The sequence below is a fragment of the Peromyscus eremicus genome, chromosome 15 (genome assembly GCF_949786415.1).
Source record: "Peromyscus eremicus chromosome 15, PerEre_H2_v1, whole genome shotgun sequence".
In the NCBI taxonomy this organism is placed as follows: domain Eukaryota; kingdom Metazoa; phylum Chordata; class Mammalia; order Rodentia; family Cricetidae; genus Peromyscus; species Peromyscus eremicus.
In genome coordinates, this window is record NC_081431.1 from 68,735,971 (window position 1) to 69,024,328 (window position 288,358).

The 288,358-nt window shown below is 39.2% G+C and overlaps 1 protein-coding gene and 1 non-coding gene across 2 annotated transcripts; both read left to right on the forward strand.

Moving 5' to 3' along the window:
* Positions 1–12,188: 12,188 nt before the first annotated feature.
* LOC131925930 (U6 spliceosomal RNA) lies at positions 12,189–12,292 on the forward strand. The gene has a single exon (XR_009383419.1). It is a non-coding gene; the product is annotated as a U6 spliceosomal RNA (small nuclear RNA).
* Positions 12,293–15,253: 2,961 nt separating this feature from the next.
* Dpp10 (dipeptidyl peptidase like 10) lies at positions 15,254–158,578 on the forward strand. The gene is made up of 21 exons (XM_059280624.1): positions 15,254–15,303; positions 15,387–15,468; positions 53,521–53,641; positions 64,690–64,844; positions 74,323–74,420; positions 81,082–81,205; positions 91,080–91,118; positions 96,061–96,168; positions 108,259–108,350; positions 108,937–108,984; positions 114,265–114,386; positions 115,610–115,657; positions 124,786–124,884; positions 124,992–125,061; positions 138,853–139,047; positions 140,296–140,350; positions 147,587–147,686; positions 147,924–147,982; positions 148,103–148,175; positions 152,693–152,766; positions 156,318–158,578. The coding sequence occupies exons 4-21, from the start codon at positions 64,755–64,757 to the stop codon at positions 156,450–156,452; spliced, it is 1,629 nt and encodes a 542-aa protein (XP_059136607.1). The 5' UTR covers positions 15,254–15,303; positions 15,387–15,468; positions 53,521–53,641; positions 64,690–64,754; the 3' UTR covers positions 156,453–158,578.
* The last annotated feature ends 129,780 nt before the right edge of the window (positions 158,579–288,358 follow it).

Sequence of the window (288,358 nt, forward strand, 5' to 3'; positions counted from 1 at the left end):
GTGCAGTGCTAGTCACAATATGACAGTGCACTATCATTGTAGGGCACTGTTATAATTCTAGGGCACTGTGATGTCACAATATGACACTCTGATGTCATTACAGGGCATTGCAATGATATGGTAGATACTGTGATGAAATAACAGAGCATTGTCATGACACAATAGTATTATTATAATAATAGTGCACTGTGACATCAATAAGGACACCGTGATGATACAGAGGTGCACAGTCATGGCAGAATGTAACCCTGTTATGATATAAGTAAACCCTCCTATGTTGTCACACTAGGGATTTTTGAAAGCATAAAATGCACTTTATTGTCACAATAAGGCACTGTGATTGTTGAATAAGGCACTATCATGGCAATATAGGACATTATAATTACACAACATTGGATGGTGATAACAAATGAGGACATTTGGTTGATACAACAGAAGTTAGAATCATAGGGCACATCCATAGTATTATTGAGTAACAGTTTGACATTTGTGATCTCTATGAAGGGCAGTTTCCTGAAAATATAGTTTAATATGTTAGCATTTCCTGAAAATATAGTTTAGTGTGTTAGCACAATAAGGCACTTTGGGGGTTGGAATGAGGATGAACCCCATAGGCTCTTTTATTTGAATTCTTGGTACCTAGTTAGTGGAAAAGTTTTGTCATGATTAGATGGTGTAGCCTTTCTAGAGGAAGTTATGTGTCACTGAAAGTATGCCTTGAGGTTTCAGAAGCCCATGCCATTCTGAGTTTTCTGTCTTTGTCTCTCTCTCTCTTTCTGTCTCCCTCTACCTGTCTTTCTCTTTGTCCATCTCTGTTTCTGTCTCCACCTCTCTGTCTTTCTCTGTCTGTCTCCTTATTGTTGTTACTACATATAAGCTCTTGGATACTGAACCAGGGCTAATTTTGACTGCCTATTGCCATGCTCCCTGTCATGATTATCATAGACTCACCCTCTGAAATTATAAGCAAGCTGGCAAATTAAATGCTGTCTTTTATAAGTTGTTTTGGTCATGTTGTCTCTTTTCAACAAAGAAAAGTAATTTAGACAGGTATTACCATGGAACAATACAGCAAAATGAAGGTGTAATGGGTCATTGTGATTACACAATAGGGCAAAGTCTTTGCATGACAGGTCACTATGATGACATAGATGACTAGTGTGATGACAAAAGAGTAATGAGCTGGTAATATAAGGCATTGTGATGCAAAAACTGGGCATGTTGGAAGAACAATAGAGCAATTTATGGCACAATAAACCACTTTGGCACAACATTGTATGATGATGGTACTGTCAAGTACTGTGATTTCACAATAGAGCTGTTTGTTGACATAATACACAATTGTGATGCAACAATATGACACTGCACTGTGAAGGCAAGGTAGGAGAGGTGACGGCACAAAAGTGCACTGTGATAACCCAATCGGACATTGTTGTGGCACATCATGACTCTATGATGGCATTATTGAGCACTGTTATGGCCTATTTGGGCACTGTGATGACACAAGAAAGCACTGTGATGCCAAACAGATCCTCTGATGGCAGAACATGGTACTGTGCTAACACTACAAGGTATTGTTATACACAATAGGACACAGTGATGACACAAAAGAGCCCTTTGATGACACAGTTGAACACTGTGATAACACAACAGATTTCTGTGATGTCATTCCAGTGTAGTGTAATATCACAATAAAGCACTGTTATCTTATAAGAGGGCATTTTGATGTCACTATAGAGCACTGTGATGGCACAATAGAACACTGTGATGTCAATATAGGCCACTGCTATTTTTTAATCATTATTATTATTGCAAAAGACTCTTCTCACATACAATACATCCTGAACACAGTTTCCCCCACTCTATTCTTCCAGCTCCTCCCCACCTACCATTTTCCCCAGATTCACTCTGCCTCTGTTTCCCTTCAGAAAATAGCAGGACTTCAAAAGAAAACAACCAAATACTACAAAATAGGATACAATAAGACAAGGCAAAAGCCCTCATCTTGAGACTGGACAAGGCAACCCAATAGGAGTTAAGGAGTTCCAAGGGCAAGCAAAAGAGTCAGAGACACATTCGCTCCCACAATTGGAGATCCACAAAACATAAGGATGAAGGCTTCATGTATTCACCAGATCAACCTATCTGCGTTCAATGAGCTGTGTGGATGTTGTATTTGGCAGTGGGGCCTGCTGTCAATTTTCAGAGAGTGACTTTCTGTCCTAGCTTAAGCTTGGGCATTTAGGCATCTCCACAGGACCCCCTCAGCCAAAAATCAACTCACTGCAACCTATTACTACCACTGGAAGCCTTGCCTGGCTATAAAAGATGAACAGTTCAGACTCCATATCCTCCAATATTAGAAGTACTCACTAGGGTAACTCTCATAGATTCCAGAAAGTTCCCTCTGCACTAGGTTTCCATACTGCCCCCAAATATACCCTAATTCCAGATAGCTCTCCCCATATTCTCTCCCTCTATTACCCTGCTTTTTTCCTTCCACTCCTGTCCCCATTCTTCCCCAGTCCACCTACAAAATCTATTCTATTTCCCCCTATTTTCTTCCTCTATATCTAACCTCTCTGGGTTTGGTGGATTGTAGCTTGATTATCATTTACTTAACAGATAATACCCACTTATAATTGAATCTACAACATGTTTATTTTTCTAGTTCTGGGTTATCTTACTCAGGATGAGTTTTGCTAGTTGCATCTGTTTGCCTGCAAATTTTATTATGTCATTTTTAAAAAATAGCTGTGATACTCCATTGTGCAAATATACCACAGTTTTTTTTTTTTTTAATCCATTCTTCAGTTGAAGGACATCTAGGTTGTTTCCAGTTTCTGGCTATTATGAATAAAGCTACAATGAACATAGTTGAGCAAATATCCTTGTGGTAGGATGGAACATCCCTTGGGTATAATAGCCAAGAGTAGTATAGCTATGTCTTGAGGAAAATTGGTTCCCAGTTTTCTGTGGAACCACCATATTGATTTCCACAGTAGTTTGCACTCTTACCAGCAATAGAGGAGTATTCCCCTTGCTAATCATCCTCCTCAGCATGAGCTGTTTCTTGTGTTTTTGATCTTATCCATTTTGACATGTGTAAGATAAAATCTCAAAGTAGTTTTGTTCTGCATTTGCCTGATGGCTAAGAATGCTGAGCATTCTTTGAGTGTTTCTTGGCCATTTGAGATTCCTCTATTGAGAATTCTGTTTAGTTCTGTACCTTATTTTTAATTAGATTTTTTTATAACTAATTTCTTGAGTTACTTATATATTTTGGATATTAGTCCTATATTGGATATGGATGTGGAGTTTATAAAAAACTTTTTCCTATTTTGTAAGCTGCCTTTTGTCTGATTGATGGTGTGTTTTGCTTTGCTGAAACTTTTCAGTTTCATTAGGTCTCATTTATTATTGATCTTATGCCTGCACTATCAGTATTATATTCAAAAAGTTTTTTTTCTCATGCCATGCTTTCTCACTTTCTCTTATATGACCTTCAGTGTGTCTGCTTTTACACAGAGGTCTTTGATCTACTCAGAATTGAGTTTTGTGCCGGGTGATTATGGATTTCTTTACATTCTTTTATGTGAAGACATTTAGTTTAACTAGTACCATTTTTGAAGATGCTTTCTTTTTTTAGTTTGTATTTCTGACTTCTTTATCAAAACTGAGGTATCCATAAGTGTTTGGATTCATGGTCTAACTCCTCAATGACTTCATTGATGAACATGATTGTTTTTATGTCGATACCATGTGGGTTTACTACTACAGCTATGTAGTACAACTTCAATTCAGGGATTTTGATACCTCTAGAATGTTTATATTGTTCAAGATTGTTGTTGCTATCCTGTGTTTTTTTGTTATTTTTCATGTCAAGTTGATAATTGTTCTTCAGATGTCTGTAAAGAATTGTGTGGGGATTTTGATGCAGATTGTGTTAAACTGTAAATTGCTTTTAGTAAGATGGCCATTTTTACTATGTTAATCCATGAGCTGATCCATGAGCATGGCAGATCTTTCCATCTTCTGATATCTTCTGCAATTTCTTTCCTCAGAGACTTAAAGTTTTTGTCATACAAGTCTTTCACTTGCTTCATTAGAGTTACCTCAAGATGTATTATATTATTTGAGGCTAATGTGAAGGGTGTTATTTCCCTGATTTTTTTCTCAGCCATGTTTTTCATTTTGTATATAGGCAGGCTACCGATCTTCTTGAGTTTATCTAGTATCTAGCCACTTTGCTGAAAGTGTTTATCAGCTGTAGGAATTCTCTGGTGGAATTTTTAGGGTCACTATTATATCATCTTTAAATAATAATACTTTGTCTTCCTTTTCAATTTATATCCCCTTGATCTCCTTCAGTTGTCTTATTATTCTAGCTAAAACTTCAAGTACTATGTTGAATAGGCATGGAGAGAGTGGACAACCTTGTCTTCTTCCTGATTTTAGTAGAATTCCTTTGAGTTTCTCTCCATTTAATTTGATGTTGGCTGTGGGCTCGCTATAAATTGCCTTTATTATGTTTAGGTATGTTCCTTGTATCTCTAATCTCTTCAGTACTTTCAAAGTGAAGGGGTGTTAGATTTTTTCAGAGGACTTTTGGCATCTAATGAGATGATCATGCATTTTTTTTCTTTTAGTTTATTATATTTAATTACTCATTTTCGTAAGTTGAACCATCTCTGTATCTCTGGGATAAAGCCTACTTGATCATGGTGGATGATCTTTTCTGTGTGTTGTTGGATTGGATTTGTAAGTATTTTACTGAGTATTTTTGTATATATGTTCATAAGGAAAATTGGCTCTGAAACCATCTGGGCCTGTTTTTTGTTGTTGTTGTTTGTTTTGTTTTGTTCTACTTGGTTTTTTTTTTTTTGGCTGGGAGACTTCTTATATTTTTTTAGGAGTTATAGGTCTATTTAAATTGTTTTTTCTGATCTTGATTTAATGTTGGTAAGTTTTACCTATCAAAAAATTACCCATTTGTTTTAGATTTTCCAATTTGGTAGAGTGCAGGTCTTCAAAGTATGACATCATGCTTTAAAGGATTTTCTCAGTGTCTTTTGCTATGTCCCCTTTCATCTTTAATTTTGTTAATTTGGTTCTTCTCCCTCTGCCTTTTATTTAGTCTGGATAAAGCTTTGTTTATCTTGTTGATTTTCTCTAATAACCAACTCTTTGTTTCATTGATTCTTTGTACTATTCTCTTTGTTTCAATTTTTATTGATTTTAGCTCTCTGATTACTTCTTGTGTCTACTCTTCTTGAGTGAGCTTACTTATTTTTGTGCTAGAGCTTTCAGGTGTACTGTTAAGTTGCCAGTATGAGATCTGTGATAACACAGTAAGATATTATAATGACATAATAGGACACTATGATGACATAGTACAGTATAGACTCTCAGAAGTCCAAGATGTGTAATACTGGTTGCAATGAAAAAGTGCATGTTCTAAGTTATAATATCAAATCCAATACTGCCTCTTTCTTAGTTATATTCTTCCATTCTCTATTGACTCTGAACACTGCAGTAACCACATGATTCAGACCAAGGAAGTTGGTCTGAATCAGTAAAAGTGTTTGCTTCTGTTACTTACTAAGAAAAGTAGCTTGGGCTTACATTAGAGGTAGTCTCACCACTGTCTTGTCAGGAGCTACACTCCAACAAATTGGAAAATCTAGAACAGATGGATAATTTTGCAATAGGTACAACTTATTAAAGTTAAATCAAGATCAAACAAATAAATTAAATAAGCCTGTAACCCATAGTGAAACAGAAGCGGTACTCTTGTCCGTACTTTTGCTATCTCAGTTGGGGTTTATATTGCTGTGATAAACACAAAAACTAAAACCAAAGCAACTTGGGGAAGGAAAGGCTTTATTTCAGCTTACATCTTAGAGCATTCTACCCAAGAAAGTCAGGACAGGGACCCAAGGCAGGAACATGGAAGCAGGAACTGATGTGGAGGCCATGGAGTAGTGGTGCTTACTGCCTTGCTCATCCTGTTTTCTTATGGCACCCAGGACCACCAGCTCAGGAGCGGCAATGATCCTAGTGATCTGGACCCTCTCACATCAATAATCAAGATAATTATCCACAGACTTGTCCACAGGACAATCTGGTAGGGATATTTTCTCAGTTGAGTTTATTTCAAAATAACTCTAGCTTGTGTCAAGTTGAAATAGAACTAGTCAGCAAAATTTACTTAGTAAGTCTCTCCTAGTTTAAAACTTAACACAGGAAGATGCTTGGAAGTCCAAAGTGAGTTTTTCTGGTTGGACTCGGCAAGTTACTAGAAGGCAAATCTTAGACCCAGCTTCACTACTTTATGAGGTATGAGCTTCCATTTCCTAGTGTTTGTGAGATCTGCATTCTCTGTGTTAAAAGAAACCATCAGAGACTTTGAAAAATTCTTTCTACAGCCAGAAATACATTCCTTGTTTGACTCATTGAGGGAAGTTATCTACTTCTGTGTGTCACATCTGTTTTCAATATTGCATGTTTCTAAGCATGCATCCTTTAGTATGTGTGCACTCAGTGCTCTCAGTAACATAGCCTGACTTAGCGCTTGATAGAGAAAACTTTCACAAGCTTAAAATGGAAGCCTCTGGTTTCACTTATTAAGAGACCTTACTAAGAGGTTGATCTTAGATTCAGCCTCACCACTCTCTCTGAGTTATAAGCATGCGTTTTTGACTGCCTGTGAACACTAACATCACTAGGAAAAAACAAGCCTAATAGAGAGTTTGAAAAAGCAAAGTGTTTTGAAGCCAGTTAATGAGTGTCCTCTTATCACTGAGAAAGGAGTTTCTCCTACATCTTACATGTGTCCTTAATACCATCTGCTTCTTTGGGTAATCCTTCATCGGTAAAATCTACTTCAGTGTTTACTATGGTACTTGCCCATTCTAGAATCCAACAAATATTCTCAGAAGCCTACGCTGACATCTTAATCATGATTTCTTTTGCTGTGATAAAACACCAAAAACCAAAAGCAGCTTAGGGGGGGAAGGGTTTATTTCATCTTGCAGCTTGTAGTTCATCATTCAGAGAAGTCAGGGCAGGAATCTAGAGGCAGGAGCTGATGCAGAGGCCATCAAGGGTTGCTTCTTACAGATGTTGCTCCTCATGACCTTCTCACCCTGATTTCTTATTGTACCAGGACCATCAGCCGAGGGAATCTCACTATGTTCAGTAAGATTGCCTCCCCACACACACATCAATCATCAACCACGAAAATTACACCATAGCCTTGCCCACAGGCCAATCTTGTGGGGACATTTTCTCAATTAAGGTTCTGTCCTTCAAAAATGACTCTAGATTGTGTCAAATTGACATAAAACTAGCTAGCTCAATTCACTCCTTGTCAACTTCACATGCAAAGACGTCACTACTCAACTATAACCTTTCCTTTCTCCTTGTCCCCAAGTTGCTTTTGGTCATGGTGTCTTCTTGTTGCAAAAGGAATCATAACTCAGACAGGTGGGTTTTCATGTTGTACTCAAAAAGAGAAAGTACTGGGAGATAAATCTTATATTGAGTGCCACCACTGTCTGAGTGATTGGCTTCCATTCTCTAGGCCTGTGTATGTTGTGTATGCTGATCAGGGTATTTGACAAATCAAGGTGATCTGAAGCTGGTGAATGTGGAGGTTTTATTTTGTTGTTGTTTGTTTGTTTTTGTTTTCTTGTTATTGTTGTTTTTAGATTATTTGGGAGAAATTTGTTTCTGCTGTTTATAACACGGAATAATGTTCACAGACTGATGTTCATGGATATGACATCATGAAGCTTGTAGGCTCATAATCTACACAAGTTGGTTGTTATTAGTAAAGTCACTGTTAGTTTGATTTTTAAAATAAATACAACCTTTTTCTTGTTCATTAGCAATTTTTATCTTACCACCTTGAATAGTTTATCACATCTGTGACTTATGAGTCAGTGCAAGAGTGCTTGGTGGTTCCTGTGCTGAAACCTAGAGAACATAATGCTCGTATTTCTCTTTCCTTATTGTAGCAAAGGAATGTGAATTTTAGAGTCAGTAATAACTTTGGTCTAATCCTGGCTTATATGGTACATGTACACAATGGAATTTTATCTGTCCATGAAGGAAAAATAAAATTTACAGGAAAATATCTGGAAATGGGAACTATATTAAGTGAGATAACCCTGACTCAGAAAGACAAATATTGCATGTTCTCTCCCACATGTGTATCTGAATTTCTACTTTTTATAGATATGTATTAATGTGAAAGTGAGCATTTGTAGAAGCCAGGAAACTAGGAAGGGACCAATAAGAGAGAAAGAAAGAAAGAAGCTTTAAAGGAGAGGGATGGGAAGGTGATAGAACACATGTGATAAGAAGATGGAAGTGGGGATCAGCAGAGGAGGAGCTACATGGCAAATCAGCCAGAACTGAGGATATATGAAAATGTCACAAGGAAAACCTCTACTTTGTAATATAATAAAGTAAATAAAATAAGGGTAGGAAGACTTAAGAGGCAATTTAAAATACTGATGGGCACTAACTGCAGCTCCCATCGTTTCCAGCTCATGTTCCCTTTTACCCTGTGTTTCAGGTTCACAAAGCCTCTTATAATGGAACTTTTAAGGAGATTTTTGTAAAGCTGTTCCTTACAATGTGAGGAGCCATACTTATGACAGCAAAGCCAGCTCCCTCATGGCTCTTGCTCTTAACATCATCATAAAAATAAAGGCTTTCTATAAACAAGGTCACCACTAACTCCTCTTCAAACGTGTCTCTAGAATAAACTTGGGTGCATTCTATCACCAACTTCCAAAAGAAACATGTCCCTTTGTCCTGTCCTGCCTGCTTGCCATGTCATTGTCTGTCTTTATAAATGCTATTGATCCAGGCTTGCTTTCTCACAGTTCAATTTTCCTCATTCTCTGGGTTGATGACAAATCCATAATCCCATTTTAAATATTCTCTGGGCCATGAAAACAGCATGCAATTTATACCAATTTAGCAGCTTAACTATGGTGCAAAGAAAGCTTTGGTAAACCAAGATACCAACTCTGGTTCAGGCTCAAGTTACTCTACTCCCCACTTCCTTTTTCTTGTGAGTCTAATTCTCCTCGACGTGAATCCTCATAGATGTCTTAGGTAATAACTATGTTCTAAGGGGAAACTGAAAGAAAAACAACCAAAGAGTGAAGGGCCTTAAGTGTTTGATCTGATGTAATAAATCATCTTTCACACTGTGACATCTCTGTTAACTTTGATAATCACAATTAATTCATGCATAGTTCTGGCAATGAAATTTTGAGCATCTTTGTTAGAACTGAGATGTGATTCTACAGTAAAGTCCTGGCTTGCTCTGCCCAAGGTTTCTAGAGTTGTTCGGGTCAGCGCCTGGACCCTGGTCATCCTGATAAACCAAGTTCAAGTTCACCCATCCATCCTCAGTGTTCAAAATAAACAAATACTGGTGAAAATCAGAAAAAGTGGATTTATTCAATTTGGTCACACTGGGAATACAAAGAGGTTCAGTAATACCAAAGTTTATCTTTCTGGTCCTGACATGGGGTTTAAATAGAGGGTCAGAGTTACATATAAGTAAGCAGCCCTGATCAAGTCAGTGCATTTCCAGTGAATTCACAGGTTCTTGTATCCAGGTACAAGGAGTTGGATGGAGACAAATAGATATTAGCTAAAGCAGGGACAGGGTAGAGACAGATGGACTTCCAAGGAAGCAAGCAGGCTTGATTTAAGATAAAACTTGGCAACCCAAACAGGCCCACTGTACAAAGAATTAGGGGCTGGCTTGTATGTCGCATTTTATATCACTTTTTTTAGGTTGTTTGGATTGCATGGACTTTGGGGCTCATTTGCATTGTGCTCTGTCTACTACACATAGTTCTACATGTAATCTGTGTGTGCTTTAGTATTATGAAAAAAAAACATAGGTCACCTACAGGTATTTTGTAACTCTGTGCCACACTAGCAGGATTTAGGTGGCCTTGTCCAGGGTTTCCCAGCTTTTCTCTTTTCTGACTGCTTTCTTTCCCACATACTTACTTGCTTCTGACCAAGGATCTCCCAGACCATCCCAGTCTCCATTCTATTCTACTGCCTCACTGACCTTAGGTGGTTAGTAGATAACTCCTCAGTGTGAACTTAGATTTGTCTTGCCCATAAAGAAAGGAACCATGACTAAAAGTAAATGAGCTAAATGTTAATGAATACCAGAAAGATTCCTTAGTGGTCCTTTGTTCTCTATGTAGGGTTGAGGCCTCCTAGGATTTTCCACCTTCAATATAATACAATACTACCATGTGCATTGCTACTGTTCTTGTTCAGCTCCTGTCTAGCCAGTCATGATGGTGAAACTTTATGGACTTAGCTTCTGATATTACTAGGAGGCACAATCTCACATAAAACTTGGTAATCCTCTGGCTCTTACAATCTTTCTGTTTCCACTTCTGCAGTAATCCTAGAACCTATGGTTTGGGAATTGTATTGTAGATGTATCCAGTGGGATTGTACTCTACTACTCTGCATATTGATTGCTTGTGTTTTTTTCCAATGGTCTCTGTTTGATGAACAAGAAATGTAATTATATTATAATCTCAAAAAAAGAAATAATTTTAAAAAGGAATACAAGAAAGAAATGTTTAAAGATAGGAATGTTATTAAATTCAGGATAAGGGGAGAGTGTAGAACAGTGTCTTTCAGTAGATATTCACTAAAGACAAACACACTTCCATTGAATAGTCTGCTTTTTAAATAAATACACACATTTTACAGATGGAAGGAGAGAAGGAGCACATGAAGAGAGAGGGAGAGAGAGAAAACACATACTTTTTGCCTTATCTGACACCTTCCTTCTTATTACCCATATTCTATGTTCTACTGTGCATATAAGATCTGATTTTAATTCTACAAAGTTATACAGCAACTTCATATTTGAGGTCATTGCAGGGAAATGGACATATGAACATGCCCAGCCTTATGCATTATGACAAAGGACACTGAACTTACAGAAAAGAGTTCTAAGCTGTGTACAATGCCAGATTCTAAGATATCTTAGAAACTTCTGGCTTTGTGGCATATATAGATGGGATCAAAACCCTTTAATATTTCAACCTACTATAGCTTTGGAGACAAGTCATGGCTATAAAATAAAGATAACATAAAAGTGATTTTCCATCATAACGTACCTACAGAAAGAAAGAAATATTGCAATGGAATACAAATCAGAAAACATGTGTTTTTCCTGTTCTCCAATTCATATTATCTGAGAAGCAGCTAAGAATTTTGTCTTATTTTTTTCATTTTCCCTATGTGTGTATGTGGTAGTCATGTATTCATATGGATGATCAGTGTGTATGTTCATGGGTGCATGCATGTGTGTGCCTGTGTGCCTGTGTGTGTCTGTGTATGTCTGTCCATATGTATATACATGCATGTGAAGGCCCATTATGGATATCAGAAATCATCCTCAATCAATCTTCTACCTTAATTATTAAGGCAGGGTCTTTCACCAAATCTAGAGCTTACCAATATGGTTATCTTTCTTAGCCAGCTGGATCTGGGGATCCCTTCTCCATCTTCTCTAGCAGGAATTATAGTAGGGCCACTAAGCCCACCTTCCATTTATATGAGTGCTGAAATCACAGGCAGACTGATGAATACAGCCTATATTTACATGAGTTCCTGGGGATTTGAATCTGGTCCTCATGCTTACACAGTAAGAACTTTAGTCTTTGAGCCATTTATCCAGCCCCCATCTACATATTTTAGATTCTCGTACATGAGCTGGCAACCTCTAGACTAGCTATTATAGAAAGAGACCACCATTCCCTGGCTCTACCAACTCAAGTTTCAGTGATTATTTGAGTGGTCTGTTTTGCTCCAAATGTTAATGCATAGAAAATGTTGCTTGCATGATTAATGTGGGGCTGGAAACCTGGATACGTGTGCTGAGTGATCAGGGGCAAGGGTGAATGGCCACGTGTACTGGGTGATCAGAGGTGAACAGCTTCTTTGAACTCATAACACAGTTCACAAATTTATCTGCTGTGAAGAGCAATTGCTCAGTTGACAGGTTGCTTTGGTGAACAGAACTCTTAAAGATAAAAGATGTTGACAGAGGCAGGCATATTTCTCATCCCTTTGTCAGCTCTAAAGGGAGATCTACAGTTCCAAGCTAGAAGTCAGTGCTTGCTTTGGCAGAATATATGCTAAAACTGGTATGATGCAGACAATATTAGCATGGTCACAGTGTCAGGATGACATGCAAACCCGTTTAAAAAATATATTTGAGTTAGGGGTAAGGGAAGTTGCTGAGTTGGTAAAGCTCATGCCACATAAGCATAGGGACCTGGATTTGTTCTCCAGAACTCACATAAAGCTAGACATGGGGCTATAGAGATCTTTCAGTGGTTAAGCATACTGGCTGCTCTTCCAGAGAATACAGGTTTAGTTCCCAGCACTCACATGGTGGCTAATAACCACCTATAACTCCAGTTTCAGGGAATCTTCTAACCTCCACAGAAATGACAATGAGTGCACATTTTGCACAGAAACACATTCAGGCTAAATATTAATATGCATAAATTAAAAATAAATACTTAAAAAAACAGCTAGAGAAGCTAGAATTTGCCTGAAAGCCTAGTACTGAGGATGCAGAGACAGGAGGATCCTTGGGGCTAATTGGCCAGCATAGCTTAATCAGTGCGCCCTGATTTCAGAGACATTATCTCAAAATACAAAGTAGACAGAGAATGTTTTTTCAAGTTGAAGAGCAACTGAGGATAAAACCTGAGTTTGATCTCCAGCTTCCATGCACACACGTGCAAGTTCATGTTCAATCACACACCCGCATGCAGTCAGCCATCCACAGAAATAAAGAAAAAATCATAAAACTTGCAGCCAGATACATAATTTTATTGAATATGTTGGTAATGTCAACATAGACAAAAACAAACACTACTTTTGTTTTTTTAGCTCTCAGAAAAGGAAATCTCAGATTTGAAAACGATTCCAGAAACAATGGATGAACAAAGCATCAATGAGAAACACTAGTGAATAGGGAAATTGGAGTTTTAGAGAAAAAAAAAAAAGGAACATTTATACTACTTTGCAGAATTTGTAGCCAATATGTTTAATCAAAACTATTATGATAATGAAAAGAAGCAGAGGTTTTACTTTTGTAGGTTTTAAGTGACATTAAGAATGTCTGCACAGTGCACCTTCAACAGAGGAACAAAATCCCATTTGTAAGTGTAAACTGAAAATGCAAAGTATCAGTGTAAACCCACAAACCAATAATACTTCAAAATAGCAAGGCAAGTTAGGGATTTTTTTTCCCCTGCCAGCTTGACAAAGCTTCAGGAAGAAATAATTTTCCCTGGGATAGAAGCCCCTTCATCATTACTTTCCTAATTTATCCTTTTCATTTTCCTCCAGATTCCTCAGTTTCATCATTTCAAGTTAGAAAAAGACAGAAATCCAGAGACAATTTCACACTATGTACCACCCTTCTGTGTGTAAGGTTTCAGGATGCCCTATTATGGATGCTGTTATCCTTGGGAAAAATGACTTCTCAAAAGAAATTGTGTGTGTGTGTGTGTGTGTGTGTGTGTGTGTGTGTGTGTGTGTGTGTTTGTATTTGCATGTGTGTGCATACATGGATGCACATGCATGTATACTCTATGGCTGGGTAACAGGAGGTCAGTAAACAGCCTCAGGGGCTGGTTCCTGCCTTGCACCTTGCTTGAGACAGGATCTATTGCTATTCCCCACTGTGTGTGCCAACGTAGCTGGTGACTGAGCTTCTGGAGACTGTCATGTCTCTGTTTTCCATCTCACTAAAGTCACACTGGGATTGCAAATGTGCGCTACCACAGATGGCTTTAGGTACCTTCTAGAGAACTAACCTCTCATCTTCATGCTTGTGTAGCAAGTGCTTTATGAACCAAAACATTTGGGGAGAACACTAAAATAGCTTAAGAAGGAGCTGGAAAAATGGCTCAGAAGTTCAGAGAGCTTGATGCTTTATCAGGAGACCTGTGTTCAATTCATGGCACCCATTTTGGGTGACACACAACCACCTATAACTACAGCTTCAGGGGATCCAACCACTTTTATGTCCTCCGGGAGCAACTGCACTAATGTACTCATATTCCCACAGACATATCTGCATATACATAATTTAAAATAAAATTTTAAAAATTCTTGAGGATTACTAAGCATTAACTAACTATTTAATAAAGCATAACTACAATGACAAGAAAGTACTAACCTTGTTTGATTTTATTAGCAAACACTTTTACAAAAAAATGAGTTCCTCTCTTTCAGAAAGATTGTTCAGCAAATATCATCTGGGTATTGTATGTAAGCACAACACCATGTAGTTAGGCAAGCTGGAGAAATCCTTCAGTCCTGTATCTGGGGAAAGGGAGCATGCTTAAAATATTGATATAATTAGCCCTATGCCATAGAGAGGATATAAGAGCCTCAGAGTGAAATATATTTCAATATAGTGTCAGTATCAGCAACACTGCTGCATCCAAAGAAAATTTCTACCTCAGTTAAGGATACCCTAACTCAAAGAACAAACAAATAATAAGTTTAAAACAACATACATGAAAGACCCACAGAGAAAGTTAATTTAATTTGTATAACATATAGGCTAGAGGTAGAGGCTGATGGGGCAGAAGGACATATAGAAACTGAAACAGGAGAGCTCTTGAGCATCTGAGAGAAGCAGGAAGTTGATATAGAGAGGAGAGAGCCAAGAAGGAGAGTTACTAACACTTACAGAACAGACAACTTTAAGGAGCCTGTACCTAGGGCATGCTTCAGCCATGAATTCAGGGCCAGTGGGTTACCATATCTCAAAAAAAAAAAAAAAAAAAAAAAACCAAGGCAGAAAACCAACAAGAAAATAGAGATGGCATCTGAGGAACTAGAGCCTAGGTTGACCTCAGGTTCCAAAGGGTCAGACACACACACACAAACACACACACAAATGCACTCACACACACACACACACACACACACACACACACACACATACACACAAAGAGTGCGGGATAGGGCAGAATGGATAATAGAAGATATGTTTTTCTGGCTAAAAAGACACAAAACACAATAAACACCTTAATTGGAATATTTCATATGTCTTACATTTTCCGTAATAGCAATCTGTAGAGTGTATTACGATCAATACTTTCCTGAAAACAATGATTGATTACTCTATTCTTTTTTATTTCAGATTTTTCATTATTCATTTACCGCTTCATATTTGATTTACAACATACACACTGGGTAAGTTCTTTGCTTTTCTGGGTTTTATGAGTCACAGACCAGACGTCAGTTTGCTCACGTGAAAATATTTACATCTTTTCAAGGGAAGTGTGGGAGTTGAATCCTCCAGAAGTCGAGGACTCAGTATTGCAGTATGCAGCCTGGGGTGTGCAAGGACAGCAGTTGGTAAGCATGCTTTCCCCCTGACCCTGTCCAGTGAGGCTGAATGTAAAGTCTTTACAGAACTCACTTCCGTGTACAATTTATCCTGCAATCCTTGAAGTTTTTCTAGGGTCCTCTGGATTATTTATCTTAAATAAATATTTCTTTGTTTAAATTATTTATCTTAAATAGTTTCCTAAGAGTATATCAAATGAGAATTGGGAAGTAGCTCAGTGTGCATCTGAGCAGCATGTGGACCTCAGTCTGAACTCCAGCAGCCATTAAAAAGCTGAGTGTCAGGGTATGTTCATAACCCCAGCCCTAAAAAGACAGACAGGTGGATCCTTGGAGCATCCCGGCCAGCCAGTATGGCCCACTTAGACAGTTCCACCTTCTATAGAGTATGTTTTCTAAAAAAAAACCATGGTGACTGGAAATGGCATCCAAGTTTGATCTCTGGCTTACTATATACACGTTTGTATATCCCCTGCCACCTGTGCATGTGTGTGAGCACATACACGTGTACACACACACACACACACACACACACACACACACACAACACACATGAAAGAATATATCAAATGACACTAGTAGTATTTGCTATTTGGCCAATTTAAAAAGTGTTTAGCAGCTACTAGATGATCAAACCCATAATTAATAATAAAAACAAAAAGAAATCTAGGATATTAAGCCTTACTTCCACACAATTCCCACCCCCTAGTGTTGCCAACTGTTTTGCAAAATTTATAATGAAATTCTTGTTTACTAAAGTATTGGAGGCAGTAATACTTGGCAGTCATTTGTGTACTTATATACTTATTTTGCTGTTGTTTGTCTTTTGTTTTTTCTTTTTTTTTCTGGTTTTTGAGATAAGGTCTCACATAGGTCAGTCTGGTCTTTTCAACTACCTATGTACACAAGGATGACCTTGAACATCTGATTCTCTTGCCATCACCTCCTGAATGCTGGGCTCACAGGCATATACTACCACACGTGGCTTATGAGGTGCTGGGAATCAAATACAGGGCACACCAAGTGAGCACTGTACCAACTGAGCCTCAGCCCAACCCTTAGCACTATTTTAATTTTTAAAAACTGTTTATGATTTGTGTGTGTGTGGGGGGGAGGGTACACATGCATGCCAGGTGCTGTGCACCATACTTGTGTGTAGAGGTTAGAAGATAACTTGTCCGATTCAGTTCTCTCCTTCTAGCATGTGAGTCCCAGGAATCTTCTTCAGGTCATCAGGCTTGGAGTCAAGCACGTTTAGCCAAGAACCTTCTCCAGGTCCAAGGATGTTAGTGGTTTAGTTCTTTTCTAATACAAACATGGAAGCCTATAGAGTTCTCTAAATTCTCCCTAATCCTTACCTAGTACACTTGATAATAATGCTTTTGTAAGATTTGATTTCACTTTCCACTGTGATGTCTCTTTGCAGATGGATTAAGTTGATACTTATTTTTTAACTCACGGTGGTACAGAATCAGTGCTAACATCCGCTTGTATTATTTAGAAGCATGTCTACACATTGAATGTGACCTGACCTTCATGCTTTCTGTGCTCCATACACAACTTGATGAATGTGTTGTATGGAGAATTGTGAAGCTTCCCCAGTGGATGCCTTTCTCTACTGAGCCGGTTAGAACAATCTCAGTGATTATATCCCTGTTCATATTTACTTGCTAATGATGTTGGGTGTGTGGTGTTTCTTTGGGTGCTGTCAATTTTACATGATGGAACTAAACTATGCTTTCAAGAGTAAGAGGATTTTAAAATGATAACTATATCTAAAATGGGAAATTAAATTCATGATAATTTAATCAACATGTATTTATCTTATTTACAGGCCTAAGTCTAACCTTTAAAAAGTCTTTTAATTGAGTTTAGGAACATCTAGATGTTTTAAAAATTAAAATGAATAGTTCAACATTAGCCAGATGGGCTGAAGTATGTTTCTCATTTTCTGTGCTCCTCAATTTCTTTATTAATAAAGTGAAAACATCTACATTATTATATCATCATAAAATTTTGAATAATACTATTTCCTTCAACAGGCCACGCAACATTGTTGTTTTTATAAATAATTTATTACTCCATTTATAAATTCAAGAAATCATTTCTACTAGGTTAAAAAAAATGAAATTGCACTAGCAACTTAACAAATAGGCTACAGAAAAGCAAACAGATTTCCACTGGAAAAATAAAAAAAATCTTCTCAAAGTGAGTAAGCTTGAGATGGGGTCTATTGCAGTGGCAGGTCATTTGACCTTGGTCAAGACATTAATTGGTATCTCATGTTTATCATGGCTAAAATAAAGACTTTTAGCTTTGCCTTCAAGCCTTAGTCATGTATAATACTATATTACTTTAACTTTACTTTAAAAACAAGATTTTAATAGCTTTATTTTGGTAAGCATGAGGATAACAAATACTAAGGAATAAGGTAGGTTGGAAGAAAAGGGAGGGACCCACATCATTTGTTCATTTTTTAAAAATCACAGTGTGGTACCCAGCTGTGCTATGATACATAATCACTATTACTGACAGGTAGACTTTTGTGGTGACTTGGTGGATGTATTTATTCCCTAAAATGGAAACTGAATGTAAAATGTAATGTTTGAGGCACCTGCTTAAAATGGAGAATCTGCAATTTTCTGCATTTTAGCATAGTTTAATGGATTTATGTGAAAACTAGATTCAGCAAATAAAAGGCTTACTTTAAAATATTGAGAAATGCATATGCAAGTATAATAGTCACTAAATTGTATTTCACAAATAAGTCCTGCAAAATATCCAGCATTCACTCTATTTGTTATATTAAATAGAAGACTATTTTTTTTAACTTTTATTGATCTTTGTGGATTTCCTATTGTGCATCCTGATCTCACACACCTTCCCATCCCCACCCCTCTGTCCTTGCAACCTCTATCCAAAAACAAAACAAAACAAAATGTAGATGCAGGAAGAGAACTCAGGTCCTCCAGAAAAGAAGTGCTCACTCTGAACCACTGTGCTGTCTCTCCAGCCCTTCCCTTTTATGTTCTACATGGCTTATTCCTTCATCACTGATGAAGAGCTAATAGCACCGTGCTTTTCCTCACTTGGTATTTAATACATTCGTACAGACATAAGGCTCTCCAAACAATACCTGCTATAAGTGGGTTAATTGTTAATTTTTATTGTTATTTTAAAATTATGAAAGAAATATCTTATTGAAAGAAATATTTAATTGAATTTTTGAATTCCGTGGGATTTTAAAGCCAGTAGTTTTGTGGGAACTAGACCACAGTTCTTCAGACTTTTACAAAAGCATTCTTAAAAGCCTTTTATTAAACTTTTGAAAAGAAATAAGTATTTGTCAAGGTTATATTTTTTCACATGCAAACATGAATTCAAATAAAGTAAAAGACACGAGCCAAAAATGGCTAATGGTGGATTTCATATGGCTATGACAGGCTTTGTCAATATTTGAGGCTATCAGCAAACACAGCAATGTGACTTTATGACTGATATGCCAGTGCAATACTTTAATTAGTTATGGATTCAATAAATTGAAGAGTCCTGCATTGTGTACTTACTTGGGGGTAATTAATTTCTGATCCTTGGTTTTCATTTTCTAATCTTGTTTGCTATAAAGAAAAAAACAAAATCTTGGTTATGCAGAAGACAAGAAGAGAGAGGCACATGATGTGTGTGATAAAGAGGGTTTAAGATGGTGCTTCCTTGATTAACCAGGGTCTTCCGTTGCATTACTATGATAGAAGAAATTTTGGATGTGGCCAATGTTGCCAGGAAAATACCTTGGAAGCAGCAAAAGCATACATGTTCTGGAGAAGATGGTGAATATGCACACCATTTTAGCTGCAGTAAGTATTTAATTAGAAGAAACAGTATGGGAGAAGACTCTGGAAAGACAGAGGGGACAGAAGAAGCTACAAATTTCTGTCTTCCCACGTAGGCAACCATTACACTAGCAGACATGCAATTATTCAGATGTCTAGAATCTGAAAATATGAACATCTGTAAGAAGACATAGGTATAAGCTGTAGTTAATTTTGATTGATTTCTGCTATTGCCTGGACAGAAGATCTCATGAGTGGCAGGCAGAAGTATATATGGTCTTGGAGCATGCTTCGAACATATGCGAACCAATGTGAATAATGGCATCTGAAATCCAAATGATGAAAATTTTTTCTTAGTACCAAGTGCCACTTCAGGTCTGAAGCTGCATACACCAGCATACACAGCCATCATTTCAGGCTCCTAACTACCACTATTGAAAACCCTCTCCACTGCCAAGTTAAACTTCAGGAGGGTGGAAGAGCCCTTGACTTTTAAATATTGTGCTGTTAGGTTGACAGGAGGGTCAGCTAAACATACTGGTATGTGGAAGACAGGGCTTTTAGCAGGTCATAGTACAGAACACTAAACCAAAAGGTTTGGTTATTGCCTTAAGTGGTGGATTAAAAGATAATGGCCCCCAAAAGACTTATATGTTTGAATACCTCATCTATAGTTGGTGGAACTCTTTAAGAACGATTAGAAGGTATGGTCTGTTGGAGGAAGTGTGTCATTGGAGATTGGCTTTGAGGTTTCAAAAGTCCATGTAAAGTGGATTGAATGAGAATGTCCCCATAGACTCATATATTTGAATGCTTAGTCACAGGAAGTAGCACTACTTGAGAAGAAATCAAAATTATCACTGTACAGCTGCTCTTAATACTAAGTTGTTCTGACTCGTTTTGATTCTTTATACTGGTTTTGTGTCTGTGTTCACTTTTGTATTTGATCAATTCCATCCTTCATCTTAGTCAAACTCACTGAAGACTAATAGTTTGTGGATCTTTTATGTATTTCTTGAGGCTCAATAATTTTCTCTATTCTCTTAGCTACTTTTCTTTGCTGTAATAAAATGTCATGACCAAATGCAACTTAGAGAAGAAAGGGTTAATTTTAGCATTTGATTCAAGAATGGGAGAACCCATAATGGTGAAGAAGGCGTACCAGAAGCAGGAAGCAGAGAGGTCACATTTCATCCACATGTGGGAAGCTGAGAAAGAGAATGGGAAGAGGGGCAAGCCTATAAACCCTTGAAGTCCATCCTTCGTGGTGGGCTTCTTCCTGGCAAGACTCTATAAAGATTGCATAACTTCACCAAATAGCACCCCCAACTGGGGACCAAGCATTTAAATGTATGAGCCAGTGAGAGCACATTTACACTTCAATATTATGGCATCTATTATATTTTCACTAGTTATTCCATTTGGCTCTGCTTTAAGATGTATTATTATCCTTTAGTTGCTAGTTGGGGGTTTAGATTTTTGGTTTTCTTTTTGTTGTTTTGTTTTTTTATGGTTTTTTAGGTTGTAAAACTGAATTGTTGATCCAAGATCACTTTTGTTTTCTAATGTGAGATTTAGTTGAGAGCAGGGCCTGGTGGCACACACCTGTAATCCCAACTTTGGAAGGATAAGGCAGAAGGACCAAGTGTTCAAGTTCAGCCTGAAGTACATAGTGAGACCCTCTTAAGAAAGGTATTAGTTGTGTTTGGCTTCCTCAATGAAAGTTCAAAGCTTGTGGGCTTAACAAAGAAAAATATATTTGCCTGTATTCTAAATTTCGGCAACTAAAAGATTTGAGTCTGGAAAGAAAGAGTGTTGGAGGGAAAAAAGCAGAGAGGGGTAGAGGTTGCTTGCTCCTTCTTCTTATAAGGTATCTTAGTTACTGTTTTATTGACATGAAAAAACACAATGACCAAGGCAGCTTACAAAAGAAAGCATTCAACTTGGGTCTTACAGTTCAAAGGGTGTCTATGACCATCGTGGCAGGGAACATGGCAACAGGCAGGCATAGTACTGGAGCAATAGCTAAGAACTTCTATCTTTTTCACAAGCATGAAGCAGAAAGAGAATGAAGGGAAGAGAGACACAGAGACAGATGCAGAGACAGACAGAGAGACAGAGAGAAATGGAAAGAGCAAGAGCATTACTTGGAATGGCATGTTATCATAGTCAGTGTTTTATTGCTATGAAGAGACACTGTGACAATGACAACTCTTATAAAAGAAAGCAGTTATTTGGGGCTTGTTTAGAGTTTCAGAGGTTTAGTCCATCATCATCATGGAAGGAAGCATGGTGGCACACTGGCTGACATGATGCTGGAGAAGCAGCTGAGATTCTACATTTGGATCCACAGGCAGCAGGAAGAGACAGGATACTAGGCCTGACACTATGACACATTTCCTCCAACAAGGAACAGGAATTACAGACAATTGTAAACTAGATTGTTGGGTGCTGGGAACTGAAAGTGTGTCCTCTGGTAGAGAAGCCAGTGCTTGTAATTGCTGAGTCATCTCTTCAAACCCTTGGGGGATTTTCTTGATGACTAATTGACTCATCCACTGTTGGTGTCACCATTCCCTGGGCTCAGGTCTCAACCTTGTAAGAGTGAAGGAATTTGAACTCTAGAGGCACTTAGACCAAGAAGTTCACATTGTGAGGAAGGAGTCTAGCCTGAGCTGATAGCACAGTTCCTAGAGGAAAATGCCTTGGAAGTATGTTTTAGAGTTGAGTAGCCCAAATTTGTGTTTCTGGACTGTTAAGAGATTCTCAGATATAGAAAGAAATAGAAAAGAGATACATAGACATGTACTTTTAAAATGTTGTTAATGTATGTGTTTGCATATTTGTTTGTATGTGCATGTATAACATGAATGCACAGGGAGATATAAACCTAAGATATAGTTCTTAAGGTGCTGTCTACCTTTTAATCTGTATATCTATTTACTTACCTATATATCTATTTATGTATTTTGAGACTAAGTCTTTCACTGACCTAGACCTCATCAAGTAGTCTAGACTGGTTATCTAGCAAGCCCCAGGTATCCTCCTGTTTCCACATTCCTAACACTGGTGTTACTTCTACCATGCCCAGGTCTGTACCTGAGTGCTGAGGATTGAACTTGGATTCTGGTACTCCAGCACTTTACTGACCCAACCATCTCCCCAGTCCCTTGTTAATATTTTGAATATCAGAAAATGGCAACTTTGATCTATCCCTTACAAATGTGAAATGGCAAAAGGAACAAAATTGAATAATTAATCCAAAACATATCATATCTTCAGACTGACACCAGAAATAAGACTATGGTGTCCCAGCTCGATTACAAGTCTATCACATTTTCTGTAATTTATAATTAACCATTGGATTATTTAGAAATAATGAAGAAAGTAAAATAATCTTTTTTTTTCATTGTTTTTCTACCATACACTGAAAGCTCTCTGGTCTCTCTTATTATATTCTATCCCTCATGTGAATTTAAATAGTTAATTGAAGGTGTTTCAGCAACATAGTTTTTATATTTGTAAATCAAGGTCATATGTAATTCAATGCACTCATATTTTGCATAGCTGCCACTAAGCAAGCCATTTAGTTAGGACAACCATGAAAATGATAACTAGTGAACATTTAATATCAGCTCTTTCCATTTCATTGTAGCTCTTGCATAACTGTTATTCCTGCATCTGACTTAAAGAGGTTCTTGCATAATGATGTCAAGACCAGGGCAGTCAGCTGTCTAAACAATAACTTAAGAATATAGTTTGCAAGATGCAATTGCTTATTATATACAGTCCCTGGGGTGAAAAGAATTCAATTTGGAATAATTCAGCATTTTAATAAGTTAGTTGGTTTTTGAGAAATGGCATGCAGATAACTCCTTGAGGGACCCACTGTCTGTGTCGTTGTCAGGATCCTTCCCTCAGGAGTGACTCCAGGTGTCATTCAGACTGGGAGCTTCTTCCCAACAAGGAAAATACAACTGTGAGAAAACATTCATACTTAATGATGTCACTGATAAGTCACAGCCTTTTCTCTCGTTTTTAAAATTTTTTCTTTGTTAGTATACAGAGTAAAGGGCTTAATTTGGTAGCAATGTGGGGAGAGCAGTGGGGAGGAGAATTAAAAAGAACAAAGAATGCATGAAAAATGCCATTTTAAGACTACTGGTTCATATGCTAAAAGAGAGAACACTAAAAAATAGGGTGGATGCATTCTATCTAGGAGAAGAAAGGGTGTCAAGTAGAGGTGGGAAGAGGCATGGAGGAAGCTGGTCAGGAGTGGAACAGTGAAAGAGAACAAACCACAATGTCAATAAGACATTGCTGCCGTAATTAAATGTATGTGAGTCATTTTGCCTATAGCTGGGTATGTGTACCACATGCATGGCTATTGCCTGCAGAGGCCAGAAGTGGGCATCTTATCCCACAGAAATGTAGTTAGAAACAGGAGCTTCCATGTGAGTGCTGGGATCCAGACCCAGATCCTCTACAAAGGCAGCCAGTGCTCTTAATCTTCAATCCTCCATGATTTCTTCCAAGTCATTCAAGAATGAGTATTTTCTAGTCTCCATGTATTAGTTCTCTTTTCTGGAATTATCTTATTATTGACTTCTAATTTAACTGATAAGATAGAAGAGATTACTTGTGCCTTTAGTATTGTGTAAGGCTTGATGTGTGGGGTACGCTGTGGTTTACTTTGGAGAAGCTTTCACCAGCTGCTGAGAAGATGGTAGATTTTCTTTCTCTTAGGTGGGATGTTCTGTAGACATCTTCTAAGATGACCTTATCTGTGATGTCATCTAGTGTTGAAGTTTCCTGATCGATTTCAATTTGGATGATTCAGAGAGGAGAGTAGGACATAAAACGTCCCCACTCTTATTGTATCAGGATCTATCTGACCTTTTATGCTCACTAGTGTGTTTTTCATGACATAGAAAAATAAAATGAATTACATGGAAAAATCTACAAATTGATAACTTACTAGAAAAATTTAAAAATATTAATAATATTCAGAAATTTACAAATCGATGATTTTAGCTGATATGAAAACACTTTTTTGGGGGGAAATATGGGAAACAACTGAGGCTGCAAATAATGTGATCAACACAGCCAACATGAAATAACTGGCATTTATAGAAGCCAGTACCTCTAGAAAGAAAAGAGAGCAAAACAACAAAGAACCAAAGAAACCTCTTCCTCAAGATTTATACAGTACAACAATTTTATGGGCTCACAATAGGCTGTTGAACAAATATCATTATATATGAAAGAACTGAAATTATGAAGAATGTGATCTATGACCATGAGTGAATTAAGTTAGAAGTGAAAACCACCAATATTATATGCATATATTTTTAGTGAGCTAAAATTATACTAGACTAAAAAAATACGTGCATCATCAAGTATGGTGACTCACACCTATAATCCCAATATTTGAGAGTCTGGGGCAGTAGGATTACAAGAAATTTGAAGTTAGCCTGGTATGTATATTTAGTTTAAAGCAAGCCAAATCTACAGAATGAAACCTTGTCTAAAAAAAAATTACAAATTAAATCATGTATTACACAGAAATTCCAAGTCCTGTTGCTATGTCTTACCTATGCTTAAAATATACAACAAGCAAATCCATTGATGTTATTTATAATTTAAGATGCAGCAGAATGATGGATATCAAATCAAAACATGAAATCCCAAATTGCTTCTTGATAATATTGGTTATAAAACTAAGGGTGAGAGGAAATTCCAGAATAGAGAAAAGTCTGACAAATCACACACACACACACACACACACACACACACACACACACACACACACACACATTTGTCCACGTACATATACACATATACAATATGCACGTGCAAGCAAAGCACATGGAAGCATGCATGGAGACTCAAAACTATATACATAGACACACAGATACATCCACATATACACATGCACACACAAAGATATACAATAAACATACATTCACAGACACATGGATAGTGTGTGCACAGAGATAAACATACAAATATACACATAAATATAGATGAATATGCACGTAATCACAATCACACAGACACACACACGAATATACACAAAACCAGACATATCTGAGAAGGTGAGAAAACTGACTGACAAATGTCTGGCAAGCTGTGAGCCCTGGCTTCTGGTGTTTTGTGTTTGTTTTGATCCAAAGGGCAGCTGTAGTCAAGGTGGTGGCCAACAGGAAAACACACTGACCTTCAGGAAGCAGCATGAGGAACAGTCTTGTGTGAGTTCCTACAGAGCGTGAGAGGGAAGGCTGGGAAATGAGATAAGACATGAAGGAAAGGATGTAGGAAATTCAGTCATATCTCTGGCTCAACCTCACCTGCAAGTGTGTGCATTTCAGCTACACTCTGCAGAGCTATGGTTGTAACTAGCAACTATAAGAGTCAGAAAAGCAAATGCATTGCAAATGGAAATTCAGGGTTAATTAGTTTAGAAATATATTTTCTGTGTTTCTCTCTCATATGATATATTTTCTTTTGTATATATGTGTGTGGTGCCTATGTGTGTATGTGTTCATGTATACATGTATAAGAGCACATGTGTATGCACATCTGTCTGCATGTGTTTGGAAGCCAAATGTTGACTTCAGGAATCTTCATCAGTTGATCTCCATCTTATTTGAGACAGTCTCTAACTAAACCTGGAACTCACCAATTCAACCAGACTGATGGCCAGTAAGCCCCAGGGATCCTCCTGTCTCTGCCTCCCCAGCCCTGGAATTATGGACACATGCTTCTGTGTTTGCTATAATATATGTGGATGCTGTGGGTCTAACCTGGATACATGATTAGTAAGCACTTTAAAGATAAACCACCTTCCCAACTCCTATAATAACTTTTATGTACATAAAACAGTAAGAACAAGGAAATAGGGCAATTTTGGAATTGCAGAGCCAGCTGGGATCATCAGAACAGCAACAACAGAATACAAAGAACATAGACCAATAACCAGCAGTTGTTCTGAGGAACCATGAGAGGTTTGGAAACAAGAAGAGCTAGAGTCTGGGGAATAATAGGAAAGCTAGAGCAGGTGTGGCATGTGATAACTGGAGTCTGGGGAGAGGACAGAAAGACCAAGAGGAAGTATCTGAAGGAATAAGAGAAAGAAATTCCAAAATTTCATCTAAGTCAAAAACATGTATTAGCAAGATGCCCGTTGGGCCACAAACATAATAAATTCACAGGAAGCCACCAACTGGACTTATGAAAACTGCTCAGAACTGAAGAGGTAAGGATGAAGTGCTGCAATGGATAGGGGAATAAGACCAATATACCTAGTGACAAGAGTCCAAAGTCTGTGGAGTTCTTCACAGACATGGAAGCGGGTCATCATAAAGAAAGCTTCTGGCTGAAAAGACATGGAAGACCCATCCCACAAGATTTTGCTCTTGTAACAATCTTCAATGTTTCTTTGCTTCTGCTGATCTGAATTATCCATCCTGTCAGTTTGAGGAAAAGTGACACCAGAGAACTCACATCTTCAGGACACAAAGATGAACACAGAAAATGGTACAAAAATTAAATAACTGTAAATTGCTCAATTTCCTCTTTCTGTATGAAACATATTAATGTTAAAACCAAAAATGATAATATACAGGCTGCAGAGATGTCCCAGTTGGCAAAGTGCTTGACTTGCAAATGTGAGGGCATGAATTAGATTATTCTGAACCCATGTTAAAATGTGGGTGTAGTGGAAAGTATTTGTAATCTCAGTGATGTTGGGGTGTGATGTGGAGCAGGTGGATCCCTGGAGGATGGCTTAGCCTACTTGGCAAAGGTGCAGGCCAATGTGAGACCTGTCTCAACAGGTGTATTGGTAACTGAGGAATGATACCCAAGATTGTCTTGTCATGTGTACATGTGTGCATACACACACACACACACACACACACACACACACACACACACACACTTGTATCCCCATATACCTATGTACTCTATCTCTATGCACACATACAAATATACTCACTCACACAAACACAAACTCATAGATACATGTACACATATACACCACACGTATATGTCTAAGCAAAATGCTAGGATCTGTAATCTGTATGTGTGTTTGTGTGTGTGTGTGTGTGTGTGTGTGTGTGTGTGTGTGTGATGTATCTGTATGTGTGTGGTATAGACAGTAACTATTACCATAAATGTGTTTTATCATTTTACAGCAGAAAATTATGAATTTGCAATCCTTCTACATTTTTTGCCTGAGTTAAATTTATTTATACAGGGCTCTGCAGATTGTAAGCTAACTTACAAAAATTAGGTTACATGGTAAAAAAAAAACTGAGAATTTATGGTATGTGTTAGATATGATAATTCTTGTCCAACAATAGATAGAATAATAAATTCATAAATTATTTTATATATTTGTTATTCCCAATACACTTGAAGAGCTGAAGCAACTTGTGAAAGGTCTTCCTAAAAGATTAATGATGCCAAATCATTTCAATTTTTTTCTACAATTTTCTGTGAACTTTTGAGGTATTGGGATTTTCTTGACTTTATTCATAAAAGTTAAGTTGTATTCTCTTGGTAGCTAATCTTCTTTTAATTATGCAGCTAATAAAATATTTACTAAGTAATTCAGTGTTTCTGGTACTTCGTGTTACTTTAAAAGGTCATGACCTTCAAGAATTCAGTTAATAAAGTGTGGAACTGATTCCCTGTAAAGAAATAAACCAAGAACTTGAGTTTTTTCTAAAAAGAAAACAAGTTTGTTGTTAGAATTTATGTGTTGTTTACTCTGTTGAATCCAGTTGAAGTGAAATTAAAGAGTTGCTTACATACCTAACAATCTCAAAGCAAGGATGAGGGAGTTGGCTCAGTGGGTAAAAATGTTTGCTCTGCATGCTTGAGGACCTGGGTTTGAATCCCCAGCACTCATGTAAAAAGTGTGGCTGTGTGAACCTGTCACACCAATGCTGGTGAGGGTAGTGTTTTTCATTTCAAGTTTTCCTCTTTTCCTTTTTCATTTTGAGATTTCCCTCAGTTTGGATTTTCTTTATTGATTCTATTTCCATTTTCATGTCTTGAATTGTTTTCTTCATCTCATTCCACTGTTTGAGTTTTCATAAATGGTTTGATCCATAACCTCTTTAAGGTACTTGAGTATATTCCTCACAGCTGTTTTGAAGTTCTTGTCTTGTGCTTCAGCTACATTGCAAATCTGAGAGCCTACTGTAGTGGGGTTCCTGGGCTCTAGTGGAGATGCATTGTCCTGGTTGTTATTGTGGTTTTTATGCTGGCGTCTAGGCATCTGGGTTTGAGATGATTACAATTTTAGGTGCTGATATCTGGCCTTGTCTTCATTGGGTGGGTGTTTTAAAACTTGTTCTCTGTTCCCTCTGCTCTTGAGGAGAGCGTGGTAGCTGTGGGTTACCTGGTAGGGAATGCCTGGTAGGATCCTGCCAGGTATGGGCACAGGAGGTCCAGGTAGAAAGTGTTTCTAGGTATTGGGAGCTGACACTAAGGAACAGGGATGGGCTATTGCAGCTGAAGAGTCCACAGGAGGGAAGAAAGCTGGGTAAAGGGCAGAGAAATAGGAGAGACAGGAGGTCTGCTGCAAAGCTGGGGCTAAGGCTGGGGATTGGAATTGGAGCAGAAGACAGAGAGTCAAGACCTCCTACCTGATCCCCCTGCTAGCAGAATGGCGTGGCTGTGACCTGCCTCGGGGTTCCCAGGTGGAGAGTGCCTTAAGGAGATGTGGTTGAGATGAAGGGGGTGGAGTAGAAAGGCTGTAGGAGATCCATATGGGAGTCCACTGGGAATTGGGGACAGAGAAATGGGGGCATAACAGATGGTGGGCAACAAAGCAGCGATTAAGACTGGGGTATTGGAATGTGACCACATTGGGGGAGTGAAGATGCCCTAGCTAATAGAAGGTTTCTTAATTTGGGTTAGAAATGAACGTCTACTTCTTTGGAGAAGGGAAAGAGTTATTCTTTTTAAAAGTTATTTGCAAAGACTGTGTGGGAAGATTGAATATAAATTCGAATACATAGTAATACTATTAGTGATAAGGGCTGAGGGAATCTCTGGCCTTACAAGCACGTGCTAATGTAAAACAAACTTGAACACACACACACACACACACACACACACACACACACACACACAGAGAGAGAGAGAGAGAGAGAAAGAGAGAGAGAGAGAGACAGAGAGAGACAGAGAGAGAGACAGAGAGACAGAGAGACAGAGAGACAGAGAGAGAGAGAGAATTGTTGCCATTAACAATTGGTTCTATGCTGCTTTGCTGTCACTATAATAAGACTGGCTTAAACTTACCATTGATCAAGTCAACTTTCCCAACTCTTTCACTGCGTTCACTGACCAGCCCTGTACTACCCACCATACTTAGGTTCTCTTCTTTATGCTTCTTCCATCTTTGCCACAGTGGAATTCTGCTGTGGCTTTAGAGTGTCCTTACCCAGCAGCCCACTTAAAATTGCCACTTACCATCTTATACCTCAAGATGCTCATCCTCTGTGGTTGTGAGTTAACTGAGGTGGGTCCTGGGAACTGAACTCAGGACTTTTGTGAGAGTAGCAATTGCTGCTCTTAACCACTGAACCAGGTCTTTACCTCCTAATTTTGCATTTTTGTTACTCTTCTCTTTTGTTTCTTCTAACATAATAGCATTATAAACATCAAATTTAGGGAAGAGCACTCAACTCCTACAAAAGGCTGGTGGGAAATGCAGCCATAACAGAGTATACGGTCTTTCTCTGCTTTATCTTCACCTGTAACATAAGAAGACCCACCTGGAAAGACCTTGGAACATTTGGTTGGAGATTTCCTTCTGCCTGGGTTGTTACTCTCACGATATAATTGGGATGGCTGCCATCTTCTTTCACTTTCTGTTTTTCTACTGTACAAACAAGTCTAGAAAATGTTTTCAGATTAATTAAAATGGAAGAGGAATGTTCTAAAATTGTGGTGAGAGTCAGAGAATTTTCTTTATCTGTTTATCTCCAATGCTAGATGAATAACTTCCTTGTAAATTTTGTTGGAAGGTTTTTGCTGACTGGGAGAAGTCACAGTCTCCTCACCACCTGGCAGCTTATCTCAATAGCTCAGCAACACGGGGCTCCCTCCCTCCAGCAGAACGTTCTGCCTCTACCTGCCCTTATCTGGAGAATGTCGAGGAATGACCTTATCTGAAAGCTGTCTCGAAACTAGATGCCTGTCTATAAACTAGATGCTTGTCTCTAAACAAGATGCCTAACTAATCTTTAGCTTCAACTCTGGCACAGATCCCTGCTAGAAGGCTCCCTTGCTGCACACATGCTAACAAAGACTGGTGCTAGGAGTCTTATAGTAGGAGGATGCCACATAATACAAATTAGGGTTTATTCCCAGGCTTCCCAATCCTATACATTCATTATCCTCTGGCGTAAGCTGAACTGACTCACCCAAGTCTATCTCCCAGAAGGCTGTCTTTGTTCGTACTCAAGGGCTGTGTACAAAGCTTTCTCTTGCCGCTACTGCCTCTTGTCCTCTTGACCTGGTGGCTGAGAAGGAAAGAGGATCCCCCACAAGTTTTCAGATGGACCTCATCTTCAGAACAATATTCCCCAGGCTTAATATACAGTTGTTACTACGGATCTCAGTTGGAAGGAAGTTTCCATTGGAAAGCACTTGCCATGCAACCATAAAGAACTGAGTTCAATCCCCAGAACACACACACACACACACACACACACACACACACACACACATATATATATATATGTATATATATATAATATTTATATATAATATATATATATAAATATATATAAACAAACAAAACAACATAAAAACAAGTATGGGGGGCTCAAGTTTGTAATCCCAACACTGGGGAGGTGGACACAGGTGAATATCTGAGGCTTATTGGCCAATTAGCCTGGCCAATCTGTGGGCTTCAGATTAGTAAGAGACAGTCTCAAAAGTAATAAGGTGGAGAAGCATTTGAGGTGGACATTGACCCTTTGGCTTCCACAAGCATGTCCACACATACAAGTGAATGCCCTCCCTGATACACATACTAAAAGGAAGGGGTGTGTCAGGTAAGGAGATGGCCTAGCCTGTGATGTTCTTGCTATGTGACTGTGAAGAGCTAAGTTGAATTTTCAGAAGCCACAGGCAAAAACTGGCTTATAATCCCAGCACTAGGGAGCTAGAGGCAAGAGGATCCCTGGGGCTTTCTGACCAGCCACCCTAGCCTACTTGGTGAATTCCAAATGAGTGAGAAATCCTATCTCAAAAATGAAGTGTTAGCCTCTAGGGAATGACAGCTAAGGATGTCTGCTGGCCTCCACATTGCAGGAGTGCACAAGTATATTCTCTCTCTCTCTCTCTCTCTCTCTCTCTCTCTCTCTCTCTCTCTCTCACACACACACACACACACACACACACACACACACACACCTACACACCAGCACATACACACTTAGAGAGAAAGTGTCTTCTTCTTCTCCTCCTCCTCCTTCCGCTTCCTCTCCTTGTCCTCCTTCATCCATTTCTCTCCCATTCTCCAGTAACACTTTCATGTATCCAGCCTGCCCACGTTCAGTCTCTGACAAAATGTATTTGCCTTTATATCTGTCCTCCATCCCTTCTTATTTTCTGTCTACTATGCTGTCTTACAGAATCCCCTCAGCTACCTTCCTCAGGTTCTTCCTCTACATGAAAACTCTGCCCAGCACCATCTCGGGGACTTGTAAACCAGCTTCCTCCTCATGCCTCATCCATAATCTTTTTTCTGACTCTGCCACCCTTGACCACATCCTCACCTTCTTTTGTCCTATATTGAGAATTCAGTGACACTTTCTGTTTTATTTTATGGTAAAAATATTACACTTTTTCAAAAGTAAAATTTAAAGTCTTTATCTTTCTTATAATAAAAATTAAATTTGCAACCACAGATTTTATGGTTGGAGCTTGGGCTCTGGCACCCTAACAAGCCAGGCCAGGTCACCCATAATCAATAGGCCAATTAAAAATGTAATAGTGGCCGGGCGGTGGTGGCGCACGCCTTTAATCCCAGCACTCGGGAGGCAGAGCCAGGCGGATCTCTGTGAGTTCGAGGCCAGCCTGGACTACCAAGTGAGTTCCAGGAAAGGCGCAAAGCTACACAGAGAAACCCTGTCTCAAAAAAAAAAATGTAATAATGAAAATCACAAAAAGGAGATTTATTCAATGTGGCCAGATTGGGAAGATGTACAAAAATATCCAGTGACTCCCCAAGTCTGTTTTTCAGGGTCCTGACATAAGGTTTTATTTAAATATAGGACTAAACATTCAAAATATGGTCCCACCCAACACTGACCCATCACTGTCTCAGCTCCAGTCCCTCCTGCTTGTGCTCTGACAAGCTGTCAGACTGTGTGAAATCTCTTCCAGGAAATAGTCTCCCCCTCTGGCTACACCAGGGTTCAGCATTAGATTCCTACGGAAATTCCATGTCTTGAGAGCCATGATTGCAACAGTCTGCTAACCATAGGGAGGAACACAAATATCCATTAGAATGTCTTCTTTCCTACTGGGACACTTACAAATGAATGCTTCAGCAACAGGGCCATGGTGTGGTGGCTGTTGCCTTTCTGACTTGCAACCACTGAGACGCAGCGAGATTCAGAGTAAAGGGGGCACCTCTGAGTCATTAAGCCTCCATGTACACCCCTTCCATGGTTTTCTTTCTTCTTTCCACTTTAGACATTCTTCATCACAGGCTTAAAAATAGTTTGCCCACATGCCAAACATACCTTACATGTTTCTATAATTAATAGAATATTTACCACATCATTGATTATTATCAATTAATGAAAGTACCATTTTACCAGGAAGTCTAACTAATCTGCCTAAGTTAGTTTTTTTTTTTTCATTCTATGTGTCAATGTTGCCTCTAAGCAATAAACAAGTAAAACAGAGATATGTAAACTTCTCTTAGCTTATATCTTATAATAGCAAGTAGATGGAATTTACTAAAGCAGAAGATAACTTATGGTGGATTGAAACAGATTCTCCCAGAAGTTCATTTTGCCAAGAATTTCTGCTCAAGCATTACTCCTTTATTTCTTTTACTTTTGCATTATACAGAGTTGTTTAGAACCATTTTCAGACAATTATTTGTTATACTTTAAACATGCCCTAACTAAAACCCAAGCAGATGGACATTTATTTATTTATTTATTACTTTTTTTTTCAAACAGGCTAGCCTCAGACTCACAGAGATCTACCTGCTTCTGCCTTCTGAGTGCTAGGATTAAAGGTGGGCACCATCACACCAACCCTCAATTTTTTTTTTTAATTAAACCATTTGAAGTGGGGAGACCCAATTTTAATCCAGATTGGTCGAGTTGGGAAGATACACTTCTAATTGGAACCATACTTTCTGGTGGCAGGGTATATAAAGGAGAAGGAAGAAGGAAGCTAGCTCTGTTTGTCCACTTTGCCTCACTCTCACTGGCAAGTCCACTCTTTCACTGGCATTAGAGCCTACTTCTTCAGGATTCCAGGGTATACTGAATACCAGCTGAGACTTACAATCTTGTGGACTGAGCAACTACTGGATTCTTGGATCTTCTGTTGGTAGAGAGCCATCGTTGGACTAGTTGGACCACAGCCTGTAATACATTCTAATAAATTTCATATATATTTAATATATCTGCATATATATATATATATATATCCATTCTATAAGTTCTGTTCCAATGGAGAACCCTAATCAATAATCAGAGATTTCTGGATTAAATTACCTCTTCCATGATTTTTTGCTATCAGAAAATTATTATGGTATGTCATATCATAGTAATGCTTATATCACAGGTAGAATCTATTTAGTTTTTATCATAATAGACAAATACAAGTACAAGGGACAAGCCACTCTAGAGAACCTCACAGGGGAAACAAAAGAATATTCAACTTAGTTTATACTGAACGATCAAATTTGCTTAAATTTAAATAACAGCCACACTCAACTTGTTGTTTGATACTTTATATGTGTTCTAAGGAATAAAGCTTTCATGGAAATCAGAGAGTGGAGCTAGGCACTAGTTAACGATAGAGGACAGGTAGTGGTGGCACACACCTTTAATCTCAGCCCTTGGGAGGAGGAAGCAGGAGTTCAAGACCACTCTGGGCTACACGAGATGGAACCAGTCTAAAAAAGAAACAGCTGTCTCTGTGGGTTTCCCCACCATGATCTTGACCCCTTTGCTTCTATAATCTCTCTTCCCTCTCTTCCACTGAGTTCTGGGAGCTCCACCTAGTGATTAGCTGTGGATCTCTGCATCTGCTTCCATCAGTTACTGGATGAAGATTCTATAATAACAATTAGAGTAGTCATCAATCTGATTACAGGGGAAGGCCAGTTCAGAGACTCTCTCCACTATTGCTTGGAGTATTAGCTGGAGTCATCCCTGTGGGCTCCTGGGAATTTCCCTACCACCATGTTTCTCCCTAATCCCATAATGGTTCTTTCTATTAAGATATCTCTCTCATTGCTCTCTCTCTCTGGCCCTCCCCCAACTCGACCATCTAGTTTCCTCATGTTCTCTAGCCACCTCCCCTTATCTCCTCCCCCACACTTCCAATTTACTCAGGAGATCTCATCTACTCCCCCTAGTTGGAGTTCACTGACTCTGGACTGGTAGCTGGGGAACCTGCATGGGACCCAACTAGGCCTTGTGAATGTGGGTGACAGTGGTGTGGATTGGGCAGTTTGTGAGGCCACTGGCAGTGGGACCATGATTTACCCCTAGTGTATGAACTGGCTTTTTGGAGCCCATTCCCCATGGAGGGATACCTAACTCAACCTTGATACAGGGGGAGGGCCTCGGTCCTGACTTAACTTGATCTGCCAGACTTCAGTTGACTCCCCATGGGAGCTTACCCTGAGGAGTGGATGGGGGGTAGGGTAGGAGGAAGGTGGTGGAAGTGAATGGGAGGAGGGAAGGGAGGGGGAACTGTGGTTGGTATATAAAATGGAAAAACTTTTAAATAAAATAAAATAAAAGAGAAACAGAGCCAGGTGGTGGTGGCTCACACCTTTGATTCCAGCACCTGAGATCTCATGTTTTTGATCCCAGCACGTGGAAGGTGCATGGCTTTAATCCCAGCACAAGGGAAGTGGAGACAGGAATATAAGGCAGGCGGAGACAGGATCCCATCCTCATTTGGTCTGAGAATTCGTAGAAACAGGATGCCCTGTTTGGTCTGAGATTTCTTAGAGGTAAGCCTAGTGGCTGGCTGCTCTGCTTCTCTGATCGTTCAGCTTTTACCTTGATATGACTCTGGGTTTTTATTGTTAAGACTAAATAAATTCATGCTTCATCAACTCATCATTGGTTCAGTTACATTTAAGCTCACAAAACAATAGGAAAATAAACAATATAATTTGTGGGTTTAGAATTTCCATGACTGAGCCTAACATTCTATGGTTATTTTTACAGGTATCCAGTCATTTTGAAAGCTATACTAAAAGAAGTATTTGAATGTTTCTGCTCTGCAATAAAAGCAAAATTTAAAACCTTGCTTCATTTGTGGCCAAGGATGACTTGAAATTGCAGGAAGTAGAGTAAAGAGTGTGGAGGAGTGGGAGAAATGTGCATGGGAGATAGCCAAGCCTGGTTCCACTTTCTGCATTTTTCAATTTGTTTTCTTATCAGCATGCCCATAAACTGGAAAGCATTAGGCTCAAACTCACTGATAAGCATATGAGAATTTCTTCCAGTCGTCTCCACCCTCTGTAGTGGAAACTCTTATTTTAAGAGTTTTGGGCTTCCTATCTGAAATAAAAGGAGTTACAATACAAATCTAAAAACAAGCTACTTTAACCTCGAAGACTAGGTGCATAGGGGGCATACATTGTGGTGATCGTTAGATGAATGAGTATGAAGTCACCCAGCTAAGGAAAGATGTTAGTTATTTCAGCTTCCTGCCAGTCTACAACCTGGCAAAGAACTTCTAACCCTGCGGGTATCAAGCTTAAATGGTTGTCTGCCACCCGCTAATTAAGATTCTGTGGGAAGGTAACAGAAATGGATTCCCACTCACTCAGAGCCACTGGGAAATGATGTGGGACTTCTGCGGAGACATGGGAAAATGTCTGATCTCCCCAGTTGAGAGCCAAGAATTGACCAAAGTAGCAGTTCTACTGAAGTTCAGCTTGGTGAATCAGTGAGTTCATTGTGGTTGCTTACAGGAGAATAAGTGAGAAGTTTCCTACAAGAACATGGGTAAACTGATGACAGCTGAACCACCAAAAAGCTCACCCCAAGGTGGCTGAGGATGGGAAAGCAGCCGCTCTAGAACTCTGGATTACTTGAAGGAAGCTCAGCTGGAGGGAAACCCCAGCCACTGTTCACTGCTGGTTTAACCTTGGGGATGGGATGATACTGTGAAGATTGTATTTTGCAGCTTTCCGGGAGGTTGAAGTTTTGTTTTCTTCCTGACTTTCCCTCACCTTCCTCATCTAGGAAGGAATATATCAATTTGGAGTAAAAGAAGGCTAGCTAGAATTCTTGGGTTGAGAAGTGAACAGGAGGCGTGAAAGGCTAGGCATTTTTGAACACTAGGAACATGTTTAGGAAAAGCTCATTGGAATACCACCTCAAAATCTGATAAGAGGCTGAGCTGGCAACTACATTCATGGCTGCCATTGAGGGAGCCACTGAGGGAATGTGCATGGTTTTTTTGTTCTTAGAAGCATCTTTCCATTTCCCAAATCTTTAGAGCCAGGAGAAGGGGAATCTTACAGATTGGGTGACAACTGAGTATTAGGATTCTTACTCATATTCTAGAGTACACTAGACTCATAAAATGCAACATTCTTCCAAACACAGAAGGAAAGGCACTTGATGAGCAATAAAATTTGCCTCTGTGTGTGTGTCTGTCTGTCTGTCTGTCTGTCTGTCTCTCTCTGTGTTTCTGTGTGGTATGTGCACATTGAAACTTAGAGGAGACATTAAGTGCTCTGTTCTATCACTCTCTACCACGTACCCTAGAGACAGGGCATCTCACAGCACCTGGAAGTCAGTAATCTCCAGAGACCTTCCTTTTCCCCATGAAGCAGAGTTACAATCTTGTGCAGCCTTGACACCTTTTTATGTGGGTACTGGGGATTTGAACTCTAAGTCTTTATGATTTTGCAGTAAACATTCTTATCCATTGAGCGTCTCTTCAGACGCCCAACTACTGTAATTTAAGTCATTAAAAATCAAACAACTATGGAAATTTTAACTATTAGGATTCATTGCCTCTATAATCTGCTACCCAAATGGAGGTACACATAGTGAGTCTTCAAAATATCTTCATTCCTGCCAGGAGAATTACTCCAATGTGGATCCATGACTGGAGTTCAGAGCCCTGGGAGAAACACTAGAATGACTCTTTACTAATGCTGAAAGTGAAGTTAGAAAGCTGAAGTCAGCTCACTGTTCAATGGCTCCAAAGGACTTGGGAGGATTATAACCCCAAGTCTCTTTGATAGAAACCTCATTTGAGCGTCTGAAGATACAGCAACATGGAGGACATTTGCCTCACATATACAAGGCTTTGCTCTTGGCACTGGGCATCCACCAAATACAAAATAAAACCAGCTGTAAATCTCTCTATTTTTGTCCTATAGTGTCATGGAAAACTGACATTGAATTCACTATTGAAATTTTTTTCATATATTGTTGGTATTCCATTTCTCCACATTTCTTCAGTATTTTTAATCTTAGATTTAATTTCATGATTATTTTCTTCTTTAAGTTCTGCTGTCATTCATATTTGATACCTTCTGGTTTTCTTTAGTCTTATCTATCATATCTACATTAAGTTGCCTGTGCCATTGTGATGGCTCATATTGATTATCAACTTGACAGGATCTAGAATACCCATAGAGGCAAATCTTTAGGCATGTCTGTGAGGAACTTTCTAGATTAGGTTAAACTAATGAAACCATCCCATGGGTTGTGATAGTGGATTAAATAAAAAGAAGAATGTGAGCTGAGCACCGACATTCATATGTCTGCTTTCTGCCTGTGTATGTAATATAATCAGCTACTTCACACATCTGCTATTATGCTTTCCACAGCATGATGGACCATAGTGTGAAACTGAAGCCTCCATGGGAAATACTTCCTTCTTCAAGTTGACTTTTTTTTCAGGTATTTTTGTCACCTCAGTGAGAAAATTGACTAAGACATATTTTATTGGAAAATCCTATCACATGATCTTTTTTTCATTCTGTATTTACAATAGCCAAGGATTAGCCTAGTACCTAATGCTTTTGGTTCATATTAATGCTAAAAATAGAAATTAAGTCAAGTAGGTGGTGAGTGAGGGAACAATGAGAAAAAGAAAAACATAGGGTAAAATGAACACAAAACACCTAGGTAATAGCATCCTCAAGTCCTGGAGGATTATTGATACTAAGGAATATTTTATAGTAGTAATGAACTTGAAGATTATATCCTGTGGATTCCATTTAATTTGTTTAAAACTATAAATATGCTCATTACTCTTTTATCCAATGAAACAACTAATTCATAGCATGGTCTTTTTTTGAAGCTATGTCAGTTTGCTGGACTAGTGTAGAGAGGACTTGCACTTTTCACTGACTTTTATCTGATATCTATTCATCTCCTGAAAAAGGTGTATGGACAAAAGATAAGATTTAGGAGTATGGAACAATTAAAACATTCACAATTAAGAATTTATCATGCAGGAAGCTATAGTTCATATTTTGTAAGCCTGTGATATTCTGTGGAGGTTTTCAGAGTGTAGCACTTTAAAAGGGCTTCCTGAATGAAAAATTATACATGGTGAAGGATGAGAAGTACTGCACAGTGACCGTGTTTTGAGAACATCAGAGATGGATGCCCCACTGACATGAATGATTTGATTGGGCTGTTCTCTATCCTAGAGATGATCCTTTAGCAAAATGAAAGTAGTACTTTATAACCAACAGAGAGATTTATTAAAGGCCAGAACGTCAGAAGTAATCAAACTATTTAACTTGTGCTCATAGCTTGACTTAGCACTGAGAAATGGACACTGAGAATTTATCACATACTGGAAAATTAAGGAAACAGGATTTCATAAAGAGAAAAGTTGATGGCTACATTGAGGCTTTCAGTGAAATACTGATATAATTCTTCATGGTCATACTTAAAATGAATGATAACTACTAATAAATCCCATGTAACATTTTCCTTTGCTTTAAATTGATTTTAGCACACAACTGAGCATTTTAACATCGCATACAGATGGTGCTGAGAGCCTAAAACCTAAAACCAACATGGCTTATACCCCCAAAAGTTCCTACTGGAGCCTCTACAAGTCACTGCTTTTCTCCTTTGGGAATCATCACTCTGAGTTGAAAATTTATGGTTTGCTCTCATACTACTTTACAGGATTTTGAAACTGTCTTGTTGTTCCTATTGAAAAAGGGTCTTGTATAGCCCAGGTTAACCTTGCACTTGCTGTATAGCTAGAGATGACCTTAAACTCCTGATATTCCAGCTTCTATTTCCCAAGGGTTCAAATTTTAGGCATACAACACTATTGCTAATTTATGCTGTGCTAGGGATCAATCAAGCCAAGGGACTTATGCATGCTAGGCATGTACTGCATACATTTAGGTATATCCCAGATCATGATATGTATTTTATACATATACAAAGATGTAGAAATATATCCATCTATTGATTTAGGTGTCAATCCATCCATATACATATCTCCATTAGGCATATGCTTTGGAGTGGGATTTTCATAACATGCTGTTCTCCAGTTGTTCTGATCTGTCAAAAACCAGTAAGATTTAGAAAGTGCACAGAGCAGTTCACCTTTCCAAAGCAGTGCATCAGAGTTCTATTCCCTTCATATGTTTGATAACAGTTATTATTTTCTCCTTTGTCTATTTAATCATTTTAATTATAAGATCCAAGCACTTAGGTTTTGTTTATTTGCACTCTTTTATATCAGCAAAAGAGTCTAAGTTATAAAAATCAAAATAGACTTCCATTTCTTCATGAGGTTTCATTTTACAGTATTAAACAGTAATTCCTCCAAACTTGTTCTTAAAATGTAATGTTGTGTGTTGCTTGGCAATGACATTTTCTCTTCAATATTCAGTGAAATCTGATCTGTCAAGGAATCATGACTTAAATTTTCAAGGAATTTTTTATGTATTCAAAACAAAAATGATGGGGTGCTTAAAAACACCTCCTAGGTGTTAGGATAGTTAATGAGAACTACTGCATGGTGACCTTGTTTTGAGACTGTCAGAGATGGGTGCCTACTTGGCATGAATGATTTGATTGGGATGTTCTCTATCCCAGAGATGATCCTGTGGCTAAATGAAAGTAGTAATTTATAACTAACTATAGCGTGTTGGTTATAAAGTAGAGATAGCGCATGGTTAAGAGTGCTTGCTGCTCTTGCAGAAGATCTGAGTTCAGTTCCCAGGACCTGTTTCAGGTGGTTCACCAGGTATAACTCCAGGAGTAGATAATTCAACTCGTCTGGCTTTTTCACATACTTGCATTCACATGCTTGTTCAGGTACATGCATACAAACACCTCCCCCCGACACACACACTAAAAATAATCCTAAAAATTATGTCTTGAAAATCATCTTATATGTATGATCAAATTAAATGTGATATATTTTCATGATCTTTATGATCCATATGAGTAGTATACATGTTGTGATTTTGTTTTAATGCTATCGATATGTTGTGTTTCTCTCATCTAATAAAAATATGGTATTTGTCCCTATTAGTAATATAAATCATTACAGTATCTATAATTTTTATAATCATGTGTGCATGTCTGCGTGATTGTATACCATCTTGCTAGTCCAATCCCTTCAGGGTTTTCATAGATCTCATTTTCAAAATAGCATGGTACAAAGTTTTTTCCTTTCTTTTTCTCCCCCTTTCTTTTCTTTTCTTGTTAAAGATATAATCTTGTGTTTTCTTTGCTGATCTTGAACTTGTGTTCCTCCTACCTTCATCTTCTTGGTGCTGAGATTACAGGTATGCGATTACAATTGAGATTACATACAATACTGGGGATTGAACCTAGGACTTCATAAGTGCTCAATAAGCATTCTACAGACTGAGATAGAGCCCCAGCCCAACACTGCATTATTTTAAAACAAATATTCAGTTTGCTATATATACATGCTTAAGGAATTTAACAAATTGATGTTCTAGTTACATTCTGATGCTGGATAAATGTAATGACCAAAAGCAATTTAGGGGAGGAGAGGGTTTACTGGCTCACACTTCTAGGTCATAGTCCATCATTAAGGGAAGTCAAGACAGGAACTCAAGTAGGAACTTGAAGCAGAAACTATGTGAGAAACCTGCCTGTTGACTCTTCCATGGTATGGTGCTGGTATAACTGAATGTTGGCAAGTAGAAAAATATAAAAGATCCATTATCTATTGCCATGTATGAAACTCAAGTCTAAGTAGATCAAAGACCTCAAAATAAACTCAGTTACACTGAAGCTGATAGAAGAGAAAGTAGGAAGTAGCCTTGAATGCATTTGCACAAGAGACAACTTTCTGAATATAACACCTGTAGCACAGACATTGAGATGGAGAATTAATAAATGGGAACTCCTGAAACTGAAGAGCTTCTGTAAGAAAAGGGCACTGTCAATAAAACAAACAGCAGACTACAGAATGGGAAAAGGTCTTCACCAACCCCATATCTGTCAGAGGGCTGATCTCCAAAATATATAAAGAACTCAAGAAATTAGACATCAAATTACCAAACAATCCAATTAAAAAAACAAGCTACAGAGCTAAACAGAATTCTCAACACAAGAATCTCAAATGGAGCTGGGCAGTGGTGGCGCACGCCTTTAATCTCAGCTCTCGGGAGGCAGAGCCAGGCAGATCTCTGTGAGTTCATGACCAGGCTGGTCTACAGAGCAAGATCTAGGACAGGCACCAAAATAACACAGAGAAGCCCTGTCTCAAACAAACAAACAAACAAACAGAGCATCTCAAATGGCCAAGATACACTTTAAAAACTGTTCAACATCCTTAGTCATCAGGGAAATGAAAATCAAAACATCTCTGAGATACCATCTTACACCTGTCAGAATGGCTAAGATAAAAAACACTAATCATAGCCTATGTTGGAGAGGATATGGAGTAAAAGGAACACTCTCCACTGATGGTGGGAGTGCAAACATGTACAGAAACTTTGGAAATTGGTATGGCGGTTTCTCAGAAAATTGGGAATCAATACACCTCAAGACCCAGCTATATCAATCTTGGGCATATACCCAAAGGATGCGCAGTCATACCACAAGGACACTTGCTCAACTATGTTCATAGCAGCACAATTTGTAATATCCAGAACCTGGGAACAATCTAGATGCCCCTTAACTGAAGAATGGATAAAGAAAATGTGGTACATTTATACAATGGAATATTACTCAGCAGAAAAAAAAAACAATGAAATTTGCAGGCAAATGGAAGGAACTAGAAAAAAAATCATCCTGAGTGAGGTAAACCAGACCCAGAAAGACAAACATGGTATGTACTCACTCATAAATGGATATTAGCTGTTAAGTAAAGGATAAGCATGCTACAATCCACAGCCCCAAGAAAACTAGGTAACAAGTAGGAACCTAAGAGAGATGCATGGATTTCCCTGGGAAGGGGAAATAGAAGAGATCTCCTAGGTAAACTGTGGGGTGGGGGGTTACAATGGAGGTATGGGGACATAAGGGATTGGATAGAGCAGGTTGGAGGCAGGACAGAAGGGGAGAATAATGAAAGAGCTATTTTGATGGGGGGTGTTTTGGGGTTAAAGAGAAACCTGGGGCCAGGGAAACTCCCAGGAATCTACAAGGATGACCCGAGCTAAGACTACTACCAATAGTAGTAGGATGCCTGAACTGGCCTTCTCCTGTAATCAGATTGGTGACTATCCTAATTGTAATCAGAGAGCATTTATCCAGTAACTGATGGAAGCAGATCCACAGCCAAGCACTGGGCTGAGCTCTGGGAGTTCTACTGAGAGAGAGAGAAAGAGAGAGAGAGAGAGAGAGAGAGAGAGAGAGAGAGAGAGAGAGAGAGAGAGAGAAAGGATTGTAGGAGCCAGCAGTGGTCAAGGTCATGACAGAGGAGCTCACAGAGACAGCTGACCTAAGCATGGGAACTCATCAACTCTGGACTGACAGCTAGGGAGCCTGTTTGGGACAGAGCTAGGACCTCTGCATGTGTGTGACAGTTGTATAACTTAGTCTGTTTGTGGGGCTCTTAGCAGTGCAATTAGGACCTGTCCCTGGTGTGTGAGCTGGCTTTTGGGAACCCAATCCCCATGCTGGATTACCTTGCTCAACCTTGATGCACGGGGAAGAGCTTGATCCTGCTTTAACTTGATGTGCCTCGCTTTGTCATCTCTCATGGGAGGCCTGATCCTTTCTGACTGCAGAGGGAAGAGTGGATGCTGTGGTGATGGGGGTGAGGTAGAAGAAAGATGGGGGAGGGAACAGGAGGAGGTGAGGTAGGGGAAACTGTGGTCAATATGTAAAATAAATGAAAAATATAAAAAAAATTTAAAAGATTTTTATTACATTTAAATTTTATCTTATTTATATGAATGTTTTATCTGCATGGCTGGTGCATGCAGAGGCCAGGAGAGAGCATCAGATCCCTTCTGACTGGAGTTATAGATACTTGTGAGCAACCATGTGGGTTCTGGTGATCAAACATGTTTTTTTTCTGCCAGAGCAGTAAGTGTTCTTAATCACTGAACCAGCTCTCCAGCCCAATTAGCCCGCTTTTTCAAACAGCTCAGGACTTCTCCGTGGGATGGGCCCTGCTACATCAATTAACAATCAAGACAGGCCTCCACGGACCTGCCAACACATGAATCTGATCTAGGTAATTCCTCAGTTAAGGCTTTCTGCTCAGCTGACTAGGCAATATCAAGATGATATTAAAGCTAACAAGGGCAGCTGTGATTGTGGAAAATTAGTCTGTGACTATTGATAATAGTCCAGGAGGTTCCACAGTTGTATCAAAGGAAGGTCTGAACCCTAAAGTGTAGTAGGAGTGGAGTATAGCCCGTGGCACAGGAGTCAAAAGAAGCCAACTATTTGATGGTTGTATGTTCAAACCATTCTGTTGTGAACAGTATAAGACTCAAAGTGGACCTGATTTGAAGTGCATACAACCAGGACTGAGAAATCCTGCAGGATGTAGTTCTATAGGAAGAGGCTTGAAAAGATCCAGCTGGCTGCACCATTCCACACCTCCCTCAGCGCTGGATAAGGCTCCTCTTTCCCTAGGTCCTCTCAGCATTCACTCTTCTTTGCTTTATGCATAAGAGTCATTCTGCTTGGAGTGAGATGAAATCACTAAGTTGTTTCAATTCACATTTCCCTGCAGGCTAAGGGCATTGCACACATTTGAAAGTATCTATTGGCCATTTATGTTGCTCTTTTTGAGAACCATCTGTTCAGTTCTTTGGCCCATTGTTTAGTAGTTTCATTTTGTTTTGAAGATATTTTCTTTCTGCAGCTATAACACTCAAAAGACTATAGATCCTGTGAGAGATACCTGCACATCCTTGGTTACTGATGTTCTAGTCACATTAACAAGACAATGGAGTCACCCTAATCTCCATCAACAGAATAATGGTTAGAGTAAATGCGACACAGATACACAATATAATTTTATTCAGCCACAGAGAACAGTTAAAATATAAAATTTGTAGAAAATTGATTAAAATGAAAGATTTTATACTAAGAAAGTGACCTAGGTTCAGCAAAGATAATGCATGCAGTGTGTTTTCTTTTATGTTCTGATCTCACTTCTGATTTCCAAACATGTGTGTTTACAGAAGAGTGAGTGTGTGTATGAGTCGTAAAACCAGAGAAGAAGCATGAGAAAAGAAAAGGGACTTAAGGAAAGGATGTGTGTGTATGGGGGGGGGGGCACACTACATGAAAGCTGAAAGGAGGGTTGGCAGTGAGACAGGGAAGAGGACTGAGAGTGGACACACCAAAGTATGTATGGAAATGCCACGAAGAAATCTGCTACTTTCTACGTGAATTAAAAAATTTAGCTTGTTCAGCTTAAGGGGCCCCTGGCAGTAGAATCAGGATCCATCCCTGGTGGATGAGCAGACTTTTTGGAGCCCACTGGCTGTGGTGGGACACCTCACACAGCCTTGAGGCAGGGGGAGGGGCTTGGACCTGCCTCCACTGAATGTACCAGGCTCAGCTGATTCCCCATGGGAGGAGGCCTTACCTTCTTGTAGGAGGGGGAAGGGAGGTGGTTTGAGGGGGGAAGGCTAGAGGGGTGGGAGTAGGGAAGAGGGGGATCTGTGATTGGTATGTAAAATAAACAAAAAGTTTCTTAATTAAAAATATTTTAAAAGAACACTAAATAAAAGGTACTAAAACTCCACCATTCTGACTCACAATACCACAGTAACCTTTTTTAAGATATCTATTAGGAAAAAATTACTTTATTTTCACAATTACCATTCCTTTTTTAAAAATATATTTATTTTATAATTAATTTACTTTTACATATCAGCCACGGATTCCCCTGTCTTCCCCCCTCCCACCCCCAGCCTTCCACCTCAATCCACCCCCCATTCCCACCACCTCCAAGGCAAGGTCTCCCCTGAAGATTCAGCCCAGCCTGGTAGATTCAGTTGAGGCAGGTCTAGTCCTGTCCTCCCTGCATCAAGGCTGAGCAAAATGACTCAGCATAGGCCCTAGATTCCAAAAAACTAGCTCATGCACCAAGGACAGGTCCCGGTCCTACTGCCTGGGGGCCTCCTAAACAGTTCAAGCTCATCAACTGTCTCACTTAAACAGAGGGCCTGGTCCTGTTCCATGGGGGCTCCTCAGCTATTGGTTCACAGTTCATGTGTTTCTGCTAGTTTGACTATTTGACCCTGTGCTTTTTCCATCACGGTCTTGATATCTCTTGCTCATATAATCCCTCCTCTCTCTCTCGCTGGTTGGACTCCTGGAGCTCCACCTGGGGTTTGGCCATGGATCTCTGCATCTGCTTCCACCAGTCACTGGATGAGAGTTAATCTGAATATTTAAGCCACTCTTCTGCTAGCTGTCCTTCATGTTCACGGTCCATTATTTAATCACCAACAATGGTTTTCTTAAGCATTTCCACATGCCTGTTCAAACAAAAAACAAAAAACAAAAACAAACAAAGAAAAGCCCACTAGTCAGTTAGGAGAAAATGGTTTGGTGTAGCAACCTGGTGGAACCAGGCTGGGGTTTAGTAGAAAATGGTGCACAAGTACTCAATGTAACTCTGTCCCCAATAGCCCCACACTTGTCAGGTTGTAACTAGTTCTTTCTGTACCTCAGCCTGCATGTTCTTCCTCTTTCTCTTCAAACCCATGAATTCCTCCTTGCCCTTTAGAGTACAGTCAATTATGTATCTTTAAAGCCATGAGGAAGCAGACCACTCATCATGTCTGCATTCATGGCTTAGCTCAGTAAGCCATACTTTTCCCTCACTGGTATTTAGAGGTTTACCCTACATTTACTCTACCATGTAAGATTGCACTCTTCTTGAGGATAGGGATTACTCATTAATAAGTCCCTACAACTCAGGAAAACTTAGTAGTGCTTTCAAACAGCAAATTACCAATGAGCTCGTGGAGAATTGTACTACTTTGTACTGGCTGGTTTTGTGTGTCAACTTGACACAAGTTGGAGTCATCAGAGGAAGGAGCCTCAGTTGAAGAAATGCCTCCATGAAATCCAGATGTAAGACATTTTCTTGATTAGTGACCAATGGGGGAAGGCCCAGCCCATGGTGGGTGGTGCCATCCCTGGGCTATTGATCTTAGGTTCTCTAAGAAGGTGGGCTGAACAATCCATGGGAAGTAAGCCAGTAAGTAGCTTCCCTTCTGCATCAGCTCCTGCTTCTAGGATCCTGCCCTACTTGAGTTCCTGTCCTGATTTCCTTCAATGAATACTGAAGTGTAAGCCTAATAAATCCTTTCCTCTCCAAATTGCTTTTTGACCATGGTGTTTCATCACAGCAATAGAAACCCTAAGACATACTTATAAAACACACTCAGGCAAAGAATTTACATAACTCTAAATTAGCCCAGGGTGATTATGCACTGCTGGTATAGCCAAGGGACATAGCACAGACAAATGTCTGGACAACATTTGGTTACTGGTTACATTTTTGTTTGCCATGACCAAAGACATAAAAAAGCAACTTAAGAGAAAGGTTTATCAGTCCCTCATGGTTGGGAAGTCATGGTGTCAGCAGTGTGGAGCAACTTTGCATTGCATCTCCAAGCAGGATGCAGAGGAAGATGTATGTGAGTGTTTATCTAGTTTCACTTCTTTATGCAGTCAGACCCCCACCTGACAGAATGGGCCTGCACGTAGGGTCTTTCTCTCACTTGAGTTAACCTAATTTAGAAAATTCCTAAAAGACAAGCCTGGAATTTTTAAGGGAATTCTGGGGCTTTCTAAATTGACAATCATCATCATTATTTATCATAACTAAGGAAAGAGAGTGTTTTCTGTAACTTGGTTATTGAAATCGGGGATGCAGGTGAACATAGTTTCCTATAGAGGACAATCCTCCATAACCAAGTTTCCTCTTTACTAAATGTAAGGAGAGAACCAAGATTGAAAAACTGCCTTAAGGTAAGAAAAGAGTTTAATTATATGATTTTTTAAAAGGAATATAAAGAAGTGGAGAACTGGCTCACTTATTAAGAGCATGTACTGCTCTTGCAGAAGACGTGAGTTCAATCCTAGTACCTACACTGAACAGCTCACAATCACCTATAATTCTATCTGTAAGAGATCTGATGCCCTCTTTTGGCTTCTGCTGGCACACATACTCTCACATATATACACGCAATTATAAAGGAAGTAAATATTGAGTTTTTATAATTATTAAACATCTGTTGTCCATTAGTTCATGTGCCAAATTAATTTCTGTATCACAGAGATCATTAATCTCTGAAATTAATATTGACAAATTATTCACAGACATATGAGCATCTATAATCTACATACAAATATAAATGTATTCATTAATCAAAAAGGAAATAACAATCAAAATTAAAATGAGATCTTGCTTCATACCTAAATAATTACTAGTGAACTAACCAACTGATCAAGAAACATAAATGCTGGCTATGATATGAAATTGTCAAATATATGAATTGCTGGTATGAATGAATCTAGGGGAAATACTCTGGATAACAAAGTGAAAATTCTTCCAAAAATTAGAATAAAACGTCATTGTGATCCTAGTAATAACACTTCTGTGGTGGTTAAAATAAGAATCCTCACATCCCCATAGGCTCAAATGCTTGATCCCTAGTATGTAAAACAGTTTTAGAAGGATTGGGAGGTGTGGCCTTGTTGGAGTAGGTGTGTGACTAGAGGTCAGCTTTGAGTTTTCCAAAGCACCTGCCAGGTCCAGTATTTATCTCTACTTGTGGATCAGGATGTAAAACTCTCAGTTACTGCACCAGCACCATGCCTTCCTGCCTGCTGCCATGCTTCTTGACATGATAGTCATGGACTAGACCTCTGAAACTATAGGCAAGCCCCAAATTACATGCTTTCTTTTATAAGATCTGTCTTGGTTGTGGTGTCCCTTCATAGCAATAGAACAGTTAGACAACTTTTTAGTCTTGATTTGAAAGAACAAAGAGGTGAATTTCCAGAAGACAAAGGCAATTCTGTGCAGAGTGCTGTTGGAAACCCCCAGTGTATGGAAACTAGCTAAATGTCCAACAGTAAGTAGGGGGATGAAAACAGCATTCTATATAAATAAAAGAGATGCCACCAGGCTTTCTTATTTCCATGTTGGCAGTTGCTACCATCTGGGATTACTTTTATTTACACCTTTTCCAAAACAGCAAGCCACAAAGAAAGTCCAAACATTCTTCCAGCTACAGTGAATCTTTATGGATACTCCAACACCATTACAAATAACAGAGATTTATTTTAAGAATTTGTTTTTATTTTTAATTATATGTGTTTGTGTGTTTGTGTATGTGTGTCTGCACAGTACAGAAGAGGGCATCAGAGCCCTGGTGCTGAATTTATAGTTCCTCTGCACTCACTTCATTATTTTCTTTTAACCTGGCTAAACGTCTGAGACAATGCTTCTACAAGAACAACAAACAAACAAACAAAGCAATGCTGCCGGTAGAATCCTTAACAATAGACTATTGACACTGTGATCATTCTCTCCCTTCACATCTTGGACTCTGCAGGCACTTACACTCATGTTTACAGACATAATTAAATATAGCATAAATCTTTTAAAAATTGTTCTTAAAGATTCTCAGCTGGCTAGTTTTATGTCAACTTGACACAAGTTACAGTCATCTGAGAGGAGGGAGACTCATTTGAGAAAATGCCTCCTTAAGATCAGGCTGTAGGCAGGACTATAGGGCACTTTATTTATTGATGATTGGGTGGGGAGGCCCAGCCCATTTAAGGTAATGATACTCCTCAGCTGGTGGTCCTAGATTGTATAAGAAAACAGTCTAAGCAAGACATGAGGAGCAAGCTAGTAAAAAAATCTCCTCCATGACCTCTGCATCAGCTCCTGCCTCCAGATTCCTGACCTGTGTGAGTTCCTGCCCTCACCTGCTTTTGATGGTGAACTGTTATATGGAAGTGTGAGAGAAAGAAACCCATTCCTCCTCAAATTAATTCTTGTTATGGTATTTCATCACAGTAATAGTAATCCAAACTAAGACAGACTCATACATTGGAGATCTTGAGTTTGAGGCAACTTAGGCTACATAGTAAAATCTGTCTCAAAAATATATTGATGATAACAAAATAAAATCTTCCCATAAATGCAATGTTATATCTAGGTACTTGGCAATGAAAAACCTGTGGTTTGAATGTTCATTACATATTTCCTAGCAGCAAAATTCAAACACTGTATTTTGGTTATACTCTCTTACACTTCAGTGGACTTAAACTTTTAAGTTATTTTGTAAGTAAAATAAGAAAACTGATTTTGAAAAACTAGGGAGTTGACATGCTGTATAAATTTGAGAGTTACCTCATTAAAAAGCTTATCACTTTCTGTTTGTTGGGCTGCTTAGGTGGCTAATAGAAGGAATTAATTAATGACCTCAAAATATGGCAGTTTAATCAGTGACATTGGGTTAATTAGTATTATTTTTTAATATATTTTCAGTGTGATTTAAATTTGTTTGGGGTGAGAGATGCATAGTTAAGAGATTAAGAGTACTTACTGCTTTTGCAATGGACCCCAGTTTGGTTTCAAGCACCCAATTCAGGAGGCTCACACACATATTACTCCAGCTCCAGGAAATTTAAAGCCTCTCTCTGGCCTTTGCAGGCACCTCTATGCATTTGCACATGCCCCCCACCCTTATAAATAAAAAATAAAATTAAATAAGAAAAACATAGCTGCAGCTCTCAGTGATGCCCTTAGGATTCAATTTAATTTTGTCAGACTTCCCAGATGGTACCTGGGAATGTTTGCAGCTCTCAATTGCTAAGGAAGTGGCTATGGCCTCTGATTACTAGTGACAAAAACATGAATTTATTAAACAAAAACAATTGACAGTTAAAATTAATTAAGTTCTAAATGTGCATTTTCACAAAGGCAGCACTAATTTATTTTTGTCCACTGGAAAATGATGATCTTGGGGACTCTCTGCGGACTTGCAGCTTTGGATAGAATAGTATTAACATTGCTGGTTCCATGTTGGTTTTTCTTCTTCTGCATTAGAGAAGATGCCAGTTGCACATGGATCCTGAACCCCCTCCAATCTGTTCTTTAAATATAAATGTAATTAGTGGACAGTGGATTTAGATAATTTATACATCTCTTGAAGTCATGGTTGTTTTATTAATTATTTGACTTGGAAACTTTTTTATATCCTTTTTTTGTAATATATGTTGTTTGACTTTCCATGGAGTGAAGTGAAAAAGCATTTATTTACTCTGTAAATGGCACTAGTTATAGAACGAAGGAATGACTTCAACCAATAAGGCTGAGTAAACAGATGAGTTTGTGGGGCTATGTATAGGAGAATTAGTAAGGGATTACTTACATAAGAATGGGTGATTCAAAGGCAGTTGCATTACCAAAAAGCCCACCCAGTATGAATAATGCTTCATGGCAGTTGCATTCCTGGAACTCCCTGTAGGACTTGCATGGTGGAGAGTGTCTTCTCTACAGCAGTTATCACTGCTCATATAACCTTGGGGAGGAGCCTTGTGAGTCTCGTAAGTTTCAGGAGCTTCCTAAGCATTATGAGTTTTACTTGCTTCCTGAGCCTTTAAAGTTTAATTCCTAATTCTTAAGGATTGGGGTAACAATTTGGAGGAAACATCATGTAGCAATAAAAATTTAAAATCATACTACTTTGTGTAAGACCTCTAGGTTTCCCAACAATAGCTTGAGTGATGAGATGTGTATAATTTGCCATCATGTTTCACAAGTCTTTGTAGAAGCTTTATATGCAAAAGAGAAAAAGACTGAGCATGTCTCTAGAAAGCAGAAGAAGAAAACATAAGAGGTGCAAAGCTTGAGCTTCTGTTATCTAGAATAAAACTAATACTATTTCTCAGCTTCTCTGTTACAATGGAAGTTATTAAAACTTTCATCTATTGTTGGGACACCTGATAGAGGTCTGAAGTTTTACATAAGTCTGATACACTTGCTTTCAGTAGTGACTGTTTTCTATTAGCACCTGAAAATACCACAGAAATCCAAACAACAAATATAACTTCTTAATCTCCCTCTTTAGAAGTCTTCATGCTTTTTCTCTGTCCTCACTAGTGCTGTTGGCTATTTTACTCCCATTGCTACTACTACAGATACAACCAGCATAATGTGGACAACTAGTCAGTAGTTGGGATAATTTAGTTTGAAATATATAGCCTCCAGAAAATTTAGAATTTTGAAGTGTGCTGACATGTATGAAGTCAGCCTTACATGTGAGATAGGCATGGATGTTATGTCTTGTATATCCAGAATCCCTTTTATTCTTCACAGTAAACCTGCAAAAATCTGTGTAAATCTCATCTACTTTTTATCCAAGAATACTGAGATTTAGAAAGATGAGAAAAATTATCCAAGTCACTAAGATTTTACTGTAGTATATAAGATGTCTATTGATGGAATTATTCAGTATATGTACCCACTACTACTTCTTTCCAAATTCTCCACATCATAAAAGAGTTTCAGTGATATTTTATATGTTTTATGATTTTTATTTCTTTATACACAGCAATATTTGAAATAAAGACAAGTATTATTCAGCCATTGTTTTTGAGTTTTCTTTATTTGCTGTTGTGTGGTTGATTATTGTAACATGCTGGGTACTTGAGTACTAGGTCATCTTTCACCATTTAATAGACAAAATACCAACTTGGCCAGTTTTAGACTCTGTTAATATATGGAAGTGTTACTATAAATGGATGAACAATTTCAAATATTTGGCAATAAAGATATTATCAATAATCAATAATTAGTAGTTTTATCCTGATTTTTCCAAAACAAAGACATATCTTTTTTGTGAGCATTGTTGATCCTGGTATTGGAGGTATTATGGTTGACATTATTTTGTGAGACTTCATGGCCTGCTAGAGCCCCCTCATGCTCTTGAAGAAGGAGTTGCCAGAGGATATGGGTCTATGGAAAGCTGTGTTTTGTGTACCAGCTCAAAGGAATTTTATTGCTTCTTATCATTAGTGAATCTGGAAGTGAACATGGACTGAGTCAGGGAGAGTTTCCCAAGATTATTTTATTGATCATCAAGACCTCATATCAAAGTTTTGCAAAGAGTCAGTTTGCTGTTACTAAAATAGCATCTAGTGGCAGTTATCTGTCTCTTTGAGTTTACAAAGTATCATTTCACAGCCAAAACAATTTGGCACTATGAGACAAGCATTGTTAAGCAGATGAAATATCATTGATGAAAATATGGATTTGAAAGTATAAATGCCATGTAATTTCCAAATGACAGCCTGATATCAATAAGATAAGAAAGAAAATAAGTATTAGTCTTTCAATGCCATATGAATATAAACATGAAATGATATCAGTTTGAAAGCAGTTAGAAAATAAAAGCATTCGCCATCTGAGGATCATTCCCTAACACAAACATTTAAGAATGGCATACTAATATGTTTGGGTTTTGTTTCTTTCCTGTTTCCTAATCCAGATTTATATTTTTGAAAACAATATCTACTATCAACCTGATATCAAGAGCAGTTCTTTACGACTGACATCTTCAGGAAAAGAGGGAATAGTTTTTAATGGGATTGCTGACTGGTTATACGAAGGTGAGTTGGACAATTCTACTTTCCAAAGGACAAAACAACATATTTGTACATAAAACCTCTAAGAAAAATCTGCTTATTAAAGTCGTCGATTGCCTTTCTGTTTCTTCTCCATATTTATTTTCAAGACAATCATGCTGTCTTATTGCATGAGCTTACATGCTGCCTGGCTGTGGTTCATATCTTCATAAATACTACTCATATCTTTTACAGTGAGTGGATACGTGTGGATACCTATGGATATATTTACACTATGCTAGACAAGTTTCCGTGCTGATGACACTTAACTGTTAAATGCAGATGGTTATATCACTCTGGAATTAGATAGAGAAATATTGCTTTTCTTTAGAAAAGAAGATAAAAACTCCAATTTGCTAAAAAATACAAAAAGGAAATCCGAGAAATGACTTGGTGCTTAAAAGAATGAACTGCTCTTCCTGGGTACCTGAGTTCCCTACCTAGCACTGATATTAGGAGGCTCATAAATGCTTATAATTGCAGACCCAGAGGCATCAACTTCATGGGTATCTGCACTCACATGTGCATTATTAAAAATAAAAAATAAGGAGCTGAAGAGATGATTCATCACTTAAGTGCAACTGATCCTCTTCCAAGAGATCCATGTTCAGGTCCTAGCCCACTTGGTGCCTCACAATTCTCTTTAGATCAAATTCTGGAAGATCTAATGCTGTTTTCTGGCCTCCATGGACTCTTGCATGCTTGTGGTGCACATAAACTCATGCAAAAACACACTATATACATAAATATAAAAAATAAGTGAAATTTTAAAATAAAACTAAATTTAAAAATTATACAAAAGCCATTTTATTTAATTCTTCTCATTGGGGACATTGGTGTCATGTTTTAACAATTAGTACATGGGGACAAATGGGGTATAATTGTTTATTTGTTTTTGATACTGTTAAATCAAATTTTGATAATAGATGAGAATATCAAAGCAAATTAGGCAATGAAAACCTCTATCCAATTTTGATGATGGAGTATTTAGCTAGCTGTGTTCTAAGAAAGAGAGATTAGGCCTGTGTTTAATACCTAGGCTTGTGACTGTTCAGCCAAGCATGACAATCTATATCAAAATTTAGAGGGAGTCAGCCTACTTGATTGCAAATTATAAAGTCAGAAGAATAATTGCGAAAATCCATTTCATATCTCTAATTTTCAAACACAAATGTTCTAGTCTTTATTTGATCTTTTTTTTAACTTAGAGAATAGTTTATTATTTTCTGTAATGAAGCCCATGTATGTTAAGACCTTACATATTTAATACATTGTGTTACCTCTGTACAAGTAGGAGTACTTAACTTTCCTAGACAAATATTGCCGATAACCCCGTACACAGCTGCTTGACATGAGACAAGGGAACACTTGATTCCAAAGTGGACAGTGCAGCTGAAGACACTAAATGTTCCATATATATATATATATATATATATATATATATATATATATATATATATATATAAAGTAGTTTATATTTGCACATTTATATAAAAGACCAGTAATAACTGTCTACTATGTATTAATAATTATAACATGTTTTCTCAGTAATTTGAAATTTGCAGAGATGTTACATTCTCTTTAAGAATAAAAGTAAGTTAAAAAACTCTCAGTAAACATCAATATTCAGTTACTAATATGTGGTATCTAAAACCACTTTTTAAAATTTTTTAAATATTTTTCTAGTGTGTGTGTGTGTGTGTGTGTGTGTGTGTGTGTGTAAGATACGTGTGATGTGTACATGCTACATCATGTATCTGGGAGTCAGATGACACTTGCCAGATAAAGTTCTGTCCTTCCCCCATGTGGAGTCTGGAGATGGAACTCTGTAGCAGGAATCTTAAAAGTGCTTATTAATAAAAACAAACCCAGAGCCAGATATTGGGGTGAATGCTGGATGATCATAGAAGCAGAACAAGCCACAGCCACCTCACCTGGCCAACTTCTCAGCTGATCCTGTTTCCTCAGACTGGAAGCCTCTGAGTCCTTATCCAAATGGCACTCAGCTGAACTGCTGCTCAAAGCCTAAAAGCTTAACCAGCCTAGTTTCTGGTTTTCACACCTTATATACCTTTTTGCTTTCTGCCATCACTTTCTGGGATTAAAGGCGTGTGTCACCATGCCTGGCTGTTTCCAATGTGGCCTTGAACTCATAGAGATCCAAATGGATTTCTGCCTCTGGAATGCTAGGATTAAAGATGTGAGTGCTACCACGTTCTAGCCTCTGTATCTAGTGGCTGTTCTGTTCTCTGACCCCAGATAATTTTATTAGGGTGCACAGTATTTTGGGGAACACAATACCACCACAGAACTCAGGTCTTCAGGCTTGGTTGCAAGCACTTTTACCCACTGAGCCATCTCACCAGTCCAGAATCCACAGCTTAAATTTCATTCTCAATATTCACCTAGAAAGAAAACATTGTAGAGTAAGTTAAGAGTATACCCAACAGCCGTGACAAAGCAGGTGCATCTATTTATCACAAAGCCCTTACAGGATACTTGGTATTCTCAGCAATATGATAGCATGCTGATACTTTTAGTTCTAAGGTAAAAGCAAATTATTCAAACATCCATCCATTCATCTATCTTCAATGGCCATTATTGTTAGCCATCTGCATTCCAGCTATATTTCAGTAGTCCAGAACTATCTTCATGTGCATGTGACCATGAGGCCTTGAGAGCCTTACATTCAGTAAAAGATGTTACTAGGTTGAGCTGTCTTATTGAGTTGTGGTCTTTCAAACTTAGATGTATATTTGTAGTTAGTTGAGGTCTTGGTATGTGATGGTACATGTATATACACACACATACATACACATACGTGTATACACACATCATATATATGTATATGTGTGTATAATAGATTTCCATATACATGCAAGCATCAGGGAAAACTGTTTGACACCCAACACTATCTTGAGGTGTAAAGAGCTATGGTGAATGGTAGTATCAGGCATAGTTACAGAAAGAAAGAGTAAAAACAAACATCAGAGAAATACAAACAAGGCAAAAGTAGTTCTCTGTTGAGAATGCTGGAAACTGACTCTGACGTTTCTCTCTCAAAGATAAGTTACTAGAGATGATGAGAATGGCACTGAATAACGAAGCAGGTGCAGAACAAGCCTGGCTACTCCAGGTATTCCAGAAGGCGGGGACTAAGGGTAACTTTGCCTGGAGAAGCAGAAAGACTCTGATAGGCCTCTTGTGTTCAAAACATCCTCAATACTGTAGCAGACTCTGAAAGATAAAGAAGCCATATCCAGCCCTTGAATCTTAGTAAATGTAGGTTTATAAAGAAGAAAGTTGAAAGTTGTGTGTCTTAGCCCAATCTAGGTGTTTGCAAAACATTTTTCAAGAAGGAAGCCCCTGAATAGATATTAAAAGATTAAGAATTATTGGGCTTCAGAGATGTGGGTAAAACACTTGCCACACAAGAATGAAGACCTAATTTAGAATTCCCAGAACCTGTGTAAATATGGTATGGTAGCACACATGCATCTGTAATTTTAGTGCCCCTAGCAGAGAAGGGAGGCAGAGACAAAACAATACCTGGAATCTGATGAGCCAGTTAGTCTGCAGTGCACAGGCGTGAACAAGTGGATCCTGTGTCAAATGAGGTAGAAGATAACTACTTTGACTTCTATAATTGTGCACATATAAGGATGTGTGCATGTGCACATGTGCATGTATACACACACACACACACACACACACACACACACACACACACACACACACCACTGACATGAGATGGAAAGTCTAACCCCAGGAAACAGCTTGCAAAGTTACAGAAGGTTTGAACAGGTAGGTGTTTGTGCCTGGGGAATTCAAATTGCCTTAACAGCAATGGTGTATAAAATGAGACAGAAGAGGGCAGCAAGACCCAAGATCAGCAGTGACCTATGCCAGTGAGGTAGGACTTTGGGTATTTTGTTACTGGTGTGTATAGAAATGAGAGAAATTGGTCAAGCAGGGACTAGCTTTTGCACAGAGTTAGGTCGTTTTGGTGATGGTGTAGAGCGTGGGTGGAATGGTGGAAGGGACATTTTCTGTGCTCAATCATGAGATAATGAGTCATAAAATGGGGCTAAAGCAGTTAGTGGGAGGGAAGATTCTAAAACTGATGAGGCAGTAGCATAATTAGGTCTTAGTGGCTAAGCAGATGGGGTGCATGAGGAACGACGGAGAACAAGTCTAGAGTCTATTGCTTTGGGTTTGGGTCACTAATGAACAGCGGTGTCTGACACAGTGAGGGATCAGGGACAAAGGGAGGCAGTCTCAGAGCAAAGAGGGGTTAGTGTAAGCATAGACATTTCACAGTCTGTTGGCATGCTATGATGGGTGACACCTTGTGATTCTTTAGAGTCAACAAGGTAAAAACTCAATGTCCTTTGCATAGGTTTCTCTGCCTTGAACACAGATTAAGAGGATTGAAACATCAGCTTTCTTGGAAAAGCTGCATGGAGATTGTAGTCATTTCATTTTTGTGAAATTTAAGAATTCATATTTTTTTTGGATTTACTTGTTTATTTACTTATTGTGTGTGTATGTGTGTATGCACATGTGAAAATGCCCATTTTGTGTGTGTGTCTGTGTATGTGTGTCAGAGGACAATATGTATGAGTTGTTTCTCTCCTTCTATCATGTAGATTCTGGAGACTGAACTCAGGTCATAGGGCTTGGTGGTAAGTACTTTTATCTGCAGAGCCATCTCACCAGCCCTAAAGTCTTTTACTTAATGTGATAACAGACCCCATGACTGTGGATGGAACTCTGTTGGTACAGCACTTGCCTACCACACACAAACCCTTGGATTGGTTCCCAGCACTGCATACACTGGGCATGATGGTTCTTGTCTGTAATTCCAGCATCTTAGAGATAAGAAAAGAAAGGTTGGGAGTTCATCCTCCTCAGCTACAAAGTGAATTCAAGGCCATTCTGAGATACATAAAACCCTGTACATATATGAAAATTTCATAATAAAATTCAATATCATGTACAATCAATGTACAAAATACTGATAAATAATGTAAGTACAAATGTATATATAAATGTCAGCAAATAAACTAACAAAGTAATAAATTAAAAATTAATGTAGATATAAATAATATTGATATTAGAATAAATAATAATATAGACAATATAACTAAATTAACATAATTAAATATATTAGAAACAGTATAAATATTAAATAAACAAACAATGAATAACTTATAAATCTGAATTGAGCATGGGCAGTGTGGTGAAGTCTAAGGAGATCACAAGGAAACAGGTCACAGGCACCTTTCTGATGACACTATAGATCTGACACATTGCAGAAGGTAATCTGGACAATGACGACAAGCTTTGTCATTCAGGTTAAACTTTGTCCCTCTGGCTCCTGCACCATCAGATGTCACTGGGGTTTTCTTTAGCCAAAGGCTCTTAACGCTACTGTCCATGAGTTGCCCAGTTCTCATTCCATTTCCAAAAGGAACCCTACCAAAGTAGCCACATCAAAGGATTGGCAGTGACCATTAAGCAATCGTGACCTTCCCAGCCTTTTACTTCCCATTGGCCTTTAGTTTTCCTGATGTGCCTGTAGTTCCTACACTCCAGCCTTTTCCTTCCTTTTCAGTATACCAACTGTGAGTCAATGACAAACCTCTGCACAATGTGTGAACCTTGATGACATGAGCCCCTGAGAAACAGAGATTTCCTTCTTTGTACTTCACAGAAAGCAATGATGATCTAAAGCACCATATCACATCGTCACTTTTCTTAAATTGAAACTTGACTTCTCTAAAGGCCCTGATGAGTGGGAATAAAGAGATAACTCAGACAAAAGACAATAAAAGTTGTAAGTCAGATGGCATGGTATGCTTCTGCACTTGAAAGGCTGAGGCAGGAGAATTGAAAGTTAATCAGTCTCTCCTGAAGAGTGAGTTCCATTCCACTTAAGCTACGTAGTCACACCCTGTCTCAAAAGAAATGCAATGCAGTTTTATGGCAAATTTTAAGGATGGGACATGATCTGTTCACTACCAGGCCACTTTGTGAGCACAGTATTAGTGCCCAAAGATCATAAGTGGAGTCCTTACACATCTTTCAAAGTGTCATTTTCAGTCTCTTTTCTTCTAGTTTTATAACCATTCAATTCATAAGAAAAATATAGACACCTATTTTGAAGAGTTGTTGAAATTCTGAGAAATATGCACAAAATTGCCAAAATATAAGACAATTTTAAATATTGTATTTATTGAAAGTAAATCTAACGTTACCCATAAACATCTCTAGATTTGATATGAGAATACAACTGAAAGTACCATGTCAACATTTCTTTTAAAGAACTTGTAAATTGCTAGGCGGTGGTGGCACACGCCTTTAATCCTAGCACTCGGGAGGCAGAGGCAGGAGGATCTCTGTGAGACCAACCTGGTCTACAGAGTGAGTTCCAGAAAAGGTGCAAAGCTACACAGAGAAACCCTGTCTCGAAAAATCAAAAAAAAAAAAAAAAAGGAACTTGTAAATTGAAAAAAAAAACAAGAAGAATGTAAAGTGTATAGTTGCCAGCTTCACCAACTTCACAACTTGAAATTGGGGGCAGGGATTAAGAGAGGATAATGGAGTAATATGATCAAAAAGTAATGTATAAAATTATGTAATATCTGTAACTATATAAAAAGGATCATTCTTTGAAATTCAATACACATCTATAGAATGCATTTTTCTGTCAAATATGAACACAATACTACAACAGTTAATAATGATGTATGTGTTTAGAATGTTTACAATGCAGTGAACTGACCAACGATTGGTTAACAGACCCCTCTACTCATGACAGTCAGAAGAGTGAACAAAAGTCAAGTCAGCTTATTAAACAGATTTACAAGCAGAGCTCAGTTTGGTAGCATGGAGGAATTTAAGGTGCTCCATAGATGAAAAAATGGTCCTTGCTTTGGTCTGAAAGAAGAGTAAAAAAAAAAATTAAAAAAAAAAATGTAGTATGAACAAAATCCTTTCACACACTTACTGTTGTATTCATTTCATTAAAAGAGAACAATGCAAAATGCCTATGTTTTTGCTACATTTTTATGTTCTCTTGGCGATGTCTTTGTCATCAGGTTGTCAAATCCTGGGCACTTGCCAGTGAAACTAGAAACAGAAAATAAGACAAAGTAAACATACAGAGACAGGGGCACGGAAGACAGAGAGACAGGGTCATCGACAATATGGGCTCTCTATGGATTCTGAAACAGCTGGTGGATTCACTGACACATCACTGGAGACCTTCATGGTTAGGCCAAAACAGTACTGCAGAAGATGGGAATGAAAGAAGGAAGTGGGAAGGGAGGAAAGAGAGGTAATTCCCAAGAGAATGTTGACAGTAACGTGAAGAAAATAAGTGGGACGGAACAACCATAGAAATTGCAGTGGCGCCTCAGGAAATCTTGCCTGTCTAAATTGATTACAGGTGGATAAAAACCAGCTTGCCTTTCAGAAGAGCCTGTTAATCTGAATGAAATGATTAGATCTTCGATTTTGGGAAACACTTCATGTTTGTGGCTGTGTGTTCTGAAGTGTCTGTGATAAAAAACTACATGTGTTGAAAACTCCATCTGCTCTACAGTGAAATTCTGTAAATCACAGAAATAAAATTTTTAGATAAAAGCCAAAACTACACTAAATTAGAATGGAGTGTGATCTGTAAAAAAGAAATTGTTTGTAAATAATGTAATATAATTAGCATAAGAAGCCACAATCCTGAAATAAACACCCTGTGAGTTGCAATTAAAGAAATGGCGCCTTTTTTTTTTCAGGATGTCTGTTGAGGTAATTAAAGATGCTCTTATTTACCCCCTTCATATTGCAAGTGTTGGTACTTTCTTTCCATCATCTTGGTGGAGACAGTCTCTTGTTGTTCACTACTTCTGCATATACCAGAAAAGAGGAACCCCCAAGAGTCCAGGGGTTACCCTCTCCTCCTCTTATCTCCCTAGAGGAAATCTGAAATCACCAATGTTAGGGCAAATGTGTCTGGCTTCTACTTGGTTTCTGAGGATCTAAACTCAAGTCCTCGAAGAAGTTGCATCAGAAGCATTTACTTACTGAGCCAAATCCTTTGCCCAGTCTATTTTTTTATGGGACAAATAAGTATTTGCTAATCTTTTTTTGTTTTGTTTTGTGTAGTAACAATATATTTACTGACAGATAAGCTATATCATCAGATCAAGCAAAGTGACTGGACTTTCTGTTAGGTTGCTGGTTTTCTTCTATTTTGCTTCTCCATTATATTGAGCTCAATGTGATTACAAGAGAAGTTTGAGTTTCTTATTCAGAGGAATGGGCTTGTGAATATGTTCCAGTTGGTGTCACTATTCCTTCAGGCAGCAAAACTTCTAAGATAATGTCCTCACAATTAGGAGAACAGGAAATATACTATCCCATGGGATAGATGTGTCAGAGTGATAGTCCATTACCATTTGCACTCCAGTTTAGCAACCCCTATGCTTTCTGTAGAATGTTGTCTCATCTTCCATGTTGTTAAACAAAAAATACAATATTTCCATAGAACAAATAAGTCCATGTACCCACCATTCCAGAAACATAAATCAAATACAAATAGGATAACACCACCAGTTTCCTACATTGAGTGGCCCTGTGGCCCTTCTTCATAAATGTTTGCCTGTTTACAGCCAGTGAAGTGTAGGTTATTAAGACAGTGACAGATATTTTGGTTAGATTTCATATAGCTGTGTCCACAGACCTATAGACAGCAAACGAAGTTGACTCGCAAGACATGTGCTTCTATTTGACAAAGATGCTGCCTCACTGAATGGAAGGGTTCCTATGCAGCCAGTCTACTACAAGATAGTTAGCTAGTCTAGCAGGTAGCACTGCTACTATACCAGGGACAGGGAGGTAATCATGACTTTTGCATGTAAGGTAGGCACTGAAGGCTGACTAGAGATTATATTGTCCATGTGATTATTGATAGTCACTTTGATTATGGGTATGGTCTATTGACTTTACATGACATTAACATCTTCATAAATATATTTGCATATATTTAGTCCTGATAATTCATCCCTAAATTTCTGTGCTTCCAAATTTCAAGTTTTATTCTTCCTATATGTCTGATCAAGTAGACATTTTATTAGTTACTATCTACAAGCCAAATCTTTTTGCAGAAACATGGAAATATTTTGTTCCAAATTCTGCCAAGTTGGAGGATCTGTTTATTATTGTACTTCAGTGTCTTTCCTGAGGCAGAATATAGTATAGCTCTGATCTGTTTCCAGCTTGCTCATGTGCACCATGCTCAGGGACCTGCCTACACTTTAAACCTGCATTCGGTCCTGACTTGTATTTGGCAACACAACTTGAGTCACAGATGTGAAATGAAGGAGTGAGGCAAGTCAGAGATGGCAGGAGGTTAGGCAATCACACGTGCTCTTTAGGTTTAGCCCCTCACAGACCTTCACTTTCACTTTATAGTGGATTATTGCTGCATGCATTAAGTAGGTAAGACAGTTCATAATGGGAAGTTTGGGTTACATTGTCATTTGGTGATCCATTGTTAAGGTAATTTTAATCTTCATCTATTACTGGGCTTTCTTGGATCTTGGCTTTCTTTTCCAATTGCACAAGAAAAGGACTATTCCATTCCAATGGTGCTATGGGAACCTTTGTTCTGCATGTGTGTTTTCAGCTTGAATTTCTCTTTTATTCCTATAGCATTTTTCTAGGTTTTTAGGAAAACAATGTCAACCATGTTTTACAATCTTTATTATCACCATTATTTTGCCACAACAAGGTGACACAAATATTTGTTCTTCTAACACTTTTCACCTCTACCAACATGTCACTCAAAGTCACCAGCAATTACAGTTGATGACTCACAACTATATCTTGTTCTATAGATTACCCATAATTTATTTCCTCCCTTGGAAAAAAGAAGAATTATTGCAGCACACACACACACACACACACACACACACACACACAACCCACAACACACACACACACACACACACACACACACACACACACATAAACACACACACACACACACACACACATGCCTACCATAACCAAAAAATACCACCTATTCTCAAAAAATCTAATTTTGAAGGTATATTTTTCTGAATTTCTTTTCTAATATTAATTACTGTTTCAGGATCCCCAAAGGAAAGACTTGACTTATTCAGTAAAATGATTTGAAGATGCCTTGTTTACAAAGATACTATTTACAGAGGTAAAGCCATGGGATACCACAGAGTCTATAATATAGACTAAGAGCAGCCAAGTCATCATTGTTACACTGAACATAGTGATGAGTTGTCCCCAAACATAGAGTCATATAGTATAGACTTATGAACAGTGATGGCAACATCAATTAAAGTTCACAGCTGGCCTGAGGTAACATTGCAGGATGGAGCTATGAAAATAGATAACCTGGTTTTATTCACTTCCTTCTAATTGTCTGTGCAAAGGCCATAATAATCACACACTATAGGAGCCAGAGGGTACATAATACGGGGACTTTTGATGTGTTTCCTACAAATTAACTTCCTGAATCAGAAGTATATAGTTGATCTTATGCTGTATGAAAAATGTCTCTCTATATATTTCATTCTTTTTCCTTAGAGCTAAAAAGAATGTAACTATTATAGTGAGCCCCAAACTTGTTTGATGAGAGAAAAAATAATAGTTGCATGCACATATGCTTGAATGATGAGTGGGGATGCTTTTAGCTGTATCTCAGTCTTCACTCATTGTTTTTATTCTTTTCACTCAAGTGATACTTTCATGTGCTAAGTCCATGCTACCTCAACCCTAACTTTGATCGTCCATTCTAACCTTCCTCTCCTTCTGCTTTTCCTGGAATTGAAACAGCAATTTAAAAATACAGACTTCTCAGAGAAGTTAATAAAATCTAACATTCTGTCTAGAACATAGTCATACACAATGATGATTTCAAGGACAGATGTTTGTGGGTCACTGAGCCCACATCTCTACAGTCGATCTCAAATAACACTCATTTATTCTAGAGGAACTTCTACATTCTCACATCGCCCACTGGTGGTCACCCGATGGAGAGAGACTTGCCTTCTTGATGATAAATGACTCCTTGGTGCCTAATATGGTTATACCTCGGTTTACTGGAGCACTGTACCCCAAAGCAAAGCAGTACCCATACCCCAAGGTAAGCAATGCAAAAGAAGTATTTGTTCTTTCTGTCTGCATCGGTGCCTTGATGGACAACATGCTTGGTTCAAGAAAAAGTGCCTCTGAAAGAGAGGTTTCCTATCTGCAAAGTCATCAATTTTAAGCTTGTCACTTGAATTGAGAGACAGAGTGTGGGTAGAAAAGGTACAAGTCGGGCTGGAGGGATTGTTCAGACAACAAATCACTTGCTGTGCAAGCAGACTGACTTGAACTTGATTCTTTAGAAACCATGTTTAACAGCCATGCTGGACAGTGCTTACTTGTAATAACAGAGCTGGGGAGATGAATATAAGTGTACCCCTGGGGCTCACTGGACAGCTAGACGAACGCCCAAGATGAGCTCCAGGTCAATGAGAAACCCTATCTCAAAAAACAAGGTAGATAGCACCAGAGGAATGGCAGCAAGAGAGTACTTCTGGCCTCCATACAAATAAATACACATGCTCACACGCCTGTACACACACACACACACACACACACACACACACACACACACACACAAGGACAAAGAAGTTGTACCGATGATGGAAGGTGTGAGACATATTGCTGTACTTCTTCCCTTCTGATGCTCATTTTTGGTTTTTTTTCTTCTCACCTACTGAGTTGAAAAGAGGGTGAGAAGAAATGAGAGACAGACCTGAGGTGAAGACAAAGGCTTCCTCAAGGTACATCCTTGGAGTTGTGAACAGACACTATAAGATAAGAAATATCACTGCTAAATAAGTTAGGATTTCTTAGTTTCAAAAAAGTTTTAGTTGCTTTCAGATGATTTCTTAGGGCAGTTAATGTACTATAAGTTAATATGTATTTTAATTCCCTCATAAAAATTGACTGAGCATAAAAAATCTCCAGTCAAGAATAGATGAATCATAAAGGGCCTCAGTAAAGAATAGAATAAGCATAAAGAATTTACTAGTAAGTATATTAATATCAGCATTATTTTGGCAGAAGCTGATAAGGTATGTGTTTTATGAAATGCTGCTGGTGAGTCCCAACTAGGGGTAGATAAGATAGATAAAAAGGTTTTATAGGGCAAGAAGTCCATGGATATCTTGCCTAAACAGTAAAACTATTTTCAAGTGTTGAATAAGGCCTCTAGGACAAGGACACAAAGAAATTGGAAAGCACTTGGATTTCTCTTGCAGGCCCTTCTTACTGACTCAAGCTTTCCTGGGTGGTGGTGGTGGTGGTAGTGGTGATGGTGGTGGTTGTAGTGGTGATGGTGGTTGGTATAAGTTTGTGTTTGTTACATACGCATGAATGTGCAAAGATATATATATGAAACCCAGAGGTAGGATGTTACATGCCTTCCTAAATTACTGGACACCTTATTTTTTGAGACAGCATTTCTCCCTGAACCTAGAGCTCAGCAATGCAGCTGTGCTGACTGGCAAGTGAACTCCAGGGATGCTGTTGCCTTAGCCTTCCAAGATAGCCCTAGATACCCATGGCTATTGACCAAGTTTTCATTTAATGTGAGATTCAAACACAGATCTCCATGCTTATACTACATTTTTCTGACTTAGCCATCTGAGGCCCCTCAAATTCCCTTTAAAAAAAGAAATTTTAATACTATCTATTTAGTCTTTAAGGGTTTCATAGATGTATACAGTTCATCTTGATCATATATAATCCCTATTATCTGACTACAAATTCGGCAGAACCTTGCTCCAACAATTCCCTTACATAACTTTTTATCCTCTTCATTTTTATAACACACTGAGTTCAGTTAGTACTTCCCATATGTTCATGGGTGTGAGGCCATCCATTGAAGATTGGGGAACCTATCATAGCCACACTATTGAAGAAAAAAACACTCTCCTTCCACCGTAGCCACCAACTGCCAACAGCTCCTCTAGTGGTGGTGAGGCTGGAGGTTCCCACCAGAATCCATGCCATAACGTTGATTGACTTGGTCTTGTGTAGTCAATTTCTTTTAAACACCTGTTTCCCCAATATATAACAGAAAGGAGCTTGTGGTGAGTTTGTTTATGCACTGATTGTACAAAGATGTCTTCTGAAAGTCTTCTTTGTACATTTTAGCTCTTAATTATGCAAGTCAAGAAACTCTTTTTCTTTTGGTAGTGGGGAATGTTTGCCATAGCACACACCTTCGAAGGTCAGAGAACACTTGATAGGGGGAATCTGATCTTCCTTTCTAACATGTAAGTTCCAGAAATCAAACTCAGGGTATCATAGGAGCTGGCAAGCCCTTTTACCTACCCAAGCATCTCCCTAACTCCCAAGAAACTATTTTTGAGCACTGATTTGCAGAAATATGCTTTGATTTTCTCAATGGAAGTATCTTTGCTAAGCTTGAACTTGTTCACTGTATCATGCATATATAAAACCCAGGAAAAAAAGCCATCAGACTTTTAGGACCAGTCTGCTTTGGAAACACAGCGAGTCTGGGATAAGTTTGAAGCTGCTTCCCAGTCTCTTTTCCTAAACACCACACTCAGACACTCTAGAAGGAAAATAAGGCTTGGGTGTAGAGAACCATGGAGAAAATGAATATTGCTTCAGGAACAGAATGCCTGCATATCCTGACATCGCCTCTTCCTCCTCCTGATGGTTGCAGTATTAGACAAAGAATTGACAGGAACGAACTTCTATGATTGGAAATGTTTTTCTTGATTTTCTCTGGATAGAGCGTAGAAGGCACCAAGTCAGTGCTCTTCAGAAAATGGCAATCTATGCCTACAACAAAAGACTTCTGTTCACAAAACTTTCACGGGAAAAAAAACATGTGACTTTTTCACAATTATAAGTTCAGCCATGTTTTTGTGGATGATGGCTTGAGCCTGTAAACTACATACCAGCCCTTTTTACACGTTAGATAACTGAGCATTTTCTCCAATATATTAATTCTTTCTTGCTTAATTTAGTAATGGTGGTGAAATCTTATCTATAGATTACACAAAAGATGAAGAACTAGTGGTGTAAAGGCGTGTGCAACTGTTCAGTGCACAAAGGAGTCTGTGTAGCCCCATGGAAGAGACAACACAGTCATTTGTTTTTCAAGAGTGGGAATTGCAATTGATTTTACTTTTAAAATAATGTTCTTATATATGTCTTCAAATCACCCTCTCAACTATGGACAGTCCCAGGTCTCACCAAGTAAAAAAACTGAGAAATATAAATATTTAAGAAAATTAAAATATGTCACCAGAAACTCTGATACAAATTCATTATAGTAACTAATCATTTAATAATTTTTGGTTTCATTAGTCATGATACTATGTCTATTAATTGAATAGAGTCATGGGTACTAGTAGACATTTTTTGTTTTGTTTTGAGGGAGGCTACCATTTGTCCCTTCATTTAATCTTCATTACATGCACTTATTTTTCAAAAATGAATAAGCTGAGATTTTAAAAGTTTACATACTTTTTAAAAAAGGCATAGCTATGAGCTAGATAGATGACTCAGCAGTTAAGAGCACTTACTGCTCTTACAGAGGACCTGGGTTCTGTTCCTGGCACCCAAGTTGGCTATAGCTCACAACTGTTTATAACTCCAGCTCCAGGGAATCTTATGTTATGTTCTGGACTCTGCATATACTTGTATACACATGCACTTTTATTCATAGGCACAAACCTGTATATATATAATTTTTAAAAATACATCTTTTTGTTAAGTCGCTGCTATTTCAAGACAGGAAAATGATGTAAATAAAGCTGTGGATCAACTGTTATTTTCATAGCAGCTCAGAAAACCTGAACACCTGCCTGTCAGTCACAGACACAGGCTTGTGACCATTTGCACTGCATATGTACATATACAGACTCAGCTATATATGGGCAGGAGAGTCTCAATCATCAACACAGGAGCATAGTATATGATGAAGGTCCCAAGTGGGCACTGATTGTCAATGAAAGTATTAAAACTAAAACCTGGAGCTAGGGAGATAGCTCATCGTTTGCATGCTGTGAATGGGGACCTGACTTTGAGAATCCAGATATTATCTGGATTATCCAGTTAAAAATCCAGGTATGGTGTTGCAAGTTTGTGATCCCAGCAAGGGGAGGTAGAGCTAGGCAGATCCCCGAAACTCAGCCAGCCAGCCTAGCTTCCTTGGAGTGCTCCAGATCATGAGTGACTCTTGATTCTAAGAATGGGAACTGTGTTTCTGAGGATGACACCTAAGTTTGTATCTTGTCCTCTACATACATGTATACATGCCCTTCAGGCCACATGCATGCCCACATTCCACATACATAAAAAATAAAAATGAACAAACATTCTAGAAGACAAAACTAAGGGACAGTACCTTTGGCTGGATGTGACTTTTCTGTGAGATAACCACCCGTGTACTTAAGACACCAGTTTTCAAGAAAGTGAGGGTTTGGGTCCTTGTAATCACAAAGAATTTCAGTATCTTGTTGAGTATATCATTTAATTTTCAAACTCACTCTTTTCTACTTGAGATTTAAATGATCATTAGTTTTCCCATAACAAACGCAGGTTCAATTTGCTTGCATACAATAAACTTTTAGAAAGTGACACTTTAGAAATCGAGATAATGCCGAGTTCATACTAAATTGCTATTTAAATTAAGCTAGATTTAAAAACTGGTGCAGCGAAACTCAGCACGGTCAGATTTACTGATGAAACACTTATACCAAACAAATATATTTGGATTTTATTTAATTCAGCACGATTTGGTGCTCATAAAATACCCTATCATTAGCAACTCAGCACAAAAGAGATGCGGAGTTCTCTCTCTGTAACCTCAGGTTAATCTTCTTAATTAAAACATTATCTCGTTTAATGACAATTTAGTTGCCAGTAAAACAAGGTTAATTATTATCGAGGCTTGCATTTCAGAATCATGGAGGAAGGGATTCCGTGGATTTGCAGTCTTTGTGGCAAATGGGACTGTTGAAAGCGAAGAAATGAGCTCTCTAATTTGCACACTCTCTGAATGATTCAAATATTAAAAGGTGCAAATGAACTCACTAGTTTTGCTTAATTCCAAACCCCATGGCAAAGTAAAAATGTAACTGAGATTATGAAACGCTGAATAGCAAAAGTTGTGAGGCAGTCTGATGCTTCACTGAGGTGCCTTTATATAAAAATGGCCTCATGTGTACAATTTTTAATTTGCATTCTGGTGAAAGCTGATTGGAATATCATTCATCCTGCACATATGCAAATTTACAGTTGCAGTAGCAGGTTCCCTTAAAGGAATGATCAGCATTTGTGTGTCTCTTTTACAAAGTAAATCACAAAATATTGGTAAGAGTTCACAGAAAGATCCAATCTAACTTAATGTCCTTATTAGTCTAGTTAGTGTATTAAATTATAAAAATATAAGCACAAATTTCTCTAACTGGGTAAGAATTAGTGTTATAAAAATACCAATCATTTTAATGCATTGCCATATCCTCATTTAGATGGCTTATTTAGACATCTCTTTGTTAGTTAATATAACAAAACTATGACATTTTATCCAAGGAAAGAAAACATTTTTTTCTCACAATGTCTGCTTTCTGACACATTCTCAGAAGGATATCTGTCTCAGTTTTTAAAATCAAGTAAATTGTGCATTAGAATTTTAATCACATACTTTATGGTGCATTACAGCAGAGTCAAAATTTGAACTGAGATTCTTCTGACTCATAGATTTAGATAACCCAGATCTCAAAACATGGTCCAGTCACCAGCAGTGATCATGTCAGCCTTGTGCTGGAGGTGGGCTTCATTTCTTCTAAACCAGTCTCATGAAAACTAACTTCTGACAACTAGTGAGGTTCATTTAGATAGAAAGATGACAGGTATATTTATGGATAGATGATAGATAGATAGATAGATAGATAGATAGAGCAGATAATCGTAGACAGAGAAATGATAGACTACATAAGATGGATAGATGAGATGAGAGATAGGTGGTAGATGAGACATGTTAGAAGATAACTGGTAGATAGATAATAGATGACAGAGAAATGATAGTGTGCTGACTAGTTTTAGTCAACACAAGCTAGAGTCATCTGAGGAAGGAACCTCAATTATGAAAATGTCTCCACCGTGTGGTGGTGACTCACACCTTTAATCCCAGCACTCAGGAGTTAGAGGCAGGTGGATCTTTGTGAGTTCAAGGCCAGCCTGGGCTACAGAGTGAGTTCCAGGACAGGTTTCTACACAGAGAAACCTTGTCTCGAAAAACAAAAAAAAAAAAAAAAGAAAGAAAGAAAGAAAGAAAGAAAGAAAGAAAGAAAGAAAAAAGAAAAGAAAATATCTCCACAAGATTGGGCTGTAGGCAAGCCTGTAGGGCATTTTCATAATTAGTAATTAATGTAAGAGTGCCCAGCCCATTGTGAGGTACCATACCTGGGCTGATGGTCCTGGATTCTATAAGAAAGCAGCCTGAGCAAGCCATGGGGAGGAAGCCGGTAAGCAGCACCCTTCTGTGACCTCTGCATTAGCTTCTGCCTCCTGTTTCCTGCCCTGTGTAAGTCCCTGTCCTCACTGTCTTTGATGATGAACTGTTATATGGAACTGTGAGCAATATAAACCCTTTACTCTCCAAGTTGCTTTTGGTCATGGAGTTTCATCACAACAGTAGTAATTCTAACTAAGACAGATTGTATGTGGTAGATAGAGAATAAATAGGTGATAAATAGATTTCATACAATAAATGAAAGACATTATGTGTTATACTGATAGATTATAGAGTAAAGATAAGGTGACAGATGATAGATGATACGTAATGGACAAATAGAACATAAAGATATGATAGAGATAAAGATGATATATATATATATATAGTAGATATATGAGATGATAGATAATTGACAAATAAAAATTTGTGACAGAGATAAAAGATTAATAGGCGACTAATAAATTATGAATAGTTGATAGTAGGTGAGTGATGTCACATGATAAATGACAAATAGGTGATAGATATATGATCCAGATGATAGATGATTATAGGTAACAGGTAGAGAATAGATAAAAACATGGAACAGTTTTCTTTTTTTTTATCAGAACAGTTTACTGGTGGCTTGGCACTGTAGTTAAAACACAAATAGATCTATAGTGCCACACCTGGAGATTCTTTTTGTAGATCTGTGACCTGGGGACCAGGGCTTTGTGTTTCTAAGGCCCCAGATGAGGCAGATTGGTGTTGCTGGCAATGAAGAGTCTAAATGGTCAAGTTACATCACAAAACAAGGTTTAAATTTTAACTTGCTTGATATAGCTCGAGAAATAACAGAACAAAACCATAAATTAATGATGATACCAATAATGGCTTTAATAGTCATGGCATTCCTTTAGTAAAAGCCTTTCCTGGCCACTTCCATTGGCTATAAAGTTCTGGCCAGTGTGTGACACATTTCCAGAAATGTGTCAGTCTCTAGTGATAACCAAATAAAACAGTTGCTCAGGGGCCTACTCACTCTGGGTGGAATGCATCATGTTGTCTCAAGCCTTGACTTGTTTCAGGCTTTGTCTTGTCAATCCTTTGAGCATGAATCTATCTTTGCAGTCCTTAAATAAGTTTGATCATACTCTTTCAGTTTTTAACTCAAGTCATTTTTAATTTCCTTTTCCTCTTCTCCCTATCACATGTAGTCTTTTCAAGCCTCACCATATCACAAGAATAATTGCATATTGTTTAACAACATGTTGTGATACACTGATTTAATGCATCCTTTATTCATGTGGACACACTTCCTTTAGTTTTCTTTTAGCGTTGTTCATGTGTGTGCTGAGTTCATATGTATAGTTCTGCATGTTTGTGGATGCATGTGTGTATACATATAAAGAGGGTCATTTCAGGAATCATCCTAAATTGCTCTTTCACCTTATTCACTGAGTTAGGGTCTTCCAATCAAGCTCACTATTCTTATTAGCCAGTTTTCTCTGGGGATCCCTTTTCCACCTTCTGTGTCTGGAATTTCATTCCATTAATGTGCCCAATCTCTCTGTTTAAGCTTTACTGATTTCTAAATAGAAGACTCATATATTTAAATGACCCTTTGAGGTGCAGAAATAGCCCTCTCTTGAGTCGGTGGCAGGAGGAGACAGCCAAAAAATCTACCTGGTATTTATTTGGGTGTTGGGAAGCCAAGCTCCAGTGCTCATGCTTGCAGGACACATGATCTAACCACTGAGTGATCTGCCCAGGCCCAGCACAAAGTCATCCTTTCATTCTCCCATGCAAACTGGTTGAGGCATATTTGAGAGAGTATGCCTTCATTTCTCTTTCTTGCTCATAGAGTATTGGCCACCATTTGTTTGTCATTGCCTGGGAGATAACAGGAGGCACACCTAGCATGTGTGTTAAGTCTCGGCTCTCTCAGTATTAAAGATTTTACTTTAGCATCTCTATTTTCATCTAGAGAACGATTAGAATAACCTTTGTACTGAAGTAGGGACACTTAGTGATAAATCTGTGACATGACCCATTAGACCATGTTACAAACTAGAAGCACACCAAGTACTGTACCTTGGTAGTTATTGTTCCTTTAGTGGAATTTTGATTAACCGAAACCAAATTATATATGCATTTCCACTCTTCCTGCCACAGACTCAGAGAGGGCTGTTTCTGTTCCTCTCAAGGGTCATTTAAATATATGAGTCACCCACTCCGTAATCAGTAAAGCTTAAAGAGAAAGACTGGGTACATTAATGCAATGCAATACATTAGGCTCTTTTGAATTTTAAACATGGTATTTGAAGCATGTGGGTAAGATTTTTAATATTTCTGCATTTATTTTACTTATATTTTATTTGTGTGTGTGTGTGTGTGTGTGTGTGTGTGTGTGTGTGTGTGTTGGCACACATGTGCCATGGCACATGTGGAGGTCAGAGGACAACTTGTAGCAGCCTGTTCTGAGTAGAATTTCTATAACCGTTGTGGGTGGATTTCCCTTGCCTTCCCCTTTTCTGTCCCCTTCCCTGATCTTTCTTGTCCCCTTCCCTTATCTTTCCTGTTCTCTTCACTTTCCTCTCTTCATCTTCTGTTCCGTTTCCTTCCCCTCTTCACAGCTTTACTACCTGCGTCTTTCCCCTTCCCTCCCCTTCCTTCCTGCCAGTAGAAAGCTTCACGCTACAGTTCATGTTCTATGATGTGAGCAGTCACTTGGTCTACTGGCTGCTTTGCATGCCCAGTCCTTCTGCAGCTCTGAGAAAGGTACCCAGCAGCATCGCCTAATGAATAAAGCCACCCTGATTTCCTATAACTTTTAATTGTCTGATGAAAATGCTCTAGAAGCAGCAATCTGCAAAAACAATCGAAAGTAATCAAGTGGTTGAATTTAAAAACCATTTCTATTTCAGAGAAGTTGAACATTTGTCCCCAGTAAAACACACACACACACACACACACACACACACACACACACACACACACACATGAGTAAACTAGTTAAAACTCCTTGTCTTTCTTTGTTTTAATATAGTCTAATGCTTATATATTACATATTACAACTTTTATTTTCTCAAAGGCAGGTCAAGTGAACCCAACAGTGAAATTATATGTTGTAAACCTGTATGGACCAACTCATACTTTGGAGCTGATGCCGCCCGACATTTTTAAATCAAGGTAGGCAATTTCAATTCCACTTTTAAGCAGAAATAGATATTTTCCATCCAATTATCATTTTGTTGCAATTTAGAAAATGATGTGATCAGTGCCACAATTCCACTTGAAAATGAAGCAGAGGCTGCCTCCATCAGTTGGGAATGAAGTCATTCTGGTTGTCTGACTATTTCTATGAAGTATTTAGTTTCAAGGTGACTAGAGGTACCACAAAATGACGAAAGATGCTGATGATTGGGTGTTTGGCTGGCAATGTGAAGGAGAGAAGACAGAGGTTAATTTTCCACTGAATTTTCTTCTAGAGCATAGTTGGTCCATTCTCTTTAAATGTTGCTCTTTAGAAGGCAGGAATCAGGGTCTGGGGCTGTAACTCCTTTGGCAGAGTGATTGACTGGCCTGCACAAAGCCCTGGGTTGTATAAATCCCTACACTGCATTAACTAGATATAGTGGTAAACACCTGCAATTCCAGACCTTGAGAAGGGGAATTGGGGTGATTAGAAGTTCAAAATCATCCTCTCCTTCTTAGGGAATTTCAGGCCAGATTGGGCTACTTGATTCCTGGTTAAAACACAAAAAACAAACAAACAAACAAAAAACCAGAAAAACTAAATTCTCTCTAAAATGTTTACCTTCCTTTCTCCCACAACTTGCTGATACATTATTTGGTGGTCTTTGGCAAGCAGAATGTATGAATAAAATATGATTTGTTTTAAGATCAGAAACCTTTATATTTATAACATTTGAGAAAGACCCAGGGAGATGGCTCAGTAGGTAAATCTCATGAAGAAAGAGTTTAGGTCCCCAGAACACAAATAGAGACTTATGTAATATTGTAGGCCTATAATCCCAGTGCACTTGTGGGGAGATGAGAGCCAGAAACAAGGGAGCACCTGGAAGCTCATGGGCCAACCAGCCTGGAATCCATGGTGGTGAACAGCAGGAGACTGTGCTTCCAGCATGGTAGAAGGAGATGAATGACACCCGAGGTTGTCCTCTGATTCACCACTCCCCAACACATACACGGTGTCATGCACATACCTGGATGAACACCAAAAAATAGGCATATAGTGTATGTGTCCAAAGCATAAATTAAATATTGGAAACATCTTCAGCACTAACCACATAATCATTTATGCAATGAAGTTCTAAATGTCTGAAACTTCTAAGGCACTTCATTCAGTGTCATAGTCAACTTACCAAGGTCATCGAGATGAATCCGGTAGCTAATCTTCAAGAGTGGTCTCACTGTTCATAGATAACATAGTAATCTAGTGTCCTTTTCAATCTATCAAACACATCATTTTTTTTTGTGTGTGTTGTTATAGCGAAGCAACATATATATGTGTACAGTACAGTCCACAATATGTGTGTGTGTGTGTGTGTGTGTATGTGTGTGTGTGTGTGTGTGTGTGTGTGTGTATGTGTATGTGTATTCATGTAGAGATATATAGAGTGAAACAGAAGACCTGGATTTTAGAGGAGCATGTGGGAGGGCACAGAGGAGTTGGATTTAGGGAGGGAGAGGTGGATATGATGAAAATACATTGCACTCGTGTATTAAATTCTAGAAAAGTATTGAAAATAAATTAATTTACTTTCAAAAATGTGTTTGAAAACTTGAGGACAGTCTGCTTTTTTCTATAACCTCTACCTTTATTTCTCTTCTTCATTTTATTTAGTAATTTTCACTTATTCATGCCATGTCATCAGATGTACATAAGACCATGCAGGCAGGATGTCTTCAGCATCAATTGTTTTTATTCACATTTTACCATTATTCAGCTTATCCTTATTTAAAACACAGTTGTGTTGATTCTGGATAGAATGCAGCTCAAAATGACGTAAAGTAATGGCCCAGTTTCCTTCCAATATCCCCATAACCAGACCCAGTGGGAGGTGAGATAGTTCATATCATCTGGAGAAGTAGAGATATTTTCCAAATGCTGACACTATTAGTTTAAAGCATTGCAAACACTGGATGATTTTTCTGGAAAACGTAGGTAGGAAGTTCAAAGTATTACTTTAGAGCTAGTAAAAATATTCTTTTATGATGAGTCACGAAGATATTTGATAACCATCACATTCACTTGAGAAAAAGATGCATTGTATTTTTAAATTTTTGTTCTGTGTAACACATGTGTGGAGATGTGTGTGGAGGTCTGAGGACAGCTTGCTGGAGTTGGTTCTCTCCTTCTACCATGTGAGTCCTAGGAATTGGACTTTAGTTGCCACAGTTGGCAGCAAATACCTCTACCCACTGACCTGGCTTGCTGGCCCTGCATCATTATCTGTATGGTTCTCTTCACTCAGTGTCTTTTAGCATGCATTTACTTATTAAAGGTTTTCTATTGTCACCAGCATCACTGGTGTGACCCCAGGACTACTCCTGTCACCCAGCTTTATGGTCCTGTGCTGTCTCTTCCTTGGTATATGTCTAGTCTGAATTTCTAATTCTTCCAAGGAATGTCTGGACTTTTGGGAAAGTCTAACTCATTCATGTATCTGTTTCCATGGAAATGACTGAAAGGACTTTTTATTCAAGTGATGAATAACATTAATGGAACTTAGAATGACATGTATTCTGAGTCTGTAGGGAGAGCTACTCTAGTGTACTTAGAGTAGAATTTCTGTGTACCCTCAGAAATTCATGCCTCAAAGAGAATGGCATGTCTAGGTACATAGATATAAGGAAGACATAACAGTAAATACACAGGAAACCAATGACAACACATGCATGAGTCTAGGGAGATGCCTCAGTCAAGAAAATGCTTGTTGTAAGAACATGAAGGTCCTGAGTCTGATACCCAGAACTCAGATTTTGAAAAAAATACAGACAGGTAGTCTATACTTCTAATCTTAGCACTGGTATGGTGGAAAAATATAAATCCCTGGGACTTGCTAGATAGACTGATTGAATTGGTGAGCCTCTAGGTTACTTGGAGACCCTGTGGCAAAAAAATAGGGAGTAGAGAGAGGCTAAGGAGGTACAATGGAGGTTGAATTCTGTCCCCCATCATACTTACACACGTTTACACATCCACACACTTATATGCATAAAGAAAGGAAAGAAAGCAGGAAGGGAAGGAGGGAGGGAGGGAGGGAGGGAGGGAGGGAGGGAGGGAGGAAGGGAGGGAGGGAGGGCGGAAGGGAAGGAAAGCAGGCAGATAGGCAGGCAGGCAAAGAGAAAGAAAGACAGCTAACACAGGTCTGATTGCCAACACACTCATCTTGAAATGATTCTGGGACTCCACTTCACATACCCTTTGGACAATTCTGTCTCCTAAGCAAGGACATGCTGTGATAGACAGTCACCAGTGACTAGAGTAGTGGCCCTTTATCCTGCTGGTCTTTGCTCTATGACTTAGTCTATGCTTGGGAGCTAACATAGTGTGTGATAGGAAGCAAAATGAGATGTGAACCTAGGACTTTGAGGTCCAGAAAGTGCAGAAACATGGGAAGTGTTTCAACTAGTACACCTGCATTTCCTCAATGACTAAATGTCAACCTCTGCTCTAATTTCCATGTTGTGTATGTGCAACAACTTAGTGGAGATTTCCAATATTTGGAAACTGATCCTTTTAAAACTGCAAATTTGTTTTCAGAAATAGTTGTCACTGTTCAGATTTTAGATGGCAAGTAAAAAGTGATGCTCACATACAAATAAGATGTATACTAAGGTATGCCATATTAGATTAAACTTTTGTAAGCATGAGTAGCATGTATAAAATAACCAAATCATTTAAAAAAGATAAATATGTGTTTGATTATAAAATACTGCCATTAATCTTGAAATTTTTACATCTAAATGTACATCCACTTAAAAACACCAGTTACCGGCCATGTGCTGCTATTAGGCTTTGAACTGTTATCCAAGTATCAAAACTTTTTTGAAAGTCACTCTAAACCAGGCTGTGCAGTCAATAAAGTGGATCCTTTTCTGTGATGAGATTGCATAGATTGTCCTAAGAGCACTTCAGATAAATATTTAAATTCTGGTGCTTTATTATTTACTTTAAAAGGCTTTCATATTATTTTCACATCTCAATTTGTCCCATGTCCCATATTGTCTGGGTTAGTTAATTGAAACAAATTTTTATGTAGGCTCAAAATCAATTTTCCAATCTACATTTTTCCCTTCAAAGCTGTGGACTCTTTGATTTCTATAGTCATTGATAAATACTTCCAATGTTTATGTTAATTTTAATATAATTTATGGTAAGATTTGTAAATCTTTACAGTATTCATATTAAATTTAGTACAACTTTAGACATTTGTAGCTGCCATTCAGGAATATCTATTATCACAGTTCAGCATTTCTTACCCTGGTTGTGTATGGGGCACACAGTTCCTTTTTCTCAAAGCTTCATTTTATATAATCTATAAAAGGCTGATGCTTACACTTTCTCTTTGTGTGCATTCCAATGTTTGTATGTGGGAGTGTGTATGATTTGAACTCCCTTCCTGTGTTTGTGTGACAAGTATTATATTATATACACACACACATAGACACATACACACACACACACACACACAAACACCCAAGCCACCTCTCCAGACCCTTTAAGCATTTTAGTGGTCATAATGCCAAATTTTGCATATTCAAAATATATTTCATAAAAAAATGTTGAAAGTGAAGCAGGACACTGTTCCTTGTAGGACCCCATGCCAAGTGAGTTGGCCAAAGTGTATATCCAAACCAACTGTGCATGTGATTTGAGATTGCCCTGGTAACTGCTGAGGGCACATGGTATTATGGGTTCTCAGAACTACTTGGCAAATTGTAAGCAGGACTCAGATGGTTGTGAAAGCTTCCAGATGTTTTGAATAGGCTTGAAAAACAATATGTCAGACATCACTCCGTAGCAAGTTATACTTGTCCTTCTGCTGATATCTTCCATTTGACAGGCTAACAGATATTTTTAGAGGAAACTGTAGCTGTTCAGAAATGCAAAAATGTAAGATTCATATAACTGGATCTCTTGTCCAGAGTTGTCCAAGGACAAAATATTTGTTCTTTCAAGTTTTTCTATTTATAAATGATACTTTTCACTAACTCACACAAGTATCAGTATTATTTTATTTCTTTAACTATTTAATTTTATTTGTTTGTATGCATGAGTATCTGTGTGTATCTATATGCCATGTGAGTGCAGTGCCCTTAGGCGCCAGAAGGGGGCATTGAATCCCAGAGTTGGAGTTACAGGAGGTTAGAAGCTGTCTCATGAGGGTGCTAGGTACTAAAATACTGTCCTCCAGACAATGCAGCAAGTACTCTTAATTGCTGAGACAGCTCTGCAGCCTTTAAACACAATTTTTAACACAACAAGCACAGATGGCATTTTTAAGCTGTTTCTAATGCTACTCCTCTGTTATGGAATTGGGAACATATCTAGAAAGGTTGTTGCTTTTTCCTTTTTATCATAAATCAAACCAAGATGACTGGATTTTGTGGTATGGGAGCTCAGAGCTTTCTAATACATTATGTTAATTTTTAAATATAAAATCAAAACATGTTATACATAAAATTTATATTACATATTTATGGCAATCCCCCATCACTTTGAGGAAATTATACACACAGTAATTAACATTATTTGTATGCTAAAAACTTAATATCCAGTCAGGTGCTTCACTTGGATTCCTTTTTATTTTTAACTGTTTGAGACAAGATGAGTAACAATATTATAAAAAAGACTATGAATGAAAGATTGGAACCACTTCTAAATCTACAACTGACTAAGACAAACTTTATTATATTAGTTACTTCTCTTGTTGTTGTGATAAAATACCTGATTTAAAAAAAAAAAAAAACAAAGAAAATAAGGGTTAATTTTGGCTCACTGTTAGAAGGCATAGTCCATCCTGGGGGGAAGGCATGGCGGCAGGAACATGAAGCTGCTGGTCACGCGGCATCCACAGTCAGGAAGCAGAGAAGTGAATGGCTGTGTTCAGCTCACTTCTTCCTTTTATGCAGTCTGCAGCTCATGCAATGGTACCACCCACATTCCAATCAGGTCATCCCTCCTCAGTTAAAACTCTTTGGAAACACTCTCATGGATGTGTCAGAGATATGTCTTCTAGGTGATTCCAGAGTACAGTCTAGCTGACAAGAAGATTAAACATCACACATACCATTAGTGCCCCTGTAGCCAAATACTTCATATATAAGATAAAACCAGAAGGTTGTGCATAAGACATAACCGTTAAATCAAGACTGAGTTTTGCATTCTTTTTGGCTATCCATTGTTCTTTTAATAAAAAATTACCATAATATTAAAGTTATATACTTGCTTTTCACATGCTAGTCTCAAACAATAAACATTTTTCAGAAAAGTCAAGTATCTGCTGGTTTCCATCATTCCAAAAATTGCCTTTCTGGGAAATAATTTATTCTGAAATATTTTCTCATATTTTCTGTATATTTGTTCATATATACATACATGTATGAACAAATATACAAATCTGCATATATACATACACATTTATTTGAATTTATATATATATATGAATATTTAAACAAGAGTATGTATGTTTATATATGTACACAAAATACAATATTTTTATGTTTCAGTTATTGCATATAAAACAACACATGGATCTTACTAATATTCTACTGATTATCAGACTCTAAACATAAATTTTAATTTTTGTTTCCAAACTAGAGAATATTACATCACCATGGTTAAATGGGTGAGCAACACCAGGACAGTGGTCAGGTGGTTGAATCGGCCTCAGAACATCTCTATCCTCACGGTCTGTGAGTCCACCACCGGGGCATGCAGTAGGGTGAGTTTAACTTACTTCCATCTTTTGTGTAAGGTAAAATGGTTAGGAGTCATTGCTATGAAAGTCAGGCATGGTTAGAGTTTCATATAGGAACTTCAAAATTTTACTTACAATAATAGTAGGAAAAGGAATAAATCCTAAAGGTCTACTTTTTTGTGGCTGGGGGGATGTCTTAGAGAATGAGGTGCTTTCCACAGTCTTGAGTACCTGAGCACCTAAGTAAATTCTAGACAAGTGTGGTTGACCCCTTGTAATCCTAGCATTTGAGAGGTGAAGACAGGGGATTAGAAGAGCATATTGACTAGCAACACTTGATGAATTGCTAAGCTACAGGTTCAGCAAGAGACCCTGCGTCCATAGGTAACACAAAGAACAATTAAGATACTAAATGTTAACTTCTGCATTCCACATGCATGTGCACACACAGATATGTGAATATGCATACACACACATGCAAACACACACACACACACACCAGACACATGTACACATGCAAAAAATAAAAAATAAATAAAAGTGCACACTATAATCTATTCCTTTAAATCTTGCAATTTTTTAAGGGAATGGCATCATGAATAATCAAAGGAGAACATACTGCCCTCTTAATGAAATGAATGAATACAGGTCTGCTGCACATAGGTGGTCTAAACAACATGGAGTTTTTTGCAGTTGAGGACTTCTGTCCATATTTTATCTTTCCTTTGACATTGTTGGAAGCATCCTTTCCAATTTCTTTAGAGATGGACACATTCTAATATAGCTTATATTAGCTCTGTAGTAGTATTTCCTTTCCAATAGTAAGTAAAAGACAAAAAAAAGGCTCTTGTTCCACTCTATTGTAACAGTGAGTTGAATTTAAATTTCTAAAATTAAATTTTCTAAACTCTGCAGTAACTTAAATGTGCATCACAATTAAGGCTCCTGGCAAAAAAAAATAGATTGATAGTTTAAATGTTTATATTATATGTTTCATAGATGTATAAAGGATTCTTGGATTATTTAATAAGAAACTCACAAATGTCTGCTGCAGAAACGGAAGGAGCAAACATTGCTCGTCACACTTTCCCCTGTAAACTACTAAAATGATATAAAACAGCTGTTTTCAGATACGGGATAATAGGAGGAATGGGCACCCTAGGCACGTGCTCTAGTGATGAACCCCATCCCCAGCCTCGTGTCGGTAGAGAAGAGGCAAAGAGGTAGAACTAAAGCCCGCTCGGATTGTCTCACTCCTCCATGTGATCAGTGAGAATCACAGTCTTACCTAGCAAGCCCCGCCCCAGAAGCTGGAATGTTTAGGAAAGAACTCCACTGATCTATGAGAAAATATTCTTGTCTTTGACCCAGTGTTTAAGCATTGCTTTTCTATCCGAAGGAAGCTTACTTTTGAAAGAGAAAATTAAAATTCAATGGACAACTGTCAATCATGCAGAATTTGTGAAAGCTAAATATTCTATATGTTTGGAGAATTATAACTCAGTTTTTTTTTCCATCCAAAATAGTCTGTAGGAACATACCAGGTACAGCAGTGTTGGAGTCAACAGGATTTCTGAAAACTATTAGAAATATCATTAACAAATTCCCTTATGAACAAGCAGATGAAATTTTTCAGTGAAAAACATGCAGTATTTAAGGTGAAAAATTAACTGGATGGTCCTCATCACATTAAACATTGTTGAAGAAAGGACAAACAGAATTAAAAACAAGTGTGAATTCCTGAGAGTAAAAGTAAAATTGCAATGCCTGGATGATTACTGTGTGCAAGTCACAGAAGCAAGGATTTGAAGAAGCTGGTCACAGATTATCCAGAGTTCAGAAAAAGAGAATGGGCACCTGCATACTTACTTGCTTTTCTTCTTAGCTCAATTCCATGAAAACCTTAATTGCATGTGTAACACTGTAAAATGATATACATGTGAAATTATATGTAGGAAACTCTAGGATAAAGATGCTGGAATAAGACAAACTGAAAATATAATGATGTAACATTTCTCTATTATCAATATGTACAATGTGTCCAACATGTCCAAGAATTTGGCAAATCCAAAACAATATAAAGATAAACAATTAAACAGCTCATAATCAAGTTATTACAAATCAAAGATTTTGAGAAAAACATTGAAAATATCCTCAGAGAAAACAATACTAATATAAGAGGACATAATTATGAAAATTGTCTGCATTTTGTAAGACATAGCATAAACTAGAAAAGAACAGAATGAAAGATGTCACACTGATATGCATCCATTATCAACTTAAAGGGGATTGATTACATAACCACATAGGAAACATGGACTTTAGTTATCAAACTACAGCAACAGCATTAGACCAGTGATTAATATCGCTTGGTTATGATACACTGTTGACTAATCAAGAAGAAATATCTGTAGATCTAAAAATGATGATTCAAAATTCTAACAAAACAAGTTAGAATCATAGACACAGTTACACTCAGTGCATTGGAAGTCCTATCTATCTATATATTTGCATATATATGTATATCTATATATACATATATGTGTGTGTGATACATGTATATACATATATAGATACCAGGAAAGCTACAAAATATTTTAACAACAGAATATTAAAAAATAGTTTGAAAATATGTCAGCCAACAACAAAATGTATCATCTTTTCATCTTCATAGTGTGAGCCTTAGCCTTTAATGGCTGAGCAATCTTCCTGATACTTTTAGTGTGCTAAAGAACTATTCACAAGTCTCAAAGAGAAATAGAGCAAAGAAGGACTAAGGAGATGGCTGAGTGGTTAAAGGTGCCTGCTGCTCTTGCAGAGGATCCCAGTTCAGTTATCAGTACCCGTGCCAGGCTGCACATAACCACCTGTAACTCGAGCTCCAGGTCATTCAATTCTTCTGTACTCCACAAGTACCTGCGTGCACATGGTCCACATACACACAAACGGGGATACACACATACATACAAATAAATATGAATATAAAAAAGAAATAAAGCCAAGTGTCCCCTTTTTAGCCATAAAAGGATTAAATTAAATTAAAAATTAAATTAAAAATGTGTGGTAAATCACCAAATATTTGGAAATTAAGAGAAAAATTAAAAGTAAATGCAAGCATACTCCTGGCTGGGTGTGTGTTACAGAAGGTGCCTGTAATCCAACACTTAGAACATTGCATCAGGAGCACCATAAGATTGAGAACAGGCTCAACTCATAAGTGTGACTGTCTCCAAAGATAACAGAAATGAAAATTGCAAATGTCTGCCGGGTTGCAATAGCTCATCACTGTGGAAAAACCAGCAGCAAGAGATTGAGACAGCTGGTCACAGTACATCCATACTCCAGAGCAGAGAGAATACAAGCATGAATACTGGCTTGCTTGCTTCTTCATTCAATTCTATTTTTGCACTCTTATACAGTTCAAGATCCCTTGCCTAGGGAATGGTACAGCTTACAGTGGACTGGGTCTTCTCACATCAATTAACTTAAGTAAGACAGTCACCCACAAATATGTCTACAAGCCAACCCAATGTAAAAAACTCTTCGTTGAGAATCTTTTCCCAGATGCTTCAAGGTTATGTCAGGTTAATAATTAAAGTTGAAAACCTCAGTGAGTAAATAGATATTTATTGAATAGATAATTAAATAAATGACTAGAAGATATGATATAATCATTTATTATTCAATCTTTTTAAAGGAAAGAAATAATAGATAAGCAGCAGTACGGATGAATCTGGATGGCATTATTATAAATTAAATGAGTCAGGCAAAAAAAAAGACACTAAATGAGGGCTGTAACTCAGTTAGCTGGGTACTTATCTAGCATTCAGGAAACCCTGTTGTCCCATGCTCAGCTTTCCATAACCTGGGTGTGGTAATACCCAGGTCTAATCCCAGGTCTCTGGAACTAGAGACAGGAATCTGAATTTTAAGGTTGGACTGGGGATGTATCTCAGTTGATAGAGTGCTTTCCTAGCTTGCACAAATCCCTGGCGTCAGTACTCAGAACCACATAAACCACATGTGGCAACAGCAGGAATATTCAAAGTTCAAGGGCATACTCAGCCACATGGGGAGTCAAAGCTAGCCTGGAGTACGGAAGTGTATCGCATGTTATTAATACTAATTATTTGCTAAATAAAAGCAAAATCAAAAACAAACTTTAACTAACAGTATGCAAGTCTAGATACAATTAATTTTTTCATATAAACATATTTACACACAAAAAAATACGTTAACCATACTAACCCCCAACTCTAGCAATGTAAATAGAATGATACATGTTGAGTGATGGGTTTGTCATAGGAAAATAAGATTGGTTTAACAAGCCTAGATTCATGGAGTATGCCTATAATCCCAGCACTCAGGAGACAGAGGCCAGAGATACACAAGCATAAAGTCATCTGTAAACCTCATGGAGGCTAAGGAACAGATCTAAGTATAAGAAGAAACCTTGCCTCAAAGTTTAAAATTAAAGGCCTATGAGACCACTCAGTAATTAGCGTATACTGTTTGTGCAGTGTTTGAATTTGATTCCCATGATCCATTTGGCAGCTCAGAACTGCCTGTAACTCCAGCTCCTGGGAATGAGCCTATCTTGAAGCCTCTATGGGCCTCCAGTCACGTGCGTGTTCCCACACACAGTGAGACATGCATACACATAAGTTTTACGGTGAGCAATTCACTCTCAGCTACGAGGTGTGTAAGTCCAAGGTGTCCATTCTCACTACTTTCATGCAAACTGCACTGAAAACTCCCTGAGAGCAAATTCCTCAAGGATACAAAGAAGTTTTGAAAAATTAAGACGAAAAACTCTTTATTCCCAGGTATAAATTTTGTGGAAATAAAAACCAAATAATCTATATAAATGTACACATGTACCCATAATTATAAATACCTTTTTCATCTTTGAAATCTTTTCAAATTGTTCAGGAGAGGAGAAAAACATCAATAATGAAACAAACAAGAAAAAATTTAAGCAGTTCGTAAAAATTAATAAAGAATAAATTTTCTAAAACTTGCCATAAATTTTCCATAAGTTTAACTTGTTTCAAAATAGAGAATTCAGAAAATGAAACAAAATAAATTTTCTATTGTAATAACATTAAGACAGAGGTAAGCTAAAATAAGGTGAAATATTTAAATATTAAATATACCAGGGAAAATTTAAACATCTCAGTATTTAGTGCCACAGCATTATAAGAGATATTTTAAAATGCTTGTAAATGTTCTTGAATTGAAAGACTTAATATTGTTAAATAATCAATTCTATTCCAATTTCAACATAGTCCAAGTTAAAGTTCGTTCAGTCCCCCCACCCTGGCCCCTTTTAGAAAGGTTTTTATGTATCCTTTGCTGACCTTACTATGTAGTGGAAGAAGGCCTTGATCTTTTAATCCTCTTGCCTTTACCAGCTGAGCACTGGGTGACAGGTGTGCACCATCACATCCAGTTTTTCTCAGATTTCCTTTCAGGAAAATAAAAGTTTATTTTAAGTTTTATGATGGTGTCAAGCAAGGTGTCTTAGAGAATAGGGGTGTCTGCTACCAGACTTGGAGACTGGAGCTCAGTTTCCCAGTTTCTATATGGTGGAAGGAGAAAAAATAACTAAGAAACCTTGTCCTTGGACCTCCTCAAATATCCTCAAATATGCTACTCTCTCTCTCTCTCCCTCCCTCCCTCCCACCCTCCCACCTCTCTTATTCACATTTTATTCTATTAAATATAAAAAATGTAAAATAAATTTATTGGGAAATCAAAACAACCCTGCAGAAGAAGAAAGTTAGATGCATTTGTACAACCTGATTGCAATAATAACTAGAAATCTATGAACTCTTAGTGATAGGAGGCATGGAGCAGAGACTGATGAACTATCAGTTCAATTGCATGGCTTACAGAATATGGACTATAATTTATGGTATCAATTGATACCTCCTTTATAGGAGAAATGAAACAATCTTCAACCGAATGAGTATGAATTGTTTGCAGTTATTTCATAATAATGTTCTAACTACAATTTGAGATCAGCCACAACTCTGAATCCCAAGTGAGATAATGTCAATCTTCCAGAGGAAAGTATGGACTATAATTTAGGTTGGTTTTTTTTTTTTTTTTTTTTTTTTTTTTTTTTTTTTTTTTTTTGGTTTTTCGAGACAGGGTTTCTCTGTGTAGCTTTGCGCCTTTCCTGGAACTCACTTGGTAGCCCAGGCTGGCCTCGAACTCACATAGATCCGCCTGGCTCTGCCTCCCGAGTGCTGGGATTAAAGGCGTGCGCCACCACCGCCCGGCTAGGTTGTGTTTTAAATAAGAAATAGTCCCCATAGGCTCATGTCTGAACACTTTGCCCCATTTGGTGACACTGTTTGGGAAGGGTGTAGGTGGAGGATTGATAGGCCAAACCCATTTCCTGTTTACTCTCTGACTCCTGAGTGTGGATGCAATGTGACCAGCCTGTGGCCTGCTCCTGCCCCCATGCCTTGCCAAGCACAATGAATTATATCCCTCAGACTATAATCTGGAATGAGCTATTTCTTAAGATAATTCCTTCTTGTCAGGAATTTGATCACTGCAGCAGGAAAAAAAAAAATACAATTCTACTATATTGAATAAACCAAATAATAACCAATCATAGAAAAAACACATGGACCTTTGTTAACATCAGACACTCATCAGGAAATATTATGTAAATGACTAACAAAACCACAGATGATAAAACTGTTTTCTGAAATGTATCTCACACAAATAAATACCACAGTAAATCTAATGTACCAATATAAAAACAAACAAAAAACAATCAATATAACAAAATAAATGAACAGACAGTTATGAGGAAAATAATAAATGCTTGAAATGTGTTTGACTTCATTAGGTATTAGAGACACGTAGATTAAAATCATAACATACTAGGAGAATGAGGAAACTAAAACGGCAACCCAAAGACAGGAAGAATTTGTGAATGAAAAACATTAAGATTTGTATTATTTGAGGGTCAAGTGAAAATTGTTCAATTCCATTAATATATATTTTGAAGATCAACTGAAATTAAACAAAAATGTAAGCATGACATATATAATACAATAATTTAGTACAGCACAATCTATATGTATACCTGCTTGGCCATTCCATTATTACCCATTTGCGCAAAAGTAAAATCATATGTTTACAAAAGAATTTGTAGGGAAAATAAAACATTAGGAAAATTTTATTCACAGTAGCTAAAAGATGGCAGGTAGGAAACAGTTAATTTACAGGAAATGGATTAAAAGTGAATCAATTTATCTGTTTGATATAATTCCCCCTATCAATTTAAGAAGGAACAGTCATATAGTTTGGGGAGATGGCTCTGTAGGTGAAGTACTTCCTATGCCCACATGGGGACCTGAATTCAGATCCCTACAAGTCAGGTAAGGCTGGATTCAGCAGTGGGCATCTATAATACCATTTCTCCTGTGGCAGTATGGGAGGTGGAGACTGGAGAATACCCAGAAATTCACAGGCCAGGTAGCCTGGCATGGACAGTAGCAGCAAACAAGAGACCTTGTCTTAAACAAGATGAAAGGCAAGAAATGAGACCTGGCATTGCCCTTTGAGTTCCAAACATGTGCCATGGCATACTCATACCTAAACTCACACACACACACACACACACACACACACACACACACACACACACACATACACACGAGTGAGTGAGAAAGAATGAGAGAGAGAGAGAGAGAGAGAGAGAGAGAGAGAGAGAGAGAGAGAGAGAGAGAGATCATTTCACAGACAAAATTTTCTTTTCTAAGAACAGAAATGGAATGCTGGTACAATTAAAATAAAACAATAACATAAGAATAAATCTCAAAAAAAATGGGGCATGATAGAAGCCTCACACCAACAAGTGATGCATGGTTTAATTCTCTGGCTTTATACAACTAAACAAACTGATTTGTAGGGAAAAGATGAGAAGAATGTCTTTTGGAACCCCTGCAGGATCCTGAGGAGAACTTGAGGCTCCTTATGTTGATAATACATAAGTATATACAATTGTCAAAACTCCTGAAGTTAAGCACTCCTGGTCTGTACATTTCCCTTCAACTGAATGTTCTAGAAACATACTTCTTACATAAATTTTCAAAGGAAGAGTTAAAGAGGCAGCAATTTGTCATAGAATAATTTAAGTGTGGAAATTGGAGTTGAAATTATCACTCATTGGATATCAGTGATGCTTTCCATGTTACACTGGTATCATTTTAACATCATCCCAGCCATTATATTTCATATTTTGTATTATAGATTGACCAGGCCTTCCTGGTGTATTTGAGAAACTATTCTAGATGGGTTATTACTCAATGGACAATCTGGTCATTTTAAACTTGGCCTGGATAGAGGTGTTGGTGTTCTTCAGTAACATTGCCTGCCTAGTATGTGGGGGGCAAAGCCAGCTTAGCCAGAGAATCTGGCTACATCTTCTACGCAAGGACAATGCAAATATTTTCACAACATGACCACAAGGATAAGTTAAAATGCTACACATCATTATGTTTGTCAGTGCATTTATTTGAAACCTTATTGAGACTCCGGTAATTTTTCTGCTGTGTTTCATTTTCTGTAAATTTATATTATATGACAAACAACAGCACATGAGAATTTAGCTCTGGTTGGAATCTTAAAAAAAACTGCGATGACACTGACGAGCAGTTGTCATCAGAATTTTATATCTTTCTGGTTAGAAAGGATGGCTGCTGCTTCAGTGCACATTAAGAATTAAGGACTAATTTCTTCCAATATTTTCTGATGTGTGCGTGGAACCATATGTAGTGAACCATTGAAAGGAATGTGCTTGAAGATAGAAAGTGGTTGGGGCTGTAATTCTGGCTGCGTGGTTATGAGTGCTTGTTGCTCTTTCTGAGGACCACAGTTCACTTCCCAGCACCCATGTTAGGAGACTCCCAAATGCATATAAGACCAGCTTCAAGGATTTGATGCTTTCTTCTGGACTCTGAGGACAATGTACTCATGTTCATTTTCCCACAAACAGATAAAACACACACACACACACACACACACACACACACACACACACACACATACACATACATATATATATAATCTTTTTAAGAGAAAGGGATCAATTATAAAGTATATAGTAATCTAGATTTAGAAAGAATACATGATTATAAAAATGTGAAAATAGTATGAACAATTTGAAGTGATCCCTTCCTCATGTAGGGAAGAACCATGTATACTGCATTTAGTTTTTTTTAATTTGACTACTTTTTTGAGTATGTATTTGTGTCTTTCAACCAACATGAGCTTCATGTCACGATAAAAAAACATTATTTCTAAAATATTTTATCTACTTAACTTGAGATTAATTGGTCAAATTTGGCTTGTGCAATGATCTTGGCTGTGACACTTTGCAAGCTATTTCAAAGGAAAATCAAATCTGGCATGTCCTAGGTTTGATATTTTCTCTAATACTGAATGACTACTAATGAGGACAAAAAGGTTATAACTTGGAGTGAATTAAATTTAAAAACTCTGTTTTTGAATTTTATTGCTGGCTGTTTGCCCAGCTCTGCTGGAGTCTTAAATTTGTTTCCAGATGATATCTACAGGTGAGAAAAACAGGGTCTGGTGGCTCACAGAATTCTGAAGGATGCAATCAAACAGAAACATTGACTTTGAACCCCTACTACTCAGGTGATGTGCTCTTGGGAATTGTTCTCACCCAAATACTTCATCTCTACTTTTCATCCAGTTCAAATCTATATTGTCAATGGGATGGATCTCTGAAGACATGTCTCTAGTTGAAGGGAGGGGAAAAGCTTGAACGGAAGAGTATAAGAAAGGTTCCATGAGTGAATGTTCATATTGGTTTTAGATGCTTCATGAGCTAATTCTTCTATTTCAGAAATATGAGATGACATCCGACACCTGGCTCTCTAAACAGGTACAGTATATGTGGCCTATGTCACTTGTTGACCATTATGAACATTTTCTCCACATATGTGTTACATAACTTTCTCTAAAATGTTATTTCAAGAGTCTAGGAAGATGGTTCATGGATTAGAACAGTTCCCATTGCAAGCATTCTCAGAATCCATATAAATGCCACGTGGGTATGGTGACCTACCTACCTGTAAGGAAGGAAGAAACAGAGGATCCCTACAGCAAGCTGGCTAATGAGACTAGTCCTAGGGGTGTGCACTGGATCTGAGTGAGAGATTTCCACAAGGACAAGTGTCCAAGAGTCACTGAGAATGATTCCCAACATAAACCTCAGCCCCTCACATGAACGTAAATGCAGCAACACTTACCCACAGTGCATGTGTTCCCACAAACATGTGTATGGATATATACCATGAACACATACACACATGTATGCACACACACATACACACACACACACACACACACACACACACACACACACACACACACATGCTTGCATGTGCATGCATGCACACATGAAAATAGAAAACACAAAGACAATTTTTCCAGTACTAAGACTTTAAGTTTTTGGCCGACTTAAAAAAAAGTGATTCTTTTCCATTATTTTTGTTGCCAAACATGGTACCCCATGCATTTCAGAAGCTGAGTGGGCCCTCTAGGTCAAAGCCAGCCTGAGCTACATAGCACATTAAAAGATAGCCTGGGCTTCATAACTACTTACAAAAAACAAAAAGGTCATATGTGCACATATTTAATGTGTCCTATACATCACATTCCAAAACCTCACCCTAGAGATCCAGGAGGAAACACAGACACCTAGCCCAGTCAGACTGATTTTTTGTCAGTGACTCCTCACTGCTTTTCACAATGGGCAGTAGGAGGTGGTTGGGTTGGTTTAGATTTATCTTTCTTTCCATGTTATTCTTGCATATTATTTTAAGTGCCATATACATCCTTGGTTTTAGTTTTCATCTAAATATTGAAACATCCAAATTTTAGCTTCAAGTATTTCAGTGAGTTCCAAAGTACCAAGTACAAGTTTTACATCTCCTCATCTGTTAAAGCAACCATGGAGCTCCCTTGTCCACAGAGAACACATTTCTCTTCTATCTAGTCCTTTCCTTTTATTAATAATTGCCCATCTAGCTGTTGACACAGTCTTCTTATAACTCTTTGCTACCTTTACCCATGTAGCCAATCCATTATTACATTTGAAGTTTGCTTTCCTGTCAGCTGACTTTCATCCATTCACAGACATTGTCTAGGTTCTGACTGTGGGTAGCACAGCCCCTCTTAGACTGGCAGATGCTCACCCTTTCATTCTCCTGCCAATCTTTTCACCTATGGGTTGGCTGAATGGCTGTTGGCTCTACTATCAACCTTCTCTTCCCTTTCCATTGCCACAACTGAAAGAAGTGTTCATGCTCCTTCTGGCCTTTACAGCATAACCAACACCTGGATGGTCCACAGCAGTAAAAATTGAAAATCATCATAGTTCTACAACACACCATCCTAAAAATCTTCTTCTCTTTCCCATTATCATTACTCTCTAATATAGAGGGTATTCACATGTCCCCTTCTTTGGGAGCAGAATTCTCTCAAAAAGTTTCTGGTCCTAGGCCTATCTAGTTTTTAAACTTTATCATAAATCACCTGTTAAAGTCACCTCCCTCTCCAGCACTAACCAGATCACATCTCTCAATACAACTATTTTAAAGTCACATGTAATTTTTGTGTAATAAAATCTATCTCTCTGGCAAGATAAAACAACAGAAAAGATGTTCGCTGTTGCTCCTCGTTGAAATATATGCCCACTGCAGTATTCAGCACAAGAATACTGCCATCCATATTTCTTGACTGGGAAAGAGAAGATGGAAAGACTGTTGATAGAATCACATTCTTACTTGCTTGAATAGATTCCAGGCAGATATATAGACAGCTGTACACATAGAGAGAAAGGAATATTTTATTGTGTTCTCTATATGCATATGTATATTAATAGAATTTTACCCTGTTAGTAAGCAAAATAAAATGGAAATAAAAAATTTGAATTTATAACTAATAATATGTTTTCATTCAATTAAACTAGTCACTAAAATAAAACTAATATGAATTAAGAACCTGATGGACATTGATGTCTTCTGAATTGCTCTCCTTCACATACATTATTCTATCATTTTTTAGAGCCATGAAATGCACATGTAATTCTGTATGGTGTATTAAATAAGAAACACAGAGCCAAATGCAGAGTTAAAAGCCCAAGAGGTCAGATCAGTAGCTAAGAGCTGAGACTAAAACCGCCTTCTTATCACCCGTTGCCACCTTCCCCTCAGAAAGAGGCCTATTTCCTGTATGTCTTTTTATTGACTTTCTGTTCTGCCATCTCATTGGTTGTAAACCCAACCACATGACCTCCTCGTCACTGCCTGTCTATACAGACCTCAGGGTCTCTATGGTTGGTATTGAGATTAAAGGCATATGTCTCCATGCTGGTGGTGGCCTTGAACACACAGAGATCTGCCTGTCATGTGATCGGGATTAAGGGCATGTGCTACCACTGCCAGACTTCTGCAATGACTTGCTGTTAGCTCTGACCCCCAGGCACATTTATTTATTAACATACAAATAAAATCACATTTCAGCACAAATTAAATATCACCATAATGAAAATTCCTAATAGTTTAACAGGCATGACTATATTAAATCCAACTTTATGAATGTTGACTAGAAGCCCAACAAAACACCCAGCTATCAATTATTCAGTAAGAAAATGCACTTGGTGGACTGTCAGAGTTGATTTTTTTTCCTTCAGCAGACTATGGGAATCTTACTGAATACTTAGAATTTCATGAAATAGAAGAGCTGAACCTGGTAATGACTGAAAGCACAATGCTATAACAATTAGGATGGCGGCAACAACACAGCCACTTTCAGGATAGTTGAAAGAAAAGCAAGAAATGGTCTAACTTCCAAGTGCCTGAAGATGGATGGCAAGTGTGTAGCCCGCTAGAAGTTTACAGGGTCAAGCTCAGGTCCAGTGCTGTGTTTCCCAGAAGCCTTGTTGTGAAGGATGCTCTATGTAGGAAGGCAGAGAGGGAAAGAGTGGGGTGAAGTCAGTCCTGTGTTTTGTTTTTATTATGTAGGATGTGATTTTTTTTCAACCTCGACTTACCTCAGAGTTTTCCACTTATTACATATATTATCATACTTTTTTTCATGAATATCCACAAAGTGAAGAATGGAAATTATCTTCACACTGCTGTTAAGAGTGTCCATCCCAGGTGCTAGGGATGTATCACTGAAGGCTGTCATCTCCTTGCCTCGGGTTACACATGGGACAGAGCAGTGCTGCGTGCATCCATGAGTCACACACCTATAAACAGATGCACACATATGCAGTGCCTGTGCTGAGTGGCGTTAGGTGGTGCAGAAAATAGAGAATTAAAGCAAACCAAAGCTGTGTACCTGCAGCGGATGGTAATCACGAAGAAGGTGACACTAGAATAAGCCATGCAGACCTAAAAGGCAGAGCTAGACACCAAGAAGAAAAGTATGAAGGCCATGGTGAAGTAGGAGGCAGCTCTGGCCCAGGGAGAGTAAAAGGAGAGAGGAAAAGTTTATGGTAGCAAGGTGAGGACATTTGCAGGGCCGGGATATTTGAAAGTCTTACAACAGGGGCAGGAGAAATGGTGCGGTGGTTAGAGCATGCACTTTTGCAAAGGACCTGAGTTTGGTTCCCTGTAACCACTTGGGTCACTCACAACCACCTGCAACTCTAGCTCCAGAGGGTCCTACACCGCTGGTCTCCACAGACACTGCCACATGGGCACCTAAGTGTAATTTAAAATAATAAAAATTTAAAAATTTTAAATCTTACATAGGAAACCACACCACATATAGAATCATTCTTTAATTAGACAGAAAGGAATGTGATACTTTATCAGATGTTAGCTTTCCTAATGTATTGTGTGTGCATGGCCATGTGTGTACATTTATGTGTGTACATATATGTCTCTATGTAAAATTTATATATATATATATGTGTGTATATATATATATGTATATATATATATATATATATATATTTGTTCTTCCTGAACAGGCTTCTCTCTCTCTCTCTCTTTCTCTCTCTCTCTCTCTCTCTCTCTCTCTCTCTCTCTCTCTCTCTCTCACACACACACACACACACACACACACACACACATACACACACATGCATGCACCACACAAAACACAACATGTATCTGTGTAAATGTATATATGACTAATGTAATGATTTTCAAAAACTTAGTAATGATATACATGTTTGTCACTGTGATTTAATTAAAAACTTACCTGAGGTTCACAGCTTGAAGTGAGCATTTTGTGTGTGTTTGAGGAGAAATGAGCATTAATAACAGGAGATTTAGAGTAAATTATCTCCTGTAATTTCCAAATGATGACGTTTTATTTTTTGTATTTTCAGCAAATGTTGTATGAACTGTTAGAAATGACTCTCCTGGTAGTAAAGTTGTTCAGTAGAAGGTTTTATAAAAATGCTTCTTAAAAACTTTTTATGATTTAAAAAAATATTTTGATTAACTGGCCTGTATAATTCATTCACCATTTTCTTATGTTTAAGAGATAAATTACTGAGTGCAAACTCAGGTCAAGATATTAAATTTCTTGTCTGTATTCATTGACACAGGTCTTCAGTCTATTTTTTAATCATTTTCATCTCTCATGCATGAAACTTCCCCATTCTTTCAACTTTGGATGTTAATACACATAATATGACATTAAATTCACTTTTTAAAACTCTAAATGCCATGCTCTTTATTTTTAAACAATTTTTCTATTTCCCAAATTAATTCAAAATTAAGCAGTAGCCTGTGCTTGATGCTGAATAGAAAGTGCCCCATCTAAGCTCTGAGATTCTTCCATGCCCTTCTCCATTACAGAACGAGGAGCCTGTATTTTCCAGAGATGGAAGCAAGTTCTTCATGACCGTTCCTGTCAAACAAGGTGGCCGAGGAGAATTCCACCACATAGCCATGTTCCTGGTCCAGGTAGGTCCTGGGCTCTATCTTTGGTTTACTTTCATTGTCATTGAAGGCTCAAGGCTCTTCTCTTTGATTTGAATTTGGGTGTTTTGGTGTGTGTGTGCACAGGTGCACATGAACAGTGGCTCACTAGAGGTCAGGGGACAACCTCTAGTGTCAGTTCTTCCCTTTCACTTTCTTTGGGGCAGGGTCCCTTAGTTTTAAATTCAGCTTTTGCAAGGCCAGCAGACATAGGAGCCTTCAGAGGCTCTACAGTCCCTACCTCTCATCTCACTACAGAGGGCTCGGAGTTACGGATGCATGCCACCAACTCTGACTCTTACATGGGCTCTGGGGTTTGAAGTTCATGCCTTCATGCATATGCGATGAGAGATGTACCAACTAAATCATCTTCCCAGTCTCAAAGGCCCAATTCCTGTGCCATTCAGAGCCTAGAGTGAGTCCCATGAAGCTAAGCACATGGGGCTCACACATATTTTTGGAAGATGATGCCATCAACACACACTACACGTATATTCAAGCTGCCTCACCACAGTGTAGTCAGCAGTATGTGCTGTGAGTTGAGGGCCTGGGCATGCAGTTTTATTTATTTATTTATTTATTTATTTATTTATTTATTTATTTATTTATTTAGACAAGTTCTCATATAGCCCAGGGCTGCCTTGGACTCACTATATAGTAGATGATGACCTTCCCTGACTCAACCACCAGCTGCCAGGATTATAGACACAAGCCATCATCTCAGTTTATGCAGTTCTGGGGATCAAGCCCAAGCTTTATATATGCTAAGCAAGTACTCTACCAACTGAGCTACATCCCCAGCTCCGGGACAGACAGCTTTGTTTTTGTCATTTTGAGACAAGGTCTACTATGTAGCTCGGCTGTCCTGGAACTCACTATGTAAACCAGGCTGTCCTCAAACTCACAAAGATCCACCTGCCTCTGCCTCCTGAGTGCTGAGATTCAAGGTGTGTGTCACCACACCCAAATGGGACATAGAACTTAAGAACTAAAAAGTATGCTAATCTTAAGAGCCTGGGAACAATCTAGAGAGGTTTTGTTCATTAAATGCACATTTCCTATTTTGTAGAAGTAACACTCTCCAGGCATTACATAGGGCTTGAATGTTTGGACTGTCAATATTGCTCAGTAGGTAAAGGGACTTTCCTTGGAGACCTGGCGATCTGAGTTCCATCTGTGAAACCCATTTAAAGATGGAAAGAAACAACAGACTTCACAATGTGTCATCTGACTTGCACATGAATGTTATAGAATGTGCAGCCAAACATGTAGATAGTGTGCACTCAATAATAAATAAATGGATATTATTAACTTTTGAATATTCAGAACCAAGTAAATCCCTATCAAAATTGAATGGTACAGTAAATTGAAAATGCATATATACTAGAAAATGCAGTGCAGATTTTAAAATTCAAAATAAAATGTTTTAATGTGATGCAGAGACCATATGTATTTTAGGGAATTTCTACTAAGAGAAAAGAAATGTTATTCCTTCTAAATCTCAAAAAGAATTTTAAAAGTTTGAATTATTTTAAAATCAGAAAGTTTATTAATAGCTGATTTAAATATGTCAAGATTAATGAGTCAATTTAAATGTAATTTTCAATAACGAACTTTCAAGAGGAAACGAGCATCCTTGGAAGTAAAATAAACATTCCACTCACACAAAGAGAGTTTTATAATGACAACTAATTGTGAGTAAATTGAAATATTATGAGAGCTTCCGAAGCATGTAGCCAAAAGTATCTTATTTTTTTACAAAATTTAAATATAAATGTGGCATAAAATCCTTCACAAACTTGGCTTATTTAAGTTCTCAGATCCTTCAACTCTTGTGATTATTCTGAAGCTGATGCAACTTTAATAAAGCTCATTGGAGCATCCAAAATCATAGAAGGGGGCCTGGCTGGGAAAAGAAAAGGGTCAGCAGGAGAGGGAAGGGACAAGAGAGCCATGTAGGAGTGAATGGGATCCAAATATGTGATGTAGGTCTGAAAATGTCACAATGAAACCTATTGTGTATACTTGACATATACTAAAAAAAAAACATAGAGAAGTTACTGTTATTTATACACATATTTGTATCTAGCAGTTTTTACTTTGGATTCACAAAATTTGATGTCAGTACGACATTACCTAAGGTTTGCATTATTAATCAATCTCCACAAATGTGACTTTAATTTCCATCAAGGTTGAAAAAAAATTAGGGCATATGTAATTTCTATAATAAAAAGGAAGACTGTTTTTCATAGTATGTTATTAAGGTAGAAAAGTGGACACGTTAATTATATATCTGTGAATAATGCAATTACCTTTACTTCTAAATAAATACATGCATTTATATATGAATAAATTTCTGAGGCTTTCTATGTCAAACTATTGATTTATTAGAACAGGCAGGTAGGATTTTAAGGTAATATTTTCAGTGTCTATATGAAAAAATGGATCATTAGGAAATTGCTTTATTTATCTTTTGCTAAGTAAACTTGGTGATCGTTAGTACTAGGGAAATATTTTGTCCAACAAATTGCACCTTATAAATAAGCAGGGAATTTTATTGAATCTTTATTTTTAAGAGTCATCTTAAAACGTGTGTGTGTGTGTGTGTGTGTGTGTGTGTGTGTGTGTGTGTGTCTGTCTGTCTGTCTGTCTGTGTGTGCGCACGCCCTTGAAGGCCTGAAGAGAATGTCAGATCTTCTGGAGCCGCAATTACAGCTCTTCGTAATCCACCCAACATGGGTGTTGGGACTCAAACAGAGGCCCTTTGGAAGAGCAGCATGTCCTCCTAACCACTGGGCCACTTATTCAGTTTGGTTTGAATTGGTAAAACTTCATACTCCTGTATTCATCTACCCTTTTAACACCCAAGACGGTCCCATTGGTAAAGCAATCCATATGCAGGCAAGAGGGCTTGACTTTCGACTCACGGTACCTAAAATCCAGGCATGGCCAGTGACATCTGTAATGTTTGGTGGTTGGAAACAGGTGGATCACCATAGCTTACTGACCATCCAGTCGAGCCAGCTCAGGACATTGTGTTCAGGAGAAATCCTGTCTCAAAAGACAAGGAAGAGCTGAACTGTAGAAGACACCTATGTCAATCTCTGGTTTACACACAGAGGTAGACAAACATATACATGTATATGTATACTCACACCAAAGAAAATGTTTACAAATAAATTGGAGAGTGAAGGCTAGAAAAATATGCACAATATACTATGATATACACAGTTTCAAAGGAAGTCAGTTTACTTATTAAGAAAGGAGACAGTGCTGGGCGGTGGTGGCGCACTCCTTTAATCCCAGCACTCGGGAGGCAGAGCCAGGAGGATCTCTATGAGTTCGAGGCCAGCCTGGGCTACCAAGTGAGTTCCAGGAAAGGCGCAAAGCTACACAGAGAAACCCTGTCTCGAAAAACCAAAAAAAAAAAAAAAAAAAAAAGAAAGGAGACAGTATCTAGTATTGTGTTGAGCAGATGGTGTCCTCCACAAAAGGAACTTCTCATTTCGTTAAGAATTTCTCTTCAATTTTTTTTTGAAATTTTTCCTTTATTCTTGTGATTTTCATATATGTATACAATGGAATATGACCATACTTCCCATGTTACCCTTTTTTCTCCATGTCTCCTTTAATACATCCCTCATCCAGCTTCATTTTTTTTGTTATATTATAACCACTAAGTCTAGTTAGTGTTGCATATATGTACCTGGGTGGGGCAACTGATGAAGCATGGGAAAAAGACCAGTGGCCACATCTCAAGAAAAGAATGATTCTCCTCCAGCAACTGTCGGTTGCCAATAGCTCCTTAGTAAGGAATGGACCAGGCATTTCTATTGATGCCTTGAAAGGAACTTCATCTTCTCCCTGACGCAGCCTGGCATGCAGTTTCAGTCAGTATTTCTGCAATGTCCAGAGCAACTTTGTGGAGCAGCTGTGTTGGCTCTGTTCATCTTTCATGCAGAGTGTGAAAGATTGTCATTGAAGCAGAAACCTTTTTGCTCTATGCTGATTGTCGTTCAGGGCATTTATAATTTGCCTCACTGAGAAAAGAGCAAGACTTACTATTTGTAAGATTCCTGTCAGTTGACTCAAATTAATATAATTGCTAAGGGAGTCATAAATTGTTATCTAGGTGAAAACAGTTTATAGTTCATAAATACGCACAGAACTGACTCACATATATACACACACAGGTGCAGCTTCACACACATATGCATACATATCGACAAAATTGGGGGACCTAGTTTGAAACTTCTTGTTTCACTTTAATAACAATGATAAAGCTGCTTTATTAATTGTATAAAACTGCTGATGTATAGTCCACACAACATTTTTGAAGAAATAATACGTGACTAAATTAATGAGAGAATAAATAAATGCCTTGCGGTGCTGTCATTCCTGCTATTAAGCTTCTCATCATTTGGTGCATGTATTTCCAGTTCCTTTTTACATAAAAATAACAACTTTTTCTTTAAAGATTTCAACTAATGTAATTTAGGTTTGCAACATTTCAGGAATGATATACAGTTTTTCTGATATCCTCTAATGGAATTTTTAATATTTTGCATTTAGCATATTCCAAAATGTGGTTTTAATAGAACTGTAGCATTCACTCAAGCAGACTTGTTATGCTTTCTTTAAATGATCCATTTTTCATCTTTAAAGGTATTCTACTCTTTGATGTTAGATTCTCAGACAAGCAGTCTTAGTCACAAACACTTCTATTTCCAATTGCCCAACAAGAATACATTTGTAAATGTTCAAAGAGTCCTAAGTGTATTAATCAGTGTTCTCTAGAGGAAAAGAACTGATAGAGTAAGTGCATATTAAAAGAGGAATTATAAGATTTTCTTACATGATATAGTGGGGAAGACCAACAATGGCTGTCTCACATTGGACAGGTAAATAATCCAGCAGTTTCTCAGTCCATATGGCTGGATGTCTCAGTAGTCCGTGTCAGGCCCTGAAGACTTGAACAATTACTGAAGAGTCACCTTCACTATGCATCTAATGCCTAAAGATGTTGATTCTAATATTAGCAAACAGATGCAACATCAATAGGGTAGATTAACTTAGTTGCAAGACTGAAGACAGGTAGACGAAAGCAAAAGCTTTTCTTCTTTCATGGCCTTTTATTTGAACTATCACAGGGAAGCACTACCCATATTTAGAATAGATATTTCCACTTCCAATAATCTGATCAAAATATCTGTCACAGGAATGGTCAGATGATTGCCTTTTGATCAATTCCAGATCCAGTTATGTTGACAACCCAAATTGTACACTCCCCATTTCCCCAAGAAAGTCACAGGCAAATGTAACGTGTTTGTTTAGGTTTCATATATAGTGCCAAGTGGCTCTTCAAAACAAAGCACCATCATTTATAATAAAAAAAAAAAGAAGTGAACCTCTCAACATGGCACTGTTGGCCTTGCATCATCTTCCTGGTCTTGCCTTTGGCAGTAGTCCACTGCTAATGGACAGGTACAGAATGCTGGTCATGATGGGCCTTGGTAACATGGTGACCTACATTCATAAGTTCCATGGGGCTCCATTGTGTCTGGTAGTCTCCTGACTCACTCAGGCCAGGTTCATTTGTTTGAAGTGGTTATTGAATGAGACCAATAAATCTTTGCAAACATTTTGCTCGCTTGCACAAGTGTAGATAAAAACATCAAAGGGCAAACTACTCAAGTGCTCTTGGGCTCTCTTCAGTTTAGAGTGTAAGGGTTGTGCTCATGAGATTTTAGTGGATTTTTTTCACATGTATGGAATCTATCCCTTGTCAAGGTATTTCAATAAGGAAAAAAATAATTCCTTTATTTTTATCTAGTCTTTCATTAAATATTATTATAATTTCTGTAAAATACACTATTACATTATGATATTCTCTCTCTTTTTATCTCTTTCCCCATCTGTGTGTGTATCCACAAGTGCATGTGTGGAGGCCAGATGTCAACCTTGAATGTCATTCCTCAGGTACTATCTGTTTCAGTGTTTGAGAAGGACCTCTCACAGCTCACCAAAGAGACTGGGCTGTTTGGACCATGAGCCCCAGAGATCTGCTTGTCCATGGGATGATGAACTGCATACCCCTATGGCCAGTTGCCATGATTTTTTTCCCCAATTTCTCCCATGGGGAATCAAACTCAGGTCCTTCTACTTTGATAGCATTTATTTTGCAGAGTGTTTTATCTCCTTGCCTACATCATGATATTTGAAATTTGGATTCCAAATATGTACTTTTTCATAATGCCAAATAATTATTAAACTAATGCTTTTTATTAGCATTTAGTTGACTTGATGTATGTTTATAATGCCAACTATTTGCTCAATGTTTCAGTGAGACCATACGCATAGCACATACTCATTTGTATATTGGATTATTATTTAATATGTGTTAGTAAAATTTCAATTCCTGCACTCAGAGTAAAATACTTGTATACCCTTATATACATGTTTCCAAACTGCTTTCAATATGAAAATATGAAAGCAGAGTTATGAACATTTCCTTCAGTTTCATATAGTCTATTAAAACAACAGCTGACAACATTATTTGGAGGATTAGAGAGATGACTTGGTGGTTAAGAGCACTTACTCCACAATCACCAGAGTTTGGACCCAGTACCCAAAAATGGCTATCCCTCCAGTTCATAGAGTAGCTGAGACAGGAGTACTGTCTCAACCTGGCCATAATACATGCCCCAGGTTCAGGAAGAGATTCTGCTTCAGTGGACTAGGAGAAAAGTACTATAAGAGGACACCCAGTACCCTCTTGGGGCTTCCACCCATGGGCATAGGAATGTGCACCTTCATATACATGCACATGCACTCATATAGACACAGACACGTGAACATAGTTGTTCTTATGAACAATGTGTACCTCTCTATTGTTGGATGTGAGACTGTTCCTCTGAACAGTTATTTGCACATGACCCCTCTACTACTCACTCTTCTTATTGCTGTGACAAAATACCCAACAACAACAACATTTATTTTGCTCCCAGCTTGAGAATACAATCCATCATGGTGGGAAGGCACGGTGGCAGGAGCTTGAAATAGCTTGTCTCATAGTGACCATAGTCAGGAAACAGAGAGAGATGAGTGCTGGTATTCAGCTCACTTCTTCTATTTTATTCAGTGCCAGAACACAGACCATGGAATACAGCTGCCCACATTTAGGGCACATCTTCCTTCCTCAGTTAAGCCAATCTAGAGACTCCCTCTTGGGCATGCCCAGAGAAATGTCTCCCAGGTTATTACAAATCTTGTCACGGTGAAAGTCAGGATTAACCCTCACCATGTTTCTCCCATTCAGAGAAGGGTGAGCAGAGTTTCCAGACTGTCATCTTCCCAAGCTGTGTTGAGTAAAAAAAAAAAAAATATTCATTGTTGCATCTGCTCACTTTGTCGATACAACAACAAGTTTCTCACAGTAGAGTTGATGATTTCACGCAGAACCATTTAAGTTCCCTTATTCATTATAAGCACTGTAGAGAATAGCATGCTCCCAATTCATAATCCTATCACCTAATCAACCTAATAAAAGTTTTTCATTAAATTTCACTACTCTATCTGATTAGGACATTGTCTGAAAACAATGAGTTCATTTCCTGTGATGAATAGACAGTAAATGAAGGCATGCTATTTTTGAGCAGTACAGTATTTCCCTTATTTAGAGGCCATAGACTTTAGGCAGAATTTAATATCAGATATTTGAATAAACAGGGAGTTATCAGGTGAGAAACACAGGCACTGCTGAATGTGCCAACATGCTTCCAGTTTTTTTTAATAGAAATGCATGGCTCATATATTACTCTTTTGCATAAGATAAAATCATCAATAATTCAGCACGTGTGTGTATGTGTGTGTGTGTGTGTGTGTGTGTGTGTGTGTGTGTCTGATGTCTAGTCTCCAATACATCCACTTCATTCTAGATTTCCAGTCCCCTTTGGAGAATGAACTGTCACATGATTTTTTGCTGTTTTGTTCTGAATTTAAAGCTGAAAAGTTGAATTGAAAATATATTGCCATAGTGTAGCCTCTTTTAGACTACACACAGGTTGAGATCTGCACTCCGTGTTTCTCTCCTGCCAAGTTTATATAGAAGAGATTATGGATTCAGAAAAAACATATTACTGTGTAATAAAAATTTGTATTCTTTTCTACATTGTTAAATTTGCATTCCTTGCTGTGAGAGAGAGTTTAACTGGAAAAGCTACTTGTGGCCAAACCTGACATCATGAATTTAATCACTGGGGCTTACATGGTGGAAGGAGAGACATGACTCCCACAGGTTGTCCTCTGACCTTCACACATATGCCATGGTATACACACACACACACACACACACACACACACACACACTCAATCATCAATGCTAAAAATGTAAATTTTCTTTCTTTGGTTTTATGTTTCCTGAAAGTGTTTGCAAAACTATCCTAAGTTCAGACATCCCCTTGTATAAATTATTCAAGTTTCTGCATTTAGTTTTATGTGTTTGATATTAACTTAACACATTCTGATTGGTTTGGAATGAGTTGCTGGGAGTTCATACAAAAGTTAATGTTTACTCTTATGGAATACAGTGTTCTAATGCAGGAGATGGGAAAATTAGTGAGGCCCTCCGTGGGAAAAATGGTTTCATGTTCTTTACTAGAGGTTATTTACCTTGTTGGAAATGAAACAACTGGACATGATGGATATTGTAAATAAAATTAAAAGGTCATGAGCTTTCTATAATGCTTCCAACAATAGATTTTTTTTTCATAATCTTAGAACTGTACCGTTCTTGCAGTAATTTTTTAGGTCTCTGAGACACATTCTCACAATTTAGTACAGTCTGGCTTTTGACTTATGAGGTGCAGTCTAGATTGAGCTCCTGATCGCCCTCCTCAGTCCCTTATTCCTGGGCTATGAGTATGCACCGCTATCATTGGCTTTAAATATGTAATATTTGGGACCAAATACATCTTTGAAGTGAATATTGCATGCTTATAATCTTCTATACACTCTATTCAAGCATTTCTCAAAAGGTTTGAGTTTTATTCATAACCAAACTAAAACAATACACATAAACATGAAGTTTTACTGAGAAACAGACAAAACGATCAACTCAGAAATCTGTGAGCCAAAAGTCTTTCAAAATATTCTATACCTTTGGTCTACAAAGACTTAAATCATATTATTACCTCAGATAGTACATAAAGAACTTGATACAATGTGAATAGCGACAGCCAGAAGGCCAGAGAATTTATAAGAACAAGATTCCTTCCATTTGTTTTCTTAGTTTCATTGAGGCATGTTCTGGTGATATGTCCCAGATTACTGTGTAGCTGGGCTGTCAGATAGTTCCCAATCCTCCTGCCTCAACCTTCTGAGCTGAGAGATTGTAGGCATGCACCAACATAGTGGACAGGAATAGAGAATTTAAGAAAAAGATTAAAATGTAGAAGACTAAAAATGTTTTGAAAAAAGATTGTGTTACTATGGAAACAGAGTGGCATATAGACCATGTGTTCGCTTTCTGTTTCAAATGGAATTGGCAGTAAGCTGTGGTAAGAAAATTTCCCCAATCATATATCTATATTCTGAACAAAGATGCCTTGGGAATATTCCTCAGACAGTAACATTCTGTCAGGACAATGCTATAAAAACTGAGAGTTAATAACAGCAATTACAACTTTTCAAAAGCCAAATTTTTTTTTATGTAATTTCTTGTCCTAGACATAAAATAAAACACAACCAATTTCTTAGTATATCATTTATCTGTATTCCACCTATCTAGGTCTACTTTATTTGCTTGTAAACTCTTTAATACACAAACAACATAGATGTATTTTATTTCCAACTTTGACTTTAATATTTTTTCAATTTATTTGTTTGTGTGAGTATGTAGTCACTGAGTGCGAGGATATATGGAAGTCAGCAGACAGCATTCAAAAGTTGCTACTATCCCTTTCACTGTGGGTTCTGGAACTCGAACTCAGGTCATCAGGCTTGTTTGGCAAGTGCTTTTGCCCACTGAGCTATCCTCCTGGTCTTTGCCTTTTACTTTATAAGACATTAAAGATTCCAATGTGGGTGGGGGAAGTCTCTCATAGCCCCTACATCAGTGGTTCTCAACCTGTGAGTCATGACCCTTTTAGGGGTCATGTATCAGATATTTATATCATGATTAAAAACAGTAGCAGAATTGTAGTTATATAGTAGCAATGAAATAATTTTATGATTGGCATCACCACGGCATGAGGAACTGTATTGAAGTGTCACAGCATTAGGAAGGTTGAAAACTACAATCCTGGATGGAAAGCTTTAGTCTGTTCATGATTGCTAAGAAAGGATGAGCCTCTGCTACGTTATCCAATGTCAAGTGGTTGGTATTAAACACATGTGCATATGAGCAATACTAAATCAACTCAATGGGTTGTATTTCCATATACATACATGTCTTTATAGACAAAAATATACATACACATCTGTGTATATATGTGTGTGTGAGAGAGAGAGAGACAACAATAATTAAAGAAGTCGAGAATTTGAAAGGTCGTTGTGTGTACATAGGAGTTGAAGGAGGAGAAGGATGGGTATAAATAATGTAAATACAGTATTCATATATAAATTTTCAAAAATGTTAATGTAATTTTTATTATTGTAATTCAGTGATATGGGGACACCTTCCCAGAAAGATGCTTGCCAGTATGTTCAGAGGTTCATCTTGCTTTCAAATGATTCCTCAAGGAAAAGGAAACAGAATAAACATATTCAAAACATTGTCCCTTGATGAAATCATTTTATATTTAGCTTTCTCAACCTTTGTATATTTTTTAAATAAATAGAATTTTTGGTTCCACTTGACAGAAAATAAAGAATAAGAAATAAGTAAGAGTCAGGGAGAAAACATGAAAGATGAAGTCCAGGGCTCACATTGCCAGTGGACAGATATTCGAAAAGCAATGCCAGGCATGCATGTTGACACATGTCTGCAATCCAGTACTCCAGAGGCTGAATCATGTGTGGTACCACATGCCTGAAATCCAGGATGCTGAGGCAAAGTAATCCCCAGTCTCAAAAACAAACACAAACATGAAAGCCAACACAGGTTAAAAGCATGTGTGTGTTCTATGACCAAGAGCCCCATCTCCAGGTGTTTTCTTAGCCATGTACCTCTGGAAACATAAAGAGGTTTGACTTTAAAAACAAAAATGTAAGCCGGGCGTTGATGGCGCACGCCTTTAATCCCAGCACTCGGGAGGCAGAGCCAGATGGATCTCTGTGAGTTGGAGGCCAGCCTGGGCTACCAAGTGAGTTCCAGGAAAAGGCGCAAAGCTACACAGAGAAACCCTGTCTCGAAAAACAAAACAAAACAAAACAAAAAAATGTGGGAATCATATATACAGTCTGAGGATGAACAACTTCTCGTATTTTGTAGCACAATGGGATGACTGTGTTGACTAATCTTTGGATATTTAAAAAGCTAACAAGAAAGGTTTGCAAAGAAATGGTGTACGTCTATAGCGAAGGACAAGCCATTAGCCTGATCTGATCAATATGTGCTGGACTGAGATATCATGTGAGCATGTGCAATTTACTCACACATATAGAGAGAAAAATATATGAGAATGCAGACAGCTTTGTCCTGGTTTGAATATTATACAACTTACCAAGTGTCACGGCAGCACACACATAAGAAAGGTGGAGACTAATAACGTTGCTTGGTTGCAGTAAAGTTTCTTCTGAAACGTTTGCTGTGAGGCCATACAACTGTACAGCTGCCACCTATTTCAATAGAAGTCTCACATTGGAACCAAGTGCTTCCCTGAGGATACCTCAGAGCTGCAAGGCCGCCTGGCATTTCCTGAATTGCTTTCATATAGCATAGGGATAAAGGCCCTGTCCCACTATGGTCTCTTTGTTAGAACATGTGTGAGTCCTTGATTTTAATGTAGGAAACTGAATGTTAGTTGCAAAGGAATTAGATGAAGCAGAGGCTTCCAGTATTCTTTTTTTGTTTACCAAGGAGACACTGTTTAAGTAAAAATGAGAAATCAATATTTTCAATTTTATTTTTTGCAGAGTAAAAGCGAGCAAATTACAGTGCGGCATCTGACATCGGGAAACTGGGAAGTGATACGGATCTTAGCCTATGATGAAACAACTCAAAAAATGTGATTGTTTTTGCTTCTCTACATGGGCTCCTCATCAGCATTGTCAAGTGTAATCTTTTCTATTATAGGAGAATAATTTTCTTACCAAAGCTCTTGTTCAAACAAGCTACCCATGTAATAATAACCCTCTCCTTAAAAGCTTTCTTTGGGAGCTGGACCATGTACTGCTCTTACAGAGGACCCAGGTTCAGTTCCCAGTACCCATATTAGGAGGCTTGCAACTTCATGTAATTTCTGCTACAGGGGACTCTGACACCCTCTGCTGCCCCCCATGGGCACTTGCAAATATATATACAGATACACATAAATAAAAATAAATCTTAAAATTGTTATCTTTGCTTTGTTCACAGGCACTGTGTAGACACAGTCCTATCACATACTCTTAAGACTTGGGGAAAGATTATGAAGTAGAGTGATTATTTTACAAAGCAAGACACGTCAGTTTCACATATGGAACAAATTCCCATGACTCAGTAACAAAACAGCCCTTGCCTGTCTTTTTGATGGGTTAGAAAATTCAGGTGAAAACTAAGATTGAGAAAAATAAATATACCTCTAATGTCCTTGCTATTTTTTTCCCCAACAGTTACTTTCTGAGCACAGAGTTTTCTCCCCGAGGGAGGCAGCTGTACAGGTAGGTGGTGGGAGCTCTTTTCCCCTAGGTTGGCTTTTCAGAGGCCATGAACACAGGACCACAGGGGTGTGGAGAAATATCAGCTTATTTTCAATATGGCAAGGGAAGAACCGGTCTCAACATGACAACCTCAAACTCTTGGTCTTGTCTCTTGGGCATGGGCCTCAGCAAGTGTAGGGAGCTACACCCGGAGAAGGATTTTCTCTCTTGTTGTTTATATCTTTTTTTTTCCTGATGTGACAAAAAAGACATAGCTCTCACTTCAGAGAGAATAAAAGACAGTTTATTCTGGAACCAGATATGAATGACCATGTCCTGGGAACACAGATTTAGGTCACCCCAAATATAGTATTCCAATTGGGTAACAGATTCACAGAGCTTTTATAGTAATATGACAAATTCACGAATCAAGATCCTTTTCAAGTACATTGGTGGAAACCTCAGCTAGACAACTCACAGTCAGCCTGTGAAATCTGAGCTATAGACTCTGATGCTGGTATCTGAAGACAGTCTTAATTTGGAGGTTCGTGGTCTAGGGGTCTATTTCTACATCCCAAAGGGATTTATCTAATAGTCACAACAATGTCAGTTCATGCACAGAGGTGGCCAATAAATGGCTATCCAAGGGGCTAAGATAGCCCAAGATAATTTGGCTCTGAACCTGTGACATTCCAACTTCTCTGCGATCATTGAAGTTCTAAGCATTCAATCAGCCTCTATAAATGTTCAATTCAGGTTCTTTCTTGGAAATTTAGTTCACACTGCAAACACAGCAATGAAGAAGAAAGATATGAAAAACCTGGCTTAATTTTCATTATGGCCAATCTCTGCAAGAAAGAACCTTACACTCTTACTCTGGTCCTTTGGCTGTGACCCTCTGGGAGCCTGGGGAATTATTCCCTGACTGAAGATTTCTATGTCGCTTCTTCTTTTTATTTATCCACTTTTATAGTTTCACAGTACTTTTTGTGCATACGGATGTGGCTTTTCTCACCTCCCCACATTACAGACATTTACATATTTTCCTAGCAATCTTTCCTTTTGCACCATCTCATGTTAAGTTTTTTGTATGTCAATCAATGTGGCATAAATACAATTTATTCCTGTATAGCATAATAGCATGATGGACAGGATTTTGAATACAAATTCTAGCAAGCAATGGCTTCTTTCTGTGTCTTTTTCTTTTCTTTTCTTTTTTTGTTCTTGTTGTGTTGAGGTTCATAAAATTAAATGAGATTTTTGGAGAAGGTAGCCTTATCTGAGTTTAGAATGTTCTTTGCTTAAATAAAATGAAGCAATATATATGTGAATATTCATATGTGCCCAGGACTCCCAAATATGAAACTAAATTCATCAAGGGCTTAAGAGCTCAGCTATCCACCATTAAAATGTCTCCTCATTCTGCAAGCTCTCAACAGGATCTCACAAAAAAACTGGCTTTTTATTTGGGGCAGGCAAAGGCCCTATTATTTCTAGATTCTACATGCACTTTCTAATTTCCATTTCATACAATTATTTTAAACATGTCAAGACTGCTATGGTTATTCTCAGTGGAAATTCACCCTGTTTGAAGAAGTTTCACCTCTCCTTCTTACCAAGTAGCCTAGGCTTTCTCTTGAGAGTAAAAATGTATATTAAGGGCTGGGGTTATAGTGCTCACTGAAAGCATGGGGACTGGAGTTTGGATTTCCAATTGCTATGCAAAAGCTGGGTAGACAAAAATTCAGCATTTAAGAGGTAAAGACCAATCAAATCCAGATAAGTCATCATTAAGACCCTATATTATATGAATTTGACAATGAAAACTAAAAACTATGAACAATGTTTTAGAGATGAAATACTTGACAACATTTTATTACTTTCATTAAAAAAAAGCAATCCCACCAGCAGTGGAGGAGAACAACAGAGAGGGAGAACAAGGAATAGGAGACCATGGTAAATGAAAACCACATGAGAATAGAAAGAAGCAAAGTGCTAGAGAGGCCCACAGAAATCCACAAAGATACCCCCACAACAGACTTCTGGCAATGGTCGAGATACAGCCCGAACTGACCTACTCTGGTGATGGGATGCCCAAACACCCTAATTGTCGTGCTAGAAACCTCATCCAACTACTGAGGGATCTGGATGCAGAGATCCATGGCTATGCCCTGGGTGGATCTCTGGGAGTCCAATTAGCGAGAATAAGGAGGGTTTATATGAACGAGGATTGTTGAGACCAAGGTTGGATGAAGCACAGGGACAAATAGCCAAACGAATGGAAACACATGAACTATGAACCAATGGCTGAGGGGTCTCCAACTGGATCAGGCCCTCTGAATGGGTGAGACAGTTGATTGGCTTGATCTGTTTGGGAGGCATCTAGGCAGTAGGACCGGGTCCTATGCTCATTGCATGAGTTGGCTGTTTGAAACCTGGGGCCTATGCAGGGTCGCTTGGCTCGGCCTGGGAGGAGGGGACTGGACCTACCTGGACTGAGTCTACCAGGTTGATCTCAGTCCGCGGGGGAGGCTTTGCCCTGGAGGAAGTGGGAATAGGGAGTGGGCTGGGGGGAAGGTGAGGGGGGGTGGGAGGGGGGAGAACAAGGGAATCCGTGGCTGATATGTAGAACTGAATTGTATTGCAAAATAAAAATTTTTAAAAAATTAAATAAAAAAAAGCAATATCTGTTGGAGCCAAGCTTTGGTCAAGGTCATTGGATGAACATATTCAAGGCTCTTTGCTCTTATTAGTCTTAAAGTGACTTGAGGAACATTGACTTCTTAGATCTCTGTGGTTACTTGTCTCATGATTGGGCCTAAGCAGTCAATAGTCCATGACCTGGACTAGTGCAGTGGACTGTGCTATAAAGAGAACATATTGCTAACAAGTGTCCTCTTACATGGCTCATGAAGTGCCAGTTGGCTTGACAGTAAGATGGAGTTTGACCCAGAAAACTCAATCACAATCTTGCCTGAGCTGGAAAAAAAAAATGGCCCGTGGTTGATTTGATATATGGAAGAATCAGAATTGTTACCAAATCTTGTGTTTGTATTTTTGTCTAAAAGTATTGTATATATATTTTTGTTTGTTTTAGGAATATTGAGTAGTGTAAAGGGTGCTGGGGAGATAACAGGCTAATGCTTGCTGTACAAGCATGAGGATCTGAGTTCTGATCCCCAGCACCCATATAAAATGTGTGGGTGCATGCCTATGATCATAATGCTGGGTGGGTGGAAACACAGGAGGATCCCTGGAACTTCCCAGTCAGCAACATAGCTGAAATGGCCAGCTTTGAGTTCAGTGAGAGATTTTGTCTCAAAAAATATATATATATATATGGAGAAATAGTGGGTGACACCCAACATCAGCGTTAGGACCTTGAACATAACACAGGAAAGTGTTCCTGAACACACATTCATATCACACGTACATTCATACTAAAGAAGTCTTAAATACCAATGTGAATCTCTAGAGAGCTTGGATGTGAAAGCTTTATGGAAAAGGACAGAGAGACAGAAAGGCTTCAAATCTTGTTACCACTGGCAAAGTATGCGCACCCCGGAAACTGCTAAATCTCTCTGGAATAATGGTTCAACATCACTGTAAATATATTTAGTAAAACTGAACTTTGCCCTAAAAATCTTTTAAATGGAAAAATTCATAACCATAGTTCAAATAAATTTATGTGATTATCTCACAAGTCATCAAAGGGTGAATTTTTAAGTGCCTAGTATGTCTGTGGATTGTGATGATCTCACAGCCTTTCAAGTATCAAGTTGCAGCTCTGAGGGCAACAAATAACACTAAGCCTGAGTTCCTTCTCTTACCTGTGTGTCCATTCTAACACCTCTTCTCTTTTTCCCAGGACTGTCATATCCTATGCATCAAAATCAATATGGTTTTTATTCACACATTCATGTGTATCTAAAATTACGAACCATTCTGAAATGTGTTTGAGAACACTTTGTTCAAATAAGCTTTTTTAAAGCTTTTGGATACTATGTATTAATTATGCATAATACTGGCATCATGACATTTTCATCCATGCATATATTTTCATCATATTCACTTACCTTATCCCCTCCCGCTCCTGCTGGCCTTATTCCTCATCCCAAGTCTCCCTTCTACTTCTGTGTGTGTGTGTGTGTGTGTGTGTGTGTGTGTGTGTGTGTGTGTGTGTGTATGTGTGTGAGAGAGAGAGAGAGACAGAGACAGAGACAGAGACAGAGGGACAGAGAGACAGAGAGAGAGACAGAGAGAGTTTTGTTAGGGTTATTTATAGGAACATGGGCAACTCCTCAGTGGCTGAACCACACAAGAAAATGTCTCTCCTTCCCTCAGGAGCCATTAGCTGCTGATACCTCCCCAAGACATCTAACATGAGCACTCCTCCTTTTGGGGGTAAAGAAGGCACAGGTTTTCATCTGCTGACTAGGCTAATATTGTGCTCAGAACTATTTATAAAATAAAAGGAATTAATATGTGGTTTATTCTTGAATGAATTTCTCATACCTTCTTACCCAAAGCACCATTGTCATAAAATAAAGACAAAAGGTTTCCCATTGATCTGGTACATCAGTAGTATTTTACGTATTATCAATACACAATTGTGGTTTCTTTACTTAAAAATTTCAGTGCCCATCTTTGATACAAAAATTTAAGATGCTGAATTCTAATGTTTAGACTGTTGAGGTTGCAAAGTTATGAACTTCATTTGAGGAAAGTTGTAGAAATAGTTATTCATCTCTTGGCTGATGTTTGTTGAAGATTGCTTTATCTGTGATGCTACGAGGAAGTTCTCTTTTAGACTGTACATACAAATACTTATGAAGAAAATGTAGGAGCTGGAGATAGCTCAGCAGTTAAGAATCTATACTGCACTTGCAGAGAGCCAGAGTTCGGTTCCCAGCACTCAGACATTCTCTTCTGGCCTCCTCAGGTACATACATGTACGTATACACATATGCATACACATAAATAAAAATGAAATAAATATTAAAAGGAAAAATGGAGTTAAAAACAAATTATATGAATCCCCTGGAATTTATTTATATTTATATGCATCTACAACTTATATGCACACATATAATTTCAACGTTATCCCCAGAAGAAAAATGTATATGTCATAACGTTAGTCATGAAACATGGTTTTGCATGTGTTGAGTGAATCACAGGTTAGAAAGTATTTCTATGGGAGCTGTGAGACAAATTTTCTTTTTGACTGTATTTAAATGTTGATGCCATGAAGTTCAAGTGTCTATATTAACATTATTTCTCATTGTTGTTTTATTTTCCCAGTGCTTCTACCGAGGGACTGTTGAATCGTGTTTGCATCTCATGCAACTTTATGAAAGATGATTGCACATATTTTGATGCCAGCTTCAGTCCCATGAACCAACATTTCTTGTTATTCTGTGAAGGTTAGATAGTATATGCTGTTCAATGGGACCCACTGCATATACTTGGTTTGAACAGTTTCATTATTAATAGGTGTTTATAAATTAGATATTTGCTTTGATTTGACACTTATTTCACTTAGAGAAGGCCATAAGAAGGCTTCAGATTTCCTGGAGCTGGAGTAAGTCATAGTGAGTTTCTCAACTTGGATGCTAGAAACTGAATCTAGGTTCTTCCAAGGACAATGCATGCCCTTAATTGCTGAGCCATCTCTCCAGTCCCCTCAAATAGAAATCTTTAGGAATTAAAGTGGATGTACAATCTATCGGGACATCTGAACCTGTGGAATCTAAAGAGGTGGACAATTATTTTAACAAAATCATAGCACAGTAACAATTTGTCTATTAAAAAAAATCAATGTCTGCCTTCCTCCTAAACAGTAGTTTTAATGTTAAGAGATTTGGGATCAATGGGGGCAAAAGAGTCAACTCCATTGGTAAAATGCTTTCCTTATGAGAATGGGGACCTGAATTTGGGCCCTAGAAGTCACACTGGAAAAAAAAATGTCCAGTATGACAGCATGCATTGTTAATCCCAGTGCTGGGGAAGAGAATCAGATACCTGGGGCTGATAACCAGTCTAACTTACTTGACAAAATCCAAGCCAGTAAGAGACATTATTAAAAAAAAAAAAAAAAAAAGCTGAATGGTAACTGAAGAGCCATGCCCCAGCTTGTCCTTTGACCTCTACCCGCACACAGATTGACCTGTTCACACAGAATACCCATACCCATGCATACAAGGATTTGGGGAGTTACGTGAACTTGCCTCCTCTGCTCTCCTTCATTTGGTGCTGAGCAGTGGCTCCGCCCCTTATTCCTTCTTTTGTCTCTTGACGTCATGCCATACTCTTATATGGATATGTTTAGAGAGAACTTGCAAGGACGTTTTAAAACGCCTCTTTTTTCCTTTAATGTGGTAGTGTACTTCTCAGATATGAAATGGAATTCATACATCCCCTTGAAATGTAGTGAGTGGCATGAATTCTGTTTATTTTGATTCTGGGTTTTTGTATTTTTAGATGTAAAGTAGTTCCGTCTGGAAAAAAAAAAAGGGATTCTGCCACATGGCCTTCCTGAGAAGCATAATTTTGGTCATAAGCATGACCTTTGCCCATTCAGTCATTTTCCCAGCCACCTTACATGATTTTAAAAACCTATATATATGTGTGTGTTTTTAAATTCCAGGTCCAAGGGTCCCAGTGGTCAGCCTCCACAGTACAGACAACTCATCAAGTGAGTGCCAAGGAAGACAGCTGGGGAAATTATGCTTGGCCTTGATCATAGGCAAATTTTTGTTTTTATTTGTTCATTTGTTTGTTTTCATTCTGGGTGTCATGCCCTCTGTAACCTTCTTCAAAAGGAGCCTTAACATAAATAATGTTTTTAGAGGCCTTCAAGTTGATTTTATGTATATTAATAAAACGGTAAAGGTAGTGGGTTGATCATGTTACAGCTTAGGTTTGACCTTGACACCTGCTATATCTACAACCAATGAAGAAAGATTGAAACCTATGGCCATTCCCTCCTGTTTGCCTTTGAGTTTATGGATCATTTTTGAGCCTCATGTAGGTTATGTTCTATAACATACCTTTTATAGAAATTTTCATGCTTCAAAGGTCATAAATGTATCTCTTTATATTGAAAATGTTATTTGCTTATTTGCCTTGCGGGTGGGGGCATGAGTTTCTCCTTTCTGGAAACAGGAAACATTTTTTAATCCATTGGCTAATGTAATATGAAGCTTGGAGATAGTCATAAAATATTTGGAAAAATTATAAAACATTTTATGTGGTTTATTTTATTTTATTTGTACCAGATATGCAGATGTCATTATATACATTCACATATATGTATTTATGTGTGAATATTCTTGATTATTCATTTATATATTCAGCCAACTTTATTTTTGACTGGCCACCCATGTTATCAAATAATGCTGTAGAGACTAGAGTTTCACTGATAAGATGGTTGTGTATTTAAGAACTTGAAATAGAGCGGATGAGAAAGTATATGATCAAGTCAGTCTTTTTTCAAGATTTATTGATTCATTTTTTATTTTATGGTACATACGTGTATTTGTATGCCTAATGTATATGTATTTACACCATAAGAGTGCAGAAGTGCCCATGGAGGCTAAAAGAAGGCATTAGATCCCTTAGAACAGGATTTATAGTCAGTTGTGAGCTGTCCAGTGTGAGTACTAGGAAAAAAATTCAGGTTCTCTACAAGATCAGTATGCATTCTTAACTGCTGAACCATCTTTCCAGTCCCTAGTTGAGCTGATCTTAGAATTAATTTTTGTATTATATTCTTTTTTCATCCCTGTCTTCCATCTTTGTTTTCTTCTTTTGTTTTCTAAATTTACAAAGTCAGAATTCTTATGCTCCAATGGTTTATCATATGCTGTATAATCTTTTAATTTTGTTTTTATTTATGTGGATGTGAATGTATGCTGTGTGTGTAAAAATGCCAATGGAGGCCAGAAGAGGGTGCCAGATCCTCTAGAAGCAAAGTTAAAGGTGGTTGTGAGCTACATAATGTGGGTATTGGGAACTGAGCTTAGGTTTTCTGCAAAAACAGTAGTTCTTGACCACTGAGCCGTCTCTTCAGCCCCATAAGCTATATAATCTTAATATTAAATGCGTAGGACTCATTCAAGTCAGAGAACATCCTGAGATAATTTGTTTTATGATTTCCTTTTCCATATAAAGAAACTGAGTCACAGAGAGATTAAAGGACTTGGACAGAGCTTTATTAATACTTAATAGAGCCACAAATCAAATGAAGCAGCCTGAGCCTAGAATACTCTTCTGTCAGGGTTTTATCCTGAGTCACATTTACTGAAGTAGCAATCTTCATTAGATAGGGGCTATAGATGGAAATATGTAAAACTGGAGGACATGTGCCATTCCAAGAAAAGAAAGGCAACCCAGGCTCATCCAGTTCTACTATATAGAGATTCATCACCTGCTCCCACAAAGATAGATCCTGAATTTGTGTTGTTTTCTTGTATAGCTGAAAGATAGCTCAGCATCTATTTCAATTTTTCATTGCTCCTTTATCCTCATCTTCAAAATATATCTTAAAGGAGATGTGGTAAGTGATTGAATCTGCTCTCTACTCATAGCAAAGATAATTAATTTTTGACAGTGATAATCCTTTTATTTCTGCACATATATAGGGTCATGTGTGAGAGTTAAGATATTCTATATTGAATTAAATTGGAATCATCTACTTACTACTTTGATTAAATTCTATAATATGCATAATTCATAGAAATAGCAAATGTCTAAAAGCAGCCCATGCCTTCACTTAATGTTAAGCATTTCAGTAATCAGAGCATCAGTTTTGGAGAGCCTACTTATGAATGCAGCATCCAAGCAGAGATAGTTATAACAACTTCAGTTGAGTTACCCAAATAGAGAGAAACTTTAACTTTCCATTTACAAAATCATTGTATGAAATGACTCCATCATCACCTTCTGAGAGAGGAAACATGGAAGTTAATAGCTCTGAGGATCACTTTCATTGGAGCAAAAGAACAAATACATTTACAATAAGAGATATCTTTATGACGTATGGCATCTGATAGTTGACAGGTCTTAGTGTCACATTGCATATTTGACCTCTGTCAAAAGATGACTCAAAGAACATTCTCGATGAGATATGGATTTAATTTTATTCCATTATTACAAAGCTATGTTTTTATAACATCACTGGCAATCACAGAACATTTCTCTGGATTAGTTGTTAAATATTGCTAATATTCCCACCAAGAAGTCAACTGTGATTGCTTCATGACCAAAAAGTACAATTTTTAGTTGGCTGGATGGACAGAGGTCAGATACTTGCTTTTCTTTTAAAGGATAATTATTTAGGAAAACCACAGTCTTATTTAGTGACAAGTGAGACTGGAGTTGAAAAAACAGAAGCGTATATGAGACAGGCTTAACTGCTCTCTGGGCCACATGAAGTAAAATATGGCATGAGAAGAAAATTGGAAAAAGAAAAACAAGACTATTTAACCAACATGGAAACCAATGGAAAACAGAGTAAATAAAACATTACCTAATATCTTTCCTAAGAAATTAATAACACAAAAGCTTTACTTTAAGAATGACTATAAGAAGAGGCTCTTATATTCTTCCATTAAAAATATACAGAGAAATGAACACTTAGGAACATAAAATCATCAGCCTCCATTTTTTTTATATCTTATTTTTTCCTTTTGGTAGTTAAAGCTAAGGAATAAATCTGAATATAAATTTGTAAAACAAAGATATCGATGATTTTAAATTATGTAAAATTGCAAGAAGATATAGCTAAAGTGTTAGGACACCTTCTTCGCATACACAAAGTACCAAGTTCAGTCACTGGAACCACATAACCTGGGTGTGGTGGTTCATTCATCTGATCCAAGCACTCTGGAAGTATAGGCAAAAGGACCAGAAGTTCAAGGTCATCCTTAGCTACATAGTGAGTTCAAAGTTAACTAGGATGACAAGATTCTGTCTCAAAAACAAAACAACAAGACACAAAGTAATTGTCTCAGATATTCAGAGATCTTAGTTTGACATGGGAACCTTTCAGGTAATTTTATTGTTGTTACGGTTTTAATATTTTCCAAATGCTCTATACTGAACATACATTCAATGTATAATAGAGAAGAAACTCTTCATTAAAATATCCATGAACTTCAGACGTGGCATAAATACCACATTCCTACATGGTTAATGTTTGAAACATCCTTTCTTCTTTGCTGTCCATATTCACATAGATGCATCCAAGGCAGGTACACCTTATAGCTCCAGCCTTGGGGTTGGGCCACTTTTGTTGTCAGTTCCTAGGCAAACAATGCATTCCATAGAAAAACCAGGCAATAGTCTGTCTGTCTGTCTGTCTGTCTGTCTGTGTCTTTGCTTTGCTTACAGCCAACAGCATTCCATTATGAAGGCTTCCCCTTAAACATCATTTTCTGTCCTCTGAATCCCATTAATGTGTGATTTTGGGGGCTAAGCTCCTCCATGATTTTGGTAGGTAAATCATGGGGACAGGCTCCTGTCACTTCCTTTGCCCTTCCTGCCTGTTCCTTCCCTGTTGCCTGTTTCTTTCACTTTGTCTTTTTCTTTCCATCCTACCTCTTTCCTTTCCTCTGTCTTCCATCTCTTTCCCTTACTGCCTTTTTATTCTTTTCTAAATTATTATCATCTGCCTTTTCATTCCCTTCACAATTTTCTGTTCTCAATATTTTCTCTTTGCTTCCTTATCTTCACACTTAACTGAATGTCTTAGGGTTACCTCACCTTTAAATCATCTGTTGAGAACAAGTCATTTGTACTAAGCCTATTTTCTGAATTTATTGTAATTTATGGTGTGACGATACTATTTTGAAATGTTTTAAATCTTTCTTAAATTTGTTTTTTTAACTACAATTTACTTCTCTGTGCTCATAGAGAGACATTTATTTCATGAGTAAATTAGTTACATTTAATTTAATAGAAAAAAATTCCAAATGCTGTTATAGTGATGTAATTAGTTTACTTGTCATTATCTTTTTCCCCACTGGTGATTTATAATAAGTTATATACTTATTATTGCTAAAAACACACCCACAATGGTCCCCCTCAATGTTTGTATTTATTTACTTAATTATTAATTGTAGTACAATAAACTACTGCACATTTATAAAACAAATATTAGATATAATATGTATTTAGAGGCATAAAGATAAAAATTTAACAAACTTTAATGTCATGTCATTTGTACTAACATTGTCAAGTGACATTGGCACCTTGTACATGCAAAAAGTAATTGTTTTATCTATTCAATGTGCCTAAATACTAGTGTTTAGAGAAAAATAGTTAATGTTATTGGACTGTAGAAGGTAAGAACTTGCTTTTCGAGGGCCAGTGAGACTGTCTAGTGGGCAAAAGTGCTTGCTGCCAAGCTCATGAGTTCTATTCCTCAGGCACACAAGGTGGAAGGAAAAGATTCCCAAAAGTCTTCTGACCTGCACATGTGTGCCTTGGTATGTACATGCCTATGTACATGGGCCACTGAATATCTCAATAGAAATATAATTAAAATTTTGAAATATAGATTCACATTTTAAAATATTTATTATGAAATGGTTTTGATGGCTTCTTTGAAAATGTTGTAGAATTTAAATATCATAAGGTGGTTGAGTTTTGGGAAGGTCAGATAGCACGTTCTCCACAATCTTTGTTTGGAGAACAATTTTTAAGAAGCAGAAATTTGTTGGGAATGGGATCATACATAGAAATCATAATTCAACTGAATAAAGAGAAATGTGGTGGGATATTTGTTTGCCCTGACAATCCTACACTGCTAGTAAAGTTAAAGGTTGAATTAAGGGGCAGAGTCCACCACTGGCCGATTGGAATGAGCCATAGAGATTTTGGAGGACCAGATAGAGAGGTACAGGAAGAGAGAAGGAGAGGCTTAGGGAGACTTCTTGGTCTTTTCCATCTGGGACGTGGAGAGAAAGAGTCAGCCATCGTTTCTCCGCTGCTTTCTTGATCTAACAGGTTTGCATCCCAAGTTTTTATTAATAATAGAATAACTTAGATAAACACATCACAGAAATGAATTGATTGTGGTAGAATGTGACCATTTCTCTTGATTTCTGAGGCTGAGGATGGAGCCCAGTGGAAAAACACTTATCTGGCATGTGTGAGCTCCTGGGCTCCATCCGCAGCAAAGCAAACAGCAATACAGTAAGTAGATAATTAAAATATAGGAAATGCAAGGGTGGTCAGTAGAGCAGATAGGATGTGGCTATAAAGGAATTTAATAAATACAAAATACTTGAAATGAAAACAAAATGCAGAGTGAATACGATCAAAATAAGTATGGAAAGTTGCAGATTTAAAATATTAGCAAAAAATAAATAAATAAAACCCAAACCTTCCAGTACTACATAAAAGTACGTGAAGTCAGTCATTGAATCTGTGTTGGTGATGGGCCAGTATCTGCATCTGGCTGGGATCAGAAAGGCAACAGGACTTATAAAAATAGATTACAAAATAATAGTCAGAAATGACCAAAAAATATTGTTAAAAAATATAAAATGAAGAAAAATACAAATAAGATAAGTCCTAATTAAAAAAAAAAAACACAATGATGAACAGAAAAATCAAACTGCAGAAAGTCCATTATAAGGGGGAAAATTATCAACAATAGAAAAGGGTTATATCCACCCCATTGCATATAAGAATGATAAAATGTAACCACATGTATCTCATCAGACAAGAAGTAAACCACATACCATGGAACCATATATTTAAAATGCAAATAGAAAATAAAAGCCTTTACTAATGTATCCCACACAATGCTTAAGGAGTGAATGTACGACCAAACTTACACAAGCGGTTCTAGGAAATAGAGACCCAGTCATACATGGTAGAATACACATCTAATCCTAGTGTTGGGGGGGGCAGAAGTAGGACAGTCTCAGACTGGAGATAAACTTAGGCTGCAAAAAGAGTCCAAATCCAGCATGGGCACATAATGAGACCCTGTCTTAGAAAGGGAGAACACCTATACCATCTATTACCTATATTCCAAATTCAAAATCAAATCAAATAAAATTTCAAAAACAACCCTGGGTGAAAAGACCTGAGTTCAGTTCCCAGAATTGCCTTAAGAAAAGCAGAGCATTGTGGGGATACACTTAATCCCAATCTGAGCATGTGGAGGATCCCTGGGGCTCATTGGCCAGTAAGAGACCCTGTGGACCATAAGAGAACCTGTCTCAAACAACAACACAAAGGTGGACTGCACCCAAGGAGACAAATGAGGTTGTTCTGTGGCTTCTACAAGATAGGTACGGCACCCCTCCCACCACACACACACACACACACACACACACACACACACACACACACAAGAATAAAAGAGAGAGAGAAAAGAAAAAAAATTTCTCAGGAATTTAGTTATAAAACTAGTTTACTAGACATTACACTTAGAGACTAACATTTTATGATGTTTACTAACATTATACAATTTATTTTTTGGTGTTTTTAGAGACAGGGTTTCTCTGTGTAGCTTTGTGCCTTTCCTGGATCTCGCTCTGTAGACCAGGCTGGCCTCGAACTCACAAAGATCTGCCTGCCTCTGCCTCCCTAGTGCTGGGATTAAAGGCATGTGCCACCACCGCCCGGCACATTATACAATTTTTACCCATTCCATGTTGCTGAAATACCCGCAGTCAATGTGATCCACCATATTTATACAAGAATCACAAAGAATTTAGAAAATTAACATTTGATAAATTTGACAAACATTTAATAATACAATCACAACAATTTCAAATGAACACTACAAAATATGTAAAGGGAATTTCTAAATTTGATGATGGTATCCACAAAAATACTATAGCTGGCATCATGTTAACACTGAAAGACAGATGTTTCTGTGAGATCAAGGGAGGCAAGCTAGCTTTCCCCAATCTATTCTCCACAACATTCTGTTCAAAGACTCAGCCAGGACAAAGACAAAATTAATCATAGCAAAACTCCTTTATTCTTTATTTGCAGAAGACATGGTTTTATATGAGAACATATTTAAAAATAGCAAAAACCTACATATCACAAAGCAAACTTTTAAAATGAGCCAATTTACCATGTTTACAGACATTATATATATATATATATATATATATATATATATATATATATACACACACACACAAAACATAATAAAGCTTAAAAGTAGTTTAAAATTAGAATAACATTGATGCAATACCTAGGATTGAATCTAGTTAAAACATATGGCTCCTAAAATAAAAGCTATGATATATGTCTGGGATATCTACACACACACAAACACACACACACACACACACACACACTTATTTTAGTATGTAAAGTCTACCCATATGTATTTTCATATTCAACAAAAAATAAGTAAAATTTAGCAAGTTACTTATGTGTTTTTCATAGTCAATCAACTTTAAAAAATTAAATTACATTTATTTGTTTATTATGTGGTATTCTCATGTCACATAGCATATATATACAGGTTGGAGACAACTTGCCCTCTCTTTCTACCATGTAGGTCCTTAGGATCAGCCTTAGCTACTAAGGCTTGAGGACATACATCTTTACTTGCTGAGCCTTCTCCCAAGACCATCAGTCAAATTTTAAATGTTTGATTGTTAGTTTTTTGTTATATTTTCAGTTCATCCGTGTCTTCTGCAGCATCTCATATTCTATTGGTCTCACTTGCATATTTTTGCTCTTAGACTATAATTACCACATATCTCATATTTTGCATGTTTAATTTTGGAATATGATTTTGTGCTTTTTCCAGCTTATTGAACAGTTGGGCTATAATTTTAACATTCTCATCTGAGACTGATATTGTGTAGGTCATTTCAGCATTGTTCCTACTGACTACATTTTGTTCTCCTCCTGAGTTTTTATATTGGTATCTAAATGATTCAAAGTTTATCTCATTTATTGCTAGATAATTTTGCAATCTTTTAAATACTCTAAAGAAGAGTAGTAGCATGATCAGACTTTTATTTTGAAATGTAAATGGTAACCCTGATGTACTGGAACAAATGGGAGGAAATTCACTGAAATGAAGAAGTTCAGTTGGAAGACCCCTGTTGTGATTTAGGAGACAAACTAGAAATTTCCCTCAATGCATGCTCTGAGACCTGACAAGTAGAAGCAACTTGGTGATAGTTTGTGATAGTGGATTGAGTCCTAGTTATTGAATGAAAGGTAGCTGCTCATATGCCACTTTGGATTTGCAGAATGCTTTAAGGTTTTATGATTGAAGAATTTCATAGATGCATACAATATATTTTGACCATACTCAACCCACCTAGTTCTCTCCCTAACTCATCTCAAATCCAACTCCTACTCTTCATGTACCCCCTTCAATTTCATGGCTTTTTCTTTTTCTAGAATCCACCAAGGCCACTTTATGTTACTCTTGGGTGTGGAGATATCCACTAGAACATGATCAACTAGCCAGGGCCACACCTTTGAAGAAATCTCCCCCCCGACACACACACACACACACTAGCAGTCAATAGCTCCCTGGCTACGTATGAATGGGGATTTTTGAGCCCCTCGCCATTCGCTGCTGGAATGTTCACTGGCTTGACCTTGTCCAGGAACTCACCAAGGCTGTGAGTTCATGAGAGCAAAGGTTTCGGTCATCTGTCATGTCCAGATGACTGCTTCATTTGGGGCTACCTTGATTTGTGGTTCTTACAATCTTTCTTTCCCATCTCCCACAGAGGTCCCTGAACCTTGCGGGGAGGATATGATGTGGATGAACCTTATGGCTGGGTGCTCCACAGACACTTCTTCTCTGGTTTTCAGGGTATTTCATCTTGGAAAGCAACTCTCTGATGAAAGAAACTATCCAGAAGAAGAAGCTCGCAAAGTCAGAGATTAGAATACTTCACATTGATGACTATGGTAAAGTTTGGCACATGCTACATCCTGCAAGAACAGCTTTCTCTGAATCTTATACTTTTACATTTAAATGACTCTCCATCTTTAATATTTTGCTCTTTCTTTAAAAGAACTTCCTTTACAGTTGTCCTTTCCCAAAGATTTTATGGAGAAAAACCAGTATGCTCTTCTCTTAATAATGTAAGTATTTTATTTTTTATTGAAATAAATGGATCTAAAGATTTCATAATTACACTCTTGTGCCTCAGATGACAGATTTGTTAAATGAACAATAGAATTATTCTTGTTTAACTAGTGTCCTAATTTCATTTCTGTTGTTGGGATAAAATGTCTTGAGGAAGAGCAGCTTAGGGAAGAAATGGTATATTTGGGAAAAAAGTCCAAATTACAGCCATCATTATGAAGAAGTCAAGGCCAGTAATTCAAACAGCTACCTGTTTCACAGCCAAAGTCAAAAGCAAAGAGCAATGCATCCATATATGCTTGCTTGCTTGTCTCTGCTTTGCTGAATTTCTCCACTATTATTCATTTCAAGACCCCCTACCTAGGGAATGGTATTGCCCATGATGGAATGGATCTTCCCACATCAATCAACAAACAGTGCTATCCCTTATAGACATGTCCAAAGGCCGACATGATCTAGATGATTGCTCAGTTAAGACTCTTTTCCAAGGTGATTCTAGTTTGTGTCAAGTAGATAGCTAAAAACTCTTCACCACAACTGGGAGCTGTCAATTATATAGGTTCCTTATGGAGACCATCACTGAATATTGTGTGAGAATGTTTAAATTTTTGGTTCATCTTCAATCCTGTAATGAATCTGATTCTGTTACTGGGAATGGTGACACCAGGCATCTTGGTATGTGTATGTCTGTTTAGTAGTTATTGAAACACTATGCTCCCAATCGGTATTTTTACAACAACGAACAAACACATAGTAATTGGTTATGTCTGTGTTACCCTTTTATTTCATATTCCTTGACTTGTGGCCAGAGAAAGCAAGACTGTGTTTAGGAAACCTGAGTTGCAGAATGTTGAGCCTAACAACTGAATTTATTCATGCTTTTTTTGTGAGATCAGGATGGTACTGACTTCAGCATGATGACCCTTAACATCTCATGGTAAATGACGTCATGCTGATTGAGCCTTGAGTGCCTGAGGCTTATTAGTCACTGATTTACTATGAAGCCTGGTAGCATATTGATCCACAGTGCTTTATATTATCCAGAATTATGTTCAGGGCCTTAATAGGCACACAAAAATATGAAAGTGTCTTGTGTTTACCGTATATACAAGATGACTCTTCTGGAGCTTAGCCTGCTTTTGTTCAAAGTCTAGCGTGCCACTTACTTGCTGCAGGTCTTTAGGAAAGTGACTTAACTTCTTCATAGTAATTCAGCCTTTGATGTGCCCCCTTTACAGGTTAAGTGAAATGGATTACACACTTTGTTCCATGTCTCCATTGTGCTCCATTAATGCATATGATTCATATACTTGGAATGGTGGTTTGCCCTGACTTTATTTAGACATTTTAATTATGTAACTAATTTGTCACTCTGTGTGTGTGTGTGTGTGTGTGTGTGTGTGTGTGTGTGTGTGTACACCAGAGGTCAGTATTACTCAGTGTCAGATGTTTTCCTCAATGTCTAGCTACCATCTCTTTTTTTTGTGTGTGGAGACAGAGTCTCTCACTTGCCTGGAACTTGCCAAGCAGGCCAGGCTGGCTGAGTAGCTGGTCTCAGGGATCCATATCTCTCTACTTCCCAAGTCTGGGATTACAAGTGTGTACCATTATCACACTGGGGATATTTTATATAGATGTTGAGAGATCTAGCTCAGATCCAGACAGTTTTTTGACCCTCATAGCCAGAGGGTCTGCGATTCTAGTGGTAGCTTTCTCAGACACCTTTCACTTGCTCTTTATTAATTCTTCTGCTCCTCCCTTTCACCAGTTTTCTTCTATGCATATGATATATTGAGGAAAATACTAATCACACTAATATAAGAAAAGCTTGGAAAAATCAAGCACTTCTTTTTCTTACTCACTGTTATTATAATAATTTCCCTGGGGAGACATAAATAACATCTACACCTCCTTCTAATATCTCAGAATAAACTTACATATGATTTCTCCAGTCCTAGGAGGAATGACTGAATTCATTAGGTTTAATTACAGGGCAATGGGAAAGGGGTTTTAGGCAGGAGGATAGGTGATCTTTGTCTAAGTTAGGGTTTCTATTGCTGTGAAGAGACAGCATGACCATGGCAACTCTTATAAAGGAAAGCATGTAATTGGGGCTGGCTTACAGTTTCAGAAGTTAGGTCCATTATCATCACAGTGGTGAGCATAGAAGTGTGCAGGTAGACAGGATGCTGGAGCTGAGAGTCCGACATCTTGCAGGCAACAGGAAATTGACTGGCACACTGGGTGGTATCCTGAGCATAGGAAACCACAAAGTCTGCCTCCACAGTGACACACTTCCTCCAACAAGGCCATCCTACTCCAACAAAGCCAGACCTCCTAATAGTGCCATTTCCTATGAGATTATGGGGATCAATTATATTCAAACTACCACAACCTTAAAGCAGCCACACTGGAAAGTCTGTTCCCAGCAGGTCTGATGACGTTATGTAGTTGCTTTCCCCTCACCCCTCCCAAACTATATACTCTAGTCCCTCTTCAGCACTCTGTGCCAATGCGTTTGGAGGAGAATGGCATGTAACTGGTAAGGGTGGCTAAAGGCTTGGGTGAAGGTCCCATGACCCTCTTCTCCTATGAATAGTCCCAGCAAAACTGAAAACAGTGGCAGTTTGGCTAGGAGGATAGTCCTGTATCACAGTCACATTGTCCTTTGGGAATAGGGATTTTGTTGTCCTTGCTGTTGTCTCAAATTCACTAAAAACTAAAGTTTCCTTAGGAAAGAGACCCTAGGAGGCATCCTTCAGGGTACCATGACCTTTAAGATGTAAGATAAGGAATGGCATTGTGTTTGGGGTGCGCTTCCTTTATTCAAATGGATATGGAGGCAGTTATTCATGCTTCTATGCCTCCCTGCTGCAGAGAGGAGGCACTCACTGTGGAAAACAGACCAGACTTTCAGATGTTTTCTGTTTGAAGAGGGATGCTAACTTGATCTTCTTGGCTTCAAACTTGTCCTTTTATCTGGTTGATTTTGACTACATAAGGATGCGAACCTTAAATCAAGAAGTTGATTTAAAAATTAGTCGCACTAGAAAGGACCACTTCGGTCTCTTTTAAGAAGCACAGTAGTAAATACATGGGCTTCCAGTTGGAGCTCTTAGGCTTTCCAATACACTGCTTAATGCTTCTAAGCTACTGCTATATTGTAAACAAATTGGGACTAATAGTGTGTCCTTACATATGCATAGTGTGCAATGTGTTTTATATGCATAATATCTATACAAAATGAAAGTGTTGTCTGGGCATAAATGCTTACACTTAGTGTTTAATAAATTCTAAATATAATCATACTTGTTTAATAAATTGTATAAAATTATAGTGTTATCTGGGACATAAACACTTTCAGATGGTGCTTAATAGGTTGTAAGTATAATCATGCTTTTATTAAAGATAGTGCTATTTTACACATTTAAGTATAACAGTATAAATATGAAATATGTGATATAGGACCTATAAAGTTATTTAATAGGTGGTTACTACGAGATTAGATGAAGTAGTATAGTCAGACTCATGGAATCTACACCGCTGCATTCTGGCTTGCTGAAGCAAGGACTGCAATCAGTTTTTTTATTCCGACTCCTGTTTCTGCCTTTAGATACTGCTTGTACTACGTATTAATTCACTTTATTCCAACTCCTTGGTTTTAAGATATCAGTTATCAGAAATTGTGCAGAATATATCACATGTAAACCAATAATGTATGCTTTAATGTCTATTGATGAGTATAATCATGTCTAGAACTTTATGCTAAAACATCTAGACAATGGCAAGCATAAAGGTGGTTTTTTTAAGCTATTTCTTATCTTTTAAGATGGATTCAATTTGCCTAATATGATTGTCTCCAGTCACATGAATTTTCCTGAAAGTGGCATTAATTCATTTTTCTTTTTAACTGGAAAGTTCCACTGCATGGGGAGTTGAGTGAATTTGCTTGGAACTGAAGGACACACTTTTTCCTCCTAAAAGTAAACTCTATTTTCTAGTGATGAAATGGCTTCTCTTTCTAAAACTGTAATAGTTGATTGTGTTTTCAGTAATCATGAGTTAAATATTGCTGAGGAGAAAATAGCCAGACTTCTGCCACTTAAGTCATAAAGAATGACTTAGTAACTATAGCATCACGATTCTTGCTGTTTTGTGCAGTAGATCTGGTCTACAAAGAGACAGAAATCATTTCTTGGTCTGAAGAGCTTGGTGTACAGTGATTGGGATGTCCAGAAATATAGTTCGGTTCATAAATTGCTTGCATAGCATGCATGAGGCCTGGCTTCCAGCCCCAGTGCTACATATAAACCCAACACTTGTAAGGCCAACACTCAGGATGAGACGAGAAAGGATCAGAAAATCATGGTGATCTTTGAGCTACAATGTAAGTGTGGGGCCAGTCTAGGATACAAGAAATCCTGTCACACAAAAGTAAATATATCAATCAGTGGTATGATTGTCATTGAGGTCATGGGACTGTATTCCTTACCCTGACCTTTTGATTAATTTTGCTGCCTTTAAGTTCTGTAACAGTAAATGACTTATCTGAGTACCTCTGCTCTAAGTTACCACTCTGCTTCCTGCTTGACTTTTCTGTCTTTTAGTGTCCCTCCAGGTCCTCTCTCTCTGTGTTGTTTTTCTGCCCACTGTGAGGACAAATATTGGGATTTTACATTGGATGACATTGCCCTCACAGCAGCTACCAAAAACTGGCTCCTCTAGATATAAGAAACCGTTTGATCCCAGCCAAGTACACCTCTCTGATCTTGGCTCAATATATATTTGCTCATGGTGCCACAGTCTTTACCCAACTTAAAAAGATCTAGTAATATTTTATTTAAAGACGTATTTCAGATAATTCTCTGCATGTCCTTGTTTTTAATATGTAACCATGACCGAGAATAGGGAGTGCTTCACTCTTCTATCTGTTAACCAAGCAACTCTTTCCTTTGTATTGTGTTGCCTGAGCACACTAATTGGAGCATAATCCTGCCCCATGAATATTGAGAGAATGCATGAATGAATGAACAAAAATGAAAAAAAAAAACAAATGAATCAGTCAACCATAAAGGTTTTCAAGAATAAGATGAATTAGAGAAAGATAGGAGCTTAAATAATCTGAGCACTTACAACATGTATTAATTTAGCCTTAGAGGTGAAACAGTTTCTCATTTCTTTAGATTTTTCTGAATGCCGCTGAAAATTGATGCTTACACATCTCCTCACTATTTGACCTTGTAATTTTCATGTCGAATTTGTATTCTTAAGCTAATAAGAATTAACATCAGGTACCATTATTTTATTTTAGATACATCATTCTAAATATATATAGATCCCATGCATATGTGATGCATATATGCATGTTCCCATACATATAGATGGACCTACATGTGGGCACATGTGAAAGGTTCAAGGTTAGCATCAACTCTCGTTCTCAATTACTTTCCACCTCAAGGGTCTCTTTCTGAGATTTTGGTTTGGTATACCTAGCCAGTTTGTCCCAGGGAATCTGTTCCCTGAATCCTGTCTCCTGTCTCTGACTCTAGAGCTTAGAATTTCAGGCAGGCCACCATACTGGCTTGGCTTTTTATCTGGGTGCTAGGGGTCTGAATTTCAGCCTCCATGATTTCCTGGAAAGGTCTTTATCCACTGAACCATCTCCCCAATCCCCTATGTTTAATTCTTTTTTTTTTTTTTGGTTTTTCGAGACAGGGTTTCTCTGCGTAGCTTTGTGCCTTTCCTGGAACTCACTTGGTAGCCCAGGCTGGCCTCAAACTCACAGAGATCCGCCTGGCTCTGCCTCCTGAGTGCTGGGATTAAAGGCATGCACCACCACCGCCCGGCAACCCTATGTTTAATTCTTAGGGAATCATGCATGTACATAATTTGTTCCTATCCTAACAGGAGGAAACTAAGAATAGAATGTCATGTCTGCCATCCCCAGAATCATGAGCAGGGCAAAATTATTTCCTGAAGTGGAATTGAATTTATTTGTTTATATCAAGCTCTATGCTTTTAATATTACCTATCATGACCTGCCAGTAGATTTATCCATACTATAATAATTACTGGATGGTTATCAATGAATACAGAATTGAATCTGAGAGTTTTATATCTAGTCAAGCTCTTTTGTTCTGTGTTCTTCCCACGTCACAGTTCACAATACTTTGAAATGACGCTGCAGTAAATCTATGACCTTCCTCTGGACTGTAGCCTTTGAAGTTCAAATACCTCCAACTGGTGTCCCTAGATGGGGACCATGCATTTGACACTAGGGCCTTTGGAGCTCACTCTAGATTTGAATCACAGCAACACCAAAGAGCCAAACATGGAAATCAGGGACTTTAGAAGCTTTTTTTCTTGTGTTCTTGATGCACTGCTAAGATGGGTAACATCTATTACCTCTAAATGCTAATGCCCTGGGAACCATTGCACATGGACCACAGTGATGTGTCTTCTATGGTGATGGGAACTCATTTATCACATATGAAATATCTCATACCTGATATGCGAACTTAAATAATGCCCACCTATTTTATGTGCAGTTCATAGCACATTTCCTTTTTTTAGATAGTAATTTTCTCACATACTGGGATAAGAACGGGGTAGGTATCATAGTTCTTCTTTTATAGGTTGAGAACAACTAAGAACATGAAATGGTAGGTAGATTCCCATATGGTGGCCATCTATTTAGAGATGAAACATTATCAGGAAGAAGAGACCACAGAGAGGGCTCAGTGGATAGGGTGCTTGTGGCCAAGCCTAAAGACTTCAACTTGATTCCCCAGGTGGAAGGAGAAAGATTATTCTTGAAGCTTGTTCTGTAGCCTCTGTATGTGAACACACACACAAATAAATAAATGAGGGAAATGTATAAACTCAGAAAAAAAGTCTCAAAATAGTGTAGACACATAAGGGGTGTTCAACATCTTCATCTCTTAGTCCTATGCTGGTTAAGAATTCTGGTTTCTTTGTTTGTATACATGAGCCTCATATGCCGAATATTTAAGTGAATATATTCTGAGCAAGTTTTATAATTGTATTAGTGCTAAAAGCTGAAATTATCTAGTTATCAAGTTTTGTAGTTTTTTCAGTTCTGTGTCTCAATATACTGATATGTTATATGGTTCTGCTATTAGCAACTGTACATCATTAGCATTGTGCTGCTGCTTTTGTTTATTTAACACATCAAAGTAAGATAGGGTTAAACATCTGTGTTAATACATCCATATTTTTATTGATAAATTGATTCCTAGAATCCAGCTAGATGAGTAGGAAACCAGAATGGTATAACTACCAGAAGTTGTCAATGATGCCCCACCTAGTATGAAGTACACTTTCAAGGTTTGAATGAACACTAAAATCATGGACTTTTGAGGCTCCTTTGGAAGGTGGCCTGACTGAACAAAGGTTTGTTGAAAGAAGCAAACACACAATCACCCTTTAGCTGAGATTTATTAAGAGAGAGCTTCATAGTCATGGACAGCCATGGTCATACCCTGAAGTGCAAGAGAATTGGAAGAGAGGCAGAGAAAGCAGGACGGCCATAGGCCTTGAAAGGAGAGACTCCCATTCAGAATAGGAGAGCCCTAGGAGAGATGTGTCATATGGAGAATGATGGTGAGCTCTGAAGGGAGAGACAGATCCCTCAATTTTCAAGAACAGATGAAGTGTCAGAATTCTGTAGATTTACAGAGGATGAGAAAGTTTCAAACCTCATAAACTAAGCAACATCCTAGATGTCACAGAGGTGAGCATTGAGTCCCAAACTGGGTGAGACTGCAGTTCAAAGTTCCTTTGGTTCTGAGGAGCTTCCCCTCTCCTTAGATTCTTCTTAGGCTTGAGTTCCCTAACAGTCAGAGAAGGAAACTGCCACTCCTTTGTCCTAAGTGGCAGGCAAAAGGGGGCTGAGTTTGATCTTTTTTGGGAGAAGAAAACAGGCACCTATTGAGTCTTCAGTCTAATAGCGTGTAGTTAGTGTCTGTTAATTCACTGTGAATTCACCGTCGATCCAGATCTCTCTCCTGTGAATTACATGTCTCAATATTGTACTCACAGGAGTCCTGTGATGAATTAATTACACTTTCTACTGGGAAAATTGTCACTTGCTTGTTTTATATAGGTGTAGTCTTCTATTTTTGTTACCAAACTTGGGGTCAATATGTATGCCTCAGGAAGTCAAGTATAGACCACCTGTCCTTGAGAAGCCAATGGAACATCTAAACTATCAGAAGACAGAGCAGATACATTAGATATATCCAATGTGGCCACATTGGAAAGAGGGGTAAAGAAGTACAGTGGCCCCTTCAAGCCCAACTCCAATGTCCTGAAGAAAAATTAAACTTTCTTTGCTGGACCAGGGATATGCACATCTAAGCAGTTGTGGGCAAAGTATTGTCCTGTCTGCCTGAAACACTATTTCTTAGCTCTAGTGTCATCCTGCAAGTGGGTCTGTCATGTTCTTAGAACTGTGTGATATCTCTTACAGGGAGACAAGCACTCCTCTGCTCTGCTTGGGCTGACAGTCTTCTCTTTCTTCTTCAAGCATGAGATTCTTTGGGAAATTCCAATTTCTTGGGGTCTGGTGTTTCAGAGTCTTCATTTCTGCCAGGCCAATCATGCTGCCATCCTACCCTGTTAGGTCACAGGCCCTCTACTCTGCTGCTGTTCTTTCTTCCCCAAATTCAAGCCACATCTCCTTTGGTCTTCCTCTGGACAGAGGTGGAGAGTACAAACAGGCCTCAAGTTGCTCTTAGAGTTGACTTTTTTCCCTTACTGTGGAGAGCAAGGCCTACAGAAGAGGCCTCTGTTCCAAATCCAACCCTTGCTCTAGCCTGGAAGCCCTCCCTCCTTCTGCCACTCTGGACAAGTCTAGTCTTCTGCTGCCAAGTCTCCAGTGATCCATCACCCCCAACCTTTCCCAAGTTCTCAATCCCCTAACCCCACTGAGCAGTCCCCACTGCCGAAGCATAAGGTACCTTGAATTGCTGCCCCAGTTCTTATCAAAATGGTCCTGACTCCTGGAATGTAGGCTACATTGCAAGGCATGGTAACATATAAGAATGAGAAAGTCTCTTCGGTCCCTGGAACAGAAGGCTTCCCCTTCAGAACCCATCCTGCTGCTCATGGCATGGTGCCGAAAACCCTCCGAAGTTGTTTGAGTACCTTCCATTGAAACTGATACCATCATTTCCTATTTATACATACTCCATTGTTTAAATTTTATTTTGTGTGTATATGTGTATCTCTCTGTGTGTGTATACACATGTGTGCATATGTATATAGAGGCCAAAGATGGCTATCGGGTGTCTTCCTCAATTTCTCTCCACCTTGCCTTTTGAGACTAGGTCTCTCACAGTACCTGGAGCTCACTGACTCAGATAAACTGGCTGGATGGCAAGCCTCAGGAATCCCCCTCTACTGGCACACTGTTTGCATTAAAGGCATGAATTACCATGACTGTCTTGTTCACATGGATTGTAAAAATTGCATGCAGGGCTTCATGTTTGTGTGTCAAGCACGTTACTGACTGAGACATCATCTCCTAATCTACTTCCACATTCTTTTAGCCAGTGTATAGAATATTTTTCACTCTAATAGCTAAGAGGTGTACAGGCATTGAATCCATATCAAGAAGAGAATGGATGCTTCTGTCCCTGACCTGTTTGTAAATTGTGCTATGGTACCATTTAATGGTAAGTGATGCAGGTGTAACCCTTTCAAAATGCAAAGGAACTGGAAAAGGATGTTCTAGCTCTGGGATGATGTCAATATTTAAACAAATGAAAGAAAAGATCTTCTAGCATCCTTCCCTTTCTACTCCCTCAATGATGCCATTAGAAATTATCTCAGATGAAATTGGCCAAAGGATAAGAATTAATGTAGTGAAACTTGACAGCAGATATCATTAGAAGATTGTGTTTTCTCCCTGCTTATTCTATGTTTTCTGCCTGGGAGATGTCCCCAGGGCCCTTTTCTGTTGGTTCTATTCTGTTATTTCACGTGCTGTCTAGGATGTTTATCCCAAGGTTAATTTCGTGTGTATAATACTAACAGTCTATTTTTGAGTTTTAGGTCTGGCTCATTAATAACCATGCTGTTCACTGTTTCAACCTGTGTAGTGATGAGAGTTCATCTTTTGACTCCATGTTACAATTTGAATTATAGGACAGAAAGAGGTGGATTCTGCATTTCTTATACTCTCATGAGAATTTTTAAACAATATTTGTATCTGGCTAAGGAAACAGTGCTGGATCCCATTTAGAGAAAAGACAAAAGGGTATTCAATGTCCTTTAAGGCAAGGAAGAGTGTCTTTAGTGCATAATCATTGGTCCTAACATGAGGAAGTCTGGTCTACCAAAAACACAAAGCAAATGGGAAATGTGTGGCCCAGGATGTAGGGAGGAATAGAATGAAGTTTCTATTACACTAATGCACATTATTTTGTCATTCATGAAGAAATGTTTATTTTTTATTATGTCTATGTGGGGATGGAGTATGTGCATGTGAGTGCAGACGCCATAGAGACCAGAGACTATGCCAGATTCCCTGAGCTGGAGTTATAGGCAGCTGTGAGTCATTCTAGCGGGTGCTAGAAACCAAACTCTGGTCCTTTACAAGAGCAGTAAGTGCACTTTACTGTTGAGCCATCTCTCCAGTCACCATATTTTTGAGATAAATAATAAATAGTGTATTAAATACAATACATTCTTAAATTTTAAACACAGAAAAGAACCAAAGTGTCACTATGGTAGCCTTCCCCTGGAGTCTTCCTTGGTGGCTTGCAGGTGGTATCATTGTGGGTTTGTCCTCATGTGGTACTTGTTCTTGACTCCTTTGTTGTACAGGTATCTATAGTTTTTCTTATGTTTCAAATTTTCAACTTACAGGGCACCAATGAGACTGGACTCCATCAACCTCAGGAGCCCATTTTACTTTCTCTGTCCCTTTATATATATATATAGTCACATCTTGTAGTGCCAGGGATCAGAAACTCACTGAACTTTAGGGGACAAAATTCTTCACCTACCAGCATTTATTTTGCCCATAACCACTTATTTCCCTTAATTTTTAGTTCTATACTGTAAGTAAGGGACCAATAAAAAAACCCACCAAAATGGCTGCTCCATGATTGGGGGTAGGGTTTTTATTATAGGTAAGAGAGAACAGGGGCATCTAAAAGAGTCCAGAGCAGAAAAGAAAAGAAGCAGATAGACGATGGCCAAGGCTATCTGTAAGATAAGCAAGATTAATGAGGATGAGGGGGTAGGTTTGTTTTTACATGGGGAAGCAAGAATAGTGGAGCCAAGGGAGTGGGTTTGCTGTTATTATAGAGACTGAATGGCTCTCTGGGAGGAGGGAAGCCTGTAAACTATAACAGCCTGGGAGGTAGCATAGTGGAGGAGTTGGGGAGGAGAAAATGGCCTGGAAGCTAGCATGGACTTTGAAAGGCATAACAAGTATATGTGAACAGGAACTGAAGGAACCTGGGGGCCAGCATGGGTTTTGAAATGCAACAGGTATATGACAAGGGAAATAGACCTGTCTGTCAGGCAGAAACCCACTTTGCAGATTCCTGAACAAAGGCTGGGTGTAGGCTTTTAGCAACGTTTCTCTAGTCCAGTTTCAGAACAGCCAAGATTGTCATTTCTCGATGTAGGCACTAGTTTTCGGAATTTGGTTAACTGGAATCCCTTTGGACTTGACACATACAAGTACTATGTATGCTCAGTGCTTAATGTTCCTGGGGTGGTTTATTGGCTTTTCTTTTCTTTTCTTTTCCTTCCTTCCTTCCTTCCTTCCTTCCTTCCTTCCTTCCTTCCTTCCTTCTTTCCTTCCTTCTTTCTTTCTTTCTTTTTTTTAAATATGGTGACCTAGCAGAAGCATATTGATGAGGATTGTTTAGTGGGTTGGTGTCTCTGTAAGAGCACATATGTAATGGTAGAAGAAAGATGATCTGGTACTTTTTCCCTGAAGAGTGAGTGGTGGGGGGAGGATTCTTGAAATGTAGCCCTGATAACAATGGAGATCTTTTCAGAATGAGTTATTTAGATGCTTTTTAGACCAATCACGTGGGTGACCTCCTATGTAACCTGTGCCTAATTTTGTTCCTAGTCAAACTAGATGAGGATGATGAGGATGGTGTGATAATGATGATGATGATGGTTATAATAGTTATAATGAAGATGATAATGTTGGCAACAAGTGATGATGATGGTGATAGTTGTGTAAACTGATGACATGGCCATGACTGTTCCATGGTATGGCTAAGGGGAAGGTTTTGGTTTTTGTTGTTGTTTGTTTTAAGACATGAGGGAGAGAACAGCCAGAGACATCTGGAAATGTCCAGAGCAGAGAGAGAAAGTAGAATGAACATGTCTAGCACATTGGATCTGGCCATGAAGGAGGCAGGAGCAGAGCAGAGAAAAGATAAACAGGCAGAGCAAAAGAGGAAGATGAAGCAAGCATGGGCAAAAGATAGGGCAAAAAGAGAGCCTAGCTAAAATAGCAGAGTTATAAGGAGAATTTTCAGCATTGTTCGGGGGAACCCATGAGCTGGAGAAGCTTAAGGTAGGGAAGGAGGCGACAAGAGCTGAGAAGAGTTGGAACACCCACATGGATTTTGAAATGTGTAACACGTACTTGTGATACTGAGGAAGCCTGAATGTGAGCATGGTCTTCGGTATGCCAATAGGCACCACAGATAACCATTTGTCCCTTCTCTCAGCTGTAAGGGAAATGGCTCCTTTGGGTAGAGAGGAGCTGGCTTCACAAGTTCCCGAGGAATGCTGGCTTTCATCTAACTGTCAGAATTTGGGGAAATTGGGGTTTGCTTATGACTTGAAAATAGATTAATGATGGTTATGATGATGATGAGAAACATGATGATGATGATGATGATTGTGATGATTTTTGTGGAGGTATGCTAGAGATGAAAAACAGGATCTCCGACTATTTAGACAAGACCTCTGTGATAAGTCATATCCCCAATGCATGTGATTTTTATGGGAAGCTCCCTTTCTGTATTTTCTATAGTCTAAAAAAAATCAGCACTTGAATCTGACAGTGTAAAGTCATGCTACCTCTCCCCAGTGGAGAAAATGATTTAAGTTCTATAATTTTCATGTCCACCTTGACATCTGGCTTTCAAATTTTTCAGACATTTGTTTTTCTGCTTCCCTTCCTGGCTGTTAGCTTGAAGGCTGAAAAAGACTTCTCCCTTTACTGTTTGCTTAACTTCTCCCTGAGAATTCCATCATGGACAGGAAGAAAACCCTCAGGAAATATTAATCCAATATTTTCTTCAGAGTCTAACATTCTTTAAGGTTGTACACTTCCTGTTAAATTATATGAAGTTTTCATGGCTGAGTTAGTGCTCTATCAGACCCTTCAACTCTTGCAAACCATAGGTAAGACATTTATTTCTAGAACCCCATTGAAGACACCCAGTAAAAATAGACTTGACTGTCAGGTTGACAGTCATTCTTCAGAAAAGCCTTTTAAAAGGACCACATATATTCTCCATTTTTTTCTCTTTGAAAAATGAGTTAAACCAGGCTCAGCTATGCAATTTTAAGGCATGCTTGCATCTCATCCTCGGTACTCTTTATTTAAAACTTTATGTAGGGAAAATGAATTAACCATTAGGCTTATCAAGAATTAACCAAAATGTTAATAGCCGACATAGATGATTTCCATACTGGTTAATCAGTTAGTATGAGGTGAAACGTTCTACCAACCTGCCAATTGCTTTTCATTTGATCAAGTATGCTCACATTTGCAGGGATGAAGAACCAGGAGGCCAGATGGTGACAGATAAGTTCCATGTTGACTGGGATTCCGTTCTTATTGACACTGATAATGTCATTGTAGCAAGATTTGATGGCAGAGGAAGTGGATTCCAGGGCCTGAAAGTTTTGCAGGAGATTCACAGAAGGATAGGGTCAGTAGAAGCAAAGGACCAAGCAGCAGCTGTAAAGTAAGTTGGTGCATGTCTTCCTGTTGTTTTCCATAACTGCAGAATCTATGGAATGTGGCACATTACTCACTCAGAGATGTCTGTTTATCGGTCTACCAATTTTCTAAGTTGAGCATGTAGCTTTCTTGCATTTTTCAAGCATCTATCACACTTAGTGGCATCATAAAAGAATAATCATAGTTATTCCCTGTAATTAGAATTTACGTTGGGTTTATAGAAATGTCAGAACTAGTACACCACTGTATCACTTATTGACAGAAATCTATACTATCTACTATGTCCACAACTAGTTATAATTCTTCCTTTAAAATATCATTACATTTTTGGAAAGTTATTTACATTGTGCGTGTGTGTGTGTGTGTGTGTGTGTGTGTGTGTGTGTGTGATGTGTATAGGTGAGTACAAGCTGTGACACAGGTGTAGAGGTCAGAAGACAACTAGCAGGAGTTAGTTCCCTTCTTGAACCACCTAGATTACATGCAGATCATTAGTCTTTGCAGCAAGCACCATACCTACTAAGTAATTTCATCCACCCTTAACTCTAATTCTTTAACATCTCAAGGTTACTATTAACATGGGTGGAGTGAAGGTATAATAGGTAAGGTCATTGCTTCTAGTATACAGAAATCAGCCAGGAATAGTGTGAGGAAGCTGACCCAGCAGGCCAGGGTACACTTGAAGACTCTACATCTGTAACAAGCTCCCAAATGATGAAAAATTGCTGGACTATGGCTTTGAGTAGAAGACTGTGAACTATACAGGCCTTCCATGTAAGGAAAGTCTTTAAAGTAAAGTAATTCTCCTGGTATGTGTGAGTATGTGTTTGAGTGTATGTGTGGGGGTATAGACATACATGCTACCATCAAATGTGAAGGTCAGAAGACAATCTCAGATGTCCATCCTCACCTTTCACTGTATTTGAGACACCATATCTCTTGATGTCACCCCTGTGTACCCCAGGCCACCTTTCCCATGAGCTTCTGGTAAGCTCCTGTCTCTACCTCCTACCTTGCTGAAGGAACTCTGTAATTATAGGTGCACACTACTTTACCTCATTTTATGAGGGTTCTAGGGATTTGAACTCAGGTCCTCACACTTCTGCCCACTGAACCATCACCTCAGCCCATAGTAAAGCATTTCTAAACTTTTGGAAGAATGTTTGTATATGTCTATCTATTTGTGAGTCATAAATTCAGATATGTGATTGACTCAAGAAGTTATAACTCTATATATTTTTTGTCCTTTCAGATATTTACTGAAACTACCATATATTGACTCCAAAAGATTAAGCATTTTTGGAAAGGTAAATAGAAATACTGAACATATTTATCCATATACCGATATATATGTATGTATATATAATTTCATTAGTCATGGTACTTTAATTTTCTGTATTACCCTTCAAAATTGCATAATCCATATTGTGTTCTTTGACTCGCTTATTTGGAGATCTATTTCTCAAGCATGCAGTTGATGTCTGGTGTTAGAAATGAGCAGTAAAAGGGAGAAACACCTAGGGCTGGGAGCTGGGGATGTGGCTCACTGGGGAAAGTGCTTATTGAGGTACAAGGATGAGAACCTGAGTTTTGTTTCTAAGAACCCATATAAAAGCTGAGTGTTATGGCATGTGCCTCTGATTCCAGTGTTTGTAAGAGATAGGAAGATACCTGGAGCTTCTTGCCCAGCCAGTCTGGCTGAATCAGTGATCTCTAGGTACAGTGAGAATCCCTGTGGTACAGAGCAGAGGACAATACTGAACTCTGACTTCTGGACTACACACACACACACACACACACACACACACACACACACACACACACAGAGAGAGAGAGAGAGAGAGAGAGAGAGAGAGAGAGAGAGAGAGAGAGAGAGAGAGAAACACAGTTGTATTAATATTTAGATGAAACAGCTAAAAGGAAGTAAGAAGATTGCTCTATTTCATTCTGTTTCTCTTTAAGTGTTTTGTTGGTTTGATTTAATGGTTTGTTGTTGTTGTTTTGTTTGTTTTTTTGTTTTTTGAGATAGTCTTACTGGGTAACCTATGTGGGCCTCAAGCCTCAAAGTCATGAGCTTCCTGCCTCACTGTGTCAAATACTGGTATTATTACAGGGGTTAGCCACCACATCCAGTGGGGATTCCTTGTTTCTGAGCTACTGTTAGTGCCTTGGAAGGCACATGTTGCCACTTTAAGCAGCCTTTAAAGCAGGATAGCAAAGAGTAGGCAGCCTCCTTGCTGGAGTGTGCAGCAGCCCTCCAGGCTCAGCATGGCTCCACCCTCCTTTGCTGTGGCTCTTCTCTAAGGGAGGGGCAAACCTCCTCTGGGTTTCAGGTTCTTGCTCCCTCTTCATGTCTAACTCTCCATCTCTCCTTTTTGTTTTTTCTCAGTGAACTATATTTTTCTGGCTCCACTGCTCTATTTTTTCTATTTCTCTGTGTTTGCTATTTCACCAGTTTCTACACTTATCATTATTTTCTACTTTTACAAATTCATTTTCCTCTCTAGCTGCAAGTTAAATGCCTACAGTTATTTTTTCTTTTTAGCATTCTGCCTTTGAGATGCAAGTATTTCTGACATAGCACCCCTGTGAGTTACTCCCTAGGGTCACTCCCAGCAGCTCTGTTGTTAAAATTTACTGTGAATATGTCTTAAATCCCAACATGTTTGCTCCCCCCGGAGTGTTTTTATTATTTTATTCTACAGGAAAGCAGTGTTGACATTCTTCTGTTTTACCCTTAATTGTAATAGAGTTGTGGTCTGTTCGTTGATTGAATTACACAAGTCATGTGAACTACCAGTTGATTTATAATTTAGGAAGAAATGACTTTGAAATATTACATGTTCCTAAATATGTTGGTATCAAATACATTCCAAATACTCAGACTTGTCCATCATGGAGTCTCTAGTCATAAACTTACTTAATGATTTATTTAGTTTCCAGTGTCCAAGAAGGGTGCATCAGCCCTTCTCATTATAGAAGTGAACTGGTCGGTTGCCCTTCACCAGATTAGTCCCCACAGTACACGTTTCAAGATCATTTTTACTCCCTGTAAGTGCAGAATGAATCTGTCTTCTGGTGAATTATGGCTTTATTGTTTGTTGTGATTTTGTTCATCTCTATGGATGGGGTGTGTGTGTGTGTGTGTGTGTGTGTGTGTATGTGCCATGTTGTATATAGGGAGGTCAGAGGGTCATCTGTAGGAGTCACTTCTTTCTGCTTATCATGTGGGTCCTGGAACTCAAACTCAGATCGTCAGCCTTAGGGACAGGCATCCTTGTCCTCTACACCATTTCACTGGACATACTTACTATTTCTTAAAAAAGAGTTTTGTGTGTGGGGGGGTGGTTTCTACAATTCTGAAGGAATGAGGGGGCAGCAAGATGGTGAGAGGCTTGAATTTCTGAGTCCTCCCCCACTTACCTTGTAAAGGAATATTCTTTTCTTTGTCTGGGGTTAGCTCATCAGTTTGAAATTAAAATTTTTATTAAACAATTTTGCAATAAATTCCTTTGAGGACAAATAAATTATCCACAAGAAACAGCCTTTATCTAGTTTTTAAATCTTCTCTTGCCTTCCCATTAGAGTATTATTTTATATGTGTACACACAGGTACACACACATATATACATGACAAGTATTTTCACTGTAATGTTGGCTCCTAAACATTATGTATGATGTGTTTATTTTAATGGCCTTGTGAATGATGGCTTTCTCTATTATTTGCTAACTAGCTTGGTAGGGTAATGAAAAGATTTTAGCAGCTACATGTTTAACTGACCATGTGTTTTTTTACTCAGTAATTAGACTGGAAGCTTGGAGCAATGTTAGTTTAAATTATACTCTTTGGAACCTAACTTCTCCTCACCTAAATATATAATCATGTTTTTTTTTTTTAAATTTTATTCTTTAAAACAAAACTTCTTAGTTGTGAAAGGTCACAAAACTCCTGAATCAAAACTTTTCTGAATTGTTTTCTTTTAAAAAATGTTTGATATGAATTGAGCCTGCATGAAAAAAAGTCAGAATTTTATAAACATCATTCTAGAAAACAGCATAACAGTGATCACTTAACAATGCAGGCAATATGATTAATTTACTCCAACTAATCCTGTGTGCTCTGTACCCAGCACTTTTAAAAGAGCTATATGGGGAGCAGGAAAGATGGCTCAGCAGTTACGAATACACATTACTCTTTCAAAGGACCTATGTTCATTTCCCAGAATCCATACCAGCAGGCTCACAGTTGCTTGTAATTCTTCCTGAAGGGGATTTGATGCCCTCTTTTGGCCTCAGTGGGCACCCAAACTCACATGTATCTACGACCACCACCACCACCACCACATACACAAATTTAAAAATAAAACAATTTTTAAAAGAGTTAAGTGGTCTAATAATAAAACACAGAAAAGATCGCATTATTGAATTTCTGGTTGTTATAGAGAAATAAATGGAAGATAAGCAGTAAAGTATCAGATGATGTGAGGCAGAAAGACAGTCATAGATGAGTGATGAGAAGGCCAGTTTAATGTATTTATGTTTATTTATTATTGGGGTGTGTGTGTGTGTGTGTGTGTGTGTGTGTACATGCATGTCATGTGTGGTGCATTGTGGAGGGCAGAGGACAACCTTTTGGAGTCAGTTCTCTTCTTCCACCTTTGAGTGGGTTCCAGGGATTGAACTCGGGTCATGAGGCTCGACAGCAAGTGCTTTACCTGCTGTCCTTTCTTTCCAGGAGAAGCTGAAGTAAAAATCTCCCATAAGGAGACCTTGCTGGCATGAGACCAAACAGTAAAAATCAAGGAACATGGCTTTCCCAGGGCTGGTCTTATGCTCAGAGATAACAGAGTGACTATAAAACATATTAAACTTGACTTACAAAGTTTTGCATCTTGTTAACTGCAAAGGAACTTCTTAAAGCTTGAAACCAGCTCAAGCCATTTCTAGGGTTTGTAAAAATGTGTATAAACAGAGGTAGAACATGACTCAGTGAGCAAATATTTTGTCACATAAACAGGAGAATGTGAGTTCAAATTCCTACAACCCATTTAAAGCTGGAGGCAGCAGCCCACACTTCTAAGCCCATTGCTGGAACATAGCGGATGCATAGAAAGTCACAGGACAGCTAGCCTGCCGTATCCATCAATGACCAGAAGTTGGAAGACCCATACCCAAAATTGTTCTCTGACCTCTGCACATGCATTGTGCCACAAGAGCAACTGCAGGACCACACATACAAGCATATATGTATATATGTACACACCATAGACCTATACATAGTTAAAGATGTGATGAAACAGAATTAATGTAGAGAGACACATGTTGATAAAATTGTGTTAATTCCAACATACCAAATTTTAAAAATATTTTCACTTATTGGGAATTTAATGTATATATGTAATATAGTTTAATCATGTTGGGGACCCAGAGTCAGACAGGTCCCAGGCAGGCAAACTGATAGAGAAAGGATCTCATAGGTATATTGATATGCTTTTCACTTCAATGTTTACAGTTGCCAACTTCTTGACTCTTCTTTCTCCCTGAAACAAAGTCTTGGTGCCCTCCTTCCAGGAGAACTACTGAGGAGGACTTTCACATTTCTGGGGTTGGGGGTGGGGTTAACACTCTTGTGAAAGAACCAATCAGTTTCCATTTCTTTGTCTGGATTATCCAATGTCCCACAATAGCTAAAACCAGCCATTTCTGAGGGAGAAAAGGAATTTATCCCACTGTCATACATATACTGTTTTGGCTTTTGGAAACAAACTTTAATTTCCGGTTTGGATCCTCCACTAAAACTTCTGTGATTGGAAGAGTGTTGATCAACAGAAACCAAACGCTGGGATAGTAGAAGCAGAGCATACCAAACTGTTGAATGTTTCCCTCCCCACCCACTGCAAACCACCTCTAATTGGCTGCAGGTCAATAGGAAGAGCTTCAAACTCAGAATCTACCTGAAGGGTACACTGTTTTGAAAATTAAACCCAGCGTATCCCCATCTAGTGAGAGCTCATGTTTGACTTTCACTGTCTCCCAGCCTGTTTTCCAAAAGCTCTTTCAAGTTCAACTTTTGCCTCAGTGAATAAACATGCAATGATTGAGAGGATGGTGAGCAATTAAAATTTAATTTATTCTAATTCCTGCCAGTGTTGATTTGTTCCATTAAAAACAGAAGTTATTTCTCTGAAATAAATCAAATTAAAGCAACATTTTAGATTTGATTTTTTAAATTCCACAGCTTTCACTATCATTAAGTCTTAAAGATTATTTAGCTTCATTACATTCCAAATTTTCATATTAAAAAAAAAATACTGAAACACAGCTCCTGGAGAAGTAAGAAGCCAAGGATGTGTGCACCAGAACTTAGCTGGAGAACTCCAGCGGGGGCATCTTCCCAGGCCCAGGGTCTCATTAAATTCTCATTGAGTGGCTTGTTGGCTACTCCTCTTTGTTTCCTCCCTGTCTTGTTCTATGACTCTGGGGAATTCTGGAGGGAAAGAGGACACAGGGATAGATGGGAGGCATCTTTGTTCTATTAGTGTGCCATAAGAACCTATAACTCAGTGAGTCTACCAAGGGCTGGCAAGAAGGCAAGTGGCAAAGGGGCTTGCCACCAAGCCTAATGACCTGAGTTCGATCCCTAGGACCTACGTGGTGGAAGGAAGTAACTGACTCCTGAAGGTTGTCCTCTGACTGCCACATGATCCAGCGCAGTGGTGTGCACGTGTATGCACACAAACACATAAAAATTTAAAATATAATAAAAAACGTGTCCAACAGTATCACAGGCATCCCTTTAAAGTTTGAAAGATCTTAACATACCTGAACCCCACCTCTCAGGAATCTGAGGCAGGAGAATAATAGGTTGGAGGCAGCTTAGGATAATGAGATACTTGCTTAAGAAGGAGAGGTGGGGGGGAGGGGGGAAGAAAGAGGGAGAGGGAGAGGGAAAGGAAGGGAAAAGAAAAGAAAAAAGAAAAAAAGTTTGTTAGTGATTTTTTTTCCCTGGATGATACTGTCATGCAGATTTATGATGTCATATATCTCTGTGACAAGGTGATTGCTGCCGTGGACAGTGAGAGATGACATCATTGGACATTTCCTCTGTGTTTGTTTGCTTTTGCTTTTGTGCAAAGACCAACTAAAATCTACTCCTTTGGCAGGAGTCAAACCTCAGTACGTTTTGAGCTCACAGCCTCACATTGTGCATTCTTTTCAGGATATTGTTCCCATTCTACTTATCAGACACTTGTAACTTCTACCTTGCTGACCTCCCTCGGTTCCTGCACAGTCCCCATCCCATCCCTGCACCTCCAATAAGCACTGTTTAATTGCTTTTCTGTATAGAAATTTGAACTTGCTTCTTCACCACCGCCCTCATCTATTTCAATTCCTTTTCTTTCTGCTCTTCCTCCCCCTCATCCTTCTTCTCTCATCTTCATCTGTGTCTTCTGTCTTCCTCTTCCCTTCTCCTTTCTCTCCATTCTTTTCTTCTTCTACTTAGTTAGTGCCTTTCCCACTGATGAGAGGTCAGGAGTTTAGGTCTCCCCTCTTAATGGTGCCGATGGCAGATAACTTATCAATAGATTTCTCTATAGATAAAAATCTCTTACAACCAGAAAAAATCCTGTCTGTCCTATGTCTGGCAGATTTTCTTTTCTTCTCTTCTTTGTGTAAGTGTTAAGTATGTACATTTGTGTGTGGAAGTGCACACATGTTTACAAATGTGTACGTGCATGGGAACAGTTGCAGCTGTTATTCCACAGACACCATCCACCTTGAATTTTGAGACAAGGTCTCCATGATCCTAGAACTCACCAAGTATGCTAGGTTCAATGGTGAACTAGCTCCAGGTATTGACCTGCCTCCAACTCCCAAACAAGAGGCCACTAAGGGTGTGCCACCATGCTCAGCTTTTCAGTTTTTTAGTCTTGGGTTTTGGAAGACCACATGCTTGTATGGGAAACACTACCAGGTGAGCTATCAGTGCAGCCCCAGTCTGTCATTTCTCAAAATTACCATCTCAAATCATCCTTACCCCAAAGAGGATCATTCATCCCACGGTAGCAGATTCTGGTCTCCTAGAGTCAAACTTTGGAATGACAGGTTCTTAGCCCCTGCAAGGAAATTCTAAGCAGAGTATATAGTTGTGGTCTGTATTTTAAGTGTTTTACTTTCTTTTCATGATTGTACATAATCATCATTATTATTAAGTATTCTATTAGAATACACACCAAATTGTCTTAAAATTATATGTAAAGAATATTTAATTTCCTTTTGTTTCAAAGCATTTGGAGCATTTCCCAGATACATGCTGTGAAATTGTGAATTTTTGTGATATGTAATTAATTTCATATTTTACTTAGTTGTTAAAATAGCCTGTTGTATAAATTTTTAAACAGCTGTTAAATCTTCATATATACACAGTAATTTTTTGCATTCCATTCTACACTTGGCAACTCTGGGGTATGTGCATTATTAAACAGTGATCTAAAGGTACAAGCATTGTTAGGAGTCATTATTATAATTTTTCTTTTGCTCAGGGGTATGGGGGCTATGTTGCATCAATGATCTTAAAATCAGATGAGAAGCTTTTCAAATGTGGAACAGTGGTTGCACCCATCTCAGACATGAAGTTGTATGGTGAGTATGTCCTACAGACAGTCCTAATCTAAGGTATTGATTGGTGGAAAACAAAATCCCAATGCAGAGAAACTCAATTGAGCTCATTTATCATGTGTTATTAAAGCCTGTTGTGAGTTATCACCTCCCTGACGCAATTGATTTTACTGGAGCGTGACAATTACATTTGAAGTGCATAAATAAATAATGAAATAAGGGACAGTTTGCTTCTTCTGATGTTTTCTCCTTCAATCACAGCCTCAGCTTTCTCTGAGCGGTACCTTGGTATGCCATCAAAGGAAGAAAGCACTTACCAGGTAACTAATGTAAAAACAACAACAGCAAAAGGCAAAGGGCTTTTTTTAATTGATATAAAGATTAAGTTGAATTCCTCCCATTCAGGTCCACACAAACATATACTTGTGTTTTACTTACAGGCATCCAGTGTATTGCATAACATTCATGGTCTAAAAGAAGAAAATATATTAATAATTCACGGAACTGCAGATAGTAAGTATTGTATCTGTTGCTTCTCTCTGATGGGAGCTATTGGTGAAATTATTAAAGCCACTCCACGTAGTTAAAAGGAGATTTATTTAATGGCGTAACTTACAAATTAAGGGATAGGTAGGTCGTGGGGTCTGGGGAAGGTGTATCTCAGTCCAGCGGTGTTCTCTGGAGCTCTGCTTGGCCCACCTCCACCGTCCAGAGTCCTGGAACAGAGAGAGCACTGGCTGATCCAGATCTTGAGTCTCCAGGCGCCTCCCTTGGCCCTGCCTTGTAGGCGTGACAGTTGCCTCCCTTGGCCCTGCCTTGTAGGCATGACAGTTGCTGAAGTCTCAATGGGGGTTGGAACTTCCAGATCAAAGCTGGAATGGCCACCCACTACAGGGAGCTGTCCTGTTACAAAAGGATTCATCTTATGTGTAGGACTTGTTTGCAAAGGGTCCTGCAAAGCTGCTGAACAAGAATATAGGAAGTGACATGGAGAATGAGATGTCAGACAGGAAATGGGAAGGAAGTAAGGAAGCTATCCAATATCACTTTCTGAAGTGATAGGAAAACTTGATCTCTAATCTTGCAATCATATATACAGCATCCACTGGTCACTTCCAAATACCATATTGTGATTAGTGTTGACTAGGGAACAAAAAATTTTAATGTCAAGATGTGGTTAAATCAGGGATCAGATGAATACATGTGGTATATGTGTGTGAGTATGTATGAATGTGCCGGTATCTGCCTCCATGTTTGCAAATGTATGTCTTTTAGTTAAAATTAGGTTAAAGAGCTATGAGGTCTAAGAACCATATGTTAACCTGGGTTCCCACATGAAATAAAAACCAGAGAGAGGAAAACAGTAATGGACTCCACATGAAGCAGTTCATAGTCCTTTTGTTTTATAGAGCCTCTCATGACAATGTAAATTGTAAAAAAAAAAAAAAAGAAAAAGAAAAAGAAAGAAAAGAAAGAAAGAAAAAGATAAAGAAAGCCTGGTGCAGCCTGCATAGGAAATCTTTGTTCTCTTGACAATACTTCTGCAAATCTACAGTTAGTACAAATTGGGAAATGTATTCAGAATGATTCCATTACTCGCCACATTGCATGATGCACAACATGCTTCTAAAGGATGTCAGACCATCCACATATGTCAATAGCAGTCATAGGAAGTCACTTACTGATTGGTAACTATGTGTCAGAAAACACACTAAAAGCACTTAATAATGCCTTATTTCTTCTGCACAAAAATGCTGTCCTATGGAGTAGCCATTTTCTTAACTAGTAAATTAGAGAAATAAGTCATGGGAAAAAAACAGAACTTTATGTGGGCATTGTTCTGGGACCTATGGTTTCTATCCCCTTCACTATGAAGATTGAGCCAACTGAACCAATTATAGTTAAAGTTAAATGATTTTATCTCTAGATACCACCCTAGAATTTTTTTAGTACTCTTTGAAACCCCTGTACTAATTGTCTTAGTTAGGGTTTTATTGCTGTGAAGAGACACCATGACTATGCCAACTCTTACAAAGAAAACATTTAAATGGGGTGGCTCGCTTACAGTTTTAGAGGTTTAGTCCATTGTCATCATAACAAGGAGCATGGCGAGGTGCAGGCAGACATGGTGCTGGAGTAGTAGCTGAGAGTACTACTTGCAGTACTCTCTTGCAGGCAACAGGAAGTCGACCAAGACACTGGGCAGTATCCTGAGCATAGGAAACCTCAAAGCCTGCTTCCACAGTGACACACTTTCTCCACCAAGGCCATACTCACTCCAGCAAAGCCACACCTCCTAATAGTAGCACTTCTATAAGATTATGGGGGCCAATTACATTCAAACTACCACATTAAGTTGTTGATATTACTGTAAACCGTATTGTTTCCTATTTGATTCAGTTTCAGGCCAAGTGCTCCATATACCTCATGTGATATACAGGTTCAGAGGGATGTCTGCCATGCTTGTGCACAGAGCACAGATGCACACATACATGTCCATATTCACCACACAGTTATAGAGAAACTGACTTGAGTGTGTTTGATGATTTTTTAAAATTTATTTTATTTTATTAACTTTTTAAAATTTATTACATATCGACTACAGTTTTCCCTCCCTCCTCTTCCCTCGGTCCCTCCCCCTCTCCTGCCATCTATCCCTTCCCCATCCACTCTTCCTTTGTCTCCATTTAGAAAGGAGTAGTCCTCTCCCATTGGCTTAAACAAAGCATGGCCCATCAAGTTGAGGCAGGACCAAGCTCCTCCCCCTGTATCAAGGCTGGGCAAGGGAATCCAGCATGAGGAACAGGTTCCCAAAAGCTGGCTAAGTGCCAGGGACAGGTCCTGATCTCACTGCTAGGAACCTTACAAACAGACTAGCTACTCTTATTGCCCAGAAAAAAATGAGAAATCCATCCACTTATTCAGTCACACTTTATTGTCTCAATTAGTCCTTCAAATGAGAAAAATAGCATACAACAGTATTGGAAACAAAGCAGAAAGCAATCATTGAAAACTCACTGGGGAGGCAGGGGAGATGGTTCAGTGAAGACCTAAGCTTGGATCTCCAGAATCCAAGTAAAGCCAGACACAGTGGTGCACACCTGTAATCATAGTACTCCTAAGGAGAGATGGGAGGTGGAGACAGAAGAAGTTCTGCAAGCTAGCTAAGCAGGCAACCTAGTGTGCCCAGAGCCAAACAAGAGACTCTGCCTCAAATAAGATGAAAGGCAAGGACTGACACCCAAGGTTGTCCTCTAGTTTCTCTATATGTGCCCATTCTCTCTCTCTCTCTCTCTCCCCCCCCTCTCTTTCTCTCTCCTTCCCTTTCTCTCCCTTCCCCCACAACAATTCATTGGCATGTTTATCTTTTCAGCCATATCCAAATGTAGACATGATGGAGTTCTTTCCATATATCTATCCATATATCTTTCCATGTATACTAAAAAATATACATGAATTATATGAGATTATTTTAATCTCATTCATTGTCCACATAAGTCTGTATTCATAGTCACATACTCATACTAAGCAAGTTATGGTTATTTAGAATTGGTGATTTTTCTTCTTAATTGTAATAGGAAATTGCTCAGAAAGATCTTGAGTGTATTTTAAATGAATGACTGGAACTGTTTGCCTCTGCTATATAGAAAGATTATTCTGTACCATGGAATGAGAGCCTAAGGAAGCTCAGACCACTGATAAGGCTGCCCTAGTTTGACAAAGACAGATACAAAATGTTAGCTTAAAGTTATTTATGGAAATCTAAATATAGTTATAGAGTAAGAGAAATAGCCTAGGCAGAATACGAGAAAACTGTAGCACAGAAAGATTTGAGTGGCAGGGCCAAGCTTTCATAACTAGCTCAGACAAAGCCATTACTAAATGCATAGCTCCTGAGATGTGTATTCTGAAGCTTTGAGACCTTACATTCAGAGAGAAGGAAGAAGGAAGAAAAAGAGTAAAAGCAGTTTGTGCTGCATCAAATAGTTAACACTGAATAATGAGCAATGTACTGTATCTTCTCAACATGGGACATTCAGTTCTAGTATGAGATTTTAATTATTCATATGGTTATATCTGTCGTGTATATGTATGAGAGCACATGCTCATGAAGGCATGTGTGTGGGTCCAGAGGACAACTTTTGGGGGCCTGTTCTCTCTGTCCACCATTTATGGGTCCCAGTGATTGATTTCAGATTGCCAGACTTCCTGCCTATCACCCTTTTCTGCTGAGCCATCTCACTGTTGCCAACTTGTAATTTAAAAAAATAATGCAGAGTGTCAGTGTCTGGCTGAGTCTAGATTCTAGAAATCCTCAATTGAGTATATGAAGATATTTCACTGTATTCATGGCAGGCAAGACACATATTGTCTTCAATGTTTATCAAGAACAAAATACATAATTTATTACAAAAAGAAATTATCCCCCACAAAATATATCTAAATGACATCATACAGAATTGGGCAGGTGGCTCCCAAGTATAAGGACCAGGGTTTTGATTCCCCAGAACCCAAGTGAAAAGTAAAATGCAGGCACGGTGGTGTATGCTTATAATCCCAGTGTTGACAAGATGCTGAGCAGAGACAAGTGGATAAAAGGAAGTTGATGACCAGCTATGTTAGCTTATTTGTCAAAGTCCCAGGCTATTGGGAGATCACGTCTCAAATCAAGAGTGGAAGGCACTTGAGGAATTACAACCAAAGTGGTCCTCTGACTTACACACACACACACTCACAAACATGCCTGTGCATACCTGCACACAGGAGCGACCACACAAACATAGACACATGCATAGAATGCCATTGGATACTTAAATTCACCTTAGTAGTGGCACCTTGTGTTGGTGCTCTGTTTTATAATGTGAAATGACACTTTACTATTTTACCTAACAGCTTTCTAGTTAAAATTAATGACAGGTCTTCCAAGTGAATAATGTGTGTAAGACACTTAGCTCTTTGGAAAATATATTAAAAGTTTCTGGTGCTAATCAATTCATCTCTTTCAAATATCATAATTTAATATTTTTCAGCAAAAGTTCATTTCCAACATTCAGCAGAATTGATCAAGCATCTGATAAAAGCTGGAGTGAATTATACTCTTCAGGTAAGCCACAATTCCAGAAAAAAGTGCTCATTCTCAGGTTTCCATCAGGATTCTGGAGGTCTTAATGGGACCTATGGCTTTGGGTCTGTAGCAAGGAAGCTTCACATTATAGGAGCTCATGGGAAAGTAAAACAGCTCTTTAAAAATGTGTGCATATGTGTGTGTGTGTGTGTGTGTGTGTGTGTGTGTGTGTGTGTGTGTGTGTGTGTCAGCCACAGGACATGTGTGAAAGTTGCTGGACAACAACAGAGCAAATATCAAATACCATAGCTTCATGTTCATCATCCAGAGGATATAATGATGACATGACATGGGTTTCATAGGGCTTGATTAAGACATGTCCCTGTGTCCTTGCTAGGTAAAGTTCACATAACTGATTTTTGGGCCTGGCTGTGTTCACTGCCTCTTCCTTCACAAGGCATTCTGTGTTTCTTGTATCTCTAAACTAACTTCTCGGTTCTCCATTGGCTTCACTTTCACAGCTTTAGGCATTAACCTCACAGGGGTTAGAAATGAACCTGGTCACACACAAACTGACCTGTCATTATTCTTTGAAGGCTTCTGGACTCCATAACTCTCCACAAGAGCAAAATTGGAATCACATGGCCAACCACAAGGTCCCAGCTAGTGTGAGCTATAGCTGGGCCTCTTTTAACCACAGCTGCACCTTCTCTGTTGAGTGATTTGGGGGAGTTAATCTTAGGAAAACAAATTTGCAGAAGGCCCTGTGTGAAGTCACAGTGCCCTGGAGCTTTCTTCTCAAGGAAAACTCACTAAGAGTTTACTTCTTATGTTTCTGAGCCTGATATAGCTAGAATCTTTTTGCTTTCTGAAATGCCCTGAAGGCATGTGAAAGGATCCTAACCTCCTACAGAGACAAGAAATACTAACCTCCTTTGCACTTTGCATTTCAACTTTTTGGACCTGTCTTACAGAAGTATATCACCTTGGTTGTAAAACTGACCAGAAGATTTGTGGACATTTTAAAGGTGCATGAAAAACAATGATATGTAATTGCAAATTTTCTCAAGTAAACATGTTAAGTAAAGAGAGGTCTGGATCTTATATTCCAGAAGATAGTACACGTTTATTCAAGCAGACTGCAATGTTTAGGCCACAGTAGTCAACATGAACATGGAAGACTCTTCTATTTGGACTGACAAACCCTATTTTACATGATTTTTTGTTTTGTCTTGGTGAAAAATGTTCCTGAAAGGCACAGCATCTTCTACTAAACCTTCTGTAAGGCTGATAGACTGATTAGAACTTCAGTGATTGTGGAGATGTTGGAATGTTTGAAATGGTAGAAGTCCATCCCCAAGTTACCTTGGGCTGCTTTAGCACTCTTAATAGCCATATTTCTCCTCTGTGTGTGAGCTAATGTATCTGTGAGCACTGTGCAAATCTTTGGAATGTACAAGCATCTAGCTCCCACTAACCGGAAGTCTAAAAATGCCATCTGGTAGCATCTATGGTATATGGCAGACATTTCCTCACTGCTAATGGAAAAGCACAACTCTTAACTCAAAGGGAATAAGTGATAGTTTGTTAGGGAGCCAAGATTTGAGTGATAATGGCCTGTGAACATTTAGCTTACCCTGCTTCTATGTTCTTCAATGTGGAAGCAGTTTCTTTCTACTAGAAGTAGTACAAAGAAAGCTACAAATCAAGGAATTTTAAAATACATTAGTGGAAACACCAGAGAGGTAGGCTAAAACAAGATGGGTGAATCTCAACTATAGGCCCAGTTACTAAATGTTCGCATGCTTCACCCTTCCATTGGTGGAGGATGACAGGCAGCAGAAAGAGAGAGACTGACTGGGCCTGGCATAGGCTTTTGAAACCTCAAAGCCCACCACCAGTGACACACCTCCAACAAAGCCATACCCACTCCAACAAGGCTACACCTCCTAATCCTTCTAATCGTTTCAAATAGTGCCACTCACAGGTGACTAAGCATTCAAATACATGAGCCTATGTAGGCTATTCTAATTCAGACCACCACATTCTACTCCCTCAACCCCATAGGCTTATAGCTATATCAAAATGCAACAATTCACTCAGTCCAACTTTAGAAGTCCCAATAGGCTGTCCTAGTGTCAACAGTGTTTATAAGTCCAAGGTTCAAAGTCTCTTCTGAGATTCATGGCAGCCAAAATCATGGATCAGGGTGTAAAACTGTCAGCTACTTCTCCAGGGAGTGGCCTGACTGTGATGTTGTTTGGAGGAATATGGAAGACTGTGGGACTTCAGACTAGAAAAGGAGTTGAAAGTTTTAAGCAGGATTTACTGGGTCATCCTAGTAAGAGCATGAAGACAGTGGTATTGAGGCTGTTATGGGCAGTTGGGGCATAGCGCAAGAAGTTTTCAGAGGGGCAGAATGCCAATAAGTGGCCTAGAGACCATTCTTGTGATTTTTTTTGCAAAGAATGTGGCTTCTTTCTGCCCTTGTCCTAAAAAAAAAAAAAAAAAAAAATTGCCTGAGACTAAATTGAAGAGTTTTGAATCATTGCTGTTGGTCAATGAGATTTCAAGACAGCCTAGTTCTGACTGTCATGTGGTTACTAGTGGTCACTGTTTTGCAAAGATACAATGAAAAAGAGCAATTGGAGCAAGGAAAAAATACAAAATGTACAGTTTAAGGAGGAAAAGAGCGCCAGGAAATATAATATAAAAGACAGAAGCTACAGTGCTCAAGGAGATGAAGTTTAAAGAAAAGCTTGATGCTAAATGTTTTATAGTGCTAAATGAGTTATAACCTCAGGGCAAGATCACACGGCTGGTATCAACTTTTGTCTTAGTCATTGTTCTACTGCTGTGAAGAGACATCATGACCAAGGCAATGCTTATGAAGGAAAGCATTTAATTGAGAGCTTGCTTATAGTTTCAGAGGTTAATCCATTATCATCAGGGTGAAGAGCATAGTGTCATGCAGACAGACATGAAGCTATAAAAGTAACTGAGAGTTCCATATCCTGATCCACAGACAGCAAAAAGAGAGTGACTACCTGGGCCTTTGAAATCTCGAAGCCCACCCCTAATAATACATGTCCTCCAACAAGGCCACGCCTCCTCATCCTTCTAATTCTTTCAAATAGTGTCACTCTCTAGTGACTGTGCATTCAAATATATGAGCCTATGGTAGTTATTCCTATTCAAATCACCACACAAGGGGTCTGGCAATGGCTCAGACTCTGAAATCTAAATAGAGACCCTTTTTACAGGTTTCAGAGAAAAGGAAGATACCCCATGCTAGATGGCTGATGAGTATCCTTGCTTGAAATCTGGTTGTTTCTGATTCTCATGCTGCAGGAGAAATGGGAAAGATTCAGCTTTTCATCTAACATGTGTCCATCATACCACATTTAGCTTCTGATTGCTTAGAGAGTTTGGAAAACTTCCTTTGGGGAAGTAAGTATTAAAAACTTGCAGGAAATCATAGGAGGGTTAGGATAGAAAGAGAAAGAGACAGCTGCAGGTAGTGTAGCTCCAGTAGACCTTAGCCGAACCTAACAGAAACTGGATTTCATCTTTTTTTTTCAATGTCATAGGTCTATCCAGATGAAGGATATCATGTTTCGGACAAGAGCAAGCATCATTTCTACAGCACAATCCTCAGATTCTTCAGTGATTGTCTAAAGGAAGAAGTATCCGTGCTGCCTCCAGAACCAGAAGAAGATGAATAACGGACCCTGCTATACAGAGCTGAAGGGGATATTGAGGCTCAATGAAACCGAATCAAGAGACTGTCATGTTGTAGACACTCCAGAATTCCAAGGGCAGCTTGAGGAGATGAAACTGGAACAGCACACTCAGAGAGTGAACTAGAACTTGAAGACAGATGTCCTCATCTACTGTGCTGCCAAGGGTGCAGAAGGTGTTTCATTGTAATGGGAAGTTGCAAGGGTTGGTTTCCTGGGAAAAAAATTAGTTTCACATTAAAGTAGGAATAGTGCATGTTTCCTTCTGTTATCCCCTTTTGTTCTGTGACTAGTTACCCTCACTTTGATTTCAGTGACCACAATCACCTTTGCATAAAGTGCATAACGTACCATCAGTACCACAGTCCCTGATCTTTGATGGCTGAGCTGCAATCTAACATGTTAATGTATCTCTATAATAAGTGCAATTCTCTCATTGTCTATTACTATGCTTAAGAAAGTATTCAGTTAATAAACAAAAAGCAGAGTATTTTACATAAAGTTCTGTTTTTAAAAAGGCATTATTAAATGAGTCAAGGCTATGTAGAAATATGGATCTCAGCACCTTCCAAAGTTCAGGCAGTTGTCAGTAGGTAGAATACCTTTAAATCAACACACACGAGTGTATGTCTCACAATATAATATATATATACACGCACGTGTGCATATGCAGACAATGAGTCTATCTGTATGTTACTCATGCTACAAAGGGTAAACTTTAATGAATTACAACGGATACTCTTTTTCCAGGCTGCAATGTGGACGCTTCGTTTAATGAGCCAAATATGAGCCCCTTTTGTTTCCGGTTCAGATTCTAGCAATTGCTTTCCTATAAATGTTCGGGTTGTGTTTGGTATTGGTTTTAGTGGTTAATAGTTTTCTAGTTGCAGTTTACTTTTTTGAATATGATACCTTGTCCCATGTAAATTAGATACTTAAATATTAAATTATAGTTTCTGATAAAGAAATTTTGTTAAACAAATGCAATGCCACTGAGTGGCATTTTGCTCTCTTGGTGGGGAAAGCTTTTTTAAGAACTCGGACCTTGAACTTCCAGCTCCCAGTGCAGTAAAGTCAATTCTCATTTTTATTATAAAAGCAAAAATCTGAATTATTTCATTGTTTCCAGAGTCAACTTAGCATTCCGTGCCTGCTCGATTCATCTGTTGCTGTTTAATTAAGCCCTTGTGGTAAGAATTAGAAGGGAAATATTTTTTATTCATTGACCCCCAAACTCACCAACAGCAGTAGGTGGTGTTTTATTTAAATGGAAGGCACACGGGGTACCGCATTCTCCAGTGTGTCAGCTTGCAGCAGTAAGTGAGAATGAAAGATGAACTAAACTGTGTGGAGTTTCAGTCAGGAGAAGGCAGAGGTGATGATGGAAGTCACTGTGAGATGTTTCAAAATCGGAAACCAAACTCTGTCACTCCAAAAATCTAGGCAGTATCATGTATTTGCATAGCTTCAGATCTGTTCCTAGGGAAAGCTGGGCTCCCATGTCCTCTGAAAATCAGGAAGGGAATTTTAGAAGTCAAGAATTTGTCCAATCACCCTCTGCTTCATCAGTGGAGCAGCCCAGGATTCTGAGATGTGGTCCTGGGACTCTGAGGCCAGTTCTCCCTCTTTTTCCCTCAGTACTTGGGAATTGTGTCTTCCCTGCTCCATTAGATCCAATTTAATATGCGAAAGATGCCCTCTCCAGAAAGACCCATTTTAGGTCTTTTTCAAGGATAGTGAACACATTTTTTTAACAAAATAGGTTGTAATGTTTCCAAGGAAAGTTTTGCCTATTTTATTAAGATGGGAGTTTCTTTTTAGGCTGATTTGAAGTCCAACTGAAGCTTTTTAATCAATATTTTAGATTTCAACCACTAGAGATTTTTATGATGCGAATAATTATGTTGTCTGAAAGATGTGGTTTTATTGAATGTCTATTTGAGTAACATTTAAAAAGTGTTTACCTTTTACTGTTCATCATTTCTCTTGTTTATGGTTATTATCAATGTTTATCTATTTTTTGATTAATTTAATACAGTTTGTAATGTGAAAGTTGCTTGTCTGGGACCACTTTCACCTCAAAGTACCGATGGATCTCACATGAAAACATGATGTTTAATAGGAAGACGGAAAGTTGTCCTCTCTGTGATTTGGGGGGCTTCCATGACGGGGCCATGCCACACAAAGGAAACACTCGCCAGTGTTTTCTTCTATTTTGTGTCATGGAATTATGGAACTGGGTAGTGTAAAACCTTTACACTTTTGCCTCAGTTGCATTCCAATGATTTTATGCATATTTACAAATTCTGAGAGTTTCCTAAGACTCTAATAGCAAACTTTTCACATGATAATTTTTTCTTCGTATTAAAGTAAAGCTGCAATAGAAACTATCAGTTCTATAGTGAGAGGCATCAGGAGTATTAACTCAGAAATGAGCATAGTCTTTTGAAGCTCCTTTGAAAGCAAATTTGCTTTTCTCACTTCCATTTAGAGCACTACTTGCTCAGCAACTAGGGACCAAGAGAAGTGTATCGGTGTTTCCTCCGTGGCTGTGATAAATCACAGCGGTCAAAAGCAACTTAGGGAAGCAGAGGCTTATTTTGGCTTCTTTCCAGAAGGCAACGAAGGTATGGCTGGCTGCCAGAGTATTGAGGCCTGGCTGCCTGTCACAAAGCAGAGGGCGAACAGGAAGTGGGACCAGGCTATAAACCGTCATCTCTCCCCCATGTGGCATACATCCTCAAGCCTGGTCCCACCTCCTAGAGGTTCTATATCCCCATCCCCTACCCCTAAACAATGCTCCAAACTGAGACCAAGTGTTCAAACATGGGAGCCTGTAGGGAACATTTCACATTCAAACCACAACCCGGAGGCTATGCTGCTCTGCTGTTCTCTAAAAAGGATGGGGATATTGTTCAAAACATGGATCTTAGCTCCCCGTGAGGATGCTTCAGCCCAGCATAGACATTCCCATTAAGGGTCTCGTATATAGAGTTATAAGAATGAGGAGTCTTAAGCTCTGGTTGGTTACCATGTGGAGAATTATCCAATCCATTGCCCTTCAGGTGGGACTTAGGCATTGATTTCTATCAGGTAGAGAATTATTTGAGCCCCCCCCCCTTTAAAATGAGAGTTACAAGACTAGAGAAATGCTATATAGGTTAATAGCATTTGCTCCTCTTGTGGACGACCCAGGTACCCACACCAGGGCCTACAATAGCCTGTAATTTCAGTTCCAGCTGCTTTGACACCCTCTTCTGGCCTTTGCAGGAACATTCATGTACATAGGGAACCCACAGAAAAAGCAGTACACACACACACAGACACACAAACACACAAACAAACAAACAAACAAATAAACATTAAATAAAGTTACCTGTAAATGAGTTTCTGCCATGTGTCTTGGGTCCGGAGGGCACACGACTTCTATTTCAGAATCATGCTCTCTTTCCCTCCCCATACAACCTGACAACCTTTGCCTCTTGTAGCAACCAGCATTTCATAAGTGTGATCTGATCTCCTGGTTGTGACAACTGACCTCTACATTCTGGTTTGGGAATTCTCTAACAGAAATGATGGTGGCTAGAACCCATAATCATTACTCACACAACACCTACCTACGTGCAGGTCTAGCTCCTCGGTTGAGGCCCAGTTACTTGAAGACAGTGGCAGGTAACTGTTGCCTCTCCTGCATATGTGATATGTGATCCTGGGAAGGGTTCCTGGGTTCCCATTAACTAGAGCTGCACATTCTTGTGTTTCCTTCTCTTACTTTTTAGGATTGATTTTCAAAATTAACTGCACGTGTACCAGCTATGGACAAAGGACCTGCTTTTCAGAGGAAGTATGCTTTCCACAAGGGCTTATTCTGTGAATACTATGAAATAAGGAAATAACATGAAAATAAAGCTATGGTTTCTTTATTTCTTCCTTTCCTTCTCTTTAAAAATTTTTATGTAATGTTATGTTATGTTATGTTATGTTATGTTATGTTATGTTATGTTATGTTATGTTATGTTATGTTATGTTATGAGGCAGGATCTCTCATAGTAGCCCTGATGAGCTTGGAACTAACAAGATAGACCATGCCAGCCTCAAACTCATAGGGATCCACCTGCCTCTGCCTGCCTCCCATGAAAACCTCCATGATCAACTAGAAACTATGATTTGTTTCCAGATTTGAAGGTATTCTTTCTATTTAAAATTTATATAAAGTGCCAAGCATATGCTAAGCAATTCCAAACATGACCTGAGATCTCAGTATTTCCACATAATACATAAAGAAACTTTGTTTTTATGAAGTTTGCAGCTCATCCACACTTAAGTGTCTAAGAAGTAAATAGGTTAAGTCACAGCCACAGTTAGTTGAGAAGCCTATGTTCATGGCTGCTCTGCTTTGCATTATTACTACGTTAATAAGGAAAAAGTAAAGTTGTGCTCAGCTCATCTGAGTCACAATGCTAAATATTTGAATTCACAGTCCTGAGTATTTTTCCAAATAACTCATTGTTTCCACTTCCACAAGTCAAAGCCTTATTCAGCCTACTGCTGAGGTATACTTGGAGTTGCCTGAGTGAATTATCTAACGTCAAGAGGACATGTGCATTATAATATTGACATGTTTATTGAGAGCTGAAGGGATAAGGAGATGGCTCAGTGAACCAGAAGTACTTCCATAGAAAGCTTGAGCTTCTCCAGCACCCAAGTACAGAGTTGAGCTGGATGGTCGACTTTTGTAGTCCTGGGACTGGGGAGAAAAAGACAGAAGCATGCTTGCTGGCAATACAGCCTGATTGAGTCAGAATGGGTGAATGACAGGTAAAATTCAGAGACCCTTTCTCAGAAAGAAGTTAGAGAGAGACAGAACATACCTGAAACCAACTGACTTCTGGCTCCACACACATTAATGCGGTGGTGTTGGGGGAGCTCTCAAACTTTTAAACTGGAGATATATGATTCATCCCTACTTGTGAACTTAGGCTCAAATGGCCATGGCTGTGTTCCTGAGGGGTCATTAGTAAATAAGTAAAGTATATAAACTCTTGTGCAGGCATTATTTATTCCATAGTCATGCCAGGGGGCGCCCATAGCTCAAACAAGGATTTTTGTTGACAAAACACCCAGGTTTGTAAACAAGAAAATCTCACACCATCTTTATGCTACACACCCAAAAAAACAAAACAACAACAGCAAAAAAAAAACAAAAACAGATTTTGGTGCTTAGAGTCAGAGTAGACACAAACTTGCATTGCCTCCCACAGTCAACCACTGAAGGAAAAAGATTTGTTTTACCACTGATCAGATCTGTTAACAACAATTTAGTTCATTCTGCAAAATTCTAGAAATTGTTAGAAGAAAAAATATTTAAATAAAATGATACAACACTTCTCATGGCTCCTTGGGTAATGCACTTGCCACATACCTATGGAGACCTCCCTGGAAGCCACATAAAGTTGGACACAGCAGCATATAACTAATTGCAGAGCTTGTGTGGTGATTTAGGAGGTGGAAACAGGAGAAACCCAGAAGTTCCTAGCCTGATTAGCATGTCAAACACAATGGAGAACAACAAGATACCCTATCTCAAACACAGTGGTAGTCAAGGACCAACATCTAGTGTTTTCCTCTTACCTCCATTCACCCCCACACACAAACATAGACACACTACAAATACACACAGGAAAATAAAAAGAATTATCTCAAAGGCCAGACAAACAGGTTTGAAAGGACTGTATTCAAGTTCAGTTTTGATTATTTTTATTTTAGAATACTAGTGAACTTACCATGAGCTGACAGAGGTATAAGAGCCCACTAACATAGCTGTTCATTTGCTAGGGATGTCTGTGTTGACTACCCCTTCTGTCCCGTTCAGTCAGACTTAGTGTTACTGACCTTGAGGTTGCAGTCTATATCTATCTTGTAGTTTCAGATTTGGCCACACATTCTCAGAAAGCCAAATTAATAGGGAGAAAAATGCAGAAAAAGATTTACTTAATGTGATCAGACTGGTAATAGAAACAAAGAGATCCACTGACACTCTCTAGTCCATCTTCAGAGTCTTGAAATAAAGTTTAAACAGAGGGCCAAGGGTAATCAACATCTAAATAGTCCCTGTCAATGTGTGATTCCCTCCCACCGTTGACCTATCATTGTCTGGTCTTCAGTCTTATCCTGAAAGGTGGTTGGACATGTTCTTAGCCTGTCCTTCTGTACTACAAGTCCCTCCTCTGGCTGTTTACAGGCTTCAGCCTTTTTCTTCTCCCAGCATGAGATCTTGGGGGCAATTCTGATTTCTCTGGTCCACTGTTTTAACAATCTGATCAGACTGAGGGATACAAGTGTCTCTTTAAAATACCTTAATTTCCTGTCAGCCTGGATACCCTAGCACCATTTTATCTATTTGATGTAAGTTTAGTGTGAGAAAGCAGAATTTCTTCCCACCTGTAGCCCTGAAGTGATGATGCTCACCTACATTCCTGATGTAGGTTATTTGCCACATAAGTTCAAACTTGTAAAACAGCACTGCCCTCTGATTGAAAGAATCAAGGTTCAGAGGTGTTAAACAATTTATCAGCGGTATCGTATAGTGTATCAAAGATAGGACTGGGAAATGAAGTCAGTTTGTGATGCTTCAGAGTCTCTGGTCACAGTTTTCAGCTCGATTCTGATTTGACAGCATCTGTCCTCAGGTTGGGTTTAACTGTGGCATCAATGGATCCCCATAAAGAGCTATCATTTGGTATTTTCCCAACTACAAGTAAGCAAATATAAAATTCAAAGTGGCTTAAATTCCTGCAGCTAGGTAGATGCTTGGCTGCCTTCTGAAAATTTGTTCCTTTTCCCAAATCTCAGGCACAACCCTGAAGGAAAAAGAATCAGAACTATCTACAAGATCACCAAGTTGAAAAGTATCAGGTGGAGAATTCAAGGAGGGCACTGATGAGGAACGTCCTTTTTGCTAAGGCATTTATTGCAAGGATTGCCAATGCCATGGGCAAACAAACAGAAAGACAACAACTTAGCAGTGGGCTCTGATGAGAATGTAGCTACAGACAGAATGGGGAACCCTTGTTACATGTCCCAGAGAAAGCATTAGGTTTGAAAACTCTAGCATGTAGCCAAACTATCCCTGATTCTTGGGTCACATGAGGAGGTGAAGGAATCACAGGAAAAAGTACGACTCTGAGGATGGATCCTCACCAGAGCCCTCTGAGGTACTAAGGAGTCTAGCAGTCCCAGGCATGTCAGCTTCCTCGATTCCTCCTTCTTCCAGAATCCAGACACCTGGGACATCTATTTAGAGGTTATATCTCCCAATAGCAGCAGGGATCCCAGCATCAACTGTGAGGGAGAAGAGAGAACGCAGGGCAAAAGGGCTTTGCTGGAACCGTGTCTGCTCTGGGATTGCAGCACAAGTGACGGCCCTTCTATTTTACACATTAAAATTTGAGAAGCATCAGCTTCAATAAATCTTTATTGGAAGGCATCACAAGAGAATTCAAGGTGGATGTTTCGAGGGCAGGTTTAAAAGATCAATGGCACAGTGAACGCTAGCCAGGTTTCTACATCCCCACTGCAGCTTTGGTTTGTTGTTTAGTCTTGGAATATCTTCATACAACTGAGGCTTCTCCAAACAACATCAATAACTTCTTACACAACAGCATTCAAATATATTTAATAGAGAGGTGCTTCCCTTTTGTCTCTATTTCTCTTCAGAAGCAGAAATCTCTTCAGAACCTTTGGTTTAGGTTTGGTTGAAAGTTTTCACCTCAGTTTGGGGAACTATCTATACAGAACTGTATACAGTGTCTTTCCTGAAAGTGCACAAAGTCAGAAGGATGGAGATCGAAAGGAAGACAAAAGAATGAGAGGCATGGAATTCAACGATGTGGTCTGTATGGCTGCCTTGTGCCTGGAGGCAAACCTCAAGCTATTGGACAGTAAGCACGGAATATTTTTAGACATGAGCCTTCTCTTGAAGGTCTCTCACTATGCCCTACCCCAAGAAGATTCTTATATCTCTCCCAGTCCTTTGTTCCTGAGACTCAGTACCCACTTCCCCCTTGGCACAGTCTCTCCATCACTGACATGTTATTCAGGGCAAGCAGGTAGCTTTGAAATGTGATTGCTGCTTGATCGGTCCCTTTCTTCAGGCTTTATTTGCTCTAACAAGATTTATGATGCCTTGATTATCTCCATATGGCTTGAATTTTGAGGCACACCATTAATTCACCTGATTGATGGGTTGTAGAAGGCTTATACCAATGGGGAAGAAAAGGCCTGGCAATGAAACACAGGTAACAGGGCTTGCCCGCTTTTTAGCGAGTGTGATTCTCATTATATCCCAACATCTGTCCTTTAGGACGCTGTGATCTTTGTGGTGTAATTGGATTTTGAGCCCTTGGGGAGGAGAATGTGTGAAATTCCTTTGCTGGGATAAATAGAAAATTTCAGCTTCAAGGTTGTCTAGCACAAAGTAATATGTGTCTAGTGTGCATATTTGATACATTCATGTGGTTATTTGTTTTAATTTTGCATTCATTTATTTGTTTGTTTATTTGTGGGTGAGGGTGCTGCATGCAACGAAGTCCATGTGGCTGTCAAAAGACAATTGGCAGGAGCTGGTTCTCTCCTTTCACCATGTGGATTTGGAGTATGGCCAGGTCATCAGGCTCCACAGCACGCTCCTTTACCAGCCTAGACATCCTCCCACCCATTTATTTATGTTAATGACTTAATATGAATAATGATTATAAAACATCAATGACTGTTTTAGTGCAAATGCTATAGCCAAATGAGTCATCATTCACTAAACAGTAGTAGTATATTTGATCAGATGGTGGCTTTCATTGTATCATTAATGTTCAATTACTTGAGTATGCTACCCCTTGAATCTGTCCCCTTTGAATACATATCTTACAAACTGAATCTGCCTATGCAAATCCCAAAACTCCACAGTCTCCTTTTATTTTCACAGTAGACTGTCTAAGTGCAGATCCCTGTCCTACATTCAACTTCGGAGAAATTTCTCATAAAACACAACTATATTTTTAATAATTACATCACAGCCCAAATTGTTTATGACAAAAGGTAATTACTAAAAACATGTACAATTTTGCTCATGTTATTTGGTCATGTTTTAGCTTTCCTTTAACTAAATGAATGTATCAAGAGTAGAATTCAGAACTCTTGAAGCAAGAATTAACTGGAAAAGGTAATGATTTACTGGATGCTTGTAGCTCGTCATGTACCTCTGGATCTCAGATGAGATGTTGCCAGACTTGGACATGGAACCAAACTCCTTTTTCTAATTCAATTTCTTTCAGTGTTTTCTAATTCCCCAAGCATATGAAGCTGAAATAGTGACATGTTTTTCTCTTTCCCTGGTTGACACTTTGTTCAAATTATTAGAGATTTGGTGTATGATTCTGTTTTTAAGACGATTTTTGTTGATATATAATATATATGCATATATATTATAGCAGACTTCATAGTCACGGAACACATTAGCAGATGGAAATTAAATTAAATTAATCCTTTATGCCAGTAGAGAAAATCTGTTTATGGAGCACACTGTAAAAGGATAACAGGTTGGGAACTAACTATAATACCATGGCAGCTCAGGGCAATGGGTTGTAGGGAATCTCCTTTGAGAGAAGTACTTTTGTATTTTGAGTTAGTTTCTTTATGCACAGATTCCTGGGGTGTCATTTTGTACCATGTGAAGGAGACTAGTGTAGGCTGGCAGGTGTGCAGTTCTGAGAGATTAGTGTAAGCTGCTGTGCATGTAATTTATTTCCAGTTGTGCAACATCTGGCATGTAAATAAAGGTCATGCAAATTGAGATCTTGCAAATCGAGGCCATGCAAATCAAGTTCATGTAAATCAGGACAGTTCTGGTTGATCAAAGCTCTGTTCTAGACCAAGACTGGGGTTGTGAGGCTGCAGTTTGGTAGTGTCAAGTTCAGCTTTCCCATGCTGGCACTGTAAGATTCCTGACCACGATTGTGAAGATTCCCTTATGGCAGAGTGGTTCCATTGTCTGGTGTTTTATTAATGTCCTGCACTCCATATTTATGAGGTAAAATACGATTGTTTGATTTATGTATTCAGTGGGTAGTTATCAACTTGGTAATTAGCAAGGTAATTAAGGGTAGCTCCTTAATCTTTTATGGTGAGTACAGATTCTTCTTTTGTAGCTATTTTGAGATATATAATCTATTGTTAAATATATTCACCCCATGGAATAATAGAACAGCAGGGCTGATTCTTTCTGTCTGACTGGCCTGGGTTTTAACACCATCCAGCAATAATCCTAGAGAGGTAGCCATTGACTGACCTCTCCACCACTGAGCTCAACCCTCCATTCCTAGGTAACCACTATTTGACTTCCAACTTCTCTGGGATCGATTTTTGAAGTTTCCCTTTAGTAAAAATACCATGCAATGTCTGTCTTTCTGTGCCTGGCTTCTGTAAGAGTTTCTCAGATTGTAACAGTTCCCTGTTGTCACAGCTGACAGAAATTAATGGGTCTTTTTTTTTAAATGATTATGTGTGTCCTACTATACATATGCACCACGTTTTCTTTATCCATCTTACTGTAGCTTGCAAATTCTGTATTCTAGTTACAGTAATTGCCAATAGTACCCATGCTTACCTACAAAGTCAATGCTGTCACTACCAAAATATCAATGGGATTCTTTGCAGAATTAGACAAAATGATCTTGAAGTCTAAAAGAAGCTACAAAAGACTCTTAACACCCAAAGCAATCTTGAAAAGTCTATGCAAAGTTTAAGGCTTCATAGTATCAGGTTCACTTCAGTGTACTAGAAAGGTTTTAACTTTCTGTGAAGTCTGTGAAATGTTCAATCATTTTCTCCATTTGCCTTTATCCAATTTTATATCAAATCTAGCACAGCTACATCAATTTTTTTTCTAGCTACTTTTAAGTTTTAAATTTCCCTTCAGTTTTATTTCATTAAATATATCTCATGCACATGTACGCTAACTTTTAAAATTTTTACATACAATCAGTGTCTCTGTGTAGGCCAGATGGGCCTTGAACTCAGGATTCTCCTATCTCAGTCCCCTAAGTGCTGGAATTACAGGTATGAGGTACCACACCTGGCATATGTGCTTATAAATATGAATAATTTATATTGCTACCTACCTACTTCGTAATTACTAGCTAAAGAAAATAAATCACAGTAGGAAGAAAAAATTGATGTATACTAGACATTAGAATCTGTTCATTCATAGTCTTAACATTTAATACAACCACTGGATAAGTGTGATCACTAACACAATTTTATACAGGGTAACTGTAAGCATAACAAATTTAGGTTACTTATCAAAGTCTTAGTAAGCCATGTTAGTACCTAGGAACAATAATAAATAACACTAAAGAAAGGAGCCAAATTTAAGTATGTTCCCAAAACACTGCTTCACTCCCCACATCCATGAAGTCATCTGTGGTATGTGGGAGCTGTTTGATTTGACTGATGGATGCTCAAGAAAGGATTAGTTTGAGGAGAGACACACTACGGGTCTCATTCATCACCTCATCTCTCTAAATTGATACCATAACCTTTACTAGAAGTTGATAATTCAGGGCAGCTAAATTGTTCCTAAGTGCCAGCAAATAGCTTGCAGAATTCAGAGGAACATAATAGAGAATTTAGTGAGACTTGGCTGGAACAGCTCTTACTCTAGATGGCAAGTATTTTACTTGCTTCTTTGAATCGGCCTCCAACCCCAGGACACACATACATGGAGCACACTCATTCCCAGTTTCAACAACAAACACCCCAACCCCTTCGATTTGTAGCTGAAGATTACCTCATGTGCTGAAGGAGTCTTCACAAAAATTCATTTATGCAGGACACGAGAGAGGACTCTGTGAAAGTATATACTGCTCTTCAGAGGACCTGAGTTTGGTTTCTAGTACCCACAACAGCCAGCTCACAATTGGCTATAACCACCTATAACTCTAGTTCCAGAGGATCAGACCCTGTTGGCTTCCCCAGATATGTGCACCTATATGTACCCCTCATACACAGACAGATAATTAAAAAAAAATAAACATAAAATCTTTGGCTGGACATGATAGTGCATGGCTTTAATCCCAGCACTCAGCAGGCAGTAGCAGGAGGATTTGTATGAATTCGAAGTCAGCCTGGTCTACATAGCAAGTTCCAGGCAAGCCAGAGCTACAAAATAAGACCTTGTTTCAAAGAAATAATAAAATATTTTTAAATCCTTCATTTTTGTTCGAAGACTTTTAAAGTTTAAAACAGTGTTGTCTGTCCTATAGTCCCCTGATGCACAATAAAACCAGGATACAATAATGGGAATGAACAGTCATGCCTCCAATGGAGACGGGTGTTTTTCTGCCTGTGAGGATGACACAGCCCAGCCCACTTTCCCCCTGTAGATAGAAACCCAAGTATCCTAACCAAGTGTCCAGAAGCTACTGGGTGTACACTCATATTTATCATGTGAAGAATTAGTGTGTTTCTTATTCACTTAACTTCCAAACAAAGATGGTGATTAAATCAAATTCCCCTGATCACACATATTAATGATAATTAGGGATTTCTGAGGGGTACAACGATATAGAAATATTGAGTGTCTTTGAGAATAGTGCAGTGTATCTCAAGGAGCAAGGGTCCCAGAAAACTGTGGCTAACAAGCTGCACATGTCAGAGGCTTTCCTGACCTTGTGGTGTGAAATCAAAGAATGAACCACAGAGGATGAGTTTCAGAGAGTTTATTATATGTTCAGAGGTGGGACCTTAAGTGCAGGGGAAGACAGAAGGAAGGAGAGAGACACACAGAGAGAGACAGAGCTAACTCAAAACTCCAATATAGCAGAGGGTTCCCAGGAAGCCGTGTACCATCCAGCTGCTAGTCTGGGTACATTTTACTGGATTTATGACTGAAACTGGGATGGGGGGTGAGCTGGTCAGCCCAGTTGGCCCAACCACGTGTCCAGGTGCCTTTTCTCACCTTCAGTCACCTAGTCACAAGAGCCTTTAGACAGAGGTTCTCTTCAGGAGACAACAAAGAAACAGGGACCATGGCTCTCTTCTGCCATCCCTACCTCCAGCAAGGTCATCCTCAGGACCACTGCCATCCCCACCTCCAGCAAGGTCATCCTCAGGACCACTGCCATGGGTTCCTACCTCCACCATCCTCAGGACCAGTGCCATCGGTTTCTACCTCCACCAAGGTCATCCTCAGGACCACTGCCATGGGTTCCTACCCGACTTGGCCTGTTTCTATGCCATGTTCTTGCCTCCCCTATGGGGGTTTCTTTCAGGGATGGGCTGCAACTTAGTACTACTTACAGCAAGGGGGGGCAACTTTAATCTGATAGCCATCTCCTGCCCCCAAGGAACTTGTTATTAGATTATTTAACTTAGCTACTTCCTGTTTAGAGTCAATAACTTTGATTTCTGAACCTTGAAACAAGTAAAGTCACTGACATTTAAGGCTTGTTCCTAAAATTTACTTTTTACTATTTTTTAATAAATGTTTGGTTTTCTTTTTTTGAAACAGTGACCTTTTTTTTTCTAGCTCAATTATCGCTCAAAGTGACACACTTTCTTACCTAAGTCAGAGAAAAACAAGGGCTGAGTGCAAGGCATTTGAACTTTAGCACTGTAATCAGTAAGTAACAAATCCACCCAGTCTTCTTGGTGCTTTTGGTAAAAGGTAGAAATCTCTAGAGGAAAAGGTAGAAATCTCTAGAGGAAAAATTTCATGTTGGAAGCAGACAGGATAAAACCAGGCAAGGCAGCCAAACCCATTTATCTTCAAGGAGTGGGGGGAGAACTTGGGATGGCAGGAAGCCTCATGAGAGTGAAGCACTGTCCTTGGGCAGGTGAGATGTTGCAGAGGGCAAAGGTGCCTGAGGCCAAACCTTGAGGCCTGAGTTCAGTTCCTGAGACCTACAGAGTGGAGGGAGGGCACTCCTGACAGTCATCATCTACCTCCACACTTGAGCCCCACCCCCACGCTGAATAAATGGTAGAAAACAATAAGGGAAGGAGACATGTTCTCAGTTCTAACTAGTATTCATACTTTCTTCTACCATACAGTATTACAAAGATCCAAATTTCACAGCCCTACGGGGAAACGTCTGTTCTCCCAAAAGTCGTTTGTTCAAGGTCTCAGCCCTGCTAGTACAAGAGGAGTTTACATGCTTTGCCTGCCTGGTCTTAAGCACTGTTGTAGCATCTTTCAGGTGGGAAACATGGCTGTTCCAGGCTGATAACAGGATACATGGTGGCCTTTCTCACCCTTCCTTTTATTTTCATGTCTTCAAGAGAAGCCTTTCCTCTGCTCCTAACCCTCTCTCTTCCTTTGTGCTGGTTCTTGCCTTGAGAAGACCCCTCATTCCCATTTCTTTTCTTTTTGGTATATGTGTGCTTATGTACGTGCAAGTGTGTGTGTGTGTGTGTGTGTGTGTGTGTGTGTGTGTGTGTGTGTGTGTGTTGTGTGTGCACACACGTGCTGGTGTATATGGAAGCCAGAGGCCCTCACTGGGCATCCTTCCTAGGGTACATGTCCCCTTCTTTTTCCAGAGACCATCCAGTCTCCCTCTCTGCAGTGCTGAGATGGCACACACTCCAACAAACCAGCTCTTTCAACATTGCGAGGTACCGTGCTCTGGTCTTCATTCATTTCATTCACGCCAGACAGGTTCGGTATTGACTGAGCCAAAAAATTCACTCACGATGATGCTTGTTCTTTTTGTCTCTAACCTTGTCTCAGTGAACCTTGGCTGGTTGGGGATAGAGCGACTCTTCCTCTTTGCAAAGCAAACAGCTTCAACTCCCTCTGCTGAGACTGAGACAAAAGTCCCCTGCTTCCTCATTGACTTGGGGCCTCTTCCTAACTTCACACCGCAGTCTACAACACAAATTCCTCACACTTTCTCCTTCTCCCATACGTTTCTTCTCCTGTCTTTTTGAGCTGTAAGGTACCCGCTACTCTTTGCCCTAGCCCCCACACCCCTGTCTCTATTAACTTTCATGTGAAGCCAATTGCACACATATATTTCACAATACATTCTCAACCAGAAAGCTAAGAGCTTGTCTTAACGTTCTCCCAGGGCAGAAAACAGGGGCCTTCCATTGATATTCATACCATAGTACAACTGAACCTGACTCCTAAAACGATGCATTACAATTCATTTAGAACTTAAAGTCTTAGTAGCAAAAATTGGGGGAGGAAACCAGTATTCAAGTGCATTTTACATAACTGCCAGAAAAAAGAAATTTGATTGAGTCAACAGAACTGAATATGGTCTTGCATGCCCTGAAGGAGGTGGTGCCTGTCTGGAGCGATGATTGCCGTCTTGTCCAGATGAGCACCTGTTCAGAACATCTGCTACTGTAGGCTCAGGAACTGGGAGGAGCTACCACTCTCCTTTCCTCCAGAGCCACATGTTTAAAGATCCCGGAGAATAATTGCAAAGTTGAAAGGAGCCTTTTGTGCTAGCGTCTGAGTTAGTGAGTCCCTCCTTTCTAAGACACCATCCATGAAAGCCGGAACCTGAGCAAGGCTCACTGCGAGGTGCGCTTCAGGAGAGAACTTGTCCAGTTCATGGAGATGAAGATTTGGGGTGGTGGAGACTCACAGCAGTCAGGTCTGTCTTCTTGAGTTGCCTCTCTAGCTCCTGCCTTTCCCTCTGGGTAGCATGATTCCAATCCCATTGCCTTCTTGTTCCTTTTCTGTCCGCTCTGGCATTGACCTCTGCTCCCCAAGGCAAACTTAAATTTACTTTTCAGTGAAATATAATGAGCAAACCTTAGGACTCACACTTTCAAAGGCACATTTCAGTGGTTTCTAATACATTCACAGAGCTTCCCAAAACATCTCCACTGCATTTTTAAACTCAGCTCTGAGAAGCCATTATGTATATAAAGCCTGCAGTCACCTTCTACGCCTCTGTCCCCCTAAGTAACCAACACAGGTCCCCAAAGACAAATACATTTCTTCACGAACGAGCACTTCAGTGGGAGTGCATACAAGTGTGCATCCCAGGGACTCCAGGAAGAAAAGGACATTTAAAGGTAAGGTGAAACCAGTTACATAATTTATTTTGACACAATTCCCCTTGGTTCTAAGAGTCGATACCCAGGCTTCCTGGAGTCTGCAGGTGGACCAGCCAGCGCTGCAGAAGTGTCTTTCCAAAGGCAACCTGTGTGTGTGTGTGTGTGTGTGTGTGTGTGTGTGTGTGTGTGTGTGTCTGTGTGATCGGGGGTTACAGTGGCTTCCACGCATCCTGGCAGGCTGGAAGTCCTCATGGTCTTCCATGATAGTTTTATTTGGCCGGAGGCAAGCTCTTCCCTCCTCTCTCCTTCCAGCTCCTCTTACTGTTAGATTTGAGCCACATGACTACAGTTTGGTTCAGACAAATTTCATACAGTCCTAGCCTCAGGTTATGACAACCATTTAGCCACTATTATTTTCTAGAGACTTGGCAGTTCTGGATATTTAGTATAAATGAAGCCATTTATTAAATTAAATTGGCTTTTTTTTAGTATTATATTTCTAAGGTTGGCCTTTGTTTCAGCATATCTTGTAAAAAGCTATCCTCTGAGAAGAGTATTGTCAAGCAGCTGTGACTCCCAGCAATGAGCCTAGGGAGAAGGCCTGTTGACAAATACTCACAGAAAGAGAGCATGGGAAGTCTCATTGGACCCTCACTTGAGATTACAGCCACTCCTGTATTGTGGGATGTTCTGTATGCTGTGAATATATGTTGCTCTGATTGGTTGATAAATAAAGCTGCATTGGGCTATGGCAAGGCAGCTTAGAGGCAGACTGGAAATCCAAGCAGATATATGACGAGAAGAAGGGAAAGGCAGAAGAGTCACCAGCTGCCACTGAAGGAGGAGCAAGATGCCAGCAGACCGGTAATGCCACGGCTACGTAGCAACTTGTAGATTAATAGAAATGGGTTAAGTTATAAGAGCTAGCTAGCAAGAAGCCTGCCATCAGCCATACAATTGGTAATTAATATTAAGCCTCTGAATGATTATTTTATAAATGGCTGTGAGATTGTGGGTGAGAGAGATTTGTCCCAACCTTGTCAGGCAGGACACAGGAAATCTTTTGACTACACTCCTGATATACCTTCTTCCCAGCTGTGTGTAATTCTACCTCAGCTTCACACGGTCTTCTGATCCTAGGACTTGCACAAGTTGCTAGCATATATATATGCTATGTGGAAAGGTAACTGAAGGGGAAATTCCATCTATGCAGCTTTGGGGAAGTCATCATCCAGGTTAGGGTGAGACTGCAATGACACAGCTGCTCTAGGGTCCCCCGGCTGCTGTAAGAACTCCCTTACCCATGCTTTGTAAGCCCAATGAACTCACTGGTTCACTCAGGTGGACTTTGATAAAACAATTACTTTGCCTTGTGGTCGGTCCCCTGTGTAAGATAAATAGGTACCTATTCATGTCTCTCCAGGAAGAGTAATACAACACTATGTATTAAGACTTCATTTATTTGGTAAACTCACTTTCCCTCACATGGATCTATCGCTTTTATTCCAGCATCGTTGGGTGAAGGGCTGGGGATGTCATTCAGTGCCTGCCTCGCAAGTGCAAGGCCCTTGGTTCAATCCTCAGCAAGCAAGAAAAACAAAAAACATGTTTTGGATTTCAGAAATAAAATCCATCTGTATTTTTGTCATGTGGGGCCTTAATGCTGTAGTGGACAATCTTGGATAAGATTGTGTGGGCATGTCTTCGAATGTCCTGGCTATGTGGACTTAGAGGAGATATTACTTAATTATATGATAACTGTATCTTTAGTATTCTAGGAGCTGGGGAACTGTTTCAGAAAGTGGCTCTCCTATGTAAGCATCACCATCACTTTCTCTTTATCTGGTCAACCTGTTACAGTACTTATTTCTTAAAACCCTCCTACTAGACAAAATAGTTCTTATTGATTTCTAATTTTCATTTTCCTCCTGACTGGAGAGTTAAATCTTTTCAACACTCTGTCCATTTTTATGACTTCTTTGGGGAAATGTCTAACCCAAATCTATCCAATTTCAGTTGGGATGTCCGAACTTTTTTATATACTGCATACTAAATCTGTGTCTGATATATCATCTTGAAATAAATTTCACTATTATATAGAACTTTTCATGTTATTGATTTCTTATTGGTCAGAGGCATTAATTTTTTGAGGTCTGGGTATCTATTTATTTTATGTATGTTTCTGGTATGACATCTCAAGATTCATTACTTACTGCCAAGGTCATGAAGGCAAATGTCTCTATTCACTTCTGAAAGTTTTGTGACTTTTAATTCTTAACACATAAGCCTTCAGTCTGATTTTCCTCTGAGTTTTTCCATGTCCATGTTCATATATGTGCAGGTGTTCCTGCCTATGTGGGGCCATTTAATCTGTTTCAAGAAACCTTTTGTGTACAACATGATATAGACACAGTATATTATTCTTTTGCATGTTCATATCTACTATCCAGTTGTGTCCACAGTTTTGTTTGTTTTTAAATTCCCTTGGTCCCCTTATAGACAAACTGCATGGGTCTATTTCTGGATTTTCCATTGATTTCATCCATCAATGTATGTGTCCATATGTTAGTACTGCCAATTATTAATCATTGTACTTTGCCAGTAAGTTTTGAAACTGAAAAGTGTGTATCCTCTAAATTGAATCTTTTCATGATTGCTCAGCTGTTCCCATTGGGTCTCTTGAATTCTCCAGGTGAGATTTAAGATGAGGCTGTCAAGATCTACTCAAAAAGGTATATGGAACTTGGAAGAGAGTCCAGTGAGTCAATAGATGATTTGGTGAATATTCATATCTAAGCCAAGAATGTAGGCTATTTCCATTTGCTTAAACTTTTATTCAACTTCTTTCAATAATATTGTGAATTTCACTATATCATACCTGCAAATAATTGGATAAATTTATGTCTAATATTTTAAGACTTTTCTGTCGTTAATGATTTTATAAATAAAATTTCTCCCTTCCTTTTCCTCTTATTTCTTTTCATTTATACTTCCCCCTTCCATTCCTTCCTTCTCACCCCCCTCAACTCCCCCCCCAGTCTGTTTCTGCCCCTCCCTCCCCTCTTCTTGACAGTTTATTGCTATGAAGATTTGACTGGATGGAAAAAAATCACAATTTTCCTGTCTCAGCCTTCAAATTGTTGGTATTATATTATATGCATATGGCACCATGCCCAGGTTTTAAATTCCATTCAGGATGGTGTAGAACTTCCATATAAAAGGGAATTGTGTTTTGACAGTGATGGCATATACAAAGTTTTGCTGAACTCGTGTTATCTTGGGGAGACTTTAAAGCAATTTGAGGATTTTCTGTATGAAGATCAGTGTGGTACCACATGTTTAACTGGGGAGGCACAGGCAGGCAGATTTCTGTGAGTTCCTGTCTAGCTTGGCCTACATAGTGATATGAAGTTATTGTTTTTTGTTCTATGTGTGAAACTCAACTACCCGTGAATCTATTTCATTTGATCTCATTTGACTTCTCCCCCTTTTCCCTGTGAACACTTTTCATTTCTTTTTGTCTGCTTACCCTGATCAGAGCCTGTAAATGTTAAACAGAACCGGTAAGAACAATACTGTTCCCTATCTCAGGGGAAACTCTTCTAAACTTTCACCAGCAAATACAACGCCATGTGCCAGGGTGCCAGGCTTGGTGGCAAAGTGCCTTTACCTGCTGAGGCACCTCACCAGACCCTTCTCTTTAAAAATTAATTCCTCTCTTTATTACTAATCACTCTGACTAAAGCCTTGGATACTTTAATCACCTTCTCAGAGAGTCATGTTTTCATATTGTTATTTTTTTCTGTTCCTTACTAAGTGCGTTTACTACTTATGAACTCCAACGTTTAATCTCAAACATCAATACATCTTGTCCATTGCTCCATTTAAATTGGGAGAGCTAGTGCAGGGATCCCAGGGTAGGGTGGAACTTAGAATTTTCAGGAAGTGGAAAGGTTTTTTTTTTTTAAGTTTTCAAAAATAAAATTATTCATCTATTTATTTTACATTCCAGTTGCAGCCTCCCCCCTCTTCTCCCCTCCTAGACCATTACCCCCAGCCACATACCTGTTTCCATCCCCCAACCCCCTCCTCCTCCATCTCAATCCAGGAAAGGGCAGGTCTTCCAGAAGTACCAATAAAACATGGCATATCAAGTTGGAGTAAAACTAAGCACCTCCCCATGTATTAAGGCTGGGCAAGGTGACCCAGTATAAGGAGAAGGGTCTCAAAAGCTAGTAAAAGAGTCAAAGACTCCTGCTCTCACTGTTAGGAGTCCCGCAAGATGGCCAAGCCACACAACTGTAACATATATGTAGAGCACATAGGTCAGTCACATGCAGGCTCCCTGGCTGTCAGTTCAGTGTCTGGAAGCCCCTATGAGCCCAAGTGAATTGACTGAGCCTTCCAGTGGTGTCCTTGACCCCTCCCCTCTGCCTCCTACTATCCTTTCTCCTCCTCATCTGCAGGATTCTCCAAACTCTGCCTAAAGTTTGGCTGTGGTTCTGCATCTGCCTCCATCAGTTTCTGAATGATGCCTCTCTGATGATAATTGGGCCAGGGGTGGTTCCTAGTGAGATCTGAGCTTGCTTTACCCAGCAGAGCTGCATTAGGAGATTGCTTGACCATGTGCGTGGTTACCAGGTGTTTGGAAAGGTCTGCACTTGTATGTACAATATGCTTTGATCTAGCAAGGGGAGATCTATTGCCCTGCCCCTTGGCATTCCTTTAAAAAGGCCTTTTGAAGAGACAGAAGGGGCCAGTGGTGGATAAGGATCCAGGCTCTCCCAAGGCTATCCTGCATTTCTGTTCTCTCCCCTCTATCCTTCTATCTAAATCTCTTATCCCTCACTTCTCAAGTACCCTGGGGAAAAAGGTGGGGGTCGGGTCCCCCACAACCAGGCACCAATCTGGTCATAGAAGACGGCCAATTCAGACTACATATCCTTTATTTCTACGAGTCTAAACTGGGGTCCTCCCAGCACACTCCTAGGAGATTCTGCTGCTCCAGGCTTCCATGTGACCCTGAAATGCTCCCCCACTTCCAGCAGTCCCCCTTAACACTCTTCCCCTCCACCCCCTGCCACAACCCAATCCCTCAAGTTCCCATCCCCATCTGCCTCCAGTCCACTCAGGAGATCTCTTCTATTTTTCCCTCCCAGGGAAATCCATGCACCCTCCCACCTTGGGCCCTCCTTGTTACTTAGTCTCTCTGGGTCTCTGGATTGTAGCATGGTTATCCTTTACTTTATACTTAATATATACTTATAAGAGTGTACGTATCATATTTGTTTTTATTAGTCTGGGTTACCTCACTTTTGATGATTTTTTTTTCTAGTTCTATCCATTTGCCTTCAAATTTGTTGGTGTTCTTGTTTTTAACAGCTGAGTAATACTCAGTTGTGTAAATGTGCCACATTTTCTTTATCCATTCCTTGGTTGAGGGACATCTAGGTTGTTTCCAAACTCTGGCTATTACAAATAAAGCTGTTATGAACATAGCTGTCATTATGGAATGATTAAGCTTCATTTGGGTAAACACCCAAGAGTCAAATAGTTGGGTCTTGTGATAGATTGATTCCCACTTTTCTGAGAAACCACCACACTGACTTCCAAAGTGGCTGTACAAGTTTGCACTCCCACAAGCAATAGAGGAGTGTTCCCCTTGCTCCACATCCTTTTCAGCATGAAATGCCACTTGTGCTTTTGATCTGAGCTATTCTGACAGGTGTAAGATGGAATCTCAGAGTCATTTTGATTTGCATATCCATGATGGCTAAAGATGTTGAATATTTCCTTAAGTGTTTCCCAGCCATTTGATATTTTTCTGTTGAGAATTCTCTATTTAGATCTGTACTCAATTTTTTAATTGTATTTTTATTATTTGGTTTGTTGATGTCTAGTTTCTTGAATTCTTTATATATTTTGGAAATCAGTCCTCTGTCAGATATGGGGTTGGTGAAGATCTTTTCCCATTCTGTAAGCTACCATTTTTTCCTATTGATGGTGTACATTGCCTTACAGAAACTTTTCAGTTTCATGAGGTCTCATTTGTTAATTGTCAGTCTTAGTGCTTATGCTATTGGTGTTCTTTTCAGGAAGTTGTCTCCTGTGCCAATTCGTTTGAGATTATTTCCCACTTTAGCTTCTGTTAGATTCAGTGTATCTGGATTTACATTGAGGTACCTGATCCACCTGGACTTGAGGTTTTGTACAGGGTGACAAATATGGTTCTATTTGCATTCTTCTATATGCTGACGTCCAGTTAGACCAGCACCATTTGAAGATGCTTTCTTTTTTCCACTGTATAATTTTGGCTTCTTTTTCCAAAATCAGGTATCCATGGATGAATTTAAGTCTGGGTCTTCAATTCTATTCCTTTGATCCAGCTGTCAAAAAACAGAAAAGTTTTAAGAGCTGGTTCATTTGCATAAAGGGAGAACATTATGGAATGGAGCTGAAGAGGGCTCCATAGAACAAGACTTATTTATTTGTTTATAATCTTATTTTTTATTTTCTTATTGTGTGTGTGCACATGCATGCTGTGGGATGGTCTGTATGTCAAGTGTGTTGCTGATTGGTCAGTAAATAAATCACTGATTGGCCATTGGCTAGGCAGAAAGTATAGGCGGGACAAGGAGAAGAATTCTGGGAAGTGGAAGGCTGAGTGAGAAAGACACTGCCAGCCGCCATCAGGACAAGGAAGATGTAAAGTACCGGTAAGCCACAAGCCATGTGGCAAAGTAAAGATTAATAGAAATGGGCTAAATATAAGAGTAAGAGCTAGACAATGACAGGCCTGAGCTAATGGCCAAGCAGTTTAAATAATATAAGAGTTTGTGTGTTTATTTTATAAGTGGGCTCTGGGACTGGCGGGACTTGGTGGCGGGAGCTGGAGAAAAATTCTCCAGCTACAAATGGCGCCCAACGTGTTGGCAAGAGTTTCCACCTAAAACCTGAGTAAAAAGATTCTAAAACGGAGCTGAAAACAGTTCCTAGTTGTCTCTTTCAAGTTAGCGGCAGCCTGCGTGTTTGAGCTACTGCTTGCGGGTTCCTAGCGTGCGTGCTCGACCTGCCGCCGTATGGCAGGAATGAGGCCTCTGCAAGTGGCACATTAAGCTATGTGGTGGATTTAGTCTTTGCTAGTACAAAACAAAAAAAAAAGAGAGAGAGAGAGAGAGGTTTCTGGGCTACACGCTGCTTTGATAGAAGCATAGACCCACTATTTCTGAGAGTTGATGGCTCCCAGAACTGGCAGAAAACGTACTACCGCCATGTTGGGAAGCTGAAGTGGGCAGAGCCAGGAGCCATAGTGCCAGCGCCCTTTCAGGCTTAAAAGGCTGCAGTTTAAAGCAATAGGCTCAAGATAATATAAAAAAATAAGCCACGTAAAGATGGCTACCACACAGAGAATCTGGATTATGTTCTCTTTGATATTCGTAACTGAAGAAAAACATTTGATTACAAAAGCTGTTGAGTTATGCCAAAATGTATATTTTAAAGGTACCTTGACTTCAAAATTTGGATGTAAGGATATGTTGCTTTGGAAAGGAGGCTCTGATTTTGTTTCCACAGAAAGCCAGAGGCTATGGATTTGTTCAAGATTAAGATACATCAGGTTTGACCAGCCAAGACCCCCTGAAAGGTCTCCGATGACACCATGGCCCTGATGATCCAACATCCAGAATGGTTTCAAGGCAACTGGCTCAGACGACATACCCTCATGGACTATTCCATAATTCTAAAATTTTCTTTGTATCCCCATAAGATACAGCGCCCCCCTCCAGCAGGAAGTAGTAAGAGAAACTACGCCCAAATTCCCAAATATACCAAGCTGACTTTGGAGATATGTAAAGGTTAAAACCTTCCTTTTTAAGAAAAGAAAAGGGGAAGTGCTGTGGGATGGTCTGTATGTCAAGTGTGTTGCTGATTGGTCAGTAAATAAATCACTGATTGGCCATTGGCTAGGCAGAAAGTATAGGCGGGACAAGGAGAAGAATTCTGGGAAGTGGAAGGCTGAGTGAGAAAGACACTGCCAGCCGCCATCAGGACAAGGAAGATGTAAAGTACCGGTAAGCCACAAGCCATGTGGCAAAGTAAAGATTAATAGAAATGGGCTAAATATAAGAGTAAGAGCTAGACAATGACAGGCCTGAGCTAATGGCCAAGCAGTTTAAATAATATAAGAGTTTGTGTGTTTATTTTATAAGTGGGCTCTGGGACTGGCGGGACTTGGTGGCGGGAGCTGGAGAAAAATTCTCCAGCTACACATGCATACATATGCACTTACTTGGGTCAGAGGACAACTTGCAGGACCAAGTTTTGTCCTTCTACTATGGGGTCTCAGGGATCAAATTCAAGCCATCAGGCTTGGCAGCAGCACTATATCCTCTAAGTCATCTCTCTGCCCAAACTTGCAATTTTAAACATTTATGACCATAGAAGCTCCTTGAAAAGTAAATAGGTGGTGATGCCAATGTGTTATTGTTTGTGTTTAATAACATGATGCATTGGTTATGAGGAAAGTAAGTTGAGAATATGAGAGAACAATTTGACAGCTGTAACCCTGTGCACCGAAGAGACACTGGTGACTGAACTAAAATATAGGTGGAAGAGTTAATCCAAGGGGACACATTTAGGATTTATGTCATAGCTAAGGCCAGTGGTAACTTGCAGACACAAAGGGAGCAGGAAAATATTTGGCCTGGTACTGTTGCTTAGGAGTTGGGGTTAAATGATTAGATAAATAGTTATTTTTCATCATAATTGTCATAAAATTATAATCCTCTTAGTATGGAGCTTCACCTTATGAGCTGTGCTAATCACCTTGACTCATAAGGAAGTCCCACTGTGGGTGATACTTTCAGGTAGCAGTCCAGATGCAAAGGTATGGCAGAAGGACGATCATCTCTCCTCTGTCCACTTGGTTCACTTTATCCTCTTGTTGCCAGTTGATTTTTGATGCCGATTCTGACTCCTTTTCTGATACTGAACCATCATTCTCATCTTTCATTATGAACTAGGGACCAGCCACTCCCCAGGAACCTTCTGTCCTTCTGCTGTCCAATACAGATTACTGAGGCATCCTGCCCTGTAGGCTGAGTAACTACAGGTTGTTGTACTGCCCTACCCTGCCCCAGTGAAAGACAGCTATGTAGGGACTGCCCAGACTATTCTATTGAGGCATTCAGCAACAACTGGGTTCACAGATCTGTGCAATCTGCTGTTGTTACTATTTAAGTCAACCTAATATATATATATATATATATATATATATATATATATATATATATATATATATATATATATATATATTCATCACATTGGTTATGTCCCTCTAGAGAACCCTGACTAATACAGTGAAGAAAGCTGCTACTTTGAGGAATAGATTAAAGTAAGGAAGAAAACATATTGACCAGTGAAGATGGAGATATCACGTGTTGTGCTTGGTGATGTCAAGCTCAAAATGAACTGATACTTTGAAAGTGCAGACAAAAATTCAAAGTATGTGGATGGGTCTGTAACCCTGGAGATGTTGTGGCTTAATCTTTCAGTTTGGCAGTCATAAGCATGTAGATTGTATTTTGACTTGAGACTATGTAACACTTGATAGGATATGCATGAGTACTGTAACAGTTCTGGCTGTCCTGGAACTTACTTTGTAGACCAGGCTGGCCTTGAACTTACAGGGACCCACCTGCCTCTGCCTCCTGACTACTGGGATTAAAGGCATGTCCCACCACTGCCCAGCTCCCAGAATACTTTTTTAATTTTTTTATTTTATTTTTTATTAAGAGATTTTCTATTCATTTTACATACCAACCACAGATTTCCCTGTCCTCCCTCCTCCCGGCTCCAGCCTTCCCCCTAAACCTACCCCCCATTCCCACCTCCTCCTCCTCCGAGGCAAGGTCTCCCCTGGGGAGTCAGCAGAGCATGATACATTCAGTTGAAGCAGGTCCACGCCCCTCCTCCCTGCACCCAGGCTTTACAAAGTGCTCACCATAGGCACTAGGCTCCAAAAAACTGGCTCATACACTAGGGACTGGTAATGATCCCACTGCCTGGGGAACCCCTAAATAGTTCAAGTTAGACAACAATCTCACTTTTCCAGAGGGCCTAGTCCAGTACCATGGGGGCTCCTCAGCTATTGGTCCACAGTTCATGTGTTTCCGCTAGTTTGGCTAGTTGTCTCTGTACTTTTTCCAATCATGTTCTCGATATCCCTTGCTCATAGAATCCCTCCTCTCTCTCAATTGGACTCCTGGAGCTCCACCTGGGACCTGGCCATGGATCTCTGCATATGCTTCAATCAGTCACTGGATGAGGGTTCTATGATGACAGTTAGAGTATTCAGCCATCTGATCACCAGAGTAGGCCAGCTCAGGCACCCTCTCGACTATTGCCAGTAGTCTATGGTGGAGTCATCCTTGTGGATTCCTGGGAACCTCCCTAGCACTTAGCTTCTCCCTATTCCCATGGTGTCTTCATTTATCATGGTATCTCTTTCCATGCTCTCCCACTCTGTTCCCATTCCAGCTCGAACCTCCTGCTCCCCTAAGCTCTCATTGCCCATCCCTTGCCCTCCATTACCCCCCACCCCCACTTCACTCATGTAGATCTCATCCATTTCTCCATCACTGACCAATCCATGCATCCTTCCTAGGGTCCTCCTTACTAGCTAGCCTCCCTGAAGCTGTGGTTTGCAGTCTGATTATCCTTTGCATTATATCTAGTATCCACTTATGAGTAAGTAGGTACCATGTTTGTCCTTCACCAGAATACTTTTTAAAGGAAATAGTACTATTCTACTGTAAATATGGCTGAAAGGTCAGAAGACTTAGGCTCAAAGTTACCATTCATCCTTAGATGTGTGAGCATCATTTCCTGGTCCAACATGGGCCATTGAATGTGTAGAGACTTTCTGCACCTTCCAGCCTTTGTCTCAGCATCAACTAGGATAACAGTAGGTACTAAAAAACTGAGAAAGATGCTGTGCCTGCTCTGTTCCCAGGATTTTCTACTTTCTCTCTATAGGGCTGACATTAGCTCTCATGGTTTTGTGACTTTTCTTTGTTGGATGAGGAAGTTGCCTTCCTATTTGCAATGAAGTTTTATCCTAAATAGCAACTGGATTTTGTCAACTGCTTTCTTTGTGCTCTCTGTTAGCTACTGGTAGGAACAGGCAGCCCTTTACTTCATGAGCCTACTGAGGTGATGAGTTTTGGTAATTACTGGTTTGATATTTGTGTAGCCTTACACACCCCTCTAGAACAAATGAATGTGGATAGGGTGTGGTTTGAATTTTATGTGTCTATATATTTGTATTTGGGTATGTGTGAATGGGTGTACATGCATGTGTGTGGGCATGTGGAGGCCAGAGGTCAACATTAGGTATCTCATCCCTCTTCACCTTATTTCTTGATGTGTCACAGCCTGGAGCTCACCAATTCAGCTAGAATGATTGACCAATGAGCTCCAGAAGTCCCTTTGTCCCTATACCTGTTTCAGCCAGCTTTTATGTGTGTTTTGGGAATTCAAACTCAGGTTTTCTGGCTTATGCAACAAGCATGTAATAAACTGAGCCATTTTTCCAACCACAACCAGCTTTTATTTTGCTGAAGATATTTTGTCCTTTTTTCAGTAATCTGAGCATTTGTTATAACTTGCTTTCTTCATGGCATGACAAACATGCTGTGCCTACATTATTATTCTTGCCCCATATTTGTACCTCTGTTTCCTCACAGTGTGCAATAATATATATGTTATATAATTAGAGCAATAGGGGTCCTCAGCACTGCTGGCTTGATTATTATTATTATTGTTTTTGTTGTTGTTGTAGTCTGATTTTTCCAGGGCACAGAACCATACAATACATTTAAGAAATATAAAATAAGTGGCCTGACAAGGTTGCTCAGTGGGCAAAAGTACTTACCACCAAGCCTGACAATCTGAGTACAGTCTCCAGGGACCTATGTGTTAGAAAGACAGGACCTATTCCTGCAAGAACCTACTCAGGCAAGTGGTCCTCTAGCTTCTACACACACACACACACACACACACACACACACACACACACACACACTAAAAAAAGGAAAAGACTTTATGCAGACCAAAGGTTTGTACATATTTCAGATCTGAGGGAAAAAAATAATTATTCATTTGTTTTCACCCATAATTCAACATTTCAGTCTCAGGGAAATTATATGAACTTTACCACTGACAATATGATGACTAAAGGTAGTCTTAGATTTTTTTTCTTTAAATTTTTATTATTGTTAATGTATTCTGTTTGTGTATGTGTGTCTGTTTCTGTCTATTTGTCTGTCTGTGTTTGTGCTAGTTCAATACTAGTCTAATATGTGTTGTGAATTCTAGACTAGCCATGGCTACATAGTGAGAATTGGTCACACACACACACACACACACACACACACACACACATAAATAAATTCTATAATTTAATTAAAATCTGTAGCTGTCTTGGATACTCTGTGAACAGTTCAGATCATAACTTATGAGTCTTTTTTTAAATGTAAGGAAGATTTCCATAAATTAATAGTTAGATTTCCATAAATTAATAGTTATTAAAAGTTAATAAATTTCCATTGAGTTTTTTTCTTCCTTGTTTGTTAAAGAATTAATTGACTCTTCTTTATGTCATAATTTTTGATCATTTCACTCAACAGGCCCCTTGAGTGTGTATGTATCTTAAGGAATTATTCATATTGCTTATTCACTTGTATGTTTTATCAAGATCAACTTTTTCATCTAAAGTTTCTTTATAAACAATATTTAAAATTTATTCTTTGAACATTACAAACACTTATACAGCATATTTTGATCATATCTATCACCACTACCTCCTCCAACTCCCTCTAGTGCCCTCCACTCTATCTCCCTTTCATTTCAATATCCTTTTTATTGTTATTGGTAACCCCCGGATTCCAACTGGTGCTGCCCATAGTCAATCAGTGGCTAACTCCACATAACAAAATAACTGTCCTTCCATAAATAGCTATCAACTGCTAATAGATTATCACTGAGTGTGGGGACTTGGGGACCTCTCTTCTATCCATACTGGAGTTTATAACTGGTTTGATTTGTCTTTAATTTCTAAGACTTTCCTAACATTTTAGTATTCTTTCAAATCATTTTATTCTTTCTTATCCTTTTCTAAGTATATTACATTCTAATGTATGTTCTAGTCTTAATTTTTCTCTCATCATTTTAATTTCCTAACACTTCCTAGAAACATATTATAGTCTCAATGTGAGTTTTTCTATTTTCTTGTATTTGCTGAGTTTTAGTACTAGCTAAAGTAATTTTAGATGCTTTCTTTTCTGTAAATGGTTATCTACAAATATTAGTAGTACACAATATAAAATACTAAATATGTGCAAATGCATTCATGTTGTTATTTTGTGAAGTATATTTTATGTACTTAAATGTTTATTGATTTTATTATAAAATATATTGATAATATTTCCTATATATGTAAAATATGATCATACATATCATCTCAGTGAATATCATAGAGAATCCATTTTATAATTTATCCAAGAATGCCTACATTGACACTCATGATGACAGGAAAGAGATGAAATAACTATTTCTCAAGAATCACTCCAATGGGATAGAACTTAAATTTTGGGAAATAGAGCCATACTTGTCACTTTTCATACATGCTATCCACATATTTATTCTCCTGCATTCCTAACAAATATGTTTGTTTTAGGCAAATGGTGATAGATATTCTAAAAATAGCTTTCTACCATTTTGACAAAATGCTCTTTCTTAAGTTACTATCTATTAGAAAAACATTCAGTGCTACAATGAGAGGCAGGGAAGGCCAAAAAACTGGGCCATGCCTTAAACAAACAAAGAGCTGTGACATGCACAGAGAGCACTCTGGCAAGAGGAAACCTGACCCATAAGCTCCAAACCTAAAGGTGATGACATGCAGCCCAGAGCCAACCAAGAAATGCCTCAGCAGCTAGGAGTAAAGCCCGCCAAAAATCCACATATATAATCCTCAGCCCTTTGTTTAATAAATGAGAGATTGGTTGCAAGCTTCCTGGAGTCTGTGTCATTGACTCTGCATCTACCTACCCCCTACCCCAGGATCAGAGACAGCTAGACCCCAGCTGCAGAGCCAGGACTGCTGCTTGACTCTGTGATGACACCTTGGTAGCCCAATGTTCATTCAATATTGATCTCCAACTAGATCCTACCTTCAGATGATACATATTTCCAGTTCTATTTATTCAGATAAAAGCCATCTGCTTCTTCAGTTAGAAGTAAGGACTGACTCCTTGTGAATTTGTCTTAAATATGATTAAAGATTTTAAAAATTATTCATTGAAAATTTGACCCAATATAATGATTATTTTATATTTATAATTGAGGTTGATTTTCCAAAAGAGCCTTGAAGAAGAAGATAAGAAAGTAATATATGGCCTGATATTTTGCTAAATTCAGATAGAATATTCTTCATTGTTAATGAAATTGAATTTTTACCTGAATTTTTTTGTTAGATTTTCATATTCAAGTAAGAACGATTGCCTTGAAAATGGCAGTATTAAGTCAACAGTGCTATTCAATAGCATCATTTTTCTTAACTTGTGAGGACATTTTTATTGACTCTGGTATCAAAATAAACTTTCATATGCAAACACATTCCATGAGATCCTTGCATGAAGACATCATCTTCATACATCTTTGCTCTGCTGAGAGCTAGTAGAGATTGACATTTAGAAGATTCTCCATAAAAATATTTTCATTTACTGAAATGAAAGACCTACTTGAATTACTGAAAAGTGCATTGAAATACATATACTGAAAATATAATTTATAATTTCACATGTAGTTGAGCATTTAAAATGCAGTGAAATTGTAATTCATAGAAGTCAAGTCTCATCTCACATTCTAAAATTTTATTAGAAATACAGTTGAGCTCACTGACTGATGCATGTGTAACAGTGGTGTACTTTTCCGACTTATCTCCAGGTGGGACAATTTAGGCTGAAAAATAAGACTCTTAATGTGAGCAATCTTTCTTGTAAAACGTGGATCAGTAGAAGTATGGGGTTTACATGAAGAAATGAACTATTGAAGGCAATTCTTTAAGTTCAATCTTTTATAAAAACAAATCCTTCCTTGAAATCTGTAATAACAAAAAAGGAAGATGGATTTCAATAGGACCATCTAGCTGTAACCATACCCTATTTATGTTTTGTATGCTCCCATGTACCTAAATTTTAAAGAAAGGATAAAGTATTAAAGGAAAAGAAGAAAGGAAGAAAAGAAAGAGGGAGGAAGTGGGAAAGAGGAAAGAAGGAGTGGAAGGAGGAAGAAGGAAAGGTAACTAAGACAGGGAGGGAGGAAAGAAAGAGGCAGGGAACAAGGAAGAGAGAAGAGAGGTAAAAAGAGAGGGAGGGAACGTATATTCACTGACTCCATATAGGGAACCAAGTAGAGTCCCAAGTAACCATTACACCAAATTCCAACTGGACAAACAAATGACTTGGCTGAGGCCACATAGAGGAATAGGGATGACTCAAGGACAGCTCTGTCACCATAAAGGCACAACACAATGCTGAGGATTCACCATAACTGTACCCCCAAACCTCTGTATGAGTTGAGGTATTTCTGCAGGTTAGGGGTGCTCCTTCAGGCAACCCAGTTGATCAAATAGTCTCCTCCCCTAGCTGTTGTTTTGCTGTGGATATCATTCTGTATAAATTAAACACTGATTGGCCAGCGGCCAGGCAGGAAGTATAGGCAGGGCAAGCAGAGAAGAGAATTCTGGGAAGCGGAAGGCTGAGGCAGGGAGACACTGCCAGCCGCCTCCATGACAAGCAGCATGTGAAGATGCCAGTAAGCCACGAGCCATGTGGCAAGGTACAGATTTATAGAAATGGGTTAATTTAAGATATAAGAACAGTTAGCAAGAAGCCTGAGCTATTAGGCCAAACAGTTTAAATAATATAAGTGTCTGTATATTTATTTTATAAGTGGGCTGTCGGACTGCTGGGGCTTGGCGGAACCCGGAGAGAAAACTCTCCAGCTACATTGTTTGCTGCTTCTACTGCCTTGGAAGCTTATCTTATTAGCTTCAGGATCTGCTCAAGACTTCCCAACTAAACTGTTTTCTTCTGAGTCTTCCCAAGGGAAGGTTCCAACTTAGAGAAGTGCTCAGCCTTGTGCGAGTTTCAGTCCAGGTCCAGGATGGAATGTTTCGGCTCTGAGGAAAGTCTTATACATGGGGAGGGAAACAGAAAGACTCAAGAATAATAGGACATTTATGTAGAAAATATTTTGTCAAATGAATAAAGAGTAAAACTTGAATATTCAAAAAGAGGAACTCATATATTAATGAGTGAGGGAAAGTATGGAGGCTGAAGGAAATTTAACTACAAAAGAAACATAAGAAAAAAGGGCAGATAAAATATCTCAGAGGGGCTGTGGAGATGTAATAGAGCTTTCTGTACAGGCATAAGGACTTGAGTTTAAATCCCTAGCACTCATATAAAAGCCAGGCATAACCATGCACACCAGTGACCCAAACACTATGGTAGGCAACAGGAGGATCACTTGGAATTTCTTGCTTCCAGCCTAGCTCCAAGTTCATTGAAAGCCCCTGTACCAAGACAATAAGGTAGAGTGACATGGCAGGCCATAGACTCTCTTCTGGCTTCTATGCACAGGCATATGCACCTGGACACACACAGACACACATACAAACACACAGACATAGATACACACACACACACACACACACACACACACACACACACACATAAATATACACATTAAAAATCAGACAGGACAAGCTCCTAAAAATACTGAATGAAAAAGTTAATGGTCAAGTCTGTGTTTGACCCTCTCTATCTATCACATTGCCCTAAGAAATTATTTTGAGGGAGGATGGATTTATTTTTGTTTTTTTTTGTTTTGTTCTTCTCTTTCATTTTTACTTCTTAAAAGGAAACCATCACAGATTTTTTTTTCTCTAAAACTTCAATGACAAATGTACCAGTTTGGAGGTATAAAAAGTGACAATATTTAACTGTTTCCAAATAGGCATTTTGCAGACTAGTGTGTGTGTGTGTGTGTTTGGTTTTTTTGAGACAGAGTTTCTCTGTGTAACTTTGGAGCCTATTCTAGAACTCACTCTGTAGCCCAGGCTGGCCTTAAGCTCAGAGAGATCCGCCTGCCTCTGCCTCCCAAGTGCTGGGATTAAAGGCTTGTGCCACCACTGCCTGGCTTGCAGACTAGTTTTAAGGGATAAATTTCATTTAAAAAGAAACGGGATTTTTCATTAAGCTTTCTGCTGTGAATGATTGTTTGATAAATAAAACACTGATTGGCCAGTAGCCAGGCAGGAAGTATAGGCGGGACTAACAGAGAGGAGAAATGAAAGGACAGGAAGGCAGGGAGGGGAGACACCAGCTGCCATCCAGGGAGCATCATGTAGAGGCAACAGGTAAAGCCATGGAACACGTGGTGACATATAGATTAACAAAAATGGGATTAGTATAAGAGTAAGAGTTAGACAATGGTAGGTCTGAGCTGATGGCCGAGCAGTTTAAATAATAAAAGCATCTGTATGTTTATTTTATAAGTGGGCTAAGGGAATGCTGGGGCTTGGTGGGAGCTGGAGAGAAACTCTCCAGCTACAGCTTTCTAAGTTTTATCTCTTAAGACTTTTTTGTTTAAAAAACAAACAACAACAACAAAAACCCAAACATAGAAACAAAAGACTTGAGAGATGGCCCAGTGGTTAAAAGCTCTTACTACTCTTCCAAAGGACCCAAGTTTGGTCCCCAGCACCCATAATGGGTCAATCACAACCGCCTTTATCTCCAGCTCCAGGGGTTCTACCACCCTCTTCTGACCTCCATGGGCACTGTACCACACGGCATATACTCACACAAACATGCTCGCATACACTTAAATACAAAACATAAATCTTCCCAGAAGACTTTTATTTCAATTCACCTCATACAAAAATCTCATTTTATTTGGTGGCCTGAAAAAGATAAACCAAGTTCAATACCATTTCCTTTTCCTATGCTGATAACATAGAGTCAAATTATTTACTGTAAATTGCTAAAAATGTAATGAAGGGGATGGCAAAGGAGTTTCCCAAAGTTCTTAGACATCTCTTTGGTGTGCATTTGGAAGAGTGTTTGGTATGATAAGAAGTGGATCAGTCCTCCAAGCCAGTGCTTACACTGAATTATGTTTACTATATTCAGGTATTTTAATTTAGTCTGTGGATTTGGAATATCCATTGAATCTGATTCCCAAATCAAAATGTCTGACAATAACAACTTAAGCAAAGAGGCTTATTCTATCTCGCCCTGTGAGGGTACACTCTACCCTGGCAGGAAAGCTGTGGTAGAGATTCAAGGAGTGCCTGGTGACATGTCATTCAATCAGGAAGAAGAAAGAGATAGATACTGGAGTTCAGCAGCCACTGACTGTCTCCTTTTTACTTAGTCCAGGACTCCAGTCCTTGAAATGCTCGTGTCTATAGTTAGGGTAGACCATTTCATCTCATTTAAACTAATTTAGACAGATCCTCACAGATAAGCCCAGGGGATTGTCCCTTACATGACTCTAGACCCTGTCAAGCTGACAATATTAAACATCTCAATTACTTGGAGTGAATGTTTAGGACTCCTCTGTAGAATACTGGGTATTTGAGGTATTCTCTTAGAGATGGGTAGCTGAAAGCAGATGAAATAAATAAGTCCACCTTTACTGCTCTGAAGAAAATGGCTCTTCTTCCTGGAAGGACACTTCATATTCTTGCCATTGTCTTCTCGTTCAGATGAGGTTATAGCATCTCCATGCCCTAGACTGAAATGAGAACACCAGGATCCAGGGCAACAGATTTATACTAACATGAAAGGGTTAATATAGAAAGGAAATGGAGGTGGAATGGAATGGAAGAGCAGAACACTTTAACAGAACCAGTCTTTCTGAGCAGCACAGCCTTGCTTGGTACTAGTTGATGACTCCATGACAACCAAGAGAAGCAGAATGCTGTGAGCACAGCAAATGCCTGGGGGCTTCCAGGGCTCTGGAATTGGAGACTGGTGTGTGTGCATGCATGTGTATGTGTGTCTGTGTGTGTGTGTGTGTGTGTGTGTGTGTGTGTGTGTGTGTGTGTGTCTGTGTTCAGCTGCTCTGGCACAAAGCAGTACAGTTCCTTGGCTGTGCCTATGCCCCTCACCATCCCTCACCCACAATTGAGAACTGCTGACTCTCTCATTATCCTCCACTTTGTTATTAATATTTGTGGCTACTTTTCCTACTCATGAGCCAACTCCTCTGTCATAACAATTTTTCTAGGGCTTGTAATGACTTTTTTCTATCCATTATCTTATTAATGGACTTTTGTATGAACCAGTGAATATTATACATTATGACACTATGGGTATATTTGATGAAAAACGAACTGAAGCTAAAAAGTACACTGATAAATTGTCCACTATAATATTTTAGTGTCCTGCAATGCAAACTTCACTAGCACTAAAAAATAAAATACAGTTTTTAAATGACTCTGTACAACACTTCAACAGTTATTTACTTTTAAAAGAGCAAATTTTATTGTGTGTATTTAAGCAATACAGCATGATATTATAAGATGTATATATGTAATAAAATGGTTCTGAGGGTAGAGCAAGCTAACATACTGGCCATCTCACCTAGCTCCTTTTTCTTTCTTCCCACAGGCAATGGCAGCTAGCTCCTATCCTACAGCCATAATTCCAAATTCCACGTGCTATTAGGAACTATATTCTAAATGTATGTTGGATCCATGACTTTGTCCATCCTGTTATCTTTGCTACTTGGTCTGTGTTGACGTATGCATCTCCCATTTGCCCACCACCTGTGGGAGAAAAAACAAAACAAAAAACAAACTAATGAATTTCTGTATATATTTGATCTTATGTCTTTATTTTTGAGATCTACTTATATATGATCTTATACTGTATCATTCTTTCTGTAGCTCATTCTTTTCACTTAGCACAACGTCTCCAGGTCTACTGTGTCATGGCAAATGTCAGCATGTCTTCTTTTCTAAGACTAAATAATATTTCAGTCTCTCTCTCTCTCTCATTCTCTTTCTTCTTACCACACTTTCCTTCTCTACCCTTCTCTCTCTCTCTCTCTCTCTCTCTCTCTCTCTCTCTCTCTCTCTAACACTTTTTTCTTCCTCAGTCAAGTAGACACTAGATTTTTTTCTATGTCTTTTGGGTAAGGTAAGTAGCCAAAGAGTTACGAGGGGGAGAGGTATATATCTGTGTGAGGTGACAGTGTTACTTATTCCCTCCTTCCCTCCCTTCCTTACTCCCTCCTTTTCTTTCTTTTTTAATTAAAAATAGATTCTTTTCTCATACAATACTTTCTGACCACAGTTTCCCTCCCTACATTCCACCTAGCTATCCACTACCTCCTGTTCTCTCCCAGACAGATCCACCCCCCACCTCCCCACCCTGTTTTCTCTTCAGAAGAGAGCAGGCCTCCAAGGAACAACAGTATTTTCCCTTTTGAGGATGTGTCTTTGGTAGTTTGAATTAAAATGTCTCCATAGGCTCATAGGGAGTGACATTACTAGGAGGTGTGGCTTTGCTGGAGTGAGGTGTGGCTTTCTTGGAGGAAGTGGGTCCTGGGGCATGGCTTTGAGGTCTAAAATGCTTAAGCCAGGTCTGTGTGTCATTCACTTCCTGCTGTCTATGGATCAAATGTAGAACTCTCAGCTACCTCTCTAGCACCATATCTGCCTGCATGCTACCATGCTTCCTGCCATAACAATCATGAATTAAACCTCTGAACTGTAAATCAGCCTCAATTAAATGTTTTCTTTATAAGAATTGCCACCGTGTCTATTCATAGTGTCTATTCACCGCAATAAAACCCTAAAACAGTCTCCAAAAGAGAGATCACTGGCTGAAGCAGTGTTACTATTTTAAGTTTAACTATAATCCAAACACTCTTGTTACTGGCTGTGCCAATCTATGTTGAAGCTGAGAGCTGACAGGTTTCCTTTTTCTCCACATCCGCATCAAAATTGCTCTCCTGATTCTGTTTTATAGGTTGGTTAGATGGCTTAGGCTATGTTTGCTTGCTAGAATGTTTTGGAGCTAGTTTTCCTAAAGGCACGAGCTGGCATTTCACACCAGCTTCGATTCATATTTCTGGCATAATTTCTGATGTTAAAATCTCCTTGGGTCACTTCTGACCAGTTCATATCATTTTGTACAAACATCTACTCAAGACGTTGCCAGTTTTAGACCGGTGAGACTGCTCACCTTCAGTTCACCAGTCTTTGACAGACAGTGGGGTGCGGGGTTCAAATGAACATACTGGGTGGTCAGTGGTCAGGATGGTCAGTGGCCAGCAGAGTTTCCAACACCAGAGGCCAACACTAGGTTTGTGTCTCGTGAGTCCAATGAATGAAACTGGCAGACAATGCTTAAGTGCAAAGGCCAAAGCCTTTTCATGAACATCAGAGGAAGAAGAGTAAGAGAGTTCCCATGATCTGTGTAAAGATGACCTGACTAAGGTCAACAGCCATGAGAGCTGCCCAAGACAAGTTGCCATTCTCCAGTCTTTTGAGGGGCTCTATGAGGAGGATCCAGGATCTGCCAATCAGTAGTGTGGGCAGCCTGCCTCTGTGATTTTTCCTAGGAACCAGGTTGTCTCCAGCTGTGGCTGTCAAGAGGTGGTCACCAAGTGACAAACTATCAGCTCAGCAAGAAAACATGTAGGGTCATGAGGGGCCCATCATGATTGTCTTGTCTTACTACCTCCCAGCCTCTCCAGCATAGCTATTTCTTTGATGTTGGATTATGTAAGTTCTTTATAAATCTTGGGAATTTAGCCTGTATCTGTCACAACTTCACAAATACTGTAGAACTTGTTTAGTACATTGTCCATTTCCTCTGGTCTGCAGGAGTTTCTTACCTTGACATAACCTCCATGCACTTGTTTCTGTTTATGTAGCCCATGACTTTGGTGGGATAGCTGAGAGCTCATTGCCAAATTCAAAATGAGAGAATAGTTCTTTATGTTTTCTTTCAATATTGCTGTAGTTTTACAGCTTTCATTTGGGCATTTTACCTGTCCTGTGATGTTTTAAGAGTCTAATTTCATTCTTTTCCATATGTGGGGAGATTTTTTCCCCACCCAGGATCATGTATCAGAATGACTGTTATTTCCCCATTTTGCATTTTGGTACCTTGTTCAAAAATTAATTGACTGTATGACTTTGGTTTTATTTTCTGGCCTCTCTGCTCTGTTCTGCTCTTTCTCTCTCTTTATGTTCTAGTATAACAGGTTTTGGATTATTATAGCTATATGACACAATTATAAATCAGTAGGTATGATATTTTCAATTTTAAAATTCCCAAATTTTTGCATTGGGAATTTTTTGTGGCTCCCTATACATATTTTTAAAAATTGTTCCATGAAAAATTCTTTAAGATTTTGAATTGCATAGCATGGACTCTGTACAAGGCTTGAGTAGCACAAATATTGTTGTCTTTTGTATTTGTGACCAATTAAGTCATTTATTATAGGATGGTGACATACTTTTTTTTATTGAAAGTAGATTTTTTTTCCTATAGCATATTCTGATTTTGGTTTCTCCTTCCCCAATTCTTTCCAGATCTTCCCCACTTCCCCATCTACCCAAATCCACACTTGTTCTTTCTTTTTCTCGTTGGATTACTTTATTAATAGTAAATCTTATCTTTCCAATATAAATACCTATTTCATAGTATACTTAGATTTATCAAACCATCAAATTTACAAAAATAACTGACAAATGAACTTTAATACATGTGCATTGATCAGGTGTGAAAGAATTTTACTTTCGTATTTTCTTTTTTGACTGAGGTATCAATGTTTACAGGATTTTAGTGCATATTAATTCCTGTACAGTATAAATGTCATATACTGAGTATATCCAATATAATGTGCAAAGAATCCCTGAAAAATAATGTAAACACACAAAATTAATAAAAACTAGCATGGTGTGGTGTAGCTAGAGTTTTCCTGCCTGGCCCACAGTCAGGACAAATCTCTCTCACCTGCCAGTCCCACAGCTGCTCAGACCCGACCAAATAAACACAGAGACATATTGCTTACAAACTGTATGGCCATGACAGGCTTCTTTCTAACTTTTCTTACAGCTTAAATTAATCCATTTCCATTAATCTATGCCTTGCCACATGGCTCGTGGCATACCAGCATCTTCACATGCTGTTTGTCATCCTGGCGGCGGCTGGCAGTGTCTCTCTGACTCAGCCTTCCACTTCCCAGCTTTATTCTCCTTGTCCTGCCTACACTTCCTGCCTAGCCAATGGCCAATCAGTGTTTTATTTATTGACTAATCAGCAACAGTGTGGGTAGTTTAAAAACAATGGAAGCAACACTGTAATTCTATCAATGTAGAATTAAAACAAATGATGACCATTACTAAAATTATGTCCATAACATTTTGAAATCTCAGCACTACTTTTATGATATTTTATTGCTAATGGAAGCTTCATTACACTCAAGGTTTCATATTTAGTAACTAAGTTTGCATTGCTGTTGATTGACATACAATGAATAAGATCAAAAGCTAACTACAGAGTTTCATGATTGAGTTAAGTGTGGTAGAAAGCACTTACCAAACAGCAAGTAACAAGCTTGGGAGCTCAGGTTGGTAACACTTGCCCTGCACCTGGGAGAACGGGACAGAAGGATCTGCAATTCTAAGCCAGTACTCAAGTATGGAGAAAGAAAGATCCTCAGTTCAAAGAGAAGCCTGGGCTAAATAAGAAGCCCTGACTTAAAAATCAGCAGATATGCTGCTGCCATGTCTTGATCTTCTCCCATATTAGCCAAGAAGTTGTATTTGGACAGCCATTGGCACATATGGGAAGCACTAATTGTAATCAATGAGACTCATATCTATATATCTATACATATATGTATGTCTATATGTATGTATATATGAATAAAGACATACAGTTCAGAGAGGGACCTGGGTCGAAATCTAGATGAGTTGTGTGGCAGAGGTCAGGGGTAGATATGATTTAAAAAAAAATACATTGTATTCATGTCTAAAATTCTCAAAGTACAAATACTTTCTAAAAAATGGGAAAGTAAAAGAAAAGAATATGTAAATAAAGGTTAAAAATAAGTTCAAATTCTAGCTGGGCGATGGTGGCGCACGCCTTTAATCCCAACACTCGGGAGGCAGAGCCAGGTGGATCTGTGTGAGTTTGAGGCCAGCTTGGGCTACAGAGTGAGTTCCAAGAAAGGTGCAAAGCTACACAGAGAAACCCTGTCTTGAACCCCCCCCCCAAAAAAAAGTTCAAATTCTGGCAAAATTTTCTCACCATTTCTGTAGACTTTCTCAGCTTATGTCTGACTGACAATCTTATCTGTGGCAACATTTTCATAGCATTTTTATAGACTTCCTCAGTTTGTTTCTAGGATAGCAATCTTACCTGTCACAGCCACTTTTTTTCTGAAGGTCCATGCACTTTTCAGTAAATATGTCTTCACTTGTCTTGGTTTTTGATCATGTGACTTTATATCACCTGTGTAAATGTGACAGGAGTTGACATGGCCATTGGCAAAGAAAGGAAGAGCTGGTAGTGTGTTCTGGAGGTGTTTAGAGACAAACACAAGATCAACCCAACTTGTTCTCTAATACCTCAGCAAATGTCACACCTTCTAAAGAGCGTTGTAACTGGGCATCCCTTCTTCACAGAAACCATCATCTAAAATGTACACCCTATTTCAGCTTCATCACCCTGAGCAGAAAAATGTTCTAGAAAAAAATATGTATTTCAAGTTTATAGAGGATGAAATCTTGATCCCTCAATGCCAATCTTTCTCAGGGAGGGAGTGTGGGCTTGTGAGGAAAATCTAAAACCTAGTCCCAAACTTGTTATGTTCAGCTTTCTCTAACTATAATTATTTGAGATGGAAAGGTGGCTTGGCTATTATAAGCATTTGCCGCTCTTGTAGAACTGGGTTCAGCTCTCAGCATTCACCTGGTAACTCACAAACACCTGTAACTACAGGTCTAGGGGACAGGGCATTCAAATGCCCTCTTCTGGCCTCTACAGGCACTGCACACAGATGGTACACATACATGTAAATAAATCTTTTCTTACAAAGAAAAAAAAATGACATCCCAATCACTCTGTGTTAGTAGATGACACTTAGAAAGATGAGATATTGCTGTGGCTACCCTCTGAAAAATTGTCAGCTGCTTTACCAATGCAAAGTAACGTTTCTATTTACCCTTTCATTTTATCACTTCCAATTGTACCCTATAAGAGTGGTATAACATGTGGCTGTTTCCCATAATCTTTTTCTGTTTGTTTATTTTTCAAGACAGGGTTCTACTGTGTTGTATAACCCTGGCTTTCCTGGATCTCATTCTGTAGAACAGGCTCACCTGGAACTCTTAGAGATCTACCTACCTGTGCCTCCCGAGTGCTAGGATTAAAATCATGTGCCCACACTGCCCAGCCTGCTTCCTATAATCTTAATGGCTATAACTTCCAATGTACAGCTTTTAAACTAGAGCTGATAACCCATTACTTCATATGTTAAGCTCAAATTGTTCTCTTGATTACTATCTATATAGAGTGAAATGTAGATTTGAAATACAGAGGTATCTGTATAAATGTGTGTATGTGTGTACGATGTGTATGTATGCGGTCAGCATTAGTACTGATCTTGTCTATGTCTGAAATAGTTTATAAGGCATATGCTTAGTTGGTTGACTATAACAAACTACACATCAATTGGGTTGGGAGTATAGATTAGGTGGCCATGAATTAGGCCCTGGTTTCAACCTATAGTCTTACCTATGCATGGTGCTGCATCCCTGTACATGGTACTACATTCCTGTAAGCCAAGCACTCAGAAGGTAGAGGCAGGAGGATCAGAAGTTCAAAATCCTCCTCAGCTACACAGCAAGTTTAAGGCTTCTCTGAGCTACAAGAGACAAGCAAAAAGACAAAACCACAGAAATGCTTAGAGAAAGTAGGCTGGAAAGTGTTTTTAACTCAAACGTTAAATATCTCAAATCCATTTTCCTAGCAAACTATTGAATACAGTCTCCACACAGTTCCCCAAATTGCAAAGCAGCAGATAAATGTCAAAAAGAATGAAAGGTAAAAATTCTTATTTTGTCCATAGTCAGCCATTCTGCCCCACCACCATCTCACCCTGTTTTCTATAAACCTTGAAACTCTTTTCCAAGGGAGTATAAAGCATAAGAAATGATTGTCCAACTTCAAGTTTAGGATGCCGGGTGCATTAGTTACTTGTCTTATTGATGTGTCAAAATGCCTGACAGAAGCAACTTAAGGAGGGTTTTATTTTGGTTCACTGTTCCAAGGACAGTCAACCATGGTGTGGAAGGCATGGCAGCAGGAGCCTGAAGCAGCTGGTCACATTGCATCTGCAGTCTGGAATCGGGGTGATGAATGCTGGTGCTCAGCTCACTATCTCTGGTGTAAGATGCCAACCCATGGATGGCACTGTTAGTATTCAGGTTGGTATTTCCTCCTTAGTTAATCCAACCTAGAAATACTCTCACAGACAAGCCAAGAACTTTGTCTCCAAGGTGACTCTAGATCCTATGAGGTTTACAGTCAACATGAGTCATCACATCAGGGTTGCATTATGTTTATGGTGATTTGAAATCAGTTAACCTAAGAAAAAGAATATACTTGTTCAGCCGAATCCTTTGTTGGTGAATCGAATTCAACAAAAATAGTGATCTTTCTCTACGAAGAAGGGAGGGTCATAGAGAGTCTGAAAACTTGCCAGGCAGACATTGTGTTGCCTCTCTCTGTAGAGAGACTGGTGACTAGGGCTTAGGCTTCTCACCCTGAGGATTATGTCTGCATCATATTTCCCTTCTGTTGCTGTGGTAAAACACTCTGTCTAAACTAACTCGAGGATAAAAGGTCACAATTCATCACTGACGTGAGTCAGGGAAGGACCTCTCACAGGACCAGAGGCAGGAGCCGTGTGGCAACATTGATTTCTGACTCACTCATAGGCTCATGGTCAGCTAGCTTATTCAGCACAAGACCACCTGCCCAGGGAATGGTGCTGCCCACAGTGGAGTGGGCCCTCACACATTAATTAACCATGAATAAAACACTTAACAGGCATGCCCACAGGCCAATCTTGTCTACACGATCTCTCAGTTAACACTCCCTTAGGTGACTCTAGGTCATGCCAAGTTGACAGTTAAAGATAACTAGGGCACTGGATTTGAAATTCTTTCCTTAAGACTTGGCCCCAGTCTTCTTTAATATGCTGCTTTTAGATGAGAGTCTAGTGTGCCCACTACTGCTGCTTATGTGTTCCATCCATGTCTTATACCCATAACCATAACCTTGATTCTCCTGCATTTCTCATGAGGAGTTTAAATTTTTGATACTTGCTTATCATCCTTTCTCCCCCTCTCTCCCCTCCCCTTTCCCTTCTCACTCGATAAATGTACTTAATTGTAGGTCCTTGGTTACATGTGATGGCTGAAAAGAACTCCATCATTTTTAGGAACCTTTCCCTAATCAGTTTGCATACCAAAGGAATTAGCTAGGTGTTCTATCACTCAGCTGATGTTTTTCTTTGGGGCAGTTTTTAGCATTTTGAAGTTTTTGATTGATACTTGTTACTCAGGGCCTTTCTCATATATATATATATATATATATATATATATATATATATATATATATATATATATATTCCATTGGGACTGTTAAAAATGGGCTTTTCTAAAATTGCAACATTTTAAATTAATAAGGTTCATCTGGTCTCTTTTTTTCAACCTTAGTTACTGGAAAACTGACGTCAATTTCAGGCCTCTGTCTATACCAGGCACTCACATTGTGCACTTGCATACATGCAGGCAAAACAGCCGTACACATAAAATAAAAAATAAATCTTTAAAAAATAATGTTTTAGCTAGGCGGTTGTGGCACATACCTTTAATTACATTAGTCTGGAGGCAGAGGCAGGTGGATCTCGGTGAGTTCTAGGTTAGCCTGGTCTACAGAGTGAGTTCCAGGACAGCTGGAGCTGTTACAAAGAGAAACCCTGTCCCCAAAATCAAAACAAACAAACAAAATTTTAATATAAACACAAGCATAAGATCTATGAGACAGACATTCAGAAACAAAGTAAGCCACACCTGAAACCTGGATGTGGACTGCTCAGAGAATTTCCACTTCTTGTTTCAGCCAAGCTATTTTTCCAGAGCTGAATTGAAGTTCACGGACACAGCTTGAGCCATCTAATTTTCCAAAGGATGTAATGTTACCTATTGTTATTATAGTGCATTATTTGATTCGCTCCATTTTTAGCCTCTGATATTAGTTTTATTGCTCCTGGTTATAAAGCTTAACAACAAAGATGGAGCTGTGAGTCCCAGCCTTTTACTTGTTTTTACCAGATTTCTTCTTCTCTTTCCCCTCTTCCTGGCCTTTTCCTCCTTATCATTCTGTGTTCCCCATCCTCTTTTTCTTTTTTTGAATTATCCAGGATGAGAAAGGCCATGCTCCACATACAAATTGTCGAAAATATCCACACTATTCAGATAATTTATCTCAAAAGGACACTGGTTTCTTTGGGATATCTTAATTGAGATTGCTTTCAAGTTTAGAATCAGACAGAACTTTGTGTCATGATAGATTTTGTTCTGATGAGCTGGACAGCAGCAGCTCATGTTTTAGACAGAAAGGACTGAAGAAAGCAGAGACAAACAAAACCCATGAAAAAGTTTTAAACTTTGAAACTTCCCTCCCAGGTAAAGTGGGGCAAAGAGACAGAATGGGAAAAATAATGGATCATTTTCCATAAGTCACTTCCTGTGACCTGTGCTGTGTAAAGATACATGGGTCACCTCCTGTGACCTGTGTTGTGTAAGAATGCATGGGTCACCTCCTGTGACCTGTGCTATATAAGGATGTGTGGGTCATCTCCTATGACCTGTGTTGCATATGGACACACGGGTCACCTCCTGAGACCTATGCTGTGTGTGGATTAAAGTAAAGCTTTTTTTTTTTTTTTTTTTTTTTGCCATTTCAGTTGGAACTCAGAACTCACAGAGCTGTTGAGGAACTATGCCTGTTATCTCTTCAATCTTACTTTCTTAGAAGTGCAAGCCAAAGACTTAGCTTTAGGTTAGCAGTGGGATTGTAGTCTGTAATTGTTGGACTTTTCATCCCTGTTGCAAAATATGACAGGAACTACCTAACGGGAGAAAAAAAAAAAGTACATTTTGTGTGTGTGTGTGTGTGTGTGTGTGTGTGTGTGTGTGTGTGTGTGTGTGGTGTTCAGGTGATATGATGCATACCCAGACACAGTCTGTTGGGAGTCAGTTGTCTCCTTATACAACAACAGTATACTGTTGCAATGTCATCAGGCTCGGCAGCAAGTGCCTCTATCTGCTGAATCATCCTGCCCTCTACACAAATATTTCTTGTGGCTCACGGGGTTCCTGAAGTTTCAGCCAATGGTCATGAATTCTTGGCTTTTGTATGTACATTCACATCACACACACACACACACACACACACACACACACATACACACACACACACTCATAATTCTTCCCAAACTCCTTAGACAAGTCTATGCCCATGGTGCTGGCTCTACCCTTGTTTTCTGTACTTTACTTCTTGTTCCTACTTAGATGGACGTTCCAAATCTCTACAACACTCTCTACACCATCTTTCTGCGTGCTCTCATTTCAATGGTCATAGACATATCCTACTCACAATTCATTTAGCCCTTTTCATGTGCCTGCATCTTATATGCTGAACTAGAAGAAGCAGATCTTCACCCTCAGTCCTCTTTCTTCCTGAACTTTGTGTTCTTTTGCCATTTTACCTTTCCCATCTTGTTCTGTTTTCCTTATTTCTCTCATGATATGTGTATACATTATTTGTGCATATGCACCTATCTTCATGGTGTGTGTGTGTGTGTGTGTGTGTGTGTGTGTGTGTGTGTGTGTGTGAAGCACCAAGATTGGCATCTGGAGTCTTCCTCAATGGTAGTTTATCTTACCCAATGATGAAAGGTCTCTCAACTGAACCCTGAGTTCACCAGTAAGCTCCTGATATCCCTACCTCAGCCCTCTGAGTACCAGAATTACAGGTGGATGGGCATACCCATCTGGCATTTTGGGAGTGTTTGGAAATTAGAGCTCTGGTTCCCTGGTTTGTAAGGTAGGTGCTTTAACCACTAGTCCATCTTGTCAGCTCTTTTGTTTTATAATGCAAAGGGACATTTTGCAAAAGGGCTGGTGGATGGGGAGGAGAGTTGAGAGACGCTGACTTCTAAACATGACATGGCTATTTTATGAATCAACTCACAGCACCTGCAAATACCTGTACAAGATCTGTGCAGGGTCAAGCCAGTCAACATCCCAGCACAGAATCTGCCTATCAGAGGAGCTGTTGGCAATTAATGCCTGCTGAGGGAGGAAGAGTCCTTCTGCTTTGGAGATATGACAACTGGTAGGATGCTCATGCCCCAGTGCATGGCCACACACACATGCACATAACTTGGCTAATTCAGCTCAGGAGATATTAATAACAAAAAACAAATAAAAATAAAAAGAAGACATGAAGCCTGGAGTTGGGGACATTAAGAGTATTTGGAGAGAGATAGTGGTGGGTTTATATAGTCAATATACATTGTATAAATGTATGAAATTTTCATAGAATAAAAATGATTAAAAATAATTAAAGATAAAGAGAGGGGATTGTAGAAAGTTGTACGGCTAAAACACAGACTCTTTATACACCATATAGGACTTATCTGGACTATTGTCATCTCTCATTATCAGATGAATTTGTAACAAATAATTAAGTGAAATCTATATTTGTATCCCTTTAGTTTTCTAAAAATATTATTTTTCTGTAAATGTAAATAAAACCCTCTTCAGCTATCATGTTTCCTTAGGGTCCTCTTGTCTTTGATCCCTTCTGAGACTATGTACATATATATAATATGCATAAATAATATGCATAAAATAGTTATAATGTTTATAATTATGAAAAGTACTGGTCACCTATTTTATGCCATATTTCACTTTTTAACATTATTTTTAGTATTTGTGTGTGTCTATGCATGTGTGTGTGTGTGTGTGTATCTATCTGTTTATGTGTCCATATATGCACATGTACATGTGAGTCCTCATGGAGGATAGGGAATGATGTCTAGATTCCCTAGAGGCAGAGTTAAAGGCAATTGTGAGCCTCTTGATAAAGATATAGGCAACTGAACTCAGGACCTCTGCAAGAGCAACAGCTTCTCTTAACCCCTGAGCTGTTTTTCTAGCACCCTGATGTCCCAATCACAGTATGCCTCAGTGTGTGATGTCCTGAGAACTGAATGTTAATCATGTTCACCGTGGTTCTTGTCTGGTTTCTATGGCTTCTCCTTCTCTCTCTCTTTTTTTTTTTTTTGTTTTTTTTTGTTTTGTTTTGTTTCGTTTTTCGAGACAGGGTTTCTCTGTGTAGCTTTGCGCCTTTCCTGGAACTCGCTTTGGAGACCAGGCTGGCCTCGAACTCATAGAGATCCGCCTGGCTCTGCCTCCTGAGTGCTGGGATTAAAGGCGTGTGCCACCACCGCCCGGCCTCCTTCTCTCTTTTTTTTTCTGCACTTTAATCTTTATAAAGAAGTTGTTAAGCATAGTCCATGCTTAATGCATAGGCATCTGTGCTTTATCACTGCTAGGGTTTAAATGCCAAATATCTTTTCAGGTTAATGTATTTAACATAGGTTTCAAGCAGATGGCATTATTTTAGGAAGCTGTAGAACATTTTTGACATGGGGTAGATAGGATCCTAGGAACATGCCTTGAGAATTCTAGATTAACTCCTCTTCCAGATCTCTCCACATTCCACCTAGATATAACATGTCATACTACAGACTTCCATCACCTTAGACCTAGCCACCCAGCGTCCCAGGCCACCATGCCTTTCCCACATTGAAAACCCGACTCCTCTGAACTATGAGCAAGAATAAATCTTTCCTCCCTTGAGCTGTGTCTGACATGCATTCTGTCTCAGAGATATGAAAAATAATGAATATAAGGCCCTTAACAGCAATATATCTACTTGAATTATTTGAAATTATCAGCACAAGCAATGTTTATCATTGGTTTATTCACCTGCTAAGTATTCACTTATCTATGTCTGTCTCCCCACTCAATTATTTAGCCCAGCATAGACTAATAGGTATTTATTCTATTCTGTTGCTCAAACTACAGGTTGCACTGTATTAGCTTGTTCTACCTCAAAAGAGAGCGAAGCAACTTGCCTTATCCCTTGTTTCAGAGAATTCTGACACACTTGGCATAGCCTGACATATCTTTCTTATTAATTAATATCCATTGAACAAAGTGAGATTCTTATCATATTTTCATATGTACAATGCACTATGACCATATTCAGCCTGTCACTCTTCTTCCTTCTTTTCCCTTCCTCAGTGTCCCTGTTCCTCTTCTGAGCTGAGGGCTCACTTTCAACTGTGGGAGCTCTGGGATTCTCAAGGGTTCTCTGAGTAGCCTACAGGGGAAACCCCTGCCAGTATTTTGATAATTAACCCAAGAGTCCAAGGGCTATTATTTTCCTTGTTGTCTGCCATGCAAGGAGGATTTATTGATCCAAAGAGAAAGCTCTTGGTGTCTGAGAAACAGCCAAGAGGAAACCCAAGTTTGTGATGCCCTTAGCATATTTTTTATTTGGTTTGGTTTGTTTTCTGGCTTGGGTGCTGTGTTAGTTTTCCTTATATCTTTGTTCCAAGGAAAAAGAAAAAATAAAGAGCTGACTTCAGTGGTCAAAGGAACATGACCAGCCCTGATGCCCCATGCTAGCCATTTGTGTTACCCAAATGCTTGGCCAACAGTGTTCAAATGTGAAGTCCCTTGTCCCCCCATCATACTACATTTGCCAAGTGCTCTTCTTACTCACTGTCTTAGGAGTTTGCTATCTACACACTTTCTGATCCTTGTGAAATCTGATTTTCATTCCTCTATTATACTAGAACTGAATTCTTTCTTTTTCTTTTTTTAATTAAGTAATTTTTTTATTTATTTTACACACCAATCACAGATCCCTCTCTTCCTTCCTCTCATCCCTCCACCCTTCCTCCCCCCAACCCACCCCCCCATTCCTTCCTACAAGAAGGTAAGGTCTCCCATGGGGAGTCAGCAGAGCCTGCTACATTCAGTAGAGGCAGATCTAAGCCCCCACCCCCACCCCTGCCTCAAGGCTGTGTGAGGTGTCCCGCCATAGGTAGTGGGTTCCAAAAAGCCAGCTCATGCACCAGGGATGAATCCTGATCCTACTGCCAGAGGGCCCCTTAAGCAGAACAAGCTACACAACTGTCTCAGCATGCAGAGGGCCTAGTTCATAGAACTAAATTCTTAAAAATTATTGTTTATCGTTTTTCCCTTGTTGGCAAAATCCAACAATTGGACAACATCCTCTGTGTATAATATCCAAGTCCTTCATGACATGTCCTGTAGCTGGAAGTTTCTCCAGATGAATCTTTCTCACCGGCGGTCCCACAGCTGATTGTAAAATAATCACTTAGAGGCTTAAGATTAATTACAAACTCATGGCCTATGGCTTAGGCTCATTACTAGCTAGCTCTTACATATTAACTCAACCCATTCCTATTAATCTGTTTTGCCACATGGCTTCATGTCATTACCTGTTCTCTCACATCTTGCTTCTGGTGGCAGCTTGAAGTGCCTTCTTCATCACTGTCTTCAGTTTGAATGTACAGCCTAACCTTATTCTGCCATGCCATTGGCCAAACAGCTTTATTTATCAACAAGAGCAACACATACTCACAATGTACAGAAAGATATCCTACAGCAGTGTCCTATTCAGAAGTCTCCTAATTTTCATCTCAAATTCTTACTTTGTATAAGTGTCTCACTTGAGGCTTCCCTGAGGCCCCAGGTCCTTCTCTTCACATCAATACATAGCAGCAAGGAGGCTGTCTATCTGCTAGTAAGCCCAATATTTTGACTAAGACAGAGTGTCCCCTTTTTATGAATCTTGGTCTACATGTATTAAGGAGTAAACCTTGGGGCAGTATCCACTCCAAATTAAATTGGAATTTTCCTTAATAATGCAGCAATAATTGAAATCCTGCAAAATTTCAAATTCATTAATAAAAAAGCTTCAAATTACTAATTCTCTGGATTTTTTAATATAACTGGATTATTTAACATCATACTCTGTGAATTAGACTTCTGTTTTGTGCAGTAGCTGAGAAGTAATTTAAAGCAGATTCTGTGTATTACCTGTTAGTGTGTTGCTTTTTGTAATATAGAATCAGTATATACTACTTTAATTGATCTCTCTAATAAGTCATTTCTAGATAGCATATTTACATGTTACAAATTGTTTTAAAGGGAAAAAATGGGTCAGGAGAGATTGCTCAGCAGTGAAGAGAACATATTGCTCTTCCAGGAGATCCGATTTCCATTCCCAGCACCATTGACCACTGCAGGTAGCTGTAGCTCCAGGAGATCTGATGCCCTCTTCTGGCCTCCATAGACACTACACTTATATTTATACCCATCCACCCCTGTCTACCTTCATGTAATTATAAATAAAATCTTTTTAAAAGAAACTTCCTTTAATCCTCCCTTTCTTCTTACCTCTCATTTCTTTCCTTCTCCACCATAACTTTTTTTGGTTGTCTTTCAGAATATTTATTTAGTTTTTAAATTACTTTCAAGTGAAAATCATGACATCTGTAATAATAATAAAAAGGAACTGACCCGATTTCTGAATTTCAGATCACTTCAGTTTCTGTTTGCTTCAGTTACAGGATTAAATACAGTTGCCATGGAAATCTCTAAGGGAAGACATTATAAAAACCATTTGGGTGTAGATTATTAGAATGACTTAAGTTACTTGTCATGGAAGAAAGGTATCAAATATTAAGCAACACATTTTATATGATCAGATCCATAAATTACTCATTTTTGCATATCTGTGACCAAAACACCCAAGAAAAAGAACTTAGAAGATGAAAAGTCTATGTTGGCTCAGGATTCTGCACCGACCAAAGCCTTGTGGTGAGGGAAACACTAAGGAGTACGCCGCCGAGAGTGAGGCTGTTCATTCCGCAGCAGACCAGAAGCAGAGGAAGATGAAGGCATGGCTGCAGCAGCAGCGTCAGAATCCAGTACCAGGGATATTTCTCCAAGCTGGTGCATCCTTTGCACTTGAGAATCCGACCCAGGGACTCAATCTAGGTCCTCAAATCATTCTTCTCAAGCCACGCATTTTCTGTCCCAGATGACTTAGTTTAGCTGTCTCATCACACATTCTTTCCAGATTAGTCTCTCTAAAAGCTTTTTTAGCAGCACTGTATTTTTCATATGACCTCACGCTTGTCGTCTCCTCTTTTGTCACAAAGACTGTTTATATAATGATGTAAAAGAAAGCTTCAGCTGGTCAATTGATAGACAGAACTAATGGTATTTGATTGAAACACCAATGAGTGATAAGTTTTACTTATCAAGTGAGCATTCTTCACTGGGTAAACTCTCCTTTGGTCTCTTCTTAAATTTTTCCACTTAGACTCCTTTTTCTTGAGAGACCTTTTCCTGACCCTGGACATATAACTATATAACATAGATAAATGTCCTGATTGTTTTATTTTCTGTAGACTTGACACAAGCTAGAGTAAGCTGTGATGAGGAACCTCAACTGAGAAATGCTCCTATCAGGCTGGCCTGTAGGCAAATCTGCAGAATATTATCTTGGTTAATGATTGATGTGACAGGGCCCAGGTCACTGTGGGCTGTCATTCCTGGGCCGACCATTCTGGTTCTTACAAGAAAGCAAGCTAAGCAAGCCATGCGTAGGAAATCAGTAAGCAACATTGCTCTGTGATCACTGCTCCAGTTCCTGCCTCCAGGTTCCCGCCTTGACTTCCCTTAGTGATGGAGTGTCACCTGAGCATTATAAATAAAATAAACCTGTTCCCCCGCAAGTGGCTTCTGGTCATACTGTTCATTACAGCAATAGAAACCCTAACAAATACAATAAATTAAATATTTACTGTTAATCATAAAGAAATTCATTTTGAAATAATTCATATATATATATATATATATATATATATATAATTTTACCATTTGTTCAAGACTCAAACGAATTTTCACACTAGTGAGATGATTTTACTTGTTTCCTTTTATAAAAAATAATTAAGTAATGACTGAGTATGAGCTACATTAGAACAAAGAGTATCTTTAGCATTTTTCAGAGTTAGTCAATATTTTGATTTTCTGATCGTTGACTCTTAATTTTCATTTTGCACAAATATGTAATACAAAGTGGCAGAAGAATTTTTCAGGCCATTTTGGGAATTATTGAAATGTTTAACTCAGTCCAAGATAAATTCCATTGGTTTTTATAATAAAATCTAAGTCAGAAACTCAAACATTTAAAAAAATTAATTGACCTGATTTAATTACCCATTGTATTCATTAATTACAGCATTACATTGTATCTCATAAATAGTTGTATCATTTATCCATTAAAATTTTCTTAAGGCCATTACTGTGGTTTACAAAATTCTACATGGTTGTGCCCTTGTTTATTTCTGATTTTCTGTGCACTGCTTTTCCCTTTACGTCCCTTTGATGGTGATCTGAATGAGAAATGTCCCCCAGACTCTTGGCATTTGAACCGTTGTTTCTCAGTTGGTGGGGCTGTTTGGGGAGGTTTAGGTGGCACAGCCTTGCTGGAGGAAGAATAACATTAGGGGCGAGCTTTGAGATTCTTGAAGGAGCACCTCCAGTTCACTCTGCCTCCTGCTTGTCCTGGTGGAGGAGGTAAGCTCTTAGCCTCCTGCTGCCATGTCTCCCCACCGTGGTGGATTTTTACTCCTCTGAAGCTTCTGCGAGTCATTTCCATTCCTGGGACTTTATTACACCAACAGAGTGTTAACTCATACGCCTCTCTTATAATGAGACCAAACTCCAAAATCATGCCTTAGAACTTTATAAAGACTTTGTGTGTGTGTGTGTGCGCGCGCGCGCGCGCGCGCGCGCGAGCGTGTGTGTGTGTGTGTGTGTGTGTGTGTGTGTGTGTGTGTGTCTGTCTGTCTGTCTGTCTGTCTGTCTGTCTGTGTGTGCTGGTATCATGGAGGCCAAAAGACAGTCTTAGATGTCCTGGGGCTGGAGTTGTAGGCTCTTCTGAACTACCTCACATAGATACTGACTCAGGTTCTTTGAAAGGAGAACAAGTGTTCTTAACTACTGAGCCATCTGTCCAGCCCCCTGCCTCCAGATCTTATAGAACCCAACCCTACCTAGCTTCCTCTTGCTTTGAATGCTTTTCCTCTGGCTTTCTACCTGCCCCAGAGAATATCCTTCAAGCTTTTTCTTAAATGTAACCTCATTGTGCCCCTCTCTAATTACCCTAATCAATATTTAAGCTCTTACCTCCAGGTTTCTGTTTTGTTCACTCTCTGTATAGCCCTTGTCACTCAAATAGTGGTTTTAAAAAACCAAACATTCTAACACAATACAATCCCAAAATAGATTAATTTGATACTTATGTACTGAGGAATGAAGAGAGAAAAACACTAAAAGATTTTATTTTCCAACATTACATCACCATTACTAGAAGAGTAGAAAACTTTGTACATACAGTAAAGAAATTGGAATTTATAACATGGAAGAGTCTTGAATGTAAAGTCTTTCTGGCAGTGTTTGTTGGTATTGCAAGGTGTGATGTCATGCACAGGCTACAGTGTGCTCAGAACCAAGGCTTTGGTGATATCACCATCCCCAAAGATAAATTGGCCATAATTCTTCATGTTATCACTGGTACATGTCAGTGCCCAGGTAAAGCAATCCACATCTAAATTTAAGACTTTGGCTTCCTGGCTTCCTGAAGTAGACCCAAAGGCTTTTGAAATAGCTCTTCTTTGCCTGAGTTTAACAATTCAAAGTATATAAGTGAACTGCTCTAGAGAACTACATGCTATTTTGATATTGGTTGTGTGCAGCAGTTCCCATACATGTGTCCTCCAGAGTTGGAAAGTTTTTCTCTAGCTGTGTCCTGGCTAAATGTCCTATCACTCCACAGACATGGGCATAGAAAAGGAAGTGGAGGGTCAGGTGCATGCTCAGCCCCAAACTGCTGTTTCTAGATAGCAGTGTTAACTAGTGATCACACAGTGCTATTCTTCTTACTGTGGCTGTGTCCCTGCATTTATGGCTGAATAATTCACCTTATCAGTTATGAGACTGACAGGGAGCACCAGGACAGTCTGTTACATAATTGCAACTCTGGGTGGTTTGTGAATCACGGTATGTTTACTCCATATTCAAAACATCTCTCCCATGATTCTTTGCTTTGCTGCTTTATCCCCATGTTTTTTCTTTCATTCCCTCCCTCTCCCCTCCCCTTTCCTCTCCTTTCCTTTCTGTTTCCTGTCTCTTTCTCTGTTTTTTGTCTGTGTCTCTGTCTCCATGTCTCAGTCTGCGTTTCTTTGCCTCTCTCACTCTCTCCTTCCTTGTTCCCCCTCCCTCTGTCCCTTCATCCCTCCTTCCTTTTTTCCCTCCCTTCCATGCTTCTCCCTCTTTTTTTTCTATTTATGTAGCTGGGAATGACTCAGAACTTCTGATCCTCACCACTTCACCCTCTGAGCTCCAGGATTACAGCCATGCTTCCCAGTTCCCATTTTATCCAATTCTGAGCATCCCATTCGGGACTCTGTGCATGCCAGACAGTCTTCTACCAACTGAGCTATGTCCAGAATTCCTATAACATTTTTTTAATAAGAAAACAACCCAAAGTTACACACCAGTTCTTTAATGCTGCCCTAAGCACTACTGAGTCAAAATCATCCCACAGAAAACCATCAAAAAAAAATATGCTTCTTTTCTTTTACAGCAAACATTCGGATCTGCCTGTGGAGTTTTGCCTATTGCTACATTAATTCATAAAACCCAGTTAGGTTATGTCATATTTTAAAATTTGAAATGGGAGGCATTCAATTTCTTTTTTCAAAGAGTAAAATAGAGAATACTATTAGATGAACTCACTCATTTGACACATTAAATTACCCAAAGAAGAATATAGGCATTGCCCCACATTACTAAACACCCAAGAGTGGCCAAAAAAATAAAACGTTGTAGAATGGACCCTAAGATTTAATGCAAAAAAAAAAAATTCTGTACAGAAAAACATTTCAGGTTTCTAACTCTGCTTTCTTCTTTATACTCCTGAGCTTCTTTCAAGTCTTTATTTCACGTTCTGAGGTCTGCAGCACATGCAATCCCTAACCAGTGCTGGTCAGCTGGAATCCTCATCCTTTGGGACTCCTGCAGGATCTCTTCTGTTTTCACCATATTCAGCCTTCAATTGTTCAGTCTTTTCATCTTGCTGCTCGGCTTCTTTTTCATACATCGCTTTTTGACCAGTTGTTTCACCATTTCTTGATCTTCACCAGCTTCCCATGAGCGTCTGTCATGGTCCCTAGAGTGTTGTGGGAAGGAGGGGCCAAGACACTCAATTTCAAGAAAATAATTTTGTGTTTAGTCATTAATTTTAATATTTCTCCCTGTCGGAAATAGGTCAAGGGGTCTGATCATGTTCATGTGTGTGTGCATGTATCTGAAGGCCACATGATAATCTTGGCTGTCACTCTTCAGGAGCCATCCACCACCTTCTTTTGGAGACAGGGTCTCTCTGCCTGAAACTCACCAAATAGGCTTGGGTGGCTGGGCAGTGAGTCCTAGCGATCCGGCTTTCTCTGCATCACCCCACACTCCTCTGAAAGGACTCTAGTGAGAACCTGAGCATGGCTCTGTCAGGCATGGTCCTTCTCGCCCATTCTCTCTGCCTTGCTAAAAGCCATTAGACTGCATTTCTAAATCTAGCCACCAAGGTCTATTTTCTGTTTTGACCACTTCCTCCTCCTGAGGGTGACTACCAAGGTCCAACTATCAAAGTATTGAAGTCCAGCCATTAAAAGCCCCCTTTGACTCACCTAATTAACATGCCCAATTAAAATTAAATACCTCATCCTAATATAGGGTTTCCCCTTTTACCTTCATAAACCGCCATTTGCCTATGTGCCACGTCTGTCTCCTCTCTATCCAGGGGCAGTCCTTTGTTGCCTGCCTCCCCCCACAGCACACAAAAATATCCCTTTCCCCTCTCTCTTGTTCCTTTCCTTTCTCTCTCATCTTCTACATCCTGTCTTTGTTTCTTATTCCCTGTCCTTTGTCTCTCTGGGACAATACATCTCCTTTGTGCTAAGAACTTTGTCTTGGGGTGTCTTGTGCTGAATACCAGTCCCTTCACCCTCAACAGTAGGGTTCCAGGCCTACGCCTGACTAAGCTGCCCCCAGCCCATTTAGTCCAATCTTAGAATAATTATTTTGACATATTTTCTTTTGGTCTTGTTATTGTTACTTTAAATGTTTTAGTTTGATATTTTATCTGTTTACAATTTGTGTTTAATTTACAGTTTATGTTACTTCTCCTCTAAAATTTTATCAATGAGCATTGTGACACAGTAGATGGTCCATTTTGTAAATGTTTGGAAGGCTTGATTCCATATTGTCTTTTGAAACCTCCGTGTATATCTACTCATCATCTCTTCGTATATGCCTTCTATCAAATTTATTTTCAAGGTGTGGGAAGTTTTCACTAATTATGTTTCTTCTTAAACATTTGTTTTAGAGACTTTTCATAATTTTCATAAAAACTATTTTAGAGCTATAAACATCAAGACTAAAATCCCATTAACCAAACTAATAGTTTACTAAAATTGATTTAGCATAATTTTGTTTTCACTTACTATGCTATTACAAATGTCTTTTCTTAGATGCAGATATTCAACATTTTTTTTTATTAAAAATAGATTTTCTTTGATGCAATATATTCCTGTTACAGTCTCCTGTCCCCCATCTCCTGTCAGATCCTGCCCACCTACCTACCCACCCAAAACCACACCCTTTTTTCTCTCCTTAGAAAGCAAAGCATCTAAGCCGGGCGGTGGTGGCGCACACCTTTAATCCCAGCACTCAGGAGGCAGAGCCAGGCGGATCTATGTGAGTTTGAGGCCAGCCTGGGCTACCAAGTGAGTTCCAGGTAAGGCGCAAAGCTACACAGAGAAACCCTGTCTCGAAAAACCAAAAAAAAAAAAAAGAAAACAAAGCATCTAAAAATACAATAATAATAAGATAAAATAAAAACAAACATACCAGAAAAGGGTAAAACAAACATTTTTAATGACAAGTCAAACTCATTGTTAACTTTATTTAATTTCTCAGTTGAGTGTATTTGTGTGTAATCGAGGCAGATGTGCTGGTTTCCAAACTGACAGATGTTCAATCTCCCTATTTGCTAAAATAGCCGAGATACTGTCAAGAATCAGACAGAAAAGCACCCATTTCTAGGGAATATATTCTAATTGATACTAATCAATTATGTTAATGCTATTCTTTGTCTCCATTGAGTTTTAGTGACTGCCATACTAAACAGTGTCCTAAATGAAGTGGAAGGGGAAATGCTTGATAAATTCTAGGTAAATTGCTTTCTATTTGTTTCAAATAAATAGACTAAGGCCAGCCAAATGGTTCAGTGGGTTAAGACACTTGATGCCAAGCTTGATGACTTAAGTTCAATCCCCAGGACCACATGGTGGAAGGCGAAAGCTGATTCCCATAATTGTCCTCTGATCTCCACTTATGGACTGTGGCATTACACACACATAGAAAATAAATAAATGTAATAATCATTTAAAAAATACCTGTGTGATGGGCCCCATACTAGTAATGTCTTCAACTTACTTCATGACCTTTTTAAAATTTTTATTTTCTGGTAGTTATGGGACTCTATCCTGGAGCCTCATGAATAGGACATAAGAACTTTATTACCTAGCTACAGCCCTTCATGGCCCTTTCAATAATTGATGATAATCTAATTGGCAGAGCTTTAGAGGTCTTCTTGTTACCATATGAGGAAGTACAAAATAATCCTAATGAAACAGCTCAGTTGTTCTGAAATCACTTAATTAATTGATTTGATCAACTCTTGAAATTGAGCATGTGGACTTACTGTGAGGTTCTTATTCCTCAGACACCCTGGCCTCAGTAACGTTCATTTGTAAAAACCAAATTACAACAGTATCTACCTTGGAGCATTGTGACAGCTGAGTGAAGAAAGAGTTCACTTGAAAACACTTTTCACATACAAAGAGTTCACTACATCTCAGATACCATTAGATTTTTGTTGTCATAACTTGAAGTTCTTTTGTCAAATATATGAGGGACAAATGTGTCTTCCCAAACCAAAACAAGAGTCATGAAGACAAAAGAATGTCACCATTAGTACTGATGGTCTTGGAAGAACAGGGGCCTGGTGCAGGCATGTTCAGGTCAGTTGAGGCCATCTATCCTCTGTCATGCATGTCGCTCCCACTGTTCCTCATTAACTGAGTTCTCCGAGTGCAGAATCTTACCCAGACATCTCCCAAGTTTCATTATTACTTTGTAGGGTATCTTTCCTTCCTTTTTACATAAAATCCTGCAACAAAGATTTTTCTCCTGGCTTCCCCCTCCCCTCACATCTTGTTATTCAGGGCCCCTCGGGATGCATGGGCTTGGTCAAGTGAACAGGCTGCCTGTGATTCGTCATCCTAAGATAAACTTGCTGTTTGTGTGCTGTGTGACCAGAAGGCCTAGATAGGTAGGGCCTCCTGCTTCCTGCTAACCTGTTACTTTGTAGCATGTAAGCCAAAACTTAACTAAGGCACTCTGTGGTGTGTGTGTGTGTGTGTGTGTGTGTGTGTGTGTGTGTGTGTGTGTGTGTCTCATTCTTATTCTTAATGAACTTCCCCTCCAGGTTTTAAAGGTCTCTCCTTCCCTTTAACCCTAACACGTCTAGGTTTTTATATGTTATACCCAGATCACCGGGACCCCCAAAAGACCACCACGGAGACTGAATCCCACATGTAAAAGCAAAGAGCCTTTTATTTCAAGCTCCTCTGGAGCTTGGTCCCTCTGTTTGTTCGACACAGTGGTGAGAGCAGAGAGCCCTGAGATCAGGTGGGGCAGAGTTTTTATCATAGCAGAGGTTGGGGTGAGGGGATTTCCAGGGTCCAGGACCCTGATTGGCAACAATTGTCTAGGGGTATCTGGAAAACAAAAAATAGGTGTGTGCTAGACTCAAGGGCATCTGGCCACCTTATCTAATGGTTGGAATGTTTGGGATGTCAGGTACTTCCTCACCCCCGGGTTGATCCCTGGGTAGTATAAGCTTAAAGCTTTTCCTGGATCTGGGCGTTGCCTGCCAGCAAGCCTGTCACAGAAGCTATGTCTCAGCCCCTAAGCCTGTCATGGCTGCTGTGTGGTCAAGCTATTTTAGGGGCCCCTCCACACTATATATCAAATTATTTCTTCATAATACTCTCACTCTCACCTTGAGACCCAATCACAGCCTTGAGATCTTTTGCTTCTAATACATCTCCTACCTGGAGAGAACTGGGAGTTACATATCATCTTCACCTCCAACTTGCCCCTCCTGTTCTTGTTTTATATTAAATACATAGAATTAAAATATGTTCATAAGCCAAATATGAGAATCAAAATTCAAAGAGCATTCAGCCAGAACCCCATTAGATAAAATATTGCTAGATTCTACCACATTTTTTCCTTCATTTTTTTTTTAAACAGAAGTCAGTTATGTTGTAAGCTCACTGAATTTTCAACATTGGCAAGCATCTACACTTCTGCCATTTCTTTTTGTTTCCTTCTACCTCTTATGACCTTTCTCAGTGCATGGCTTGTATCTTATCTAACATTTCTGAAAGCCAGAGCTCAGAGTTGATAAAGGCCATGCAATCTTGATCATGTTTATAACATTGTGTAGAATTTTGACAGTACTGTGGGTCAAACCTAGAGTCTGGAACATACTCCATAAGCACAGTATATGACTGTGAGTGTGTGTGTGTGTGTGTGTGTGTGTGTGTGTGTGTGTGTGTGTGTTCATTCAGTCAGGGTTCCTTGCATGAGTATGGCTTCCCAATGAGCTCCAGGGATCTTCTTGTCTTTGCAACTCCAGTTCTGGGCTTAGGCTTACAGGCATTTGCCACCATAACTGCATGACTGACTTTTTTTTTAATGGGGTAGGGCATGCTAGAGATTGGACTCAGGTCCTCATTTTTGCACAGAAACTATTTTATCCAATGCTCCATCTCTTCAGCTCCAGAACTTCAACATGGCATAAAGGTATTTTCCTTAGCAGGATGCTTGCTTGTTCTGTCTGGCTATTTCTCCCACACTGGACCATTGTTCTTGGTTAGCCTAGCAAGAGAAAATTTGCATTCAAAAGGGAACATGGGAGATAATCCAAATTCCAAATTCATTCACTAGTTGTTCACATTCCTCAGATCAATGGGTTACAGGAGTTACATTCCTGTTATTTCTGTTCATATTCTGGGGTTTTTGTTGTTGTTGTTGTTGTTTTTGTTTTTTAACTTATATCTACCAAGTGAACCATTCTATCTGTGGCATTCTGTGTCCTCAGTTTCACATATGTTTTATACCTTCTAACTTGACTCTAACCTGCCACATTCATTGTATGTATGATTACCCAATGCCTGGCAACATAAGTCTAAACATAGTACAGTCCTGATTAGTTCATTAGTAAAGACTAGAACAAAAAGAGTATTCTCCAATAGTAGTGTTTAGTAATAATACAAGTATTAATGCTTACTTTAAATGACCCTAGAATATCCAAAGACATTTATTCCATCTTATTAAGGGTGTGGTTTTATATACTGGTATATTTTATGTCAACTTGGTTTAAGCTAGAGTCATTTGGGAAGAGGGAACCTCAGTTTTTAAAACACCCCCCAGATTGGTCTGTGGTGTGCTTTCTTGAATAATGATTGATGTGGGTGGTCCCAGATCACTGGGTTCAGTTGTATTGCTGGACAGGTGGTACTAGGGTGGATAAGAAGGCAGACAGAGCTAGCCTTGAGGAACAAGCCAGGAAGCAACACTTCTCCATGGCCTCTGCATCAATTACTGCCTCTAGATTCCTGTCCTGCTTGAGTTCCTGTCCTGATGTCCCCATGTTATGTATTGCAAGCTATACTAGAAACTAAACCTTTTCCAATTCAAGCTGCTCTGGCTATGCTGTTTTATCACAGCAATAAAAACCCTGTCTGTCTAAGAGAGCTGGTGTAATGGAGGATCTCAGTAATCCCATTAGCTCCTTCTTCACACTTCTCTGTCCTCCACTCCACTTGAGCAACCCTGCTTCCTCCGTTACCAACATGTGGAAAAAGAGACCACATTATGTTTTTCCAGCCACAGCCACGTACACATATTACTGTGTAATTATCCAGTTGATAATTTCTCTCTCTCTCTCTCTCTCTCTCTCTCTCTCTCTCTCTCTATCTCTCTCTATCTCTCTCTATCTCTATCTCTCCCTGTCTCTGTCTCTCTCTCCCTGTCTCTGTCTGTCTCTGTCTCTGTGTCTCTCTCTCTCTCTCTCTCTCTCTCTCTCTCTCTCTCTCTCTCTCTCACTCTCACTCTTTAAATCCATGGTAGGAACCAACCAGTAAGCATTTGAACACAAAGGCCCATCTGGTAGACAGGATTGGTTGTGGGACTTTCAGTCATTATGATTGTCCTTTTACTAAGTACATATTTGCCATAGGTAAACAATGAAAACTTATTAGAGGGATTTTAGTAGATGATGTGGACACAAAAACACCCTCTGAACTCATAGAAAAGGAAGAGATAGTTTGTTCTGGAGCCAAATATGAATAACTGGATGGCAAACATAGACTTTCCGCAAATATGCTTCACTATGCAGGTGGTTATGTGAGGTTTTTATTAGTTATAGACCAAAGGAAGTCATCAATCAAAGTGTTTCCCAAATACAGTGGTGGGGGCCACAGAGAATCAGGTTACCGCAAAGCTTGGGGGTGATGAAGAGGGTCTGAGGATACCTGATGACAATCTTAACTTTTGGTTTGGAGAAATTTGTGCTCTTCTATGAATAAGTTACAAGGATTGATGATCACCAGGAACTTAGGTCAGGAACAGGGGTGGACAACGATAGCTTTTAAAGGGACTTAAAAATAGCTCCTGGTAATTTGGCTCTGGCCAAGAATATTTTAATTCTCCCTAATCTCAGCCCTTTGTCCTTGTAGACTATTTAACACAAGTGCTGCTTCGGCGCCCCCTCAACTCTCCCTGCCCCCTCCCTCTCTCTGCCTCCCAGTTTTTCCTTCTGAGACCTTTAATTCATAGTAGGTATAAATTGATTGAATTAGGAAAGATTTTCCCCAATTTTGCTCTATTTATCATAGCCACAGGAAGCCATAACATTCTTGATGAGAACTATAAAAAATGCACATTGGCGATATTTCAGAATTCAAATACCCCGGATATGTCTTTAGCTGTCCATTATGTACTAGTCCATTCTTTCAGCCCTTTCCAACTACAACCTCTCTTTATTTCACTCCAATTTAAGTTGCTATCACCTCCTGAATGCGTGCCCTTTGCTCATTGTCTTCACCCTACTGTGTTCTGGAACAAGGAGTTTTAGCATGACAGAAAATACATTTTCTGTCTTTGTGTTCTGGTGTTGGTTCCTCGAGCTATTTCTTCACTAATGCATCATGTTAGTCAAGTCAAGTCTGCACTCAATGATAATGTGGTCCTTGTGAAGTCTAAATAGTCTGTTTATGGCAGAGTACTGCTGAGGTGATCCATGTTTTTGAGAATAGGTATCTTACTGAACCTGAAGCTCACTGACTGGGCAGGCTGGCCAACAAGCCTTGCAGTCCTCCTACCTTGCCACTGCCCCCAGTACCACTGAAGCTGCAGGGCTGTGCTACTGTACCTGGCCTGCACATGGGTTCTGGAGATCAACCTCATGTCCTTACGCTTGCATCTAATCTGCACCTCCCTAGATTTTTATTTTTGCTTTTCAAAATTAGGACTGAATTCAGTTTTTTTTCTTTGTCCACAACTTTTAACTCTGCCCAGAGGGACTATACTTGCTAGGTAATAGGAACTATCATGTGAGTAGCTTGCTTGCAAAAGCAGGCTTGCTGAAGAGCAAGTCGTTAGAGAAATACAAAAAAATAAAACAAAAGACATGAAGAATGTGACATCACTGATCATCTGTGCACTCATCAGTTACGGCTAACACTGAGTGCAGAAATTACAGAGACACTGTCTTCAAACGGGGGATAAGTGTGGATTGCTAAACTGCTTAACAGTTGTCCTCATCTATTTTAAAAGCATTATTATTGTATTTGCTGAGATTGGGAATATATCCATTGGGTAAACTGTCACAAAATGTCACTACTTACAAGGAAAGTTTGTTTCAGTGTTTTTCAATGACGAATTTCAAAGATAATTTAAATTTCCATTAGTATATCATTGTATAGATGCTATGTGTTATAAACATATAATAGAAAAGGCTGTATTTATGACAAGGAATTAAACTTAGTATAGTCTTAGGTATAGACTCACATGTAAGATATACATTGAGCCGAGCAGTGGTGGCACATGCCTTTAATCCCAGCACTTGGGAGGCAGAGTGAGGCAGATTTCTGTGAGTTTGAGGCCAACCTGTTCTACAGAGTGAGATCCAGTACAGGCACCAAAACTACGCAGAGAAACCCTGTCTTGAAAAACCAAAACCAAAACAAAAAGATATTCATTAATGGGCATTTTTAGGGTATATGAGTGTGTGGCCCATTTGTATGTGGTATATGCACACATCTTTGTGTAGATTATATATCTGTGCACATGAAGAGGCCAGAGGAAGTCACCCAGTGTCCTGCTTTGTCACTCTCCACTTTATTCCCTTGGTGCAGAATTTCTTACAAACCTGAATGTAGACTAGCAGCCAGCAAGCCCCAGGGATCCTAGTAACTCCATGCTCCAACAACGTTAGGGTTGCATGTACACATGTGGCCATGCTTGGCATTTTTAGTTAGATGTTGTAAATCTGAACTCAGGTCCTCATGTTTATGCACTCTTATGCACTGAGCCATCTGCAACTAAGGTACATACTTGGTTATAAAAGGAAATCGAAGTGCAGCCTTGTGCAGTGTTTATAATATTTTTTGTGAATATAATAAAAGTGTGATCAAGTGCTTTACTGGTACGCACACATGCACACAAATTCTTATTTTACTACAAGGATACAAGAGAAAACATTACCAACGTTTTGGAGCAAGTAACTCAGGACCTCACGCTTGTGTGTACTTATGCCCTGAGCCATCTGCAACTAAGGCACTTGATTAGAAAAAAAAAATGAAAAGAAATCAAACCAGTCTTGTGCAGTGTTTATAATAATACTTTGTGTAAATACAACAGAAGTGTGTTCAAGTGCTCACTGGTACATACACATGCTTACAAATTCTTATTTTAGTATAGACATACAAGACAAAAAGTTACCAAAGTTTTAGAGCAAGTAACTATTTTATCATGAGTTTTAAATAGTTTTCATTTTTAAAAAGATGCATTGCTTATATGGAGGTATTTTTCTGTGTCTGTTTAGTGTCATGTACATGCAAACGTCCACAGAAGCAAGAAGAAAGTGTCAGATCCACTGGAGCTGGTGGTACAAGTGGGTAGTTGTGAACTGCCCAATATGGGATCATTGATGAACAAAACACACACACACACACATACACACACACACACACACACACACAAACACACGCACACACACACACACACACACACACACACACACACACACACACACGCACACACACACGCAAAGTAATGAACAGAAAGATGGAATCAGGTAGATAGGGGTAGCGACTTCTGTTCACAGACCTTGATGAGCTGACCAAGTCTGTCCAGGACTGGTGGATGTTTAGGATATTCTGCAGAAGCTCAGTTCTTAGCTGAAATACTAGCTGTGTGACCTTAGGCATGAATTTCACTGCATCTGTCTTGTCTTTTATTATTCAGTAAAATTTGATTGACAGTTTCCATACCTATATCAACAGGATTTGTAAAAATTCAATGAAACTCTATGAAAACAAATAAAAATAGATTTAAAGAATTCTGGGGAAGTGCCTGAAAAATAACAAGACTAAGCAAATGGTAATTCCTGTTTTTGCTATTCAAAAGATATAATGACAAATCAGTTGCAGCAAAAGTAGATTGTCTTTTAAATATGTTTATTTTATTTATGTGTTTGTGTACGTGTAGTATTTGTATGTGTGTGTGTGTGAATGCATGGTGTGCAGTGTGTATGTATGTGTGTGTGAGAAAGAGAGAGCATGGTATGTGTATGTGTGTGTTTGTGTTAGTGTGTGTAGCACAAGCACCCAAGTGTGGGGTATGTGCACCTCTGCCAGCGCATACACAATCTAGAAGAGGATATAGGGATGACGTACCATCCTGAGTGCTTTCTGCCTTTATTCCCTTGAGACAGCATCTCTCACTGGAAGCTTGCTGGGTCTGTTCTCCTGGATGGCCAGTGAGTTTCCCAGATCTACCTCTTTCCACCACAACAGAGTCCAAGTCCTCAAGCATGCACAGCAAGTGCTCTTGTCCTCTGATCCACCACTCCAGCCCCTGGACTGCCATTGTAAGCGTGCCACTCCATAGCGTCATGGAAGGAACTCTTCTGGGTTTCTGATAGTGCTTTAAATTCATTTGCGACTCTTTCTCACCCCCAAAGGGTTACTGCCTTTCAAACATCAAGAATATAGAAGCTGATCACTTCAGACTGATGCATCTTTTGTATTTCCTTCCTTTCAAATGGAAATTCAATCATAGCACATAATTCTCTGGTCTCAAAAGTCATGAGAACAACTAAGCATTTGGTTAAAGATGGCCAATCAAAAATTTTATCACTGAATTTGAACATGTTCTTTCTACATAAGTGGGTGAATTTGCTGAGAAGAGTCCTTTTCAAAAGGCCTTCTTGTCTCTAATTGTCTTGGTCATCTGGAGAAACAAACCTCTCCTTCACAAATGTCACCTGCCTGGCATTGTAGTTCTTCCCCCAGAAGCCAAGCAGAGTAGGCTCAGTGTCATAGCTGGCTGGGTGCATGCTTTTTTCCCTAAATTCAACCAACTATATATTTCATCAAAAATCTCAACTATATTCAGTGTGTGTGTAAAACTTTACCATGGTGTACGTGTCTTAGGGTTTCTGTTGCTGTGAAGAGACACTATGACCATGGCAACTCTTATAAAAGAAAAAAAAAAACATTTAACTAGGGTGGCTTACATTTTCAGAGGTTTAGTCATTTACCATCATGGTGACACATGGTGGTGAGCAGGCAGACATGGTGCTGGAGAAGGAGCTGAGCATTGCAGATCTTGATGTGCAAGCAACAGAAAGTGGTCTAGCTCTCTAGGCATGGCTTCAGCACATGTAAGACTTCAAATCCCACCCCTTCCATGATATATTTCCTCCAACAAGGCCATACTTACTCAACAAAGTCACACTTCCTAATAGTGTCACTCCCTGTGAGTTTATGGGAGCCAATTACACTCAAACTACCACATTCCACTCCCTGGCCCCCATAATGTTATAATAATATCATAACACAAAATTTATTTAGTCCAACTTCAAAAGTCTGCATAGTCTTAATAATGTTTAAAAGTCCAAAGTTCAGTCTCTTTTGAGATTCATGAAATCTCTTAACTGTGATCCCCTATAAAACCAAAATCAAAAAGATGATCACATAATTCCAATATATAATGACACAGGATATACATTATCATCCCAAAACATAAGGAAGGGAGCATAGTGAAGAAATACTGGATAAAAGGAATACCAAAAACCAGCTGGACAAACTCCAAATTTTGCATCTCCATGTTTGATGTCAAAATACTCTTCAGATCTCCAGCTCCTTTCAGCTTTGTTAATTGCAGCATACTCCTTTCTCTTGGGCTGGTTCCACTCCCTGTTAACAGCTTTCCTTGACAGGTATGCCACAACTCTGGCATCTCTAACATCTTGGGGGCTTCAAGATAATCCAGGTTTCTCCTTCACAGCTTTATACAATGACCTCTCTTGGCCTTTGTCCAAGAACACCCCGGACACATGCCTGGCCTCAGTGGCTTTCCCTGGTAGCAAAGGAATATTGCATAACCTGTCTTCTATCCTTGACTCTAAAACCAGGAGCACATGGTCAAAGCTGCCAAACTCTGCAGCTTACTAGCGCTGGAGCATGGCCCCTTGTTCAAATACGTCTTCACCAGTTTCTGTTGCCCATTATTTCCTTCATTGCCTAAGCTTGGTTGTCCTAAAACTGGATCTATAGACAAGGCTGACTTCAAACTCAGAGATCCATTAACCTTTGCCTCTGGAGTACTGGGATTAAAGGTATGCACCACCACACCTGGCTCCAAGCTTTTCTTTAATTCCTTTTCACAAGTTAGAAATTTTGCTGGGTGGGATCTTTCCCTGAGGTCATCACTCCCTTTATTTAATTTCTTAATTTTCTTATCTTCCTGAACATAGCACTTAGCACCATTCCACTTTCTGGTGCTCCTTTCCTCCTTAAATTTTACATTTTGTATTTTTCCCTGCTCAGCTTGATCCATTTTATTATAAATCTTCATTAGAGTAAACACTAATAACCATATAACAGAGTCAAAACTAGACTGTTTTGAGATTTCCAAATTCTTCACTTTAGCCTAAGGCAAACTTTTTGAACAAGGGCAAAAAGCAGCCACATTCTTCACCAAAATATCACAAAAATGGTGTCTAGGCCATATACAACAATTCTCTTCTGAAATCTCTTGAGCCAGGCCTCCACAGTTCATCAGATCACACTCAGCACTTCTCTCTCTCATGTTCCTCCTAGTATGGTCTATTAAACAGCACTTAAAGTGTTCACCTTCTTTTCTAATCTATAGCCCCACAGTCCATATTCCTTCAAATGAAAGCATGGTCAGGCTTATCACAGCAATTCCCCAGTCCCTTATTTCAACGTCTGTCTTAGTCATGTTTTTTATTGCTGTGAAGACACACCAAGACCATGGCAACTCTTATAAAGGAAACATTTAATTGGGTGGCTTAAAGTTTCAGACATTTAGTGTTGTTAGCTGCTTTTGCTCTTTTGGGGGGCCCACCACCCAGCTCCCAAATAAATCACACACAGTGTCTTATCATTACTTTTTTTTTTTTTTTTTTTGGTTTTTCAAGACAGGATTTCTCTGTGTAGTTTTGGTGCCTGTCCTGGATCTCGCTCTGTGGACCAGGCTAGCTTCAAACTCACAGAGATCTGCCTGACTCTGCCTCCCGAGTGCTGGGATTAAAGGTGTGTGCCACTACCGCTTGGCTTGAGACTTATCATTACTTACAAATGCCCGGCCTTAGCTTGGCTTGTTTTTTGCCAGTTTTTCTTAACTTAAATTATCCAGTCTACCTTTTGCTCTAGGCTTTTCCCTTTTCCTACTTCTGTAATCTTACTTTCACTCTTACTCTGTGGCTAACTGTGTGGCTGTGTGGCTGGCCCCTGGTGTCCTCCTCTTCTTGTTCTTGTTCCTTCTTTCTTCTTCCAAGATTTCTCCTTCTATTTCTTCTCTCTGCCTGCTAACCCTGCCTATCCTTTCTTGTGCCTCTCTATCGGCTGTTCAGCTCTTCATTAGTTCTTCAGGTATTTTACCCAGGCAAAGTATCACAGCTTCACAGAGCTAAACAAATGCAACATAAAAGAATGCAGCACATCTTTGTATTATTAAACAAATGTTCCACAAAATAAACAAATGTAACACATCTTAAAATAATATTCTACAACAATTTAGTCCATTATTATCATGTTGAGAAACATGGTGGCATGCAGGCAGGCATGTTGCTGGAGAAGGAGCCTAGAGTTCTACATCTTCATCCAAAGGCACCAGGAAGGAAACTGAGATACTATGTATGCCTTGAGCATGTATGAGACCTCAAAGCCCACCTCCATAGTGACACACTTCTCCAACAATAACATACCTATTCCAACAAAGCCACACCTCCTGTTAGTGCCACTCCATATGAGCTTATGGGGGACAATTATGTCCAAACTACACAGTACATGTAGAGGTCAGAGAACAAACTTGGTATTCAGTTCTTTTACTATGTGGATCCCAAGGATTGAACTCAGGCTGTCAGGTTTGACAGCAAGCACCTTTGCCCACTGGACCATCTTATAGGTCCACACCCCAAAACTTTGTAAGCAACTCCAGATATATAGAGATCTAAAATAATTACACAACTGAATCATTTCTTAATAATAGTCATAAGGAGATTTATTTTAAATCAATTCAGTAGTATGCATATGTTGTTATCACTATTGAAAACAAAAACAAATTTGCATGCTAAAGAACTATATGTATTTTTAGATAAAGAATGTTATGTTGGCTGAATACTTGATACTGCAGGCTGAAGAGCATCTTCAGTGTGTGTTAGTTGGTCGACATTGTGTGTGTGTGTGTGTGTGTGTGTGTGTGTGTGTGTGTGTGTGTCTGTGTCTGTGTCTGTGTGATATGCAATGTTTCATTTTCTGGGGTTGCCAGAGAAGTTGTTGGCAGGATTCAAAGCTAATTCTGAAGGAGAAGTCCATCCCGGATAGCCTCAAAGCCACTACTGCCAGTCTAGTTGCCTAGCGGTACTGAGGAATGAAGCCACTGGAGTTTGGCATTTGCTCGTTCCCAGGTCAATCATATTCTGATGAAGCCCAGTAGTTTCGGCTTATGTTAATTAGCTTCCCCAGACTTTAGGCCTGTGTTAATTAGCTTCTCCAGAGGATGCACCTGCTTAAGAGCATCTCTCAAGAATCTTCAAATGATTTTTCCTGGCAGGAAGCACTAGGGCTTTATTATTATTTTTCTTACATTTTTGTATTGACAGAAAACTTAGCCAAGCTTCTAGAAACAGAACTGACCAAGGGCTGGTGCCTGCTGGGGCAGGGGCAGTGGAGTGTTAGAGTGCCTATGTCCCATGACTCTTCATGGAGAGCTTACAGAGATGGTGATTAACTCTTCTGGCATTCCTCCCAGCAGGGATCCTTGGTCCCATGGAGGTTTCTCAGGTGTCTTCATGCTTCTTATTCACCTAGCCCTCTGTCCAGTTGTGGGGCAGTGAGTGGTTGCCTGCCATGTCCAGATCTAAGTCTTACACTCTCCAGTGTGCTAAACTTGTCTACTTCTGAGAGCAGGGAAGACTTCAGAGCTTCCTAGATGCACACCCGAAAACGCTCTACTACATGCTTATTTTTCAATGTTCATATCTGTAAAGGACTTCAATATTTCATTTTGAGGCTTTTGTGTATGTCTTGAAAAATTAACATAGTAAAGTAGGAAGACTGCTGAGGGACTTCACTGCTAATGAGACATTAACAGTGGTTCTCAGAAGATGCCACCTCAGGAAGTTGCCCAGGTTATGTCTAAGAAAATGTTTTAGAAAATCCTGAATACAGAGAGGGCAAGATAGTTCAATGGGTAAAGATTGTTGCCGTCTAGCCTGATAACCTGAATCAATCTCTGGGAATCACAGGGTTGGAAATGAGACCTGACTCCCACAGGTTGACCTCTAATCTCTATATGTCCTCAGTGGTGTGCAGATAGGCAGGCACACACGCACACAATTAAACACAATCTTTAAAAAAATAAAAAAACTATGAATAACTACAAATATAACCACTACTTCCCACATTACTGAAATCAGCCAGTGTTTTATCTCAAGCTGGTCCTCTGCTCTGATTCTTCGTGCTTTCTCCACCCAACACTTAATGATGAAGGCTCAGACATTGAACTTTGAGTCCTGGTGACTGTTCTGCCACAGCCTTAAGGCCTCTGTGGGAATCTTGTTTGAGAGAAACATAACAGCCATTCTCCTTTAGGGTCCAAGAAGATGACGTTCTGTCTAAATCAGAGTTAAGAAGAAATGCCGAAAAGGCTGCTGTGTGGATTTATTCATTATTCCTCCCATCAATTTCCTTGAATTTAGCCCATGTCTGGGACTGTTCACTGAAGACATTCAACATTGGGAGAGCACTGTTGAAAACATTATGATTGCCTTGTTTATGTGGACAACTCTTGGGCCACCTATGCAAGAAATAAATGAGATAGTGGCTTTTTTCCCTTGTTGCATTCCTGCTGTTTAATCTATATCAAAGCAGTCTACACACATCAACTCCTTCCCATCTTAACTCAACATGAGGCTTCCAAAATTGAGCCATAAATCATTTTGAAAAAGGAATCCAAAAGAGAAATGATTTTTATGTGGGAAGCAGCTTTCTAATTGAATTTTCGAAGAATCTTATTGAGGAGTTGGAGAGTGGTAATATGCACAGGAAACAGTGAGCAGCCGACACAAGGTTGTATGCAAGCGGGATGAGAAGAGTAGAAGAGAGAGATGTACTCTGGTGTCTAACGAGAGAGGGACACGTAAGTAACATAATTTGAAAGGTAAGCTAGAAACTCTGTGTGTGCCTTTGTGTGCTGCTCTCCCAATTTAATTGCTAAACTATGCCATGCATATGCCAGTTTCCCACAAAAGCAGAGGGATTCAGTGCAGGACTGCCAAGGGAGGCCTCTGTGAATTACTACACATGCTCATGTGAAGTGCTGGTTTTAAAATACATTTACAGAGTGGGGGCATGTGCATGTGAGGAAGACAAGGAATGGTATTCTGCAGTCAGCTCTCTCGTTCCTCCACATGAGACTCAAGGCTTGAACTCAGGTCTTCAGGCTTGGTGGCAAGCTTATTTATCTGTGGAGCCATCTCACTGGCCCTAATGTGATGTTTTTAATCCATTAAATTCTGTAACATGGGAGACTGTATAAGGAAGAAAATTTCATAAATATTGGTAAAATAAATAGCTGGGACCAAAATAATATTTATGCTTGGATCAATGAAGCAGGGATAAAAATATATTCCGATATGAGTAAATGAAAGAAACCTGATACATTTTACTGTGGGAGCCCATTTTCAGGTTTTCTAGTGGCTTTACAAGCAAGTCTGCATAGAGAGGATGACTAGACCACGGGCCTGAGTGCAGGTGTCTGAGATGGTCTGCACTTGGCTGTGCTGGGGGGAGGAGGTCTTTTGCTCCACCCCTTGGCATTTCTATAAATACCCTAGGGCAGAGACAGTTCTAGGCCCTCTGGAGGCTGTCTTTTTTTCTTTCCCTGCCCCCCCAAATCCTTCTATTTAATATTGCCAGCTGCTCCTACTCAAAAGCACTCTGGAGAAGTGTGGGGGGGGGTAGCCCCCCCCCACATTCTACTAAATATTATCTCTGTCTATAAGTATGAATTTTGCTAGTCAATTTTGAATCTGATTCTAAAGGAATTGCATGCTGGTTAATTTCATCAGGAGAAATTAGAGATGTTTACCACGAGATGTAATTTTAAAAAAGAACAAAGAAATGAAAATCTTAAGTTTCTAGAGTGGACAAACAAAATGAAGAAGTAAAAGAATTGGGTGTGTGGAGACACCTGTGGCAAATGGCTCACTTAATTTGTCCCTACAATAGATAAAACTCCTAGGCTAGTCCAACACATTCTCTACCTGGGCTGAAAATAGTCAAACTCCAAATCTCATAGCAAAACTATTACATTTCTTAGTGCTCTGCTCATGTCCCCTCATCTTTCTAAGATTGGCACAAGCTTACTTGACTTCTAACTGCTGGAAACTATTATTCTGCCCGCAGCCTTCCTCTCTAATGAGCCAACTTCAAGGGACCGGAGCACAGGGCCATCTCTCCTGGGAAACCGGGGCCTCTTGCATACTTGACTGATAAGGGGAGTTGAAGAAACAGTATCCCACCCTTCTTGTTCGGTGAGTGTGTTGCTTGGAAGGATGACCTTCATGCCAGCTTTGAGGTGTTCTCTAAGCAAGGCAAAGCTTCCCTGTTCCCCAGAGGTAGCTCTCCTGGTAATGAGCCTTTCCTTTGTCCTCTCTTAACAAGTGAGTTTTTCACTTCTTAAATTAACTATTTGCAAAAGAAGTGTGTCTCAAGGTGTAACTCTAGAGGGCTTGAGCTAACCTGAAAAATCAGTGAACGACTTAGTTTGTAAAACATAACTTGTATGTATGTATGTGCATATGTGCATGTGTGTGAAGTCATGCATGCATATGTGAATTTGAGTGTGTGCGTGTATTTGCACAGGCCAGAGAACAACCATGAGTATCATTCTTTAGGTGATGTGTACCTTTTTCTTGTGTTTGAAATAGGGTCTGTCATTGACTTAGAACTCACTGATAAACTCAGGAAGGCCAGAGATCCACCTGCCCAATGCAAGAATTAAAATGTGTCTTTTTTGTTATCATTGTTGTTTAAACAAACAGCATCTTACTGTAGCTCTGCCTGGCCTGGAACTCACTATTTAGATCAGGCTGGCCTTTCACTCACAAAGATCCTCTGCCAGTGCTTGGATTAAAGGTGCCCTCCACCACATTGACTGTTCATTGGCTTTAAGAGTCAGTGTTTCACTGGGGAGTCCAGAGTGAACTGGAGCTCACTATATGGTTCAGACAGGCCGTGAACTTGTGCCAATCCTCTCAAGTGCTGGTATTACAGATGTGTGCCACCATATTCAGGATATAATGCAATTTATATGAGAGTTGCATTCTCTAATTCACTGGTTGCTGTCTCTGTATGGCCAGTTTTGCCAAGGGCCATGGCATAATACAGCAGATGGCAACTAATATTCAAGATGTCAACCCACCAGATGAATAATTCTCTGATGGGAGAACATCCTTAAGCATGGCTGTGAGGCCACAGATGCTGGAATAGCGATTGCTTCTGTCTGTAATTTTCTCATGTGCTATTGCCAATTTCTCTCCTGAACAGCTATGGGGAGTTTCCCCAAGGCCTGTATTGGTAGTATATTTTCGTCATGAATATATATATATATATATATATATATATATATATATATATATATGTATATATCTGTGGAGTGTCTAAAACATGGTTCATCAATAAGCTATATGATTTTGATGGATAAAAATGTTTCATAGCTAGGCCTGTTGTTACACATGAGGCCTGTGAATCACACCTAAAAGCTGTTTTATATCACAGCTCAGGCTAACGTAGGATAATGGTTGTATGTCCAGCTAATAAGACAGCCTTTCTTACCATTAGCTGTTTTAAAACCTCAAAGCAAGTTCAGATTAGACAAGGTGCCTTGAAATGTGCCCTGATAATGGGTTTTAAGATAAACATTCTCAGGAAATGAAGTCCTTTTCACAAGGACAGATAGCCAGCTGTCTAGTATGTTAAACCAAGGTTATAGGTACAATGCAACTTTATTGTAGTGCCAGCCCCTCTCTTGCTAGTCTGGCTGTTATTGAGGACAGAAATTAACTCCCTGCACACATTCCTCAACAATTAACTCTCTGCATAAACTCCTAATCTTAGTTTTTTGAAACAAGAATTAGCAAATACAAGTTCAGCCAAATAATTATTTTTATGTTGAGTGCTAAAATTGCGTGGGTGAAAAAGAGTTACAAGTTTCCCTTTCCATGGTCTAAAGTTATACACAGGATAGAAAAATATATTTTAAGATTTAAAACACTTTTAATGTCACTGTGCCCTGGAAAATGCCAAATGGGCTTATATTTGGAGGTTTAAAGTAAACCTGAGTTCCAACCAAAACATTTACAACAGGGAGTCCAAGAAAGCCCAGCATTTCTGCTAATCACAAAATGTTAGTTTAAAATATTACTACACTTAGAAATAAAGGATACCTGCATGAATTCCTTATTTTTCTTAGACTCCTGAGTAATTTCCTTTTACAAAGGTATCTCTCTAAATAGACAACAATGACTGGTTCTTTCTTTGAAGCTGCAGCTGTGAGATTGCAGCCCACCAATTAGAAAGCTGAGATTTACTACATGTATGTTGTCAGGATGACTCTGTTTCTTATCATTTACTTAAGAAATGAAAAGTGACCTTTAAATGTAACTTATATATAGCCTGAAGAATTCTGTTTGGAGTCATACAAACAGAGAGAGAGAGAGAGAGAGAGAGAGAGAGAGAGAGAGAGAGAGAGAGAGAGAAGAAAAGCTGTTGAGAAAAAAGAAAAGCTGAAGCCAACATGACAAAATAGACAGAGGAACCAACATGAGAGAATAAAGAAAAGTGACCATCAGAATGCGTGCGAGTTTTCCCCCTATTTCCTAAAAATTCCTCAAATAGAGGAAGTCTAGTGTCACAAATCGAATCTGGGCATTCTCTTTGAGCCCTGGTGCGGCCAGGGACTGGTCCCCAGGGACTGTAATAAAGTTTGGCAATGGATAACTCAGAAACTGCTTCTTGTGGTGAAGTAAAGAGAGGATCTCGAGGGGCTGGATGTAAGGACATAGACTGCTGGTGGTGTGGCCCCTCTACCAAGTGAGCAATCCTGAGAAGTTGCGAACCATCCCGGAAGCAAGGTAGAATGTTCTGATTCTGGAGAGGATCCTATAGGGATCATGACTGTCTTCTGCCCACACAGCTAAGCTAAAGGACAGTACAATGTGGACCCGGGGTGCACACGGGCTCAGCCAGATTAAGAAACACAACAGGTGTTACTGTATCTCACTAACACAGATGTAAACAGGGACCCTTTTCTACAAATTTGTCTTCCTCTTGTAGTCCAAGGGGTCAGTGAACTGCCTGCAGCTGTGTTGTAACTCTGCTCAGTCAGGGCAGGACATCCCTTAATGCCTGATTTGCATGAAGAGCCTAACAGGGAAAGCCTAAACCACAAAATTGCTGCTCTGGCTGACCCAGTAGAGCACTTAAGGCTGGTGCAACATTTCAAAGAAAGGGGATTTCCTTACTACAGTGAGAAAAACCACAGTGACTCATTCATTTCTTTTTCAGAAATAAATTGTTAACATTTCAGGATTAGGACTGCTCAGCTGGGAATAAAGGCATACTTCTGTAATCCCAGCATTTGAGAGGCTGAAGAGTGAGGTCCAGGTCATACTGAACTGCATTGCAAGACTCTATTTTCATACTCCCACCTCTTCTTTTGAATTAAATCTACTCAGCACCAAGTTTCTTGAAATTGTCTCAACCTACTCCTTGATACTTGAAGAAAAATATAATGAGTTTTATTGGTTCTAGGACACTTCTTGACACTGTGTAGATCAACAGTGTTAATAAGTAAGGGGTGTTTAGATTGTCTACCTGGGACCTTGTAGAGAAAGCCCTCTTCCTCAAAATATCTGGTAAGGCACCCTTTCATCTTCAAGTTAGTAATCAGTAGGGGGAAAGGGAACACTATATTTGTTTATTTAATTTATGTGAAACATGGTCTATTTACTTATGCTTAGCTGCCCTTGAACTCCCAATCCTCCTGCATCTGTTTTTGTGCTGGCATTATAGATATGCACTTCCACATAGAGTTAAAAGAATCCATGTTTAATTACATCCTTCTGTTGTGATTTTCCTAGTCACCATCTACTTCAAAGTATACTTTAAAGTGCCATGGTTACCATATGGCTGTGCAGGTTTTGAAATGGTTTCTCTAAGTCCTAAAGATCCTTGTAGGTTAATTTGGGGTAATTATGAATCTTTCCATGCTTCAAAACATTTGACATTAGAAAGCTAGTTCTTATGAAAAACTATGAGATGGGCATCAATCACTACAGAAACCTTGACTGGTCTGTGAGGACTGTGTGTGTGTGCACTCTGTGGTATATATGAGATGAATATATAAAACATATAAACATATAATGTATATATACATGTATATATGTTTATGCAAGGATTTTTATATGTACATATACTAATTATTAAAACTAGATAGCATGTCTAATGGGTTGGCAGTTTCTTGCACCCAGAAGCTTAAAGTTCTTTCTTCTTTTTGAACGATGTATTTTTTTCTTTTGTTCCTCTGAGTCAGCCCAGTAATACAGCTCCTTTGAGGGGCTCTCTGCTGTTTCCCACAGGCAGGCCAATGCACAGGTGACTAATCTCCCATTTGCTTTCTCCTTGTTTATTTCTCAACTGCTCCACTCTCTGGGCTTCAGAGTTAGAACCTAAGAGGGGAGAAGGCTTGGGAAATGTTTTCCTTCCTCCCTAGAGTAGGGAGGATGTGTTGTCCTTCTCAGCAGATTCGCTTCTGCTCTCCTGTTGGGACAGTGTTTGTCTCTAACCTTTTTACATCGCTTCTCCAGGTCCCTAAGGGTTTTGTGTAACAAAACAAACTATAACATCCTGTCTAAAGCATTCTCTCTACTTGACTTTCAATAGAGGATATAATTGGGGTCTTCTGTTTGTCAATATTTCTTTAGCTCCACAGGGCTTGTAAGAATCAATCGATAAAAACACAACTGCAGAAAAGCATTTTATGATGACAAATACTCTATATTAAGGTCTCTCCATTTTTTGCAAGTTGTGTACAGTAACTCACGCTAAGCCTTAAGTCAAATACCCAGGAAACTTATTGTAAATCAAGAAAAGTAAAAGGACAATAACAATAAAACCCTTCTGCATAAAAATCATAGGATTACAGTGAATTTCCTTTGTAAGTGAATGTGTGAGTGCATGCGTGTTTGTATACACAAGTACAGGCCAGAAGTCATTATCAGGTGTCTTGCGTAATTACACTCCACCTTGGCTGTTGAGGCAGAGTCTCTCTTTGAGGCCAGACCTCATTGATTTAGACTGGTTGTGTAAAGATTTCCAGGAATCTGCTTATTTCCACTTCCCTAGTGCTGAGGTTTCCGGTGCATGCTGTATGCCCAACATTTTATGTGGGTACAGGTAATCTGACTTAGATTGCACGTTTACAAGGCAAGCACATTTTGGACTGAGCCGTCTTCTCAAACCACTCATGCAAATAAGCCACTGCCCACTGCAGAGCTTTGTTTAATTTTACCAACAGACATGGGCTTTTCAGAGACATGTTAAAGTTATTTTTGAGATCCTTCTCCAACCACGTAGTCTCCTTGCTACAGAGCTTTGGGATATACAACTCTCAGGAAAGATTTTCAAACTCAGAGTCTTTGACATACCATCTCTTGGGATTGTTAGAAACTAGAAAACCATAAATATAAACAGTAGTGAATAGGGATGCTAATGACAAAGGGGGACATACTGAAAATGATTTAGATCATTTTAAAGACACATTTTATGTGTCTGTTGCATAAAAATGATTAAAAATGGAGAATTAATATCAGAACAGTTTGACTAAGAGCACACTCAAATTAGAATTTTCTACTCTGTAACTGTCCTCTGTCTATTGTGTGTGGTCTGTCTCTGCTGGCTGCCTGTTTTGTGTATCAGGCCTGTGTGTTGGGCCTGTTTACTATGTATGACTCTGTTGCCTGTCCCTAACAAAAGGCTTTACTCTGTAGTTACTAAATAGTACAGAAAATACTGCATGGGGAAGTCTTTATGAGCATCTTTAGCAAAGTTTTACAAGAGAAGAAGAAACTTTACTGACTCCAACTGACCAAGTATAGCACTCAAAACCTCACATGGATGTTATCAATGTATATCCACATGCTACTTCCAACATTTATGGGATTTGTTGTTTAAGGTGGTTTTTATCCCATTGGCTGCTTTCAGCAAATGATCACAACACACACACACACACACACACACACACACACACACACACACACACATTATAATGGATAAGGGGCATGGGAGAGCTTAGGTTGCAAAAGTTGATTACATGGGAAATCCAAGGCAAGGAAGGTTGGTTACAGTGTTCTCTTAAGGGCAGGTTAAACTTTTAAAGTAGACAGAGTACACAGTAGGACAACAGATTAAACCTTTGGTCTTAAATGCTCTCAAGGTATGTTATTAACTTGTCTGTAAGGTCTGGCAAAAGTTCAGAGTCTTCAAGGTATTTACAGAAAAAAAGATATCACCACACTTTTATTTGGTGGTGGGGTGGGGGTAGGGTGTTGCATACATACCATGATGTGTTTGCATAGATTAGAGGACAAATAATGGAGTTTGGTTTCCTCCTTCAACCTATTGGGTCCTGGGGATCGAACTCAGGTTGGGAGGCTCAATGGTAAGTGGATTTCCCTAGTCTGCCATCTCTATGGGCTTTAAGAGTGTGTCTTGTAAAGTCAGGGATGCAGTTGAATTCCTGTCACAAAGAAAAAGGAGACATGTTCACGGTGGTTTGGGGAAAAACCTCAATGCCAGCAGGTGCCAGAGAAAAGACCTCCAATAATGAAGAAAGGAGTATAGATGAAGAATCAGTCCCAGAAACATGGCTACTAAAAATGTGCATTAAGTAAAGAAAAAAACAACGTTCACTTGATGCTAAAAATGAAATGCAAGTTGAAACAATGGAGTGTAGTAGGTAGCTGTTCCAGCTTTTCCCTAGAAGTACTACCCCCATTGAGGCTTCCGGTAACTGTCATGTCTACAAGGTGGAGCTGACAGGAGTGCTTAAGACCTGAGATCTGGATGTGTCAGCTCTCTTGGTTCCTGGATCCTGGTTGCTGGAGGTAGACCGAGCAGAGTTCTCCAGAGAACACCGCTGGACTGTACTTCACCTCTCCCAGACCATGTAACTATGTCTTTACTTGTAAGTTAAATCTCCCTTTTAACTACATGGAGTTGCCTTAATACTTCCAACAACAATGGAGGATAGTTTCAACTTGGCTGCAATTCAGCAGATCTTATATTCATATACGTTCTTTATTTTTTTTAATGTGTTTATTCTGTTTGTATTATGTTGGTGTGCTTGTGTCATGGATGTCTTCTTTAATCACTTCTCTATCTTAATTTGTGAGGCTAGGTCCTACACTAAACCTGGAACTCAATGTAGTTTATAGAGTGGAAGGCCACCAAGACCCAGGTTTGCCCTGCCTCAGCTTAACCTCTGACTTGAATTACACAGGAGATGCTGCCACATCCCACTTTTACAGGGTGCTGGGGTTGAGTTTAAGTCCTGATCATGCTTACACTTTAGACACTCTACCCACTGATGTATCTCCCTGGCTCAATCTTCATTACTTTTATTTGCATATCTTAAGCACATTTGTATTGAAATGCTCCCCATAGCTAATTTCTCCTGGGCACAAGTTCTGTTTGACACCATAGGACATGGATGTTTAAATAGCTGTCCTTCATGTCACTGCATCCCAGTGACTTTCTGTGAGGGGGTTAGCCGTGGATTTGGTATTCAGCTGTGTGTTTGAAGCAAGAGAAAAGGAGATGAAAATACCTTAAAGCATAGAGGCACTGCTTTTTTTAAAAAAAAAAGTACAAAATGAAACTGCTCCAATGGTATAATTTTTAAAATTAATTAGTCAGTTATTGAGCATAACTCAATAATTAATTATCCAGAGCCAACTGTGGACAAGGCCAGTGAGCCAGTGATTATGAGGAGGGCGGGAAAGGCATAAAAATGACTAAGATTCCTAATATCAATGAAAGGTTAAGCTATTAATGAAGACAAGCTGTACATAATTACAGAGCAAGGGAGAAAATAACAAGGGATGCAAGAATGGAAGTGAGTGTTTTATATTCAGAGAAGACAGAGGTGGTCCTGGTGATTGGAGCAGGTTCTAGGCAGTATGTGATTATTCAACAAGGGCACGAGGAATGAGAGGCACGTGATGGGCACCGAGCCAATGATCATAGGTTAGACTTCAAAAAAGCTCATATTGTATCTATAGTATATTTTCCGTTCTGTAGCTGTAATCATATACTCTGACCAAAAGCGACTTGGGAGGCAAAGGGTTTAGTTGACCTACATTTTCATTTGACAATCTACTATTGAGAGAAGTCAGGACAAGAAATCAAACAGGAACTTGAAGTAGAAACCAGGAGGGGTGCTGCTTGCTGGCTTGTTCAAACTCATTCTTGACTAACTTCCTTATCTATCCCAGGACCTCTTGACTAGGGAATGATGCCATTCACAGAGGGTGGGCCCTCCTACATCAATTACAAATCAATTAACAATGCAGACATAGCCACAGGCCAACCTGAAAAAGACAAAACTAAATTTAGAATCTTTTTCAAGTGGTTCTATATTGGTTAAATTATTAAGGCTCCTCCACGTAGTTAAAAGGAGATTTATTTAATGTCGTAACTTACAAATTAAGGGATAGGTAGGTTGCGGGGTCTGGGGAAGGTGTATCACAGTCCAGCGGTGTTCTCTGGAGCTCTGCTTGGCCCACCTCCACCGTCCAGGGTCCCGGAACCGAGTGAGAGCACTGCCCATCCAGATCTCAGGTCTCCAGGCGCCTCCCATGGCCCTGTCTTGTAGGCGTGACAGTTGCCGAAGTCTCAATGGGGGTTAGAACTTCCAGATCAAAGCTGGAATGGCTACCCACTACAGTTCTAGGCTGTGTCAAGTTCCAGTTAACGCTAGGGCAAAATACGGTATGATGCTCAATGAGAACAGAGGTTTCTTGTGGTAACACTACAACAGCTCTCACCTCAAAGAGAATAAGGGATAGTTGATTCAGAAGTGAAACATGAGTGACCATGGCATAGGAACACAGATTTAGGTTACATCAATTTCATGTTCCAATGAGGTAACAGTTTCATTTTAGTAACAGAACAACAAAAGCCACAAATCAAGGCACTTTAAAATATATAGATGGAAACATCAGGTAGCCGAGTCCCATTAAAGTCAGAAAATCCCTGCTGTGGAACTCAGACCCTATCTGATGACATTCTTACCTTTTGGGTTAGTGGAAGCTAAGGGCCTGTTAGAATATTCTGAAAGGATTTCTCTCATAGTCACATGGATGTGAATTCACATCACCGTGGAAAATAGATGGTGATTAAGGCGCTAAGGATAGCCTAAGATAAACTGTAATTATACTCTGGATCTGCAACACTGCAGTCACTGAAGCTTTGATACTCAGTCGGGCTTTCTAGAATATTCAGCAGAGTGTGTTTTCTCCCTGGGTGCTTTAGTTCATGTATGGGAGAAAAAGGAATTGTATATATGCAAACCATATGTAGATGTTTTCCATGTCATTCCCCCTAAAGTATGACAACTATGTAGCATTAACATGCTGTCAGGTGTCATCAATATTCTGGATATATATGATTTTATTTAATTTTTGTTTACTCTGTGTGTGTGTGTGTGTGTGTGTGTGTGTGTGTGTAGATACATGTGCTTACTACAGTGTGGAGATCAAAGGACAACTTACAAGTTATTTTTCTCCTAGGGTATAGCTCCTTGGAATTGAATTTTGTTTAACAGGCTTGATAGCAAGTGCCTTTACTTTCTGAGCCCCCTTTCTAGCCCTGAGATAGAAGTTAAATTATATATGAAGACACACTTAGTTTATGTGCCATCACTATGCCAATTTATATAGAGATTTGAACATCCTTAGGTTCTGGCTCAGAACCTAAGCAGCTCATTGAGCTAATCTTTCATAGATACCAGATATGTAGATAGCTAGAACACCACTGTACTCTGGGCTAAAGTGAGAAAACAGTGCCAAAGTCTTGAGCTGCAGAAAGATTCTGGGAATTTGATCCTCTGCATACTGTCTGCTACAAATGGGACAGAGAGACAGACAGGAGAAAACATTGAAAGGAGAGTGTTGGACTGAGGGACAAGCTCCTTTGTAAGATAGTAAACAGTCTAGGATAAAGCAGACACTGACCTGTGAATGGGCAAATGTCTTACAGCTGAGAACAAAGAAAGGGATAAAAGTAAAACTGTGATATGGGACTTACCTGAGTGATTGGGGTTTATGTTTTTATTTAAGCACTGAATTTTGTAGCTAATTGTTAAGTGAATTGAAGTTTGCTTGAAGACTGAGAAGCCAGATCTCAGATAACACAAGAACAACAATATGAGAGTTACAGAGGGAAAACTGTGGTAGGGATATAAAAAGTAAATTAATTGATTACTTAAAAAAAGAGAAATAGTCTCAAGAGAATAAGGCAGACAGATATGTAGAGGAGGTCACTGAACATACTCTTCTCTCTGTGTATGGGTGTACAAATCCCCCCTCATAAACATCAGATACACACATGCACACAATGCACACACATGCATGCATATACCATACCCAGCATATAAATACACCGTACTCATATGCACATATACACACATCATATCCAGAATACACAGACACTACTCCCACATGTACACAAATCATACCCAGCATACATATATGCCATATGCATATGCTAATATGTACATACCAAACCCAGAATACACATATACTAAATGTATTAGTCAGGGTTCTCTAGAGGAACAGAACTTATATAATGAATATATGTGTGTATGTTTGTATGTGTATAAATCTGTAAATGTGTGTAACATATATATACATGTAAATATGTATCTAAATGTAAATGTATATGTAATGCATATGTGTATGTACATGTAAAGAGGATTGATTAGAATGGTTTACAGGCTGTGGTCCAGGTAGTCTAGCAATGGTTGTGTAGCAGTAGAAGGTCCAAGAATCCAGTAGTTGTTCAGTCAATGAGGCTGGCTATCTCAGCTAGTCTTCAGTATATGTCTGATTCCCAAAAAAATAAGCTCTAAGGCCAGTGAAGGGATGGACTTGCCAGTAAGAGTGGGAGCGAGAACAGGCAGGCAAATAGAGAGCAAGCTTCCTTCTTCCATGTCATTTATATAGGCTGCCAGCAAAAGGTGTGGCCCAAGTTAAAGGTGGATTTTCCCACCTCAAAGATTTAGATTAGAAGTCAGTCTTCTAACTTCAAATGCTTTAGTTAAGAACAAAATTCACTCACAGGTATGCCCAGCCATTGGGTAATTCTAGATAAAGAAGAAAACTAAGAATAGCCATCACACCACACTATATACATTCACATGGTATACTACACCAAATATATACATATATTACAAACATACACGTACCATATCATGCATGCATATATCACTCACACACATATATCACTATACCCAGCAAATATATATACTACATATACATGTACACATATACACACCATATTCAGCACACATGTGCATGCATGCACCATACCCAGTATACAAATATACTACACATGTGATATATACACACACACAGCACACCAAACACACATGTATGTTTGTGTATATTATGAATATACCATAATCAGCATTCATATCACACATACACACAAAACTGTGTGCCATCCATTCGACTCAGGAGGTTATTAACAATAGGAAAAGGACATGAACTTGTGAAGGGACAAATTGAAGAGGGCCCTGAATGATTGTTAAGTGGGTTGAGAGGTGATATGATCAAAATACATTTCATAATGTATGAAATTCTCAAATAATAAATATTTTAAAATGTGCATTGTACATAATTACAGGTCAAACAACTTCTGCAAAGATGTTGTAGAACCTCTAAAACCCAAGCTCATTTTCTAGGTAGGATGAACATTTCATCCTTATGGAAATGCTTAAGTGGCAAGTCCACTGCTTCAGGTTAAGTGAACATCTAAGGAGATTCTGAGAGAGAACACTTTCTTGAGTTCCCAGTTATTATGGGAGCAGTTTGAAAAAGACTGCCTTGGAAAAATGTCCATGAGAGGATAAGTCAGTCCCTTAAAGGAATGTGACAGCTGCTAGATAATGCAGGAGGTCAGGCACCTGCCTTCGGCTAGGATCACAGAAGCATCCTTTAAGAATGGTAAGAAACTCCAAAATCACCAAAAAATTAATCACAGGAAATGTACAATAACAATTATGTTTGCACCTTTTAGAGGAGCTGATTATCAGCCTGGATATTGCATGAGTGTGTGTTCGCATGTGTGTATACACATGTGCACATGAATATATAAATGTTTGCATGGTTGAATACCCACACGTATTCATATCTCTCTATCTCATTCATTGAGGCAGGGTCTCACAGTTGAACCCAGAGCTCACTGGCACAGCAGCTCTATCGAAGCCAGCTAGCTCCAGCATCTGCTGTCCCCTCTGCAGACTATTAGTAGATTTTGACAATTCAGTGCATTGATTTCAAGGAATGACCAACAAGAGTGCTCAGTCCCTCGCATCTCATGGCTCATTTTGTGTCTGGCACCATACAGTGTGAGCTCCAGTCCCAGAAATCAATTAGGTAGAAGCAGGTTAGGTTGTAGATGCTCATTGTGTCAATCATAATTTCACTGCTAGTACAACTTTGTTGTTTACTTACCTGACTATCCACCTAGATCTGAACTTACCATTCTCTGGATATAATAAAGTTGACATTGTACAGAGCAGTCATGAACTCCCCACTAATTTCCTCCTTATTGGTCTATGAGCCCTGTTGCCTGTATTGGTGGACAGAAAATGATGGGATTCCCCAACTAGTAAGTCAGCTATAAAATAATCACACTTTAAGATTAGACAGTCTCACTAAGATTTATCCAGTAATTACCTGCCCTCTACTTCCTACTACAATGTTCTTGACTTACTAGAGAAATGAGCAATGGAAAATCTTGAACCCATTAACTAAAAGGGTGACAAATATTAATATAGTGTTCAGAAAGCTTGCCCCCAGTGCCTAGAGTAGCTGCTGCGTTTGTGACTCATTCCTCTTACGTGGTATTAGTTTCTTTTCCTGTTGCTGTGGGGAAATACTCTAACATGGACATTTTATTCAGACTCACAGCTCCAGTTTACAGTCCAGGTGGCAGGGAAATTACTCCAGGAGCTTGAGGGAACACAACCGCTCTCAAGGACAGAGGAGTGAGTTAATGCACATCAGTGCTCAACTAGCTCTTTGCTCCTTTACTCAGTCCAGGATCCCAAGCCTAGGGATGATGCTGCCTGCCCATAGTGGAGGAACACGTCCTCCCCCATCACCTCCCCTAATTAATACAACCCCTCACAGACATTCTTAGAGGCCCTTCTTCCAGCTTATTCTAGATTGTGTCCAGTTGTTATTAAAATCAAACATCACAGATGACTTTCTCAAGAGTTTCAACTCGCTAAGCCTGAGGAGGCTCAATAGCCCCTATTATTCTGTTTAAATACCTATTGGCACTAAAAATTTAGTAGCATATAGGATTATAGTAAATGGAGACAAGCTCACTATGAACTATACACGATGCCTTTCTCAAATGTATTCTATTCTACACCCTGGCAAGCCTATAAAATTAAGGCTGGAGACACAAGCCAAGTGGTTAAGTGTTATCAGCCCCCATAATACCCAGTTCATTTGTATATGGCACCCGCACATTAGAAGAAATGGCTAAAAATGCCATAAAAAGAGTTATTGTATGGTTATTGAGGGTCTGATAAGTGATGGATGTCTTAATTAGGCCTGTTAATAGTCTTCCTACCGGTGGGTTGTAATAACTGAACAGTCAGGCTGGGAGTTAGGGTCACTGTATTAGTTTGTTGAGTGCCAGTAAATGAGGTTTCCTCTTCAGAACCAAATTATAATTTTATAGCTTGCTCATAAACTTAACTCAGTTCAAACACTATTTAAAAGCCTCAGAGAGGTGCTTATTTACTAAGCATTGAGCCGCTATGTTCTAAGCTTTAAAACTTGAACTCCAGCTGTTACAATTCCTAGACAATAACCTCATTTGTGTGTGTACATGTACTCTCCTATATGTTCTCTAATGAGTGTGAATACACACGAGTGTGAGTGAGTGTAGAGGGCTCACGTTCATATTAGGTGTCTTCCTGAATGGATCTTCACCTTATATATTGAGACAGGGTCTCTCTGTCAACCCAGAGCATGTTGCTTTGACAAGTGTTGCTAGCCAATTGGATCTGGAGAAGCCCTGTCTCAGCTTTCTGAGAGCTGGGATTATAGGTAGCCTGCAAATGCCTGCTTTGCTTCTGTGTGAGTCCTGGCAATCTGAACTCAACTCTCACACTGTGAAACCTAGGCTGTCCTACATATTCATTATGTAGCCCATGACTCGTGGAGCTGAGGATGAAACTGAACTCATGATACCTCAACCTCTACCTCAGGGGTGCTGAGATCACAGGGCTATGGTATCTTGGTTAAGATAGTATTAGGAAGTGAACCCAGGCATGAGGCATGCAAGCAAGCACTTTACCAACTGAGCTGTGGCCTCAGTTCCCAGTTTCAGTACTTGATAACCATGCATTTGAATATGCATACCACAGCTTTCCTCAGGTAAGTGACATACTTTACCTGCATAAACTAACATTCCTGGGAATCTGGTAATTTGCCAAACAGTAACCAAAGGACACAAGTCTCACTCAATTCTTAGTTATGTGAGATTTTGTATCATTTTATATGTGAAAAATGAAGGTGCACAAAGGTTAAGTAATACCTGCAAACCATACTGGTAATGAGGAAGAAGGGAGCTGAGTTCAAGTTGTAGCTGACTTTGAGCAGAGAGGAAGGCCACAGGCAAATCTCTTATTTATCTGCATTTATGTTTGTGTCCCCAGAACCTTGAACTTTATCGTTATTAACTGAATAAGTGAAAAGAACTTGGTGAACTTCTGTCCTGACTGTTTGTCCCCAGTTTTCTCTGCCGACACATCCTAGAATAAAAGATTTTGAATGTCTCTGTATCTCTCTCCATGTTTTGTTCACTTTTCATGCCTGTATGAACTTGCAATTCAATTACAAGACATCATGAAGTAGAGTTACTTAAATGGGATCCTTAAAATAGTAATTTCTATAAGAAATGTGTCAGTGTGAGCAAGACCTCACAGAGAGACAAAAAAAAAAATTGCCTTTTCAATTAAGCTTGAAAGAAGTCATTTAAAAATTGGAAATATTAATTTACAGAAGGATGAAAAAATCACAAGTAGGTAAATATTGGTATCATTAAAAAAGAACTTTAAAATTAAAACTTGTTCCATTTTGAATGTTTTGTAACTGGAAAGGAGAGTTGGTGCCACAGTGACAGGATTATTCAGTAAACACATTAATTCTAGGTAGTACAGAGATATTTAGAGTCAACATAAAATTGCCATAGAGAATAAAATGTTTGAACCACCTGATTTTAGTTTCAAATCTCTGTTATCTCATGGAAAGCTATTTTTCTATACATGTTTTTACATTTCATTTGTATTTTAAAAGTATTTTTACATTTAGATATGGGGGCTGATGTGCATGTGCACATGCGCACATGTGGAGGCCAGAGGACAACTTGCTGGAAGTGGGTCTCTCCTTCCATCATCTGGTGCCTAGGAATCAAACTCAAGTCCTCAGCCTTGGTGGCAGACTCTCTTTCTGGCTGAACCATGCCTCCAACCATAAATTTAAATTGAAGTTTTAAACAATCTATGACTATAAGTTGCCAGAGATGACTATAATCTATTTATGGGTTTCAGTTCCTTCACCCAATCCTGCCCTCGTTAGCACACACTGCCCTTCTACTCCTCACCTATTTCTTAGGAACAGATGATCAATGGTTTTGTCTCCATAGTCGGGTCATCTCGTATTTATGATGTCATAGAACATGTAGCCTTTTATATTTAGATTCAAGTATTACATTCCAGAAACTCATTTTATTGTGTGTGTCAATACTTGATTAATTTTCATGACCAAATAATTCATTGTATGGACATTGCGAACTTATTTATCCATTCATCAGTTAGTGCTGAATTGTGGTTGTATCAACTTTCTTTTTAGTACTAATGATAGCAATGTGAATATTTATAGAAGTCTGTGTAAGTCTTCTTTTCACTATGAAGTGGTGGTTGTTGTGGAAGGCACTAAAACTACCATTATCCTTGAACGGAGTGAGTCAGAAACAACACTGAAGTCCTGGAAGGACCATGGAACAAACACATCAGTTGAGTTAAAAGATGGCAGGGTCTCCACTTGATCACCATCTGCCTAATGCCTCTGACTTGTCCACTTGACGACACTGAGGAATGACAATGGAGAACGGCGTGTGTGCATCAGTTGCTTTTTGATTACTCCGATAAAATCCCATGACCAAAAGCAACTTAAGAAAGCAAAGCTCCTGTAGTTCAATGATAGAGTCCTCATGGGAAGAGTCTGGCAAAAGACATGTCTAAGCACGGTGAGAGGCGCAGAGAGCTGACTGGTTGCTGCAGGCCGCAGGAATATATCATAAGAACTCAGCTGGTTATGGCAAAGTCACTACCTGGAGGAATCAGGGAATTCCTACAGAGGAAGCCAAATCCCAAGGAGTTTTTGGTGTTACTTGGCTTGTTATATATCAGCTGTATTCTGTTATAAAAAATCATGTGTGCCTTCATAGTTTTCCCAATTGATTTTTCCCTAAGAAGGGCTAACAGTGTGGACTGATCACTGTCTAGACATACACATTCCAGGCATTTGGAGAACAGCCTCAGGAAAGGCTTTCTCTGGAATTAGATATCTCCCCTAGCCATTTTCAAGGACTAAAGGAGACACCACCCAGGTGGTCACCCAACTTCCGAGGACTAACAGTGATAACCACCCACAGGCGAGTCTCCTGACTTAAGGTAAATTCCACAAAGAGACACCGCCCAGGTGGTGGCCCAATTTCCGAGGACTAACAGTGATAACAGCCGACATACAAGTCTCCTGACTTAAGGTAAATTCCACAAGGAGACACCGCTTAGGAGAGGTGGATGTTAAGTAATAGCTTTACACAATTTAGCTCGGACCCTCCCTTTTATGTACCGGGACTTCCAGGGCAGAGGGGGAGAGAAGAAAAAAGAGAATGGAAGAACTAGATGGGTAAGAACTTGAGAGGAACAAACTGAGATGGGGAAGAACTAGACTGAAGGGCTAGAAGAGAGTACTAGAGGAATGAGATGGAAGATGAGGACGAGCCAGATGGGGAACAACAAGATGAGGAAGAACAAGATGAGGAGAGAGGAGGAGATGGGAGAAAAGATGATATGGGAAGGAACAAGATGGATAGAACCTAGAAGGGGCAGAACAAGATGAAGGAATTAAGATAGAACCCAGAGGGGACCGCAGACAAGTGTAGAGAGAAATCAGGCAAGAAAAGACCTAAATACGAGAGCAGAATATAAGCTTGTAACTGACTCAGAAGAATAAAGAATAAAATAGTATGGACTAAGGAGTTTCGTGTACATAGATTCATTTCTTCTCATCAAAGATTAATTATCAGCTGGTTGTAGATTCTTCCCGGACCCTGGGAGGGGACTATCGAGGGGCTGGATCCCAATAGTCCCCATAGCTGGTCACACTTTCATCCATATTTAGGAGGCAGAATACAGAACAGCAAGTGAGATGAGGCTCTCAGATCCCAAAGCTTGCTCCCAGCAACATACTTCCTCCAGCAAGACTCCACCTCCTAAAGGTTCTAGAACCTTCTCAAACTTCACCAAGTGCTCAAATATGTGCACCCATGGGGACATTTCTCATCCAAGCCAACACAATGCAGAACCAGACACTGACTCCAGGCATACGCATTGTCTCAGATGTGATTTTTATTGCCTGAAAAAAAATCCACACATCCCCTTGTACACACTATGCAGCTACTAACACAGCAACTGCATTTTGTCCTTTTAATTTCAACACCTGTTATGAAGACCACCAAACATGGGTACTTTAGCTCATCAGAGCCAGCCATACCGCTTCACTCAGGGAAGGGCAATCAATTTTACAGCTAATTGACACTCATTTTTCCTCAAAGAACTTAATCTACTTTCCCCTACAAGAAGCTAGGCTGGTCTTACATGTACAACATTACATTGATCATTCCTCTTAACAGGAAATAGCAATTATTCTGGACCAGGGATGCTTAAGATTTTGTACTCACAACCTATTTTGCCTCAGAAATTTTACATGACTCTGAGCATATAACTCTGGAAATAGTTACAGGAATCAAACATAGATTTAGAACAAATCATAAATCTAGGGGTCACTAAGACAGCTCAGGGGGTAAAGACACTTACTGTCCAGTTTAATGACTTAAGTTCAATCCCCAAGACACACAGTGAATCAGTTTCCATAAGTTTTCTTCCATCTTACATACAAGCACTGTGGCATGAATGTGCCCCAAATAAATAAAATGCAATAAAAGATTTCAAAGAAATTTATCCTAAACAACTATTTGGTGTACATACAATTTTATCATTTATTTAAGACAAAGCAATTTTGAATACTAAGAGGCAGACACGCTTGTTTAGCATTGTATAACAAATTAAATATTGGCTAAATATTTGATACTGCAGGAAATTGAGCATCTTCAATATTTTTCAGAGTTGGTTGACATTTTGGTGCTATAATTGTCAGGGCTGAGAATGTACCTTCAAATGAGAACAGTACCAGATAGCAGAAGCATGTATGGGATCATTTCAGAAGTTGTTAAACTCTGTGCCCTACTTCAAGCCAAAATTACTTTGAGACATTTTAGAAAACTGAATTCAGTCACTCAAAAGTTAATGTCAAAAATCAAGTTTCTAATACAATATAATGCAGATACATGAATTTGATACTGATAAATGGTAAGAGGAAAATATTTAAGGTCTTTGTTTTCTGTAGTTAAATTATGATATTATTGGAAGCGCAGAGAACTTTGCATGCAAATTAAAAATACTGCGATCTGTCACATACCATAAGTTCACATCTGAACAGCAGTGTGTCGGGCAGCGTTATTGGCGCTGTGGTGTAATGGCATGAGAATTGCTGTGTGTTCAGAACTGAGCCTGCGGTGGAGTCATGATAAAACACTGCTGAGTGCTGCCAAAACCAGTTCAGATTCACTACACATTTGATTTTGGATTTATTTGTAGACACTGTGCTTTCAGAAATCTTTTCTGACAAGTATTTTTAAACTCTCATATTGAATAGCACAGTCCCAAGTAAGGCTGTGACTTAGAGTTGAAGACACTGTGCTCTAGACTTCCTGATGAGGCTCTTGTGCTTCAGAGAACAGGAACTAACATGGATAGAAACTCAGGGGACTTCCACTTCAAATACATCATTATTAGAAGTGTGCTTGGGGAGGGCCAGATGGAATTCCTCTTCTAACATAAAAGACAAATCGTTACATCTAGCTTTTCTACAGTCAATGCACACATGGCCTTCACCTACAGGGTATTTTTTGATTATGTACTGTCTTAGGGTTTATATTGCTGTGATAAAGCATGATCAAAAGGCCGGCAGTGGTGGCTCACGCCTTTAATCCCAGCACTCGGGAGGCAGAGCCAGGTGGATCTCTGTGAGTTCAAGGCCAGCCTGGTCTACAGAGCGAGATTCAGGAAAGGCTCCAAAACTATACAGAGAAATCCTGTCTCAAAACAAACAAACAAACAAAAAACAAATAAAAAACAAAACAACAAAATACAAACAGAACAAAAACATGATCAAAAACAAACAAGGAAGGAAAGGGTTTATTATAGTTTAAAATCACAGGTAATAGGCCATCACTGAGTGAAGTTAGATGAGGATCTTAAGTAGGACAGGAACCTGGAGGTAGGAACTGAAGGAGAAGCCATGAAGGAGTGCTGTTCATGGGCCAGTTCCTCATGGTGTGCTCACCCTGATTTCTTTTTTTCTTTTTCTTTTTTTTTTTTTTTTTTTTTTTTTTTGGTTTTTTAAGACAGGGTTTCTCTGTATAGCTTTGCGCCTCTCCTGGAACTCACTCTGTAGACCAGGCTGGCCTCGAACTCACAGAGATCCGCCTGCCTTTGCCTCACAAATGCTGGAATTAAAGGCATGCACCACCACCTCCTGGTTCTCTTTCTTTCTTTTTTAAAGTATTGTTTAAAAATTTTCCATCTAAGATGTTTGTTGTAGGAATTTAGCAGAGTAGCTGTACTGGGGATAGACATTAGAATAAAGACTTGTTTTCTAGAAGTACTTTGACCTTCAAGAATTTTTGTGGTAAACAGTAAATAATATTTGTGGAAAACAGTGATCCTTTTACTGAAGGAGTGTTGCAGCCTTTGCATGACTTTGGTCACAAGACACCTCTGGCACACCTGAGGCTCTTGGATTATTGTGTATCCCAAACAATACACAATGGAGGACTTAAAGTCATGACAGCATGTGATGCTTTCCTTTAGAGAGACATATGGATTAGGGACCTTTGTATGAGGAAATACTTTACCTAAAACACAACTTTGTGTAACAATCAATAAATATGCCTTTGTACAGCACCCCTAGATCTTCAATCTTCCCATCTTCTTTACATAGATACTGAGCCTTGAAAAGAGTAATCTGATGAAGACACCCATTTAGGGCTGATTCAAAAGTCATTGTAAATGACTCAAAAGCCATTCACTCTCTTCACATTGTCTAGTTGTGGGTGTCTGTAAGTTCAGTAATGGAGTTTTATTTTCTCTTTATTTTAGTGCTAGCCACTAATTTGCCATGTAACCTGAGTATCACATTCACTCTGAAGTGTGTTATATCTGAGCGTGTGAAGTCAGAAAGATGAGTGAAAAGGAATGCCCCATCCTCAAGTGAAGTAATGTGTGTGAATGTGACTCTATCATCCACTAGAGGTCACCCAGATGTCCCCTGTCTGCACCATCGCATTCTTTCTCCCAGCTCCCTGTGACCCAACTAGGAAGGCCCTACAATGGATTAATTGGCTATGAAGAAATCCCTGTTCTGTAGATGGCTCCATGAAGTATAAAGACCACGCTTAGAAATGCAAGTCTGCAAAACTACAAGCTTCTTCTGGGAGCTACCTGAAGGGTGGTGGTGAAGGGGAACCGAAAGTTTGGCAGGAGTATAATTAGCAGATTTGTGAAAAGGGACTTGGTTGTGAACTGACTCTCATAGGCTCCCATGTTTGTGTATTTGGTCCTCAGTCAGTGGTCCTCTGTGGAACCTTTAGGCAGTAGAGCCTTGCTGGATGAAATGGGTCACTAGGAGTGAACTTTGAGATTTTATAGCTCAGTTATACTTCCTGTTTTCCCTCTACTTCCTGACTGTGGCTGCAATGTGACTAGTCAGCCTTCCACTCCTATCCTCTGAGACTTTGCCATCACAACAGAATATTAGTTAATTTTCTACTGCTTTAATAAAACACTATGACCAAGGCAACTTATAGAAAGAAGGATTTATTGGGGCTTATATTTCTAGAGCCATAAAAGCCCATTATCATGATGACAGGGAAGTGTGTCAACAGGCAGGAATGGATGATGGAGCAGAGAGCTAAGAGCTCAAACTGTCAGGTCCACAGGCCCCCTTCCTCTAAGATGGCAATGATGGTAACATTGTCCTAAACAGAAGACTTTGGCTGGGTAAACAGAAGGACTGTTATCAGGTAACCAGACCTACAGGTTTCTGTTTAGCAGAAAAGGGGATATCCTAAGGCAGGTTTCTGTCTGACAGGAACCACTCTTGAACCTTCAGGAATTACCCTTACCCTTCTCTTAAAGGCGAACAACCTTCACAAGGGTGCTTAGCTTCCAGTCAATTGGATAGCCTACACCAGCTCATCTCCCTGCCCTGAAGACTCTCATGGAAACATCTGCTTGCTTTCCTGCCATTTTGCTCTTCTCTCTCCTCCCTGATAGATAATGGTGGCAGTTTAATCCCCAATAAATCTTTCTTTCTGCCCATGTTTTAACCTACATGTACATTTCAAAAACAGTTTTATGACCTTTAAAAACTCTCTATGGTCAGTGGATAACTTCCGGGAGTCAGTTCTCTCCACCATGTGGCTCCTGGGGATTGAACTCAGGTTGTCAGACTTAATGGCAAGCACCTTTACCTGCTGAGCCATCTTTGCCATCCCATACATATGTATTACTATTATTATTATTGTTGTTGTTGTTGTTGTAGTAGTAGTAGTAGTATTTTAGAGGCAATTAAATGCCCTTCATCTTATATAATTACATTTTATAAGAGCACCTAAAATCTTTCTTAGTCAGTTTCTACTATTCAGTGTTATTTGCCATAGGTCACCAGCTTTACTCTAGTTCTCTGGATTATTCTTCCTATATACCTACCCATTACCAGGCCCTTCTCACCCTTACAAGTGGTTATGAGCTGCTAGGTATAGGTTCTGGGAACCAAGCTCAGGTCCTCTGGAAGAACAAAGGTCACTCAGCCACTGAGCCCTCTCACCAGCCCCCATAATCTTCTTTTGAAGTCTGGATACATCTCATACTATACATATGTACATGTAGCACCATGATACTTCATCCAGTATGGCTGGGGCAGGGGAATTCTTTTGTGGCTCACTGTGGCTGTTGTGGATAACGAGGAAAGGCACGCAACAGCACAACTATCTTTGTGAAGGATTAATTTCATTTTCTTTGGGAATATATTTGGCTGAAGGATTGTGAGGTCAAAAGACATCTTTGTGGAATTGATCTTTCTCTCCATCTTCATGTGGGTTTCAAGTATTGAACCGAGGTCTCCAGGCTTGTGCAACAGGGCTTGTACCTGTTGAACCATCTCATTAGCCCCATGCTAGGTTTCACATTTGGAAATTTCATACAAAGTAAATTGGGTTGTCTGTGCTGTATACAAAGAAGATACATTTTAACCTCCTGCATGTGAATATTTAGTTTTCCCAACTGACTTTATTAAGAAACTTTCCTTTTCTGTGTTGAGTCATTTTCATAACTTTATCACAGATGAATAGACCATAGAGCTGAGATGTATTATGTTTTCCCCTGTAACTCTGACATGCCAGTATCATATTGAATTAATCACTATAGATTTATAATTTAATTTTATATCAGGTAATATGATTCTTTAACTTTATTTTTCTATTCCTCCATTGCTTTGACTATGGAGTTGGTTTTGTATTTGCATTTGTTTTTTTTAATTATAATTTGTATTTGTGAAAAATTCCTATGGGCATTTGATAAGGAATGCACTGAGCTTGCATATGGCATTGGGCAGAAGTGTTATCTTTACAATAACCATTTCCCAATCAGGCTTTACCTTTTTAAAATTTATGAGACTCATGGGTTATTAAGAATTATCTGTTTCTTTATGTTATTTGCTTCTTCATATATTTTCTTCTTTTCATACATGTATGATTGTTGTTTGCATATATACTTGCATGTTCACATGTGTGTACATGTAGAGGTGCAAGTTTGATAGAGGAAGTCTTCCTCAATCACTCTCCACCTTACTCATTGAAAAAGGTTCTCTCACTTGAACCCAGAGATCACCAGTGTGGCCAGTCTTATTAACCATCTTTGTCTGAGTACCCCATCTCTACCTACTGAATGCACACAGATTGCAACCACACCAACCAGCACTTCTGTGATTTTCGAGGACGTGAACTGTCTTCATGTTACACTGCAAATGCTTTCACTACTCAGCGTCTCTCCATCCCTTACATCTGTACATTTTCTACCTAGGTGATTGTCACTGGTTTTCACATTGCTTCCACTCTGAGCAAAAGATGCCTTTCTTCAAATTTAAAAGGTTTTCATGCTGTTCAGGATTCTTTGTGACTTCCAACATGGGTTATCTTGGTGAATGTCCCTTCAGGGTTTTCTAAAGACCAAGGCTTGTTTGTTCTGTGTGTTTGTTTGGATCTGCTCTGTGGTTCAGACCCCTATTCTTTTTGACTTTCTAATCATTTGATCATTTGCATAAGAAAATATGAAAGTCTGCCACGGTACTGTCTATTTCCTTATAGTATTATATTTTCACTTCATGTACTTTATTTTCCTAATATTGTGCAGATGCTTATTTAGGGTTGTTATATTCTCCTGTTATAGTTATTGACTTATGATTCTATAAGATACACATTTATCTCAAATAATTTCCTCTACCTTATCAGTGCCAGGACTGCAGGAAAGCACTGTCTCTGGCATTTTTACATGGCATTCTAGTTTCCCTTCTGTTGCTGTGTTAACATATTGTGACAAGACCAACTTGGGCGGGGGGGGGGGGGAGGTTCTACCTTCTAAAGCTTCCATCACTTTCCCACACAGTGCCACCAACAGGGGACCAAGTGTTCTAACATGTAGGTCCATGGGAGGCACTTCACATTCCAACCAAGTTTGGATCTGATCTGGTGTTCATGTGGCAAGCAGTTTACCAACTAAACCATCTCCCTAGCCCCACCTTGTCAACTACTAAATATCAGTGTCCTGTCTCTACCCAAGAGACCACCTTCTTTGCTCGCCTCACAACCTTCCAGCCAATAATATTTTGGGCCTTCGCTCTTCATCAATAGATTTTATGTGCAATGAGGAGATACATGATTTTGTTAACTGCTTATTGTATGGTAAGCACTTAATCCATTTTCATTGAATGTGTGAATGAATCTGGAATGAAATTAGAAGCAAGTTTGGCTGCCAAACCTCTTTGGATGGTGTGCCCATGGGGACCGGGATGTCTAGTCTGCTTTTCATCTGTGTGTATGTGAAAATCTTGGAGGCAAGTGCAAGAGCATGAGGGGATGTGTGCTTCCCCCCTCTGGCTCTTACTGTGCAGTTCATACCCAAATACAAACCATGATCCCTTTGATATTCAGCATGATTAATAGCTCATAGGAATATCAATTATAAGCTACTCACATATACAGTTTGGGAGGAATTTTTCAAAACCATAATGGAGTCTTGAGAGAATAGAGTTTCTCAAGAGGGCTGCACACTAAGCACTTTCATCCCCAAGAAATCCCAAATTAGCTAAAACCATATATATGAAGAAATTAAACAAAAACCATGATCTTAGTTACAAAAAAAAGAAAAGAATAAAAGAAAGATAGAAAGAAAAGGAAAATTGCATGTTGTCTGTTTAGCTAGCCTAAACAACATCAGGATCACTGTAGATCCATCCTAACCTCTTCTGATGGTGTTAACAGAAAGAACAGACTGTCTCCATCTTATTCCAACCTAAAAATTCCCTCCTGTGTGGCAACTGCCACCAGGTACAGCATGTGGCCACATAGATACTGAGAAGTTTGACTACCAATCTGTTTTGACTACATAGCAGTGGAGAACTGCATGTCTGGCCTGTTTCTGGGCCACTCATAAATGCTAAGACATAAATTGCTCTCTATGCTGAGCAATCAGGCTCAGTCACCATTCTTTAATTTTCTTTCTTATTTTTTAAATTCTTCTTTCATGCAATATATTCCAACCACGGCTTCTGCTCCTTCCACTCCTCCCAGCCCCTCTATCTCTCCTCACCTATAGTTCCACTCCCTCACCCCCCCATCTCCCCCCAGTAAAGAGCAGGCCTCCCAGGGATATTAATTGAACATGGCAAAAGACACATAAGACCAGGCACAAACCCTTACATCAAAACTGGGCAAGGGAACCCAGTAGGAGAAAAGGGTCTCAAGAGCAGGCAAAAGAGTCAGAGGCACCCCCAATCCCAATGTCAGGAGTCCTACAAAGACACAAAGCCAACAACCATAACATATGCAGAGTATATAGTGCAGACCCATGCAGGCTCTGCAATTGTCACTTCAGTCTCTGTGAACCCCCATCACTCCTCCTTGGTTGATTTTCTGGGTTGTGCTCTCCTGGTGTCCTCGACCTCTCTGGATCTCACAAATCCTCCTCCCCCTCTTATGTGGGGCTCCCCAAGCTCTTGGAGGAGGGTTCCAACGGAGACCTCCTACCTGGGTTTTCTCTCCATCTGATGTTTGGCTATGGGTCTTTGCCTCTGCTCCCATCAGCTGCTGAAAGAAGCCTCTCTGATGATGTCAATCACCATTCTTAATGTGGAAAATAACATGATTCTATCCTTCACAACACACAAAGTCCTTCTCCTATCATGTCTTATTTGTCAGTCCTTCAAAAGCATTTAGCATAGGTCTAGGCTTTCTTCCAAATAAAATTTGAGTGACCCACCGAATGTATTTATGTCAGTTGTTTACTCATTTCTTATTTCTCTACATTTGGCATTGGGTGACAGGTATAAAAATATACACTTGGCTGAGACTTAGAGGCCGGCCCCCAGCTCCCATCTTGCCCTGGACTTCCCTTCTGGAGCACAGGTGAGTCCCCTAGCTTGCTCCAACCCCATCCCTGGGCACCAGCCACTCCGGGGAAGACCTGCCCAACTTGGCCCCAGGCTCTGGCCACCGGGCAGATTCCCTTCTAGGCCCACCGGGAAGGATCCCCTTCTCCAAGACCCCTGGCAGACCCTGCAGTCTCCACACCCTGCCCCCACACCCATCCGCCCAAGCCCCAAGCCTCTTCCTGAGACTTAGAGCCCGGCCCCCAGCTCCCATCTTGCCCCGGACTTCCCTTCTGGAGGAGAGAGAGGGGGGGAGGGAGGGAGAGAGGAGAGCTCCCATCCTGCCCCAGACTTCCCTTCTGGACAAGAGCTCCCATCCTGCCCCGGACTTCCAATTTGGACAAGAGAGCTCCCATCTGGACAAGAGAGAGAGACTTCCTGAATCTGTCAGCTCTGTCTGAACCAAGTGTGCAGATAAGGCCAAGAACGAACCACAAGGAGATGGGCAGACGTCAAGGCAGAAACACATACAACAAAATGAATAGCAATACAGCATCACCAGGCCCTAGCCCTCCTCCAACACCTAGACCTGAATATCAGAAATAGAAAGAAACAGAAGAAAATAGCCTTATAAATGACATCATGAAGAAGCTAGAGGCTTGTGTAGAGGAAAAGACAAAAAAATGTGAAGAACGCTGTAAACAACTAGAGGAAAGGGCAAACAAATTAGAAGAAATCAATAAAGTCCTGGAAGACAACAATAAAGTACTGAAAGAAAATCAAGAAAAATCAATGAAACAAATGAAGGAAGCAGTCCAAGACCTGAAAAGGGAAATAGAAAAAATGAAGAAGACACAAACAGAGGGAATGCTGGAAATAGAAAATCTGAGAAAACGACTGGAAACTTCAGATGCAAGTATAATCAACAGAATGCAAGAGATGGAAGAGAGGATCTTTAGCGTTGAAGATACAGTAGAAGAAATAGATTCATCAGTCAAAGAAAACACTAAAGCCAACAAAGTCATGAACCAAAATGTCCAAGAAATTTGGGACACCATGAAAAGACCAAACCTATGAATAATAGGGGAAGAAGAAGGAGAAGAATACCAACTCAAGGGCACAGAAAATATATTCAACAAGATCATAGAAGAAAACTTTCCCAACTTAAAGAAGGAAATGCCTATGAAGATACAAGAAGCCTATAGAACACCAAACAGACTAGACCCCCAAAAAAAGTCCCCTCGCCACATAATAATTAAACAATTAAACATACAGAATAAAGAAAGAATATTAAGAGCAGCAAAGGAAAAAGGCCAAGTGACATATAAAGGCAAACCTATCAGAATAACACCCGATTTCTCAATGGAGACTTTAAAAGCCAGAAGGACCTGGACAGATGTAATGCAGACACTAAGAGTCCATGGATGTCAGCCTAGACTAATATACCCAGCAAAACTTTCAATCATCATAGATGGAGTGAACAAGACATTCCATGACAAAGCCAGATTTAAACAATATTTATCCACAAACCCAGCCCTACAGAAAGCACTAGAAGGAAAATTCCAACCTAAGGAAGTCAAATACACCCTCAAAAACACAGGCAATAGATAAAGCCACAGCAGTACACCCCAATGAAGAAAAGTACACACACATCACCACCAAAAAATAACAGGAATGAACAATCACTGGACATTAATATCCCTCAATGTCAATGGACTTAATTAACCTATAAAAAGACATAGGCTTACAGAATGGATACAAAAGCAGGACCCATCTTTCTGCTGCATACAAGAAACACATCTCAAATTCAAAGATAAACACTACCTGAAAATAAAAGGCTGGGAAAAGACTTTCCAATTAAATGGTCTTAAGAAACAAGCAGGTGTAGCCATCCTGATATCCAGCAAAATAGACTTCAAACTAAAATCAATCAAAAGAGATCAAGAAGGGCATTACATACTCATCACAGGAAAGATCCACCAAGATGAAGTCTCAATTCTGAACATTTATGCCCCAAACACAAGGGCACCCACATATGTAAATGAAACATTACTAAAGCTTAAATTACATATAAAACCCCATACATTAATAGTGGGAGACCTCAACACCCCACTTTCACCACTGGACAGATCTCCCAAATTGAAACTTAACAGAGAAATAAAGGACTTAATTGATGTCATGACTCAAATGGACTTAATCGACATCTACAGAACATTCCATCCTAACAAAAAAGAATATACCTTCTTCTCAGCACCCCATGGAACCTTCTCTAAAATCGACCACATACTTGGCCACAAAACAAATCTAAACAGATACAAAACAATTGGAATAACCTCCTGTGTTCTATCAGACCACCATGGTATATAGTTGGATTTCAACAACAACAAAAACTACAGAAAACCTACAATCTCATGGAAACTGAATAATACCCAACTGAATCACCAATGGGTTAAGGAAGAAATAAAGAAAGAAATTAAAGACTTCCTAGAGATCAACGAAAATGAAGACACAACATATCCAAAACTATGGGACACTATGAAAGCAGTACTAAGAGGGAAATTCATAGCACTATATGCCCACATAAATAAGCTGGAGAAATCTCACACTAGTGACTTAACAGCACACCTGAAAGTTCTAGAACAAGAAGAAGCAAAGTCTCCCAGGAAAAATAGATGCCAGGAAATTATCAAACTGAGAGCTGAAATCAATAAAATAGAAACAAAGAGAACAATACAAAAAATTAATGAAACAAAGAGTTGGTTCTTTGAGAAAATCAACAAGATAGACAAACCCTTATCCAAACTAACCAAAAGACAGAGAGAGAGCATCCAAATCAACAAAATCAGAAATGAAAAGGGGGACATAACAACAGACATTGAGGAAATCTAGAGAATCATCAGGTCATACTTCAAAAACCTCTATTCCACAAAACTGGAAAACCTAAAAGAAATGGATAATTTTCTGGATAGGTACCACATACCTAAATTAAATCAAGACCAGATAAACTATTTAAATAGTCCAATAACCCCTAATGAAATAGAAACAGTCATTAAAAGTCTCCCAACCAAAAAAAGCCCAGGACCAAATGGTTTCAGTGAAGAATTCTACCAGATCTTCAAAGAAGAGTTAATACCAATACTCTCTAAATTGTTCCACACAATAGAAACAGAAGGAACATTACCAAACTCCTTCTATGAGGCTACAATTACCCTGATTCCTAAACCAAATAAGGATACAACAAAGAAAGAGAACTACAGACCGATCTCCCTCATGGACATTGATGCAAAAATACTCAATAAAATACTGGCAAACAGACTCCAAGAACACATCAAAACAATTATCCACCATGATCAAGTAGGATTCATTCCAGGGATGCAAGGATGATTCAACATACGAAAGTCTGTCAATGTAATACACCATATAAACAAACTCAAAGAAAAAAAACCACATGATCATCTCACTAGATGCTGAAAAGGCATTTGACAAAATCCAACACCCCTTCATGATAAAGGTCTTGGAGCGATCAGGAATACAGGAAACATACCTAAACATAATAAAGGCAATTTACAGCAAGCCAACAGCCAACATCAAATTAAATGGAGAGAAACTCAAAGCAATTCCACTAAAATCACGAACAAGGCAAGGCTGTCTGCTTTCCGCATACTTACTCAATATAGTACTTGAAGTTCTAGCCAGAGCAATAAGACAACATAAGGAGATTAAGGGGATACAAATTGGAAAGGAAGAAGTCATGCTTTCCCTATATGCAGATGACATGATAGTATACTTGAGCAACCCCAAAGATTCCACCAAGGAACTGATACAGCTTATAAACACCTTCAGCAACATAGCAGGATACAAGATCAACTCAAAAAAATCAGTAGCCCTCCTATATACAATGGACAAAGAAGCAGAGAAGGAAATCAGAGATACATCACCTTTACTATAGCCACAAATGACATAAAATACCTTGGGGTAACACTAACCAAGCAAGTGAAGGACCTATATGACAAGAACTTTAAGTCCCTGAAAAAAGAAATTGAAGAAGATGTCAGAAAATGGAAAGATCTCCCATGCTCATGGATAGGCAGGACTAACATAGCAAAAATGGCAATCTTTCCAAAAGCAATCTACAGATTCAATGCAATCCCCATCAAAATACCAACACAATTCTTCACAGACCTGGAAAGAATAATACTCAACTTCATATGGATAAACAAAAAACCCAGGATAGCCAAAAGAATACTGTACAATAACACAACCTCTGGAGGCATCACGATCCCTGACTTCAAGCTCTACTATAGAGCTACAGTAATAAAAACAGCTTGGTACTGGCATAAAAACCGACATGTAGACCAATGGAATCGAATTGAAGACCCTGACATTAATCCGCACACCTATGAACAAATAATTTTTGACAAAGAAGCCAAAAGTGCAAAATGGAAAAAAGAAAGCATCTTCAACAAACGGTGCTGGCAAAACTGGATATCAACATGTAGAAAGCTACAAATAGATCCATATCTATCACCGTGCACAAAACTTAAGTCCAAGTGGATCAAGGACCTCAACATAAATCCAGCTACTCTGAACCTGCTAGAAGAGAAAGTAGGAAGTAGTCTTGAACCCATTGGCATAGGAGACCACTTCCTAAATAGAACACCAGTAGCACAGACACTGAGAGAAACAATCAATCAATGGGACCTCTTGAAACTGAGAAGCTTTTGTAGAGCAAAGGATAAGGTCAACAAGGCAAAGCGACAGCCTACAGAATGGGAAAAGATCTTCACCAACCCCACATCTGACAGAGGACTGATATCCAGAATATATAAGGAACTCAAGAAATTAGACATCAAAATGCCCAACAGTCCAATTAAGAAATGGGCTATAGAACTAAACAGAGAATTCTCAACAGAGGAAACTCAAATGGCTGAAAGACATTTAAGGAATTGCTCAACATCCCTAATCATCAGGGAAATGCAAATCAAAACAACTCTGAGATACCACCTTACGCCTGTCAGAATGGCTAAGATCAAAAACACTGAAGACACCTTATGCTGGAGAGGATGTGGAGCTAGGGGAACTCTCCTCCACTGCTGGTGGGAATGCAAGCTTGTACAACCACTTTGGAAATCAATATGGCATTTTCTTAGAAAATTGGGAATCCATCTCCCCCAAGATCCAGCTATACCACTCTTGGGCATATACCCAAGGAATGCTCAACCACACCACAAGAGCACTTGTTCAGCTATGTTCATATCAGCATTGTTTGTAATAGCCAGAACATGGAAACAACCTAGATGCCCTTCAACTGAAGAATGGATAAACAAAATGTGGTACATATACACAATGGAATACTACTCAGCAGAGAAAAACAATGACATCATGAGGTTTGCAGACAAATGGATGGATCTAGAAAAAATCATCCTGAGTGAGGTAACCCAGACTCAGAAAGACAAACATGGTATGTACTCACTCATAGCAGGATACTAGATGTGGAACAAGGATGACTGGACTGCTACTCACATCACCAGGGAGGCTACCTGGAAAACAGGACCCCAAGAAAGACAAGGGGATCGCCCAATGACAGAGAAATGGAATGAGATCTACATGAACAGCCTGGACATGAGTGGGGGTAGTGAAGGGCGAGGGTTGAGGGAAAGAGAGCTTGGGTGAGCGGGAGATCCCAGCTGGATCAACAACAGAGAGGGAGAACAAGGAATAGGAGACCATGGTAAATGAAGACCACATGAGAATAGGAAGAAGCAAAGTGCTAGAGAGGCCCACAGAAATCCACAAAGATACCCCCACAACAGACTGCTGGCAATGGTCGAGAGACAACCCGAACTGATCTACTCTGTTGATGGGATGGCCAAACACCCTAATTGTCATGCTAGAAACCTCATCCAACTACTGAGGGATCTGGATGCAGAGATCCATGACTAGGCCCCAGGTGGATCTCTGGGAGTCCAATTAGCGAGAATGAGGAGGGTTTATATGATCGAGAATTGTTGAGACCAAGGTTGGATAAAGCACAGAGACAAATAGCCAAGTGAACGGAAACACACGAAATATGAACCAATGGCTGAGGGGTCACCAACTGGATCAGGCCCTCTGAGTGGGTGAGACAGTTGATTGGCCTGATCTGTTTGGGAGGCATCCAGGCAGTGGGACCGGGTCCTGTGCTCATTGCAGGAGTCAGCTGTTTGAAACCTGGGGCCTATGCAGGGTCCCTTGGCTCGGTCTGGGAGGAGGGGACTGGACCTACCTGGACTGAGTCTACCAGGTTGATCTCAGTCTGTGGGGAAGGCTTTGCCCTGGAGGAGATGGGAATGGGGGGTGGGCTGGGGGGAAGGTGAGGGGGGGCGGGAGGGGGGAGAACAAGGGAATCTGTGGCTGAATTGTATTGCAAAATAAAAATTAAAAAAAAAATACAAACATATATACATATATAAATGTATGTATGTACAAGAGTTAATGACAAAAAGAGGCCACAAATTTGAAAGAGCAAGAAGGGGTCTGTAGGAGGAGTTGATGGATGGAAAGGGAAGGGAGAATTGATGTAATTATATTATAATCTCAAAAAATAAAATAAATTAAAAAGGCAAAAATAAACAAAAAATTATACACTTGGAGAATCTCTTCAAACTTATAGATATGAAAATCATACTACTTATATGTATCAAACAAAAATTCATGACCTCTTTTCTAACTATCATGGAGAATTTGAGCATAGGATTCAAAATCACACAATAGCTTATGACCACAAAATCATCTTTTATAAATATTGCTAATGTTAGGACTGCAGATGGAGCTCAGTTGGTAAGGTGTTTGCCTAGAATGCATGAAATTCCACCCCCAGGACCATATAAAATTGTGTGGTGTAGGCTGTAATGCCAGCACTCTGAGTCTAGAAGTAGGAAAATTCAAAAATTCAAGGTCCTCCTAAGCTATACAGCAAGTTGGAAGCCATTAACTTTTTAACTTATAAGGAAATATTTTGTTTGGCTAATGAAGACTTTCAATTACCTATTTTTGGCTTTTGGTCTAATCTTACAAAAGTCCTTACAGAATGTATGATTGGCTTAGATAATATCCTTTAAATGATAGGGACCTAAGAACTACTAGTAAATTATCAAAGAACTCAGCACCTCTGTGACATCAGTGAATACCACCTCTATTTTTTCCCCTTGCTACATGTAGTATTTAGGCCTATCCCAAAGCTGCTGGAGAGAGATCTTGGCTGGAGAAGCTGAGATAGAGTCAAGTTAAGTGAATGATGTGGTACCTTAAATTTCCAGAGAACCAAGAAAGATGCCCTGTGTGCTTCAATATGCACACCACTGAGTGCACTTTCTGAAAAGGACTGAGTTGTTCAGTTGAAGAGACTTGATATTCATAATCCCTGAGCCTTTTTCATTGTATCCTAGAAACATAAAGAAAATTCAGTATGCTGCCTTCTTACATTGCCTCATGATAATAAAGTATTCTGTTACCATCATATTACACTCATTTAGCTATTGTATTTTTTTCATTTTTATTTTGTGTATATGTGTGTTATATGTACATGTGTGTAGTTGCATGCATCCAGAGGCCAGAAGATGATGTATAGTGTCCTGATCTTATCCTCCACCTTATTCCCTTGAGACAGGCTTTCTCCCTGAACCTGTGGCTAGGCTGGATAGTTAGAAAGCCCTAGAAATATCTCATTCCCTCGTCCCCAGCCCTGGGGTTTAAGGCATTCAGAATCATGCCTGGTCTTATACATGGGTACTGTGTAGCTAGAGTTTTCCTGCCTGGCCCACAGTCAGGACAAATCTCTCTCACCTGCCAGTCCCACAGCCGCTCAGACCCGACCAAGTAAACACAGAGACTTATATTGGTTACAAACTGTATGGCCGTGGCAGGCTTCTTGCTAACTGTTCTTACAGCTTAAATTAATCCATTTCCATTTATCTATACCTTGCCACATGGCTCGTGGCTTACCGGCATCTTCACATGCTGGTTGTCATGGTGGCGGCTGGCCGTGTCTCTCTGACTCAGCCTTCCACTTCCCAGCTTTACTCTCCTCCTTGTCCCGCCTACACTTCCTGCCTAGCCAATGGCCAATCAGTTTTTTATTTATTGACTAATCAGCAACACATTTGCCATACAGAACATCCCACAGCATTACTGGGATCAAAACTCAGTTTCTCATGTTTGCACAGCAAACACTGTTACCCATTGGAGCATATCCCTACAGCTGTGACAAATATTTTTAATCCAAACTGAAGTTAAGTATTCTGCCAAATATACTCTTCCTTTGTTTTCTCTAAAGTATTCCATAATTTATTTTTAGGTACATAAAAGATCAGAAGTTCATGTACTCATAGACTTAGTATCCTTTCTATGGGTTCCTGTACTCTATGTGTTCCTGTATTCTGGGCCAAGGGGGTCTACTCTGTGGATTAAGGTGTCCAGGGCCCAGGGTCCCCTTTCTATGGATGGGGCATTACTGATGTGTTAAAGATTGACAGATTAAAAAACAAGAGAGACAGAGAGATACAAGTCAATTTCCATAATGATAGATAAATCCATATCCTGTGTTAAACACAAATTCTGATATATAATTAAAAATTAAATACTAAATTACTATCAATATTTTCCAATATTCATTATAACCTAATATTTTCTTGGCTACAAAATAACAAGAGTCACTCATAGTCATATTGAATCTGCTAGAAAAGTGTTGATATGAGTAGTCAAGCAATAGTGAATCAAAACAGTGATGCTTTGCATTAGCAAAACAAGGCAGAAATCAAGTCCTTCCTTTCATTTTCATACTAACTTTTTTTCAATCTTACTCATATTTTTAAAAGTCAGGGTACACAAGGAAGATAAATCTATGTGAAATCTGGTAGTACTCATTCATTCCTTGGCTTATTTATGCTTGTAAACTGGGAGGGTATGAAACCAAAGCACAAAATTGTTTTGAGACTGGGCTTGACTTCTCATCATTTCAAGTGTGAAATACATCAGGTTGTAGTAGTTACTTTTCTTGTTGCTAGAACAAGATACCTGCCAATTACAATTTAATGAAGAAACAGCTTATTTTGCCTCACAGTTTGAGAATATAGTCTATCACTTTGGGGAAGTCATGGATACAAAAGCATGAAGCAGCTGGCCACCATGCATCTGTACTGGGTGGTTTTGTGTGTCAACTTGACACAAGTTAGAGTCATCACAGGGGAGAGAGCCTCAGTTGAGGAAATGCCTCCATGAGATCCAGCTGTAAGGCATTTTATCAATTAGTGATTGTCTTAGTTAGGGTTTCTATTGCTGTGGATTGACACCATGATTACAATAACTCTTAATTGGGGTTGGCTTATAGCTTCAGAGGCTTATTCCATTATCGTCATGGTGGGACAGTGGCATGAAGGCGGACGTGGTGCTGGAGAAGGGGCTGAGAATTCTACATCTTGATCTGCAGGCAGCCGAAGGAGTCTGTGTCCACACTGGGTAGTTTGAGTACAGGAGACCTCAAAACCCACCCCCACAGTGACACACTTCCTTCAACAAGACCATACCTACTCCAACAAGGCCACACCTCTTAATAGTGCCACTCCCTATGAACTTATAAGGGCCAATTACACTCAAACTACCACAGTAATCAGTGGGGCAGAGCCCAGCCCATGGTGTGTGGTGCCATCCCTGGACTTGTAGTATTGGGTTCTAAAGAAATCAGGGTGATCAAGCCAGGGGAGGCAAGTCAGAAAGCAGCAGCCCTCCATAGCATCTGCATCAGCTCCTGCCTCCAGGATCCTGTACTGCTAGAGTTCTTATCCTGAGTTCCTTCAGTGATATACAGCAATATATGGAAGCATAAGCCAAATAAACCCTTTTCTCCCCAACTTACTTTTTGGTCATGCTGTTTTGGTACAACAATAGAAATCCTCACTAGGACAGCATCCAAATTCAAGAGGCAGAAAGAGATAACTCTGGCAGTCATCTTGCTTTCTCCATTTTTATATAGTCTAGGATACGAGCTCCTGACCTAGTACCACTCACATTCACGGAGAGGCTTTCCATCTCAATTAACCAAAACACATCATCCAAATTTAACCACCATGGATCCTAACTCTCACAAGTTGCATTTTGATCTCCACAAGTGTGCAATGGCCAGTAAATGTGCATGTGTGTGCATACACACATGTAAATAAAAATAAATACAATAATATTTTGTTTTTTAGTTTAAAGTCTAGACACCCTGCTAGAGCATATCACCTGCTTCTGCTTACAGCTATCAGAATCTCAGGATCACAAAAATTGCCAAATATTTGTACTAGAAGGTCTTCTCTTTGCCTGCTCACAATTCTTTTTTTTTTTTTACTTCTTTTTTTTTAATTTTTATTTTGCAATACAATTCAGTTCTACATATCAGCCACAGATTCCCTTGTTCTCCCCCCTCCCGCCCCCCCTCACCTTCCCCCCAGCCCGCCCCCCATTCCAATCTCCTCCAGGGCAAAGCCTTCCCCACAGACTGAGATCAACCTGGTAGACTCAGTCCAGGTAGGTCCAGTCCCCTCCTCCCAGACCGAGCCAAGGGACCCTGCATAGGCCCCAGGTTTCAAACAGCTGACTCCTGCAATGAGCACAGGACCCGGTCCCACTGCCTGGATGCCTCCCAAACAGATCAGGCCAATCAACTGTCTCACCCACTCAGAGGGCCTGATCCAGTTGGTGACCCCTCAGCCATTGGTTCATATTTCGTGTGTTTCCGTTCACTTGGCTATTTGTCTCTGTGCTTTATCCAACCTTGGTCTCAACAATTCTTGCTCATATAAACCCTTCTCATTCTCGCTAATTGGACTCCCAGAGATCCACCTGGGGCCTAGTCATGGATCTCTGCATCCAGATCCCTCAGTAGTTGGATGAGGTTTCTAGCATGACAATTAGGGTGTTTGGCCATCCCATCAACAGAGTAGATCAGTTCGGGTTGTCTCTCGACCATTGCCAGCAGTCTGTTGTGGGGTTATCTTTGTGGATTTCTGTGGGCCTCTCTAGCACTTTGCTTCTTCCTATTCTCATGTGGTCTTCATTTACCATGGTCTCCTATTCCTTGTTCTCCCTCTCTGTTGTTGATCCAGCTGGGATCTCCCGCTCACCCAAGCTCTCTTTCCCTCGACCCTCACCTTTCACTACCCCCACTCATGTCCAGGCTGTTCATGTAGATCTCATTCCATTTCTCTGTCATTGGGCGATCCCCGTGTCTTTCTTGGGGTCCTGTTTTCCAGGTAGCCTCCCTGGTGATGTGAGTAGCAGTCCAGTCATCCTTGTTCCACATCTAGTATCCTGCTATGAGTGAGTACATACCATGTTTGTCTTTCTGAGTCAGGGATACCTCACTCAGGATGATTTTTTCTAGATCCATCCATTTGTCTGCAAACCTCATGATGTCATTGTTTTTCTCTGCTGAGTAGTATTCCATTGTGTATATGTACCACATTTTGTTTATCCATTCTTCAGTTGAAGGGCATCTAGGTTGTTTCCATGTTCTGGCTATTACAAACAATGCTGATATGAACATAGCTGAACAAGTGCTCTTGTGGTGTGGTTGAGCATTCCTTGGGTATATGCCCAAGAGTGGTATAGCTGGATCTTGGGGGAGATGGATTCCCAATTTTCTAAGAAAACGCCATATTGATTTCCATAGTGGTTGTGCAAGCTTGCATTCCCACCAGCAGTGGAGGAGAGTTCCCCTAGCTCCACATCCTCTCCAGCATAAGGTGTCTTCAGTGTTTTTGATCTTAGCCATTCTGACAGGCGTAAGGTGGTATCTCAGTTGTTTTGATTTGCATTTCCCTGATGATTAGGGATGTTGCTGCTCACAATTCTTATTCAAGGCGACCCAAGGAGCCCTGCTAGCTGATTGGTAGAATGATAAGAGATGGTTGCTGAGAGAATTCAGTACTGGGACAGATGAAGTTTTAGTTTTAAGTCAGTTTCATCCATTTGTTGTACCACTAAGGATAACAGACATTTGAAGTATGGACCAGCTACTCTTGTCTCATTGCATGAAGGGCAGAAATGCTACCCTATGAGCTCTGCTCACAGCCTGGCTCAGTGCTATAGGACTGTTGAAAAGAAGCAAGTTTCATTTTTTTTTTTTTTACCCCCGGTTTCTTCCACTTGTAGGAAATGAAAATGATGATTTGTATCTTATGAATTGAATGAGATTCTAATTCAGAGAGATTGTCATCATAGCTGTTGCTGACTACATGTGAATTCCAGTTCTCTGTTCCTTCCACATGCCTTCCATTGTACCCTGTGCTCTCTGACTCTTATATCAAGTTGAGAACGTACCTGCACACTCAGTTTCCATTTCCCAAAGCCCCACAAAAAAATTGTTTTTATTTGAAGAACTTCTGAATTTTTACTTTCCAGAAAGAAATCAAGTGCTACATCAGGCAACTTTTCTGAAGAGTGTCTCTGAACTCTGCACAAGGGAGACAAACTGAGAAGCCTCGGGGTCAAATCACTAGAGGTATGTAGGAATGAATTTAGTGGCTGATCACTGGAGTGCTGGATTGGTGTCCACTTGAGTCAAGTTGGATGTGGGGATGGTTCTTGAGGTTTAATATTGTCCTTTGTAAATAACTTACAATAGCTGTATCTGGAAACCCTATACCGTGAACCTGATGAGTAATGTCCTGGGGGTGGTGGAAAACGGTCCCTAATTTGAAGGAGTGTGTTGCTTAAGAAGTTCAATGCATGAAAGAAGAGGAGAGCAGTCTGCACAGTGGCTACTCACCAGGAAAGACTGTCATGATTCAATTTAGACGATGCTGCACTCTCAAGCAGTTATTACAATGACATGAATACCCTGTCAACACATTTTCATTAAGTACTGAGAACAGAAACCAGCATGCTTCCTGTTCTTCTGGTCTTAGTAATTCTAGGAGGAATCCTTTTCTGCTTCGGTGCTAAAGGATACTGGATCCAACAAAATATAGTTCAGCTGCACATTCCAGGAAATTCTTGTGTCAGAGAACCAATATCTTAACGTAGAAGTCACAGCTAAGTTGCTGGGGATTGATGTTCAAAGCCTGTGTTTCACTGTCTTTGTCATTCATTTGAAGTCCCAAGTCTCTCCCTGCTTGCCTAACTTGGAGAGCTTGCTCTGCAAGACCTGGTTGTAAGTCCCCCAGCTTAGACCAGTTTTCACTGAAGAGCAGCTCCTGTGTCTCTTTTAGAGGCTATGTTAAGGCTTAGTTATAGCATTCAGACCCCTTTTTTCATTCCTTAACATCTGACAAGAATTTGGAGAAGTCTTATGAACAAGAAAAAGCATCGGAAATTAATGAAATAATTTGAAATTATTCCTAAAATGAAAAAAAAAGAAGTGAAATTATTCACAAATTAGGGATGAAAAAAGTGTTTCTGACTCTTCTTTTAAAGGGATTATGGAAACATCTAGTGATGTGTCATGTAAAAATCCCTTACATATTTTAATCCTCCTAGAAAACTTTTGAATATAAAAAAGGGAAGATTAAAATTGTTTTAGAGTCAGAAACACTAAATGACATGTAATTACTTTATTTTGTCACATTTTAGAAAACATATGCTTTACCTTGCTAGTGTGGATTCTTTTTTTTTTTTTTTTAATTTTTATTTTGCAATACAATTCAGTTCTACATATCAGCCACAGATTCCCTTGTTCTCCCCCCTCCCGCCCCCCTCACCTTCCCCCCAGCCCGCCCCCCATTCCAATCTCCTCCAGGGCAAAGCCTTCCCCACAGACTAAGATCAACCTGGTGGACTCAGTCCAGGTAGGTCCAGTTCCCTCCTCCCATGCTGAGCCAAGGGACCCTGCATAGGCCCCAGGTTTCAAACAGCCAACTCATGCAATGAGCACAGGACCCGGTCCCACTGCCTGGATGCCTCCCAAACAGATCAGGCCAATCAACTGTCTCACCCACTCAGAGGGCCTGATCCAGTTGGTGACCCCTCAGCCATTGGTTCATATTTCATGTGTTTCCGTTTGTTTGGCTATTTGTCTCTGTGCTTTATCCGACCTTGGTCTCAACAATTCTCTCTCATATAAACCCTCCTCATTCTCGCTAATTGGACTCCCAGAGATCCACCTGGGGCCTAGTCATGGATCTCTGCCTCCAGGACCATCAGTAGTTGGATGAGGTTTCTAGCACGACAATTAGGGTGTTTGGCCATCCCAACACCAGAGTAGGTCAGTTCGGATTGTCGCTCGACCATTGCCAGCAGTCTGTTGTGGGGGTATCTTTGTGGATTTCTGTGGGCCTCTCTAGCACTTTGTTTCTTCCTATTCTCATGTGGTCTTCATTTACCATGGTCTCCTATTCCTTGTTCTCCCTCTCTGTTTTTGATCCAGCTGGGATCTCCCACTCACCCAAGCTCTCTTTCCCTCGACCCTCGCCCTTCACTACCCCCACTCCTGTCCAGGCTGTTCATGTAGATCTCATTCCATTTCTCTGTCGTTGGGCGATCCCTGTGTCTTTCTTGGGGTCCTGTTTTCCAGGTAGCCTGCCTGGTGATGTGAGTAGCAGTCCAGTCATCCTTGTTCCACATCTAGTATCCTGTTATGAGTGAGTACATACCATGTTTGTCTTTCTGAGTCTGGGATACCTCACTCAGGATGATTTTTTCTAGATCCATCCATTTGTCTGCAAACCTCATGATGTCATTGTTTTTCTCTGCTGAGTAGTATTCCATTGTGTATATGTACCACATTTTGTTTATCCATTCTTCAGTTGAAGGGCATCTAGGTTGTTTCCATGTTCTGGCTATTACAAACAACGCTGATATGAACATAGCTGAACAAGTGCTCTTGTGGTGTGGTTGAGCATTCCTTGGGTATATGCCCAAGAGTGGTATAGCTGGATCTTGGGGGAGATGGATTCCCAATTTTCTAAGAAATCGCCATATTGATTTCCAAAGTGGTTGTACAAGCTTGCATTCCCACCAGCAGTGGAGGAGAGTTCCCCTAGCTCCACATCCTCTCCAGCATAAGGTGTCTTCAGTGTTTTTGATCTTAGCCATTCTGACAGGCGTAAGGTGGTATCTCAGAGTTGTTTTGATTTGCATTTCCCTGATGATTAGGGATGTTGAGCAATTCCTTAAATGTCTTTCAGCCATTTGAGTTTCCTCTGTTGAGAATTCTCTGTTTAGTTCTATAGCCCATTTCTTAATTGGACTGTTGGGCATTTTGATGTCTAATTTCTTGAGTTCCTTATATATTCTGGATATCAGTCCTCTGTCAGATGTGGGATTGGTGAAGATCTTTTCCCATTCTGTAGGCTGTCGCTTTGCTTTGTTGACCGTATCCTTTGCCCTACAAAAGCTTCTCAGTTTCAAGAGGTCCCATTGATTGATTGTTTCTCTCAGTGTCTGTGCTACTGGTGTTCTATTTAGAAAGTGGTCTCCTATGCCAATGTGTTCAAGACTACTTCCTACTTTCTCTTCTAGCAGGTTCAGAGTAGCTGGATTTATGTTGAGGTCCTTGATCCACTTGGACTTAAGTTTTGTGCACGGTGATAGATATGGATCTATTTGCAGCCTTCTACATGTTGATATCCAGTTTTGCCAGCACCATTTGTTGAAGATGCTTTCTTTTTTCCATTGTGCACTTTTGGCTTCTTTGTCAAAAATTATTTGTTCATAGGTGTGCGGATTAATATCAGGGTCTTCAATTCGATTCCATTGGTCCACATGTCGGTTTTTATGCCAGTACCAAGCTGTTTTTATTACTGTAGCTCTATAGTACAGCTTGAAGTCAGGGATCGTGATGCCTCCAGAGGTTGTTTTATTGTACAGGATTCTTTTGGCTATCCTGGGTTTTTTGTTTTTCCATATGAAGTTGAGTATTATTCTTTCCAGGTCTGTGAAGAATTGTGTTGGTATTTTGATGGGGATTGCATTGAATCTGTAGATTGCTTTTGGTAAGATTGCCATTTTTACTATGTTAGTTCTGCCTATCCATGAGCATGGGAGATCTTTCCATTTTCTGACATCTTCTTCAATTTCTTTTTTCAGGGACTTAAAGTTCTTGTCATATAGGTCCTTCACTTGCTTGGTTAGTATTACCCCAAGGTATTTTATGTCATTTGTGGCTATAGTAAAGGGTGATGTATCTCTGATTTCCTTCTCCGCTTTTTTGTCCATTGTATATAGGAGGGCTACTGATTTTTTGGAGTTGATCTTGTATCCTGCTATGTTGCTGAAGGTGTTTATAAGCTGTATCAGTTCCTTGGTGGAATCTTTGGGGTTGCTCAAGTATACTATCATGTCATCTGCAAATAGGGAAAGCTTGACTTCTTCCTTTCCAATTTGTATCCCCTTAATATCCTTATGTTGTCTTATTGCTCTGGCTAGAACTTCAAGTACTATATTGAATAAGTATGGGGAGAGCGGACAGCCTTGCCTCGTTCCTGATTTTAGTGGAATTGCTTTGAGTTTCTCTCCATTTAATTTGATGTTGGCTGTTGGCTTGCTGTAAATTGCCTTTATTATGTTTAGGTATGTTCCCTGTATTCCTGATCACTCCAAGACCTTTATCATGAAGGGGTGTTGGATTTTGTCAAATGCCTTTTCAGCATCTAGTGAGATGATCATGTGGTTTTTTTCTTTGAGTTTGTTTATATGGTGTATCACATTGACAGACTTTCGTATGTTGAACCATCCTTGCATCCCTGGAATGAATCCTACTTGATCATGGTGGATAATTGTTTTGATGTGGTCTTGGAGTCTGTTTGCCAGTATTTTATTGAGTATTTTTGCATCAATGTTCATGAGGGAGATCGGTCTGTAGTTCTCTTTCTTTGTTGTATCCTTGTTTGGTTTGGGAATCAGGGTAATTGTAGCCTCATAGAAGGAGTTTGGTAATGTTCCTACTGTTTCTATTGTATGGAACAATTTAGAGAGTATTGGTATTAACTCTTCTTTGAAGATCTGGTAGAATTCTGCACTGAAACCATCTGGTCCTGGGCTTTTTTTGGTTGGGAGACTTTTAATGACTGTTTCTATTTCGTTAGGGGTTATTGGACTATTTAAATAGTTTATCTGGTCTTGATTTAATTTAGGTATGTGGTACCTATCCAGAAAATTATCCATTTCTTTTAGGTTTTCCAGTTTTGTGGAATAGAGGTTTTTGAAGTATGACCTGATGATTCTCTGGATTTCCTCAATGTCTGTTGTTATGTCCCCCTTTTCATTTCTGATTTTGTTGATTTGGATGCTCTCTCTCTGTCTTTTGGTTAGTTTGGATAAGGGCTTGTCTATCTTGTTGATTTTCTCAAAGAACCAACTCTTTGTTTCATTAATTTTTTGTATTGTTCTCTTTGTTTCTATTTTATTGATTTCAGCTCTCACTTTGATAATTTCCTGGCATCTATTTTTCCTGGGAGACTTTGCTTCTTCCTGTTCTAGAACTTTCAGGTGTGCTGTTAAGTCACTAGTGTGAGATTTCTCCAGCTTATTTATGTGGGCGTTTAGTGCTATGAATTTCCCTCTTAGTACTGCTTTCATAGTGTCCCATAGGTTTGGATATGTGGTGTCTTCATTTTCGTTGATCTCTAGGAAGTCTTTAATTTCTTTCTTTATTTCTTCCTTAACCCATTGGTGATTCAGGTGGGTATTGTTCAGTTTCCATGAGATTGTAGGTTTTCTGTAGTTTTTGTTGTTGTTGAAATCCAACTTTAGACCATGGTGGTCTGATAGAACACAGGAGGTTATTCTAATTGTTTTGTATCTGTTTAGATTTGCTTTGTGACCAAGTATGTGGTCGATTTTAGAGAAGGTTCCATGGGGTGCTGAGAAGAAGGTATATTCTTTTTTGTTAGGATGGAATGTTCTGTAGATGTCGATTAAGTCCATTTGAGTCATGACATCAATTAAGTCCTTTATTTCTCTGTTAAGTTTCGATTTGGGGGATCTGTCCAGTGGTGAAAGTGGGGTGTTGAGGTCTCCCACTATTAATGTGTGGGGTTTTATATGTGATTTAAGCTTTAATAATGTTTCTTTTACATATGTGGGTGCCCTTGTGTTTGGGGCATAAATGTTCAGAATTGAGACTTCATCTTGGTGGATCTTTCCTGTGATGAGTATGTAATGCCCTTCTTGATCTCTTTTGATTGATTTTAGTTTGAAGTCTATTTTGCTGGATATCAGGATGGCTACACCCGCTTGTTTCTTAAGACCGTTTGATTGGAAAGTCTTTTCCCAGCCTTTTATTTTTAGGTAGTGTCTATCTTTGAATTTGAGATGTGTTTCTTGTATGCAGCAGAAAGATGGGTCCTGCTTTCGTATCCATTCTGTAAGCCTATGTCTTTTTATAGGTGAATTAAGTCCATTGATATTGAGGGATATTAATGTCCAGTGATTGTTCATTCCTGTTATTTTTTGGTGGTGATGTGTGTGTACTTTTCTTCGTTGGGGTCTACTGCTGTGGCTTTATGTATTGCCTGTGTTTTCGAGGTTGTATCTGACTTCCTTAGGTTGGAATTTTCCTTCTAGTGCTTTCTGTAGGGCTTGGTTTGTGGATAAATATTGTTTAAATCTGGCTTTGTCATGGAATGTCTTGTTCACTCCATCTATGACGATTGAAAGTTTTGCTGGGTATATTAGTCTAGGCTGACATCCATGGTCTCTTAATGTCTGCATTACATCTGTCCAGGACCTTCTGGCTTTCAAAGTCTCCATTGAGAAATCGGGTGTTATTCTGATAGGTTTGCCTTTATATGTCACTTGGCCTTTTTCCTTTGCTGCTCTTAATATTCTTTCTTTATTCTGTACGTTTAATTGTTTGATTATTATGTGGCGAGGGGACTTTTTTTGGGGGTCTAGTCTGTTTGGTGTTCTATAGGCTTCCTGTATCTTCATAGGCATTTCCTTCTTTAAGTTGGGAAAGTTTTCTTCTATGATCTTGTTGAATATATTTTCTGTGCCCTTGAGTTGGTATTCTTCTCCTTCTTCTACCCCTATTATTCGTAGGTTTGGTCTTTTCATGGTGTCCCAAATTTCTTGGACATTTTGGTTCATGACTTTGTTGACTTTAGTGTTTTCTTTGACTGATGAATCTATTTCTTCTATTGTATCTTCAACGCTAGAGATCCTCTCTTCCATCTCTTGCATTCTGTTGATTATACTTGCATCTGAAGTTCCCAATCGTTTTCTCAGATTTTCTATTTCCAGCATTCCCTCTGTTTGTGTCTTCTTCATTTTTTCTATTTCCTTTTTCAGGTCTTGGACTGTTTCCTTCATTTGTTTCATTGATTTTTCTTGATTTTCTTTCAGTATTTTATTGTTCTCTTCCAGGACTTTATTGATTTCTTCTAATTTGTTTGCCCTTTCCTCTAGTTGTTTACAGCGTTCTTCACATTTTTTTGTCTTTTCCTCTACACGAGCCTCTAGCTTCTTCATGATGACATTCATAAGGCTATTTTCTTCTGCTTCTTCCAATTTCTGATGTTCAGGTCTAGGTGTTGGAGGAGGGCTAGGGCCTGGTGATGGTGTATTACTATTCATTTTGTTGTATGTGTTTCTGCCTTGACGTCTGCCCATCTCCTTGTGGTTCGTTCCTGGCCTTATCCGCACACTTGGTTCAGAGCTGACCGATTCAGGAAGTCTCTCTCTCTTGTCCAGATGGGAGCTCTCTTGTCCAAATTGGAAGTCCGGGGCAGGATGGAAGCTCTTGTTCAGAAGGGAAGTCCGGGGGAGGATGGGTGCTCTCCTCTCTCTCTCTCTCTCTCTCTCTCTCTCTCTCTCTCTCTCTCTCCTCCAGATGGGAAATCCACGGCAAGATGGGAGCTGGGGGCCAGCCTCTAAGTCTCAAGAAGAGGCTTGGGGCTCAGGCGGATGGGCGTGGGGGCAGGGCGTGGAGACTGCAGGGTCTGCCAGGGGTCTTGGAGAAGGAGATCCTTCCCGGTGGGGCTAGAAGGGCACCTGCCCGGGGACCAGAACCTGGGGCCAAGTTGGGCAGGTCTTCCCCGGAGTGGCTGGTGCCCAGGGATGGGGTAGGGGGCAAGCTAGGGCACTCACCTGTGCTTCAGAAGGGAAGTCCTGGGCAAGATGGGAGCTGGGGGGCCTGGCCTCTAAGTCTCAGGCAGAGGCTTGGGGCTCAGGCGGATGGGCGTGGGGGCAGGGCGTGGAGACTGCAGGGTCTGCCAGGGGTCTTGGAGAGGGGGATCCTTCCCAGTGGGGCTAGAAGGGCACCTGCCCGGGGAGCAGAACCTGGGCCCAAGTTGGGCAGGTCTTCCCCGGAGTGGCTGGTGCCCAGGGATGGGGTCGGGGGCAAGCTAGGGCACTCACCTGTGCTTCAGAAGGGAAGTCCGGGGGAAGATGGGAGCTGGGGGCTGGTCTCTAAGTCTCAGGAAGAGGCTTGGGGCTCAGGCAGATGGGCGTGGGGGCAGGGCGTGGAGACTTCAGGGTCTGCCAGGGGTCTTGGAGAAGGGGATCCTTCCCGGTTGGGGTAGAAGGGCACCTGCCCGGGGTCCAGAACCTGGGCCCAAGTTGGGCAGGTCTTCCCCGGAGTGGCTGGTGCCCAGGGATGGGGTCGGGGGCAAGCTAGGGCACTCACCTGTGCTTCAGAAGGGAAGTCCTGGGCAAGATGGGTAGTGTGGATTCTTAAATCAATGATGAAAGAGCTAATTAAAGTGCCCTTGACTTCTATTTCTTTTCTATGAGAGCATTGTATCTTTTTCATGACCATAAGTTTAAAATTATTTAAAGTGCATCTGATGAAGTTTTTTTTGTACTCAATCATATTCTGTTCCAGATGTCAGAGAAACAGCTTTCTTATTTGTCACAGATAGCAATGTCTCCTCAGAATGGTGGTATAGTATGCCTCTGATCTTACTAGGGTTTTATACTCTATATTCAGAATAAATTCTCATGCTGTTAAAAAAAATAGTCACAGGGATAGGTAGTTAACTCACTACTGAAGTTCTTGCCTTTGGAGCCTGAGGACCTTCAATAGCTCCTCAGAACCCAGGTCAAAAATTAGCCAGGCAAGGTGGTATATACCTGTAGGCTGGACACTGGGGAGGCAGAAACAGACACAGACAGAGAACTAGGGCTAGTTAGCCAAACACCCTAGCCTGGCTGGTGAGTCCAGGCCACTCTCTCATGATTCTGTCTCAAAAAGAAGGCGTTTATCACACCAGAGATTGTCTTCTAGCCTCCATGTGCAGGTGCGTGTGCACATGCACACACACAAACACACACATCAATATGTGTGCATGCTCACACACACCCATGCAAACATTTTTGTGAGCACACATAAACATATACAAATACTTACATGTGCCTGTATAAATACACACAGGATTGGTTACAGTGGTGTTTTATCATACGACTTAGTTTTACTTGAACAATGACTTGATCATACGTCTTTGGGGGAGAACTGACAGTGACATTGATAAAGACACAGTAGAAGATGGGACAGAAGGCACCAGCAGTGAAGGTCAGGTGAGCTTAGGTTGTCAGCTATTATTTAATGGCCACTTCACAGCTTCTCATGTAAACTTAGAAGACACCACGGTTCACAGCCCCAGGCATGCCGTGTGCTCTCTGATAGGACTGAATGGGAAAAACTGAATCTTTGGATGTCAGATGAGCAGTCAACTTCAATACCTAGAAAGAAAGCCAGGGCTAGACTACAGATTCCTGCTTTCAAAATTAATTTTACTTTTCCATTAATGTAACACCTCTCTCTGAAGATCTCTCTATTCCTTTTCCCCTTTGCTGTGATGCAGCCCTCTTTCCCCCGATGCTCACGTCTGCATTTAAGAGTATAAACCTCAAAATTATTCTTGATATTTTTATGTATTTGCTGAAGCTATCTTCATTTCATCACTAAAATATGATTTTGTTTGTTTGTTTTTTTGAGATAGGGTTTCTCTGTGTAGTTTTGATGCCTGTCCTAGAATCTCGCTCTGCAGCCCAGGCTGGCCTCGAACTCATAGAGATCCACCTACCTCTGCCTCCCCAGTGCTGGGATTAAAGGCATGTGCTACCACTGCCCAGCTGAAAATATGATTTATTTATGGATACATATAGAATCACTTTTGGAAAAGGATAAGTATAGAATTATGAAACAAAATTTCATAAACATATGGCAAAAAGAATTGTACAGGATTCTTTTTAAGACCATGCATGCTTAGCCTCTCCTGAATCGACTGAAAGTGTTTATAGATGCCCGGGAAATGGCTTTGCTCTAAGGCTGAAGTGTAAGCTGTGTCTTAATCTGTTGATCTTATCATTTCAAAGAGCCATCACTTAGATTCATTGACTCTTTGTATTGTTTTCTTTTATTATATTTCATTATTTGTTCTTTGGTGTACTGGGTTTGCATTTGGTTTGTTTATCGTATTTCCAAGTTCTCCAGTCCTATCACTCAATGATTCTTCTGTGCTCTTTCTGACTTTCTTTTTTAAATTTAGGCACTTAGAGGTGTAAATTTCACTCATAAGACTGCTTTTAATGTTCTTCCAAAGGTTTGCTGTATTGTGTTGTCATTTTTACTCCTTTTTTATTTCTTTCTTGATTTCTCCTTTGACCCATTAATTATTCAACAATGTGTATAATCACCACATGTTTGTGTAATTATTAGAGGTTTATTTGCTCTTGGTTTTCTGTGATCAGAAAGGATACACAGAATTGTTTTTTTTTCTGAATTTGTTAAGATATCTTTTGTGTCCCAATACGTGATTTATTGTAGACGGTTTTCTATGGATTGCTGAGTAGAATGTATGTTCTTTGTCTTTTGGGTAAGATAACTGCAGCTGTCTGTTAGGTATATTTGACAGGTGTCTTAGTCACTGTTCTGTTGTTTATGAAGACACACGTGACCAAGGTGACTCCTGTGAGATAAAACATTTGTGGGCTTGCTTACAGTTTCAGAAATGTATTCCATTATCATCATGGAGGGGAGCATGGCAGCAAGCATGGCAGGTGTGGTGCTGGAGGAGTAGTTGAGAGCTACACAGGCAGAGAAAGACCCAGCTGTACCACTCTTGGACATATATCCAAAGGAAGCTCCATCCAACCATAAGAACACTTGCTCAACTATGTTCATTGTGGTTTTATTCATAATAGCCAAAAACTGGAAGCAACCTAGATGTCCCTTGACTGAAGAATGGATAAAGAAAATGTGGCATATTTACACAATGGAGTATTACTCAGAGGTTAAGAAAAAAAATGACATCATGAAATTTTCAGGCAAGTGGATACAACTAGAAAAAAAAATCATCCTGATTGAGGTTACCCAGGCCCAGAAAGACAAATATGATATGTATTCACTTACAAGTGGATATTAGTTGTCAAGTAAATGATAAACAAACTACAATCCATACCTATAATTTGAAGTTCAAAATGTATTAAAAAAATCTCAACTGTCAGTCCTAAAAACATACATACAAGTAACATTATATGGACCGAACAGGGTATATTTAGGAGTATACATACATTCGTTCAATAACAGCTAAGTGAAAAAAGAGGTCATGAATTTGAAGGAGAGTGGGGATAGTTATAGAGGAGAGTTAGAAAGGTGGAAAGAGAAGGGAGAGATGTAACTATATAGTCCTGAAATTTAAAAAAAAAATGAAAAACTTCTTAGTTTATGCTAATATGTGCATAGCCCCTAGATACTGGTAGCAACCTAGGATAATGAATATAAAAACTTATAAATGCATGTCACAGAGAGAGAGAGAGAGAGACAGAGAGACAGAGAGACAGAGAGAGACAGAGACAGAGAGAGAGAGACAGAGAGACAGAGACAGAGACAGAGAGACAGAGACAAAGAGAGAGACAGAGAAAGAGAGACACAGACAGAGACAGAGAGAAATACTAAGCCTGCCGCCTGAACCTATAGTATCAACACTCAAAGAAACTATAAAAATACAAGTTCTTAGGTTTCAAATTAACCCAGTCAGTCATAATCTCTACAGCCTTGGTTTTGTCTTCTCCATCCACCTCCATGGCCTCACAGCAACACATCCAAAGTCATTTGTATGACACATTGAGTCCCTACCAATGCCTCTGTATCAGGAGTAGTGAGGGTGACAATTAATAATGTGTACAGATCAATGATTGAAGGCCTTACAGTTACAGACGCTTTGGGTTTGGGGTCAGAAAACTGAGTTTAAAGTTGAATCTTTACTTCCTCTCATTCAGGCTTAGGGGAAACTCATTATCTTGACCTCTGGTCTCTTTACCTGACACACTTCCCAAATGGAAACTGTCCTTAAGTTCTGTAGATGAGGACAAACTGAATTGCTGTAGGAGGTGGAGGTATGTGTTGCCAATGAAGGGTATGGTGTGTTCCATAAAAAAAATACCATAGTTCCGGTTGATTCTGAAACAAAAATTAAATAGCAAACAATAACAAATGCAAAAGCTGAATGGATCAGAGAAAGGAGAGTGTAGGTTGATGAGGCAAATTGTGAATCACAGAAATGAAGTGATCCCCCTCTAGAGACATACTGAAATTGTTGCATCAGGAGATAGAATCATGATACTATTATTATCGCTAATAACTTGACCACTGATTATGTAGCTCTGTGTGTTCTTAAGTAAACAGGTAACACTCACACCACCAAATACCATCCCTAAATTTAAAGAGAATATGAAATGGGTGACTTTTCCTGGGGTGATGCAAACAAATGTCTACTCACCCCAGATAGGCATCAACAGCAGACAAGAGTGAAGGTACCATTCAAGTTTAGCTTAGTGAACCAGTGAGTTTATCAGCACTGCTATAGGAGCTCGGGTGACTGGAAGGTGGCTACAGAGATCAACCAATGCACAACTTGCAGGCAGCTCTCCTGGAGAGCCCCCTGCCCCAGCTGGAGCTCACTGCTTGTAGAACCTTGTAGGGAGGTCTTGTGAGTCTTGTTTCAAGAGCTTTTAAAACTTGTTTACTTCCAAAGCTCTGTAAGTTTCATTTATTTCCTGAGTCTTGGCAAGTTTCCCTCCAGAAGGAAATATTTCCTTTCAGAAGAAATAGCTATACAGTAAATGTCAGAAACATTTCAAGGACTTTCATCAACTTTAGTAGCTAGTATGTAAAATAGCACCTAAGGACTCCTGCAGATTCTGATACTAAGGTTTTGCTAGTTTTGATGTTTTGCTACATTTATTGCAGTTTCTCAGCTTCAGTAGTAGAACCACAGAGTGTAAGGATACTATACACAAATGTCAAGAGATTATACACGTTCAATCTTCATTTGCACACATTTTGACTTTACAAGTTGCTTTTATGATTATAAAGTAATTTATTAATTATGTAAAGGATTCAGAATAATTATTTGAATATTTAGAAGTTATATTAAAAAGCCAGTGTTCCTGGGTTATATAAAGTGCTTTGAAACAGTGCCAGGAAAATATTAATTAAAATGGTTTTTTTTTAATTTAAAAGGGTTTTTTATTTATGTATATATGTGTATGAGTGGCTGTGTGTCTCCCTGTGAATGCACCTACATGTGTGTGGTTGCCTTTGGAACTCAGAAGAGAGAGACAGCTCCCTTCAAGCTGGAAATATAGGCAACTGTGAGTCACTGATGTGGGTGCTGGGACCCAAATGGAGGTCTTCTGAAAGAGAAGCAAGGCTCTTCACCACTGAAAAATCACTTGTTCTGTTTTGATTTTTAATTCTTTGAGAAATTTATACAATGAGTTTTGGTCATATATTCATCTCCTCCAGAAACACTTCTCACTCAGACACACCCCTTTTCCTTCCCACCCAAATTTGTATATTCTATTTTTTTTCACCCACCAAATAAAATTTGTGTTGCTGACATATTCTTAGATGTATGACCCTCCACTGGAGTGTGGTACATTAACTGGTGGCAACATTCTTAAAGAAAACTCTGCTTTTAGCAGCAAACAATTTCCAAAAGCCCCTCAGCTATTCATGTCTACCTTCATGTCTACCTCCTTTCTCTATGCTGAGGTTTCATCTGGTTTGAATTTGCATATTTATCCCTCTGCACAAAACTCAACTCCAAATGGATAAAGAACCTCCACATAAGACATGATAGCTTGAATCTTACAGAGGAGTGTAGAGGGCCTATGTTTGAAATTAAAGGCACAAGAAAGGATTTTCTGAAGAGGACCGCAGTAATGAAAGCCTTAAGACTAACATTTGACAAGTGGGATGGTAGTTGTAAAATAAAAATGGCCCCCATAACTTGATAGGGAGTAGCACTGTTAGTAAGTGTGGCTTTGCTGGAGAAAGTGTGTCACTAGGAAGTGGGCTTTGAGGGCTCAGAAGCTCAAGTCAACTTAATGTCTCACTGTCAACTTCTGCCTGTGGATCAAGATGTAAAACTCTCAGTTTCTTCTCCAGCACCATGTCTGCCTGTATGCCACATGTTTCCTGTTGTAACAATAATGGACTTAACCTCTGAACTGTAAGCCAGCCTCAATTAAATGTTTTCCTTTATAAGAGTTGCTGTGGTCACGGTGTCTCTTCACAGCAATAAAAGCCTTAAAACGGTGACCATATGAAATTAAAAAGCTTCTGTACAGCAAAGAACACCAAGGAGGTACTCTACACGATGGGGAAAATGTTTACAAACTATACATCTGACAGAATGTTAGTATGTAGAATATGCAAAGAACTCCAACAATGAAGCATCAAGAAAATGGAAAACATGATTACAAAATGGAGCATGGAATAGAAAAGAAGTTCACAGAAGATTAAAAAACAAATGGCTGAAAAACATTTAAAAAGTATTAACTAAGCCATCTTTTAAAATGCATGTGTTAACATCACTTCTTAAGTTTTTGAGAATGGGATGATGACAGCAAGGATTTGCAAACTCCACAGAAATCAGTATAGGATGATTCACAGGTATGAGATAAGGAATGGGATGCATGTGATTAGCTGGAATATGAACCAGATTTCCAGCAATGACTGGCAAGAAGGTGTTCATGTACTTTTGTTTTATAAGTAAAATCTCTGTAATTATACCCCTTTTAATAATTAATTTTGTTGTTTACCCGTTTCATATGTATATACCCACATATATAATATGTTTTTATTACTATCTCCCCACTTTCCCTTATCTCCTTCCCTTAGCTACCATTCCCCCATCATGTCTTTATTAGTCTCTTTCCCAGGTTCAGAGCTTTCAGTCTTGTTTTGTGGCCTGTTCTGTCTAGATTATTTCCAATCCAATGCTTACACACTCTGCTTTGAACTCAGTGATCTTGAATCATCTTTTCTTGTTCATCTTTTGTGAAGAAGTGTCATTCCTATTAATACAATCTGGGTTAGGTTCTCATCTGCCCCTACCTGATTCTGAATCTGGTGTTCTGAACACATTTGCTTTTTTTTTTTTTTTTATAATTATTTTCTGGTTTTGAGAAATATTTGTTTGACTCATATAGTATGTATGTATTTAAATTGGTATTCTTCTGCTGTTACTACATTGCTAAAGAAGGAAATGGCATAAAACTTTAAACGTTTGCTCTATGTAAGCAGTAGAGACATTCATATCAGTGAGATGGTGGGTTTCTGAGAAGGACCCTATAGCCACCAAGGACACAAAGTGGATTATTGTGTTAATTAATCATTACTTGAATTCATGCCTTGTGGGTGATATGTGTAAGTGTGTGTGTGTGTGTGTGTGTGTGTGTGTGTATGTTCAAGTGCATGTGAGTGTGAGTGCAGACAATGTAGAATCTAAAACTCAACTGTGGATACTGATCCTCAGTGTGTGTCGTTTTTTGAGACAGTCTTTCATTCTCCTTGGACTTGCTCATTTCAGTAAAAGTGGCTGACAAGCATGCCCTAGGGATCCTCATGTCTCCACCTCCCCAGCACTGGGATTACAGATGCATACCAAAAGGCTTGCCCTCTGCACATTGTCTCTGGGGATCAAATGCCTCTCCTAACACCTGCCTAGCAAGCAGTTTATTGACTGAGGCATCACCTCCCCATCCCCCGCCCCCACTAAGCCATTATCCGTGTCTGTTTACTTGGTATGTGCTGACTCTCTGTGTGCTCAGCTGCAGTGAGATGGAAGTGAGGCTTTGGATTCCTCCTCTCAGCGTTTGCCACTTCCCTGCTTTCCTCCTCTGCTGGCCTCCACACAAGCAAGCTCCTTTGGCCTTCAGGTGCCTTTAAATTGTCATTTTTCAGTCGCATTTCCCCAGCTAGCTGTGAGTGACTCACATCAGTCTTCTGCAGCTTGGCGGACTGTTCGACCGTTTATCATCAAGAAAGCTAGGGAAACTGACAGAAATGTGGATGTGTAGGCTTCTCTGTGCATGCTGTGGACTTCCTCCACGCTTCTCCTCCTCTCAAAGCTTACTTTGTCTGAGTTAGGAAATACTTGGCAAATCGTTATAGCAGGTACACTAAGGAAAGACTGCCATTTTTTTTTTTCAATTTAATGGGCCATTTCAATGCTTAGATGATAAATGGATGGCATCCCATTGTCATGTAACTCAGTTTCCTGCAGAGGAGCCTGGACTCCTTGGCACTGCGAACTCCTGCAGAACATTCCAACTGACTTAAAAATGACAGTCACACTTCTAACAAACACAGTGTTTTCTTTCTTTTTTTTTTTCAGAAATATTTCTAATCTTCTAGATTTTTGGAAAAGCATGAAATATGGAGAATAAAAGCTTATGTTGTATTACAATAATCTGAAAAAGCTTAGTCATCATTCCAATGTAGCATATCTCAATAAAAACAGAATACACATAGGAGTTGGGAGAGTGAACTGCCCATATGCATGAGACCCAAGTTAATTTCCCAGGTTTATAATATAGTAACATTCCCCCTAAGGACTTGCTTTTCTTGTTAAGTGTGGACTATGTAAGTAGATGAATCCATAAACAGAAGAAATATGATTAAGTATACTAAATGTCTGTTGATGATTTTTTTTCAATTTTTTTTTCAAAAATCAATGAGCCAGAAAGATGGTCCAGTGGATAAGAATGCTTTCTGCTTTTCCAGAGGGTATGAGTTCAGTTCCCAGCATCCACATCAGGTAGCTCATGACCACCTATAATTGCTACTTCAGAGGCTCCCATGCCTTCTTTTAGTTTCCATCGGTACCTGTACACACATGTACATACACCCCAGCCTCCATACATAAATATAAAAAGCAATGTATTACTCAATTTGATTTTTTTCTTATGAGTCAAAACAAAGCCTACATTATCAATAAAAAGACCACTAAGAAAATCATCCAAGTTTTTCAGCTCTTATTTCATCTTGCTTCTAGACACACACAGTGGGAAGAAGGTCATTGCACAATTCAGGTGACTTGTGCACTCAGGCAGGGTGAAGTATTGGTGAAATTATTAAGGCCACTCCATGTAGTTAAAAGGAAGATTTATTTAGTGGGTAACTTACAAATGAATGGATAGGTAGGTCATGGATCTGGGGAAGGTGTATCGCAGTCCAGCGGTGTTCTCTGGAGCTCTGCTCTGTCAACCTCCACTGTCCAGGGTCCAGGAACAGAGAGAGAGCTGGCCCATCTGGATCTTGGTTCTCCAGGGTCCTCCCTTGGCCCCGCCTTATAGGCGTGACAGTTGCCGAAGCCTCAATGGGGGTTGGAACTTCCAGATCAAAGCTGGAATGGCTACCCACTAGAGTGAAGTGAAGACGGTCTTTGTTCTTCACTTGACTTGCACCTAGGACACTGTTTGGCACTTTTCTGAAATTCCCTCTGACTGCAGTTGGAGGAAAACACTCCTGTCTCAGCAAATTTGTCCTCCTGAAAGGAACTAAACTCTCTTTATCCTGGTTCAGTCCCTGCCCCTCCTGGTTTCTACCTTGAATGTACCATACTCAAGGATGAGTATCACTGAGTTGGACTTTGACCTCCACATGAATACACGTGCATGCTATATATGGGCAGGTGCATACACACTCTCTATACACGTGCACCTGCACACACATACACGCAAGTCAGTTCAGGTAGAGTAGTTCTGGAAAATCAGTTGGAATGAGAGTGCTCTTGACTCCTTTATTGTTACTATGGTAGTTTAATCACAGCCTATCAGGGAGGAGAAATATGTGGTCATAAAAACATCATGTTATGGTTTTAGCATTAAAAGTTTTTTAGGCCTTGGATAAGAGCTCTTGCACAGACATGTGGACCTCAGTTCAAACCGAAGCACCTATGTAAACATCTCAATGTGTTTACACTGGCCAGCAAGGCCAGTGCTGTGAAAGGTGAAGAGAGGATTTCAAGCTGTTCAGCTAGCTATTGATTCAAAGAGAGATCCTTTTTAAAATCAGTAGAGCACAGAGTGGTAGAGTAGGATGCCTCAGAAGGTATACACATGTATGGAAGTAATTATGTGAGTTTTATCATTTCAACTAAGCTACATCATGGACTTTCCAAATACACAAAATGTGCAGCCTGAAGAGATTGCTCAGCAGTTTAGAGAGTGCATACTGACCTAGCAGAGGACCCAAGTTCAGTTTCCAGCACTCACCAGTCCACAGCTCCCTGTAACTTCAAATCCAGGGATGTCCTATCTGACTCCCCACAGTACCTACTGTCATATGCACATACCCTCATACAGGCACACACTGTGATGGCTAGTCTTGATTGTTAATTTGACTACAACTAGAATTAACTAAAACCCAAATAGCTGAACTTACCTGTGAGGGATTTTTTTTCTTAATTAAATCATCTGATTTCGGAAGATCTGCCTTTAATCCAAATCATTTGAGGTGGGAAGATCCACCTCTAATAGGGACCATACTTTCTGGTGGCAGCCTAGATAAGAACATGGAAGAAGGGACCTTTTGCTCTTTGCCTGCTTGCTTCCCCTCATTGGTGAGTCTATTCCTTCAATGACATTAAAGCCCATTTCTTTAGGATTCTGGTACATAACGATGACCATCTGAGGTATCCAGTTCCATGGACTGAAAACTACTGGATTATTGGACTTTTCATTGGTAGACAACCATTGTTGGATTAGATGGACCACAGCCTGTAAACCATTTGAATAAGTAACTTTTATATAAAGGGTTTTTTTTTTTGTATATCACATGTGTAATTATACACATTTATATAATTTTATATATTTCACTTTAAAATTTATTAAATTTGTAAATACAGTTAATCATTTGAAAATATTTTGAAAAGCTAAAAAAAATAAGCATGATACTGTATCTATAAACTTATTTCTGATGCTCAATTTCATATTTGATTTTCCAGTACAAATAAAAATCCTAATACAAACAAACATATTTGGTCCATCAGATCTGTTCCTATAGAAAACTCTATCTAATACACACAAACATACATATATTTAAAAACAAAATTTTTAAGTAAATGTGCTGAAAATACAGAAATAGGGCAAAAATATTTCTAAGGTCCTTTCTGCTCATACAATTTTAAAGATGAGCATTTATTGTAATTTTAACCTTCACACTTCAAAAATGGTTTTGTGCACCAAAGAATTATGGGAAAATATTTGCAAAAGTATTTGTAGATTAGCATGGGTTCATGTTCTCACTGCTTCATGGAGACAGTTCTATGTTATACATTTTGGGCATTGATTAATTACTGATTGAACATTAGAGAAAAATGATGTATAATGACTTCAGAAATAGCTGCGAAATGAATAGTCCAAACAGTCTCACATATGCGCATGCTATTTTTCTTACTTCTTTAACACATATTAAACCAAATATTTCATACCAGTGTCCCAGATTATTCTCTTGACTCAAATACGTACTGCATTGATAGATGTAAAAAGATTTTTACCCTTTCAAAGAGAGTTTTCAAAGTTCCAGTGCCTGGCTTCTCAGGTGAAGAAAATGTCTTTTTCTTGAGACTATTTTGAATGGAGAGCAGTTAAATTGAAATGACATTTTAAAATTTTAAATCAGTTTTAGTATATCCAATATTGGCCGTGTATTCCTTTGTGAAAGATCAGAGGTCTGTCTGTCTTTGAAGAAACCTACTTTAAAGAAATAAAGTTGATCAAGGGTAATGTTTATTTATATTGGAAATTCAAATGTAAAATTCAGCATCAGAAAAAAAGTTGATTGACACAATACCATGCTTATTTGTTTAAGATTTTTCAACATATTTTCAAATGATTAACTATACTTATAATTTTTATACATTAGCGTTAATGTAATAAGCATTAGGAAACATCATGTGTGTCAGCAAATTGTCTTCCTTTAGGGCTAGCATTGATTAAGGCTTTACCCAGATAGACAGATGAATTAGGTTTTTAACCTCTTAAAGGGGATAGATAATACAGCACCTATTACTCTTCACCTGGTTTATTTCATTCAGTAATACATCTATGTGATTTATCCATGGTTTTTAATACATTAACATGGACAACTTCTAATTTCAACCATTGGCTCATGTTGTTTTAAACAACACAAGGCAGTGTGTTCATTCTACCACTGATGTGCTACCAATTAGATTGCTCCTAGTTTGGGGCTACTGTAAGTAACACCTCTCTCAACATTCATACAGGTAAATTTGAAGAACTTTATGTAGCCTTCAGGAGCCAGTGAAATTCTACATGTTCAATTTAAGTAGTTAATTTTATAATCTTGCCAGGGTTGTGGTTATAATGTTAATATATAAATTGAAGCCTACTATCATATTATCAGTGATTAACAATGTACACTTTCATAATTTCATCTATGGACACAGTGCATTTTGATCATTTCTTATACCCCCCTCAAAGTTATGTCTTGAATAGTGGGTGGTTTGAAAGAAAATGACCTTTTTAGGGAGAGGCACTATTGTGAAGTGTGGCTTTGTTTGAATAGGTGTGGCCTTGTTGGAGGAAGTGTGTCTCTGTGGCGGTGGGCTTTGAGGTCTCCTGTGCTCAAGCTACTATGCCCTGTGCTACAGTTCACTTCTTGTTTCCTGGGGATCAAAATGTAGAACTCTCAGCTCCTTCTCCAAAGCCATGCCTGCCTGCAGGCCACCATGCTTCCCCCCATGACAATAATGGACTAAAACTCAAAAACTGTAAGCCACCCAAATTAAATGTTTTTCCTTTTATAATAGTTGCCATGGTTATGGTGTC

Excerpts from the sequence above, each read along its gene's own strand:
- Dpp10 (XM_059280624.1), top strand. The coding sequence starts at position 64,755 with ATGATAAATGACTCCTTGGTGCCTAATATGGTTATACCTCGGTTTACT. Across the intron at positions 64,845-74,322 it reads AGCAGTACCCATACCCCAAG|GCAGGTCAAGTGAACCCAAC; the intron begins GTAAGCAATGCA and ends ATTTTCTCAAAG. Across the intron at positions 108,351-108,936 it reads GATGAAACAACTCAAAAAAT|TTACTTTCTGAGCACAGAGT; the intron begins GTGATTGTTTTT and ends TTTCCCCAACAG.